The sequence below is a fragment of the Colossoma macropomum genome, unplaced genomic scaffold (assembly GCF_904425465.1).
Source record: "Colossoma macropomum unplaced genomic scaffold, Colossoma_macropomum, whole genome shotgun sequence".
Classification (NCBI taxonomy): domain Eukaryota; kingdom Metazoa; phylum Chordata; class Actinopteri; order Characiformes; family Serrasalmidae; genus Colossoma; species Colossoma macropomum.
The window spans coordinates 22,336,059-22,588,234 of record NW_023494806.1 but is presented as its reverse complement, the minus strand read 5'-3'; the positions used below and the strand labels follow the sequence as shown (position 1 = coordinate 22,588,234).

Sequence of the window (252,176 nt, the reverse complement as noted above, 5' to 3'; positions counted from 1 at the left end):
CATAGTCTTGCAGTGAACATTTCACGAGATGATTTAAATATTATGCAGAATAATACGATTCAAACACAAATAATAGTACAACAATGCAGCTTTTTTATTAGGCTATGGTTCCCTTACAGCAAAATATACAGTATATACAGTACTATGCACAAGGATTGATCAGAAATATGATGTCATGCAGATACTTACTGCTCACTGCTGCTACATCTAAACTACCGTTCAAAGTTTGAGATCACTGTTTTCAGCAGTATAAAGCCAATTTTTGAAGATATACATATAAAACAAATCAAATTTGATGCTACTGCTCCACAATGTCATAGATTTCAACAAATCTGAAAGAATGAAGGACAGCGCTGTAAATGATTCCTTGATGACAGAGAAAGCAGTATGACATTGAGAATGACGTTAGAAAGAAATTACCATGCATAAAACCTCGTTTTTTTTTAAAAAAGATGTGCAAATCTTGAGGCAAATAATTTGATAAGAAAACAGTATAAATTAATAATACAGTATAGAATTTACCCTTTAATAACTTCTTGGTGTTTCTCCCCCAAAAACTTCAAATATTGAATAAAACATATTAAAAATACATTTCACTTTTAATATTTCAATATACACTGCAAAAGCTAAAGTTGAATAAAAGAACAGGGATTATTAATACAAGTTATTCCAAACTTTTGAATAGATTGTACTTTTTTTAGTACTTACTAATACTACTACTACTAGTAATGATAATAATAATAATAATAATAATAATTGTTTGTTGATGTATATATTGATTGATTTTTATTGTTTCTCGTGCATCCAGATATAATACTACTCTGTGACAGCACAAAACACCACATAGCACATATTTAATACAATATAATACACAGTATAAATAAACGCACAAATTCACAAATGTATTCTTTACATTCACTGACCTTATTATTATTATTATGATTATTATTATTATTAGCTAACACACACCCTTAGGACCTGTTTGCTGACCTGATATTTTCCCCAATAGTATCATGTGTTTACTAACATATCTTTCCAAAACATAATTTGCCTTGCAGAGTGTGTGTGCACTGTGAGAGATGTGTGTGTGTGTATGTGTGTAAGGGACACCTGGCTGATGCTATCAGATGAGATAGGCATGTTGTTGATTGTAAGCTCAGTGTCGGAATGACAGATTATCTTCTCATGCTTGTTTCTTTTACCAGGTTCACTCAAGCCACATGTTTAAATAAATTGCTCAGAGGTGTTGTGAGAGCCTGCATGCTGCACACCCCAAAATATGGAAATGGAAAGAGGAAGAAGAATAAACTGTGATTATTTCATGATATATATTCAAATGTGGACTATAGACTGTTGGAGTTGCAGTTTAAACTCATCATGATTTCAGAATTTAATATATAGTCGTATGCAAAAGTTTGAACACTCCAGACAGATTACGTTTTGTTGATTTTCTAATTTCTGATTTTTTAAATATGACATTTTTCTGCAAATATGTGAAACTGTAAATGCATGCCTTCTATTTATTTGCTAATGGGAAAAATAAAATATAAACTGTGCCACAACTTTTGCACAGGCCACATTTTATGGGTTTTTTTTTCACAATATGTTAAATTCAGCAAATAAGCAGTAACTGTGCATTAAAGTGTGCAGAAGTTTGTTCTCTTCAGATGATGTATTAACTTATTTTTACTTAGAAAATCATCAAAACATAGTTAATATGACCAGGGGTGTCCAAACCTTTGCATGTTGAATAGATTAAGTCTGGCCTATTTAAAAAAATCCAGGCAACTTCTTGAAATAAGACTATTAAGCCATCTTCAGCTCAAACATATTGCACAGTACTGTACCATATTGGAATCTGAAATGAAATGATGCATCTCTGACAGAACATAGAAAACCATATTTAGCAGATCTAACACAGTAACATAAAGCACGTTATCATGTTTTCATTCAATAATTTCCTACAGTGGAAGATCCACATCAAAGAAGTGCATAATACAGACTGATGCAGTGATTGGGATTTGAATAGGCCATAGGCAGATAAACAAAGTGCATGGTTTCGGTTATGTCCGAACTTCCTTTCCTCAAACAACGCCCCCCTTTCTTAGCATTCTCACAAAGGATGTGTGCTGTGATCCCCAATGTAAATGCAACCAAATAAAACCCCTAATTAACTTCAGTGGTTGCACCACACCAATTTATATGCAAGGGCCTCTCCATTGTCCATTTGATAGGGAAAATGACAGTGGTCGCAGAGTAAGTTTGCCTTGAAACCAGCGCCTCTGCAGGCTCCCCACTGTGAAATTATTCACTCACCAATCACACGCAAAGGCCCAGTTAGGATGATGTTAGGGAGGTATGAAGGGCCAGGGTGTAGTGGACCTGGCTTTAATGTGTGGAAATTCTGGACATATAAAGTTGTAAAACGAAGATTTTCTAAAATTAAACAAATGGGACGATTAAAAAAACCAACATCAAATATCAAATGCCTTTGTCCATTGACTTAAAAAGTCCAGCAAACCTTTTTTTTTTAACTTTGTAGAGGAGGTAACAATATGTTTCGACATTTACTTGATGTAATTGTATAATATACCAGAAAAAACATTGATTTGTCATTTGGCCAATCTATAATTTCTATAATATAGGCTACAAACATTGTCATAATATCAGTTATTACTGCAGTATCAGTATCATTAATACTGCTATAATTATTACTACTATTACTATACATAATCTATAGTATATAGCATATAATATAGAATATATATAGTATTGTGTATATATCGCTGTTGTCGGAAGAAAACCTCCAAAATGGTAACTTAACAGGAGAAGGAAAAACTTCACTTTTAATGAAAATCAATAGAACCAGAGTTTTTTTGAAGTAATTTTGGGCCATTTCTTTTCGTCCATTCATCATGAAATTGTATGTGTGTGTGTATATATATATATATTACATTATTTGTTACATTATATATATATATTACATGTACATATGTGTGTGTGTGTGCGTACAAATACAATTTCTATTGCAAAGACTTTCCAGTAGAAGATCAATTCGCCTCTGTATTGAAACTATTTCACATTCAGAGCGAGGTGTGTGTTTGCTCAGCGGCCGTGGCTATACTTATCCCAGATTACTGCGGCTTCCATACTTTGACTAATAGCTCGCGTATTCCAGGTGTGAGCCAACAAAAGGCACGTTATATATAGTTTTACATGCGATGTCTGTCAGTGGGCCAATTGTTGGTTTTACACCACTGGCGCGGTTGACTCTGTGTGCCAGGTGGATAACTTACTCTAATAAGCCTTTCACATTTAAATGAAGATGTGAGCACATTCAAGGAGGGAAAATAATTCTGTCAAAAGATAGTTCTAATTGTCAGCCATAGAGCCATAGACTACAAATGATGAGTTAACCCATTAATGTATATACCTATTAATATCTTTTATACCCATTAATATATTTCATATATTTCCTTTGGTCCAGCTGTTCTCTGAGCTTGCCAGAGCACAAATCTGAAGAATGCTTTCAAATTGAGCAAAGCATATGACAAAAAAGTGAGTTTTGATCATTTTATCACACCTTTTGGTCACATAACTGTTAGATGTTCATCCATGGTAGACTACATGAAATGTAATCAATGTAAGCAAGTGCTGTGTCATTTTTCCTCATCATACTTAATTTAGTTGTTAGATATGGAATGGGTTAATCTGGCCACGAAGGCCTGTATAAATTCTAGAGTAATAAATGGCTGTTGATGATGATTTCATTGCTGTCTGAATATCTGAAATGGCAAGTATACTTTTAGAATGATCTCTAGATGATCACAATGATCATAATCTGGGTATTGATACAGGCTTGACTTTTGTTTTGCCTTTAAAGCAGGTAAATGAAGGGAAAAATAAACTAATTTTATAGTCCTGTAAATATAGCCCATATATGATTGCTTTTCTGGAAATAAAGAAACTCACCAGTGAAGTTTCACCAGTGAAAGCTCTTGAGTTCTTGACAGTTCATTTCTAAGTCTTTGAGATGTCCACTCCAGCCACCTCATCTCAATAAAGACTCTCTAAACGTCCCCCTTGTGGCCAATTGGCTGGGCTGAGGATGCGCGGCCCTTTTCATCTTGCGAGCCCGGTCAGTGTTTTATTTATTATTTATCTCAGTCCTTCGTGTCGTCCCCCATGAAAGAAGAAGCAGGTCAGATCTATGCACAGGTGCAGGACACCCTTCCATCACTCGAGCCCTTTAATTTCAGCTCTCTTGGCGAGGCTCGCGGCTCTAAATGGCCTCCAGGGACTTTGGCACTTCTGACAGAGAGCAGCACCGGAAAATCTTTTTCCAACATGGTGCGGGATTCCAGCAGGGTCACGGCGGAGGCCGGGGGAGGAAGCGCTGTCAGTAAAGGTTTCTGAAGGTTTCTTTGTAGTTGCAGGTGCTCTGCCACTCACTATTATCCTCCTGCTCTCTGTCCAGCAGCTCAACCTGTGCGACATCTGCCCGACAGTCAAAGCCCACGCGCGGCTAACACACGCTAAAGCGATAGCCTAGTTCGATAAAAAATGACATTTATACAATTTTCCTTTTAGTCCAAATGTAACTTAGTCACCTTTGATGGTCGAAGTTTCTTTTAGCCCAAATGTAGATGTATTTTGTCACCAGGAAAGTCCGTATAGGAAAGTCTGTCCACTCGGCAGCCATCTTGGCACTGCTGTCGGACAGTCATACAAGACCAGACTCCTGTTTCCTTTTAATGAGGAGAGACGTATAAAGCACAAAACTAAAGGTCAGATTTCTGTTTCAGAATCATATCTGAAACCACTGGTAAAATCTAACAAAAACCTCTTCAATAGCTTGTAGCATTTGACTCATTAACACACAAAAAACTGCTTTTTTTTGGGTTGTTCTGGCTACTGCGCTTGCAAAGATCTCCACAACTGTGTGGGGGCTCTTGCTGCTCATGGTATAACCAGCAAACTGATTGGCTCTTTTTACTGAAAGGTGGGACTTCCTCCATAAACAGACACCATATTGAGCATTAAGAGCTTTCCCATTCATTTCAACCAGTGACCTGTCTCCTCCTTTGTAATGTCTCTTATCAGAGTTAGTATCCCCACTTTTGTACTGGAGCTACGATGCTAATGTAGTCATAGACTTCTGGTTCTGAAATCTGATTGGCTGAGCCAAAGTCGAAAGGGTTACAATTTTGGTAAACGTATAAAGGTTTGCTCTACTTCTGGGTGATGAACTTGCCTTCAGTCAGCATGAAAAAAAGCAGCTCAACTTATGGTAATTTACAACAACTTTAAACATAACAGACAAAACACTGGCAATAATTGTAAAATCTTGTTGTGTTGTGTTATTAGATTTCTTTGCATGTTTCTTGTTTTCCAGCTGAAAAGCAGGAAGCGCTGCTGTAAGTGTTATTAATCCCTCCTGGGGCAGTTGTGGGCTGGAGGTTAGGGAACCAGCCTTGTGACCAGAAGGTCATTGGTTCGATCCCTTGAGCTGACAGTACATGACTGAGGTGCCCTTGAGCAAGGCACCAAACCCCCAACTGCTCCCTGGGCACTGTGGATATGGCTGCCCACAGCTCCAGGCAAGTGTGCTCACAAGCTCACGTTTCACTGAACGGATGGGTTTGATTGCGGAGGTGAAATTTCCCCGTTGTGGGACTAATGAGGGTCACTTAATCTTTAATCCCAGGGATCCTCTGTGTTTGCTAACACTTGCAGATGAAGCAATGAAAATTTAGTGAATTCTTTATTCTTCTAGATGAAGTTGCCAAGCACTATGACGCGTCCAGTAAGTAAGACGGTTTGTTGACGTGTTGATTGCTATTTTTTGAATTATTTTCTTTATAGAGTGTGCCATAAGGCAACATAACATAAGTGCTATTAGCATTTTCGCTAGCATCCACAGAGTGTTTTTACTCATGTTTTCACACTTGAAAAATTGAAGCTTTATTTGATTTTAGACAGTTCTGTGTAAATGAGTGTGCAAACCAGTACAGCATATTGTTTCGTAATCAGCTAAGCTAATTGGTAAGCGAGGTAGCTAATTATCCAAGTTAGGCACTTCAGGCTGACATAAAATGACGAAAAAATAATTAAATCATTAATTGTTGTTATGAACAGTTCCAGCAGTCTCTAAAGCAGGTGGGAAATGAACTAACATCAGAACTTGAGCCATAAGTTCAGACGGTTCGTGTTTGAGTCAGTTGTCGTGTTGTTCAGTGGAGGGGAAAACACCTTTACAAAGCAAATGTATTTTTTAAACCCTGCTGTAAAATATGTGGCTGGTGCATGTTCACAATAATGTGATAAACATTAACCACACAAATTCTTGAAGTTTTTGACCTGGGAAGTCAGTTTTAAAAAGCTTTCTCCTTTTCCAGTATTTTGGTTAAATAAGTCTATGAATAAGTACAAAATCCTTTTGTACCAGTGCAGCGCTACCTGTGTTATCCACCTAGATGTTCTTTGCTGTTGTGATGTGACACTGATTTTTCATATTAATGCACTGAGTCATATCACAGAATGTGTAGTGAGGAGAAGAGACCTTTCTCACTGTCACTCCATTGTCACATTCAGCTGAAATAGTAACATTATCAAACTTCTGCCAGCATCATTAAACAGAGCAGCAATAGAGGATCTTGGGTTTTTAACCTCCCTCAAAAATCTTCTTTCAAGTCTCAGTGTGGCTAATATGAGAGCAGCTGGTGTGTCTGGTAGTTCCCTTCAACATGGATGAAAAGCTAGTTTGACTGGGCTAAAGCGCGTTGCACAAAAGTTTACAACATTTGAACTTTGTAGGGGCGAGAGCAGCGATAAACATAATATGGTGGGGCAGATGTCGCACATCCCGTTGTAAATAATATGTTTGAAAGTGCATCTGTGAATTTTATGCATTCAATGTTAAAGCTTGCGTTCAGACGGCGGAGTATATACCATATAAAATATACATTTGAACAGTGTGGAATCCGCCTGCGACACAGCAGATGCATATGTTTAACACCACATCATACATCCCTAAATGGACAGGCTTAATGTACGTTCATGACATTAGTGAGTGTGAACCACTTCACTCAGCCAATGAGCTGATCAGCTCACCAACCAATCAGCACTCAGTAGCAATAATACATCCTTCTGCCCAAAACATGTAGAAAAATGGAAAGATGCTGTTAAGTTTTGTTGGATTGTTCAATCGAATACATTCTTCTACTTTCCAAAATTAGAGAAAGGTTCCGCACAAATGGTAACAAACACATTTTTGGCCATTTAGTTCCATTTACCCCATTCACTGAGCACTTGCTTTCAGTTTGCATGTTTTTGGGTGTTAATGGGAGAAATAGGCTGCCCTTAAAACAGCTATATTACTTTGCAATGACAGCGTTCAATAAGGGCAGTTTCTGAACATTTGGGTGCCCTAAATCAGGGATTCACAAACTTTTCATGCCAGGTTTCAATATACAGGCGAACTAATAAAAATTTTGTGACGTGAAATAAGACTCAAAAAGTTTTCAGTCCAGTTTTACTTAATAACACTGTTCTTTCAATTCATAAACAAGATATCACACAATATAAAAGCATAAAACATGCATAAGCCCACACTGTTACATACTTGTGTGGAACAGAAAAACAATAAAACAATGACAACACTTTTTTATTCTGTATTTAGATGTAATCTGTTCAGCTCTTTCCTTCAGGATGAACACATTAACACATTTTATTTTTCGTTAATATATAGTTGGACATTGCATGTCTTATTCAAATTTGTTTTGACCCTTGTTGTCACCTTGCTTATTAAGCTAGCCAGTTCTACAATCTGATAACCGTTAATTACCCTAATGCAAGCTTGTTTTATACCAGAACTGACACAACATGGCAGCCAAGTGGAACATATTTTGAGCATTTTGTACATGGCTCTAGTAGCAGGTAGGTGGCAGTAAAAAGCGAAAACAGACCTGATGCTTTCAATGTGGCGACCGTGTGGCCCTATCATCATCATTCAATATCCACACTTCAAACACATGTGACCAAGCTTGCTGTGTGCAGCCCATATGACAGTCTGCACTGATCACTGATAATACAGGAGCACTTTGCGAGCGTTAGCGTTGCAGAAATAGAGTGGTTCTAATTAATGGTCTAAAATGCACTTCATTTAGCCCTGCAAAATGCTCTCAAAGGGAAAAAGTAATCATTATTGCAGCTTCCTTATGACCCTCCAATGGGTTGCGTCCCACAGTTTGAAAACAACTGTCTTAAACAGCATTATACTTTGAAACCCCCCACCCATCCCAATCATATTCTTACAAATCGCTCCAATACAAACAAAAGTTTGTATTGCCATATGATGTTTTTCAATTTTTAACATCATTTGAAAATGCCTGTTGGCCCTTACATTATATGTAAATTTCATGATGAATGGACCAAAAGAAATGGTCTAAAATTATTTGGAAAAACATCTGGTTCCATTAACTTACGTTAAAAGTAAAGTATGTTTTTTCCTTCTCCTGATATGAGGTTTTGTTCCGACAACAGCGAAATGCAAGAATATAAAAACAATTAAAAGTTCATCAACAGCTCATTTCTAGACTCACTGTACTTTTTCTACAAATAATATTGAATACATTTTAAAAAGTACATACTCTGGGCTTTATAGTGCTTCTAGTGCTTCTAGTAAGAAATGGCCCTGTGTACCTTTAACAAACTACATTGCTTGGCAAGTTTCTTAAAATTATTCTAAAAAAATAAATCACATCATGTATTGAACATTGATATGTTTTGTCGTAATCTGTTTTGTCATCTAACTACATTTCCTGGCTTCTGTCTTGAAGGGGAATCCCACTTATTTTTAAAAATCCTGCAGAATTAAATAGTTAAGATGAAAACAAAGTCATTCAGAGTGGTTTGATGTGAAATGTTGTATGACGAAATTCCAGAGAAACTTACCAAGTCCAAATTGTTCACAGCGGTTGTGATAGGAACCAGACACCATAAGAGATTAATGCCTCTAAAAGCTACATCACAGAAAGTTATTACATGAAATTATTATGAATACTGCACCTGATGCCTGAGACTTTGTTTTACAATAGTTTAGAGATGAGCTTCTAGGCTAAAACATGTATTTTTAAAATAGCATAGAGGTAAAAATCCACTTGCTTGTGTGGTTTCTGACCCTGTGTAACATGAGTTACGCAGGGTCAGAAAATATTTTAGTTTTGACACCTGAATTTTATTCATACTTTTGTGATACTTTTTATATTATTTTATATTTATATTTTATATTACTTATCAACTTGATCCAATTCGAGGCAGTTGTGTGATGATTTAGTTTGCTTAAACAATGCTAAGTGATGTACTACTAGCTTCAGTTATGTTAGCCACATTAGCATAATTTCTCCAGGGCAAAACTAAAGAAGCAAATCTCAGACCCCAAACATGCCTGAGCTGATCGACTACATTTGGGTTATTGAGAAAATTGTGAGCCAAACTATTTTCATATTTAAAGCCATGTAAAGATCAGAGGGTTTGGCAATGACTTATTCCCGGTATGTGAGCTCAGTCTCCTCATTTAAAATGAGAACAGCTTTTCAGGTTGAACTTGTACAGAAGGGAAAGAAAAGGGAGCCACTAAACTGCAAAGGAAAACACAGTTGTAGGCCAGCCTGTTAAGAGACGATTGTTTTTCTTTTTTATGCACAGAGAGAATTAAGAGATGCTGTCAATGTGTTATGCTCTTTTAAAAGGTGGGCTGGATTATGGGTGGTGGGGGGGCTTGGGCTTTGCAGTTGTGCCCCAAATCAAGATGCATCTGGCAATTTAAGTGCACAATGTGTTTCAAACTTGTCACACTGAATGCTTGCAGCTCCTCATGCGTGATGTCAGCAGAATACCTGCCCACCACTGACGAGCGTCCAGCATCTGGGAGCTGTTAAAGCTACTTTATCTTCTCACCATCATTCTTTAACAGCCGCACTGTGCGTGAGTGCGTGTGTGTGTGTGTGTATGTGCGTGAAGCAGATGAAGCAGTCTCTCTCACTCCCTCTCTCTCACTCTCTCTCTCTCTCTCTGTCTCACACACACACACACACACACACACACACACAGTGGAAATATGCACATATAACAACACCTGTTTAATCCAGTGAATATCTTTATTTATTTCTTATCTCTACAGTCTTTGCTGATGGATGTGAAATGGAAAAATGGAAAAAGCTGTTTTGGCACACATACACACATATACACAAATTCACACACATAAACACACACACACACACACACACACACACACACACACACACACAGAGGCCTCGTTCTATTGAATTATTATTTTTAGATGACCTTTAATAAGTGGACCTTTACATTACTAAACTTGACAAAAATATTCGGCAGCGCTGATGTCCAGTTCTGATGTGTTGACAAGCCATGTGACATGAAACAGCAGTAACCTATCCCCTTCAAATTCCAGCCCAATTACATCCTAATGTTTTTATCCAGTAACTTATATCATAGCTGTGACTTAACAGTTATGACTTAATTACCTCATTTCCACGGCTTGCTGAATCGTGGCCACAACTTTATTATCACAATTTTCTCATTCCCACACTTTACTAAGGTTTGGCCACAAATTTATTATCATAATTGTTACTATTGTTATTGTAAATATGTTATTATGTTATTATAATTGTTATTATTATCATATCTTGTTCCCACATCGTACTAAGTCATGACCGTGGCTTAACTATCACAACTTAATTATCTTGTTCCCACTTCTTACAAAGTCATGGTGGTAACTTAACTATAACAACTTTATTATCTCATTCCCACACCTTACAAAGTTATGGTGGTGACTTAACTATCAAAACTTAATTATCTCGTTCCCATGCCTTATTAAGTAGTTGCCATAACTTAACTATCCCAGCTTAATTATCTTGTTCTTATGCCTTAGTAAGTCATGGCCAAGATTCAACAATCACAACATATTTGTCTTGGCCATGACTTAGTATGGCATAGGAACGATATAATTAAGCTGGGATAGTTAAGTTATGGCAACTTTTTCCCACACCTTACTAAGTCATTGTCATGACATAACTATCACATTTTATGTCATTCCCTCACCTTAGCCATGACATAACTACTTTGTTCTCATGCCATACTAAGTTGTGGCCACAACTTAATCATCCCAACTTAATTATCGCTTTCCAATGCCTTACTAAGTCATGACCATGACTTAACTATCACAACTTATTTATCTTGCTCTCATGCCTTACTAAGTTGTGGCCATGAATTAACTATCACAACATATTTATCTTGTTCCTGTGCTTTACTAAGTCATGGCCATGACTTAACTACCACAACTTAATTATCTCGATCCCATGCCTTACTGAGTCGTTGACTTAACTATCACAATTCATGTCATGTTTCCACTCCTAGCAACGTTGTGACCACACATGCTTCACATCAGTGATAACGTTTGTCCTTGTTAAGTTACAGACGTTTAGAGAAAATATTGGACCACTGGCAGGTCGCAGCCAATTCAGCAGTTTTAAGTGAAATATGAAAGCATTACTAAGGAAATGGGTCCCACTTCATTTGGACAAACATTTATAGATGTTCCACAGCTGTTTAAATGATCAACAAACTATTTGATAAAGTCAGTTAATTCTTAACCATGTTAGGGTTAAGGTTAGTATCAAAGATAGGTTTAGGACCAGAGTTATTGTTAGGTATTAGATTGAGATTAAGGTTGGGATTAGAGCGTGTTAGGTTTAGGATTAGGACATAATTAAAGGTGAATTTAACAGATATTTAGTTAAATGCAAGTTAGCATTTACAAAGCATCCACAGGGGGCTGTCTAGTACAGTGTTACCACTAATTACTATAAGAACTTTGCCTCTAGAAGATTGACATTTATTTTTAATTTTTTTATAATCTGGGCCTGAAACCACAGTTAGGATTACTGCATTGAAACAAGCAAAAAAGAAATTCTGTTGAAGGCGTGGATTCTAATGGAGGTGAATTTGATGAAAGGTTATTGTGCACACAACATAACTTTTTGTAAAAAAAAGCCAAAGGAACAGACAAACTCGTTGATATGGAATGTAAATTGAATGTAAATGTAGTTTATTATGTCATCAACTGTGAAATGACTAATGTAACTGTGTAATTACATTTAACTCCAAAATCCCAGACTTATTACTCCCTGATGCTTATTATTCAGTGACATGGAAAACGCTACTCTTAAGTTACAGCAGTGAATAATAGATGTCCAGACCTGCTACCGGGTTTTGGCCGGTCACAAAAACACTGATGATAGCTCTAGACCTTTGAAGGTTAAAGGTGACTCATTCTTAAATATTAGACAGCTAACCTGAAACGGTATGTGCTGCATTCCATGTACCTCCCAAGTTTCAGTCGTTTACAGCAGACACTTTTCTGCTCTTTGCTCTGTAGAGCACAGACGTCTGTAATCAGTGGCATGCAAGCGGAGAGGTGTGCCCTGTCCAGCCCCTTGCAATGCAATCCAGAGTCCCTGGGCTTTCCTAATCTGTAACGACAGATTAGTCCCCTGTAATTGCTGATCGACTGACTACACACGTAATGCTGCATGTCTTTTTGACTGGAGCCCGAATGCCCTTTTACAGCCCAAAAGAATGAGCGGAGTGTTTACCCTGTGGGGCGAGTGGCTCAGGTATGCCGCTCGGCTTTTGTCAGCAGAAAGACGCCTCACTTTGACTGTAATTAATTTCTGATTCTTCTGTACACACGCAGCATTTTGGACCAACCCGTACTCTCTTTCTTTGGCATTCGAGAGACAAATCCCTCTTGTTGTCGTTTTGTCAGCAGCTAGCATTCAGCAGGGGATTTTTTCTTCCCCTCAGTGGAACGCAGATGTGTATGTAACTCTTTCACCCTGTTTGATACTCGTGACAACTTGTTGCTAATAAAGAAGTCAGCAAAGTGATTGAACGGCATTTGGTTTGGAGCCTGGGTAAATACTTACAGTACCTGTAACGACTAGCAGACGACGAAGACATTCTTCAACGAAGCGTTCTATGAAATCTGAACTGGAACAGAACAAACATGACCAATGGTGGCATTTGTTTTAAAAACAAAATAGCATCATCATTAGCAGCAGTACAGATCATTCAGGTGGTTCACTCCTAATCTCTTATAGGCCTGTCCTATTTGGTAATATGCACCATTAGGACATCATGTCATTCTTGTTTCACACAGTCATATGCACCCCTGGTCAAATTTCATTTTGATCCACTACAGGGAACACACCTTTGCACATTTAAAGCAGAATTACTGTTTATTTTCTGAATAAGACATAATGTAAAAAAATAAAAAATAAAACATAGGTGCAAAAATAATGCCACATTGTTTATAAAAAGTATTAAATAATATAATTTAAAATATGTTATATGTAATTTTTTCTAATGTTAAACTCAATAAATAAACTCAGCAAATAAAAAGAAATTCGGCACAAAAACCTGCAGAAAAATGCCAAATTTAAGTGTGTTCTTTTAAGTGTGTTTAACTTATTTTTACTTAGAACATCAACAAAGCATAACTGTAATATCCTGTAATTTCACTTGAGGGTGTTCAAATGTTTGCACATGACTGTAAATATATAGAAATTCAAGGTGAAAGTACTGAAAACAGGACAAGCATAAGCTGTTATCACTTGTTATCACTCTTTTCATAAAGATCTAGCGAGACAATACATGAGTAATTGCACCTTTTTACTATATTTAATTATTGTCTTAGAAGATTTGTATTTTAGTCGAGTATTACTAAAATCAAATGCTTGTACTTTTATACTTTATTCTTATACTTTAATCACATTTCCAAGCAAAAACAACTTTTTACACCTTAGATTTTCATTTACACGTTCAAAGCATTTGAATTTATTGTGTTTATTAAAACATCCAGCCAAATGTAGGTCATTGTAAAATGAAACCGCCCAAAACTATGCTAATTTATGTCTTTGTGCAAGGATCAGCACCACTGATTATTCACTACACCACACACCACCTCATTCACACACTACCAAACAAGGAAAAATTCTATGATTTATTTATTGAAATGTTTACTTTTTATATTTCTATGTAGTACTGGGCAAAAGTCATAGCCCACCCTTTACTTACTTTCCATTCAAAATGGCCATTAAGTATTTATCCATTCATTACATCACTGAATGTTCATTGTCAGTAAAACAAAAAAGCAGAAAACATAGATTTAAAGGAAAATTAAACAGAAACCTCAATAACTAAACATAACATTTTTTAGTAAACCTGTTGCCTGTAAGGTTCCATTTTTTGTCAGGAAGCTTGCTTTCAGATTTTCAAAGAAAAAGAAATCTGCAGGGATATTTATCCACATCTCCAAAGTTCAGTCATAGACGTTGGTACTTTTTTCTACTTGTCACGATCCACTCAATGATGTCGAGGTCTGAGCTCTGCAGTGGTCAGTCCATTGTTGTGTCTTTTCTCAGTAACAGCTTATTGACAGTTACATGTCCTTTTAGACCCACAGGGCTGAGTTTTCGTCTCACAGTGGAAGGATGGACAGATACACCTGTGGATTTTTTCTTTTTCAGATCTGAAGCAAGATTGAAGCTTGATTTTCTCCTCTCTCTCAAAGAAGAAGTATTGTTTATCTGATGGTGACAGTTTTGGTGGTCCACTCTTGCTCAGTTGTTTGGAAGCCCATTTTCTCTCTATCTTTTTATTTTTAATTATAACTTTTTTTAGGTCTAATTCTGGAAACTCCAATTTCTTCACTTATTTTCCTTTAAATTTCTTTGACAACATGCTCATGCTTTCACTTAAGTACAGTTTCTCTGTACTTTTCAATCTCTCATATCCACAATCTTAAGACTAAAGGTGCCAAAAAGTGTTCTTTGGAGTAATACCATAAAACTGCTTTGGTTCCTCCAATTAATTTAGTGCTTTTGTTGTGTTCTAAGAACTATTGGTCAAAACTCTTTTTAGGGAACCAAAAGATGTTCTTTTATAGCATGGCTCAAAAGAACTCTTTTTAACAGTGTAGTCCTGGGATGCAGTGGACTCTCTAAAAAGCTCTGAAACTGCTCACTCTACAAGATCCCAGGCGTTTTTGCCAGAGTTATGATTATAAAAGCTCATCTGTGCTGGCAGAGAGACAGCAGTGTATTCCCACCTGCACATGTGCCATTGAATCAGACAGAAAGAGGCCTATCTGTATTTAAGCCATTGTCTCACCATATTGGTCAGCTTCCCATCAATAAATCACATACAGGGCCGTTCTGGAACCGCCTGTCGAACAGCATTTCCAGGGCAAAGCGCTTTAGATTTAGAGCGGCCTGGCCCTCGGCGGAAAGCGCTGTTTAAAAAAAAAAAAGGGCGACACCTGGAATCAATGAAACTCCGCTCTCCCAGTTGTGCAAAGGAATAAAACCTTTCTGGCACAAAAGGTAATCAAATACTCACCATCATAAACGCATTGGAGACTCTGACAGAGTCTGGGCTTTATGTGTTGTAAGGTCTGCTAGCGATGCACACCAGGTCCACAGAGGTCAAAAGAACTGTCAGGTGAAAGGAGCCAGAAGCTTTGATCAGAGCGACATCTTTTCATTTATCTCTTCATGACAGAAAATCCTTCTATTGTCTTAATGTTGGAAAAGAAACAAAGCTAAACATTCATGATGATTACCATTCGTTCGTAGGACCACTGACATTTTGTTTCCTTTTTCTGGAACAGTTTTTTTTTCTCTCAAGCAGCTTTGTACAGTTTGCACAGGAACAGCGAGTCAAGTTTAGCCCAGAGGTATTACTCGGCTAAGTGGAGGAATTCGTGTCATTGAGAGAGCCTTTCTTTGCTGTTCAAACAACAAGCAGTGAATTATAAGCTAGCTAGTGGCAACCTGTCCGCCCTTCTTATGAAGCTGGGAGTGTTTCATCCTGCTGAAACAACAACATCCTCTCGAAGCAAATTCGACACAATTGGAGAGATGATGGATATGCGTGATTTGGCTTTCTCAATGCAAGATGTAGCTGTGTTGATACTTTTCCCTCCCATGGCATTTTGCTGACTGACACACCTATAGAAAATTCACGCCTTATACTTAATTTGCTGACCTAAATTGCAACATGTTGAAAGTGCACCTGTGTAGGAAATGTAATGCTATATTTGGCTGCAGCATGCTGCCAACAGGTAGGTTAGCTACATAAACAGGGGCTTTGGGAGTTTACATTTAGCATCATACAGGTTGGATGAAATGAAGAGATTGATTCTGAGTGTCAATGCGTACAGGAAATGTAGTTATTTGTCCTTCATCTCTTCTATTAAACATGGGCCCACAACACTTATCAAATAACCTCTGATCTAATAAATTCATTATTATTTCACCAAAAAAAATCAATATATTCATTTAACTACATTAATAAAAACACCACAAAACTCTTGGTCAGCAGGGCTGCAAATGTTGACCCATTTTGACCTACTGTATTCATATTCTTACAACAGTAATGCAATATTATTACTTACATTACAATTTCTAGCATTTTTAGGTCCAAAAAAGAACAGTAAATTAAGCTGTCTTTTCATTTTCATGTAGTTCAACAAGCTCTTTCAATACAAGACCTTGCATTATATTAGCTAGATAGCAATGTCAGTACTAGATGTTTTGACCCACTGTACAGTATAATGTTAGCCAGATTTTTTGTCAGTGCTAGACATGCTTTTTTCTACTGTACAATATAATGTTAGCCAGCTAGCTTTGTCAATTCTTGACATGCTTTGACCCACTGTACAATATAATGCTAGCCAGCTAGCTATGTTAAAGCTAGACATGCTTTCACCCACTGTACAACATAATGTTAGCCAGCTGGCTTTATCAACTCTAGACATGCTTTCACCTAACGTACAATACAATGTTAGCTTGCTTTTTCAACACAAGACACATTGTAAAGTACTGTACAATGTAACACTATGTCTATAAAATCTAGATTTCATTCTGATGCTTACAACAATAATATTATTACTCACATCACAATTCAACAAATCTTTAAGGATCCAAAAAGGACAGTAAATGATACTGTCTTTTGATTTTCACAAAGTTCAGCAACATCTTTTAATATGTGACCTACAGCTTAACAGCTGACATTAACAGGTAAATGAGCAAGTGAAAATGACAGTGACTAAATGAAAATCTCCTTGTTCCTCATTTTGTAGAGTCATTTTGGTGCAGCATTGGTGGAACATATGTCTGTGTCAAAATAACATAACTCAGTGATTGCAGTAGGAGTTGAAAGCATAATTTCCCCACAATTTACTCCAGTGTGGGTCTGTATCATGGTTTGGTGGTCACTCCACAGTCAAAGACAACACTTTAGGCATTATCAGTTTTTTCTACTGCATTTACATCAGCCTCCATCAGGACACACACATAGCTAGAGGAAGACAAAGTGCTGGTCACTGTCAAATCTTTGACTGAGAGTGAATCAGTATAAACTGAGCACTTCCATCCCAAATGAGGCTGATCCTTCCTTCCTGATATGATACAGCAACTTCTCCTAAGCAGCCGCATATCAGGTGTTCAAAAACTCCAAAGAAATCTCGTATAAATTCCTATTCGATGGCTGCAGCCTACAAGTCTCAACTACACCCGATAAATGTGTACCAGTGGACGAACTTTCCCTGATCGTCCGATAACAGCAGGCCTAAAGTCCCCAGGTGTTTGATAGAGCAAACCTGAGTCTGCACTGTCAAGCCTCTCTCATTAATCATCTCACCAGTGTCAAACCCATTACTTTTACTTCCCATCCCATTAACAAGCTATCACAGGCCACAGCTACAGAGTTGCACTGACGTGTAACTCTCAAGTTGAGAATCCAAGTAACCCATGTCGCAATGTTTTCTTTCGCATCTTTTGTTTTCCTTTTCTGAGGTGTTGAAAGGCGTCCACATACTGTTACACTGTCCTCATTGTTCTTGTTACTCCATCTGTCAAAATCTTTCCACCCCCACTTTTCTCTCTTCGTTCTCTCACCTGTTGGCAAAGGGCCTCAGATCCAAGTTTGGATTGCCGTAGCATAGGAGAAAGTCCATGTCCTTCCTTTTTTCTGACGGTGGTAACTCTGAAAAAGCTGTGTTTTTTTGGGATTAAATTAATGGTTATTGTGTCTGGTTTCTTCAGCTTGTGGGCTTGAAGGCCTCCTTGCATAAAACGCTTGAAATAACATAACAAGACCCCTGGAGTTTCCCGAGCACCCACATCTTATTTAATACCTGCATATCTTTGCTGTAATCATTAACAGTTGGTTCACTCAGAGTTCAGCTCGCACTGAACGACCATCAAGAGTGTGGGCTATGAAAGCGATTTGGTTTTCAGCGAAAACCACAAGAGAGGGGCTGGCTAAATTGTTTTGGTTAACGCACCCAAGAGTAATCCTGGCGCAATGGGAATGCTAGCTTTTCACTGCAGACGGAAATAAAAAACGTCGTCTAAAATTGCAAATGATCACATCCTCTTGAGTGGTTGCATTAAGGCACAGAGCAGGGTGCTGACAAGTTGGCTAAATTAAGGAGTAATCCAGCCTGCTGGGGGAGAACATACGAGTCAATGCAAGACAATCTCAGCCCCCTCATGCAAGCGATGGAACCCAATCCTGGAACGCTTAGACAGGCGCCATTTTCCCCAAATAGTGATTAGACGTTCTATCGGATATCAACGCTAACCTTAAGTGCTTCTCTGATGAAAAAATGACTCACTTTTGTGGACCTTCTCATTGAAACCTTCTCATTGAAATGCGATCTTTTACATGAAGAATCATTCAAGCTAAAGTAGGTAACAATTAAACTCTGGCATGGTAACCATTAGACCATCTCAGAATACATCACAATCTTTTTACCTATTGCAAGGAATCTGACTTAAACCCCCTCTTTTTGTCCTCCGCAAGAAGGAACCATGAGCTTTCATCGAAAATTTGAAAAGGAGACAAAAGCAGGAATTTGCAGCAGCTGAGGCAGTGGTATAACAGCTCTTTCTTTTAAGATGAAGCGATAGCTAAACAAACATTCTTAAATAGAGCAGTTCGGTAACCCAGCCAGGTCCCCCCACTCCCCAAGCAACAATTACTCCCTGTAGGCTTCGCTAATCCTGAAATATGGACCTGTGACTAATGTCGGAATTTAGCAAGAAATCAGCTCTGGTTTCACGAGGCTTTATTGGAATAAAGCATGATGCAGATCCCCCTCCCCGGCCTATGATGAATGAGGCTAGGCTAAGAGGCTGGGCCGGGCTTCCCCACTGCTTGTCTTTCACAGTTTAGCGTTAGTGCTAATGAAAAGTGTCACAGAAGCATGTAACAAGGCTTTTCAGCCTCACCGCCAAAGAGATGAGCCATCATGTTGATTGTAACTTTGAGGAAGAGACATTTGTGTTGGTTTATTTGTAGTTCTCAGAGAGATTTCAGTTGTAAAATGTTACAGGGCCCCAATAAATCTTAGTCTAAAAGAAGAAATGAGATTGTGGATTCATCTTCTCCAAGCATCAAAGAGTTTGGGAACTACGTGGAGATAACCGTCTAAAGCAGTGGCCACCATTACCGGTCTTAGAGATCCACCTTCCTGCACGGACTGTAGTTTGAACCCCAATCTTCCACACCTGCTCCCAATAATTGACTTCTTCAGAGGTCCTTGTTTGGCTGGATCAGATACATTAGTGTATGTATGGGAGGTGAACAACATGTTGGATGCAGATTGGAACTAAACTCTGCAGGAAAGTATATCTTCAGTTAGAGGGGTGTTGACTGCTGGTGTAAAGGAAAAAATGAACAAATATGAAGATCTGGCAACAACAGCAGTAACATGTGGTCCTACTGACATGCCTATGTTTACATAATAGAAATCTCAAATTGTTGTTACTCCAATATGAATGCACCTTCGTGAAAAATAGCGAAAAAAAGTGTAAAGAAGCGATGTGTTTGGCTAAACAAGTTTATTTTATAAATATATTTATAAAACATCACTGACTAAATGACTAAGTCACAGTGACAAAGTGTTGACGTACAAACCCGTGTGGAAAATTTCTGAATCCCACGAAAAGGCGACTTGCGTAGGTTTTACGGAGAAACAAGTGTCTGTATACAATCTTGGAAACGCACTTTTTCCATTTCTTCTAAAAAATGTAAACAAATGTCTTGATCTGTATACAAAACACAAATGACCAACACTTGACGTGATGTTTAGAAATCAGTTCTGTAATGTGGGACTCAATTACTGCACAATATTCAGCCTCGTGATAGACATTTCCGCTCTAAGTGTTTTTGAGGTGGCATCGTTTTGGTTAGCTTGATCGTGTAATTTGTTATATTACTAGCTGTTTATGCATTCTGGAAATGTAGCTTAGTATAAACAATCTGCTAAATTGTATGTTATGATTGGAACAACCACTGTGCAAGCTCACAAATATCATGAAAAAAAAGACGATTTCTTATAAACTGTGTGTGTGACTATTACAGTTATAGTCCTTATGTAAACATTTCATTTAGCGTGAGAACAGAAGCGAGAAAATAATTCTGCAAAAAAAACTCAGACCCCTTACACTTTTGTTTACACATAGACATGGAACAGGCTCAATATACTGCATGTTCCAGTTCTGTGTTTGATGCTAAATACTGATTTCTGATAAAAAGAAACGGTACCCTTCGAGACAATTGTTTTGTAAACAACAGCTACCTGTATTTTTCAAGATAAAACTTATTAATCTTGTTTCATAGATAAACTCTAACAGATAACTGAACAAATTGTGTAAATCCTTTTGGCCACACACATTTCAGGGTTTTGTTTTTTTTTTTGCAGTTTTTTGCAAAAGCGTCTGAAACAGTTTCTTATAAATATAACAGACAACTATAGTAAACAATGCTGGCGCATGCAGCTAAATTTATATATTTATGTACATATTCATGTATACAGTTGTATGCAAAATATTATACTTTTGGTGTTGTTTTTCTATGTGAAAATAAGTTCACACATCCTTGACACAGAACACACTTAAATATTACATTTTTCTGCCAATTTTAATATCCGTTTTTAACATATTGGAAAAAAATAAAACATACAGTATAAAATGTGTGATAACTCTTGGCCGTGCTACATTTTATGTTTTATTTTTTCTCCAATATGGAAAAAGTCAGCAAAAAAAGGTAATAGTGCATTAAAATGTTCAGAAGTGTGAAAATTGACAACATGTCATTTGGCCAGGGGAGCCAAAACTTTTGCACCAACTGTCCACTTCTCTGAGATGATCGTCAGGCTGTTGTATCTGAATATGAGGGGAAAAAAGTGATTTGATTTAGACATTCTGTCTTAACCGATATATCTTTCCTCCCTAACAGCTATATTTCCCCTTTAGGTAAACACATACAGTATATACAGGCTTTATAATCCTGTTAAATAAGTCCCAGCACAGCTTGATATCTCTAGGCTTTTTATAGGCCATTTCAAGCCCAGATACGAACTCCAGTATGTCTTAATAATCCCCTCGAGTGTAGACTGCAGTTGAGGAATGAGAACATGCACTATCAGCCTGAAAGCGCTTTAGCACATGTATCCCATTCATGACAAATGTGCTGTTAACGTTTTTATACCATCAATCCAGGACCAGCAATTCTCACCCAGTTACTGAAACTGGACACTCTAATGGACAGGCACGGTTTTGTTCATGGAAATTCATTTGAAGAGTCTAATTTAACTATTAGTAAAGCATTTTAAACTCATTTTTCCTGTTTGTACTGTCAAAGATTTAACCCTCCGAGAACCCCTTCAGCAATTGCAGCAATTGTTTAAAGCACTCTACACTATTAGAAATAAAGGTTCTGTGCAGGTACCCCTTTTGTTCATTAAGGTATAAACAATGTAAATGTACCCTCAAACATACAACAGTGGTTTCAAAATTCAATTATGTGCCTTAAATTAGTTTTTCCCAGGTGAAAAGCATATATTTGTACCTTTTCATAACCTAATGTTTTAAAACAGAACGATAAAATACAAAGCCTGAAGACGAGAGGGGGTGTGTGGAGTCAATGGATTATGGTACAATCATGTTCCCTGACTACAGGTACTGAGATGTACCCTTGAGGGTACCACCCCAGTGACAGTTTAGTCCCATTTTTCTGAGAGTGTATTTATGTCTACTGACAGACGTTACTATTCCCACGTCACACTCTAAACTGTATCATAGCATCATTTGTGCTTGAAAAAAACGGCAAAATCAAACAACATGCCTGTCTGCTGTTGACATCACTGCTCTGTGCAAATTTCTTCCAAATAAATATTTTAGCTTTTATTTCTTCTTTTTCTAACATGTGTAGTGACTAAAAAACATTGCAACAAATTATAAAAAAAGTTTGTACTTACACAAATTCTGCCATATAGAAGAGAAATAAAATGTCTGTAGTTTTTTTCTGCAGTATGTCAAAATTAACTTAATTACTCAAAATAATGATTTACGTCAAAACAATGACTTGGCTTCTCAGTGTTTTGACTTAATATCTCAAAATGTAGACTTACTCAGTCAAAATTTAGTTGTTTCCTGCAGTTTAAACAGCCCTGCTCAAATTAAATGTTTTGTTAATTTGTTAAGTGATAATAAGTGCACATCCTTTACAGTTTACAGAGAACAATCTTAAATATATACATTAGAAATATATATAAATATAAATATACATATAAATAAATATAAATATGCAATACATTTTTCTGCAAATTGTAGTGCACAATTATATTTATTTGCTGAGTTTCACATATTAGAAAAAATGTAACATAGAATATAAAATTTGCCCTAACTTTTGCACAGGCCACTCTTTATATTTTATTTTTTTCCCATAATATGATAAATTCAGCAAATAAACAGTATTTATGCATTAAAATGTGCAGAAGTGTGTTCTCTGTAGAGGATGTGTAACTTATTTTCACTTCAACAAAATCAACAAAACAGTCATTTGATTAGGGGCTCCCAAATATTCGCATATGACTGAAATGTATGACTTACAGTCATACATTTCAAGAATTGATTATCTCAAGATAAAAAGTAATATATATATATATATATATATATATATATATATATATATAACATTTGTGTGTGATTTTTTTTCTCCTTTGCCTGGTAGAAATGGGCATCCATACAAATCTAAAGCAATTTTTGTGAATATTGCAAAAATGCAACACTGGGCTTTAGCTTTCACCCCTCTTTAGCATTATTTACACTGAGCCCCTATTTACTCCATTGTAATGAAGGAGCCCAACGCCAATGTTGTTGACTCCCGTTCCAACACTTTTCTGCTATCCCCATCCAAAGATATCTGATCCAGCTCATCAGCTCATTTTCAAGCCCGGAACCTTTTCCATCAGGTGTTCTGAGGCACAGATTACGTGAAACTACATGTTTTCTGCAGGCTTCCTTATTAAATTTATAGGCTATAAATTCATGCAACAACTTAAAATATGCAATAAATGACTGTTTATATATAAGTAACATCTATGTAGATTTTTGTGTTATAGACTCACTAATATGAAAATTTGCTAAAACCTTTAAAACTCATGATTGCAGACATACATTTTATGTTTAGTGGCTTCTTTAAAAAACTTAAAAGGGCAAAAAAAAAAAAACGTAGAGTCAATGCTTGGATCTCTCAATGTTATTATGCTCAAGGGCTTAAGACACAATCATGAGAAAACCAACATGCACAGCGTTAATACCCCAGCCTAGGATTCTAAATCACGTCTTGCCTTCCATGACAACTATCAACACAGTACTATCAACTACCAGCATCTACAAACATCATTAGAGCACACGGTCATGTTGTAAATGCTGCTGACCCAGATACAGGGGCAGGAGATACACAAATGTGTGTAAATCTTCAAAGCCTGTCAAACGTCCTTAGCCATTAATCAGAGCTTCTATGTACCAGAAGCACCTTGCATTCAAACAAGCGAACCCAGCCGAGGGTTCACGTCTCGGCCATGGACTTGAGTGATGGAGAGGGGTCCGTAGCCCCGCTGCTGTATATTACTGGTCATTTGTTTCTCCAAAAAAGCCCCTGCATTCTTTCAGCAGTTTGGTGTATCTCGCCCAGCAGTGGAGCATAGCAAAATACTTTGGCATGCAGGTGTTGTTTGCCTCTGCTGGCAGATTTGAGGAGCTACCTGAGAAAGTTGTTGATCAAACACAAGATTCGGACCATAAGGGGATTTTCTTTTTGGACGTCGGAGACAACGAATACATTTATGCTTCCATTAACCCGATGGAGGCATTTTCATCTGCGACTCAAGCTTCAAAGATCGACATTGTTTAAGTCTGGCCGAAACATAACATCTATGTCTACAGGACGCCCATATGACACCACGTATTTGTACATGAGCGGCAACCAGTTGTCCGTGATCCTCCTGGTCAGTGAAACTGGTCATCTTACACTACATACTCTGATCAAAATCAGCTCCGTCAAGTCTTGAACGAAAGATTAAACAGTAGCAGATGCTGCCCGTATATTGAAAGAAGTCGTAGTCATAATGACATCTAAGGGCCGTCCGTGCAATCTCCTTTTGCAATCTTCACATCTGTACATGTTGACATTATCTCATCACTATAAGATATTTTATATCATCAGCCCAAAAGCTTGGCATGGGGGACGTGGATGTCTTTTCTCTGATGCTCCTGGACTGTACCTTAAAGATTTCACCCAAGAGTGCAATCATAATGTGAAAAGCCCTTGTGCAACCTGATCAAAACAGCTTTTGCAGAGCAATACAGAGGGTGGACAGGTTCAATAAATGCCATAGAAAGCCTTTGAAATACAGCACTGTGGAGTGCAGCATGGGTAAGGTGTCGCACATTTTGAGAACACATGTTCCTCATGGTTGCGCGATCAGTTCTAGAGGAGATACACAAGGCCCTGCTGCCTGCTGCGTGACTGATAGCCCGGTATTTCTACTTGTGAAAGATGTGCATTTTATTGATGTGTTGAGGCTCCCCACCACCCCCACCCCCAGCACGACAGTGCCTCATGCATACATGGACTTGCACCTAAGCCATATGGCCACCCAAACTGTTTGCGCCAACATAGCAGACCGTTTTTCACCTTTTTACCTTTAGCTCAGAACCTTTAGCTTAGCCACAGTCTCAGATATAAAGGTTTCTAACTGGTTCTTGGTTTGGACACACACTTACGGGAAAATCCTTTAACTGGTATATGGTCTTTACATTATGTTAAGGCTCTTTACTCCTTAAAATCCCAGGCATATTACATCCTAAGGCTTATTGCTCAGTAACAACATGCGCTACAATGCAAACTTAAGTTATCCGTAGGCTATAGAAATGTGTAGTAAGAGTTACGCTCACATTTACAATATGTTTTTTTACATTTTCTAGTCAGAAAGGCCATTAAGTACAAGTTATTTATTTTTCAGACAATATACCTGTAGAGAATAGACATTAGATAAACCACTTGCATAAGTAAAGAGAAAGTCAAAGAAAAATGAGTGAAAAAACAGGACTTTCTAAAACTGCAGTTCAAAAAAATTATTAAAAGATGTAGAAAAATGGGACTCCTAACAGCTATGCAAGCCCTGGTAGACCACCAAAACTGTCACCATCAGATAAACAGTACTTCAAGCTTTCATCTTTGAGAGATCATTGAATGTGGGTATTTGGATCAAGAGAAGCAGAAAATGCAACCAACTTCTAAGACTGGACTTCGGAGTTGTGGAAAATATTCCTGCAGATTTCTTTGAAAAACTGAAAGCAAGTCTGAAAAGAATGAAAACTGTAATAAAGGCAAATATTATATTCAGTTGTTAAGGCTTCTGTCTAATTTTTGAAATTGAAGCATAAATATTTTGTAAATAACGGCCATTCTGACTGCTGACTGGAAATTAAATAACTAAAGGATGCTCTGACTTTTGCATAGTGCTGTACCTGAGTCCATTTGACAATATCTCAAATCCATGGTTTCTGATTTCTCTAGCCTGTCTTTCCCACTATTAGATTAACGACATTCAAGAGCAGGTGGATAGGTCTTCCCCCAGCCAGTTAATAAATCAGTGTTACGTTTCATTGCTAATGAGAAAGACCTGGTGAAATAATAGCTCTGACATTTGGAACGCTGGCTCCGTTTTTATGGAAAGGTGTATGGATCTTGTAATCTTTATGATACTATTGTTTCAAATCTCTGTAAACCTGAGCAGTAATATAGATCTTGGGAGTCATCCAGAAGGCACCCAGGCTGTTTGGTTTCATAGGTGTTAAAGGTTGAGGAAAGGAGCAGGGTGCCTTCAGCACCTGAGAAAGGAGATCTTTTGATGGGGTCTGAATGGAGGGGTGAAGGACCTCAGAGGTGGCAGTTAGCCAGAGGTCTGTGCTGTTCTTCTGCCCTGAAAAAGGTGGGTCTCCTATGGCCTTGATCTGGAAGGTCTCAAGGTACAAGCTAGGCCTCCTCAAGTTACACAGCCTGAGAAGAGCAAGCACCTGCCTGGAGTCTCCAGCAGCAACTTCAACATGTTCAAAGGGAGAACATGCAATGGCCATGCAGATATAATCACCTGGATGCCAATGTCATCCTCTTAAAATTCCAATGGCCCATCATCTACCCTTGATCTTCACAAGTTCCTTACTGTTGGTTGGGTCCATCACTTTTGAGGAGTTAGAGTGGGGTCTAAAGGGCCCTCTATTGGTGAGAACCTTTCCAACCAGCCTTAGCTTCATTAATCTTTTTCTTTCCTGCCAGGTTTTAAGACACAAAGTGGGAGGTTGTCCAAGGCATGCCAGCACCCTGGATAAAAAAAGGGCAGATTGTAGTGCACAATCCGGAGAAATGAAGGTCATCCTCATGGGAGCTATCTATCTTATGGTGCAGCCCTGTGAACTCCTTTTTAGTATCAGGTGCATGATCTTGAGATCCCATCTGACATTCCAAAGCAGAATTAGTTTTTTCCCCCCACACTTTAAGCATCCAGGTGGTTGACCATTGTGTGCATGCTGTGTAGAACTAAGGTTTGAATGTCTGCAGATTGGAATGCTTGGGGCAATTTGAGCATAGGTCATTTTTTACCTCAAACCATGGCTACTTTTAAGCAGAGCTGTCACCAGAAGTCAATTTTTCATTCAGATGTCTGCAAGTCCTGGCAAAATATTTCCTCTCCTTCTAACAATCAGGTTAGGAATTTTACTTTTTCCAACACTTCAGAATTTCAAGTGTTCCACATACGTCTTTTGAGCTTTTTTGTAAAAATGCAGAAAATTAATAGCTCAAATAAAAGATATATCTGTGGATTTCGTAGTTATTCCCCTTGAATAAGTCATCTGCATTGTTTGAAATCCTTCCACCCAGGTCGTTCTCTTTGACTACAGCCACCTACATGTGTTTCTTTGCCCTCTATGATCTTCCTCCATGACAAACTATGAAGCCCTGTGACTGTCAGGCCCTTCTTCTCAGCCCATGTGGTTCGGGTTGGTTACACTAGGAGTGTGGTAAGATACTTGTGAGTGTGGTATGTGGCGGCTGCACTTGCTGAAGAGGCTTCCTGCTGGCTGTGATGTTTGACAGGTTAAATGAATTGAGTTAGTGGCAGAGGCACTCTAACTAAGGTGTAACAAAGTGGATGCCATTAGTTTTGTGGAAATAAGGCATGTATTGCGAGATTTTTCTTTCTTTACAGTTAGGTAGGAGTCAATTCAGCGATGTTAAAGAAAGACAAAACATTCTTTTTCACCATTCCTTTATCAAAAACTGTTAGAAACAAATTATTTTTTATTATTTTCTTCACCATTTTGCTCACCAATAAAACATTCTGGAGGCAGTGATCTCAAATTAAATTGTACTGTGAACTACTCTCTTTTGGCATCTATCTAGCACAAAATGTTCATTCTTAAATGTGTTCTTTTCAGAAGTATCTGTACCGCAGTACTTCACAGCCCATCTGCAGAATAATGGGCTAAGAGAATATATTGGCTCTGGCCTCGCCAATCTCTTTTGAAGAGCTGACACCCAGATCGAATCCTGGCGTTCCATAAAACGTGTAATTTATGAGCCATTACCAGTGTTTTCTTTCTTTTCTCCGAGCACCAGCTCAGAGGCAGCCTTAACAAAGTCATTTTTGATACCAAAACGTTCTCAGGGCTCCTGTTAAAGAAGGCAAAACCATTGAGAAAGTGGAGCGCGGCGGCCAGATGCTTGAAGAACCCTGGAAATTGAAGAACTCATCAAGCTCATTCATCTTGCTGGCTGATGTACCACATTGCCGGGCTACAACAAGGAGGGTTCAAGGATTACCTACTGTAGATCTACCCCTCAGAACCAATGAATCATATCAGATAACGGAGCTAAATGTGGCCCGCCGAGATTTCAGATTCTGGCCCTCGCATGGAGAGAGGCTCCTGTACCCGGGCCAGGTGTGATCCTGAGTCATTATGGGGTTGGGTGAAGGCCAAGGCTCTCCATGCTCTCCATGATCTACAGAGGAAGGCTGGCAGAGCCCTGAGGGATGCCGCTGGCACGCTATCAAACAGGTAGTTTGGAGGATTTACGGCAGAACGGGTTCTCTTACTGTCGCAGTGGACTTGCTGCAAACGGAGCGGGGGGGGGAGAGATGTAAGACGACCCCTTGCAAAGGCGCAGTCTGGCTGGGGCAAAGCACAAGAGAGAGGTTTCACGCATCCACCGAAGCTTCGGATTCGTCCGTGTGAACAATTGAAACAAAAGCACGACACACATTTCGTAATCCTCCTGATTTACTGCGAAGGAGGCTGATGACAAAAGCAGCAGTGTAGCACTGTCGATTGAGATAGCCATGAAAACATACCGCATCCTACATTGGGATTTTCCAAATGGGCATGAATCACTGCTGTCACTAGGGGGCCAAGCATGCTCTTGCTAGTGGATGTCGTCGAGCCGTTTCATTCTTTTTGAAGATGGGCCACATTTCACGCCGGTTAGGGAGAAAACGTGAGCCTGGTGTGAGACAGCATCCCCAGTAGGGAAAAAAAGAGAGGGAAAAAAGGAAAAACACAAACACACTCAGGGGGAGCGTGATAGCTCTCACCTCCGAACCCAGCAGTTGCTCAGAGGTTTCAAATCACCCTAACGACCACATAATGACCTCACTCCAGTCACCTGCTGCTGTGGCCAGGCGTGACCTGGCATCCATGCTGGAAAAAAAAAGGAAAAGCTTTGCAGAACCAGTAGGCTAGCATGCTAGCAGATGTGCTTCTGCATGGTTAGCATGTCCATCTTTATTTTTGCTAGTTCTTTAGGCAGCCTTGGGGCATCCTGAAGACATTAAAGGGAAAGAAGTGTGCAAATGGTTTGGTTATCTTTCAAATCTGTTTGGTAGTAAATCGGTCAGGGACCTCAAACATTATGACTGTGCGCGTTTGAGAAAACGGAGGGAAGGAAACTATCTTGCTGGATACATCCTGCACCATGAACAAAGGCCTTTTTCCAGACGAGCCCTGAGGGACCATTGCAACGACCTTTAAACACTCCGAACGTTTATGCTGCTTTATATTTTTTCCCCTTGATATTTTGGCCTTAGGATATTGTTTGCCAGGACCACAAGTCTTTATTTCGATTACATGAAGCCACATATGTTGGCCTTCACTGGTCAAGGTTTTATATTTCGACATGTTATTTGTCATAAGCTCGAGCAGCCGTATTAAAGAAGGTCAGCTCTATGGTCTAAGACTGCAGTTGGTTTGAATCTTAAACCAGATTTTGCAGATTTTTAGCTTGAATGGGTACAATATGAATATCACAAATCCATGTGCTGTTTATTTGGTCCTCTTTGTAAATGTCAAGGTATTTATAGCTTATTTGGGAGGTGCAACCTCAACCGTTACTCGTCCCACTGTTCAAGTTAGTTGCCACAAAAGATTCTCCTGAGGCCTAGGAAAACAAACTTGCTTTTGTACACCCTCAACTTCAATCCCTTATAAGGCCATTAGCAGTTAACCCCATGCTGAAAACTCCAACTGCCTCCAGCAATGAGCACTCAGTGACCATTTGCATGTCGGTATTAGGAAGCTTAAGCCACCCTGCCAATTCCCATGAAATCCGTCGATATTTCTTTCATTTGTTCTCCATTTGTAATTAGTCGTGGTCAGGCTGATCAAAGGGGCCGGCCGGTCAGTTGCATGTGAACCAGCGTCCCTCGCAATGACATTCGCAAACCAGAATGAAATATGAAATATCAAGTTTCTACGGATGCATGGGCTTGTAAAAAAGAAGGGAAAAAAAGGAAAAGGCGAAAGAATAGGAGGATTTTCACACCGGTAATGTGAAACATTTGGTGCGTGTTGTAGGCCTCTGAAGAGCAAAGCCTGCAGCCAGAAAGCCGCCTGGCAGTAAAAAGAACCAAATCAGGCAAACGTTAAAACAACAGCGGTTACTGAGACCTATTGATTTAGACGTCTTGTTACACTAGATAACTGCAGTCTTGTGGGAGAGAACGATGGACGGCCTGTACGCTCCAGCATGGCACAGTGTACCGTGGAAAAAACGAAACACATTTGTTCACAGCATTTCTGATATTCTGCATTTGATATATGAAAACAAGGTTTGCCAGAAAAATAACCACTTGCTTGGTGCTGTAATGAATATTTTAGTGAGAGAAATGTGCCCTCTGACTGTAGCACAGTTATTTCAGGTTTCACCACATAATTAATAAGAAAAATGGTAAGTAAATTGATAAAACAGAATTAATTAGAAAAATATATAGGTGTGAATGAAGTAGTTTCAATTTATTTTTGGTGTCAAAGTAGGTTTTTTTTTAGTAGTTCAACAAAAATGTTGTAAAAATTGATTTTTGTACTAATGTGTCTGTGTTTGGCAGGTCTGAATTCAGAGATAAGTGCAATGATGACTCACTTTCTTGAATCATGCAAAAAGTTCCAAAAGTTTTGTTATTCAACTGGAGAGCATCAGAACACTAAAAGGGAATTTTTAAAAATTTCTGTTCAATCATCGTCAACTCAAATTTCTTTACAATGGATGTGACAGGAATCAGGGGCCATGATGTCTAGAATCCATATACAGCTATTTTATTCGCTATTCAAAACAACCAGTGAACCTACAAGTGTAGTCTGAGTTTTCTATGTAATGTTGAAGATGGTAAAATGGTCACAAATCCAAAAAACTATTTTGCCTTACAACTCCCTGCATATACCTCTCCACCACGAATTAAATTAAACAAATACTATTTAGGCCAAAATATTCTCTCAAAGCTATCACAAAACAATGGCACAGAGATCATATATGCAATTATAACCAATTTATATAATAACATTTTGTGACTTCAGATGTCTGGTTCCTATCACCACCATTGTGAACAATTCTGACTCGTGATCATTTCACACCAAAACATTCTGGATGAATTTGTTTATATCATAATGACTTAATTAGGCAAAAATTGAAGGTATTCCTCTTTAAATGCAGTTTTAATATACTAAGATATAGTCATTTTTCTTTAGGGGGAAATCTCTCACAATTTTACATAATTTTCACATAATTAAATTGTTGATGTAAACAAAGTCATCCAAAGTAGTTTGGTGTGAAAAGCTCTTTTCTAAAGAAAGGTAGTGTGTCAGAATTGTTCACAGTGGTGGTGAGAGGAACCAGGCTGAAGAATTTAATGCCTCTAAACGTTTCCTCACATAATGTTACTACATGAAATGGTTACATACAGGTTTACGATGATTTTGAGATAAAGTTTTGGCCTAAAATGCATTGTTCAAAAAGCGTTCATGGTGGAGGGAAACATGCAGCGTGTTTCAAGGCAAAATAGTCCCCAAAGAAAAATTCTTTATTTAGATTTACCACTGTTTTATCATCATCAATATTACATATAAAAATGAATACATGTAGGTTGACTGGTTGTTTTGAATAGTAGTAAAATGTCCATATTTGCTGTGTAGACTTTATAACCCCTGGTTCCTCTCACTACCAGTGTAAAGAAAACCTTGTAAAGTTGATAAAGTTCTCTACAATAAACCATTTTACATCAAACCACTTTGAATGACTTTGTTTACATCTTCACCAATGAATTATGCAAAATTTAGAAATTTTTTGAAACATATTAAGAATTCTCTTTTACGTGACTGTACGTGAGATATAAGCAGTAATTATGGGCTCTCTATTATACAATCTTAAAAAAGGCTGCCAAAAAGTGTTCTCTGGAGTGACGCTAAAGAAGAACAACTTTGATTTCTCTAAAAAACATTGAACATTTTTGTATTGAAGAACCTTTTTTAAAGCTTAAAGAGCCTCCACACGTTATAAAGGCTCCATTTGAAGGTTTTCACTGGAACCATACGTAAAGGCCAAGAACCATTTAGGAACCTTCATTTTTTAGTGTACAAGAAAATCTAGCCTGTACATTATGATGAATTTGAACCTAAAGCCAAGCAGAGTTTAGAAGAATTAGTGTATTCGTTTATCTGCAGCAAATGACACTCTTCATCGTACTTCTTCCATCAGAGGTAAATGTGGTGTAGGATTACCTCTCCTCTTCTCCACTCCATCTTCTGTAAAACAGTTGATTCAAGCAGATGGAACGAAGGCGAGAAAGGAGGGAGAGAAAGTGTGTAGGAGGTACTTAACTTTTTTTTCTCATTCCAGGCCTGCCTTTCACCTCAGATGTTTCCCCTCAGCCCCAAAATGAAGTAGCAGACTTTGTAACAAACAGTGTCGGGCCAAGACAGGTGCAGGCAACAATTAACCTCTAACGACAGAGCGTGTGGCCCCAGCTAAAGCTGTGAAAGCAAATAAACGGTAGGTGGGTTCAAGTGGACGGATGTGTAATTTGCGCCTGCTGGTGGGCAAAGTGTAACAGAAGCTAAACAAAAGCGCTTTATCTCTTTAGCAGACGCTCCTTCTTCAAAAGCGAGGCGGCCATCACCAGTGCAAAAGGCCGCAGTTAGGGATACAGTGTGTTTTTAATTGCCCTCTATGCCTTCTCCATGTGTCTGAGCCAGCTCCTGATCAAGACAGAAGGGGGCAAAAGCAGCCAATCTGAGGTAGGTCAGTGGTAACTGTGGTCAATGTAAAAGTATTTGAAGCTGCTCTGTTCAGTCACCATATTAACTAGCCACAGGCGTGGGAGCTGATGGTACAAAGGGGTGCATAAATCTTAAAAGTGACTCTGTCAGTTTTACACCCAGTTTAAGGCTATAATGGAACGAGGTGGAGAATGTTTTCCATTCGGAACGTGTCACGAACACTTTACGTCCAAGTTTTATCATTTGTTTCTATCACTGGGGACCCAACAGTGGCTTTGGAACTCACACTGAACGAAAAGGTTCTATTAATAGTTTTGAATGCATGCTGGGCAAAACAGGTCAACACTAAAAAAATGTGCTTTGACTTACATATAAGAAGCCTTTTTGGTGTAATATAGAACCATTCTTAAAAGGTTCTCCATCATAGAGATTAAACATGATAATAATAGTCCTAACTTTTTTTGTCTATACAACGTGCAATATTTCTTATAACCAATATATATATATATATATCCATCCATCATCTAAACCGCTCATCCTTCTGGGTCGCGGTGGGGTGCTGGAGCCTATCCCAGCTGTCATTGGGCGGAAGGCAGGATACACCCTGGACAGGTCGCCAGTCCATCACAGGGCAGACAGACAGACATAGACATTCACACCACTCACACCTATGGGCAATTTAGCACGTCCAATTGGCCTGACTGCATGTTTTTGGACTGTGGGAGGAAACCGGAGTACCCGGAGGAAACCCACACAGACACGGGGAGAACAGGCAAACTCCACACAGAAATGACCCTGGTCGCCCGGCCGGGAATCGAACCTAGGCCATTCTTGCTGTGAGGCGACAGCGCTACCCACTGCGCCATATATATATATATATATATATATATGCATACGCTGTGTACTCATTGTTCTATAGACTGAATGACAATAAAGGCCTCTTTGACTTGACTTGGCTACTAAAGGGTTCTACATAGTACCAAAAAGGGTTCTATGACATGGCAAAATAGCGGAACCCTTTTTGATTTATATAGATTTTAAAAAGGCTCTTTAAAGAATCACATGCAACAGGGTCTCCTTTATGGAGATTACTTAAGATAATAATAAGCTGAATGCAACTGCTACTACTGCTACTACACTCTTACCAATAAGTGTCTTATATAGTACCAAAATAGGTTCTATGTCTTGATAAATATATATATATATTATATATATATATATATATATATATATATGTATGTATATATGTATGTATATATGTATGTATATACCACAGTTTTTCCATTGTAGAGAAAAACAATTTACTACTACTATTACTACTGCTAAAAATAATACTAATAGATGCAACTGACCATATAATAACCAACCAATATATATTTATGGATGCAAATGTAGCATAATTGTATATACAAAACCATATCTTTTACTAAAGAAACCTTTGAACAACCCTTTTTAAGCGTTTATGGAACAATGCAGGCAAATATTTTTCATTCACATTTATTGAAGGGCATTGCAGTATAGCAGAACAATAACAAAATATAATCAGAAATGACATAAAACACCAACATCCTTTGTGTTCCTTCATCAACATTAAAATCTATTGCAATTCAAACTCCCCTGCGATACATCACATGAGTGAGTTCACATTAAATCAAGTGGGAGATTTTTTCCTCTCTCTCCAATTTATGGAAAGAAATATAATATCTTTTCCATAATATATCCCAAAAGCAAAAGCTGATAAAAAATAAATAAGCTGATATAAAGCTCCAAATATGTTAAATTTACACATAAAACTTTTCTTTAAAAGCCAGTTTCTCTTCTGTGGCAAAGAGGAATTCCTAAAAGCCCTTTATTTCTAAGCCTCAGCAGAAGACAATATTGCCTTGTCACAAAATGATGCTTTTCCCTGCCAAATGTGAACATTTTATATTCCTACTCAGTGATGTAATTTTGGATTAAAAGAACTTTGATTTTTATCTTGCTTGGTTTGCCTTGAACTTGAAGCATTCAATCACCCTGAAAGCATTGTTAGCCAGTTACAGCGCAAATGGAATGATATCAAGGCAAGAACATTCAATTCCAAACAAAGCCAAGAACATTAACATACTTCATCTTCAAAGTGTTAGCTATTAAGTGTAATAGTGTGGATTTAATAAATAGGAAGCATAATATTTCAGGTTAGCGGCAGACTGATGGAATCTGTTTGCTTTTCTCTCCATTCAATAATGTATTTGCACAAAGTAATAAATATGATTGATAAAAATGAGACATTTTTTCCAATGCCAAATCCATTTCTGCAGTGCAGTTCCTCAGTTTGACCTCATATGGACATCACCACATGGCATAAGTCTTTCCCTCATTTGGACCCCAGTGCCCTGATCCTGGTGTCTGGTTTAGATCTTTTGGTTTATAGGGTGATGCAGGGACCACCACCAGGCTCTAATTGCTTCAACATAACCTCTCACTCCTTTGGTCATGATTAGTTTTCCTAGCCCTCCATCATGTGGTTCACGAGCAGGGAGGGGTCCGACACTGTTAACACACTTTCCTATGCCAGTCATGGGCAATAACCTCAGTGGTGGCTTAGGTCAGCCTACACTGCTACTGAAACTACATTTGCTAACATTGAAAACCCCTGAGACAGAATTTAAATTTCACAAATTATTCATGTAATAAAGCAGTCATTGTAAATATAGTACAGTTGTAATTTATATTAATGGGATGAGAAAGCTTGAAAATAAAGGTTCTGGCTTGGATATACAGTTCTATGAAAAACCTTGAATACCTTTACAGTACGAGGAGGTTCTTTAAAGTTTAATAAGGTTTTTCACACTCACATATTTTACAAAATAATACTTTAAAGAACCATTTATTCAGAGGTTCATTAGGGAACCAGAAGTGTTTTTTTCTGGCATGGCTTAAAAGAAACACTTTGGAACCTTTACTTGTAAGATGAGTAATCAAATGTCCCTTATTTTTGATGCATGTTTAACAAGATAATAATGCTATACTAAAACGCTCCAGTTCAAAATGTTTAGTATCATTGGGAGGGTTCAGACTGTATGTGAGAGCCTTTCTTTTATCGCTATCAATGGGAAAGTTGCATTTTCTGTGCTGTTTTTGCCACACGTTTTATGCACTCTGCACGGCTGTCCTGTGCACAGCACTCCAAAAAGCACTGAAAAAAGTTAAACTCAATGCAATCAAATCAGCATTTTTTCTGCACTGACTGATCAGATGAAAGGAAATGCAGGCCTTCAATGACAGTTGTAAAGGAGGAAGAACACACCCTTTTTACATATCTGGGTGTTTTTCTGCTATAAGTATTCGTTGCTGGGTGTGTTCTGAGGCTTCTCAGCTGACGACAAGCAGAGGAAAACGGGTTTGTGCCATTATAAAGGATTAATAAACTTTTATATAAAGGGGAAGTACCTTGTGTCAGCATTTCACCACTGCTACTAAAAGTACACTAACACTAAAGGCAGGTAGTGCTTTAAAGTTGGTGCTGCAGCCACTTTCAGTGGAAGAGTTTTCATGTTCCCCCTCAAAAGCTGTCAGCATTTGTCCACAAGACAACAGTGAATTCTGTTTTACCTGTTGTTTACATATTTCTCTTTCAAGTGAAAAGGGCCTTTTACTGGCTGCAGTCACTGAGTTAGCCTGAACTGTATGATTTCACAGATCCAAATCATGACATAAACAAAAGAGCAGCTTTTTTCTGGCAGAAACACACTTTTTATTTAAAGTTGACACGGTTGTTGATTGGCAACAGGGAAGCAGTGCTGAAAGAACTGAGTCTGTGTCCAAAACCACAAACTACCACACTAAATAGTTTGTCAAAAATAGTACACCACTAATAGAAGTCTATTAATTAGTGTAGTATGTATAATATAGTACTACATAGTTTTGGACGCAGCTGTAGTGTGAGCCCACAAGAAAATAAGGCTGTGCAATGCATCTCACGTTTTTTCCACCTTTAGAAAAATGCAGCATGAACCCCCTCTGAATCAGTTAAGCCTTAGAAGTCAGAGATAACAAAAACATGCTGTGATTTTATATGAATTGTTTTTCACTCAAGTTTCTCACTTGAGTAGGCTTATTTTGCTGAAAAACAGTCCTTTATCCAGTTTTTAAATATTTAATAATAATAATAATAATAATAATAAGAAGAAGAAGAAGAAGAAGAAGAAGAAGAAATAATAATAATACATCAGAAGTGTAGACTATACTATGTAATTTACTATGCAACTAAGTGATTAATTATGAAAATATGTAATTTTGTTGAACAGTATACTGCAGCAACAATTGTAACTATCAATAATCAGGCCTAAAAAAAAGCTGACGCTGTCATGCATTTAAGTTTAAGCACATATGTGCAGAAATGTTGCACATGTGGAGAGAAAGACATTAACCTATGGAAAGGACTTAGCCAGCTGCCATGGACCAAAAAAAATGAAAGACCACTTGATTAACTTCTTTAGGAACTGACAATCATTGAGTACAATTTTTTAGTCTGAGAATGCTGAGAACAGAGCTCTACAACACATTGAGCAGCACAAAGGAAGTCGTACAGGAGTACATTTATAAACATGACTGTTTATTCAGCAAACTGCCTCTGTCATTCAAACATGAAGGGAAATCTTTCAGCCACTGTGGGTTAAATCACTGAGCTAATGCTAAAGCTAACAGTTTACCATTAAACAAGTGACAGTTGTTGTGGTCTTCTACACGAGGTAAATTATTTTCCGCTCAGTGAATGATGGAGAAACATGTTGGCTTGTGAGGAAACACTGAGAACAGAGAAATATCTTATCTAACTTCAGCTATCATAGCCACACTATGTTACTACAGTCTTCTCAGTCATGTTTATGTTAAGGCACTTGTGTTTCACAGTAACGTTAGCAAAGTAAATAGTAAGACATGTCACTGTGAGAAGGCACTGAGCTACCAGTTATCAGGTATATCTACCCTGTATGTTGGCCATTTTATCTTGTACACCCACTAAACATGGACTTGTAGGTTGCCATGCTACATGTGGAGTACCATGGAATAAACGATCCGATCATCAAGTTATAGGCCCCGGGCACAAATGTTTGGTGGGCCCCTGCCTTTTTTTGGTACTCAGGGAAAATTTTATGGCTCACAGGGAGCCCCTAGTGACTCGGGTCTGTGAGTCATCCTTCACAAACCTAAATTTAACCCATTCTTCAAGGAGTCATTCCAATTTGTTTACACGGATTATCCAAATTAACACCTTTGTAAAATAAATAAATGTATGTGTTATTTGATCTCTCTGTCTCTCGCTTTCTTCCCCATACACCCCTCACCCCACCCCATGGGGCCACCGAGTCAAGCCAGATCTTTTGTTTTATTTCCTCTCGCAAAGGATTATGTTATATGGGGACTGTCAGCGTCTCTTTGATACAACTCTTGGAAGCCCGGCAAGGCAACAGCAATGACTTCAACATGTGCCTAATCAGACAGCCAAGCTTAGGCGAACTGGAGCTGTGTTGTAGCTTTCAAACACGGCTCAGCTTTTCTGAATTAAGTCCGCTGCCTCAATGCTGTTAGAATTAAGCAACTGTTCAGATCAAAATGTAATTTACACAGGTTTCCCCACAGACCTAATGTAGTTGATCAGTCAAGATATGTTTGGTGTCCAAAGTTTGCCTCTTTAGCAATGGAGCTACGAGGCTAATGTGGCCAACAAGTAATTAAAGCTTTTAGCATTGTGTAAGCTGCGTGCATACATTAAACCAATAACTGTGTTGAGTTGTTAAATAATCTTAAAAAGACTTGTTTATGTGGTTTCCAACCACCATTTAACATGACCTCCAAAGTTGGCAAAGTATGCTGCTAAAAACGTTTTGGAAAAATGGCCAAAAAGCCATCTTGAAGCCTGAATTTTGTCAAACAGTGTCAGAAGTGTCAATGTTATTTATTCAGTGTAGGGGAAAGCATTGAAACCCAACTAGCAACTAGCTGAAAACAGAGATTTTCAATGTCAGAAAATATATTAATTCAAACTGAAACAACTGCCAACCAACCCCACCCACACCAGCACACAACTGTATTTACTTCATGTTAGCTAGCTAGCATTACTCATCATTGGCTTTCAAACTAAAAAGAATATACTTCTACTTTTATTTCATATATATTATAACATCTCTTTGAAATATGTATATAATTTAATATAGTGTCAAGGAGGCACTTGTTTTGTTTAAAAAGAAGTTACCCCATCTTATTGCCTTGTAACATCCAGAGCCCTTGACAAAATGGATGAATGTTGGTCAATAAATCAATCATTTTTATATTCCATTTTTGTGAGTCCCACCTACTGACCCAGAAATAACACTGTGCCAACCAACCCTGTTCTCCCCTAACTCTACATTAAACTCTTCACATTTATTGTTGTTGAATGTTTCTACTTTATCTAAACGTAAGTGATAAAAGCAATTATCCTATGATTAAAACAAGCTCAAAAAACATAAAACAACATAAACAGCAGTTATTAAATAATAAGCTTCCATTCTTGATTTATAAAGTGCAGTAATTCCCTCATGACTGATGCAGCGCTGCTTTGATGTGCTATCTGAGTGGCAGAGCTAAGCATGAAGAAGAATTCTCACTTTCACAACTGATGCAGAGCAATCTGTTTATATGATCATGTGCTTTCAAGTGGTACAGGGGTTAGCAGGGCTAGGATAGGGGCTACGGCTTATCTTCTGAAGCCCTTCCTCAGATGGAATCTTGCATTGCCTTGCTACATATACCTCAGCCTCCAGAGAGAAATCACAGCACACCATATTCTGAAGCTGTTTTCCTCCCGTGCTGCTCTTTTATTGAGTAATAAAGTTACTATGAGCAACAGTTCAATTTCCCCTGGGAAGGAGCCGATAAAACAACAGTCTAACCACATAAAAACAAGTTGAGTGCATTTCATTGACTCATTCAGTGGCTTTTGCTTGGATTTCTCTCTTTGGTTGGTGAGTGACCAAATCAGTGCATTCCTTAGGAGAATACTTTACTCAAAAATGTTAATGTCGTCAAGAAATGAAGGCTAAGAGAACCACTATGCTAATGAGATCATGCTGAGATCAAGTGTTACGTCACAACAGCAAAGAACTTACTTCTAGTTGGATAACACAGGTAGCATTGCACTGTTACCAAAGGATTATATACTAATTATTAGACTTATTTAACCAAGATGTTGGAAAAAAACAGAAAGCCTTTTTGAAACTGATCTTCCCAGGTCAACAACTTCGTGACTTTGTGTGGTTAATTTTTATAATATAATATAATAATTTATAATGTAATATAATAACAATTTACCAGCCACATGCAGGGTTTGATAAAGAAGCATTCGCTTTGTAAAGGTGTTTTTCCACTGAACATTTAAAAACAACATCTGACCCAAACTGACCTTGTTGTAGTTATAGTTCATGTTCTTTTCCCACCTGTTTTAGAGACCACTGGAGCAGTTTATAACAACCATGATTAATTATTTAATGTTCTTTTTGGTCATTTTGTGTCACTCTGAAGTGACTAATTTGGCTAATTAGCTACCTTGCTTGCCAGTTAGCTTATTGGCTATGAAACGATGCACTGATCTGCACACGCAAATGTCTGTATTCACACATAATCACATGTAGAATCAAATAAAGCTCAATTTTTAGTAAGTAAAAAAAAAAAGTAAAAACACTCTTTCTGATAAGGAAAGCATAAATGCTAATAGCATTAGCTTCTTATAGGTTATGCCACATTATGTTACAAGGTAATGATTCTAAAATGCACTTGTTGGTTATATAATAGTGCTTGGCAACTTCATCTGGAAGAACGAAGGATTCTCTGAATTGTCGTTGGCTTCAGCTACAAGTGTTAGCAAACACAGAGGATCCCTCAGTAGGATTAATACTACTTACAGCAGCTAAACCAGCTTTTGAAAGCTGGAAAACTAGAAAAACATAAGTAAATCCATTAACAAGGGTACATTTGACAATACATCCTCTAATACAAAATATGACTGTTGTTGCCGATGTTTTTATGTCTTATGTTTGTAAATGTTGGAATTGTGCCATAAATGAAGCTGCCTCAATGCTGACTGGATGCTAGTTATCCACCCAGAAGTGTAGCAAACCTTTATGTTTACAAATATTCTGATTTGGTGTATTGGTATCATACCTTTTAAAAAAATTGTTTTGCTTTAGGTTTGCTTCTTTATTTTTGCAATAGAGCTACAAGTCTAAAGAGCTAACAAGCAGTGGAAACTTGTGCCCTGACAGTTATTAGTTGTACAAATTACATGACTAAATCATTAGTTGTACAAACTATATGACTAAATCGTCACAGGCTTGCTTCAAACCAAACTGAGTTGTAAAGTAATCACGAATAGGCTACTGCTAATCAGTAGGTTGTTAGAAATGGAAAACAGTGGCAGCATCTCTATATCTGGCCACTTTACTGAGTCACTGTGAAACTGCTACAAAGTAAAATATATAGTGTGTATGTCACAAGCTTCTAGAAGAACCGTCTTTTAGAAGCTTCAAACATCTGTGTTTAATCTAGAATGGCCAAAAAATGTTCATGCAAATTGCCACTAGCTTAGCGGTAACAAACTACTAGGATCTCATACGGATGCTGAGAGAAGTATTAGTATCTAATACTAGCTCTAGCTCTAATAGTCATGGTTAGCCACTGCTACGTTTCCACCTACATTTAGCCCAAAAGTTCTCGTGGTTGTCTCCAGATGCTCTCATTATGAGATAACTTCTGGACCCACAAGACTATTTGGTGTACGGCTTTGTGGATTCACGCAATGCATAGTTGAGATTTTGGAGGAGTGCATGTTGCAGCCACTGCAAGCTATAACCCCCTTACCCATTACTCTCCTCTTTGCATCACAGTGCAACATTTCACATGCATCTTTACAGAAGTATAAATGAGCCCAAAGGGAAAAACTGTGTAAATTAGATTTTTTTAGAAAACTATTCCTGTCATAACACTACAGCTATCTATTTCCAATATTTCATAATACATTTGTGCTGAAAAAGAGGATGTGTTTACAACTGAGGATGTGATAACATCCAAAAGAGGATGTGATAACAACTGGAAAATGTATTTGCTACAGAAGCCTCTTAGCCATTTAGTCATGTTTGTTTTATTTATTTTGAACTGATTATGTGTACTTTCTGGGATAATAAAGGCATTGAAAACACTGGATTGTAGTTTGGCACAGCAGCTTGAAACTTGTTTTTCCTCAGTCATCTAAATGCATTAACCAGTCCCTGAAAACTGACGTATGCCAAAACATAAAAGTGATATCAAAAACAGTATGTTTGGGGTAATAGCAACAAAATTGATGCTCCTTTTTTCCTGGTCCAGGCCACTGTTTAAAATACTGATCTGGCCATTTGTTGAAAAGGACAGATGGAAAAAAAAAAAATGTTTCCCCATTCTGTTATTCAAATTTTTTGTCCTTGTTTTCAGTTTGGGTGCCAACACCTGGTTATTTGTTTTTGTGTATTGTTGTCGTGCACACTAATATTTAACCTCTAAACATAGATCACGCCCTCTAGAGTGCTGGGCTGTGAGAATGCATTTTCATAAGCATTACTTTAACTAGAAAAACTCTGGAGATGCATATCAGCACACTAAATCCATCACAATTTTATTGACCCATGTATAATAAAAAATACATGGACAACATCTATCAGTGTTTGGATCAGCTGATTCGCTGATGTGGCAGTTTACTGAACAGGATAACATCAAATGTAGTGTATTACAAAGCATTATTAAGGAAATGACTATTACAGAGGATGGGGGTGCAGTGAGTTGAAATGAGGAAGAATAACTAGTGCACCACAAAAAAGATATTTAAGGCAAGCGAAATCATCTTAAAATGCTAATTTATCTAATATTTCTCATTTTGAGATTTGTAAGGATATTATAAGACTAAGATTTTTTTTTTTATTTCTTGAAATAAGCTAAATTATCTGAACATAATAAGACACCAAATAATAATGTATTATATTATATTATATTGTATTACATTATATTATAACTCCTAACTATTAACTATTAAACTAGAAATTAATTAAATAATCTTATAATTTTGTTATGATAATCTCATAATGGGAAATATTATTATGCTTGCACAAATATAATTTTTGGCAGTGTATATTGCTAAACTGATAAACAGAAGTAGTCTGGGAATTATTATTATTACTATTATTATTATTTTTTTTTATTATTATTATTATTTGCCATCTCTGCATTTTTGTTTATGGTATATGTAGATGGAGAATATGTAGTACATGCAGAATTCTGCTTTTCAGATGAACAATGTATACATTATCTCAAATATACACAGATATACTCATCCGCTGTGTACAATATACTAGACTGACAAAATATTTCGTGGAAAAAAATAACGCTTTCATAAAACAACATGTTGTTATGCAAAAACATAGTGAGAAAGTGCTTGTCTAATTTGGCACAGGCAGTTTGGAGTCAAAACAAAGCTAACGCTTTCCACTGCAAAAGGCCAAACCTGTGCACCGGCGGGCAGTGGAAAATAGGTTCATTCGTGGAAAAGTGGCCAATTCACAGAACTCTCATATCGACACTTAAATACCCCCCTGTTGTCTACAAACAAGGCTGTATTCCCTAAAACAAATCCGCACCCTCAGTCCTTTCTGAACTTTGAACTTTGAGCCAATTTGAGGGATTAGGTCATAGCAGCGATCTCTCCAGGGCGGAATGACCAATCAGAGGACGAGACAACTGCCTATGAGCTTCCACTCCGCCGAACGACGAGTTGGAACTAGGACAAGGGGGTTCTCAAGAGGTTTCAATATCTGAGAACTGTTCTTTTCCACTTTACGGCATCCTGTAATACAAAACGGTGGGAGACCGTAAAACTATTTGCATGTGAAACGATAAAATTAATTCCCTCTTTCCTGGTCATATTAACACACCATATCTGGCTGCTTGTCTTTGGTTTTGGCTTTGCTAGGTTATAAAGCTCAGCTTCTCTTCTGTCAGTTTGAAGCACAGTGAGCGGACACGTCTTGCCTCCAATGAGCTGCGTGTGCTGTAACCCAAAGCCGGAATAAGCACCAAGCCACATTCGCAGAACAAGATTTTCTTCTCTGTCCTAGTAGATGTTGAAAACGGACTAGGCCTCCTTTTCCACATTTGGTCCTCGACTTGGAAATGACATGCTTTATCATTTAACAGCATCTGCTTGTGGCTTGAAAATATCCAAATGATATCTCTGGAGGCCTTAAACTACCTACATACAAAAAGGGCCTGAAGTCTCTAGCGTATGTGATAGCAGTTTAATGTCCAGTACTGGCCAAGAATCAGTATGGTCTTAATATTTTATACAATATTGTGAACATGTGAGAGCGTTAAAAGGAACAGTTTGGCAAAAAATCCAATTTTACTTACCCCGGGTGTAGTTGATCAGCCAAGAAATTTTGCTTCTTTAGTTTATAACTGGAGCTACGAGGCTAAAATTGCTAAAAACACTAGAAGTAAACAGACACCCAAATCTTTTGTGTATATATATATCCCTAAAACGTCTACATGGAGAAGTTTTGTTCTTTTCTATGGTTCACCGGAAGTCATACTGTGTTCTAATCCACATCGACAAGTCTATATGACCTTAATAAAGACCTGGATGGTGCTTGAGCAGGTTTGTTAGAAGTTCTGGGGATTTTTTACAGAGATGATTTGGGTGACTATTGACTTCAAGTGTTCGTTAGCAATGTTAGCCTCATAGCTAACGTTAGTATTGGCTGATCGATTACATCTGTGTACATCTGATTCCTTTAATGATGCTGGCTGATGTCATCATGGTACCATAATGCCATTATGAAACTGTGGACTACATGGACAACCATTGCTTTTTTTTAGGGCATCAAACAATTAGGATACAGGATAAATGACCCAATTTAAGATACTACATTGATAATGGGATAATCTAGAGACTCTTTTCTTCCTAAAAGTACAGACCTTGGCTGTTACTACTGTTTTTTTACTATGTGACCTACCTTTGTCAGTGTTTTATTAGATATTACTGTCATACAGTGTCAAAAAACACACACAAGTCTATTTGAGATTACTTAACAACTCAAAATGGTTTGAAACAAGTATTAAGCAACCAAGAGGCTATTGGTTGTTAGCTTGTTAGCAACACTAAAACAGCAAAGTTCAGACCATAACATGCCTTGGCTAATTGACTATATTTGAGGTAAGGAGAAAAATTGTGGACACTTTGAGTTAAACCATTGCTTTGAGCGAAAAGTGGACAAAACGCACATCAGTCAGAGCTAACAATGACTTCATGAGTCCAGGAGAGTCTCCTGGGTGCCTGAGCCTCACGCTCCATCTTTCAAAACTCATCTGAAGCTCAGCCAGCTGCGTGCAGCCCGCCAGCTCCAGACCCGTCTAAGAGCATTAATTGGCTGAAGTCGGTGATGGACCATCCCTCCCTCTGACTCCACGTCCATTTCTCTGGCTGAAAGGCTGGAAGCACATTTGTCTTGAGTGTCTGCGCCGCTCTTTTCTCTTTCCCTTCATTTTTTTGGCGCCACTTGTGCGCACAGTGCCAGCGAGTCACTGGAAGTCTTCATTCATTCAAATGTCAAAGGGATGTTATTTCAGCAAAAGGCCATGGTCTGGAACCATTTCCTTAAATTATTACAATACTATAAAATAAGAGGCTGAAAGTAAATTGAACTCTCTTGTCAGGGTCTGTGTGTGCACTGTATGGTAAATATATAGTCGAGTGTAAAATTTTGGACACAGTTTGGTCAAATAGCATGTTTTGTTGATTATCTGCACATTTTAGGGCACAATTTCTTTAATTTATCATATTCACAAACAAAGCATGACAAATTATATGTGCCATAAACCTTGTGCATGCCACTTTTTATGTTTTATTATTTTCCTAATGCATTAAATTCAGCAAAGAAACAGTAATTGTGCATTAAAGTGTGTCCTCTGTAGAGGATATGTTAACTTATTTTCTCTTCCAAAATGAGCAAAATCATGTAGTTTGGCCAGACCCTTGGATATGACTGTATAGTCATTGAGATATGACAATTGTACAGTAAGTTCATTATTCTGTATACATTTTCAGCTAATGTACAGTATGTCCACTGAGGTGCTTGTGAGTTATGATGAAAACCACTTGAAGATCTGGAGTGAGTCCATGCTCCTATTGACACATGGCAATAAGATGTTAGTTTGTTTGAAGTTTTTTTTTTCCTTTGGTCCAAATCTTACATTACCACTCTTGGACAGGGTCTGTCTTTGGCACATCTGTCGGCCAGCGGAAATACCGAAATCTTGCATGCCCTTTTGATTGTTACATTTAAGATATCGTGTGCGCTACCAGCTCGGCTGCTGCAAAGCATTAGGCTCAGTACTGGCCGCTTGTAAAATACTTTTGGAAATGCTATAGACAAGGAAAGGGGAGAAGATGAGGATTCCACATGGTTATCCTAGGAGATGATAAACAAAGGGATAAGGTGATACACTTTAAGTGATATATTGAGCACATGTGGGATTGCACAAAAGAGAGAGAGAAAGAGAAGGAGAAGAAAAAGAGAAGAAGAAAAGGCTAGCGTCGCGCTGCTGATTTATTCTATGCCTTAAAGGCTAGCGTATCCAAGAACAAGATTAGTTCAGTAGATCACATCACCCTACATCGTTTACAGATTCGCTCTCCTCCCTAATGTTATCACAAAAAGGCTGAACGAAGGGGAAAAAGAGTTCTTGTTAAACGTGGTGGTGGACAGACAAGGGGTCATAACTGCTTGCACTCAGAAAGAGTCTTCCAGAAACAAAAGGGAACCTCCAGCAGAGATTAATGTCCTCCTTTATATATTCCAATCTAGATTCCAGATTGCTTTTATGGCTTTCCGAGCATTCCTATGGTATTGTAGGCTCATGGAAATGGCTGCCTCATCCCTTTGAGCAGGTCAGTCTGAAGTAACCGCGCCTAGTCCGCTCGAAGCGGACCTCTTTAGCGTGCGAGCTGGTCTGGAGAGTCCATCTTCACACTCTTGCGAAGAGCGCCGAGGCTCTTCAAATCCTCCATGTTAACTTTTATGGAAAGTGTTTATGTAAGGTCAGGGACATCGGCTTACACTTCTGGCCTGAGGTTTTTACAGTGAGGCTAGGCGCTCTGTGTTCGCAGGGCATAACAAGTTATAAGAGCATGTGCCCCCTTTAACCTCCAGCTTTAAAGATAAAAACCCTCGGCACAGAGCAACTGGCCCGGATTTTGCAGTCTTTCCCTTCATGTCCTCTCCTGTGGCCAGTCCTGTGGCTTTGGCAAAGCCCGACAGGCTCCTTGTGTACTCAGTAGCTTGCGGACACAGATTGATTAGTCATTGCGAAAGCCTTGTCCGGGGAGGTCAGACTCATTTGCGGGCTCAGCCTTGGAGCTGCAATGTATCACATCTCCAGGAAGGCCACTGACTGAGCTGAGGAGGGCATCTGCTTTCTCCAGCAGAGGACTCTGCAGTTTAACAACCCACCACCCACTGGGGGAGAACACACCAAAAGGGCAAACAAACCCAGCAGAAACATCACAAGAGTGGGCTTGGCGGCTTAAGAAAAGTCCTAGACTAGAATCAGTCACCCTGTAAGAGGTAAATGAAGCAAGTAGACAAACATGGAAAGTCTGGAAGTTCAAATGTAGGCTACACATCTTCATTTCTATTGTGAAGTTAAAGGGGTTGGGGGGTTTGGTTGGAGTTTGAGGGGAGCTAGGTATGATCCAGTGTTGATAGGCCATAATCCACTTCCCCTTTTCCCAAGCACTCCGCTTTGTGTACTTGACTGATCCAGCTGTCTGTGGTAATCAGCAGGACTAGGTAACTGATCCTGTGATGGATTGGTGTTGTTTGAGCTTCCACTTTCAAGCGCCCTTCTCAAGAAGCCCGAACGACAACATGGAAAAGCGGGAGATCATATTTATGGGCTTTTGTTGAGGAAGTAGCTTGAAAAACGGCTCTACATATCAGAGAACATGTTCCAACTCTCCCTTGCATTCCTTTTGGGAAACATCTCAGTCAACGTCCAATGCACGCAATCATCTTAACCTGTTAGATAAATGTCATGTAAGTGTTGTTTACGAATGTACAGGGTGCTTGGACACCAATGTCACGGTTTTTGTAAAGGGAACCATTGAAAATGCTCTTTCATTCCATAGCAAATGCTATGCACAATATCTTTCTTCATCTCTCTAAACAAACAAGCCAAAAGGTACACAACACCAAAGCAGCATTCCTCACTGCAAGCAGACCTCAAGCCTATTCCAATCCTTACCTGGAATTTTGAGCTCCCAGTGATAGCACAATGCATCCTCTCACAAGAAGTGCTGTTATCTGGGGCTTTGGTGTTGTAGCATGGCGCACGTTCGCTCAGACATGAGGGCAGAAGATCTTAACCTAACAGAAAAATCCTATTGTAGTTAAATAGCTTGGCAGAAAATCAAATGTATGCAATTTTCCACTTACCCCAGGTATAGTTGATCAGCCAAGACATGTTTGGTGTCCAAATTTTGCTTCTTTAGTTTAGTGCTGGAGCTAGAGGCTAATGTTGCTAACCAACACTGGTCAATAGTCATCTAAATCTTTTTTGTAAATGCATCTCCAAAACATTTCCCAACCCACTCAAATTGGATCCAGGTTTTCATTGAAGTTGCGTTGACTTGTTCATTTGGTTCAGGACACAGTATGACTTACTGTGAACAATAAAAAATGAACGAAAGTTCACCATAGCTAAACATAGCAGGTAGCCATTTTAGACAACAGGTGTTGTGCTGAATTCTGACTCCCCTGCAGAATCTGACATGTTTTTACATTCACATGGGTCACATAGACATACAGACTCTAGATTAAACTGTGATTTCTGTTTTATGTCCAAAATGATGAAAGCAAAAAACATATTTTACTTTAATGTAAGTCAATGGAACCAGAATTTTTCCAAGTCATTTTGGACCTTTTTTTGGTCGATTCATAGTGAAATTTACACACAATGTAAAGGGAAACAGGTGTTTTCAAATTATGTCAAAAACTGCAAAACGACAAAAAATGGAGATACAAGGTTTTGTTCTGACAGCAGCGATATATATATTACAATTACAATTTGGCACAACACCTGTTGTTCTCCTGTTCAGCTACACAGTGCAGTTTAGTTCATGTCTGTGGTTCACATTTTAAGTCATACTGTGTCCTAACCCATATCAACAAGTCTCCATGACCTTAATGAAGAGCTGGATGTGGTTTGAGTAGGGTTAGAGAAGTTTTGGGGATGTATTCACAAAAAGCAGCATTATGTTAGCAGCATAAGCCTCGTAGCTCCAGTGCTAAACTAAGGAAGCAAAATTTGAACATCAAACATGTCTTGCCTGATCGGCTACATCTAGCAATCTACAATTTGAAAGTTGTGTGAATTAGATTTTTTGCCAGACCATTCTTTAATAATGAATAAAAGCTAGTGGAAATCAGCCAGTATTATGCTAGTCACTCCCTGCAAGCTTTTTATTCTTTGGTCACATTAGTATTACTGAGTGAGGATCAACAGTCATCAGCAACACTGAAGCTATACAGAAGAACTGAGCTTGTGGAGGCTTGCAGGACCACTGAGTCTTTAGAAGAAGCTCTCCATCTTCCAGAACCTTGCTCATCAGTCTCCCATGCATTACTTCACCAGGCTTAACATGCTTAAGAAATGGTAAGACTAGACGACAAAGTATTTGGATGGTTTTAAGACTTGAAGCTTTGAGAAGACTAAGGTCTCAAGTGACATCACCCAAGATCACTCCAGTCCCCATGGAGAATCATGGATTGGTTGTCACAGCTGATGCTCATGACCCGCATTATTCAGGGTTGTTTATTTATGTCACTAATTTATGTACACTAACTTATATACACTCTTAAAAATAAAGGTTCCTAAATGGTTCTTGGCTTGGACATAATAGTGTCTAGGACAAACCTTTAAAAAGTGTAGAACCTATACATTATGTAGTGGTTCTTGAAAGTCTCAAAAGTTTCCTCACACTCACTGAGATCATTTACAAAAGTGGTTCCTTACAAAAACACAAATTGAAAGGTTCTTTAGAGGTTCCTCTATGGCATCGCTTCAAAGAACCATTTTGAAACCCTTTTTTAAGAGTGTACTCCTAAGATATTACTTGAAACAAAGAGGTTTTTATTTAGTTATTTCTATGAATCTATGATTTTTCAGCTTGTGCTTATTTTTGACTCCCTACAGAACCATGTTTGATTAAAAGTTTTGTGATTGTGAGGAACCTTGTTAACAATCGAAAGGTTATTTACCAGTTTAAGGGTTCTTCCTAGAACCTTTACATTTTAAATTTTAAAGGTTTTTCTTCTCATTTACAAAAATAGTTTTGCAAAGAATCACACTTTGAAAGGCTCTTTAGGAATGCAAACCTGGCTCTTCTATGGCATTATGACACAAAGAACCCTTTTTGTTTTAAGAGTGTAAGGAAACAGTAGCTACTCCATATGGAAAAGAAATACATGAGCATGTATTTTTTACATGTAAGATACACATCAAAAACATAGTTTAATTCCAAAATGTATTCCAAACACTTAAGTACATTAAGCAAAAAAACTTTTTTAGATGTTTTATTCTTAAAATCCACTTTTATCACTACACAGTACCATACAGAAGTCAGAGACCACCCTTTGTTTAATTCACTTCCAGGCATCTTAATAAAGGGCCATTAACTATGTAAGTATTTTTATTTTTCAGTGTCTAAAAAGCAAAAATATATTTAACAAAAAATTACACAGAAGCCTCAACAAGTAATATGTTTTCATGATTTAGTGCACACCCAATTCAGCTCATCAGCTAATTAGCAAGGCCTTCATGAACTGAATACAGAGCCTTACATAGAGTAAACGCTAATATCCTTTGCACTTTGGCCTGGAAGGTCCCCAGTTTGACATTCCTGATTTAGTGTATCCACCCTTTACCTTTATTAAATCCTTCATTCTTTTCAGGAGACTTGCTTTCAGTTTTTAAAAGAAATCTGCAGGGATATTTTTCCACACCTCCAAAGTTTACAATCCAAGTAATCCCAAACACATTCAGTGATGTTAAGATCTGGACTCCGAGTTGGCCAGTCAGATACAGTTTTTTCTCAGTAAGGGCTTCTGGACAGCTACTCATCCTTTCAGACTCATAGTGTTGAGTTGTCGTCTCACGGTGGAAGGATGGACAGAAACACCTGTGGATTGCTTCAGAGTGGAGCTTGATTTTGTACTTATTTCCACTTAAAATATCACAAATGCAAATTTATGACCGCTGTGATGGAACTGATGAAATGATAAATGGTGCCTATGCTTGCTCAAATGTTCCCTTGTACAAAACTGAACTTGTGTTACAGACAAAAATGGCAGCCGCTGGAACAAAAGCACCTTCACTTGTTTAATCTGACACGCAGAACCTTTAACTTGATCTGGCCAAATCTTTCCGCTGTGCTACTCTGAAACCATGAGGGATGCATCCAAGCAAGATGCGTGCTGCCAATAGCCCATCATTCAGGGCTTGGAAAAGAAAAGAACAAACAAGAGAGAAAGGGATGAGGAGAGAGAGAGAGAGAGAGAGAGAGAAAGTGAAGGTCTGGATGTAATTAGCCCCTCCCCAGGTCAACACTAGCCGCATCTAGCGATGGCTTTAGCGGACCACTCTGCCTGTCAGGACCCCTGCTGGGCTCATCGGGGTGTCCCTGGAAAATATGTGTGCCAGAGCACAGAGAGGAGGCCTAGAGACGAGGCCTGAGGGCCGGCCCTCCTTATTCTCCGGCCGCCTCCCTCCAGCCCCTCAGCTCCAGAGCCCACAGCTGCTTGTGTTAAAGTTCGCGCGAAAGAATGAGAAGCCCGCACTGGGGCCACTCATAAATAACCCCCATCTCCTCCTTGGGGTGGGGGGGGGCAGACGAGGGAGGAAAAGTGGCCGGGGCCTTTTTGATACTTATTACAGATGCAGAATATTTCATTTTGATAAGGCAGAACTGAGTTTATATATAGGCTTTTGGATCATGGCAAAGGAAAAGATATTCATGGTGTCTAACCTTTGATTTGATGTGTTTATTTTCCGTGTTTGGGTGCATCCACAGCAATGGACCTCGGTGAACACGTATGACAGAACCATCTGAAGAATGCTATCGGTGTCCCCTAAACAAACTCTGACGGGTGTGTTACAAGAGGTTTTCTGGATGGCATTTGTAATGGTTGGATTGCTACAGCAAAGTTGAGCCTTATGGGCAACAGGTTGTTGTTGCCCTTTAGGCAACAGATGTGAGATCCACTATATGCCAACTGAACTCAAGAGGGACGCCAATGTACCAGTAACACTATACAATATTGTTGTAATCTAATTATATTTTGATTGGCCCTCCTCTCAGCAAATCATCTCCATCAAGCGGAGAAAGAACTGTCCATCAAGGGGAGTCATAAGTATTAGGAATTCCTATTGACATATATTTTCCAATAAATTAGACAAATGCACTGTAATATATTCAAAGTCTTGTCTTGCATATCCAAATACATTATTATATTGTACATTCTCAAATATAAGTGTAAGTGTATGTTTTCCAAAAAAAAAGTATTTTTACATGTGTTAAAGAGTCAAACTAGTCAAACTTATATATTTCTTTTTATATATTCAACAGAGTAGGAGACATAATGTCCTTTGAACTTTTTACTGTCATAACGAATTACAACAAATACAAGCAACAAATCACACTATCTGTTCATTCATTGCCTTAAAAATACATTTTACAATATTTATTTGTATATTTGTTAATCACTCTACAGAAAGTAAATAAGTAAAAATAAAAATACAAGAAAAACTAACTGACATATATGAAATATACACAAAATATACATAAAATATACACAGAATAGAGTCAATATACATTTTAAAGTGACTAACTGACTCAGTGTTGTTATTTAAAGTGACTTGGTACTTTTAAACCAGTATTTGGTAAGTATTTGTAATGATCAATAATGAATTTACTTCCAATATCTCCTTTTAATAAATCAAATGGAAGTGATGTGGCAAGTGAACTAGAAGGCTCTCATTCACTGCTTTTGGAGCACATGAGACGCTGCTGCCACTCATCTGCGATAAAATGCGCAGTTACGGTGACAACAGATCCAGTGGTAGTGGATGTCCACGCAGCACATGTTACAGCTATTCTACCTGTTTTCTTTAGTGATTTTATAACTTCGGTTTTGGTCTCATTGTAGAGAGTTGGGGGGGATCACTGTGTCAGTAAAATATCTTCAGGAGGTGTGCAACATGACGACTGAGAATTGCAGTGCAGACTGCAGGTCACATAGCAACGATACGTTATTCGCATTTATAAGCAGTGCAGTTGGTTTCCTGGTATGTTAAATCTGCAACGAGAGACTGTCACACACTGAACAGTTACGAAGTCGCTTCTCTTTCGCATATTCCCGTTCCACCTTAAATGGTGTCGCATTTACATTCGGCGACTCAGTCAGAATTTAAGGTGAAACGGGAAAATTCGAGCAAGAAGCTGGAGAATGAGAAGCGACTTCAGCCTCGTAAAACAGTCGAACACTGAGAGACATTTTACAATAAGCTGCTCTAGTTTTGAATAAAAGTTTCCTGAGGGAAAGGGGAGGAAAGCGGCTAAAGCTTAAAGCAGAGCAAAGTAGGTGCGCTCTCGTTTATATTGTTTAGCCTATACTAGGACATTATAACATACTGACTCATACTGGACATTAAATGTTGTGGCTCCCAAGCTGGTTTGATTTCCGTTGAAGGGACAAAATGGCTCTTCTGAACATTTGGGTTGTGATTCCTGACCTAACCTGGCTTTAATGCAGAGGCTGTCGGTCAGATTTCTCGCTCATGCAGTTGTGTTTTTGTTATGTGCTGCCACAGACTGTCCGGGCGCTGCACTTCCGCACTTCCAAGTTCCGCCTTTTGCGTTCTGTCAAAATTACATTATAAATTAAATATTTAGAAAATCGATTATTTACATTTGTTAATCGATTCAGAATCGTTCACGTCCGCATTGCGATGCATCTAAGAATCAATTTTTTTTCCCGCACCCCTTATATATATATATATGTTACAGCTATTGTTAATAGTTAATATACTAACAAATATTGGGCCAATTTCACATATTTGCATATGCTCAAGAAATATATTTCAGAAATATATTTCAAATGTATTATTTTTCCATAGACTGCTGGGATAGGCTCCAGCACCCCCCACAACCCAGAAGGATGAGAAGCTTAGAAAGTGTGTGTGTGTTTTTCCAAATGGATTGGTTAAAAGGTGTTACTGAGCAGCATTTAATTCAGAAAAAGCTATCCAGAAGGTGGTGTGGTTTTCATTTAATTCCTGAAAAAGCTGGATTGGATTAATTGGATATAGAAAACCAGACTCAGTGTCTGACAGCTCAGTGTCAAAATTATTAACAGACTTATGGCTCTAACCCAAACAAAACCTTATCTAGATAACCATACTTGCTAATCCAAATTTTAATACCCATACAGAATATGATATATGGCAATATATGGATTTCAAACCTATGACATTTAGTAGCATATAAGGATTTTTCTTATGTCCAACTTATATTAGTCACATCTGGGCATATATGAAATATGTGCTTACTTATTTGAAATTGGCTATTGTCTAATATGGAACATATATTTCAGTCAGCCCTGTGATGAACTGGCAACCTGTCCAGGGTGTATCCTGCCTTCCGACCAATGATTGCTGGGATAGGCTCCAGCACCCAACCGTGACCCAGAAGGATAAGCGGCTTATAAAATTGTGTGTGTGTGTGTTTACCATATATACACGTGTGTATAACATATGTATGTTGCTGGTGTATTTCATTTTGATGTTTTGTTTAAAAAAAGTCTTTCAGTGTTTTATCAGGTATATGGTCCATATATTATATAAGGACCATAATTTTACATATATATATAAATTATAATTTAGCTCTTCTTAACTTAGCTGCTGACAGTTAACTTGATAAGTCAAATTAAACAGGACTGTACTGTAGTGCTAATGTATCCAATTAAAAAAACATTAAGACAAATACTAACGTATTTATTGTGAATACTACTGTATATGCATGATACTTCTATTGTTTCATTACAGTTTGCTAAAACATCTATGTGCCAGTTGACATTCTCCTCAACATCTCCTCAGTTGCATAAACCAGCTCCAGTGTTAGCTTTCACATTGGCTTTAGCATTATCTCATCTCAAGAGGCAGCTTTCTTAGCTCCAACCTCCTCTTTATTACCTTGTTGAACCTGCTGCTTTAACACCCAGTTGCCAAAATAATTCCTTGGTGTGATTAATGAAAATATTTTTTCTAGAATCCATTTTTTTATTTCAATTGACCAACATTCATATTTTATTGGTTCTCAAACATGTATGTCTGCATTAAACAACTTTTAAAGATATAACTTTTTTTTAATAATAAAAGAGGATCTTTTTAATATGTTAGCACAAGTGCCAAGGATGCTACAAAGTTTGACAGACATAGCAGCCGGTCTTGTCAGAATTTTGCAAACAGTGTTCATCTATAGCATTCATATTGCAATACCGCTCCTTGCTTTAACTAATGTTGATAATGTCGCTGAGTCATTTAGAGGAGTTACCACAAGAACTATGTCTTTTAATCTAAGGCATGTATGTAATCTAGGAGAATTGGCTTCAGAGAGAGGCTCTGGAGCGATCTCAAACATATGGCCCTCCGAGAGCATTACGTCTTCAGCAGATGGAGGTACAAACGGACGATCATATAAAATATGACTGCAACATACATTAACATTCAAGAAATGAAGACAAGCCAAATTCAGTTTCACAAAGGAAATCGCTAATAAAAGGGCTAGTCGCTGATATCTCGTTAAAGGAGTGTCGCCTTATATCTTTTATAAGTGCTGATTTCAAATGCTAGTTACACAAGAACATCTATCACGAGGGGTTTGCTCATGTAAAAGCTTGCCAGAGAATCTAGGACATTCATATTGAGCAATACTATTAACTGAAGTCATTACTGAAGTAGAATAGCACAGGCATCATTAGCTGAGAGTGATAAAAATCTACGGGATGTGGAGACGTTTGCTGAATCCCAATGAAATCAGGGAAGCTTTCAGACAAAGCTTTGTGAGAATAAGTCACTGATCACCATATCTTGCGTCACCAACAACTCAGCAGGGTCAAGTTTGATACAAGCCAACGCAGTCAAGCATGACTAGACCAGAACAGTCCTCGCCATTTCCTTTAACATGTGGTGCCTTTTTTGAAGTATTATAGATCATTATATTCACTATGCTTTTCCCATCAGTTAGTCAATTTAAACCAACTCGATTGCTTTGTCATCCTCCGTGGTCCTATATTGTTCTGAGCTTCCTCAAAAACAAAAGTCCATATATTCTAATGTGATATAAAAGAGGTTAAATTGGACCATTAAAACTCGAAGAGGTGGTCAGCAAAGGTACAAGCTTGGAAGTGGATATTATAATCGTAAAAGAATGTCAATAGCCAGCTTTGGAAATGGCCCATCAGCATGGCACCATAAGAGAAGGAAAGGCTTTTTTATGACTTCCTTTGAAAAAATTGATTCCAATTTATAAGAATGACTTCCTGCAAGGGTGTCATATACATTCCCCTTGTGCTCTTCCTACTAAATCTTTCAGGCAGAAGCTTTTAAAACTTCAAATGCACTAATATCCCCTTACACATGTCACAGTATACCCCCATATAGGCCTTCCCTGGTCATTCAGTGCCTGATATACCAATGCGTGTGCTGAGAATGACGATTTTCCACCAGGGGAAGGAAGGCAGACCTGCACACTGTAAAAGACGTGCACATGGTGTCTGGCTTTTCCATCACCTCGGCGGACAGGACCAGCTTGTCACAGGTGGCTGTCAGGGTGTCCACCGCGTGGAGCCTGTCTCTTAAGCACAAACAGGCTTCTCATCATCCATTATTTGGCCACCATCATTCTTCAGATGGGCTGGGCTGTCACCAAGGCTAATGGCTTTAGTATTAGCTCAGAACAGTGCTTAAGAAAGCAAAATGAGTTAGCATAAAATGCTAATGTAGCTAGAGATTTGTGAGAGATAGCATCTATAAAATAAAACAAAACAAGAGTTAAAGAAGAAAAAATGCTAAATTTAGACACTAAATGCATTTTTCTGCATGAGATCACTAAGTTTTCCCTGAAAGCTTCACAGAGCGTTTCCCACAGCGCAACGATGCTATTAACTCCGTCAATGTCACTAGCAAACGCCAACTGAAATAGCCTCAACACTCAAATCTTAGCATCGTCCCAAGCTGAGGTTGGTGGAAAAAGCTTAGCCTACATTTATGGCGAGGAACATGAGTATCGCACTGTGTCGACCAGAGGCAGCTGGAAACACGCACGCCATGACGTTTCTTTTTCCGAACGATGTCCGAGTGAGAAACAGAATCCTCCATCTTAGGAAGAGAGCTAACCTGGCATTGTGCCACTCCTGTCCTTCTCGTACATTCCCCAGTCACGAGGAGCACACTTTTTCTCCAACATTCAGAGTCAGTCACTTCTGCGTATGTGGGGCCAAATAAGTGGTTTCAAAATGATGATTGTATTGTATATTTTTTTAATAAAAAAGTATATCATGTGCATGTTTGTATCTACAAGATTTAATGTGTTGATATTTGTTTCCTAGATTTCATAATGATAAAACGTCATATTTAAACAGGATAATCAATCCAGAGAATTTCAAGTGGCACGACCACATTTTATTTAGAAATATTATATTTTAAATTTATTTATGATGGCTGAAACTGTGTATAAACTGATCCTTGTACTTGTATACCCATTTTCATGCTTTTCCTGGGGTCACACCACCTAACTTAGTAAATGGACCCAGCCTAACCATTACTCAATAATTTGCATTTTTTCAAGGGCAACTGACCTTGGCATTGTACCAAGAAGGTCAATTGGGGTCAATTTTATGATGCAATACCTGCCAACTCTTTCTTAAAAGCATGTTAAGACAGAAGTCTTTTGGTGTCGGTTGTGCTGTATGACATTTGAGGAAATCAGTATTTACAAACAGTTACAAACAGAGTTGAATACTTCAAAATCTGTCCAATTTTGCAATGTGCTACGATAGCTTATAAACCTAAAGCTTATAAAAGCTTATAATAGCTTATAAACCTAAAATCATGCACCACCTGGCATTTTTGGAGCTTAGGGTGCACGAATGATTAAAATGAATTTTATTTTGATGCACTGAAATTGTATTCACATAACAGAGGTGTTGTAGAGTAACATAATATAATAATGCACTTGGACAAAAAATGCACATCATGTTATTGACCCATATATTTTGGCAATACTAGATATGATAACTACTGTATTATATCATCACTAATGATTATAGACTGTTCGACTCTAGTTAGTTAATATGCACCCAGTGCAAAATTTTCCTGTGATTTGTGTGACACAATAGTTACTATTTAAATCACAACACTTTGCATTGATGTTATGTACTCCTTAAGTTAACACCACTGGTTCACATTAATTATTTGTCCTGTATTTTATGTCCTGTTTACGTTGTTTAATGTACCAAAAACAGTCAGAATTCTGATCTGACTTTCTGACTTTTTTCAAAATCTCTTTACCCCTTAGAACTTAACTAGCTGTGATTGTTACTGTGCCTGTATGTCAGTGAATGAGCTCTGTTTTGATTGGCTGCACTGCATTGTTCCTGGTTTAAGAAGCAGTCTGGGCTGAAACGCTAATTATAAGTTCAGTGTGAATGGGCGGGGCTAAACTGCTGTCCACTAAGGATGCTGTAGGAGGATATATGTAATGCATTAGTTTCAACATTTGGACTGTTTCGACTGGAGAGTGAGCAGTATGTGTTAAAATTTTAAGTGTTTACATACCACATTAAACTCGTGTTTACATTCTATACTATACAATAACTTATGTAAAACTGAGAAAAATTCTGTTTTCCATGAAATGGACTAAGTGCTTCTATACGAAGCACACTGTGGTGATGATTACCTACAACATAAAACTTTTAAAGTGTTTAACACAAACCGTTTCCCAGCGTGGGACTAATAATCGCCATTCGGGCAAGGTGCCTCGTGGGGTCAGATGTGGTACAGCCAGCATAAATCTTTCATCCTGTTACTGTAACTTCCAACTTGGCCTCAGAAAGCAGCAGCTGAGCGGCACATGGCGGATCCCCTGCTGCATCGGCGAGCATCTCATGATCAATTTCAACACTTCACAATACACATCAATGCAAATATAGGGGCTGTTTTTGGAGCTTTTTTTGCTGCCTAAACATGAACTGTCCACTTCAAATACTTTATTTTCAGGCCAATAACATGCAAGTATTGGAATATTTGTACTATTTTTGATTTTAATGTGATTTTTATATGGGACTGGGCCGGATCTTTCATCTCAGGGCACTGTACATCCGCACTTCATTTTCACAGAGGCGATATAATTTTTCTCTCCAAAAGCCTGCGAGAGGTTTTTTTCCGTCATAATTCTCCAACAAAATTCCTTTGATGAAAATGGCAGCCAGGCTCCCAGAGCTGTTTTGCAGGTGAGAATATTTTTAAGCCTCGCTGATTTTCTATAATGAGCAGTGCACCATAAATCATTTGCTGCCACACGTCCTAAAGGGTCCTTAAGGAAACAAAAAGCAGGGTAAGAAAAGAGAAGTTGATCATATTATATATCATATTTTAAATCAGGCCTTACATCAATTGTAATTTTTTCTCCCACAGACTTGGTTTTATTATTTATCAGCATAACGCATCCATTACTGTTTAACATATTACACTATACAGAATAATAAAACTTCTGTGTTGACCTTGATATGTGACCCTTCAAGTGTTTCAAACACTCTGTGAATAGTAAGCAGGTTTAAATTCAGTCAAGAATAGCTTAATCATTTTAATTAAATCTGCATGGTGTGAGATTGTTTTGTTAAAATTGAAATAAGTAGCATTGCTGAGTCAGCAGGAAAAACATGCAAAAATGTGGTGTGTGTGCTGCTGTGAGTCACCCTGTACAGCCTCAAATAATAATTTAAAAGCCAGAGTGTTATTCAAACCACATCATACGTCTTTACGTACTAATGTCACACACACAGGCTCATAAGAAGCTCCGGCTCGATGTTTAGGTCTCAGATGCAAAATACTTTATTTTTCTATATGATTATACAGATGACGATATGACAATAGTAGATAATTGACTTGCATGATATGTCCTTCACCAACTTTTGAGCTGTCTTTGAATACTCTTTCAACGTGCTCACAATCATCAGATTCATCTGCTCACAGGGAGAACAACCAACATTACAAAATGTTCTTTCGCATGTTGAGTGCAATCACACATTTCCACCAGAGAGGTCTCCTAATCCCCAAATCTTACATAGTGCAGCTCTAACAATTAATATTCACAAATGTGAAGAAATTGTATTTACTTATTGTCAGTTATTTGTTATTAATTCTTTCACACATACACAGTATTATATGTTTAAAATTATATTTGATAATACTGAGTACCCTAAAAAGTTTTGTAAGTTCAGTTTAATTCAAGCTCTTTGCAATGGCCAGTACCACAAAGCTTTACAAAAATCTGGGTCCAAGTCCATAATGACCAAGCCATGCATGGCAGAAAACCCCCCTAAGGACAAATAGATGAACCATGAGCTCCATGTGATGGTCAACACTAGATACCAAAACAATACCACAACAAAAGCAAATACATATGAGAATAATGGATAATAGGCATCATGATATATTTAATTTATTAGATGTAGATTATATTTGATATTTATTTAGTTAAACAAAGCTACATACATGTAAACACTCTAAATTAGAGCTTAGTCTGGTTACAGTAAATGTCACCTTTTTTCCAGTTAAGTCTTACTGTTTAAATCTAGGCAACATCATAGGCAACAACATGACTAAAGAGTATAGAATTATGAATAATGTATATAGAAATGAATTGAGTCTTATCATTAGACAGAGATTAATCAATGAAAAGCATTAACTAATATTAGAAGTCTATCAAATGAGACTGAGAATGAGAAATCCATGATGGCTGTGAGGGCCTGTTAGTACGAACAGGTAAGAAACTCAGTACAGTGTGAGGCAGATGCACAGTGTCTAGAACTGAATAGATTTAGTGAGAGTCTGTGCAGGGATCAGCCGTCAGCAGCCCAAACTCAGTCCCAGGTAGGAGTGAGTATTTATGGAAGTCACTCATATTTCATTTTAAAGACTGTCTAGATGTGCAGTGAACTCACAGCATGTGATCACATGGCTAACCAAAATATGGTTATAATTTTGTGCTCACTAGACCTGAAATGAGATGATATACACCTTTATATATATATCTAAGGAGAGAAGTGTAGCTGTGTAGCCTTTGGAAGACTGACTTTCAAGACATTTATCTAAGAACTTGAGTGTCCAAGCTGACACGAGGAGCATCACCACAGCTTCCTCAGCTTTCCATTAGAGTCTTTCAAATCATTCTACAAAATTTAATGTGCTTTGTGAAATTCCAAAGTCAAATATAAACAAGTCTTTACTTCCTTCAGTTCCAGGCATCTGATATATTTACATATTTGTGTACTTTCTGAAACACTAGAAACATTATAATATGACAATATAGAAATTACAATACAATACATTACATTATCAATCATAGAGCTGATATGTTATGTTTCATAAATTCATAAACACTTAAAAATGTTCTTCAAGGGTTCTTTAGTAAAGAAAATTGTTCTATATAGAACCATGAACTCTTAAAGAACCCTTTGCATGATTAAATGGTTCTGTGCATGATTAAATGGTTCTTCAGATTGATGGAGATTGTGCTGTAGATGGTTCTATAAAGAATCCTTTTGAAAAGGGTTCTATATGGCACCAAAAAGGGTTCTTCAATTGTAGCAACCTTGACATTGTAACAATAGAAGAATCTTTTTTGGTGCCATATAAAAACCTTTTCAAAAAGGTTCTATATAACTATCTACAGGACATTCTCCATCAATCTGAAGAACCATTTTACCATGCAAAGAACCATTTAAGCATGAAATAGTTTTATGTAGAACCATAATCGAACCATTTCCTTTACTAAAGAACCCTTTGTGTGTGTGTGTGTGTGTGTGTGTGTTGGGGGGGGGGTTGAGTTAACGTGACTAAAATATTTTTTAAAAGCTTATAGAGGAAAATAAATGTCTCTGTATCATTTAAGGAAGGAAAATACAAACTATTTACATTAAGCAACATTTTACTTAACACAGTGTGCAAAAGTTTGAACACCCCTGGTTTTGCTGTTTTGCTGATTTTTTAAGTAAAAACAAGTGAACACGTCCTCAACAGGAAGCAAACTTAAATATGGCATTTTTTATTGGAAAAAATAAAATATAGATTGCGCCATAACTTTTTGCACAGGCCACATTTTATGCTTTCATTTTAAAGTATGTTAAATTCAGTAAATACAATATAAATGCAAAACTCATCACTTTCACGAATGTTCTTGTTGGGAGAGGCTTTATACATGCAAGACATATCAGTGCTATATTATGATTAACACCACATTTATTAGATAATAAAAATTTGTTCCATTATGTGCCAGCTGTTATTCTTTTCAAAAACTTCAAAAACTCATGATATCCAAAATTGTTAGAAATGGATATACAGCATTTTGGAATGAAAATATTCACATGTAATTTGATTTCTATTGGGAGGTGGCTGTCCCAAACCCTAACCACTAGATTTAGGGTTAAAACCCTAACCCTTAGATTTCAACCTGTGATAGTAATGCTTACTATTTTGCATATGTTTAATATTTTAATTAAAAACTTTATTAAAGCAATGCTGTCTCACGTTTTCATGTCACTACAGAAACACAAAGAGTTTTATTTTAGCCACACCCCTGCATTTTAAAGCAGGAAGTGAGACTGCATCCCTGTCCCTCATGGCCACATGACGAGCAGTTAGATCCCATTGTTTTGATGTAAATGTATCATGTGTAACAATGAGAGCTGTCACTACTGAAACATGTTTTCTGCAATTAAGTAAACTTTTTTGTGTTTAATGAAAATATGATTTTATGTGTGTACAGCTGTTCAAAGCTGTGTTTGCTAGACATGTACTCTTGTTTTGAGTCTTGCTGAAAATTAGCTAAAATTATCTCTACTTAAACAGTCACTATCATGTAGTGACAAAATTGAATGTTCAATCATTTATTTTAAGAAAATAAACACAATTTAGGTAAAGGTTCATTCAAAGCAAAATCATTTTAGTCTAAAATCCAAGAGAAGTAAAAAGTCTAAATCATGTTTTGAACTAATTTAGTAAAATGATCCATAAATGAATATTTATATCATCACCAGTATAACTTCAATTTGGAAAACTTTTATCGATCAGTCAAAGTGCTTTGTAACTTATCTTCCGATGTCTACTGCATAGATTCTCTCACTGCAGTAGCATTCTACTGTAAAATAAATCACGCTCAACATTTTCTATCTCACAGACTGAATCACTTAGTCATGCTGGTGAGATGGACACTACAGTTTCAGACACCCCTATCTCAGGTGACCTTGAAATAAGTGTGAATGGAGCATCTGTCCAATGGCCAGATCCACTGCATGTGAAGAAGGGGTGTGGTGCTCTTGATTAGCGAGAATACCACCTGGCTAGACGGGGGAAACCTGAGTCGTACCCAGCTCTTCCTCATTGTCAGATATGGTATGGATTAGTTTAGTAACAGCCTTCTCTGTGTCTTTCCCTGTGAAACACTTCTAGCCTGTGATGTGACAGGTCATCACACCTCGGTCCTTTGGCATGTGGAAGTCTTCAAAAGGGGAATTAGACACAGCACACAAATCAATGAACTTCTTGTGTTTAAACATACAGGAGTCTGGGTGGACCTGGAGATATTTCATACCAAGGCCCAAGATTACAATGATCTTTGATGTGGGCATGTGATTTATAATATGGTAAACCCGGCGCTCCAGTCAGGAATTGCTGGTGGGGTAGTTTTGAGCATTTAAAGACTTTCAAATACCACCAATGCACCCACAGCTGGCACATGCATCACACTGTCTTTAATAGCAGATATAATGTCATTTTATAGTAAGTAAATAGTAAATATACAAAAAGCATATTTGGGGTAGGCTGCTTTAAGAGGAATTCCTATGTTTATGTTTTTTTTTATATTTTTTCATAACTACTTCACTTCCATGTACACAAAACCATTCAGACTAGTTTGCATGTTTGCACTCTATTCTAGAGTCAAACATTCACAGTGGTGGTGATAGGAACCAGGCGTCTGAAAAGTGCAATGCCTCTGAAAGCTCCTCCACAGAAAGCTACTACATGAAATGGTTATGAATATTAGATGTGAGACATTGTTTTACAACAGTTCTATGATAAGATTTTGGTCTGAAATGTACTTTTAAATTACATTCATGGGGCACAAGCAGGGCATTGTAAGGTAAAATAGTCCCCCAAAAACATATTTTTTTTGTTTTACCACTATTTTACCATCATCAACATTACATAAAGAAATCAGAAGACGTGTAAGTTCATTGGTCATTTTGGATGGTAAATAAAATGGCTATATTTGTGAACTCGACATTGCACCTCAACATTTTAATTATGCAAATTATGCTCAAAAATTGGTAGAATCCCTCTTTAAGGTTTAATTGTGAGAACCTATGGACCTGTGTGCTTTTCCTGTCACTCTTTCAGTACGTTTTTCATCATTGCTTTTTAATTACAGCCACTAGAGGCAGTAAGTACATCACTGGACCTTTAAAAGATTGAGTAATGCAAAGAGACTACAAGTGATGCTCTCTTTGGGAAAGAAAATGGTCACTTTATCTTCTCACAACACAGCATGATGCACTCTTTGGCCCTTTTCAGAAGAACAAAAATAAAGACAATACACTGAATATACCTGATTCCAGTGTGTACATTGGCTCCTTATGAAGAAAATATATTAAATTAACCCAGTTTATTCTGGTAATAATTGTGCTGTATCTTTGCTTAATAATTCTGATGTATCTTTGCTGTCCAATAAAAACCTGCATCTCCATTTTTCTCTTAATTTTCTTTTTTCTATGTCATTTGAACACAACATCTGCCCTTGGACCGATAGAAATGCATAAAACCTTTTTACATGAACTTACATTGAACGTTAAGCACACTGTTGCCTTCTCCTGTAAAGTTACTTAGTTTAGAGATACATGTTTTTTCTTTGAATAGTGACAGTATGTTATTCATTTGGAACCACATTTGATTCAAGTAATTTCAATGTGCCATTTTCTTCAGTGTTCAGAGAAAGACCATGAAGGATCACTACAGATGTTCAGAAAAGATCAATACAGAAGACAAAAAGCTAAAAACAGAGATCAAGATGTACAGAAATGAATTCTCCTTGTAAATCCTGGTAGAGCTCCAGATCAAAATAGAGAGATCAAGAGTTCCTAAACTGAATTCTTATGATTAGCCAAATGGGGAAATCCCCTTGCAGATGTTTTGGCGCATCACTGGAACCCTGCAGGCGAGACATCTGGACATCAGGTCCCAGCCCAGCAGAAACCTGAGCAGATAAGAAGTATAAACCAGTTTTGTGGCCCTGCATTGTACAGGAAACAATCTGTGTTTACATGACAACATCGAGAATAGCACACATCGTGTTGGCTAAACACAGCTTAAGTGTCACAGTAGCAACGGCTCAAACTTTGGCCTCTGTCAAGGTTAAATTAGTCAGGACCATCACCAAATACTGATGTATGAGAAGGACTTGAGCTTCAGAAGAATGAGGGATGAACTGACCGTCCCAATCTCTTGGAAGGTCCATCATTCTACAAGCCCAGTGCATGGATCCTCCCAACTGCCCAAATGGTCAATAGGTGTTGTTTCAGCCACGGTCTGGATGTTTACAAAACAATGTTCCTTCTCGTTTCATAGTATTTTTACGAATTTTTACAAGAATCAGTGTATATGTGTTATTTCAATCACAACCTGGTTGTTTCCATAACAATCCTTCTTCCCGTGGCAATTTTAGGAATTTTACAAGAATTTGCGTATTGGTGTTATTTCAATTACACTCAGTTTGTTTCCAAAACAACGTCTTTTGACGCATCAAAATATTATATGAAATTTAAGGCTGGGTTTTGGGTGGGGTCTTTAAAAACAAACTTTATGTCAGTGACATTAATCTTATGACTGTAACCAATTTATTATTATGGCTTAATGCTGTTTAAAGGTAAAAGTTTGAACTCACTGTTACTTTAAGGAGTCTCTCTTTAGTGGAACAGTTAGAGCTCTGTCAAACTTCTATCAGACATACTGCCACAGTTGCCAATTATGTGGGAGCTAGCATGCTAATTTCGTAAATTAATGAAATTACCTAACAGACCAACACTATAGATCTTGAAAAGATCTGCCTATATTCAAAGTGTGTAAATGAGATAACATGAGAATAATTTCAAAATGTAAGACTGCATTATCATCCTGAAATGCCCACATTTGATAAATTTGGTAACATTATTGTCCAAACAAAATCTCAATTATCTGAGATGGTAACTTTTCAGAAGAGAAAAAGAAATATTCTTGACTTTTCATGTAAGTTAATGTAACGACACTATATTTTGAGTAACTCTGGACCATTTCCATTGGTCTATTTACCATGAAGTTTCAATACAATGTTCAAAGGCAGCTGACACAATAATCAAATGACAATCATAAGTTCCCTTGCTAATATATTTTAGTTCTGTTGTTGTTCTACAATCCAAAAAATCAATCAACCTGTAATACAGATGCAAAGCAAATGGCTATAATATACTTTACCACAAAGCTGTCAGCTGTCAGCAAGTTTACTTATCGCTGCTGTCAGAACAAAACTGTTTTTCAGTTTTTGACATAATTTGAAAATGCCTGTTGCCTGTACATTGTGTGTAAATTTCATGAGGATCAGACCAAAAGAAACAGCCCAAGATGACTTGGGAAAACATCTGGCTCCATTGACTTACATTAAAAGTAAAGCAAGTTTTTTCCTTCTCCTGTAAAGTTACCATTCTGGAGATACAAGGTTTTGTTCTGACAGCTGCATTATATTACAGTTTTCAGATTATACATTTGTAGACTTAACCAGTTTCTTTAACTTTTTAAAAGTAAACTTAATAAATTTATAGTGAAGAATCTACACATTTGTGACCTCTCATACTGAAAAAGAGACAAATCAAATCAAAATGTATGCATTTACCAATGCAATGTCTGAGACTTTCTTTTCTTTTTAAATACATACTACTAGTCTGAAGTAGATGTTAACACATTATAGAACAATATGTACGGCAAAAAAATTAACATCGATTTCAAGTTATCACTGGCGCTCTATGAATACATTGGATCACCCATCATTTCACCCTTCAACGCCACCCAACAACAATCATACCAGCAAACCCAAACAGGGCCTCCTGTTCACATTCCATCTCTCCTGCCTCCTCCATGCACCCATGAGGGGTTCCCCATGTTTGTGCCTGGACCCACTCTCAACCTGACACGTAATCCCTTCGCCTTCACCTGATCTGTCATCAAGCCTTTGTTTGGCCTTCTCCTGTGAAGGAAGCGAGTCCTTTCTCTCAGCAGGCAGTACCCCAAGAGAGCAGAGGGCCAGGGGATCAGAGGGCCTCGTCCAGGGCAGAAGTCAAGTAGCCTCAGGGGCTTGCCTCTTAGCACCAAGCTGAGGGTTTTGTGGACACTGATGGGAATCCCTTGCCCTGCATCTTGCAACATGGAGGGGATCCCCTCTGTGGGAAAACAGTGTTGTGTTTTGACACTGCTCCTCACCAATAGCTGAGAACTTCTCCACTGGCTTATCGAGACTTTGTGGGAGCCAAGGCCGTGACCTCACTCTGTAAATGTTAGTAATGGTTCTCTATTGAAAATATTTTACATTTTTGTGGAGGGTTACTTGAGTGATTTCGGACTCTTGAAAATGTAACAGGTTTTTGGAGAAGACTTTGGGAGAAGAAACTGTATATGTTTTAGGGTTATATTTCATTTTGGAGTCTAACTGGCAACGTAATTCTTTGCTCTCAAAAGTAAATTTACATTCAGCTAAATTGTGAAAGACAGGGCCGTGAACATTTATCTTGTAAAAATGTATCAAATTATTGGAAATTTTCGGTTTTTTAGGAGTCAATCTCAATCTCACTGGCCTCAATAACAAGTACCTTTTCACGCTCAAAGATTAACTGAAATTAAGTTAATTTACAGAGTCTGGAAAAAGTGCCACATTTTCTAAAACAGAAAAGATTTTCAGTGTCTTCTCCATGTGTTCTAGTCTTCACTCTGAATTTCCCTGTGCTGTCATAGTGCTTTCCTTGCTGAAGGTATGCTCTAAATGGGCCAAAACAAAGACCTTAGAAAATGACCTCTGCAGTAAAATCTGATGTCTTTCTCCCAGGATTTCCATAGAATTTCCATGCACCTTTCAGAATAGCAAATTAAGACCATGCATCACTGGACACAGAAGATACAGAATTCTGTGATCTTGTCAACATTGGGCACCAATCCTAAAACAGGATACTGCACTCTCAATAATACAGCTCCGAAGAGCAATACGCGCAACGTGATGGACATGCATGCACACAGCTGGAGCCATAAAACAAGATCAAGCAGCGTAGCTCAAGATGAAATGTTGTTGCCAAGCAGGACTTGCCAGATTTATGTTCCTAAAGGATTTACAAACATTTGCATGAACTTTGACCAATTTGCTTATCTACTTGCATGTCTTGGAAATGTTGCGAAAATGGAGAACGATGGACGGAGCACAGGCAGAAGATTTGGGTTCAGGTCAAGAGAGGGACGGTGTTTTGTTTTGATCCATGTAAACGAATGCCTTTGAATAAACAACAAAAGGAGCTTGGCTTCGGTGGAAGCATCTGAAAATGATATTTGGTTTCAGGTTTCACTTAAACTTCTTCCCCCTCTGACAGACACTAGCTGTAGAAGCTTGATGCTTCTCCTGATTACTTTATGAACCTGTCAAAAGGAGGGGAAGAAGTGGCAGGTTCAACAAGTCCTACTGCTGTTTGTTTTAGGGCCGCATTCTCAATATATTCAGCTGTTGTGTGTTTGTTTGGGGGACTGTTGTAAAAGTTTCACCCAGAATTGTCACCCATGTGGTCAGTGCGAAAGTGCTAGGGAAAGAAAAAAAGAAGAAAAAAAAAACATCCCACAGGTGCTAATGATATAACCTGCCAGACAAGCTTCTACTGTGGAAACACACACAGAGGATAGTGGTAGTGTGTTTGGGAAAGTGTGTGAGTGCGTTTGCATGTGTGTGTGATGGGAGAGAGAGAGAAAGAGTGAGCGACTGGGGCCAAACCCTGATTTGACTGAGCCCGCATCAGCTTCATCAGCTGTCAGCTCAGCAAACACGGTAATTAAGTGCTGCTAGCTTGTCAAAAGCTTGTATGCTACACATTTCTTATTATATTACAAGTCGCCTCGCTGGAATTCGGGCCATGGCCTCCCTCAGCCCCCCTGGCTGCTGGTACTGAACGGGCAAACACGGTCGAGAAACTGAGGGTAATAAATAGGGATCCTACCCCTCCGGTCACGCCTTGGTGAAAGTCAATGCAAAATACACAGCGCGCCATTTATTCCACATGTCAAAATAACCCCTTGCCTTGTGTAACTTCTGTGTGTCAGAGGGTTTGCATACACTTCAGCCTAATAGATGCTTAATGTGCAGCGTATTGTAGCATGGCCTGGGCTAGTGTGCTGAGTTACTGAAGCGACAAAGTCAACAGATTGAAAGATGGGGAATATTCCTGCACCTGCACGGGCAAGGGTTGAAGAGGGTGGGAAAAGGGACGCCGCAAACTGTGATCAAGGCAGTAAACCAGTTGGAGTCAAAGCTAGCCAAATGTTCGGGGCAAAAATGGAGGACTGGTCTGGGCTAAATGCTGCCCGGGGGTCTTATCTGGCCTGTTCAGCAACCACCATGGCCCTGTAACGTAAATTGTAAATTATAGGGTGTGTAATGATTCGCATAATTCAGAATTCGATACAATACAGTGGTGTCTCAATTCGATATGGCAAAAAAAAGAAGTGCCTGAAAGTGTGCCTTATGTTAAAGGTTAATATTTCCATTTTCAGTATATTAGAGCACTTAACTTTATAAAAGTACAATATTTGAAACAAAAGCTGTGCCTTATAGTGTCCCTAACTAACTAGTCTAATGCTTTAGCCACAAGCACATTAGTCCCAAGCTAACGCACTAGGCACAAACTAACATGCTAGTAACCATACTACAATACAATGTGACACAATATGATACAATCTACTGCAAAGTTGTAATGTTACATACCTAAAGAACACTGTCATGATAATCCCAATCAAATTTTCTCAAATGGAATTAGTGAAAAATTGTGGATTATGTTTTTGGAACATACATTGTGAAATAAATTAACAGTGAAGAGTGGAACTAACTCTTAATATAAAACAGTTTAAACAGATATGGTGTAGTTGCTTAATATGGCCATTTTAATGGCAAAAACAACTGGCTGCAAGACTGAACTTTTGGGTAAGTATTTAAAATTAGTATAGCAATAATTCAAGATGTCTTTTCTGATAAAGATATATAGTAACACTACAGGAATTTCAACTATTCTTTATGGATATTTATTCTTAATAAATCTATAGCAAATTCAATAAATTCCTATAGTTTACTATAGGCCACTTCACAAGTATAACAGATCACTACAAGACCATGTAATGGTTCTATTTAGAACTCATAGTTCTAAATAGAGACATTCTCTTTACTAAAGAACCCTTGAAAAACATCTTTTTCAAGACTGTAGTGGTAGAATAGGATTCTACAGCACTATAGCAATCATATACTTTCTTGTAAGGGATGTAAAGCCAGCTTGGTCATTAGCCGTGCTGGACTAGCTCACTACAGCTGGATAGCACAGATGTAAAAAGGCTGTTTTGCATGTGCAAGCTGATGTCTCATTGTCTTTGTTTCGCTATGACAGGATCTCTGAGTGAAAGCAAGAAGTAGCTGCATCAGCAATGAAACAAGCATTATCAGATAGCCGGCGAGCACGACAGAACAAGAGCACAAGATGGATACAAAGTCTTCTCAGCCGTGAGACAGCCTCAGAAGTTTCTCCTCGAAGCTAAGAGCAGCTCCACAGTAGCTCCCACGTGCTAGCGTAACTAGCGTCTAATAAACAAACGTTATCTTTCTTAGCCGTCTCGTTTAGCTGTAGTGTTTGAATGGACAGTCGGGGTTAGATTGATGGGAGACGGCTGGTAACAGGAGCTGAATAAACATGTTTGCTATACTAGCGAGGGCACTTTGCTATAACGCGCTAAATTCGACACTTTGGGAATGAAGCTCATCCGTCTTGATGGCATCAGCAGATCTCTATCAGCAGCGGTTAGCATCTCCAAACACTTCACCTCGGCTAGCTCATGTATCCTTGTTGGCCTGGAACTATTTGAACCACAAATAATAGCGATATCTCCTCACAATCTCTCCACATTTGGCTGGCTGCACAATTTTTCGACCTGTTTTCCACATATTAGGATTCGGGCTATTTATAGGCACTGTTTACAGTAAATAGTTGAAACGTGTGAGAAAAAAAATGACAGAATTTATTTTTCCTCAGCAAGAAGCACAGGTTACTCCAGCTCAGGGTTTTTTAGGGTCATAAAATATATTTTAAAAGCAGCTCTGATAGACTTTGAAAGGGGAAGTCCATCCGTTTTTCAAAAGTTTCTCATATTTAAATGGTTGAGATGTAAACAAAGTCAGAGAGGTTTAGTGAGAAATGCTCCGTTCTGGAGAAAATCAAAAAGCCAGAATTGCTCAAAGTGGTGGTGATAAGAACCAGACGTCCCAACAAGCTCCCTCACAGAAACTTATTACATTACACAGTTGTGAATCCGCTGCCTGGTGTCTGAGACATTGTTTTATGATAGTTTTGTGATAACCTTTTGACCTAAAATGTCTAATTTATTTTGATCTATTTCAAGGTGGAGGGAGACATGAAGGGTGTTCTAAGGCAAAATAGTCCCCAAAGAAATGTTTTGTTTTTTTTTTCCCAGACTTTCCACTATTTTACCATCGTCAGCATTACATATAAAAGACAAGTGTAGGTTCATTGGTGGTTTTGGATAGTAAATAAAATGCCCACATTTGTGCTGCAGACATGGCGACCCCTGGTTCCTATCATCACCACTATAAAATCAGAGTCTGGAAGTTTCTCCACAAATGAACCATTTCCCATCAAACCACTCTGAACGACTTTATATCTTAAGCACAGAATTATGCAGACCTTCTGATAAATCGGAGAAATTCCCCTTTAAGGGGATATTTGGTGTGAAGACTCCTGGTAAATTTATAATTTCAAGGCGGGATTTTCTTATCTAGACCATCTCCTCAGGCTTATCTCTGAATTGATGACATATATTGCTGTATGTTGATGGCTGCTTAATGTAGCATGGCGGGGCTAAACGACGGGTTTCTTGTGAGAAAGTGTAAAAAGGATATTGGATGGTCTGTAGGACGGAACAATATTGGACGCAGGCGTTAGTTTAGTCTGAGCAGGAATGATTCTCAAGCTGCGGTCTTCAGCTCGTCATATTCGGACACATGTGTCTTGAAGTCAGCTCATTGTCCCGCGTCTGAAAGCTCAAAGGGTTTGAAGAGGGGAAAAAACTAAAGAACAGTAAAACGTACTCAATTTATGGACTTCTCGAGTTTCCGTTAAAAAAGACGAGAAGATGGCATCTGCGATACATATTCACATAATTCATGTCTGGAGCAGGTGTTCTGGGTCTGAAGCTGAAGTGCTGTAAATAAGCGCAGCCTGCTTGTCCGCAGATAAATGGTCACACATTGCGGTGAACGGACATATCAGATCGATTAAACATGCTAATGTAGTTACTATAGTGAACAGTGCTCTTAGAATGTCTGTAATATTTTGTACAGCTCACCTAATTACTGAATATTAGGTTTATTCTATTACTTTAATAGTTTATCTGTCAGAAATGTTGGGCTTGATTTTATTTTTTCCATTTCTCTAAAAAATGTAAATTATATAGAAAGCGGAAACATTTTAAACAGAAATGTGCTTTAATGTAAATCCAAATACCTAAAATGAACACTTTAAAAAAAGCAAAAGGTGAACAGTTGCATTTCTGTTATGTCTATAATGCTGAAAGACAAAAATATATGGACTTTATGAATTTTCACACAAGTTTTATTGACACATTTTGAAGTAGAAAATTACCAATACATTTAAATACTCTACACTCTGATTTACAGCATGCTTGAGTCACATACCACAGTATTTACATGGCTATTTACAAAGGCATTGGATGAAGGGTCGGGACGAATACATGATCACCCAGTTGTTTAATCTCGCATACACATACAGTCATCAACCAGGAAAATCTATGTTTTGTCTATGAGTATGAATAAATACACAATATATTGAAGCTTCAGTCCATAAGTACCTTTTTCATTGATGCTTTTGACAGGCAACCTTACTGGGATGCTCGGTTTACAGGCAGCGAGGGCCGTTTTAATATGGCTTCCACGGAAAACGACAAAGGCTCATTTGAAGAAACCTTTGTGCCTGCTGGCTTGACCATGGAGTCCTTTACTGCTCTCTCCGAGCTTTTAAAGCACGCTATGTCTTTGGCTGAGCCGTCCCTGAACTTCTTAGCAGCCTCCTCCAGTAACTCTTTACAGCAAGGACTCCTCAGCTCCGGGCCCTTTTCACTCAGGGTCTGCTGGATGAGCGAGTGGAAGGAGTTGAGCTTCATGGACAACGTGTGCTTGGCGCTGTCTTTGCTCATCTTGTTCAACACATGCTCATGGCCACCCGGGTGTAGTGGGCCGTTGGCGAACGCCTGCCTGTACACCCTCTTGGGCGGCGAGAAAGCAGAACGCTCCCTGCCGTTTTGACCCAGACCTGTCTGGGCCTCCGCAGGCCCGGCCTGCATTTCATTGGGATCTGGAGCTGCCCGGGATCCTTCAAGCCTGGAGGCGGCAGAGGCTGACTCCTGCTCGGGCGAGTGGCTCTCACTGGACGGCATCATCTTAGGGTCCCAGACAGCACCTGGCTTAAGGTTCTGAACGGCTGTGGCATTGAGGAGGCACTGCTGGTAGAGGAGAGCATCGCCCAGGTTGCTGCCGCCCCGCGGCCACATAACAAAACGGGGCGAGAGTGGGTACTGGCGGTAGGTGGTGGCCACGCTGACATTGGAGGAGATCAGCTCCACGTTGCCCGCCCCACTGGATGCACCGTACCCCAAAGACAAGTCCAGGCACCCAGGTAGAAAGCCGCACAGGTCCTTGGGGGACGTTTCAGGGGCCGTTGGGTGCTGCTGATGATGAAAAAGCCGTCTTGTAGGAGTTGTACTCAGCTGCGTGCACCACGCTGCCGGGGAGGAAAAGGGAAGCAGAGGCAGACTGGTTGGATTCTAGGAGTTCCCGCTCCTTGTATTCCCGCTCCAGCATGATGCTCTCCAGCTCCTTGTCGGCAAAGGCGCGCCTCTTTCTCATGCGGTCACTCAGAGGCGGGGGAAGAGCCTGGTTGGCGCCCAGGAAAGGGTCTGCCTGGACAGGACGGTAGCCTGAGAGAAAGAAGTGATAGTTTAGATTCTGAGTTCTACTATTGAAAAATGGCCATGTCTGTAGACTGTACATTGTAACGTAATTATTCTGTGTGGTTTATAGTATAAAGCTTGTCAACATAAACAATACATGTTCATAATTATTCTGGGTAAAAATACACAAAGACCATGTCAAACTATTCTAAATTCAGAGTTTAATAAATGCTTGCTTACTATGATAATCCCTTCAAATAAAACATTCATTAGTTCTACTAAACAGTGATGTGAAATAACATATTTCATGCATCATTAACATACTACAAAATGAGAGATGCTTACTGCAACAAAAGGTCCCGTTAGGAACCAAGTGAATTAAACAGAGAAGGACAGAAATCCAAGCAAAGCTGAGAAAGAGAGAAAAGGAATATTTAGCTTGTTAAGTGGCAGAAAAGAGGAATAAAAGGTTTGATTCATAAGAACGTGAAAGTATGTCCACATCATGCATGCAAGCCTGCAGGCCTTTGTTGTATGTTGTATGATAACGCACATACCTTCTAAGATACTTTTAGCCAGCATAGTGGAAGGGCGGATGTGCCTTTGATAGATAGTCCGTCTCTCAGCTGGTGTTGGCTTCCCTGATATCCCTTTCTTATCCTAAAAGCACAAAATAGCACAGTGAATATAGAAATATTTAGCTAGTAAAACTCCAAGTTACAGTGAAATTGGTTACAGGACAGCAGCAGTACAGACAAATACATTAAGTACTGTCTTTGGACTTTGCACCAATGAGTCAGAAATGGAGAAGTGTACTACTATTTCTAAACTGCTTCTTAACTGTTTTATATTTTCCAATATTCTTTTCTTTTTTCAGCCAAGTTCTGCAAATATTTAATTTCTATTAATCCATAAAATGTTAAGACTAAAACAATGTGACTTCACATTCAGATTTGATTTGAGCACAGTGTTAAATATTAACTTGTGGTCTACCTGTAGCACATGTTAGTGTTGTACATGTCTACATTGGAGCAAGAAAGTACACATTCATTTGACTCATTTTACTGTTAAATAAGCTAACCTCTGTAGCCTGTTGTCTTCTCAGGGCCACTTGGGCGGCCATGACCCGCTGTCTCTCCACCACCAGCAGGCAGTTGGCGCACTGGCAGTCCCTCCACCTGCAGAAGCGCTTGTGGCCTTTCAGGCAGGACACCACGCCGTGGTTGCGGCAGCGAGCGCATTTGGGCGTGCGGCTCAGCTTCTTCTGCTCTCCGGAGCCGTGGTTAGCATGGCCGGCTTTGTCATCGTCTTTGGAGCCCGGCTCATCCTCTCCGGCGCTGGAGAAGGCAGCGCTGAACGCCGCCGGCTCGTCGCCCTCCGCCTCCAGACTCTCCACATCGATCTCAAACTCGGGACTGGAGAGATCCGACATGTCTCCGTCCTGAAGAACTCGCCTGGTGTCAGCTGATCCGCTGCCGGAGAAGAAAAAAATCACAAGCGAGTTAATTTCATTCAGCGAATTTTGCTAAACAGGTCTGGTCTTCCTTCACTTCAGCTTAGAAATCTCACTGACGACATTTACTATAAAGTTTCTGATACGTAAACATGTCTCAGCAGAGACGGGTAGTAACTTGTTCCATTTACTCTCTCCTACTGTTTGCTTTATGTAAGCCCACAGTTTTGTGCCATTCTGGGCATTTAAAAACAGCTTGCTTTCACTTACTAACAGTATTCGTGAGGAAATGAAACTGCTTCTCGCTCAGTTCTATTTTAGTCAGTATTCTCGCTTATAGTACATTCCTACAGTCTTAAAAACATGTTTTTAGTAAAGGGGATAGTTCTATTTAGAACCATGAGTTCTATATAGAACCATTTCATGCTTTAACGGAAATGGTTCTTCAGATAGATGGAGAATGCGTTTTATATGTTTGATTCTATGTAGAACCGTTTCGAAAATGAAATGAAATTAACCTTTTGAAATGAACCATTTCTGCATAGCACCAAAAAGAGTTCTTCTGTTGTTACAAGCTCGACATCGTAACAATAGAAGAATGTTCTTTGGTGCTATGAGGAACCATTTTCAAAAAGGTTCTATACAGAAACCTATACAACATAGTCTCCATCAATCTGAAGAACCATTTTAACAAGCAAATAACTAAGCATGAAATTATTCTATATATAACTCATGGCTCTAAACAGAACCACTCCCTTTACTAAACAGCCATTTAAGAACTATCTTTTTTTAAGAGTGTACTTTGCTGCTTCTCTCATTTTCGACCTAGATCTAAGGTATCACAAACAAGGAAAGTCTCTTACAAGCTTAGATGTTGGATATACAGCAGGCAATCCTCTGCAGGATTCAGTACTGAATGTTTAGTCTGACCCTGCTTTACCGTAACTTGTTTATGCTAAGCTAATTTTCCTTCTACTCGAGTCATTTCACTGAAATAACACTTATTATTTTTTTCCCTGAGGAGTTTCAGGCTATCCTCTGCGTCACACACAAGAACCACAACTTTATCAAAACTCACCTCGTCGAAAGCTCGTCCTCCGTGGCCGTTCAGAAGAAAAGTGCCTCAGTTTGTAATATTGTCCTTTCGAAAGTGACGAGTTCACAGCCGGTTTGAGTTCAGTCGGTTTCGTTCGCCACCCAGAAGCACAGTGGAGCTCGAGTAGGTGAGCGCGTGAGATTTTCCTGACGCTGCTGTCACCGCCACACAAACACACCTCGTGCTTTCAAGCCGAGGCGCCTCCTTCGCCAGCAACTGTGCTCGCGCTCTGATTGGCTCTCCGTCAACAGCGCGACCCCATTGGCTCGGTCAGACTTCTCCCCCCCCAGGGCGATTTCTCATTGGACTGAAAACACAAATAAAACAATTCCACGAAGCTTTGTTTCTTCCCTCCACCCGTATTCCGTCCAAACCCGGCTAATAGTTCGCAATTTCTATTCCAGCGCAGGAGGGCGGGAAACGGGTGGGAATAAAAACTAAAGCTTCCAGGAAACTATCAATTAGTCATAAGAGAAAAGAGACGTGTGTTGACTTTCTACAGGTTGAAGCTGGAGAAACGCTTTACTGCGTTCATTTCTCGGTAAGATGACCGACTCATAGTCCACTGAATTAATAACATCCGAAGTTCACTCTGCGGATTTGCTTTGTACCAAATTTTATTTCTTTCTTTCGGCTTAAGTATTACGTTGAAATAAATCTTATTGAAAAAATTAAAAGCACAATGAAGAAGAACAAAAAAAGACTTTTTGCATTTTCCTAACTTTTGATAAGTCAGGGTTTGGATTCTGTTCTGTAAACAATAATCGCCGTTTAGTTATTATTCTCTTATTGTTGCGACTTCAGCAACTTTTAGTTTTAAGGCAGCCGGTTTACTTAACGTTTATAAGTCAAAACAACACATGTGATGACAGGTTACATTATTCACAGAGAAGCGATGAGCCACAGTTTATTTTAGCTCGCACATGAATAACAAACTGGGCTATTTGTTAGCACGTAGTTTGGTAGTCATTTGCAAGCGTTGTATTACATTAGTGTTATTTCGTTAGAATGTGTTTGTTGTAGCCAATGTAACCTCTATTGAAACTATTTAAATTAACCTAAGAGATGAGTGATTTCAATCAGGAACAACTTGTGTTTTACTTGAACTTGTTTAATAGTTAAAATTAACTGGCTTAATGTTCATGTAAAACATATACATTAGCGATTAAGTCCAAATATACATTAGATAGATAGATAGATAGATAGATAGATATTAATCGCATAAATTAATTAAAAAAACTTGTAAACGGAGCTGTCTTTTTGGGTGAGTGGTGGACAAAAATCTAATAATTGTGATATAAATACGCAGTGCTTTGCACTGTTAGAAATAAAGACAGTGTGCATTTTTTGTTCAAGGTACAAACAATGTAAATTTACCCTCAAAGGTACAGCAGTGCTTTTAAGGTCCAGCTGTGTATCTTATATACGATTTTCCCAGCTGAAAAGTACGTATTTATACCTTTTCAGAACCTAATATTTTAAAACAGAACAATAAAGGATGTGTGGAGTCAATGCAACTTAAATATAATTTCAATGCATTGGTACAGTTATGTTCCCTGTCTAAAGGTACTGAGATGTACCAAGTGACAAGGGTACTGCCCCAGTGACAGGTTCATACCTTTTTTTCTTAGAGTGTGGTTAAAAATCCACATATCCACATTCCAGCGACTCTGAGCTGTTAAAGTAGGAGACAGGCATAAGAGCTGTTTTAATTGCATCTCTAATCAGAAGCAGCTACTGACTGTTGTCAACAGTTCAGTGATGGATTTATAAAATGTGCTGCTCAGCGGGCTGAGAGAGATTAGCGCGTCAGTACAACAGGACGAGATTACTGTAAAACCAACAAACATGTGGGAAGTCCACCAAAACACCAGTATTCGTCCCAACCGGCCTACCGTGTGAAGTATCTTTTAAGAATGTGAGATGAGGTGCCAGTGAAGACTGACACCCCGGGAGCGCTGCTACTGGCCCTGATAAGAAAACACCGGCCATGCGGGATACGCTTTAAACAAGACACGGGTAAAGAACACGATGCCAAAAGAAACTTGTTTTCATTTAGAAACAGTTCAGACTTAGGTTCGGCTCACTGTTAGCGCTGTATTAATATAATAACAATAGTTAATGGTGAAAACAGCTTCATTCTTGAAAAATTAGCCTCTTTTAATTCCAATAGAAACCAGACTCTGAAAAATTAACCATTCAAACTCTATTAACAGATATTCGTGGATAAAACTGGTCTCTCTTGAAGCTGGTAATTACTGAAAGTTAAAATGTCCGTTTTGAACCTCTGCTGTGTTCGTGTTTTTCGTTTACATGAAGGATAAAAGCGTTCACGAAGTGATCAGTTTCTGGTACAAATTCACTGCTTGTGAAGCAAATTGGAGGTATTTATTTCATATACGAATCGTTTCAAAATGCAAATTGCGAATAGGCTACCGTCGTTTTTTTAATATAATGAATACAATAAAATCAATAAATAAAACTTTAACTGAGCTTTACTTGTGTTAAGGGTGAATTTTATTTATTTTTTTTTTAACCAAAAACATTTTTTAAAAAGTGCCTGGCGTCTCCACAGCCCTCTGCGCGTTCTGTGTTTTTTTCCCACCCGTATTCCAACACGCCCCGCCTCCCTACGCTGGGATTGGTTGTACGGCTGACTGCTTATGGGTATTAACCAGCTACCCAATTCTAGCGCCGGACGCTGAATACGACTAGCCAATCCTAGAGAGGGAGGGGGGGATTTGTCGAATATAGGTGGGGAAAAGCAATAAGGCCGTGCGGATGTTACTGCGCATGTGCGGTTTAACGTCTTAGCAAGGTTACAGGCTGTCCAGCCAAACCGAAAAGCAAACTGCCGCCAGGGGGGCAATTGCAACGTAAAAAATGCTTTCATCTTCTCTGTAGCCTTGCCCTAAATCCAGATTTGACTGTCAAACAGAAGAGGCGGAGATCACTGGGCAGATATGTGACCTCTTAATTCAACAAATTCGACGTTTGTGCAGCGCTCCAAGAAAAGAAGTGATCTCCGTTTTAAGAACTGACCAGCCTGTAGTTATGAGTAGGACTGGACTTGATATATCTTCACAACACTTATATTTCTTGTTTTTCTTTTTTTACTATTATTTTTATTTATTTATTTTTCCATTTTTTTCCAAGGTCCATTTATAAACTTTTTCTGGCTTTAAATACCAAAAACAATTCGTTTTACACAACGATTTTCCAACTTCTTATTGCTTATAATTAGACGTGATAATTCTGTTAAGGTGCCTTTATAACATATATGTAAATGACCTCTGTTCTGATTGGCTGTCCTACAGTCTGAGCTGAAACACTCCTTATAGCTTCAGCGTGAATAGGCGGGGCTAAACTGCTGTTGGCTGAACAGCCGCATATATTAAGTATCTTAAAAACAGTTCGAAATGGACTGTTTAGCTTAGTTTACATATATGGACTGTTTAGACTGGGAGGTAAAAGGCAGTGTTTATATACTATATCAAACTGTTATTTTGGTGGATTTTTAGCATGATATTAGCTTTTTAATAAAAGTAGTATGAAACTGTCTTATTTTAAGAGGAAAAGAGGAGGAAAAAGATAAATAATTGACAGTACAGTTGTGAATAAATCTGCGAGTAGCCTATGCCAGGAGCCTGTTTCAGATTAAACATTCGTGCCTTAAATCGCAAAACTTTACGTTTTCCAGTAGACACATTTAGAAGCCCAGGTGCAGAGCCTGTGTCCGGAGTGCAGTGGGAAAAGGTCTGGAAGCTCCCTGGGGGGCCTGTTATGCTAATTAGCATTTTAAGAGCTGTGATGGATTGGCAACACGTGCTTTGTGCTGAATGCTTAAGCAGCCATAATTTGTCTGTCTGTTTGATGCATGCGAGGGCAGTGAAAGTTGTTGACTTAGTGGCGCATATTCAAATGGCTGCGCGAAAAGCTTCCTCTCGGTTAAGTCAACACGTGTGTTAAATGAACTGCAACACCTGCACATTCAGTCCACTTCACATTTAACCACACGGCGAAATGGCCACTGCTGAATTAACACCAACCCTCAACGAACCATTTGCATTCTTAAAGTGTTCTTTGCGTGGTGAAATGGTTCTTCAGATTGATGGGGAATGTATTGTCTGTGGTTCTGCATTAAACCCTTTTGAAGATGGTACAACTGGTTGACACTGTGACAATAGCAGAACACGTTTTGGTGCTACCATTTTCAAAAAGGTTCTATATAGAACCATATACAATACACTCTGCATTAATCTGTAGAACCATGTCACAATGCAAAAGAACCATTTAAGCATGCAGATGGTTCCTTAAGTGTTCATGGTTCTATATAGAACCACTGTCTTTATAAAAGAACTCTTGAAGAGCCAGAATTTTTAAAAGTGTAGATTGTAGCCGGACACAAATCAATTCAACACTGGAGATTTTTTTTTCCTAAGCAGATACTTGATATTACATATTAGGCCATAAAATACATTACAGACAAACATTACTTATTTAATAGTGTCTTATAAACTTCTAATAATTACAACTAATGCCACTAATACCATTAAAGGGGGATTTCACAAATGTTTCTAAATTTGCTGCAGTATTTAGTCATTAAGATGTAAACAAGGGCATTCAGAGTGGTTTGGTGTAGAATGCTCCATTCTATAGAAACTTATACAGTTTGAATTGTTTACAGCAGTGATGATAGGAACCAGACGTCCGAAGAGTTTAAAATCTACATTTTTATACACCACCTGATGCCTGAGACATTGTTTTACAATAGTTTTGTGAAAAATGTTTTGGTCTTAGACCTAATTTTACAAGGGCACAGAGGTATATGCAGGGTGTTCTAAGGTAAAGTAGCCCTCAATGAAAACTCATCACTATTTCGCCATTATCAACATTGCATATTAAAGTCAGAAGACTCATGCAGCTTCACTGATTGTTTTGGATGGCAAATAAAATGCATTGCAGACATCACAACCCCTGACCAATACCGCAAAAAAGTCTAAACATTTCTCTATAACCATTTCGCATTGAACCACTCTGAATGGCTTTGTGTGTATTTCAATGAATCATGGCAAAATTTGGAAAAAAAAATGGTGGAATTCCCCTTCAACACTACACCAATTGCTGTGTTAGTTTTACTTACTAGTGTTTGTCCTTTATTGGTTCTTAAAAATGAGCAGAGATGGATAAAGTACAGTATGTACTATTGGTACTGTTTTACAAGTACTCTAACTATATTTTTACTTAAGCAAAAGTACAAAAATATTTGCTTGTGAAAGTACTTAAGAAAAGTACAAGTACTTGAGTTATAATACATTTTGTATATTATTTTGATGAACAAGTTCTATTGATTACCTCTTTAATAGAGCTTGTTCATCAAAATAATATTATAACTCAAAGTACTTTTACTTTTGATAGTAAAAGTACATCCACAGGCAAATACTTTCGTACTTTTACTCAAATTGTATTTTACCAAGTGTACATTAACTTTTGCTTGAGTAAGGAAGTATTGTACTTCATTCAGTAGAAGTACTCTGCTTCGCATCTGGAAAATGAGACATTGCTGGGTTTCTAAATGTGGCATTTTAAGAATATGACATTGGTGGCGAATCTTTCACACTTTCAACAATCCAGTGCCTCTCTGGCCCGCTGTAACCGTTGATGACAAGTCAATGTAGTGTAAAGTCCAATAACATGCCCTTATGTCACTTTGTTACAAAAGTTCTTAAAAGTGTCATATATCCACACAGAACGTATGCCTCATTAAGCAGATATATGCTTTACACAAAGGATAAGTGCAACATGAGAGGTGAAGGTTAGCCAGAGTGACTAAACTGTAATCATTGCATTTAGTGCAATGAACGCTAGATGGCGCCGTTTAGTCACAGCAGAGGATCTCCCTGGCTTGAAAGCTCACTTGATGCAGTTTCTGCAGGCTGAGTGAGCTGTAAGGTTATTCAGCTTAAAGCCAGAGCTGAGTAGAGTAGCCTAAACCCATACACAAGTAAAAGTATTGTTACTGCAGTGAAATTATGCTCCCAATAAAAGTGCTTTAAAAAACAACATCAGTAGAAGCGGAAGTAGCAGGTCAAAAATCTACTGAAGTACTGAGTAACTTATAGAGCTGCAGGGGAATTTAGTACATCCAGCATCTATTAGAAGAGGAACTGAAGGCTCTATCCCTCCCTTTTATGATCCCTTTTTAATAAAATAAAATGATAAACCTCACAAATCTGAAATGTGACCATTTTGACATAATGAGTTAGGTTTTTAGACTTGTGGATTTGACCTTGGCATTAATTCAACCATTCACTGGCCTGGCATTTGGCTATTAGCTGTGCCATTTGCAGAGGTAGAGGTCTTTGGTGCATCTGACAACATAAGCATGGGCGATATGGCCAAAATATCATATCAAGATACTGCAAGATGTTTTCACAATCCATGATATGCATCATCTTATATTTAATATTCTGAGATTTAATAAGTTGGAACAGACAAAATAGAACACTGGGCCATGCCTTTATACTCCTGACACTTGAACTCTTTTAATTTCAGTCATTCTCACATTATGCAGTCTTAATCATATGTAATTTTGCAACCAAGTATAGATGATGTCACCAAATGTAACGTAATGAAATTAGACCCAATAAAAATCTATTTGTAACTGAATGTTAATTATTTAAATGTAACTAAGCAAAGAGTTAATTACTTTCCTCACAAACATACTTGAGTGGAGATAAAATTATTATTATTATTATTATTATTATTATTATTATTATAATGTAATTAGTTACTATCCAGTTACTAATGTACTGGTAACTTAAATGTTTCTCCATCACTCACAGTGTACACATATACAGGTCTTTGTGTGTTTACAGGTTGTTCAAAACAGCTTGAGTAGCAATAACAATATAATGTTTGTAACTACGGGCAACGTAAAGCACACTTTGTAGCCAGCCCTGTACACACTTAAAAAAGATGTAAAGGGTAGTAAAGGGAATGGTTCTGTTAGAACCATGAGTTCTATATATAGAACCATTTCATGCTTAAATGGTTTCTTGCATGGTGAAATCGTCCTTTAGATTGATGGAGAATGTGTTGTATATGGTTCTATAAAGAACCTTTTTGAAAATGGTTTTATATAGAACCAAAAAGCATCCTGCTTTTGTTACAGTGTCAAGCTTGTAACAATAAAAGAACGTGGTTTAGTGCTATACAGAACCATTTCCAAAAAGGTTCTATGTAGAACCATATACAACACATCAATCTGAAGAACAATTTCTCCATGCAAAGTAACATTTAAGCATTAAATAGTTGTATATAGAACTCATGGTTCTAAAAGAACCATTGCCTTTACTAAAGAACCCTTGAAGAATCCTCTTTTTTTAAGTGTGTATAGGAAGATAAAGAAGACGCCATTGTTGTCACCTAATATTCAAGTATCTGTTCCTACATTGATGTGTTATTCTCTCTAGAATGTGTTTACAGCTCATTCTTCTGAGCAGGGTTCACTTTCCAGCTGAAAGCCTGAAAAACCGCAGTTCTTTAAGAAAGCTTTCTGTGATTCCCTCTGAAATGCACCTGTAGGTGGAGCTAGTCACTTAGTTTTTTGCTGTTAAAACTGGTGAAAACTTGTTCTCTGTTCTTTGCATGAAGAGCTTGTATTTTTGGCCACAATCAGCCATAAAGCGAGCACTGCATTACCAGTAACTGAGTGCGCATATATAGAGGTCTGAATTTAGACATGTAAACATTGTTTTAACTTGTATGAAGATTAAGATTTACGTCCACAGTAGTCTGGCAATACAGAGCTAGATATAGATACAACAAGACTGTGAAAATAGATCTTTGTTATCTTAACTTTCTCTCTTTTGTCAGCTCAGCTCAGGTTCCACACCTCAGATAGCACAACAACCTGTGATTTTATTGTTAGTACATTGTTTAGGTTTTAATGATTTCAAAATGATAAGGCAACCAGGCTCTGTACTTTTAAATGGCAATGCAGTGAATGCAGCTCATGGGAATTTCAGCTTTCATCTGTATCATCATCTTACTCATTCTTATGCTATTAAATTTAGTTTGCTAAGGAACTTGTTCTGCTTAATGTGAGGCGCTGAAAGTGTGTCCTGGATCAATAACAATACTCAGTTGGCTTTTTAAAAAACATTTTCATGTTTCATTTCATATTTTCATTTAGAATCAAATTTGTATTTTCCATTGCTTTGTTAAAATCAGGCCCATTTGACCAAAAAATAGAATTTAACATTATACATTAAGTGCTAACATTTTTAGCCAGCTTTGATCAATTTAATAATTTTTGATCAATTTAAACAATTCTTCAGATTTGTGTTCTTCAGATAATACGACCAAAGAAAATGTAAAATTTCACTTTTATGGGTTAAGAAGTTTGCTCAGATCGATAACTGCAGCAAAATCATGATTTCACCATTTCCAGGTGATTATTAACTTAAAAGTTTTCCCTCCAGGGAGAAATGGAAGAAAAAAAATGAAATAAAACAATGCATGCACTTATCAGAGATACTGCATAACTACATCACTAACCATAACAAAAGGCAATGCCAAAATAAAGTCACACACTCACATGTTCATATTCCTGTTTTATTTCTGGGGTTATATTATTTCATACAGTCCAGAGATTACCTCATGGCTAAGTAAAGCTGTGTCATAGTTGTCGCAGATGACTGTAATCAGAGCTGATTTTCTCATTGAAATTCTGCATAAAAGGTTATGAAGTGAAAAAAGTGAATAGAATTGTTACGCTTTTTGTCAGTAGTGACAAAGTGGAAAATGGAAAAGTAAATAGAGATGTACTTGTTTTAGACTGTTTATTCAATCATTATATTTATGTACATAACTATTCCCAGAAATACAGTCATCTGACCAACAGAGCTACTGTTGCTCATTTGTAATTACAATATTAAATAAGATCCATTATCTTCAAACATTCACATCTTGTCAATATTCATTTCACGTAAATAAATGACAATGACAATTCCAACTGGGTTTATTTGGTATACATATTTCCATGCTTTATTGTTTGGTTATTTCTACGTTGCATTGCTATTTACAGTACATTTCATGCAAGGGGGAATTAGTGGTTATTACTGGCCAAGTAATGTTCAGTCATTCATACTTTTTGAACAGATCATACTGATGATTGTAAATGTAGGAGTTGCTAAGAATGATACTATTACATCCCTACATTGCACTGAACAAACACCCTAGTTTAGAGAGCAACACAATACCTCAAGTAATGTACAGTATATTTCTCATAAAGCTCCTACAAGGATCAAGGGCAAGATTTGCCAGATGTCTTTTGTCAGTGTAGTCCCGTTTGTGACACATTTTGGTATATTTGTTGACTTCCTCACCGACAGTCGGAGGTTAGGAGGACGTGTTGAGGATCCTTGAGTCTGAGGAATCAGATCTTTCATCATATTCCTCGTCGGCTGCATATATGGTCTGTTTGGTCGTGACAGGACAGCCGTCCTCTTGGACACTAATTCGCTGCTCCTCTTGCGCCGCCCTGGAGGTCAGGAGGGGTGAGCTGCGGAATGCCCCGGGCGAGGGGCCTGAGAAGGGCGAGACGTACTGGGAGCGGAGCTGGTACTGCTGCTGCAGGGTCATGGTATTCCATAGAGTCACGTCGCTGTGCACAAAGGGCCCTCCTGCCTGGCCGCGGCTCAGTGAGTTGCGCAGCATCAGTGGGTAACGGGGTGGCTGGGGGAAGCCATGCTGCAGTGGGACACCAAGGGGGCCAGGCACTATTCCACCGGTGGGTGACTCCGGAGAAAAACGTAGTGAATCTGGAACGCGGAAAGCTGAGCCCACTGACCATTTGGTGGAAGAAACCGGATATGAGCTTAAAGGGTGCTCGAAGAGATGCCCATTGGAGGGAAGCACCAGAGCTTCGGAACCGTCGGGAGAGGGCTTGTCCCCTTTGGCTGAGGAGCGGCTGGACAGAAGGATCTCGATGGCACCAACCAGGTCACCCCCACAGCCCCTCAGGATCAGCTCCAGCACAGCAGGCTTGTGGCCAGGGAAGATCTTTTTCAGCACCTCTAGAGGAGGACGGTTGGCTCTGAGGTTGAAGGGGAGGGAGACGGAACCCGAAAGACCCTCGATTAAGAGGTTAGGCTCACTGGGGTACTTTGGGCTGTCGGGTTTGGGTTCTGGATCGCAGGGTTTGGATGCACTGTAGCGGGGTTCTTCAGGATGAGGAGGAGGGTCCGGGGTGTTGGGGGTATAGCAGGGGTTGGGTTTGGGTTCCTCTGGGGAACTGGCAGTTTCTTGCTCTCGGTCACTGGTGCTGCCACTGTTCTCTCCACCAGACTGCTCGCCGGACAGGTCCTCATTCAGCTCTGAAAACAAATAAAGATGCATTCATGAAAAAGAAATAAAATTTGCATATGCTAGAACTGTTATTCAGCTTTATATCTTAAGGCTTTTACATGTCTAAATACAATTACAAAGCTATTTTAAATTATTAACCAGTAACTACTATTGATTATTCAGTAACTACTATGAAACTAACAGTCATATGACATATGACAAAAGTTTGGGTGCCCCCTGGTCAAATTACATGTTGTGTTGATTTTATAAGTTTAAATAAGTTAACATTTTCCAAACATTTCACGTTATTATCACTGTTTATGTGCTGAAATTAATATATTAGAAAAAATAGCAACCAAAACGAGGTCTCTGCAAAAGTTGTGGCACATTTTATATTTCATGTTTTTTTTTCCAATATGTTAAACTCTAATAAACAGGAATTGTGTTAACTTAGAAAATGTTTTAATTTATTTTCACATATAAAATCAACAAAACGTTAATTGACAAGGGGTGTTGAAACCTTTGCGTATAACTGTATATAAGCTATGTATTTATGAAAGTGAGGATCATAAGGTCTGACAGATACTCAGAAATTAAAGATTTAAAGGTCAGTTCTATAATTTTAGAATGACAAAGTAGTGACTGTGTCACCAGGTTTTCTATAAATGTAGAGGCATACCATTCTGTGAATTACACAAATGAGAAACACTAAAAAGTATGTAAGCATGGTTACTCCATAACTGATAATAAACAATACATTTTCATGAGGAGCTAAGAAAGCTGCCGATCTCTTGTTGTCTTCAAGTAAAAAACAACACAAACAAACTGGCCTTAAAAATCAGGGTCTGTCTTTAACAAACATAAGCACTGATTGTATTCAATCATCAGCAAAATGTGCTTGACTTCAATTTGGACACACTTTAAAGCTGAGAGGCAAGACTTCAATAAAAAGTGAAATGGGAAATGTCTTAGGCCTCTTTCTGCACTACTGGAGCCAGAGGCCCAAGCTGCTTCCACTGCAGCCAGTGAAAGCAACATTGGCGTGTTAGTTAACTCACCTGCCAGCATGCCTCTGATTTATACCGCCTCACTTTATTCCCTATAACAGCTCTTAAGCCAAAAGTGCTGACTGGCTGCCACTGAGAGCTCTGCCGTCAATTCTCCTGCCCCACATTTTGCAAACGGATTGCCTGTTATTTGGTAACATTTCACCTGAGTTTGGAGCTCTCCTGGAAATGATGGCTATTGCCTTCGATTGGGGCTGTCCTGCCTTGATTACTGTAATCTTTGAAGCGATCAAAGATCGGCTGACTGCAAAAGGGCTGATGGAAAGTCGATGTCAATTTGGTCTCAGCCTCGTCTCTTATTGTACTGTCCAGTTTCCCCATAAGGCCACTGCAACAGAATAATTGAGTGCGCTTTGGTTCTTTACTTGCACTTCTGAACTGCATTAACAACTAAGGATAAGAGAAATGACCATTACAGAAAGTAGTAATAACTTTTTCTTTGTTAAAACTAATGTGTAAATGAAGTTACAGCAGAGCTGAATAAAAAATATTTAGTCATAGAACAGAGAAGAATTCTTCTCCTTATTATTATTATGTTTTGTATTACTTATTAATATTATTATTGATGCTATCTTTGTTTGGACATAAATTACACGTATTATAACTTATATAAGCGTTAAATACGTAAATATTTCAAAATTTTGACAGCATGAGCATATTCAGTGTACATCCAAGCCTTACTTGCTACACACACTTTTAAGTCAAATGATGGTTTTCTCTTCTGTTCTATAACTAATTATTTTTCATTCAGCTTTGCGGTAACCCCATTCAGCAAGTTAGTTATAAAACAGTTATAACCCTGTCCAGTAATAGTAATTTCCCCATTTTTCCCCGTTTAGTAGCTAATATAGTTCCAAAAAGTTGTTGTTTTTATTATTTAATTATTTATCATTATGTATAAATATATGTGTGTGCATGTATATAATGTAATGACAATTCTAGCAACATACCATAACATATATATATATATATATATATATATATATATATATATATATATATATATACACACACTGAGTATTTTAATAGATTTGTAGTTTATAATTTATTTGTAACGTTGCTTCGACATGATACGTTACAATTTGTTGCAAAGACAAAACGTTTCACTTTCACACGTTTTTTTCCCAGTAAGTAAACAGCCTGCATGTTGTTTCATACTAGTCTAAACACAGCGTGGTGTTTGTAAATCTTAAGGGAGATAATAAACCGTGAAGCAGATGTAATGCGTGTTTGGACTAACGGCAATAAAATGTGTACATTTAAATGCATTTTTTCATTAATAATTATCAGTTACTTCAGTCTTTCGTAACAATCATTTTGCTTTTTTTAAGGCCGAACTTCTATCATCAGTGATATCATCATCACCTTTATCATTATGCTGTTGATTATATAAACTTGTTTTATACAATGACAAATATTGCTGTTTAAACTTTATATATTATATAAACTTTACATTGGAAAATGTGTATTTTAATTCACAAACTATATTTAGGCCCACAAAAACGGCACAAATTAAAAACCTCCGAAGCGCTGCCGTACAGCGGGGAAAGCGCAGTTATGAGTTCTGACGTCTGAGTGTTAGTTTTATTTGGTAACAGAAGTGCTCCGTATGCCTGGAGAGCAGAGGTTTAAAGCTGTTTTGTTTCTCTGTTGGTGTAGTGAATGCTGTTTGATCGCTGTGTTGTAGTATTACCTGGTCCAGACTGCGTGCTGAGCCCCTCTCCGCTCCAGCGCAGCTCGGCTCCGGGGGTCCTCAGCGCCTCCGGGATCAGGCTCTCCAAACTCTCGCTGGCCTGCTGCCGCCTGAGCGCCACCTGCGCCGCCATCACGCGCTGCCGCTCGATGATCAGGATGCACTTGTCGCACGTGCAGTCCTTGAAGCGGCAGTAGCGCTTGTGGCCTTTGAGCCACGAGAGCACGCCGTGGTTGCGGCAGCGCGCGCACTTGGGCGTCCTCTGGAGCGGCGCGCGCGCCTGCGCCACCGGACCCCCCACGTACAGGTACGGCGAGCCGTAGCCGTTCATGCTAGAGGCCTCTACGGGTTAGAGGCTCAGGCTAAACAGAGAGAAATCAGAACTTGCCACGCCGTTGAGATGATGAAGATGATGATGGTGGTGGTAACGAAGAGGAGCCGAAGTCAAACGCGGGGATCCGCGCGCATTGCACGATCTGACCTCCCACTAAACGAAAGCGAACAACTTCACACTGCTGCTATCTCTACCCATCACTGTCGCATGCACTTCAACTCCCCCCCGGGGGAATGATGAGGGAACACGTCAAACACCCTCTTTTTTGTACTACTTACACCTCCCCAAAAGACACGCGCATGCAACACTGCCTTATCGTTACACCTACTTCAGCAACTCACGTGAACGAATAAAAAGCCTGTTTTGTGAAAAAAAAAAAATCATAGAGCGGCACTAACCTACTCGCAAAGCAGACTGGACAACTCCAAGTTGTGCACCACTTCATAACCTGCGTGCATTTCTGCAACCTGATCCTGAGCAATTATTCCAACAATGCTGCTGCAATTTCCAAAATCAACTGGGAATGCCCCCCCACCATCCTCCCCCCCCTCCCCCCATCTCCTTCCACCCCAAAAATCTGCAGTGAATGTTTAACCCCAGACCTCCGAGAGGCCACTTTTAGTTTAACCACACGCTGTGCCTGCGAATTAAACAGAGAAGAACTAATATGCTGGTTTGCATTTGAATATGAGCTTAACTTATTCCCAGGAGGAATTTCAAACAGGCGCACACGGTGAGCTATTCGACTTAATTGGGCGATTAAATTTTGGGGTGTGTTATTAGGGTTTTCAGCAAAGAAAAACAACAGAAAAAGAGGATTTAGCTGAACTTGGGGAATGCACCATTTAAGTTACAAGGAGCTGACCAGTGCTAGACCACTGACCAACACTGGTATTTCAAAATCTCCTACGATGGCAAAGATATTAATTCCCATTTAACCTCTTTGTCAGTGCACTTGAAGGATTTCCTCACGCTGGCGATCATACATTAGCTGGCTATAGCTTAACATGTCGAGATGTCCCGTCCATCCTTACAGTGCTGGAGTCCCATTGAAACCCAATGCCGGGTTTCTCTTTCTCAAAATGGGTTTAGTCAAGCACATAATGGGATCCCCGAGCAGAACAGCTCTGAGAAGAGGGGCCCGCGCTAAACTCGCCCACATCAGCTCCGTTTCCAGGGCTGTTAAGCTTTTAATTGGCAAATAGCAGAGGAAATTTCAAGGTGACGGTAATGCGCCGTGCGAATAAATACGGAGGGGAGGAAAGGGGGGCTGGGGATAATTTTATATACGGGATAAAATTATTGACATGTTATGGCCGTGGTGATATAAAATTCACTTTGTCGTTGTCCACGGGGAAAACGGGACAGTCAGCAAGTGTCCAGAAAATGGTTTGGATCCCAATGAGTCTACTGATGATGATTAAACTGGCCTAAACATAAAATATTACACCTAAACCTACACTGCTAAAAATATTTAGCTTTGGGTTTCCTCTTTACACGAGTCACAATATCCCCAAAAGATGAAACAAAGGGTATCAAAATATGTCAACATTATATATATCGGTATTAATACTGAGGTAACGAGATCTGTATATACTGATTGAACTGTATATGGCTGAATGGAAATATGTCGCCAAATTAAACTGATATAATTAATAAGTCCCGCCAGTATGATCGTATAATAAAGGCCTGTGTTTTTGTTGTTTACTAACTCATCACCAGTTTTAATTACATCCAAAATCAACGCGTGTAATAAAACAAGTTATTAGCTAAACAGCCTAATAGACAACACAGCAAATGACTCAGTATAAATTTTCTTCTAAAATGAATTATATGTATATGGCTTCAAGCAAGCATGAAGTTAACCTGGTGAGGCAGACAGTAAATAGATGATGAGAACATTGTTTTTATGTCGTGGAATAGCGAGAATTTACTGTTTGATCGATTCTAAGGATGAACAAAAGATATCTGTTGAAAGTTGAAATGAGGAATATCGTGGAAGGATACGGTCACTTGCTCTGGACATTTTATATTGTTCCACTTTATAGAGTAGCCTAAGCCAAAGAGTTTCGGCCTAGTCATTGTAATTTACTTGAAAATACTTATTTTTGGACGGCCACAGCCTAGTTCAAGAGCAAAGCCTGCACAGAAAAGAGTCAACGCAGATGGTGACGTATTCCGAATAAAAGCCACGCCCATAAAATATCAGTAATCCTAAACAGTGTGAATATTTCTGACTAAAGACAGCAGACCTCCAGCACAGCTTTTACTCATCTACATCAAATGGATACTGAGCTTAGCGGCAGTTCATCAATTCCTGAAAAATGCAAGTAAAAAAAGATGCGTGAAACCTTACAATATAATACTGTAATATAAGGAATATGAATGAACAGTGATGGGAAAGAACAAAAACATAATGTTAAAATAAAATAGAGACTATTCACAAAAGGAAAAGGGTAAACGAATCCACATATCCTTATGCTGAATTCTCATAAAGAATTCTCATCTTTTCACTTGTGAAATTTCACCCATTCAGACTTTTTCAGTTTTTTTCTTTCCTTTATTTTACAATTTCAAACTTTGTATATTCTATCCAGTCATTATTCTTGGTATCTGTAACTGCACCACAGAGAGGAATATCACCAAAACTCTTCTTTCTTTATGACTTTGTCAACAGAATATCCATACTTTTCCCGAATCCCACAGATGACAGAGACGGAACATATGGCTTCAAGAGAGTGGAACCCTATTTGGATCTGTACTGAAATAGATACTGCTGTAATATCAGTAGGAGTTGAAGACAGGACGGATTATGCTATCAGCAGCACTGGCCTGTGCTTTATCAGTACTGAGGCCCAGTGCTGTTTTATAGAGTGAAGGACAGCATAGAGTCTATAAACGTCCCACGCCTGAGACGCAAGCACCTATAAACCTCATCTAAATCAACAGAGAACCTTTCACTAGAGCCACTGTTTGAATGGTCATACTACACATTGGCTCCAGTGATCCCTTCACTATATGACTGTTCACATACTTAAAAGATGCCAACCATCAAGCAATTGCCATTATATTTATACTTAAACATATATTTAACAGAATATTACACAGAAATCTCAAAAACTGCATATATCTTATAGTATTTAGTGTGTTCTATATTTGCTTTTTTTCTTTTTCAAAGAAATCTGCAAGGATATTTTTCTACACCTCCACAGTTCTTAGATGTTGGTTGCATTTTCTGTTTATCACAATCCAAGTAATCCTAAACACATTCAGTGATGTTGAGGTCTGGACTCTGGGGTTGACAGTCCATTGTTCTGAGAACACCTTCAGCAGCGTCTTTGTTTGATTTAAAGATTTTCTTCTTTTTCAACGCTTTCCTTTTCTCAGTAACGGCTTTTTGAGAGCTACACGTTTCCTTTCAGACCAGAGCACTGTGGATAGATGGACAGAAACACCTGTGGATTTTTTCAGATCTGAAGCAAGAGTGAAGCTTGATTTTCTTCCCTCTCAAAGATGAAAGCTTTAAGTGCTGTTTTTCTGATGGTGACAGTTTTGGTGGTCTACCAGGTCTTGCAGGGTTGTTAGGAGTCCCATTATCTCTATATCTTTCAATGTTTTTGAACTACAGTTCTCCAAACTCCTGTTTTTTCATTGATTTACCTCTTCCTTGTGCAAGTGGATTATTTAATATCTAATCTCCTCAGCAACATTTTCTGAAAAATGAATAACTTGTCCTGAATGGCTGTTTGGACTGGAAATTAAATAAAAGACTTTTGCACAGTACCGTACTTAGTTGAACATGACTAGATGACCAAATGAGTATACAACGATAAGATGCATATTTAAAGCATACTGTTTTATCTCTGAAACGGTCATATTAAAGCAAAAGGAAATGTATCTTCGAATGTATGTTTATATAATATATATTCAACCCGTTTTATCACTCCATACATAGTGAAACTTTAAAACAATATTACGTGTACCTATTGTTTTGTGTAGAAAAAAAAAAGAAAAACATTAATAAAAGGACACAATGGAGATACTTTCTTTGTACACTGGCATATAATTTAAATTCTTTTATTTCACCACAAATATCTGAAATATCAGACTCTGTCATGGCATGAAAGATTGTCGTGATCAATGTAAAGGTGATTACTACACAAAAGGTTAATTAGTGAGACCTTCCATACTTCTGTAGCTTTGGAGCTGTTCAGCTTTTTTGTGACAGTTATGTGCAGGCTCAACCCTGAGCACGTCCAATGACCCGTCCACCTAACTTCCAGTGGGCAGATCTGCAATTGAGGCGACTGACAGGCGGCCAATAGGTAGCGGAGTTGTGAGTGATAGCGGGACATCTGTTCAGTGAAATGTTCAGCTAATTTCTCAGTGCAACGAGAGTCACCAAGGGCGTTCAAATCACTGCCATTCTGACAGCAGCCTCCCCTCCCAGCCACACCCACTCTATCTCAGAATAGACACTGACAGTCAAAGCAATACTCAATTCTCTTGTTCATTCCCAACGGCCCCAGTGCAATGGTGCTTTAATATACTAGCTTTAAAGCTAATTAAGTTATAACTGTACTTAATTTACTCAACCTTTAATTTCAGCAATTACTCCATGTTCTGTTTAAGGAATTAATTACTGATAACCAGTGAGATATAGTACTCTAAATGCCTTTTTAATAAAGACTGACCTTAATTTTACCATGTAATGAGAAAATTCTATGCTATCCTGCATGTGAGCGATATACCTAAATGTTCAGTATCTGTTGTAAGAATGCTGAAAACTGGTACCATAACTGGGATCTGTTTTTCTGCACCTCCGTGTTATACAGACAGAAAAAAGGCAGAAAAGTACCTGATTATTATTCATTGTAGATGTCTTATATTTTTACTAATTTTTGAACTAGGTAGATCTACCATTTTTAAAAATCTTGTCTCTAAAAGTGCTTTTCTGCACCATGATGTTATACAGAAACGTAGAAAAGGCAGAAAAGATTATTATTTATTACTGAGTCCAGATATGTAATTGGATGAAATGTTTTGAGAAATGCATATGCACCAGAACATATAACACAGTCCTGTGTATGCATTACGAATAACTAACATCCCACATGTATTTCCTAAGGCAAACTATAATGACATCCTGAGTGATTCATTTGCTATTCAACACCTTACAGGAAAACAGGAGGTTAACGAGGAATTAAACGGCAATTCTGCCATTTATAAAAAAAACCTGCACAATTTTTCTGCATAATCAAGTCATTAAAATGTAAACAAGGTCATTTAAAGTGGTTTGATGTGAAATGCAATATTCTTCACTTGCCAAGTCAGAATTGTTCACATTCGTGGTGAAAGGAAGTGTTTACTGTTTGTAAATGCTACCTCACTGACACTTATTACATGAAAAGGTTTCAAATGTTTCCTGGTGCCTGAACATTGTTTTACAATAGGTTTGAAATAAGGTGTTGGCCTTAAATTTTGAAAGTCCATTCATGGCATAGAGGTACGTTCTAAGGCAGTATCCAAAGAAAACACTATTTTACCATTATAAACATTATAAAAGCTCAGAATACGTGCAGGTTCAGTAATTATTTTTGGATAGTAAATAGAATGGCTATTTTTACATTGTAGATACCACAACCCTAGGTTCCTATCGCCACCACTGGAAATAATGTAAGTTTCTCTACAATGAACCATTTCACATCAATGGACTCTGAATAAATTTGTTTACATTGCAACTAATGTATTCATTTTTAAAGCAGTCACAATGCCTACCTAGGATAGATTTTAGGGAACCTTAATATTATGGGGTAATCTAAGACATAACAAATGATCATATATTTATATATCTGTTCTTTCTATGCTTATATATCTGTGCTTTCTATCAGACAGTCAGCATCTTGGAAATATACAGTTAACACTGCTGATACAAGACCATTTAACTGAACATAGAGGAAACACCCAGCTTACAAAGCAATACAATACATATAACTACTGATTTTAGATATTGCAAGAGAGCAGGAAGAGTCAAATCATGTATTCCCCCAGTTTGTTTTAGTTAAGATAAATCTGTTCTTGATTTTTCAATAACCTTGAACAGTTCAGCAGAGTGTCGCCAAACAATATACAAATTCTCTGAGCGCTGCAGAGTTTGCTCTTTCCAATCCATTACATCCCAAGCCCAACATGCAGCGCATATGTAAAGATGAATTGCATTAAAGTGGGCCTTGTTTCAGACGCACGGTCATCAACCACTTTTATGGTGATTCTTCCCTCCCTTAAATTCAGAACTCCTGACTATGAAAATGCAGCTGAGGAACTTGCCCCCCTCCCTCCCCAAAGAGTAAGTGTGTTTGGAAGCATCTTGAGGACGAGTACAGCTTTATCGTGGCTCTGCCTCGCATGCGGCGGCCGTGATTGATGGCGCAATAGCAGCTCAAGGAAAACAAATCCAGCGACACTTCTCAGGCCGCCGCTGGAACACAGGCTGGCTTGCAGCAACAGAAGGACATGGGACGGGCCGCCTCTGACAACCCCCCGTGATGAAAGGGCCTTCCTTAACTAAACTCGTAAAGCACAGGGCAATAAAAGTCAATCTTCTGTAAAATCCAATTAAGTCATTATCTGACTGATTGTATCTTTAATTGAAAACAGAAGTGACAGTAAATTTCTGTGATATATCAGGATCAATCGATACTGCCAGGCGATCCGCTCCGTGGTGGTGATTTATAATGTCAAAGCCGCATAGGTAACTCCACATTCTTCTCACTAAAACCACTGGGGGATGAAATTAAGAGTAAGTGCGTTTAATAAAGAAAGAAAAAAAGAAAAACACACAAGATGGTTAGGTTATTGATTACAGCACATGGGGTGGGAATCGTGTGAATGTTTTCAGAAGCGCAGGGCGAAGAAAATACAAGTAATTTTCATTTTCGCTTTTATGTGGTGCACTGTACACACAAGCAACGTGAAAATCAGTCATCAATAACAGTTCTGTCTTCCCCAAAGCACAAAGCCACATAAACGCCAGAGTACTGCAAATGAGCTTTCCTGCTGCTTTATTATTTGAACATAACATTAACTGGTGCGTTTGCAACATGCCATTCAGAATGATTCTCCGTAATAGTCACAGTAACAAAGTGCAGCGATTAAGGCAACAGAACCGTTTTGTGGCCAGTTGTTCTGAGCTGCAGTTGTAAAGAATGTAAATCTTAACATGACCAAACTGTGTAAAACTATGAAAGTTTGTGAAAGTGTTCAAAACTGAACTGATTATAACTTAAGAGTGAAGAAAAGTAAATGACTCCAGAGGAAAAATGATGTGCTCATTACTAAAAGACTAAAAATAAAAATAATACAATTAAAAATTTGGAAAAACCAATGCAGAAGCAAAAAGAAAAAAAATGAAAAAAACTTCTCAACAGTTCCCTCTAAAACTCTCACGTCTAGTTGTGAAGCTTGTATTACAAATTATTGTGCTGCTAGTGATTTTTTTGTACATATTTCTTAAGTGTGACTTCTATGAATGCAGCAAATGTGTCCACATACTGAATAAGGAGTATGTAGAAAGTAGTAATTGTACTATTGCCCAAATTACAATTTTATTATGGCTACAAAGGGCATACAATATAAGGTAAAGCTGCTCAGGGACATCTCGTTTGTTTTTATTTCTCTAATCAAGAACAGTTCTGCAAAGACTATTAGCATCAAGGGCAAAAGGAGACAACTCTATGGTACTGGGAAAAAAAAAAACAAAAAAAACAGAAGTGGTCCACTTCTAAGCTCAAGAACCTCTCTCAAGGAGGTAGATATTGATGCAAATCATCCCAAGTTAAATGATGCCCTTTGCGTGGTGGCCATAAATAAACACTGCATTGGTTGTAGTGAGATTGAAGCATAATTCATTAGTATCCCTTGCTCACTTTCTGCATACTAACCCATATCTGCATCACCTATTCTCTGGACGGTGTATTGTGGTGAAGTAAATTTAGAGAATGAGCAGAATATGAAATGGCTTACCCATGTATTAGAAAAGACGTAAGAATCGTCTATGAGTGAAGACTATTTAATGAAGGATTCATTTTTAGGAAAAAAAGCTCGAATGTAACCAGATCACTATATACAGTGATGACTCCACTCCAGTGATTATTTCAGAAATATTATTTATCCTACTGCAACAAGGTTATTAAACTCTTTTGATTAGCATAAATTATCACTAAAGTACAAGGTTCCTGTAAGAATGTATTTGGGAATTTATTGAGTGACGACCTATAGTCTACCCATGTTATTCGCGTCCATCTTTTATATTAAGTATTGCATGTATGCACTGTAATGTACTTTATGTGTACGATTTGTACAATCACCAGAATTGTATTATATCTTGTTGCCCCATTTATCACTGACATGTGGCAATATCAGAATCATTCATTCAGTTGATCAATTAGTCAGTCTTAGAATCAAACTATTTAATTATAATGTGATTATAGAAAAAATAAACAATTCAAACAAACACAAATGACCTCACTATCAAAATGAGTATGCTCAATCTGGCACAAAACAAGATTTTTAAACATTTCATCAAACTTCTTAAATTCAATTAAAGAAATCAAACAGAAACAAAATACAGCAGCATCAAATTCTACAGTTGATGCTTACAACTTATTTTAGCTTATAACGTTAACGCCTGAAGGAAAAACAACAAGGACTTAACCCCAGTGGGCCACAGTAAGTCTATTGCATGTGGTTCTCAGAGACTTTACTTGGCAGCTCCCTCTATGATGGAATCCACAGTAAACACTCCAGTGTCTGAGTTGGCCTCACATTCAGGCTTGTTCTCTGCGCTCACCATAGGGCTGATAGACATGCAGGCCAGGCTGGTGTCGTGAGCTCCGTCAGCAGAGAAGGCTGATGTGAACAACAGAGAGGCCCATGTGAAAAACAACTCAGCTCGGTATGGCAGAGCATAGCTGACACAATGCTGACAATACTGAAATACTAGAGATACATAGTAATCAGCCATTTAAGCTGTTTCCTAATTATAAGTTAAATCAGAAGAGGTTTATAATACAAACACCAACTCTGGCTCTTGAAGTTTATGTCCATAACATCAGAATATTTAAGGTTTCATAAATACCTGATCTCATAACAATTCAATTTGATTCTTCAGGAAACTACACAGTTCAGGAATTCTCAACTTTCACCACTATTTTATTCTTTTGGTACAATTTAGAATTACTTTTAAAAGTACACTGAATATACAAATGTTATCAGAGTACCTCATTTTTATTTTTAAAAAGGGTATCAATTTTATTTTTTGGCAAAAATTAACCGCATGCTTTACTGCTTATTATTATAATTGACTGTAACTGCTTTGAACGCTCAAAAATGAATACAGTTAATTCACCACATCACCATACGCCAATGGATTTTTTATACCCATAGTACATGCAGTATAGATGTAATATGATGTAGTATCTTGTTCCAGAAGCCTAAAAAAATACATAACATATACAAATATGAAAAACATGTTAGAGAAACACTTTTATGACCGTGAGTTTATCTTTGCCAACCAATATACAGGAAACCTGTTATCTTCTTGTAATTATACTGCTGTCAGCACTCAACATTACAACAAAGTAGACAAAGTGCTCTCACACATGAATCACACAGGCTGCGGTGAGTTGAAGCTCCACAGGCAGAACCACTGAACCTCATGACATGTATTGAGTCACGGGGACTGCTGAGCACACACAGTACAAAAAAGCCTAGAAGAAGGAGTGCGGGATAAGCAACGTCTTAACTGAGCTGAGCTTTCTGTAGTGCTATATACTTTATATAAGAGTTGAGTGAGCTCAAAACAGGACTGTATTAGTACATGCAAATGGATGAGACGTGATTTTTTGTGAAAAAGTATAGTATTGTGCAAAGGTCAGAGACTACCTTTCATTTCATATAATTTCCAGCCAAAACAGCCAAAATTACGGTAAAAAAAAGAAAATATATTTACCAAAAAAATAAATAGAAGTCTCAACAACTACATATAATACATATTTTTTTTCCAGTATTTAATGTGTACACACTTTGACTTTATGACAGCTGTCAATCTTAGAAACTAGTTGCATTTTTTGCTTCTTACCACCCACGTAATCCCAAACACATTCAACAAAACTGAAGTCTTGGCTTTGTGGAGTCCATTGTTCTGAGAACACCAGCAGCTTCTTTGTTTGATATTCTTAATTTTTGTCTGTGTCCTTTTCTCAGTAATGGCTTCTTGACAGCTATATGTCCTTTCAGACCCACAGCAATGAGTTGTCTTCTTATAGTGGCTGGATGGACAAAAACACTGAAGCAAGCATGGAGCTTGTTTATCTTTATTCTAAAGATGAAATCTTTAAGTACTGTTTATATGGCCGACAGTTTTGGTGGTCTTTTATTTAATGGCCATTTTGTCTGAAAATTACATAAATGAAAGGTCTCTGACTTTTGCACAGTACTGTATATTCTTTTTTATTGTTGGTTTTTTTTTGGGTTCACATATTCAACTAGAAACAGCACCCTCTAAGTAACATCACATCACAAACTGGTAACTTTATAGGAAGAAGAAAAAACATTTAACATCTGTTAATGAAAATTTGAAAGAAACTTGAAAAGTTTGTATTTCACAATTTGTACTGATTTATTTGTCAAAAATGCTTAAAAAAGGAATTTAGTGTAAAAATGTAAAAAAGAAAGTAAATTAATTAAATAATGTTTTTAATTGATATATATATATATATATATATATATATATATATATATATATACATATATATATATATATATATATATATATATATATGTGTGTGTGTGTGTAAATAAATTAAAACAAAAATATAGTTTTTATTATAGTGATGATAACCTTCTCAGTCTGGTTTTATTTGAGTAGAAATTAATTTAATTATATATGATGTTAAATTGAAACACTTACAGCACAGACTATTACAATAAAGTGCATTACAATAAGCCAATGATCACAGCTTGTGCACTGAGCCAGGTCAGTGCAAACTTCATCTAAGTGTGAATATGAAACTGATATTACGGTGTCTACTGGTTCATCTCATTTACAAGGAAAGCAGGAGGAGTAATGATGGGGATTACACAAACCCAATTTAGATGCTTTTCTGACCTTCATAACCTACACTAGGCAATATGGGGTTCATCTCCATGCCACTCTTCACTTTCTCCTCCTTCTCCTCCTCCCTCTACCCAGCGCTCCGCTCTGGCGTGGAGGTAATTAAGGGGCGCTGGCGGGAAAAAGGAGTCATTTTTCTCCTCATTAACTTTCTGATTGGTTTCAGGCTTCGGGACTGGGCACACCGCCTGCAGTTTGTCACCCGTTCCAAACTGGCCAATCGTTAATACTAATGTTTGTGTAGCTAAACTGCGCAGATGCTCTTTGAACAGCAATAACACGCAGTGAGGGAAGAAGGGGGGTGGTTTGGAATTAGCCGTGCCTGTGTTAATTCTGAGGGAGTTCATCAGGGGGAAATCTACGGTGTAATTAAAAGGAAAGCCCTTGCGGGTGACTGGACAGGTCGTTTGCATGGATGGTAAATCATGCGCTGGGGCCGCGGACATGTTCTGTATCACAGCTTCGTTGCCTTTGATTATCGCCATATTACCATTTAATACAGATTAATGTCGGACCCTGGCAAATACTTTAAAATGCTTCCAATGGGCTTTTAAATGATCTGGTACTACAGAACAAAAGAAATTAGAAAAAGGGGTCTGTTTACCAGTATATGTATGATAACCAAAACGATCAGTGTAAAGGATTAGCAGCAGCATATCACAAGAAGACCACATGGTTGCCTTCTTAAATTTTCTAATGCATTTGATATGCAAGCCTTTAGAATACAGAGCTACAAATAGCATGTACATGGTTTGCAAAAGAGGTGCTTTCCTTTTTTCTGCTGAACACTGGCAAGAACTCAACATTGCCAAATAGTGTAAAAACCCGCACATGTCCATCAAGTGTAAAACAGTACTGAAACAAGAGAGGATTTAAGTTTCTGTATGCTTAGAAAGAGCTTATTCTTGTCTGAACTTTTGCCCTCTTCACCTCTGTTCAACTGACTATCTTATATTTCCAAACTATTAAACCCTCTTTGTGTGTTTTAACAAAAGGAAGCCTTTTTTAAGTCCACAAAAAAGGGGCGGGGAATGGCTGAAAGAAGCTCAATCATTTCTGGCAGTCAGAACAAAAAGTGAACAAAAGCCCAGATGTGAGAGAAGATGGTAATTTAGGCCTGATCTATTGTGGATAAGGCTTTTCTTCTAGCGCTTATATACTACCTGCACAGGGCCATGAGGGTGCGTAATGCCTCCACTTAGATAAACACATACACACACTCTTGCATATACTCAAATGTACTTATGTATGTTTCAGAGAGACAAATTTTTACATAAACTGTATGTCCAAAGCTTTAGGCACCTGGTCATAAAAGGTTTCTCCAAAAAGAAGGGTATTAATAGGGAGTTTGTTCCCTTTTTACAGCCTCTACTCTTCTGGGAAGGCTTTACACTAGATGCTGAAACATTGCTGTGAGGATTTGAGGATTTTTTTTTCCATTCAGGCAAAACAGCATTAGTGAGATCAGGTACAGAAGTTGGATGGATCAAAAATGCTGCTCCAACTCATCAACTCAAGTTATTCAGTGCTACTCCTTCACTCCAGAGAACACATTTCCACAGCTCCACAGCGCAATGCTTGGGGGGCTTTACACCCCCTCTAGCCGACACCTGGCACTGAGCATGACGACCTTTGGCTGCGGCTGCTCAAGAGCATCCCATTCTATTGACAATCACTTTTAGACTATACAAGCTGTGTGCGGAATGGGTCCGGATACTTTTAGACATGGTGTAGATTAAAAAAAATCTGGCTAATTCAAAACTCATTCACAAAATTCAACAAGACTATAACGATACTACTTTAGCAATTAATACTACTTTAGCAATTAATGCAAAGCTAGATCTTTCAGAGTTCTTGATCTAGCTTTGCATTTTGTGAACCTTCCCTTTAGGATGATGGAGGCAGTGAGTACACACAGATGAAGACATGACTTGACTGAAGACAAGGGGGTGAGAGATCCTCTCATGGAACGACATGCGCATCTCTCTCTCAATCATTAGAGCTGTGGCAGGACTTAATGACGCAGAAAACACAGTCCAACAGTGGGAGGAGGGGGTGCAGCACCTTAAACAGATGCTGACTCCTCAAAGAGTCAGTGGCTACTGCCACCATTGCTGCAGGAGACAGACGCTGCTGAAGAAGAGGGGCTCTCAGTCAGATTGGGACTGGGTTTTAAAGCACATATGATTTGCTTTCAGTCTGGCTTACTAGTTTGCATACAGGGGGATAAATTCTGGACTGGGAATAGTCCTGCTTTCTTTCACAAACTGTCTAAGTGCACAACAGTAACTGCAATGCTGGTGTTCTACTGCAGTTAAGCTAACAGTCTTATGTCAAGAATAGGGATGGATATGAGTAATCACCTAAGGGCTCATTACATAACGGGCTATTTGACAAGTAAAATGACTGCTTGAAATCTGCATATTGATTTTTCACCAAGAAATAAATCCACCAAGTTTTTCACTTAAATTTTGGTGTTACAACTGAGTTCATGAAATGTCAATGTCACTAGGCTACCTTTCTTATCTCTAGAGTCTGACAGGTGTTGTCATGCAAGAGTCAATGCCACCAGCCACCTATTTTGACCTTTGACAGTGACCAACCAGAGACCACTGTTTTCATGTGATGTCAAAACATAAAAACAGATCCCGAAACACTGCAAACAGGCGCAAATTGCATGTTTACTTGCTATTAACTGCTTCTAAAAACTCTTGAATAACTTTTAAAGACATGATGCCATGAACCTCACAAACGTATTTAAACTTTTTTCAAACAGCTATAGGCCAATTCACACTGGAAGCATTAGCGTAGGGTTTTTTAAAGCCAGTCTGACAGAACAAATACGCATTCCTAAATCCAAGTCAAATTACACTTTTCTGCTTTCTATAGCTCTTGAAATTATGATTAAATCCATATTTTACTAAAATGTTTTGATCTAATAGTTGCAAAGCCACTGCCTTGCATCGTACTAACACCATGTGGAGGTTACATGATGGATTTTTATGTTACACCAAACGTGGTCACAGCATGTCATTGTGCTTTTATTGCAATAAACATATCTACTGTTTGTGTTGTGACGCTTCAAACACTAATAAATTAGAAAATAAAAATAGGAAATTAAAGCTTATATTTCTGCCCAAGGCAATATGTGACTGAGCTCAGTCGGATTGTATAAGGATTGGACATACGGTCACTTGCCCTTCAGTAACGCTACGCTTACATGTTGTAACTGGTGTAAATTTGGGATATATCTTCTCCCAAAAGCCTCACTGTTGTCATGATATGTAGAGCACCCAGGTGCTCGCTATCGGCGACTAGCTAGAATTTTGTTTGCTAAACAGAATTGAAGATTTTTTTAAAGATAGTCTTTATTTTAGGCCTATGTGCAATACAACAATGAAACTCCATCTCTGTTTTTGTTATTAAACTGGTGCTGTGAATAAAGCACAATATAAATTTTCTGCATGTGTCAGGCTGCTGATTTTTAATAGACTGCTTGATTTTTTGTTAGATTACTTGATCACAAAATTATTAAAAATGCTCATCACTACTCAAAATGTGGAGTAGGGTACTTTACAGAAATGACAGAAAATACAAAATATATACATATACTAATATTTCTAGTTAAATGGTTCAAAGTCGGAGTTCAGAAACCATTTAAGACTTTTAACTGACTTACAAATTAAACTAAAAACCTTTTGTTTTGAATGAGTCTATGCCTTAACAATGTTTATTTTATTAAAACAAATGATTGAACAACATTCCATTTTATCACTACAAAAACAATAGTGACACTACTGAAACTTTATCATATGTTTTGGTAGTGATAATTTCAGCTAACATAAAAATGCTAGCCAATACATGACTAGCAAACACAGCTTTGAACAGCTGTACGCACATAAAATCATAATATAATATAAAAAAAGTTGTTTTGGTAGCGACAATTTTTAATGTTACACACTGATTTTCAGGACTTGGGACACATTTACTTCAAAAAAAGGGGATCTAAATGCTCACCATGTGAGCATGAGGGACAGGGATGTCTCCCCCTCTCACTTCCTGCTCTAAAATGTAGGGGTATGGCTACAATAATGCTCCACCTTTGCTATGACTAAAACTCTTTGTGTTTCGGTAGTGATATGAAAATGTGAGACAGCATTTTTTTTTTTTATTTAAAAATTAAACTCTTAATAAGTCTAAATCTTTCAACTTCACATTAGAAGAAACCAAAAAGATCTTAAAAAAACAAAACAAAACAAAAAACAAAAAAGAAATTTAGTATTACTATCACAAATTGAAATCTAGTGGTTAGGGTTTGGGACAGCCACCTCCCAATAGTAATTACCCTATAAATGATGATTTTGTATAGATTTAGTTTATCACTATCTCTACTAATGCCTGGGGTTTAAATATATCATAACACAGAAATGTGATTGGCCACCATGAATGCCCCACACTTAAGTTGGTAGTAGATAGATTATAGATTTTCAGTCCTGGATAGGGAGAAGGTGGTTGTTTTCTTCTGGCGATCTCATATTTTGATTCTCTGCATGCATTTATATTTAAATAGTAAGACTTGGAAAAAAAAAACTGGAAAAAAGATAATACTTACTGTAAGCAGACTAAGCTCTAACTTAGAGTGTAGCTTTGTTTAACTAAATAAATAACAAATATAAGTTATATTTCATAAATTAAATATCTCACTGATGTCTTCGAGTTGAAGCGTCTTTCAGCTAAGGTGCTTCAATGCAGCCAGGAACAAAGGAAATAGGAATAGAGTCGTGTGCAAAAGTTTGGGCCCCCTGATCAAATTACATGTGAAGAGTTTCATTCCAAAATGCTGTATATCCATTTATAACACTTATCCATTATAACTTTCTGGATATAACATTTTTAAAGAATGTAAAGTCCATATAGTGGTAAATTCAGGTCATTGTAAAATGGTTATTTTTTAATTTTAAAAAATACATAAACAAATTATGCACATACAAAAAAAGTGTAAAGTTTTCAGTAGCATTTTAAAATAACTGGTAGCCCAGCATATCTTGTCTAATTAGATTGTTTTACAAAGTTTAAGGGGCTTAAGGTGTATACTATCCAGCTGTATTATCTATGAAAATACAAATATCAAATTGGCCTTGGTATCCACAGGTAAAATTCCGTTTTATGCTGTTTCTGCAAAACTGCTTATAATGTAAGAGTAAACTGCTTGACATATGGGAACAAAACACATGAAAAACATCTTTGCAAAAAATCCAATATATAAATCCTCTCTCCTGTAAACTGTACATGAGGCAGGCCTTAATAACAAACTATATGATATATTAATTACTTGCAGTCCAATCCAATCCCTTTCTTATAACAGTTGAACTTCATCATTACCTTTACCTGGAAGAACAGACCATTACCATTAGAACAGACACCTTCAATCCCCGTTATTGGACCATTAGAGAACAGCATGAGTGGCCAGCAGTGTCTGACAGAAGGCATCAGGCGAGGGTCAGAGGCTAATTAAACACAGAAGCACCTCTAGCCCTGCATTGTTAACCAATCTGTCCCCAGCCGGAGAGTGTCACTGAAAGAATTGACAGGCCCTCCTCCATGCTAAATCGCTGGCACTGTTACGTTGCTCTGCCGGCCCCCACAAAATGACCTGTCCATCTTTGGGCTCCCGTTTTGATTCGTCGAAACATTATGGATATACTATAATGGCATGAGATGCATGATTGATGATTTGAGAGATTTCTTGTCTGTTGGTTTAAACGCGAGAAAATAATTGCAGGTATGGAATAAAAGATGTAGGATTAAAAATAGGGTGATGGGCTGTGGCCCCAAGGGCAAAATCAGTGTCTCAATACATCCAGCTGAGACTTTTAATGGCAAAATTTTGAGGCAAGAGTTGAGGAGAACCTTGGAAAACAGGCCTGTCACAGACATAGCAATGTTTTTAACTGATTAAGTGTGCAATGATACTAAACTAAATGAGGAACTGCATTTCCCGAGCCCAGAATTTTGACATTTTGGCATTGATATAAAAACATTACTGGTGCTCAAAGGCAGGCTAGGCTAAGAAATTAGAAACCAAAAATTAATTAAAGATAAAAGTCCATGATTTAAACATGAGTATACATTGAAAATGTGATGCTTGACTGAAAATGCTGCATTCAAATGAATAAGGACTTAATGGCTTTACATTCACATTTGGCTTTACATTTACATTACATTGACTATCCCTTAGTATTTTGACAAAATTAAGCATGATGATAAAGGTAATCATTCATTCCAGCTTTAAGGATCAAATGATCTGTAAGATGGAATTTTGTCCACTCACATCGAAACTGGTTCCAAAACATCTTATTAGTCAGTGTCTGATCTACATTCCTTTAAATGTTATCTCATTATCTTGATCTCAGTGACTCAACCTGTCTTTGGGCTGAACAGTGGCAAAAGCAATAGAGGAACATAAATCAGTGTTCCTTACCCATTTAATCTCCTCTGTGCCTCAGGCAAGTCTTAATGGAGATGTTGTACAAGACATTACAACAGTACTTGAGCCTGGAGCAGGCAATTACGCTGGTATTTAACCAATCCATAGAGAGGGAAAAGACAGAGCATTTAGCTTCAGCAGCAGAGAGAGGAAGACAGCATGAAATGGAGGAGTTGCTAAGCGTGCCTTAAGCTGTTAGACAGCAGACTGTGGTTAGACTCCAGCCATGGATGTCGCCTCTAGGCCGCTGATTCATTTTAAGATTTAGTAGTACAAAGCTTTGTTGAGGTTTTGCCATTTAAGGTGCACACATCTTGAAGTCCATGCAGTATTGACTAAAATGCTAAATGCAGTTGTAATAAGATCAATATCTAAATCTGTGAAGCACAGCTCCTTATAACTATAGGTTATTCAAAGTCAACATTACATTTGAAAAGCAATTTTATAAACAACCTGTCAGCATGATGGCAAATGGACCTGTGTCATATGCTTGCCTATTGATTGAAAAGTGTTAGAGAGATATTTTAAACATATCTCTCTTATTTGGACCATTTAAGTGATCTCAGGGCAAAAGAAAAGGGTAAGAAAAACCTTAAACATAACTATAAATACTGCAAACATGACCTCACGAGTTCAGGTTATCAATAAGATCTTGAGAGACTGCTCTGTTGGGGGTGATGTCAACAGGGCGGATTAGTAAGGTTAAGAAAAGCTCAACAGCTTTTCTGTTACATGAGACGTTACACCTCTTCCTGTTCAATTTTTACCACTTTATTGTACTTAGACCTTTGAGAAAGAATCACTTTTCTCTGTGTTAATCCCACAGTGAAAGAGAGTGAATGGTGGCTTTGATTATGCTTGTGAGACTTTTATTTCCAGAAAATTACTTTGGTAAATGTGATCTCAAGACTGTGGCAAGTTTGTCACTGCTGATTTATATTCTCAAGGATACAGCTAGACTGAACCTGTCAAAAGGAATAAGATCTGCATCAAAGGTTTGAGCTTCATGACTAATTACAGCACTGTGTTTTCCTCCATGTTAAAATGACTCTGTGGTTCACAGAGTTAACTGCTAAAACTACAGGCTTATTATTCAGTTATTCAGCTGAAGGCTTATTATTCAGTAACTGCTATTAAATATTCAGTGACTATGAAAATAATAAGTAACATGCACAGTACCATGCAAAAGTCAGAGACCACCCGTCGTTTATTTAATTTCCAGTCAAAACAGTCGTTAAGTATATGCCATTCATTGTCCAATCATTAAAAAATGATTCAAAGAAAATAAGACTCCAACCAACCACGCAAGACCTAGTGGACCACCAAAACTGTCACCATCAGATAAACAGTACTTAAAGCTTTCAGCTTTGTGAGACAGGAGAAAATCAAGCTCCACTCAAGCATTAGATATGATAAAATCTACAGGTGTTTCTGCTCATCCTTCCACTCTGAGAAGATAACACTGTGGGTCTGAAAGGATGTGTAGCTGTCTAGCTGCCAAGATACTGATACTAAGAAAAGAAAAAAAATGACCAAAAAGGAAAAAAAAAGAAAGAAAAATTCAGCAAATCAAACAAAAAAGCTGCTGGTGCAACCCCTGAGAGCTATGACATTTTATTTAGTTGTTAAGGATTTGGTGTAATTTTCTGTCAAATATATCTTTCTTGCTTTTTTCCTGATACTGAAAAATGAATAACTTGCAATTAATGGTTGTTTTGACAGAAAATTAAGCTATAAAAGGTGGTGTCTGACTTTTGCACAGTACTGTATTCATGAGAGGAATGGGATTAAATAGATTAAAATAATATTGCGAAATGCCAACAGAAATGTGAATTTGGCACAAAGGACATGGCTACCAAAGACACAGAGAAATAACAGCAAGTAATACATTGACCACAGCTGATGGCAAACATCTTTGTATGCCACAATATAGATACTTATAAGCTGGGATGTAAAAAAACAGGAGGCTATTTTAGACTGTAAACAAAGCAGCCTTCATTTAACATGGGGTTTGGTATAGACAGAACTAACAAATTCCTTATATGGAACAGGGGTTTGTTTTATATTGTAAATGAAAGCATTGAGTGAATATGATTTATAACAGGAATGATCTACTATTCTTGTGATCAGGACAGCATCCCGAGGGAATATACAACAGTAAGATCAATACAGATCTGAAGTTCAGGTAAGACTGCCACTTCATTACTAATTCACTATGAAATCTGACACTGAATTTAACAGTTCCATTCAGTGGTAATGGCTGTTCAACTCATATAGGGAAGCCAACTCTACTTCCTGTTATCGTTTCCCTTCCAACACTGTAACTCGACTTCCACTGTAACTTATTTCAAAAGTAAACTTGGCTCGCCCTACACAAGACAACTAACTTTCAACACTTTCAGCAATGAACAGCGACAACAACAAAAAAAATGCCAAGCGTGAAAGAAAATGGTAAAACCTGAAGCTGTCTCGTATAACACTAAAATTCCAACATAACTCACGGCGGGCACATCATCTCCGTGGATGACGGGCGGCTCCCGTGAACGTTTGGTGGGTGGGGGCAAGGGTGGGGGGTAAGGCGGCCCCGGGCGGGTGATGGAGTGCAGTGTCACCCGCGGCCCAGTCGATTTACGGCAGAGTGCTGCTGACGAGCTCGCAGCAGTAAAGCGCGCACAGGGGCGTATTTCACAGCGAGGTGCCTTTTATGAAGAACACTTGGACGCCCCGGCAGGGCCGCTGCTCGTGACGGATGGAGAAAGACGCATGACAAGCTTCATCATTGTTTGTAAATCTTAACTGTTCCTGCTCACTAACCCCAGAGGCAATTTTCCAGAGACGGTAGTGGAAGGGGCCCGCTCAGAAAGGACAGCGTGGCACTCCTGAAGGTTATTTGGGCTCGTATTTGGCCAACTGATTACCCAGCAGCACAAGGGGGAAATAAATACACAGCACACCACACTTGAGAGCAGCAGGCACAGCAGCTATATGGGCTACTCAGAGGCCTTCTCAGAGAAAGACATATGTCTATGATTGCATTACATCATTCTCTACATCTTAAGGATCAAGGATCAAACTTTGCCTTCAATATCCAAGTGTAGTTTCCATCAATAAATAGAAATTCATCAACATATCATGATATATAAAGTTTGAAAACATTTACTGGGATATTCTTCCAGACGTTTGTCCAGGCAAAAACCACAACCGATCTAAAACCAAGGTCAAATCAACATTTATTGCAAAACACATCTAAGAATGATTTTTGGCTGAGCATGCAATGTAGAACCACAGAGAATGTCAAGACATAAGTAGCTGATATTGCATCTAACATTAAGCAAAATCTAAGCAGAACTACAGATGGAAACAATATATACAAACAGATGGCAAATTTATACAATCAATTAAACACATTCTGAAGGTCATCTAGTAGTATGTTAAATCACAATCAATTGAATGATCAGGTACAGGTCACTTTTTTATGCTAGCTGCTTGCAATGAAATTATGTTAAACTTCTATTTTTATTTTTATTTATAATATAAAATATTTTCTTGTTGGATGGTTAAAATGCTCAGGCCTACTAAAAACTCTACCTATTATCTATTACAACAGTGTAATCTCTAAGGTCTCCCTGTCTAACAGAAGGGACACAGTTACAGGTATATAGTAATGCTGGGAAATGGGTCTAGAATTAGGTGCCTAATCAGACTCGGTTGCACTGGATGTACTAATGATGATGACAGAAATTGTGTGAGTTGTGGACGTGCCACAGTAGAATGGGAGGTGACTCAGCACAGATAACAACTTTCTTCAGCCATGCCAGCCTGGCCATGCATGCAAGGTCATGGCCATTGGTTTTCCCTCACAACAGAACCTAAACTGGGCAGAACTAGCTGAACAAGAGAGGAAACTCACAAAAAGGCATATTTTGAAAAGCCTTTGGATTTACTGGTTTAATGTGAAATACTTCCTATCAGGCATACTTATATAAGTTAATTCAGTGCAGTTTTATACTTTTATGTTAATAATGTATTTTGAAGAAAGATGCATGCAGAATTGGCACTAGCAGGTATCACATAACTTGCTAAATTCAAGACACAGGAAGCAAACAGCAGACTGGCATCTCCTTAGTAACTGGGCAGTTAGTATCACTGTTTTGGGACCACCCGGACTGAAGCGTTTTTGTGTTGTAATGGAGCATGGGACCCCCTGGAGTGAGAGTGGGGGTGATAGGCACCCTCATGTTTGGGCCACTGGAAAACAGCATGTAAAATTCATTAAGAGCCAGAGCAGGTGAAGGGCTTTGGGATATGGGGGAATGGTGGATCTATTGAAACAACCAGAGCATGCTAGCGTTCTATCAGCATCACTTATGAAATGTCCATCTACATGTTTTCATTCTAGGTGGTTTAAAACCAAATATCACCAAATAATTTAAAAAATGCAAAGTTTTAAAACTAATAGCTATTACTACATATTGGTCAGGCTTATTCAAGAACATCATCGCATATCAGTTTATGATTTTTGTAACTTTGAAAACAGAATGACTGTTTGTACTACATGTGGTTCCTATCTCTTTAAATCTGAAGGTCTAGGACAAATGGCCATAATAAAAGTTTTACTTTTGAATTTATGTATTTGTGAGAATTTTATGGCGCCCTTGACTCGCAGAGAGAACCTCCCTCAGATGTACTTGTGCACACTGTTGATAAACTCTGGATAAAACTTTATGGGCCTGTGAGAGGTGTGTGCATATGTGTTTGTGTGTGTGTGTGTGTGTGTGTGTGTGGGGTGAGAGAGAGAAAAGAAAGAGAGGAAGAACTGACCTGCAGCTTTGGGCTCAGGGCAGGAATTGTTCTCCTCCAGGGTGAAAATGGAGGGCACACAGGCAGCTGTGCCCAGGCCCTGGCTGAGATAGGATGCTGCTGAGTAGTAGTGCATACGGTACTGCTGGGACACGTTGTGGCTGGACAGGCGGCTATCTCCACTGGGCATCTGCTTCAAAAAGTGAAATGATTCACATGCCGTTAAGATTAAACTATTTTCTGTTTGGAATATGCCTGGAGTTAACATTAAAGCCATTTCTGTAGGCAATATGAATGAAGAAGTTCCCTTCTTTCTTTCGTAACATTAGCTACTGGGGTAACACAAATAATAAATCTGATATCTGCAACAAGACTTGTTCTTGAACCAGAGTAGGTCATGTCTCATCATGACATGTTTAAAAAAAAAAAGTAAGATAAAGCTTATAGCCCTTACAAGTCTTGCTTGACTTCTCGAGCCAGATTTTTTTTTTCTCTCAAAATAAACTGCAACACACTTCTCTGGTAAGTTTTCTTCCTTCTTGTGAGAACTTGCTTGTTTTAAAAAGAGCTGTCTACTCAGCAGCACAGGGGCTTTAGGGGATTTTCAATTTCACTTTTATGGAATTTGATTTCTGTCAGCCAGTAATATGTCACCATTTATTGTCCACCTCATCAATTTCAGACAGCTTTATAAACTGTTATTTAAGCTACGCTGGCCTCTTGTATTGGCTTTGACAAATACAACAGAAATTGAACTGTATTTTTCTGAGCATGCTCCAGTGACACTTGAAACCAAACCAGCACAAAACAAGCAAATGTAGTACGCATCTCAAATGTGCCAAAACGAACAGAACAAATCAATTCCTAGACTCATGTTAATCCAACTCATCTTGCTAGAAAAAATATGGTCTTAAATTGTTTTTCACTGGGTAGTATTTTACAGTTCAGTCTACACAATCATTTACAAAACTGGTATAAGTCATACTTCAGTGACACTTCCATGTAACTGTGGGAATCGAGTTACTGTACAATATGTTTAGGCCAGACTTTCCCTTTCAACATAAAGAAAGTTAGCACGGCGTGGGCGCAGTGCTACTGTCAGTGTGAAAGCTCCAGTGCAGCCTCATTAATAAAGGCTGGCTGTGCTCCCTTACCTCCCTCAGAGGGCTCTTATCTGGCACCATCGGCTGTCTGGGCTCTCTACACCACCCTCATATTTTCATTCTCCACCTGCAGTGCAGCACAGCCGCACTCACTCGTGGTGGGAGAGGGTGGGAGATGGACACACTCAGATAAAGACTAACTGGTGAGCATCTCTTTTACTCTCTTACTTTTGCCCCAGTGGAGGACTAATGTGTGGTAACTTGCACCAACCTCACTACTTCAGACTGCATTCTGAAGAATCAAGGAAATGTAGTTCAAAATGCAAACATTAGTAAAAATAAATTCTGTTAAAATGTAACAAAACTTAGGAGATTTAGAAATCTGCTGAGAGTACTCCAGCAAAATATAAAATTTATACAATTTGGCTTCACTGCAAAGCTTTAGATGTAAACTTCAGACAGAAAATCTCCTAGTTAAACAGTTACAAGCCCTTTGTAGAATATCAAAATGTAACATATATTACTAAATGACAGACACACAAGGAAACATCAATTCTAATAAAATAAGGCCTTTAGTTAACTTCAGTCTAATATTAATTTCACCCAGATAAACACTAACTGTAAAAAATCTATAACATCTAAAAATGCTTAATGTAAAAAACATCACCTCTTGTCTGGTTTGGCTTTGTTTGCAACAGAACACTCACAAAATCACACTGCAATCATTCATCTTGCAGATAGCCCCATTATGCATAACGAGATCCACATTAAAGTACCTCCTTCAGTCTATGGAGTCGTGCTGAAACACTATAGCAATATCATTAACCTTTGCTATTCAAACTCCACAAAGTAGTGTGACAAAGGCAGTGACCCCGGTGCAAGATGTCGCAGTCAGGCCCCCTGCTGCACAAACATAATAAAATATGGCCCCATCAATGGCCTATGTGTACATAATTCTGAGAGATAAGTCTCAGAAGAAATATAGATTTAATTTATTTCACACTTGAGTAGCTCACGCTCGATACAATTGAGATACTTTGTAACATAAATCAGAGCGGATATACAGGGGCATCTTCATATTAAAACCACATTATGTCATGGTGCTGAGGCTGGATCATATGTCAGTGGGTTGCTGACTGATTAATAAGGATAAATAAAAGTGTTGCCTTAAGTTGATGGGATATCAAAGTTGAAGGGGCCATGACTTTGAGGATGCCCTCAATTTCATGCCGTCCGATTCAATGTTTGTAAATGGAGTTCTTCAGATTCATGCAACATCTCGGAAGGCATGCCTTAACTAGACAGAGAGTGTGGGGAATTGAACCTTCAGCTTTCAGACAGACATTCTGTAACAGAGCATTTCAATTACTTGTGCAACAGAGAAAAACTCCCCATACTGCACAAGTATACGTGCATTAGGTCTGGGTGATATCTAAAAGTAATTAGCACAATATTTTCTAGTTAAAATACTATGATTATTAATTATTTCGCCCCCAACCCAAACCAATACACACACTCCACAGCTCTGACCTACTTCCTATTCTCTTTTTAGTTAATATGCCTTTTTAAACATGGTTTAAATGGTTAAAATATAAACAAAGTCATTAAAAGTGGTTTGGTGTGAAATGCTCCATTCTAGAGAAACTTGACAAGTTAGAATTGTTCACACTAAACCACTCTAAATACTGTTTACATCTCAAGGACTGAATTATTCAGAAACTGTGAAAAATTGGCAGGATTCCCCGACAGATATATATAGATATATATAGATCTACCATGCTGCAACATTAAAATGCTAATTTTAGTCAGAGAGTAAATCACATGCAGAAGAGACAGTGGACAATTTACTGTGCCTAATGGGTTTTAAGGCTCTGTGATAACCTAGTGTTTTAATTGTAAAAGTGAAAAAAACATTACGTGTACGTACCATTTAATATTGTGTTACTTTTTTCTGATCCTGTTTACTGCGTGTAGACTGGGATCAGTAGCGTTCTTTACATCTAAAAGTTCCTGGTCAGAACTAGCTGCCCAGTCGCTTTAGTGGCTGTTTTCACGAGCCACACTGAAGCAATCTGAACTTCCAAGGCAAGGCATCTCCTGAAACAATTTCCCAACATTATTTACAAGCTGTTTAACAATAAATTAGTCCCAAAACGTTTATACATCATCATTGGGTTACTTGTCAATCACTGACGATGTCTGATTAAACTGCCTTGTCACTCAGCCCTAAAGTGCATCAGTCAACTGGATAAAGCAACCTTGTAAGAAATAAGCCAGTGACAGATCTGTTAAAAGTGAAATTCTTATGACTTTTCCGTACAGTTACCCTTTGATCAGTTCAGATACAATAATGTTGATAAAGGGAAAAACACAAATGTCAAAATTACAAAAAGGCACTCCATACACGCACTGTTCTAAAAGAAAGATGTAAAGGTGCATTTTTACTAATATAATTCCTAGATTATGGGCACACAAACTCAACAGACTCATCTATGAGGCTCACAGCAGTCTGGGACTCACCTCACCTGTGTGGACGGAAATGACGTGCGGGCTTGTGTTGAATGCAGAATCGTGCATGTTGTAATAAAAAGAGTTTTGCTAACTTACTTTATAACATATGTATGTTTTAATAAAGGAGTGTTTTGCTAACCAAAAACATGCGCAGTATGTGAATAGTATATTGTTTTGTTAGTAACATATGTAACAACATCAGCATCAGCATAATTAGCAGCCTTTGTGTTTAGTTAGAAGCGTTTTTCTTGACAGAGCTAGAAATTAGAATATGGATCTTTCAAAAGCGGTCATCAAATCTCAAGACAGATAATTTGCTAAGGTATTAAACAGATAAGTACAGTACAATAATTATCATTTAATAATTTCATGTTCCAAACATCTTACAATACTTTTAATGCCTAGCTTACAGTATTTCACCTTTCAAGTTATTATTTAATAAAATAACAGCAATTATTAATCTGACAAATGATTCCAAATTATCAAACTGCATTACACATCTATACATTAAACACAAATTCACAAATGAGGCTGGAGTTGGCTTCCCATTCAAATTTTCCTGTTACACCTTAAATGGTGCAGCAGTTACATTGTGGTGCGCATAGCACGGTTTTGTTTCTTATTCGCTAGCTTTTTTCCCCGTTTTACCTTAAAGCCTCAGGCGCCAGAATGTAACTGCTGCACCATTTAAGGTGGATAGGGAAAATTCTAAGATAAAGGCAGCAATTAAGAAGCTGACTTCTTATAGTAGGCCCCATAGTGTTAAACAATATCTTATAATGTGGCTGACACAGTAGGCCACACAGCCAGCTGATCTAAAATGACATCACATAGACTTCACTCACGAGGAGCAGCGCACGAGTCTATATCCGTTTTCATTTACATTCCTGTAGTGTGCGTGTCATTTGTGCCCCCACAGATGAGGCGAGTCCCAGACTGCTGTGAGCCTCACAGATGAGGGAGAAGGAAAACGAGGTAGAGTGAGCAGCAAGTGTCAATACAACAAAATGTTAGCTAGAATTTGCTTTCTCTTAGTTAGAAAGAATGGCTAATTGTTCACTAAAAAAACTGCAGAAATAAAACGTATAAAATAAAAAAAAATATAAAACATCTGTTCCACATAGTGCACCAGGCAGCAGATCAGTTTGTCATATATATATATATATATATATATATATATATATATATATATATATATATATATATATATATATATGTGAACACAATGTATTTTTTGTACTAGGAGTTGCTGTAAGTTTGGCCTGCAAGCTTGTTTGTTACTTCAACTTGTCTTGATAGTTTCACATTTATTAAATTAGCACAATTTAATATAATGCATTTTTTTTATTAAAATCTAGGCTAAGACTAAAATTAAATGATAGAAAATATTTTTAACCAAGAAAGAAACTGTAAATGGATAGTTTGACAGTGTAGAGGTCCTTTCTACTGCATCTTAAAGTAAAACAGCCATGATGTCAAGGTCTTTACAGCACATCTATGAACTCTCGTTGTACTGTGCAAATATAATATCATTTGAGGTCAGTGACACACATCATTGAAAAAGTCAGTATGTTTGCATTCATGCCTAATGCATAATGTAGTGGCAGGTCAAATACAGATGCTTTTTTTTCTTTTAAAAGAAAAGCTTAATTTTACTTATCATCCAATCCATTCTGGTTTGGTTAATTAATGCTTCATTATATTACAACAGCTGTGCTGGTGATGGAAAAACAACAAATGTAAGGGTCTGGCTGCAGACATGCACCTTCAGCCTGACATGCACCGCCAGCCTATTAATGACGTCAGTGCACGCTCTGCCACGACAGTGTTTTTTCGTGTACCACGTACTGTTGGGGAAGAGTTACACTGAACTAAATTAACGCTGTCATACTGATAATAAGTAATAAGGTAATACAAGCTTTCAAAATAAAACCTACCACGATGATAAGACATGAATGTCAGATTTATTTGCAGAAAAAACAAACAGGCTACTGCTAAAACTCATGAAAGCTATGCTAAAGACGATTAGAACTGATGGTTTGCTTCCTAACGGGAATTGGCTTGATGGTTGCCATTACAGTACAATAGGAAATGAACAAATGCATCTGGAATCAGTCCCAAAACACCTGATTAAATGATGTGAATCCTTTACACTGTGATATAAACCCATCAGGAAAACACAGAGTACCATTAGCAACCACTGAACACTACAAGGAACCAAAAGGGTTCCTGGTAGGGTTTTAATAGGTTCTATGACATTTTTTAACAAGGACGTACATTAAATGGAATTCTCTAGCTGTGCAATGGATGAAAAATGGATTAAGCGATGATATCGCTAAGCAGAAGCAGCCAAAAGTTAACGTGCCGTTCGGCTGCTTCTGCCATTGTGGCAGAGAGTGCGTGTGCATGTGACGTCACTGGGGCTGAGAGTGCATCTGTCTAAGTGTGCATGTCTGTAGTCAGACTCTATTGGGGCATACAGGAGATATCTGGAACCAAACCAAACTAGCTCACAAGACATCAACTATTTAAAAAAAGAAATTCTTGTTATCATTTACTTTATTTGTTGTTTATTTTCATCTCTTCTAACAACATGGATTTTTTACAAGCAGAAAAACACCTACTGCAGATAAATGGTTATAAAAAATTTTAGGTGCCTAAGGCTTTTGCATAGAACTGTGTATATAAATTGATTTATATGTACACACACATATACATACATAAATATGTAAAAATATGTGTGTGTGTGTGTGTGCATGTGTAGGTGGGTATAGAGAGAGAGAGAGAGGGAGAGGGAGAGAGAGAGAGAGAGATTTTGTAGCCTACATACATATAACATAATACTTCCAGACAAAATGAGTACCCTTATAGCATTTGAGATGAGAGCATCCATTGTACCAATTTAGCAACGTCCAACATGCTACACTACACACTACAGAAGGTTTGCTAGTTTGCTGCACTAAACTGTGAGGCAGATTATCACATACAAAGTAATCACTGTCTTTGTGGGCACAACTAGCACTAATTATGGTAAAACAACTGTTAAAGCCACAAACAAATGACAAAAAGGCAGTCAAGTACAATTCTAAAAAAAAAAAAGTTTGAGAGAGCATTTGTCTCCTAAAATGTATAGATAAGGGGTAGACAATTTTGAAAATACTGCAGTTAAAATAACTAAACAGTGATTTTTTTTTGACAACACAAGCATCTTGATGCTATCAGCATCACATTGTTGGTGTTGTGGAGAAATCTTGCCTCTGAAAAAAATATATTTTTCAACAGTGGAAAACAACATATTTAGGTTTGTATTTGAGTTTTAGTCTTATAATCATCAAGCTCCAAGGTGTTTATTTTAGCTGCTATTTCCAAATCTACCTATACCTTTTGTTGATGCAAATTCTTTACTGTCAGTGTCAGAAGAGCAAGAAATGTTACATATCTGCCCAAGTACAACATAAAGTTTCTGATATCTAGGCTTATTTAAACATGACAACACCATTTTTGGGTGTCTGGTAAATCATGGCCAGAGAAATCACTGACTAAATTTTGCCTGGAACATAACACATCTATGTGAACACTGACCAGAAAAACTTTTCTCCACCTTTCTCCAGCTCGAAATGCACTAAAATGCATTTAACTTCCACCAAATTTAGTGTCAGTGCTCAGAGATGAAGGGAGACAAATTTGGTGCTGTGGTAATAGCATGGATAAGGGTTAGAGAACTCCCAGTGGCAGTATTAGTTGCAGTTCCGGCTGGGGGGAGCAGGAAAATGTAAACAACATGTTAGAGGGGCAGCACTGCATGAAGGCTGCACACCTTCCATGCTGTGCTCGCCCACTGGCTCGGAACGGGGGGAAGCTCACCATGGCCTGCCAACTTAAAACAGCAAGCCGGGTCCACTGACAGGAGCCCCTATCAACACGGGCTCTAGCCCAGCTAATCATCTCATTACTGCGTAGTACTGCACTAAAAGGGGCGCAGCGTGGGCGAGTGGGGAGATGGGTGTACTATGGTGGTATTCTTCATGGGTGTTGGGTTAATATGGAATAATACTTCCTGTTTGAGGGGGGTTGGAACACTAAAGCAAAAAGTCACTGCAACAATGCTTCTTGGGAGACCTGCTGTCTAAGAGACTAGAGATGTGCATACCGATTAATTTTGATATTCAAATGAAGGGATAAGAAGTTAACCGCAGGCAAGGAAAGAAACATACTTCGCCTGTAGGCTAATCTTTACCTTAAGTTACAGCACTGGTCATGCACAAAAACTTCAGCAGCGAGGAATACATCTAAAAACATGTTTTATTATTCAAAAATAGCTGAGCAAAATCTGTAGGTTTTCATGTTGAATGAGTAACATAACCTCAGATGATCTCCTCAGTAGACAATGTAGCATCATATTAGTTTGTCACAGAAATATGTTTTTACTGTTTCTGGGCCAAGCTAACATCAGGTACAGGAACGTATATAGACATGTTCACGATTAAGCTACGCTATCTCTGCCTTCTCAGTCATGTCCCTAACAACATGTCCATGGCAATGGCAATAAGCCACTCGTGCTTCAGAACAGCAAAGTTTATTATAACATACTTATTCGCAAATATGAACAAACACACCATATTTTACTGTTCTGTTGAAACATACAATTGTCATTTCACTGAATTGTTTGGCTTCTATTTTCTGTCTTCCTGTGATGAAATGTAACAAACAGCCGAACAGTGATGTCAGCATTCGAATATTAGCACTAAGTACTCAAAAATCCATGTAGACTATAAGACACTCCAGTTCACTCTTTCCATAATAAAACCTATAATAAAGCATAAGGATGCACAGTCTGACTTTTTCTCTTACAATACTGATTCTGATACCTGTACGCATACCATATTTACCTTCTTCAATTTAAATGTGTATATCTCATGTAATAAGCTGTTACAATTGAAGATTTATTTCCAAAACATCACACATGCACACACACACACACACACACATCTTCTAAGCCACTTATCCTTCTGGGTCGCGGGGGGAGCTGGAGCCTATCCCTGCAGTCATTGGGTGGAAGGCAGGATACACCCTGGACAGGTCACCAGTCCATCCAAAACATCACTTCACAAATATTTCTTTTTAACCATATTCTTCGAATTTATTTTAGAATCACGAAGTAGACCACTGTAGACATCATAACTATCACCTTATTATCTGAAAAGCACTTAAAAATCTGAGAATAAAATTTTTTAGCCTATATTAAATTGACAGAAAGTCTCAAATAGTTCTATGCTGATGAAGCTTGTGTGAACTACAATTAGAAACAGAAAAGCTCTCCTGCACAGAGCTTTTATTCTGATACGTGGTGTCATATGTCTTTTGCAAAGAAACACTTGTTTCATGTCCTTAAACAAACAGGTTTGCCTGTAATGTGATCATTCATCATTATTAGCTATACACAGAGCACTCCGTTCCATTGATGAAAACACAAGGTGAGAATTTGATGTGTGTCACATTTTGGAATGACACTCTTCCATTTTAGATCCACTGTGTATGAGAAACAGTATCAATAGTGCATTGGTCACATTTGGGCGACACCCAACCCATTTAATAAGGTTTGTATCAGTGCCAATACCAATCTAGGGTATCGGATTGGTACTTCACTAACAAAATATAATAAACTATTTAAAGACTTGTCAAATAATTACAACCCCCAAAAGCACATAAATTATCATATATGTTGCTATGTTTGCAAAATAAAAGAAGTAGTGATCGGTGAATACTGAATACGTTTTCTTATAAGTTTTCAGCAAAGTTTTCAGTTACAATACATAACGTATTCCATAACATATTCAGAACACATTTAGAATACATTTACAGTATATCTTGCTAAGGTACATGGGAAATGTTTGTTCCCTACTGAGATCATTCTTTACAAGATTACAATTACACTGAGATTAGTAACTGTCTCATCACCTTGATTTATCAGTCTACTCAAGCTTTAGAAGTAACTTCAGTGTAAAGATGAAGTTAATTGTGGTCCTTTTTAGAATTCATCTGACTAGCATGTTTGCTACATGCCGTGCACTGATTCTAAAATACTTAATAAACAAACATTAGCCTAATTGTGTTTCTTTTGGAGAATATTTAGTGAGTAAGTATTCTAAAAGTATTCTCCTAAAATATAAAAAGTATCTGCATTCTGATATGTATTACCAATTCTTGTACTACGTTATTCTTGTACTCCAACCCTGGCTATATGTCATTCTGCAACAGCAGACTGTTTATATCTATTCATGATTAGGCTAAATGTTGAGGTGTTTTAAACAACCACATTTGCTATATTGCGATATGAAATTTCCAGTGTATTAGCAACAAACTGTGCACCAAGTTGCTGCAACACTACTGAAAAATGGCAAGGGCCCATATCTCAGTCTAATAACTACATAACTTAGATATTAGTCTCATATTAACCAGATAGCTAGATAGATAGCTGATGAAAATTATGTCTAAAGAACAGATCATACCATTTTCTACAAACATGGGCAAAGTATTTTAAAAATTTAAAAATAGCAGCAGCAACCACCCTTAAGCCTGAATTTTGTCTCTACTCTTGTAGACTTTTGTATATAGCAGTAGGTCAAAACTAAACAAGCAAGTCAAATTGAGATTACTTAACAAATTAACACAGTTTGAGGCAAGCATGTGACAATTTAAGCATGCTGTATGCATAAGGCTTCCTGTACTTGTTGGCTCATTGCTCCAATGCTAACTAAAGAAGCAAACTTCAGGTCCTTCATATTTGAGTTTGATTTTTGGATGAACAACTAAATAATAAACTTGCAGTTTAAGGGAGTCATACAAAACACCACACAGTACAAGACATGATCCATTTGAGTAGTGTGTTTATAGGTAGTCACCTGATACTGCTGATAATTGTAGAGGTTGCTGTAGTAGGCTGGGTAGCGGGAGGGCTGGTAAAAGTTGTAGTAGGAGGCATCCACCACCAGGTCAGTGGAACTCTCAGAGTGCCCTCTGCTGGAGAAGGTGGGGCTCGGGGACAGCGTAGAACGACTTCCTGTAACATTTTTTACAATTACAGACCCACTTGCACTTCCTTAAACCAAATTTTCTCATTGGCTATTGGATGCAAGATAATTTATTCTAAGCAAATTATCGACAATTTTGAGAAGTTCCTTTGTGAATTGTTTTTCATCTTGTGAAGTTCAAGAACAATACCCAAGAATAACTGTTGTGTACGGCACCATCTGCTGGTGAAACAAAGCATATTTTTGAACATAAGGTTGCCTGGCAGCTGTGCCCCAACTAATTATATCCATTTTAATTCAAGAGTTACAGATTTTATGTATCACTTATTCTAACATATGCTTTTGCAAATACATAGACTGTGCTATTAATCAATTAAGTCATATAATACACGTTTTTTCTTCAATACCATACGCCAGCGTTTTTCAATCTCTCAGTTCCCCTGCCTTGAACATGTTTTCCTGCTCTATCAACCCCAACTTCAATTTAGGAAGAGCTTATTGAAGGGCCTAACTCACGAAACTAAACTAATTATTTAAAATCACTAAAGATTAATGTAGTGTGGAAACAGGGTTAAAGTATCAAAACACACCATTCACTCCCTAGTCCATACAGTCCCATATATAGAAATTGGGAGGCAAAAACAGCCTGCTTTGATACAATTGTTTTTGTGATGTCATGAAAACCAAAACATTTACATGAAGTGGAGTGCAAAAGTCTGAGATCACCAGAGAAAATGTTTCCATTCTGCATCCATTTCTAATTTAATACAATGCTTTTTTTATTATAAATTATATTATCAGCATAAAAATTAAAGAGAAAAGTAACATCTTTTAATTAACATGAATTCCAGAATTTCTTGTTCCCATTTTTGCGCTAATGACTGCATGCACTTGAGCTGGCATGGACTCCAAAAGTTTGTGCAAAAGCCTATGATGAGGAGATCAAATCCATCCGAAAGTCATCTGAACACATGCTTCAGCAGAAAAGACTAAAAAAATCTGATCTTTTTACACAAATATCTCGCAAAGTACATATTTGCTTTGTTTTTAGTTCTTAAACTTTTTGTTAAATTAAAAAAATCCCAGATTTTCAATGTGGTGTCAGATAGAGAGATATGACAACATATTGTCATCATTGTGATAATTTTGTTATTGTGATTGAGAATATGCTTTTCTGAGAATCTTGTGCATATTATCTGTATTTGAGGAAAACTGGCCAATGGCATGTTTCATCAAATACAGAGCATAGCTAGCCCTGTTTAGTCCTGTTAGTCCATGCAGTGCACATGAAACATTAACTAAAAATCATTGTGCCCACTGTTTTTGATGGCAGTTTCAAAGCTCCTAGTGCATTGTGTCTGTGTCAAAATATCATGATATGTATTGTGTTTTGTGAAAATTTCTTTGAGTGTTGATATGATATTTTTGTCCTGTTGCTCACCCTCAGTCTCAGACTTTTGCACCCCACTGTATACACACCTATTCAGCCAAGAGCAGTTCAGTTTCACCCATTCACAGTGAAGTCTTTATAAATGAGGCACAATACAGGGCACACAAGCAGTACAGAGCTCATTTACACATATCAGTGTTAAAAGTGCAATTTGTAACATTTTTAGTTTAAAACATTTCAAAATGAACTAAAATTATCCACATGAATATGAAGAAATAACAGTTTTGACATTATGTCAAAAATGTATCGTGTTGCAGAGAGATCTAGTGAAGTTAACATGCTAACCAGCTATCCCCAGCCTGTCTTGTAATACCACTTTGTACCTCAAAAACATAGAGCATCGAGTAAATGCAACGATGGCTGAATCTCTTGGCAAGAGATCATTATCACCACCACCACCACCCGCTCTTGGCAAGAAACCACGTTCAACAGCAAAGAAAAGAAGTGCCATAAATAGAAAAAACAAGAGTTAATACTGGTGTTGCTTTCCACTGCTAGAGACAGCTCTTGGTGAGTAAAAGGATAAAGTTTGATGCTGAACTTGCAAAGTTTCGTCTAGACTGGCAAGTAAACAGCTATTAATGCTTACATTGGCAATTTGCAATAGCAATTAGCGAGGAGAGAAGAGGGAGGAGGAGGGACTGTGCATTTCCTTTTTTCTTATGATGGGGTGGATACCACAACTTTCTGGTGATATGTTGCCCCGATTTGTTTCCTTTAAAGGTGCCTTAAAATGGAAAACTGTATTTACACTGGCATAGTTGAACAAGGAGAGTTCGATACATGGAACTGACATACCGCGAACCTCAAATTCTGCTGTCTCCTCCTACAAATGCAGACCTGCTGTAAAAAGGGCTGTAAACAGGCCAGTTTTAAAATACTGAACTGTTACGTAACGGTCTTTACTTACTAATATTTATGTCGCCAAAATGTACATACACCAGCCCACAATAGCTCAGCAGAAAATGACAACAGAGTAACAGCAATGAAAATGGAGGCTACGTACAGAAATGTACGTTTTCAGGCTGTGAATGGGATGTGATGTTGGCAATTTGTCATACCTTTCCCAGGGAACCGAACTCTCAACTCTCAAAACCGGATCTGGGCAATTTTCTCCCCGACCAAAGACACATACCTTCTATGTAGACATCAGTGAAAAATTTTAAATACTGAATAAATACTTTCTATGGCACCTTTAAAAGCACAGTAACAAAAATAGCCTGTTTCATTAAAAGCGAGATTGGAAAAATAAACTGTGATTGTTTTTGGTACATGAACCCACACAAATGGCAGTAGTGGACCTCAAGTGGATAAAGTGGATAAAGAAATATAGGATCTGGGCTTTATAATTAGTTGAAATATGTGTGTTGAAGCACAGAAAAAAATCCTAAATGAAGAGGGGTTCTGCTGTAGCAGAACTGAGAACCAGTGACCTATGGTAGCTATTTCTGAAATAGCTTTTACCGTAAGCCTCCATTAATGGATCTCACAATCTACACAGTCTACTACATTAACCACTGTCATAGGGTCATACAGATGTTTTGTTTTTGCATAATTCATAAGGCATGACTACGTCCAGTGTGCTCAAAGCTAATCTGTTTGTCTTTCCACCACCCTCTTTATCATCTGTGCAAACAGACTGGAATGTGCTATCTTCGCTCTAAATGTTGTCAACAGATGACTAGCAAGTACCAACTTCATCTCTTAAGGTGCAGGCCATAGGCCAGTAAGGCAGCCTTGACCGGGCTGATATTCTACTCCTAGCTCAGTCCTATCAGAAGAGCAAGAACAGCCTGTCTCTTTCCCACCCTTCTTGAGCCACCATCTTTGGCCAAAGCCATCAAAAGGATAGCCCAACTTGGCAGGGCACAATCACCAATGTTACAGATAGGAGCAGTGACGGAATGTTACGGAAAGCAACCCCCCCTTCCTAAAAATAAAGTGCACCTCACTGGCTGTATTGTGTTCTAGGATGAATGAGTCGCTAGAACGGAGAGCGAATGGATGGGTACAGGCTGTCCATGGTCATGGTCCTACAAGTTCCCCTACTCCCACCCTTTCTCAAGAGTCACTGAAAGTTAAAAGGGTCATAACAGGCTGATTATCTCCATTTTTGACTATGGTCAGATGACAAACTGTAAAAATTCCTTTTTTCTGTTAAAGGAGGATGTCAATGGAATACAGGGTGAAGAAAAACTGGGTGAGAGTGTAGCTTCATGAATCTCAGAGTCATTTATAAACAGAACTGCTGAGGTCTGCAATTTCACTTAAATGGTGAAATCTCTTTTAGACCACCAAACAAATGTAGTAAACAAAATACTGCGACCAAACTAATGTCATGGCAACAATTCAGTATTTGTCATGAATTCTTATGCACTCAGAAAAAGCACATGAGTATTTTCCTCATGCATTCGAGTCTTGTGTTTCCCATTTTAAGGGACCCCAGCAATTCCACACTTTCATTGTATCCCAGCTTCCAACACACCTGAACCAAGCAATTAAGAACTGAATATTTGGTGTGCTGGCAGCTGGAACAGAACAAACATGCGGGCTATCTGGATTAGGAAACACTGATATGAAAATATTTTTAGCTCACCTGAAGCAGTTGGGGAAGTGGCAGAACCAGGCGTAGTGGACGAGGGGGACCTAGTTCCCACAGGAAACACATATTCACTGCCTGGCTCATTTTTCACCACAATGTCAGTACCAGACAGGTTCACTGGGGTGCAGATGCCCATCTCTTCCTCCTGAGCCTGCTGACGACGCAAAGCCACCTGAAGAAAAAAAACTATAGTCCCTTAAAACACTTTGCATTATTTGTAAAAACTAATTCATGTACCCTTGTGTTCAAAGGTTTGGAATCACAATAAACACAGACAGTGAGTCTACTATTATACTACTCTACACTTTCACAGATTTCAACAAATTTTTTGGAAGCTATAAAAAATTATGCAACGTTAGATTTGTCCAGAATGATGAAGAGCTGTAGATGATGCCATAATGATTAAAAATCTTTATAATATTAAGAATCTGTAAGTTTTTACAGAGAATTTAATGCAAAATCATCAATATGGGAATATATGTATGGGGAACTTCTAGAATCAATTCAAGTATGGGCATTACTTTGTGTCAGTGCTGATAACTAAGAGGTTTTACATCTAATTCCTAGTTAGTTACATTACTGATTATGTATTTACACATATGGAATAAGAACTCTCGTCTGCTTACCTGAACGTCAGCTAGCTAACGTTAGCTAACCTGTTAGTTGACATAGACACAAGAATTTCATTATCCAGTGAAGGTAAGTTACAGCTAACGTTGACTTTTCTTTCGAATTAGATGAGATTAGATCACCATTTCACAGTTCTGCTTCAAACACTAAATTACAGTGACAAAAATAACAGCTTACGTTAAATTTTAACCTACCTCAGTGTGAAAGTTCACGCTAGCATAACCTTTGCTGGCCTGGCTGGCTAATGTAACTACCTCGACCCTTAGGGAACTAGGCTGACATTTTTGGGTTTCATGAAATAAATTAAAATAAAAAATAGTTTATCAATGCATGTAGTTTTTCCAGACTGTAACCACTTGTAAGTCTGTTAGCTAGGTTAGCTAATATGCCTCAGGAAAATAATTATAAGAACAAGCAGAATAACTGATGTTCTCAGTTGTAACGTTAGCTGTTGCAGTAACGGCTGTCAGAGTTTTTCCGTTAAAATTTGAATTTGAAATGACAAGACTGCGCGAGCGGGCTGACAGCACTAAACCAAGCGCTGCTTCAGCAACACAAACTTACTTTAACCAGCGATAAGACAAAACCTTACAAGCTCTGCTGTACATTTAAACTACATCTTAGTACGCTGGGTTAGTCTGGTTATTAATATGAATAACTGAACAGTGCAGCAGGACGGAACAAAGCGGCACTGACCACTCTGAACTAGTTAATGATATAACTAAAAGCGAATATATAACGATAATGCTAACCTATAACGAAAAGCAATAGGAACATTTCAAGACCTGCCGATGATTGGGAATGAGTTTAGTGCCAGATATCATTTTCACTCTATAAAATTTCATTATAACTTAACTCAAGTGTAGAAAGTGTTACTAACTCCGCCTAAAGTAGTCACTTTATGTTATACTGGCTGAATGTAACAGCCAAGGCTGTTTTTCGCTATATGTTTAGCTGTTCTCAGTTTTCATCTATGGTCTAGTGACAACTATGGCGCAAAAAGAGCAGTGTTTTACTTCTGCTCAACATTGTGTCTACGAACTGTATCTTTCAGTCTAAATAATCAAATTTGTTATGAAATAAACATGTAACAGTTACAAAGCATTCGAGTTATTAAAAACTCTGCAAGGGTTAAGTTAAATGCCTCCACTGCATCACATCTGAATAACTTAACTGTATTCGACGTTTGAAGGATACGCTGTGGCGTTTAGCAATTTAACCTAAGCTAACGATATCTAAAATAAACAACAAAAACATTCATCTGATGGACAAAAACATCATGTTTTTAATCGACAATGAAAATAAAATAAGCCACAATGGTGCTGTGGCCACACAAAACTTGGCTCTATTGTAAGAGAGAGTTCAGTCGGCCCTCAGAGAGCTGCAGCTAGCTAAGCTAAGTTAAACTGAACTAAGCTAACCTGAGCCGCCATCACCCGCTGGCGCTCCGCTATCAGTTTGCACTTCTGGCACTGACAGTCCCTCCAGTTGCAGAAGCGCTTGTGGCCCTTCAGAGGTGAGACGAATCCGTGGTTCCTGCAGCGGGAGCACTTGGGCATGCGGGGCTGCTTCTTGGTGCCCGGTGAAGGCGACAGCGATGCCGAGCCATCCAGGAGCTGCTGCTTAGACCGTTCTTCGTCGCTCATGACAGAGAGAATACGTGGAAAAAAAAGATGTCGTGGGTGCTGTTAGCTCAGTGAAGACTAACAGGGTGTCACCCTTTTTCTCTCTGTTTTAGGGCGATCCTCCTCGGCATACCAAAGCGCCGTGTGGGAGTTCAGCTCCCGTCCCACTCAGGGCATTGGTTGACAGCTAGCTTATAAAAAAAGAGACACATATCCGAATAAAGGCTCAGTTTCTGAACGGCCATTTGTAAAGAGCACACGGTGTCAGCTTGTTTTCAAGGCAAAAGTTTAGAAAGCCAAACGTTTAGCATGAGGCTAATGCAGAGATGCCTCTGTAAAGGAGCACCAAATGGTAGCATTTTTATGCTTTGTAAAGCTTTTACAAAAGTTACCAACCTGGCCACCCAAGATATTATTCTTGAAATAATGTTATGTTCATATTCTTCAGTTAACTTACAGTCTGATGTTCCACGAAGCCCATAAAGGGCCTTGGTAGAAAGAAAGGTAATGGCGTTGTATTACCTCAATAATTTTCCCACGCAATGATTTTGCATTCTCTTGCAAATACAGTTGATTTGAACATGGCATTTAAACATATCTTTTTTTCAAGATAAAACACCAAATAAACTCTTTATACAACTACACGGCTTGCATCTGATGATACTTATTGGATGTTTAAACCAGAGGTTAAAAGAGTGAGACCCTAAAAAATCCTCAGATGTAATGATATAGATTCAGTGCTATTCTTCTTTTTTCTGCATTTTCTATGCAAAACTTCTTAGTTCCTCTGCTTACATCCTGTTAAATGTTAGTCTGGGAGTCGAAACCAAAAAAGAATCGATTCCAGGCATTCCAGGAAATGGAGAGTCGACTGCAAAGCTTTGCACTCGATTCCACACAGAGACAAATTAGCTTACAAATGAGCAACACTAATGTCAGTGCCAAAACATCTACCTGAAGCAGCTGACAGTGCAGAATCAGGTACAACTGAGACAGCCCCATTAGTCAGCTAAGGTAATTTAGTTAGCATTAGCTCTCCAAATTTCAATGCTAATGTCAAACATGATATTGTACTGTTTATTTTTGACATATGTCTTTTCCATGTCTTGTTTTTTGGAATCAAGGTTATTGTGTGAAATAATCGACTCTTGGAATCGACTCTGTCGATTCTTGTCACTTGAATTCAGAGTCGAGTCGACTCAAACATTTCTGGAACCGGACAGCCCGATCAGTAAGGCTGTGTCCAAAACCACAAATACTGTCATACTGTTTATTATGTCAAAATTGCACACCAGCATTAGTAGTGTATTTAGGATGTGTGGTATAGTTGTATGTGGTTTTGGAGCCTCTGCCAGTTAGATGCTTGAAGTGAATTTTCTTTTAAAAGCTCTATTTTTGAACAGTCAGACAGATTTGTCTATGTCATCAGATTAGTTTGCATTCCTATGTATTTGTTTACAAATCATAATCTACGTAAAGAGCCATGCATGTGCACAAGTCATGCCAATGAACTACTACTGACCTCAGATGCTGTCATTCATCAGGCTTGGCTAACAAAGCTGTGCAATTGCTACCAGTAAAGGTACATTATCCAAACAGTGCAGTTAACCCATTAGTGTCCACATCTTTATTTTTTTAATTTCTTGTTCTACCATCATATGTAACTTATTCAAGAAAAGTTTACATGTTAGTTTTAGCTTATTAGTTCTTTAGCAATTATTTACAGGATAAGGCCTTTATTGTGAAGGACGTGGCTATTTCCGCCCAGGGAGATGTGTGTGTGTGTGTGTGAGTGGAAAAAGAGAGAGGGCCAGACGTGAGCTGAGTAGCGAACAAGGTGTTAGTAAAGAGAACACTGCTTATGTACAGTGTAGCTGTGGCCAACAACAGCTGGAGAATAAAGCACCATGACTTGAGTCTCTTTTAATAGCTATAGTATGTTCTCTGAGTGTGGCTGAGTACAAATCTTAATATTTTTGTTAATGTCAATTAAACTATGTGGCTAAAAAAGTAAGTTTATTTATCATGATACATTTGGTCTTTTGGTCACATGGGACTACTCATGTTCAACAAAACAACAGAAAAGCCAAATTTGATTGTGAATAAAAGTATGAAATGGGTATTGTTAGAAGGCATACCAATGTAAAATGTATTAACCCGAATACGTTTTACATTAGTATGCCTAAAAGCTGTTCCTTGAGGACGTTGATTGAAATTCAGCTTAAGTATATTCTCACCCAATAAAAGAAGAAATATTTTACACCATATGTGACTTTTTCAACTCTTATTTTCCTTTAAAAATGTATTCATAAATATTTTGGTAAAATAATATAGTATAAAGTTATAAAATACATATATATATATATATATAAAAAAAACAAAAAACAAAAAAAACTCAATTTGAACCCTTCCCTACCTTTTTTATTTGTATACTGGTTTGTGTTTTTGGCCCTTGCCAAAATATTGCCTTTGGCCCCAGTGACAGAGTTTGTTAAACCCCTGCTTTAGACTCATCACATTACATTTTGCAGCATTTTTCCTTAGAAAATTAATTTATTGTTCGGCATGAATGGGTTAATAGTTCATCATCCTTCGCTGATACTTGCATGTCCATTTATCGAAATAGCAGTTCAGCTGTCACATTGTTGCATTAGTATGGCTTGTCCACAAGTCCCTTATCATTCCTGTAACAATTGCTTTGCAAGAAAACATTCTTGTAACAATTTATTTGCTTGGTGAAGTTAAAGTAAGCTAATTGTTGCTGGGAATACTAGGGCTTATACAGCAAGACATGATGAAATTCAGAGAAATGCTGTTTTAAATCCTGCCATCTAGTTGTACTTTACACTTTTAACATGAGGTTTCTCTGTATTAGCCTTGATACACTCGGCTCAAAAACAAGCACAAAGATGAAGAACAGGCAAGTTAATCTTTATGTTCCATATACATGAACTACAGCAGTCTATTTTCTCTCTCAGACAATGCACAGATGAAACACTATATTACTGGGTTTAGATAGCAGTTTCTACCCACTACTTTATAGCTGCTTTATGATCCATTTCTGTTGAAAAAAAAACAAAAAAAACAATTTAATTATATGGTATAATTCTTGTTTGTGGCAGGAAATGCAAGAAAATGCTGTTTCAGATGGTGTAATTAAAGAAACAAGTCAGAAACAGAACAGAATTGTTTGTTGGTTGGTTTGGTGAGGCAAAAAAGTATGACGGTGTTTGGGACAGGCTAAACCTAGAGTCCCTTCAAAATAATAAAAATGAGTCCACTAACCTTGTAATTTAGAACAAGACTGGAACATAAAGGTTCACAATGTTGATATTTCCCTCTGAACATTTAATAGCACTTAATGGTATGAACTGCATCATCAAGTGAAAAGTCGCTGATAGAGCACATCTTGACATCTTTACATTTATTATTTGGTTCACTATGTGTACAACTGCAGAAAATAAGTTAACCTCCTCTACAGGGAAAAACTTTTTTCTGCAAATTTTTGTGCACAATTTCTATTTATTTGCTGAGTTTAACATATTGAAAATAAAAATAAAACCTAAAATATAGTGTGCCATAACAGGCCAAAAACAAAGTATTGTCTTCAAGAATAGAAGAGCAACAAAATGCTGATAAACGTGGCATTGTCATACTTTCCTAAAGTTTTTCAAAATGATTCAACGCTTACTATTCATTGTCTAACCCTCTACTGTACTTGCACTGTTTCAAGATATCCTTTAAAGAGCCTGCATCTCGTTTAATACATCAGGGTCAGAAGTAACCTGCAACAAATTTATGTACAAGGATGTGTGGCGACGTATAAAAATGAGTGGTATTTATTTTGGGTCCCTTTAAGAACAGATATCAATTTCAGGCGTAAAACTGTACATTTAAGGCAGTTTCACATCCTTTGAATATAAAAAGGGGTCAAATTTGACCTGAACAGTATGTAAACGTTAAAGGAACTGCTTCCCACATATTCGTCTGGATTTTTCTTCTCTACATGTATCCCAGCGCAGCCCCACAATATCTCAGTGGTTGCATTTGAATTTCACTTAATGAACTGGGTGGCATCTTGCATTGTCTTATTGGAATATCTGTCATTTGTAGGGGTTTTTGTACTATAAAGTGAACAGACAGGATAAACACATCAAAACATTTGCTAAACATCAGTGCAGGATATACATGCATGTGAGGAACTCTTTTTGACTGCCAGTATATATCGATTAATGGAACTTCACTATCTCTCCCACAGTGGCAGTTAGAGGTCCAATCCAGTAGAGGGAGGCATTGCACTGCTCTGGAAACCCAACAGGTTCATCACTAGCTTCTGAGCTGATTTGTGTTTTACCGAAGAAAACAGTGTTTGACAGATTAACGAGACATTTTAAAGCTAAATGATTGAGACCAGATCATGTACTTTAGTAAAGTTTATTAACGGGAAAGTCAGGAATTTTGAACAATGATTTTCGGAGAAAAGTACCACGTAAAGTCTATGATAGAAGTTTATTTACCAGGCGAAGGGTACTCCAATCTACATGTCCATGTATTGTAAACATTTACATATAATGAAAATACAATTATCTGTAATAAAAACTTTTTAATTGATAAATATTTAACTTCTGTGTTCTGTTAGGACGTAATAGTAAATATCCAAAATACTGTGATTAAATAAAAATGGCATGTATAAAAGTAAGGACCGTGTCCAATCTAGATATATAATGTAATGTTTAAAATTTTGTAATCCAACCTCTCATATCCATTGCATATGTCTACCAGGACTCTGACAGAAGAAAATCGATTTACACCCTCTAGGCTGCAAAACCGAGTCGTATATACAGGGTTAAAATATAAAGCTTGAGTTCAGGCAACGTCGGCCATATCTTAGAATTGATTTATGATTAAAAACAAAAGGCGCCAGTAGATACAAATTAGACAGTGGAAGAAAGAGAACATGGATATATATTATAACCTTCAATATCTACATTAATTTTACTTGAATTGAAGTTTGCTCCATTAAAAATTCCAGTTGATGTCAATTCCAAAGTTGTTGTAGCAGACATTTCCTCTACATGTAGCACTTGCTGGTGATTTCAGGCACAAAAAAGTGTATTATGGAACTCGCTCCTAGCTGACAAGTCCTCTTAAATCTTGAGAGACATGCTGAACTGAAGTCAGAAAAAGTGCTGAATACAAAAGGCATCTGTTTGAGTTCTTTGCTGGGGTTTGGAGGATCGCAGAAAATAAACACTAGGCACAAATGAACCATAAGGAATAGCAGCAGTGAAAGGGTGAGGGAGGTGCACGGCTTCTCTAATCAAACATGCCCCGCCTGGTAGGACTGGGTGAAGTCTTCCTGCCAAGCCGAGGGGTTCCCTGTGGGAGATGACAGACATACTAAAACACCAAGGAGTCAAAAGGGATAATAAGGTTCAAAAGTTTGGAATCACTTGTCATATTAACACACACACACACACAGATTCCTTTTTCTCAAAAATGAAGTTGATGTCTTTTGAGTCAGTTTGAAGAAGAAGTCTGGTTTCAGATTTCTCCTGGAGGCCCCCAGCCATCACACAGATTTGGCACATTTCATCATTAGCATGCCTGATTTAACATAATGACCAGGTGTTGAATGATAACTACAAATAATACTGGGCTGACAAGAGGAGATGTTTGTAAATGCACATACATACATACATGCATACATACATAAATATATAATGTAGATTTAAATAGTACAAACTAGATGTTCAATAGGTATATTGGGAACAAGAAGATCTATGATAATATGATTATTTATGGGTTCTGTGAATGTTTATATAGGTGTTTCTGATCCAATACTATGTAGAAAATCAACAGAAAATCCTGAAATGGATATTGGAGGTTGAGAATGAATGATTGAATGAATGAATGAATGAATGAATGAATGAAGGATGAAACCTGGTGCTATCCTCTAACAATTCTACCCTGAAATAGCTCACACATTCGTTGTGTGACATTGTTAGCTGTGTATTTGTTCCTGTGGGGTAGTGTGGTGTTTGAGTAGTTTGAGCTTGTTAGCCTACTATTAGATCATCATTTTTTAAAGACAAAACACCGGTCCTGTATTGGCCGATACTAAACGTATTGGCATTGGCCTTGCAAAAGAAAAAGCAGTACTGTGTCATCTTTAGTTTTATATTATAAAAAGCATGAATTCAAAAGTTTTAAATAATGATTCCAAATGTTCAGTGGGTGATACTGTTTTATGGAAAAACCTCAAGTTACAGGGCAGAAGGGGAGGTAACTTACTGGTGACTGCGCTTTGGAAAAGTTGACATGGGCATACAGCAACACTGCAATGTCTTTGTGTCCAGCTTCCAGAGCAATGGACAAAGCAGTACTTTCATCCTACACAAACCACAAAAACAATCAGTCAACAGCTGCATGTATATAATGCATTTAATGAAACAAATGAATCATCCAAAATGCCTAATTTTGCAGTCAGTTAGCATCATGCAAAAATAAATAAATAAAATAAAATAAGTGCCAGCATTTCTGAACTCTAAACTTGCTTTCATTTATTGCAAGCCACAATAAATTCTGAAAGAACTGTTAAAATCCTCAGGGACTTAGAACAAAAACACATTCTTTTAAAAATGCCACTTCTTTTAATCATTTACTCATTTTCCTTCCATGTGTTCTCCTGCAATAACTCAGCTACAGAGTGTCTGTTTAGGTTCAGGGGGTGGTTGTATGTAAATAATGTCACTGTCCAAAGAAAAACATGTCTCCATTTTTGTCAATTTTTAATTTTCCACATCGTTTGAAAACAGCAGCCACCATTTACATTGTGTGAAATTTTCATGATGAATGGACAAATAGAAGTGAGTAAAATCTCTATGTTAACCTCTCCTGTAAAGTTGCCATTTTGAAGATACTTTTCTTTGGTAAGTAACAATATGTTCATGGTAGTGTCATCACAATTACAATGAATTTAAAACTAGCTCTACAGCTTAGTTCTCATAAATGAACTGCATGGACTAGGGAGTGAACTGTACGTTTTAGGAAAAAAAGGGCTAGAAAAATTTTCCATGATATGGTCCTTTAAACACAGATGTTTCTTTTCAAATGAGTTGGTGTTCACTCACATTGTCACTGAGTGTGGCGTCGCAACCTGGCTGGGCCAGCAGCAGTTTGACAATCTCCACATGGCCGTGCTCGCTGGCGCACATGAGAGCCGTGGAGCCCTCATCGTCCTGGATGTTTACATCGGCACCGCAGGCCAGAAGGGCCTTCACCATGTCCATCCGCCCGTGGCTGACCGCCAGCATCAGCCCTGTCTGACCAGCCTGGAGGTCAGAGGGGCCAGGGACAGAGTTAGGAAGGGCAGAGCAACAAGACCAATAACAAGTTTCAGACTTTCAGCTGGACATACCATGCTGAAGACTTTACAAGCAAACAGCTCTAAAGTATGTTTTTCAGCCATTTCATTTTTTGAAATGGCTCAAAAATATCAGTAGCTACATACATCAGAGCCATTTATGTATCTGGACCAATCTGATACTCAGTGCTAAAAAATACAGTCACAAGCGAATCAGAAAGCAAATACCCAAAACTATCTACATAAGTAGACAAGTTTAAGGGAAATTCCACAAATTTCTGAAGAATTCACTCATTGAAAAGTCATTGAGAGAAGTTTGATGTGAAATGATGGATTGTAGAGAAACTTCAAGAGTCACAATTCTTCACAGTGATGGTGTCAGAAACCATGGATTGCGCAGTTAACAACACAAATGTAGCCATTTTATTTACTATCCAAACTGACCAGTTCCTACACATTACTTTTTTATGTATTCTTGATGATGGTAAAGTCTAAAAAATAAATCTAAAAAAAAAAAAGAATTCTGCATGTAATTCTTCACCCTGCATGTAGTTTATACAATACGTTTTGGGCCAAAAATTCCTCAACAAAATGTTTCATGATTCAGGCAATGAATCTGCAGCCATTTCATATAATTACTTTCTGTGAGCTCTTAGAGGCATTAAACCCTTCTGATGCCTGGTTCCTGTCACCACCACTGTGAACAATTTTGAATTTCTCTAAAACAGAGCATGTCAAATATCAAACTACTCTGAGTGACTTTATTTACATCTTAAAATTTAGTTATGTGGAATTTTTTAAATATTAGTCAAATTCTTCAGCTGTTTTTCTCTATGTGTAGTTTACACTGCTGTAATTTTATACAAATCAAAACAGCAAAAGCTAACAAGAAGTGAAACCTGCTTGTACTTCAGCACACATTATTTAGTAATTGCATTTTCAAAAGACATTCAAAGCATGCTAACAATGCTAGCCTTAAAGCAAAACTACCAGTGAACTCAAACTGTCCATCACCTATTATATACATCTGCAGAAAATCAAGGAAATTTGATTTGTGGTTATCTTTTTCATTTACTAGTTAACGCTAAACACTCTTCGTGTTCAAAATTCAAAGGTCATTCTGGGGTCACAGTGACCTGGCTTGCTTTTGCGTTGACGTCCCCTTTGCTGAACAGCTCCTCCACCACCCTCATGTCTTTAGGAGCCTCAACAGCAGCTAACGCGGCTAGCATGATGGGAGTGTAGCCTGCCTTGTTCTGCTGATTGACGTTGCAGACGTCTGTGACAAAAGAGAGAGAACCGGAACATCAGAGAGGGTCCACAGCCCACCCTTCAAGTCAGTGCTCCTGGAGGAAGGACTTCCTTTGTTAGTCTTCAAGAAGGGGAGACACTCTACATGCAAGCTATTGAGACAGCACAGCTTTCAGATGAGGAGGAAGAGTAGGGCTAAAGCAGTTTTTATTGACTGGCCGTGGGGCCTAGCTTGGAGAATGAGAGCGGACAATGGAGACAATGGGGGCCTCTTTCGAAACACAGGGTGTCAAGAGTGGGGCGACAAAGAGGAGCTGACAACAGGCTTTTCTGAGAGAGAAGTGCCGGCACCTCATCATGCACAGCATCAGAGGCCATTCACAGAAGCTGCAAAGAACTGAAGTAATGTGGAGAGGGGTTTCTTATGGAAGGTGGAGGATGGAGGAAGTGGAGGATGGGCAATTAGTGCATCATCAAGTTTTTTAGTTAGGCAGACAACAAAGTCAGCACTGTCTGCACAGTGAAATCATACAGCACCAGTCAAAAGTCTGGACACACCTATTCACATTCAAGGGCTTTCTTTCCACTTGTCACATGGGGGAAGCAGAGAGCATTTTTCAATATACATTTCTTTAATTTCGTGCAATGGGCATTGCTAAAATACAAATGCTTTTGCACAATCTTGGAATTTTTTTTTTTCCTTAACAAATTTTAAAATAGGTATCAACTTCACTTTGTTCACGTCTCATCCAATAAATTATGAGAAAATGTAGAAAAATTGATGGATAAAGCTTTATCTAAAAGCTTGTACTTGAAATGTGTTTCTAAGACAAGTGGATTGAAGTGAAATGGTTAATTGTAGAGAAAACTCAGATTTCTTTACAACGGTGATATATATCCAGCACAAATATAGTCATTTTAATTACCATTCAAAACAACCAGTGAAAAGAAAAACAACCAGTGAAAAAGTTTTTATCTTACAAAGGCCTGCATGTATCTCTTTACCAAAAATGTTTTTTTTTCCTCCAAACTTTCTAAAAACTATCATAAAACAACATCTCAGACATCAAGCAACGTATTGGTAACCAATGAATTTAATGGCTATCTTGTAATGTAGCTTTTAGAGTCATTAAACTGTCCTGATGGCTATCACTACCACTTTGAACTATTCTGACTCAGCAATGTTGTCTAGTGTGGTGCATTTCACATTAAACCTCTCTGAAAGACTTTGTTTATATGTTAACAATCTAGTTATGCAGAATTGTTGGAATTCGACTTTATGATTAGTGTACAAAAACATACTTTCCATTAGGTGTGTCCAAACTTTTGACAGGTACTGCTGACAATGAACAGTCAATGCAACCACTAATGTGTTATACAAACTAATCAATGTGACATTCAAAAAAAAATCACAATAAATAAGGAGTTAAAAAATAAAAGAGTTAAAAAATAAATAAAAGAGTTAAAAAAGCTGAAAAAACAGCAACAGTTACAGCACGACAAGATTTATAACCGCAGTAAAGTGCAGAGCAAACTGTAAGCACGTTGAGTAATTCCTATTTCGAATATAAGGCATGAGCTATTAGTAACTTTGCTCACCTGCGTCTAGCAGCTTCTTGACGATGTGGAAGTTGGAATGGGAGACACTGTAGTGGAGGGCCGTGTTGCCATTGCCATCAGCCATGTTAACCACATGCTGCAGCAGGGCAGGCGAGATGTTCCGGAAAGCATTCAGGTAATCTTCTACCATGGCTGCCACCGCCGTCTTCTGACTGGACACGCGGAACCACTCGTGTTGCACCGTGTTCATGCACGTCCTCTGTGAGGAAAGAATCAAGAGCATCAGTGTTTCATACTCAATTGAGAAGATAAAAACATCTTCGATTCTGGTGTGGAGTAATGAACAGGAGATCAGTACTCTGTACTCAGAGGTGGGTATTAACTAAGTACATTTGTCCACTTACATCTACGTAAAGTCGACATGAAATTGAAATCGTAACACATTTTTCTGCTGTACTGTGGCATAGTTCCTAGTCAATATCAGTGTGGCTTTCCAAACTAACTTAGCGGTTAACGCAATGATAAATGGGGGTCATGGGGATACATGAAATATGTTATTATTAGTTAATATTAACCTCCCCGGCCACATCTGCAAGGTGATGTCATCAAAACTCATAAAATGTTTTGCAAGGAGGCGTTCCAGTTGAAGATAATGGAATTTAAGAATTTTGTCTTTTAAGTAGTACAGTATGATCAATTGTGTTTAATATGACGATGGACATGAAGTAACAATGTAAAACAGGCAATTCTGCTTTCAGGCTGACTTTGAGAACATTTTTATGGATTTATACACCTCTGAGGATTCTTGTGCTGGATGTGCTAAGAAGAGAGACAAATGTTGTTTTTCCCCCCCCCCTACTAAGGTTATTTATGCTAGGATGATTTTACTTTTTCAACATTCATTGACTGTCTTTCAACTGAGTATTGGTTTAGTCTATAATACCTTTGTGTTTATACTGGTGTATTTCAATTGCTGTTACTTTTTCTTTCTGACATTTTAAAATGTACTTAAGTGGTTTTCCTTGATCTTCTTTGTACAGTGTCCTTGGGTACCTTGAATGGTGCTTAAGTGAAATTATAAATATTGTTATCTCTGTGTGTACCCATCCAAACTCTCTTCCTCATCTGAAAGACATGCTGTCCCAATAGAGGGCAAACAGAGATGAACAAATGAGGGCATGCCGCATCGTTTTTGGAGCATCTACCAGCATGCTCTTGACACTTTCGGTAACCCCACACTTGTGAAAAGGCATGAGCAGAACTGATTAATATCTGCTCACTCACTACACTCCTTTCAGTTTTCACGCTGCTTCCATCATCCAGAAAACAAATATGTGGCCATACAGAAAACAAAATATGTAGCCCCCCTTAAAAATGAAGGTGACAAAAAGAGGAGCGATGTCATAGCAGGACATTTCAGTGGTTCAGATGGTTCCCAACTACCAACACACCTGAAGATATTAAAAAACACAGAATACCTGCTTTAGGTGAGGGGAGCCAGGGTAGAGCAAAAACATGGACTGGCCAGGGGGCCCTGAGGACTGTGTTGAGAACCACGACCATTTCTGTAAATGTGCAAGTATATAGAAGCTTTTTTCTGAAGCTTTAAGTTTAAAGAATGTCCATGTAATGTAAAGGTTCTATGCCAATTAAAGGTTTTTATGAGAACTGAATCTCCCTAGAACCATTTTGGAACCATTTTAAAAGTGTAACAGCCAGCAACTGAACATACTGCTGCAAATAAACTGACCGTTACTGTCCCACTTACAGAATTTGCCCATAAACTTGTATAGGCCTGTGCTGTAATGAACCATCTCTGCACAGGACTCACAGTAGAGCTAGTGAGACACCTGCTTTGTCAGTGTGCAGCATGTTGCTTGTAATATTTTATTTCTTTTGTATAGATTATTCTTTAAATTATACTTTCTCCACTTTCAGATGTGTATTTGTATGGCTTGGTTATTTCTGTGAACATTTAATTTCTGTTAGTCCTCAAGATGGTAATGAATTGGTCATTTATGTCATTTTCCTAATGGAGCCTAGTCTGCCTATGAAACAACCAGTCTATTTGTACATCAAGAAACTAAGTCATTCAGGAGAAAAGCCAAAAGTAACGAAGGACAAATTTTGTATTCTTTTTAACGTTAAACAGTAAAACTACTTCAAACATTAACTCTCATCTACACAAATTTATCCAGGTATAAAGAAACAGCAAAGTTGTCTAATTCTTACTTAAAATATCATAATTAGTCTTAGGTAAGTCTATTAAAGTTCCTATTTGGCTACAACATCAGCCAGCCACGGCTTTGGGTTCAGGCTGGACTCCGTAACCCTGCCAGCGCACAGCTGGATCTGGCTCAAAGCTTGGGCTTTCAGGTCGGTCCTGCTCGCTGTTACTGCAGCATTCTTTTACACTGCATTAGCCACAAAGGAGCAAATACCCCCTTTCATGCCTCAGGCATAGTGAAGCACTGCACAAAGAACTATCCAAAACTCTAATTTGATATGAAGCCCTCATTTGTTCATCAAGAATGCTGATGGTGGTGAATAAAGCTGACATGTTTAGAAAAGGAGAAGGTTTTGCAGGGCAGTGAGATGTTTAAGACAGAAAGGGCCAGTTGTGGACTGGGCTCAGAGAAAGGGGATTACTGTAGATCAGGGGATGATCATCCGTTTTATTTATCTGGATAAGCAGGTGAAAGGTTTGCTCACCACATCTTTGCTGGATAAAGCCTTGGGGTCACTCAGGTGGGCCTTGAGAACATTGCATGCAGACAGCATCTTCTCACTTAACTCATATCTAGAAGGTACAAAGAAAGCATCATAGATATGTCATGGACATCTCCAAAGATTAGTCCATCTAGTGCACTACAATTTAAAGCATAAAATGGAATATATCTGTATGCATCACTGATTCAATTGATCAACAAATCAAAAGTTCACCACATCAACTGTCAGCATCCCTAGTGCCTAATTCAGTGTTCATGTAGAACAGTTTTGTACCTCAGAGTTTATAATGACTAACATAAATGGGAACTAAAAACTGGCTTTGCAAGTCAAATTTAAAGAAAAAAAACTGTAACTGGTATAGAACGGTGGTATCAAAGTTACATGCTAAATGATTAACCTCACTAATGTTTTTAAATACTATTAATGCATTTCACTTGTTTGACCCCTTGAAGCACGCGTAGTTCCACCATGAAGCCCAGCTGATCGCATACTGTTGCTACGAACCTGCGACTGTAACCCTCTAGTTCAAATTAAGCTTTGAAACAGTAAGTTTCATTGATGGCTCTCTTGCTAAAATAAAAGCATTTTCCAGCTATTACACCCATTGTTCACATGATGAAAATAATGTTAATGAAAGTTGCCGAAAGGAATAAATACATTCTACTATTGCACTTTGTAGTTATGCAATTACAGACTGTAGTCTATCTGTTTCTCTGCACACTTTCTTAGCCCCCTTTTATCCTGTTCTTCAATGATCAGGATCCCTACAGGACCACAAGAGAGCAGGGATTATTTGGATCGTGGATAATTATCAGCACTGCAGAGACACTCATGTGGTGTTGGTGTGTTAGTATGTGTTGCGCTGGTGCGGGTGGATCAGACTCTGGAATTTTAAAATACATTAAAATGCACTGCTTTTTAAAATGGAAAAAAATCTTTAAGGTCAAATTTAAGCAAATAACGCAAAGGTGATTAAAGCCCCAGTATAGAACCTTTACATCAAGTGAAGGTTATCAAAATTTTAAAAAGCTTCACACACTTTTCATTTACAAGAATAAAGAAGCATTAAAAGGATCTTCAAAAAAACATCCATTTTTTAGGGAACCACAGCGTTGCTCTAAAGAACTGTTTTTGGAATGCACAAGGAATTTGCCTTCAGCTGTACAGTAGCTCACAACAGTAATATTTCACGTATGGAGTCACGCAGAAATCTATTCCCGAGGTCTTCCACACATACAGTCTGTCACACAGACACGCAGACATCCATTCCTGTAAACATTCACACAGACTCACACTCAAAGTGAGCAAAGAGCTAAGTAGAACTGTCTCAACAACACTGGATCCAACAGAAACTTCACATACTAACATACCTCTCTCTGGTCTCCTGCTTGTCCTGACCCAAATCTTCCACATCCCTCTCCACATCCACTGCTCCCTCATTACTGAACTCCTCCTTTATCTTCTCCTTTACACTCCCCACTCTTTCCTTCTCTTCTTCCTCCTCCTCCGAGCCTGAAGAACTGCTCTCCTCAGAGCTGGAGTCATCACTTGACGTTGTCTCATACCTGGAGGAATAGGTTCACATGAACAGTGAAGGTTATGGAGAATGTTTACAAGCAAACTGGCACGCTGGGTGGACTAAAAGAATGCAGGAAACACATTAGAACATTTTAAGTATTTTCTATTAGCCAAAGTCACCACATAAACAACATTTATTCTTTAAACGGTCAAACTGGCATTTGAAATTCAATCAGTTGCCTATTTAAATAACATAAATCAAAGAAAGTGCTACATTAAAAGTAAGAGGTAGCTGGCTATTTAGCACAATGAGTCATGCATAATTATGCTACAATACTGTGGTACAATTGTAGCAGCACTCAAATAGAGTGTGCACTTACCTGTCTTATATTATTTACATCATATAAATGCAACACAGCTCCAAAAAAAAAAATCAATAACTTGGCAGATTGTCAACTGCATGTTTAGAACAAAATATTTTCCAACCTTGACTGATTCTGATCATTCTCTAGATTGAGCTTGATTTCTAAAGCATTGTTTGGCTGATTCTTACAAGAAAAAGTATCTGTGTAATTTCCCCAAGGTACCACAGGCAACCCTGACTGAAAAGTCATAGCTTGGATGTTCATGTGAGCGTTAGGTGACTGTTATAAGCGCTGAGCACAATCTACTATAACTCTATGCACACAAGCATTAGCGCAAATGAAATTACGACACTGGATGAGGGAGCACACTCCTCACCTCATTTTGGCATGGGGCACCTATTAGCAGGCTGTCTTTTAGCAGGTTTTAATGTTACACTACTGTGTGATCAGTTCAAGCATGACCGAGGCTCCACGTTCAGCCAATTACAGGTGGTCAGTAGTTGTGAGTGGTTGCTCATAAAAACAACTGATATTGCAGAGGAGGAAAATTACAAATTATCATTGTTGATATAATTCATATTCTGTACCTCACCAGGTAAACTAATCCAGCACAAACTGGGCTAAAGTTTTGTGCAAAGTTTTGAGATATTTCGAAATTTCAAGAACCTACCCTCCATTTACGCCAACAAACTGCAGGTTCTTTTTGGTGCCGTTGGTCCCCTGGCGGCCATCTTTCTTCTTCATAATGGATTTCAGGGCGCTCTGACCACCTACATGAGAGGTAAAACAGATAATCTCAGCCATTCAAACAACCAGTTTAACTGCATGACAGCAAGTTTACAAATCAGAGACGCACCAATATGGGAACCGTCATTTCGGCAATGCCGATACATAAATGTTTATAAAATGTATAAGTTTGAACTAAATCTACTTGGATTAGAATTACAGAGAAATTTAACACTTATTTGTAGAGGGTTAAAATAAAATCACTTAATGATATTTTATCACATCAGCCCAGCATCACCAGAGCATTGTGCTTTTCTACAGGAGGGCCTCTTAATAACTTCTGGGTCACTCTACCATTATTCTGTCTAAGATGCTAGAGTGAGGGGAAAAAAAGTAACTGGTTAATCATGTCTCAAAAAGAAGGCACATATCTAGAGCTGAAAAACAGAAAAGAAAAAGAGGAGATGAACAGAAAACGAAAAATAAATGTATGATTTGTTTTTTGTGGTGTTATTGTTATGCAATTTGTTTTGGCCTGTAGTTTGACAAAAGATGTCGGTCTGGGGTCTGTTTAATGAAGCAGGTTCTGCTTAGATGGGTTTTCTGTTTAGTTTCAGCTTCACAAAACCTAACAAACACAGACACAGTTAACTTGTTTTACAACAGAGATTAATAACTTTGTTAATCTAGATTTAGATAGTCAGACTTTGATTAATTCTTGTGCGTGTACACGTGAAAGCATGTCGTTTGTGACAGTGAATCGTGTGAAACTTGTGGAGGAGTTGCCAAAGAAGGAAAAATGAAATCATACCACCTAAAAATTAGAAAGTAAAGCATTTATAACGGTAAAAAAGCAATGCTGTCGTCACTGTCATCAACGCCGCCAACAGTTATGTATCGGCATTGGTGGATACGTACATGAAAAATGTCTGTTACCCGCAGCTCACAGTTCCTATATTGCTGCATCTCTAATATGTAAACTTGCAGTCAGCTTGCTTTGTTGGGTTGGACCCAAATAAGCTTGAAATTAGCTGGGTAAGCAAGGCAGACCCCTTGCGTCGTGAAACAGACTCCCGGATCAAGAATGCTCAAAAGGTTATCTGTAATGTGAATTGTAACTTATGAAAACCCCAGATGAGCAACCAATCATCAGTAATACACAAATTAGAGTTAGAAATGTACATAATTTAGACAGCTTGTGCTAATCACTGTCATTAGCTAGCCTTTAATTTTTGGGTGGCCCCAAAAAATCCTGCTTAGGGCCACCAAAAGGCTTGATCCATCCTGCATATCGTCACTGCCCAACAAAAAACAAGCATCTCCAAAACGGCAGCTTTACAGGAGAAAGTAAAACGTTCTTTGCTTTTAATGCATGTTAATGTAAAGACATTTTATTACAAGCAATTTTGAAGCATTTTTATTGGTCCATTAATCATGAAATTTTCACACAATGTAAAGGACAGTTGCTGTGTTCAAATAATGTAGAAAACCAAAACTCGGAATAAAAATGAGATACTTTTTTTTTTGTGATTCGCAAAATCAGCTACCTTATATCTGCTTGACTCTGAACCAAGTATTCACTAAGCCACCAGGTGGAGCACACAAACATGCAGCTACTGCTGAACTGCACAGAAACACACCAATAATCTGATACCAGGATCTGATAGGAACCAGCTGTCAACACTTGACAATCTTGCTTGGCATGCAAAGTGAACCATACACATTTTACTGGCATTGCTAGGAAATGAGCAAGCTTCCTCAACATTTCCACTGGCCAATAACCACTAATCAAGACCATAAGCTGTACTTTGCCTAGTTGCTTTCTTATTTGACATAGTGCCTTGGGAAGCTTACATTCTTCACAAAACATCAAAAAAATGTAATAAAATAAAACATTCCTTTTAATCAAAACATCTGATGACAGGCCAAAGAGTAAACACCAGATTCCTGAATTGAAAAACATTTGTAAAGGAATTATCCAACAATAATGACGTTTTTAAGAAATAAAAAACACAAATCTTATGAAGGATCAAACGCAAGAGTTTCAAAAAAGACTGATTCTGCAAGGCATAGAAACTTGTACCAAACCCAAAGTTATCCCAAACATTTTAACTACAGGCTCTGTGCTGCCAAATACCAAAGAGGACCTCCGCCTCTCTCCACACAGAACGAAAAAAGAACACTTCTGTGAACTGCCAGAACATGCCTTACACATGTAGCCTGCCTCTCTCCTCTTCTGTCTGCATACATATATGGCAAAAGCAGTCATTATCCACGTTTCCTTTATTTTGACAGGTGAGAACAGAGCTCTGTGGCCTGCAGTGCTAATCTGTTGCTCATTCCTCAAACAAAAACACACAAGGGCTCAGTTACTCAGGCCTCTCTCGAACAGTCATTCTGATAACAGAAGCAAAACCAATAGTTGATCTGTAGTGTCAATAATAGTCAGTGGGGTTTTTATTTGGGCCATAAATGCAAAATCTTGGTCAAACAAGGGAAAAAGGACACCTAAATAATCTAATTCCTGCTAGCACCTCTATGGGATACAAGTAGTATGTTAGCGCTAAGCTAACATTCATTTAAAAAATTATCCCACCTGTTGAAAATCAAAATGTGATTGCACTCTCAGTTCCTAATGTTAGTGTTTAATCTGACACTTCAGTTCAGCTTCTGAGATCCTAACCAATCAGAAAGTTAGCTTTATCTATAAAAGAAATTCTGATTGGACAATTGTCCATTGGGAGTCAAAAAAAAATTAATCGATTTCTCACTATTTGCAGTATGGGGTTGATTAGGCACCATAAGATCAAGCATTATTTCTGCCTTTACAGTTCATTAATATTATGTCATGAAATGCAGATACAGAGTCTGATCAGGTATTTGTACTCTTCTTGGTAATATAGCTGCACAGTGTGCACTTCATGTATATTACAGTCAGTTAAACCAGTCCGATTTAGGTACGACATTCTACAAAATCATTTACTGCCACAGTAAAATCACTTTATATGTGAACTGACAGAAATTGTTTTTAGTCCAGTTTTTTTAATGCTGTCTTGAACACACTACTGTCGTATTTCAAGTTTGTAGAAACATTCCTCTCGGTTCTGAACGTTCTAACTGTGTAATCGCCACAATTTTACATAGTTCTGCTTTACCGCAGTCAAAACACTGGCGCGGCAGATATTTCAAGTGACCGTTAGACTGTTTTCATTCTCCACTTTAAAATAAACATTTAGACAGCTTGTTAGCTCCTGAAATGCACTTCACTGCCACAAGTTGTGGATAATGCCTGTTTATGTCACCTAGCCTCCATTGGTTTCAGTACGAATCTTTTAGATTGGACAGAGACATCCCTTGAGTTAATATAGTTTAACCTGGTGCTTACTTTGATGCACTGTGTTCAAAAAGTGTCAAGGATGTACAAAGATCTCACCGTGTAGAGCAGTGGACATCTGCTCGTCCATGCGTATCTTCTGTGCAGCCATGTTCTGCTCGAGGGTCGCAGGGTCCTCGGCACGCATGCTCTTAGTATGAGTGACCTCGGTCCTCGTACTAACCAGGTGGGAGCTTGCAGTCTGTATATCTAAACAGAGAAGAGGCGAGTAAGACACAACAATATGAAGGTATTTCATTTTGTGGATGTTCGATAAGTTGGAATAGCCAAAAATAAAAAGTGGAGCCACACTTGATAAAATCAAAACTATAAATACAATGATCTTTATTCAACATTTCACATGCTGCACCAAATCCATTTCTTGTAGTTGACCAGTGTTTTTTAAGCAGTGATGGTATCCAAAATATGGTAAGAAATGCATATTGTGACAATTTATCATAATAACTAGGACCAAATAATTTGGCCAAGTAGACCAGTACATCTACGTTTTTTGTACTGAGGCTTGAACGTTGATCGTAGTGCACCAAATCACCAGTTAGTTGTGGCTGCACTGTTGTGTACACAGCACATGGCCATTTGTTTTTAACTCATCTACAGGCAGTTCACAAGTTAAATGTTATTAGGTTAAATGTCCCCACTTAAAACCTGTTAAGGCAACTTTGTTGACAAATTGCAGCTTGTGCAATTTGAAAATAGCACTCCTTCAAATAAAAACAATTAACCCAAACAAGAACGATAAATATCTTCATACTACCCACCTCTGGAGCATAGTTAACCGCTGTATCCTATCAGCAATATAATAAACATTCCTTTGCAAAAGGAACTACAGTAAGAACATTCAGAAGCTTTAAGAATGTACACAAGTACAACCGGCTCTGTCTTTTCAAGAAAAGCAAAAAGCGCCACGCTACACCATAATAAAGCTGAGAAATGTACCCACACTAACAAACATAAAAACTCTCGATGTATGTTTTCATAGTAAGTGATTCTGAAGTGACAAAAAACACAAACGTGATGCTCTTGCCTTCAAAAAGAATATTCTTGAAATTACATGCAGGCACTCGCAGGGAATGGTATTGCTTTTGGTTAAGCAACATAAGAGCCTAAGAAGCTGTCAGAGACAGTATTCATTGTGTATAATATGATCAATAGAAAAAATAACAATCCGGGCTCTGCAAATAATACTGTCTATATAACTTTGCCTTAAGCTTGAGCTTTCCTTTCAGTAACAAAGGAGGAATATAGTAAATGCAAGTGATCACAAATGTTATACAATAAAGGGTCATGTCATAAAATGATATTTGGTCTGCTATGCAACTACTCAATATGTGCTATATTCAATATTTCAATATGTAATTGATATACAGAGCAAGCAAATGTTTTAATTCAATTCACAAAAAAATCCCCAAAATCAGAAAACCAGTTTATGGAAAACATTACAAAACTCTGCCTAAATGAAAACCCTTAAATAATTACCATCATGAACTTTGACCACAAAACAATGGCCAAAACAGAAGACATTTTATTAGGAAAGTGCTATAAAAAGAAAACAAATTTTAGTTTGACATTATTCAACAGAAGCACATTTTAACTGCCACATTTTAACATTTAAATGAAATAATCAGATCAGTGCAGTGGTAATGTGTTATTTAGCTTTACTATCAAGAAGGCTTGCTTTAAGTAAGAGTAGCTAAAGCAAACATTTCTGAAAGAATGTGTCTGATGTCAAGAATACCTGACCAGATCCTTTCACTAATCCTGGGCCAAATCAGTCAGCAGCAAAGATGGAAACTCTTAAGTCTTGGCAGCAAGCTCAAATAAGCATCTACCACAAGTATTTGATGTTCATGGTAAAATCCTCTTATTTTTTCTTAGTGAAAGAGCAAAAGTGGTGGCTATTTATAGCTTTGGAACATTTCATGTCAGTGCCATACCTAAAGAAAAGACTAACTGTGGGGTTTGTGAGAGCCACAAGGGAAGGCTGACCCTCAATTAGAGCATTTAACCCATTTCACAAGCAGTCAAATTAGATTACCCTATAGTGATATAGACAATGAGACACTGTGTCATACTGAGGCTCATATTATAGAGTGCTGAAGTGGATAACACTTAATTATCCATGAAAATCTAATTGACCGAGTATGGCTGGGATTAATGAGAGTTTATTCATGCTTAGGAAAAAAGGAACTTTTTAAATTCCATTATTTTCTAACTGAGATGACTGCACGTTTTGTTCTTCCAACAACTGTTATCAGAGATTAGCCTGACCTCAGAACATCACAAGACACCCTGAATATCTCATCATTCCTTGCAAATGTCCTCAATTTATTAATTATCCAAAAAAGAAAAAAAATCAACTACTCTCCATGTGTTGGTCTTCTCTCTTCACAATGCTACTGTCTGTTACATAATACTGAAGCGGTATGAATCAGCATTAGCACAAACAACAACTAGCCATTTAGTGCAAGCTGCTGCCTCCAAAAAGAGATGAGCTCATTGTTGGTTTAAAGCCAAAGCCCCCATGCATTTTTCAGGGTCGAAGATAACTTTGGCCTGTCAGATCCTATCAAGCGTCAGTGAACACACAGGCACAGGGTGAACCCCACGTTCAATGTGTGCTCCTCACCATGCTCGGCAGGAACTGGGGTCCAGAGAGTAAAAATAGCCCATGGATCACAGCCACCCACTGGGCTAACGCACTGGGATTTGAACAGTGTTCTTTGTTTATGCACGTATGTGCATGACACTCATATGCAGGTACAAACAAGAAGCATGTTTATACCAGTTTAAATCTGTTTGCCCAGTGAATGGCTCACTACATGTACACACAAACGTATGCATAAACATGCACATATACTGCTCATCAAAAGTTTTGGGCAGTATACACCTAGCTTTCAAAATGTTTTGTAACGAACAAGCATGTGTTCTTTCTTGGTTTGTAATAACGTAACACATTAAAGCCTGACAAACTTGCAGAAAACAATATCACGTGCGAATGACTTAAAAAATCTACATGAACAAAAGACCTTCAGCAGCCATAACTGCTACTCACATTTTCTTTATACAAACTGTCAGGAACACCTGGAAAAGGTGACAGTTTTACTGAACAAAATGTGTGCAGTAGTCAGTGCAAAAGGTCAAAGACCACCTTTCATTTATTTAAGTACAAGTTATTTATTTTTCAGGAGATAACATATAATCCACTTGCACGAGGAAGAAGAAAGTCAAAGGTAAATAAGAAAAAAACAGTTTTTGAAACTGAAAACTAAAAGTTGTAGAGATAATGGCACAACTGGACAAAACCTGATAGACCACCAAAACTATCACCATCAGATAAACAGCATTTAAAGCTTTTAACATTGAGAGATATGAGAAAGTCAAGCTCCACTCTTGCTTCAGATCAGCAAAAAAATCACAGGTGTTTCTGTCCATCTTTCTACTATGAGAAGACAACTCAACACTAAGGGTCTGAAAGGATGTGTAGCTGTCACAGAGCTGTTAATGAGAAAAGGAAGTAGACAAAAAAAGATCATCAAACAAAGAATTCTGGTGTTCTTAGAACAATGGACTGGCTACCCCAGACCTGAACGTCACACCCCAGTCCAGATATAAACATCACAGAATGTGTCTGGGATTACTTAGATCACAAGAAGTAGAAAATGCAACCAATGTCTAAGACTGAACTTTGGAGGTTGTTGAGGCACCTGTGTAATTTTGTGTATATACACACACACACACACACACACACACACAAATTATATGTACACCATGTATGTATATATGTACCATGTATTAAATATCAGCATTCATGCAGTAACAGCACAACTACAATTTATAAGGAACAGCTGCATAAGTATTATTTTGGTACATGGCTCACCTTTTCTGACATTGCCAGAGTCTGTTTGCAGCTTGTGGAGGTCCAAATTGTGGAGCTCCTCGACGCTGCCATACTTCATTACAGAGTTGATGGATGACAGGGTGGTCACCAACTCACTGTTGATCGTGCTGAACTGGGACTGCTGAGGTGGGCCGAAGGCATCTGCCAGCTCGCTGTAGTTCTCAGCCAGCAACATCTGTTGCTCCTGCAAGAGCTTCTGCACTCTCTCTATGTAGTGGTCCAAGCTAACCCCACTTCCAGCCTTGGCCTGCAACTGCACACCTTCTGGTGCTACCATTTGTCTCATTGCCTTACTCCTATCCTGCACTTGATTAAGGGGTTGAGAGGGGCCACATGCTATATTTCGTGTCTTGAGACCCACCAAAAAGTTCTCATGTATTCTAGCATTCCCAACGCCACTCTCTTTGGTTTTAGAAGAAGTCATCTTCTCAGTAGTGTCCTCAGATGCTGTGGTACCCACTGCAATAGATCGAGTCTTCACTGTTGCCTGGATGTCTTTTACAAGACCTTCACCAACAGCAACGGTGCGAGTCTCCAATGGTACAGTGCTGGTTTGCTTGTCTTTCAAGTCTGGTTGAGTGTTGATGCAGGAATCAACGAGGATGGCACTCTCAGTGTTGGTAAACTTACCTACAGTCATAACTTCTGTGTTCGTATGCTGAGAATGCACTGAGGGCAAAACCATAACAGCGGAGTCTATTTTACTCACCATGTCAGTTGTTGTGCCCTGGGACAAAAGCTCCTTAATGGGACTGACCAATACATCCACTGAGCAATCTCCACATCCAAGGGACCTAAACTCCTTTGCCTGTTCAGGTTCTGTCTTGCAAAGTCCTAAACTTTCCACTGTCAACTCAGTGTTGACTGCCATCTCACACGTACTTACTTCCACCCCAACCTTCTGGTGGCACAATATAACTTCTTTTCCGACACACTGATCTTGCACCTCTACACGTTCTTGTACAACCCACCTCTCCATGGGCAACTCTGGACCCACAGCAACATGGCTTGAGTCTGGTCTACAGGAGACACCTACTGTATGTGTTTGTGTAACGTGACCCGTGCTGATGTCACTAAATTCAGCATGGTTCCCCACCCCTTGACTCCGTGTGGAGACCCTGGCCTCCACTGAAGTGCTGTACATCTCAGGCCTTGCCATTGAACCCTTGTCTGCTTTCTTCCTTGAGCCAGCCACCTGGAGCTCCAGCTTGAGCTTGCCCATCTCCATCTCATGTGTGGTCTCCTTTAGCTGCACCTCCAGTCTGTAAATCTTCTCCTTTAGGGCCTCGATGGTCTGGTGCTGCAACTCTATTTCAGCCTCAGCCTCAGTACTCATGCCCAGCATGGCCTCAGTTACCCCAACTCCTGTGCTCCTTGTCTCATGCTCAGTCCCTATAGCGACATCCTTGCTCCAGCCTGGTGACCTTCTGTAGATTACCACATCATTCATGTTCTCATCTGCACCAACACCAATAGACTTGCTTTCACGGCTCCACTGCTTTTGAAAGGCATTTTGGTTTGTGCTGTGCTGCATTTGGTTTAAGCCACGCTCTGGCTCTTCGCTGCTATCCTGGATCTTCTTCTCCAAAGCTTGCACCTCAGCCGTCAGCTGTCGGAACTCCTGCAGCCTTTGGGAGCTCTGTTCCACGTTTTCTGACTCGTCAATGTGTAAGTCAGAGCCTGACTGAAGCTGGGCCATTGGCTCATACTGGTCGGCACTGCCTACACTATATGACCGCTTGCGAAAGCTCCCAGGCTGACCTTGCCCAGCAAGTTTTGGGTTCTTCAACTGCGACACCAGCTGCCTCTTTTCTTCCTGCAAGACTGAGATTTTAACTTGAAGGATTGGGATGGTCTTCACCTGCTCTTCAAGCTCTTTAAGTCGTTTTAGAGCTATCACCATCTGGTCTCGGATGTTCTGTAGGTGCAAAGGGCTGATGTTGGTCACTGGTGTGGTCATACCCGAGCTAAGTGGGCTGTGACGTATGGAGCTGCCCATGGAGGAGGTTACATAGATATTGTATTCGCCATTGGGCAGGTGTCCATTATGCTGCAGGCTATTTGAATTAGGTGAGATCTGGCTTGGCCCATACGAGCCACCATATGATGACAGGGAGCTGCTGGAGCCCATTCCCCCAAAGCTGGCCAGGCGCCTCCGGGGTGGCTCACTCGCTGGTGGCTGCATGAGTAGCCGCTCCTGTTCCAGCCGCCTCCGAGTCTCCATTAGTGTTTTCTCCACCTGTGGGTTATGGCGTGGGAGGCGCGGTGAGGGTGGCGGCAGCAGCTGCTGCTGCTTGGCCTCAAGAACATTCACAAAGGCCTGGGGTTGCTCATGGACTTGGGCAGTATGGCCCAGGGAGGCTAGCTGGTGCCGAGTTGTAAAATAGACTGGTGACTGCTTGCTTTCATCACTGTTGGAGGAGGATAAAGAGTCGGTAGAAGTCCACTCAGTATGACCACCACTCTGATGAGGAGGTACACATCTGGCCACTTTGGGTTTCCTCTGAATATTCAGCTTCTTGATGGTGTTTCCCCTTTCTATGTCATCCACATACTTGAGGAAGTCCAGGTCTAGCTGATAACCATACGGGGTTTCCAAATAATAGGGGGCCACAGAGTCCTTGTCCTCTTCATCTTTTTCTGTAAAGTAAAACAGAGGCAGACAGAAGAAGAAATCAGAAGTGTGGCATAAAAAATAAAAATAATTTACTTGCAAGCCACTTGTGTTTTTTTTCTTTAAAAAGTATTAATGGATTTAAAATTATTTTTAATTTTTAATCATAAGCCAAAAGCATTTTATAAGTCTAAGAAGTCTTCCTCAAAGAAACCATAAATGTAACTGATCCTTTTAATGCTCTTTTCCATAAATGTAAAAACCAGATGGTTAATCACTCTCAGAAAGTGACTATTAACTTTTTATTGAACAAAAAGAGTGAACCTCCGACACGTGCGCAAACACTTGCAACAAATGCCAAGCATAATTGTGTCTGTGGCGACAGACCACGAATCTAGCTGTGCGGGTACGAACGTGTTAAGCATTTCATCAAGAAGACAAGAGGCATCAATCACAACTGTGAGGAAACAAAATAACTTTCAGCCTCGCCATTAAAAAACAAAAATCTTTCTGAGTGCATTTTTTTGAAAATTTAAATATGTCGAATATCACCTAAGCAAACTGAATGGAGCTACATAATAATGTAACACCATGTTTTTCTGAATATTGGCAAGGAGAGGGTGAGCAGGGGGTGGTCTTTGGGGCAAATGACAACAAACATTTTTCTCTGCTTCACAATCATGGTAAAGTACTTCTGGAAGCATAAGCACTCAATTCTTTACCACTCAGCGAACAAGCCATGCCTTTACAGAGAGGGAAAAATGCAAAAATAATTTTCCTTCAGTTGGGAGCCAAGCAGTATCCATCAACAACGTTTATATCGCATTCCAAATTCCACACTAGAGACAGATTCCTGCCATGAGCTATAGATCAACCTTCCAGGATTCAAGCTACTTTCCAGACCATTTAAAGACCTTCCACAGTGTATTAAAAATGATTTGCACATCATCAAAACATGATCTCTCAGTATGCGCTGCTTAAGAAGGTCAAAACGTCTTAAAAGTTTCCCTCAGGTTTCTGACCCTTCAGAGAAAACTCGCTACTGCCCTAATTACTTTCAAACCGAGAAAGAATTTGAGGAAGCCAAGTCTTTTGGTTATCTAATCCTTCTTGTTTGAGTTCCACTTACCGTGAGTGAAACAGTAGTCCTATTGCAGACCCTCACTCTCTTGCAGGCTGTAACAGACGGTAATAACCAGAACAAGCTGCCTGCAGGCTTCCTCGCACAGCGAGCACTTTCTCAACCTTCACTCCATAAGGGGAAAAATTCCACTATTGGTGTAAACTTAGCCAAGCTCAACTCAGTTCGTCATAGGCTGACCACCTCCACCAATCACATGCAACTCTCACTGCTTCTTCAGCCTCTGCTTCTCTTGAAAGGTTTTTTTAAAATCCTTAATAACTCAAACAGAAAAAAACTTTTCTTCAACACATTATTTCAGCCTTGGTTCTGTACCACACTAACTGTAGACTAAATAGGTCAGATAAAAATAAATGAATATCTAAACTAAGTACGGAACCGTATTCATACATAACAAAGTGTGTTCTCATCAACTGTACCAAAAACTTAAAAACAATGTCAAATAAAAATCTACATGCAGTCAAGTGAATTCATTTATTTGTTGTTAACACAATCTTTTCAATTGCTCTGAATGAGCATATTCTGAAATTCACTCTGAGAAATGCCTATTCAACCTCTAGAACAAAAGTCAATTTACAGTATATGTAGAGCAACAACCATTAGCTTGTAAGCTTTTTTGAGTGATTACAATGACAACACAGAGACATGTCACGGAGAGTGACATGGGGCAGTCTGGTACGAGGAAGCCGAAGCCCCCGGGCAGCTGAGCTCTGACCTCACTGTGTGCAAACCCAGGAGGTCGTAAACCTGCGACACAGAGGGAGCACCACAGAGGAAGCCAATGAAAGGAGTGGGCAAGACAAGAATAAATCCACGGTCGCTGTGTCCGTTCTAGAATTACACAAGCCAGTAGCCACTGACAGACAGAGAAACGTGTCTTAGTCTTCCTTCTGGGACACCCAGATGCAAACAGTTACATGACAGCCATTATGTCAGAACAAACTTATCCCCTGAGTGTAGAAAGAATGATCACTAGCAGAACCTTAAGGAACAATATGAACAACATCTGTCAGGCTGGTTAAATTTTAACTGCTAGCTACCTCGGTTTTCTGGATTCAGAAACATGCTAGGAAATATAGGAAAGGTACACAAATAAAAAAAGCAGAAGCAAATATTTGTTTTCTGGCCAAATTCAATCCAAATGCAGCTGACATTTGTCCTCACCTGTTTACTCCTAGTCGAGGTTTCCTGAACAGGTCGCCTTAACTTGTAAAGTTGCAGTCTTTATGCCAAGGCAAGAGACTAGCTCACTGTTTGAACATGACTGGCTGACGCAAAAGTAAGGGAGTGGAATCAGCCAAAAGGGTCACAGAAAAAGCTGACCCCAAAGAAAGCTTCAACTGGATTAACAAAAACACCAGACGGAGCGGCATGACTGTGTCATCATTGAACTGTTTGTGAACAAACTCAGCCTCATGTGGGTGGACGCAAGAGGAGGTCAATATCTTTGCTAAGCTTAAAGGAACAGCTCAACCATACACGCCAATGTTGCCATCAAGGAATGAAATCTAGTAGTCACCGATCAGCATGATGTTATTACATAATGCTAATTGCTGGCTAAACTTTTATATTCAACAACAACATAAGCAGTGAATGATTATTTTAAGAACTCAAAATAATTCCATAAGGAAAGAAACTAACTAGACACCACAACTCAGGTTTCACTAAACCATCTTCCTTGTCTCGTTTATGAACTAACTTGATACACGAGTTGAAGGTATAATCAAACTCAGGGGAAATAAAGGTTCTTTATCTGTCTCTGGTAAACAGTCATCACCACAGCATCAGCAAAGCCATGTTTATACGGGAGAGATTTGAACAGAATGACATGATTATGCTTTCATTCAGCTTTTGTTAACAAGCAGGAGTTCGTGACTCGTCTTGGCTAGGACTTGCCTGTGCCTTCACAATTGACCAAATGCAACATTAGCAGAGAGTAAACAGCTCAAAATAGACTTGTACAGACAGTCTTGCTCTCTGGCACTCTGTGCTGCCTGGCTTTTCTTTGCACAGCATACAGAGAGAGGAGCAGACAGAGACTAAGTGGAGCCAATGGTACTTACAATAAGATATGATACTGTCAGCTGGGCATGATACAGCACCAAGCACGTTCTCAGCTCAGCGAGGGTAATTTAGAGTGATGGTTCTGCCAAATTTACACAGTCCACCTCCCCCAACCTACATGTAGTCAATTAGATGTATAAAGTCTGCTTCTTTAGCTCTGCACTGGAGGCTAATGTAGCTAACAAGTAATAGAAGCTTATACATATTGATTAAAAACATGTAATGCTATGTATAAAAATGGACAAAATACAGACAAAATTCTGGCCTAAAGAACGAAGGAACTACCATTTTAGCTAAGCAAAGTTTTTGTCCATTTTTTAGATAACAGTATGTCATACAGTGTCCAAATAAACCACAAATAAAAGGCTATTGAGCTGGACGTTATAGCTAAAGTATAATATCACAATACTTTAAGAAGTTTGCACATACATATGTCACCAATTTTTTTTGTTTGACATGTGATGGATTGGAACAGACAAAGTAGTGCCACGAAAAAAAAGAAACAAAGAATTACCAAAATATCCAAAATATGATTTGTATTTAACATTTCACATACTGCGCTGCAGTAAATCTAATTAAATAGGACTAACTGTGCTGTCTTTATGATTAATTAAGCAGTTAGGAAGTGTTTACATGCTGATGATATTCATGATGTGCTCAGAACAGAGTACTGTGATATATTGTGATGTAATTTATCACAATAACAATACTAGTCACATTGCCAGCCCTACTTGAGACTGCATAACTCAACACTGTTTGACACAATACTTTTTGCACAATGCTAACTGTTCCACTGTTTACTGTGTGAAAAAGGAAACCTCAACCACCAAACATGTCTTGGCTGATTGACTGAATTTCAGGCAAAGAGAAAATTGCGTATAACTCAGTTTAGCTCATCACAGGCTGGCAACCAACACCAAACACCAAAGTCCACCCTTGTGTTCTACCTCACAATCTTTTTATCATTATGGTCCGTCAGTTATAGCCAGCAAACTTTTCCGTGGAGGACTAAAAAGCTTGTTTGTTGTATTCTGATATTCTGGTTCACTACATTTAGGACGTGAGGGGTAATGCATTGTTTTGCTTCTCATGTCTGTGACCGCCCCATGCACCACAGGTTCCAGAAGGTTTGTGGCTAACCAAATCCCATTTTTCCCCATTAGTCCATGTTTTCAGATCCAGAGTCACTCAATGGAATCTGTGCGTCTTTTTCAGAGAGCATTTAAGTCACCTTGGGCAGTGGAATCTGCCAAGTGTTTGCAATGAAAACATACAGACAGGAATGTTTGGCCTTGATAATGCCTGAATGCATGTGGGGGAAAATTAAACATCACATGTCAGATCATTTTAACAGCAAATGCCTTTTACAGTCTCTTGGATTTGGTACCCCACACCTATGACTCTCATAGTACTCGTCAACTATCATGTGTACTTCAAGGCAATAACTTAAAGCACCATAATGGGGCTCTAGTTAAAAGACATAGCTTTTTAATACTTTGTTCCCAAAACACCTCCCATCCCAAAACATATACTTATAAGGTCAAAAAATGTGGCATGGATTTATAAGGACCTTTGCAAACTTCAAATGCCAAAATCCCAAAGTGCATCAACACTAATTCTGTAAATAAGAATTTAGCTACAAATCCATGTGAAGCCTCTGCAGGTTTGTTTGAACATAAACTCCCAGTCTCACTTTAACATGGTCAAAAATTCTTGTGACATAGATCACGTGCATACATAATTCAGACACCTTTGATGGGTGTACCTGGTGCATGACTGACTGTAAGAAACAATGGCATTATGTTACAGCAGAAAAACAAACTTGCAGCCTTAATGCTTTTCAATGTGATGTCAGGCCTCAAGCTGGTGAAATGAGCCAAGACGACCAGATAAACAAGTTTGAATGTAAAAGAGAAAGGTGAAACAAGTAGTGCTGACAACCCTATATGATAAAAGGTATACGCCGGTACTACCAGCCTGAGTCATATTTGAAACATTTCTACAGTAACAGTGTGGTACAATTGCTGTGTTTCTATGGGTTCTGTAGTATTATATCTCAGCATTATATCCCTTCTCCTCATTATGCAAATACATCATATTGGGAATCCCTGTGGTGGCAGCCAATCTTGACTGTAGTCTAGCCACTGAACTACAGGCTTAAATACAATCAAGCTAGCATTAGCGCAACTCTTTTCTTGGTTGTCAAAAAACAAAAAGGAAAAAAATAAATCTAATTTCATTCAGCACAAAATGTATGACAGAAAGAAGCTTTTTATATCTTTTCAGACAGAGAAAAGAAACCAGAGGTAGGAGATCCAGACAGCCAGCTTCAGCTTTTAGCTTATCATCCTCCTTATCTGACAAGCCATTTCTGTCAAGTAAGGTGTGAGTAATCCATTCTCTCCACTGTAATGATAATATGAAGACATCCTAGCCATAACGTTAGCCATCTGTTTCCCTTCTGTAAAAGAAAAGTTCTAAGATATGTCATCAGATGGGGGTTGTCCTAGTCTTTAAACCATAAAATCAATGGTTGTCAATGGTCATTTTTCATTATGGCAACAGTGTCCCTTTAAGTGTTCTACACCAGACTAGACCAAATCAGACTATACTCTTCTGTAAATGTCTGGTTTCAAATTTGGAATATTTTGTCTAAAGCCACAATTAAACATATTTAAAAGTAAATGTGATCATTTTCCTCTAGGCTAACACAGACATTCCCATATAGTCCCATAAGCTAAAGAACACAGCACAGCCACAGAATATCACTCCTCCTGCATATGACCGCATTCAGAACAGAAGGCCATTCATTTAGTCTTCCCTTATTCACCCACCTCTGAATCCACACAGCAAAGAATATAATACTCCATTTAGTGACAGAAGCTGAACAAGCAGCGCTGTAGCTGATTACCACTGAGGCATTGGACCTAATCACTTTCACACGCGTGCACAAACACGCACAACTGCAAGTGAACAGGGGCTCTTTTTTCCCCCCTCACACTGGCCTGGTATTTCCTGACCCGGCCCAGGGAAACCACGTCAGCCCACTGCAGTTTAATTACCCCAGGGATCCACGTCAGCCTGAGGCCTAACAAACAAGCAGGCAGCAACGCACAATGCGAATGTAACTATAGGATTCTAAGAATAAGCCAGCGATGCAGGAAGCAGGATAAAAAAACAATGCACATCCAGAGGATATGCAAATTCCTGCATCTAAGCCAAAAGACTTGCAACATAAGAATGTGAAATATGACAATATATTATGGTTATTGTGATAAAATGTCACAAAACACTGTTATGAGCTTATTGTGGGTATCCGCATTACTTCAAGAACACTGAACAACTGCATCTATCAGTCAAGAAAACAATTAAACAATCAGTGTACACTAACTGCATATACTGCATGGTAGCAAATGCGGCTGCAACAACTAACGTGGGAATTCACAGATGGTAGAGACTACAGTACAGTGTTGCATACAATATGGGAACATCACTTTAACATCTTAAGTTTTCTTTAGTCATATCCTTTCTTTATCATTGCAGGAGAAATAGCTTGAACAGAAATGCAAAGTTCTTTTCAAATCAGCAAATCAATGTTTCTGCACCTTTCACACTGAGCAAAATAGCATTTTCATAAGCAATGCAGATCTGTGGCCTTAAGTCCTTTTTTTGGTCAATATGATTTAGAAGAAGAGCACTGTATGAAAGGAGGAATAATCCTAGCATTTGTAATTTGTTGAATAAAACATGTATAACGAGAAATAACTGCAGTTTTCTTTTCTCAATCAACTGATTAATAAAGGTCATAACGGACTGATTAATCAAAGGGACAAAGTCCTTAATTGCAACCTTAGTAACAAGCAGCTGATAGGATGTCTGGCCATTCTGCCATTCTTATTCATTTATATTACCAATTATTTGATTTTATTTTTGCAAATGTTGAATTACACATTGAACTGAAATGTGGCAATAGCTTGCTAGTTTTTTCTTATCTGTTCCAAACCTTAGAGTATTGTGATACATGAAAAATCTGTATCTTATAAGGATCGAGATGCCTACTGCAACATATCCAGTACTAGCACCACTCCTGCCAATATTAACAATACCTGAACCAGGCTTCTATGAAAGCACGGATGTGAAAGTCTCCTAAAACATGTCACTCACCAGTAGTGGTGAGTCATTGTCGTGTTCCTCTGTGCTTAGACTTGATGGACCATAAAACACCAACTAAAATGCTTACAGGTTCTGGCAGTAAAAGTCTACAATGTTCTGGGTGTGCAATGGGCTGGAAACGTTTGAGAGACGAGGGCAAACACTGCTGTCGGTGGTCAAGAATAATGACTAGACCTTACTTTATTTGATTTCAGCATGCGCTTCAGGGTGAATGACCTCTGGAAGATTAGCTATAATATAAAAGACATTTAACTAAGGAGACAGTAAAAACAAACAAAGTGACAGTAATGGACCAGTCACCACAAATGATGACAACTGGCCTGACTCCTCCATCGCCCAATCACTGCCCACCATTGCACAGGAACTGTCTAACAATCAACAAATTAGCATACTTGCGCCAAACATTTTTTAACAACAGTTTAATGGTGACTAAATTGTATATAACCCAAGAGACCCTTCTATATAACCTAAGATCCTTAATGTGACAAAATCCTTTTTTTTTGCTTGACAAACTGTAACAGCAACCAAACTTCAACTGCTGATTCATCCCCAACTAGAACGTTTAATTTGCAGTGGAAGAACTTTCCCAAAAAAGGAGAAAACAAACAGCTGATGAGCTGCAGAGCAACAAAACCAACTGCCTCTCCCACAAGGAAAAGCTTCCATTAGTTTTATATCAACGAGGCCTTAAGTTGCCCAGAGGCACCGCTTGGCAACCTTCTTCTAACGCAAGTTCCCTGGCGTTAGCTAGCTGTTTAGTTTGTGCCATGTGGAGAATGGCCAAGGCTAAAATCCCCTTTCTCCCGTTATTGACCTAAACTGGATTGTGCAAACATCATAGATGAGCCAAAGTGTTCAAGGACTGTTCATGCCTGTAACGTGGCCTTTTCTTTACATGCTAGATGCAGAGAGAAAATAACTCCTGCTATCTCTGCTGACACATTCACGTTAAGCAACAGCCCTTGTGAGAATTATCACCAGTTTAGTAAGTTCTCGTCAATACTTTCAAGGAAAATCAGTGCCTGGTTGGAACTTGCACAAACCTAAATATTGGTTACACATAAAAATGGAATAAAACTACTTTACTGCCAATGCTCTATTGAAGAAGACCACTACTCAAATAAAATATGCTGGTTTCCCCACAACATTACATAAACACGATATACTAGTAGACATGAAAGTCACTCTTTCATGCAATCTCAAGAATTAGTCAACAAGTTAACTAGTCCACTTGGGCTGCGTCCAAAGAGTTGAATATAACTCCCTTTTGTTGATTTTGCATGATCTGATAAACATGGGAATCCACACGTAAGGTCTGTCAATTAGTCATCTTTCTAAATGTAGCTGTCGATTAATTGCCATATAAACAATTTTGCTTAAAAATTTGTCTTTTTTGGTTCATTGTGTGTAACTGTTAAAGAGCAAACCTAAAACTTCCAAATTGGCTGATTAGCTATCTTGCTTACTAGCGCAGGGGTGGGGGAAGGCCAAATGTCACATCACCATATTTAAAGATTTTTTCAGAACACACTATACATATCACAATATTTTGACTCACAATCACAATGCATTAGCAGTAGAGCTAAACAGTTAATTGTTTTTATATCAAAACTGCAATTTAAAAAAGTGCAATTTTAATAATATTCTACTTTATTCAACAAATTTTAATTGGGAAAATTTAACCTAAGAACAGAGAGATTGTGAACAGTCAATAGGGTGTACTACATTCAGGCCTCAAACCCCCTAAAGAAATGGATGTGCTGGCCTTCCTGAGGAAAAAAAAGCCTGGAGCTAAATTAGTAGCAAAATAACTACAGTTAAATCGTAATATTGATTAGAAAAGTTGCAATTAGATGTCTTTCCCAAATCGTTCAGCCCTCTGTTCAGCAATCAACCATCTGTTCAGCAATCAAAAACCTGTTTTTTTACGTACTGATGATATCCACGATATCCTCAGAAAAGCATATTGTTTATCATGATAACAAAATTCATCACAATTACGATAAAATATCATGTTGCCCACCTCTATTCCTAGAAGCCTTGGGCTACATATGAGCCAAATAAAAAAAAGCAGATATAAAAGGTCTTATTCAACTATTCAAACAAACTATTCAAAACGTTCTTAGGTTAAATTTTCCCAATTAAAATTTGTTGAATAAAGTAGAATATTATTAAAATTGCACTTTTTTTTAAATTGCAGTTTTGATATAAAAACAATTAACTGTTTAGCTCTACTGCTAGTGCACTGTGAATGTGAGTCAGAATATTGTGATATGTATAGTGTGTTCTGAAAAAATCTTTAAATATGGTGATGTGACATTTGGCCTTCCCCCACCCCTGCGCTAGGAAGCAAGATAGCTAATCAGCCAATTTGGAAGTTCTAGGTTTGCTCTTTAACAGTTACACACAATGAACCAAAAAAGACAAATTTTTAAGCAAAAATGTTTATATGGCAATTCATGTGGAGCTGTGATAGATCATGATGCTCACAGCAGACAGAAAAAACAGTGTTGTTTATACAGCTCATTTTCACATTGCAGGCTTTTTTACGTTATCAGTATTGTAAAGGCCAATATCATGACAATACACAAATGATACATTGTGTCGCTCTAGTTGATGAAGGATAACCAGCAAGTAAATCTGAGGAATACATTAAACTTTAAAACACAAGAAAGCAGAAACACAAATGTTACAAAGATCTTGGCTAACACAAAGATCTTATTGCTAAGAAAGTGCCACAGATTGGGGCTTTAGTACCAAAAAAAATGAACGTGCCTGGAGTAGTGTGTAATGAAACACTCAGACGCTCACATAAATGTTTCTTTCTTCATTATGTGTGAGGAGTGGGTAAGTGGGTAGTGGAATGCTAGGAGACTGCAGGTATGAGCGCAAGGCCTGGCAGAGCTAACCACTGCATATTTCACATTGCACTGAGAAAATCCACCTCAGACTCACAGCTTCAAGACCTACTTAAGCCCAATCCTGCAAATTCTAAAAACCATCTTGAATAACCAGGGCTGCAAACGCTGCAGAGATGCATCTGGAATTTTTTTATCCGTTTCAAGTGCTTCTGTAAAAGAGGCCTGGTTTTACCACCATCTGAAGTGGACAGGTCTAATAAGCACCATTAGCTATTCTTTATTACATTAATAAGCAATTATTATCTTCAGTAAGCCTCTTAGTAAAGCAATTAGAGGTGGATGGATTCAGATTGGCACTGACAAAGCTATGTGAAGCAGAAATAAGAAAGATAAACTAAACATGCAAGAAATGTAAAAATATACACTATATGTTAAAAAGTATCCAGACACCTCTTCTAATTAGTGGATTCTGCTACTTTAAGGCACACTCACTGCTGACACAGGCATTCAATTGCACATACACAACTTGTACATTCTCCATATAACAGCCTGCCAACATAATGGGATGCTCTGGAGCAGCCACTCATGAGCATAAGGCCACCATGCCCAATACCAAGTGTCCACAAAAACAGTGCCTCTCAAACTGGTCCTCAGGAATCCTTAGACGGTTCACACTTTTGCTCTATCCTTCTGCATTGTGAGCAGAGTTGGAGCAAAAAAAATAGACTGTGTGGGGGTTCTTCAGCATTGGGCTGCGGAGCAGCAGAACTCTCTCTTCTCCTGAGCAATGTTCCAACAACTAGTGTAAAGCCTTCCCAGAACAGGAAAAACTATTACTGCAGCAAAGGGGGCACAAACTCCCTATTAATACCTTTGATTTTAGAAGAAAACATTCATTAGCAGATGGCTACAAACCTTTGGACATATTGCATATGTGCTTTTATTAAACTTGATGCTTAATGTGTTATCACCCAACTGATGAATGAAAGATATCCAAGTGTCTGTTTCCCAGGACAAGCAAATATTTATCTGATTTGCACAATGAGTCACTGATTTAGCATTTCAGTCATTCAAGTTTTCTGGCGCCAAGAAATGAGACAAGAATGGAAAGCTTTTTCATTTTAAGGAGCATTGTTAATGCTGGCTCGTGTGACAGATGCACAACCTACTGAGCTTTAGCAGGTTGAGCTAACTTTAAAAACCGTAATAACGGCAGATAGAAACCTCTAGTGAGCAGCTACACAGAACAAATTCCTTTCAGTTAGAGAGGACTCAAAAGGTCATAAAGCTGTCATAATAACATCAAAGCCTGTAATGTCTGGTGTCAGTGATATGCTGCCCATTACAAGTTTGGACACAGCCTGCCTTTATATTAAAACGTCATGTTTGAATTTCATTGTTCCTTTCTATTAGGTAATGCTTTCCAAGGTTTGTTAGCATAAAGCTGCTATTAGCTATTCATTTGGATATAATTTGCATCACTCAGCTTCTTATTTTCCTTGCTGTCAAGAGCAGCTTTTATCGACATAATGATTTATTAATTTTATTTTCCATACTATTGTTAAAAGTACACAAAATCAAAAATGAAATGGTAGTTTAAACAGCTGGAAGATTTGAGCCATCAAGACGAGGATAAAATGAGTGGTTTGTCATTTTTCTCAAGGTAGGACTTTTGTTAGTTGTTCCTTTAGTTTTGCTGTTATTATTCAGTGTAAATATTTTAGCTTTTATTTATTTATAATCCTTTATATTGTTAATTTTGTAAAGGAGAGCGTTTATATTTTATCTTAATATTTACTTTCAGTATTAGCAGAAAACATGGAACATGGTCTTGTAAAAATGAGTTATGACTGTTTTTGTTATATAAAACCATAAAAGTATCACAGCTGAAAAAAAAAATAAACTGAATAAAAATGTAGGATATGGGCCCTTAAAGAAAAATAGCAGGATCTAGAAGGTTTTTTTGAATATGTTAACCCCTGAATCTAAGGCTAAAACCTGCACTACCTAAGATCTGGAGATTTGGAGACCTCTCTGCTGGAAATGTGTAATTGTACACAACATGTGAAAGAATGTGGTTGTTGCCTGACACCCCTTCCCCGAGCAGATTAATCTAACGATTGTGAGAACTCTGTCAGAACTTGGTGAGGGACGTGTCTTCTGAGGATGTAAGTGAATGATCTACTATTGTCATATCTTCATCAGTATATTGCTGATTTTGCATTTGAGACCTAAACATCGAGCCAGACCTTCTTTTTGAGCCTATGTGTGTGAAGTTAATAAGTAAAGACGCAGGACGTGGTCAGAAAAACTCCTACAAAATACAACCCAACACCTCTGACTTTTAAATTATCATTTCAAGTTTTACAGGGTGACTCACAGCAGCGCACACATACCATGAATTAGCATGTTTTTCCTCCTGACTCAGAAAAAAAAAAAAACTCTGAACCTAATATGTAAGTTATGAAGAACTGACATGTGGGCCTACACCAGGCACTCAATATCTAAGGGGTACAATTACAGAAAATAAACAAAGACTGTGAAAGTCTTTTGACTTTTGACTGGTAGTGCATTCTTACCCAGTTCTGCAATACACACTGAACAACAAGGCACATTTAAATGGTATTACCTGTGGTGTTCCCATTAAGCTGCATAGTTTGGGCCATGGCTGCAATCGGTCACTCTCAACCCCACACAGGTGCTGAATGGGGTCATGCAAACATCATGCATCAAATCCAGCTTGTCATGCAACCTGTTAAACAGAGAAACACACACACAACACAATATAGTAAAAGATCATGCAACAGACACCTTAGTCGCAGCCTGCAAGCAAGGTCAAACCAAAGACTTACAGCGTTCACATACATTAAACCAGAGTTAGCACTTGGCATGCTTGAGTTCAGTGTTTGTAGTCAGTTTTCATATGATTTGTATGATTTCAAAACACTGCAGAGTTTACTTTTAACTACAGGAGACAACAATGACAAAGCTTGGATAACTAATCTGGGTCAAAATGCAACGTTGCCAAGGCATACGTGCAAGACTCTGTGTAGGCAGAAAAGCTGGTGGTCAGCTTTGTTCTTGAGGTTGTTTTCTTGATGCTCTATTTATGATTTTGCTACCCCAATCTTAGGACACAGCTACCACCAGTTACTACACTCTTAAAAATAAAGGTGCCAAAAGGGGTTCTTTGGAGTGATGCCGCAGAAGAACATTTTCGGTTCCCCAAAAAGCCATTTTTAAAGAACTATGTTTGTAAATATGATGTATGTGTGAAGAAGCATTTAACAAAAAAAAACAAAAAACAAAAAAACACAACATGTAAAGCTCCTATATTAGTGGTGTGATGATTTAATGTGATAAATTATTAACACAACTCATTTTTTAAATGCTTTTAAATCATTTCCTAGTTTGACCCTTCAAATCATCCGTAGTTCCACCCTGAACCCCAGCTGTTCGCATGTTGTTGCTACGACTCAGCAACTGTTGCCCTTTTGCTCAAATACAGCTTTTAAATGGCAAGTTCTTGGTCGAGGTTATTAACAGCTACTGCCAAGACATGAATTTGTTATCGAAGTTTTTTGAGTCTGAAGTATGATTTACAAGTAAAACACCCCACCAATGCCTGCAATATCAGTAATATGAGTAACGTTGGCACCAGAGGACGATTTTGTCAGGTTAGACTGGACAGTGTTCAAGGGAGAACTATGGATAAATCAGTACACAGCAAACTAACAAAAACAAAAGCAAACAAAATGTAACAAAGTGGTATGAGAGCGAGAGGGAACAGTAGTGGAAGAGTTTGAACTTACAGCCACTGTTGCTCTCACTGGACATCAGTAAGTAAAACTGGAAACTGTGTTTGCCCTTTTCCATGTTCACCCTGTGTTTACATGACTTTATTTTCACTATAGAAAGCAAAAAACAGTCTGATGAAGTTTGTTTTGTCCACTCATAACAAAATACACTGCACTTTAAAAAGGACTTTCTTTATGGTGAAAGTTGAACAAGTAAACAAACACAATTGACAAAGATTCAGTCAAAAAATTAATGCTTCTCTTACAGATCAACTAGTGACCTTTGAAACACTGAGCACGAAACGTTTCACCGTGGCACATAGACATAGTTCCATTCAACACCTTTCCAATGCTGTGTTTGCTTACACAGAGGCACAGTGTAGTATGTATGGAAAGGCTGGGTAGTGCTAGCCTTACCATTACACACAGTAGAGCTCTTTCTTTGCCTTTTAAGTGCTCGGCAGTGAAACAGGGCTCTATTCTAATCTGGTACCTGAGACTGGACGAAAATAAATGTGGGTGCAACTCTAAATGTAATGAGGTCAAATATAGATGCCAAATGTGGGTTAACTAGCTTTTCACTCCAAGTCAGCTTAACAGCTGTTTTATCTCTGATGTGAAAATAAACATGAGGGGGAGGGAGGCGGGCTTGGATTTCACCAATCAGGAGGCTGTATGGTGGCCTTTGACCATCTCGTGCCAATCACGTGACACACAATCATTCACTCAAGCGCCAAAGTCCACAGCTGGAGAGTGACAAGTATGGTGGCCGATACAGAAGGCACCAGTCGTGCAACGGAGATGTCTGAGGTAAAGTAGAGGCACACAAGACATGTGCAGCCCAGACAGAGGCTGAGCACACAGCAGGTCTTGCCTCATAAATTCCTGAAGGAAGAACAACAGGAGGAAGGAACAGAGATCATAAGATCATGTTCTTAGAAGAACACAGAGCCAGGACTTAAAGTGACAGTTCGACCAAAAAGCATGTTTACCCAATCCACCTCGAATGTGGTTGATCACCAAGGCATGTCTTTAGTTTGCACTTAGTTTATTTAGTTTTGCACTAAAAGCTAATGCGGTTAACAAGTTATGGCAGCTTATAGCCACCAGTTTGCAATCAAAGTTGACTTTACTGACCTTGCTATAAAATGTCACCCTTGCTCACATTTTTTTTCTATAAAAAGGACCAAAAGCACTGACAAAACTAAAGCCTCATAATGGCTGCTACTATTGGTGTTCAGCTATGCACTGTTTTTGTTCAATAACTACATTATACCGTGTGTGAAAACACAAAAGCATGTCTATTTAAGATTATTTACAATATGAAAGTATGTTTAAGATTCTATACAATTCAATACAGTTTATGGGCAGTGTGTGATGTTTTAGGCATGCAGTTGGCCTAATGATTTCTGGGAACTAAAAATACACGTCTTTAGTTTTTATTTAACTGAGTCATCATGCTTGTTGTAAAACAGGTTGAAATCAAGGAATTCCCAACAGAAAATCTAATTTTTTTTCTCAGCAGTATCTAGATACATACAGCCAAGCTTGCTCTCTTATTAGTCTGGCCTTCATGAGCTGGACAGAGGGCCTTATACTTTAGATTAACTACCAATATAATTAGAAAATGACAGTGGAATTAAACAAATACATTATTTTATTTTCTATCTTATTTTGTACAACCTTTTGCATTTAAAAGCCAAACTATGCTTTATACATTTTAATGACCCCTTTACTTTAAATACAGGCCATCAAGCAAATGCCATACAATGCTTACATGATTTTTACCAGAAATGTCACATATACTGTTTTTCGTTGCTCATTGATGGCTGGAAAAAGAAGGCCTACCTCTAATAGAAATTGTTTACCACTGAATGACACTAAAAGCAACTGTGTAAACTAAAGATTTAACAGTTAGAGATGTTAGAACCAAAATGGGAGAGAGACAGAATCATGAAAAAGGCCAAAACAGATTAATGACTAACTCCTTAACCCTCCCAGAAAACTCCCAGAAAACACCCAAAAAACTGCACCGTCCTGAAAATACATTAAAAGCACTGTAATTCATCTGCTTGGGGAACACTGGTAAACGGCCTCTCGATGACATCACCACCCACTACACCTCAAAACACACACAAACACAGAGATCCTGACAAACATGCATCACTCAGGACCCTGGCATTATAATGATAAGGATTAGCACGCATGTGTGTAACAGACCAGATGTTATATGCAGTGAAAACTGACCAAAAGTCTCCAGAGTACCACATTCAATGACTCAACACTGCTTGGCAAACCATAACAGGGAGGGGAAACAGCTTCAAAATGCTACTTCCTTTCATAGCTAATTTGTGCACAGAGTATACAACAGTTTTAGCCTGAAAGCAATTAAACAGCATAAAACTAGTACAAACACAGAGAACGCTACTGGCAGGGAAACAAACACACAAGTATCAAAGGTGCTCTATGGATTGGGGTTCAAAAGCTTAAGAAAAAGTGAATATCAAAAAAAAGCCTGCTATGGCTATGGACACAAAATCTCTCAATGCATTTTTAATGTAAGCCTTCAAAAAAAGACTAACAATTTATAGCCAACACAGGTGCTATAATTATTACTTGATTAGTCACATGAGTTTGTTTGAGAAAAAAAAAACCTCTCTATTAATGAAATCCTAGTGGGTGCCAATATCATGTTAGGGCTACAGAAATGAGCTAAAATGAACATTCATAATCTAGACCAGATTATAACATTTACTTCAGGAAAAGTGACATTAAAATGACTGCACTGAGAAACAGAGTGAACAATACCACGTTTCCTGCTCAGATACATATTGAGACTAAGTATCGACCTATACTGATATACTCTTTCTTTAAAAACACAAAGCTATAAAATGAACTGATTTTAACTGAAGCACTTTAGTTAAGACAAAGACATACCATTTTACTTACATATTATTATCTCATTCACTTTGTTTGAATTGTTACAGTTACTTCATGTTTAACTTTACTTAAACAATTAATTTACTTAACAATTGCATGTCAAAAATTAACTTTAAATTTGTAGACACTTGGAACTTGGAATAATGGTATACAGGTATACTAACAACCAACCAAATAAATACAAACAGACACATTCTAAATCAAAATTTGTGCACACCATGAACAATTTACAACCTTAAGGTTTTTATAACACCATGTTTCCAAGGAAGGACGCGCTATCTTTGAACTTGAGCACCAGGCTATGTCATGGGGTATTTTCACCTCAATACGGATGACTGTTTAAAAATAAAAGGGCCTATTGAATTACAGCAGTAATTCTGATGCATCAGAGTTGCCAGATTTATACAATTTAGGCTTTCTGGGCATTTAGTCTGTACACAGATGGATTACTTAAAGTTATAATGTGCATCAATGTTGACTCTCCACTTTAAATCCTTTTAGTACAGCATTTGTAATCCATTTGGTGAACGACTAGACTTAATTTGCCTCTACCAATTTGCTGCATATGTTCAAACTTTCAATTGATCAATTCATAACAGTCAATTGATAACAGTGAAAACACTGGATAACAACAGGCTGTAAGGGTCCACGATATATGTTTAAATTAGAAATACAGACCAAAATGCACTTACCATTCTCTTTCATCCTAAAATCCCTCCAGTTCAGCTACAGGTAGGTGCCTAGACTGGTTTGACCATAGTCCTGCACTAGTGCAATACCCTATGCGTTACATCCAAGATTAGACAAGTTACTCAGATGACAGTGAAACGATCCAGGCCCTATATCAGGAAACGACACATCCAGTCTGGACCCTTAAAAAGGCCCCCCAGGTAGAAAGGCCAAATAGACACATCAGACCAAAAAGAGAATAGAAACAAATAACCACTAAAGTCTGGTAATTGCGAATAAGGGTTACACAAAGCTTATAACCTGCAGAAAGTTCTTCAACTGTACAGTCATCCTTGTACAGTTTGTGAACCCTTTGCAAGCTCAAGGTGACGCCCTGAACACACCTACATGAACACCCAGCTCATAAAAGAATAACAGTGGTTAAGTTCAGACTTGATTATGTGAAGGTTCATTTAAGTTTAAGATACATTCACAGGAAGACCAGTTTCCTTCTTTTACAGAGGGGTGAGTATCATGTCACAGAAGAAAGCAATGGTCATAAACTATGCCACTGGACATGTGGGGCATGGGCCTGGGTCACATGACATCTGTCACAGGCTGCTGCTTATGGCAATAGGACCGGTGTTGCACACTGCCACATAACAAGATCAGTCCGTTTCAGACTCAAAACTTGGGTCAGGCTTAAATAAAATTTTGTCTGGCTCAGGTCAGACTCATAACTTAGTGCTGTTAGTTTATTATGAAATCCACTTTATTAAAATGTTAGCAACATAAACAGAAAAGGTTACTCTAAACCACTGTGAAAACCGGTACACCTAACAGGCATTTTTAATGAAAAATAAATTGTGTGTACATTCAGTTGTTACTGTTAAACATTATAAATATAGTGCTGACAAATTACTTAGCTACTGTAAGTTGTAAATAAATGGAAATGGGTCAAGGGTTTGTATATAATTTTTTTTTTAAATAATGGCTTGAAGATTCAATTGGCAATCCAGCCATAAATACCCCAACACTACACAAAACTAGGTGAAAGTACCTTACAAAGTCACAGAAAAGCAGCTAGTAAAGAGAAAGCAGCTACACTAAGATGAGTTATCATCGATCCCTGGAGAGAAGTGAGCTTGTTAAAGGGGTCAGCTACATTCCACATCTTCAAAGAACCGAGGGCAAGCTGGCATGACAAGGCAGTCACCTGACAACTCCGCCCTGACGCTTGACACCAGCAGAATACTACAGAAGTTTGTAAGTCTATGCAAAGTACTACACTTAGATAAGCTGGGGTAGAGAGGAGCCTTAAAATGGTAGAATGTAATGCTTCAGACATCTATTCTTCGTCCACAAATACAACTATGGTCATGCACATACAAAGGCCCAGTTCTCTTACAGAGACACTAAGGATCTTCCTGTGCAAATATTTATGCATATCTGAGATATTTCCACTCTCTTCTTACCTGTCACAGCCTGCACATCACTCAGAGTCAAAATGCTTGCGTGTTCATGAGAGAAGTTGAATAGATAATTCAACATTCTAAAAAGACACACCTCCCATGATTTGCATTGACCGTAAACAGTGGCAGGTGTTGAATTTTTCCTATTCGGCTGCCCACAGCAACACCCAAGCTATGCTCTTTAGTTTTTTGTGAATTGAACAAGGTCATTTTGAAATAAGTGGAAGTCACATACTGGTATTATCTAACCTACTCGAAAGTGATTCCAATTTTTATTTAGGTAATTTCCTTTAGGTACGACATGCAACTCAACATTTCGAAGTACTTCACGATCAACGTCTCACTGTAAGGTTCACTGATTTATTAAGTCTGCATCATGCCACAAGTACTCAACATACTGGTTTGAAATTGTTTAAAACTGACTGGTAAAAAATTAGCTAACGTACATCTTGATTTTCCTGTCTCTCCTCCCTGCTTGCAAATGTAATAATTAGCTGAGTAGAACACAAACTGGGCTTAAAAAAACCTTGCGACTAATCCAGATTGCATTTATACTTTAAGACTTAAAGATCCAAACTAATGTGACTTTTTTGATGAACTCAGATAACCAAAAATACAGAGCTATTAAACTAGCTATTAAAATTAGTGCTTTACTGACTGATAGGATGAACTTGTCAAATGTAATTTGTCAAATGATTGTGGGTGCTCAACTGCTGAATTTCTCAAAGATCCAGCAGAATCATCAGTTCTCAAAACACTTATTTTATAACTTATTTATAACTTAAGTTATAAATATATAAACACAAAATGTCATTGCCTTTATTAAAATAGCTAATACCAATACATCACTTTATATTATTATCATCAGTCAAACCCTAGTCTTGAGAATGACACATCTAGTTTCCAACAACTGTGTATATCACTCCTTGAAGAACACGCTTTCCATATCAACTCAGGCCTCTGTGGCCTCATATTTGTACTTCACACTGTCAAGACATCAGGTTTTAAAACCTGAGTTAAAAGAACTATGAACCATGACCAACTATTTCAACCACATTATCCTGACAAAGAGACTTGAATGATTGCTGAGCGTAATGTGAAACCCCAGGTTCAGGGGGCAGGAGAGGTGCTTAGGAAGAGGTCCACATTTTCAGAGCTGTTCCAGTTCGTTCTCCAGTGCTTTGACGTGGACTGCAGGTGTGTCCATTGTTAGCACACAGCATGGAGGCTCTAGGCACTCTAAGAAAATGACACAAAGCCCAAAAGCCTGGAGGACCAGTCTGTGTAATGCCAGCCATCCTCAGATAAGCATTTCAGGAAGACTGAAGGTAAATATGCACAAGTGACCAACAAGTACCTCCACTGTTTAGACTAAATCAGCAATGAAGAAAGTATGTCACATGGCTAAAAACAATAGTAGGAGCCATGTTGAAGCTTGAAATTTGGTCATACTATGTGTTTATAGATACCATTTTGTCATACAGCGTTAGCAACAACAACAGCAAGTGTAAACGAAGATTGCTTAACAACTCAATGTGAATGTGGCAATGATGTTAGTGTTAAGTTAGGCATGTTAACTCTTAGCAATTTTGTTCCATTACTTGTTAGCTACTTTAGCACTGTAGTACCTGTGCAAAACTAGAGAAGCAAATTTCATACATCAAACATGTTTTGGCTGATTGACTACATTTGGGACAAGGAAAAGACTGTATATTTGATTTCTGGCTGTAGCTTTACATTAATTAAACTTGCTATCTATCTGCTAGCCTTTCTATTAGCAGCCATAGTGAAAAGACTGTGAAATCATTTATCTTATAAGGTGTTGTTTTTTAGACAACAACGTTGAATAAGTGGTGGTAAAAACTGCCAGATGATTACACACATACACCACACCGTCCTACCCATCAATAGCTATCCTTGTTGTTTAGAAAGACAAAGCAGGAGAAGACTGACTGGCAGCTGGAGTTCATTAAGCCAAGTTTGCAAGGGTATGGCCTGAAAAGCCTAAAAAAAAAAATTCGCAGGGAGGGGGCTGCACACCTGTGCGTTCACATTAACTTCTGTTTGGCGGTCGAGATGGAGGCTTGATCTGGCTCCACTTCTTAGCAGCACTGCAACAACCATGCTTTTATTACTAAAGCAGCCATGCAGAGTCTTACCCCCACCCACCAACCCTTCCGAATCCAACTTCAAAGCAACATAACTATCTCGACAAACGAAAGGAAAAGCAGTGAGGTGCCGGAATCAAAGCAAAGTGTTTCCTCTCTCCATTCTTTCTGCTTTTCTCTTGCTTTTCATATAATGCCCTAAATTACTTTCTTGCCATTGAAGCTATTGAAAGTTCTTACTCCCAGAGAGCCCAAATATTAAAGCAGCGTAAATGTCTTCAACACTGTGCAAAGCTAGGCAGGTCATTTTCCAGTAGACACTAGGTTTGAAGAAAAGAGAAACTAATGAGCAAGAAGTTAGAAATGGTTTTCATTTCAGTGTTATTCCAACAGGTGGCTATCAAGGTGGCTAGCATGGCACCAATCTTTAAAATTCCCTAAGCAAGGCATTTGGGATAATAGCCTTCAGTTATGTCAGGTATGCCTTTAAAACACCCTTTAAAAATGACATTACATTGAGGGCAGGATATGGCAAAAATATAACATCATAAAACTGATACTTGAAGACATTTTCATGACAAGATCTGTTTCAAAATATTCAGTTGAGGTTAGTGAACCACTTGAAATGGACAGTAAAATAGTAGTAGTACATTGAAAGAGGCTACAGAAACAGTATTATATTTAATGACTCAATTTATCACAATAACACTCATATATCATATAATCATACAGGCCTCCCTTATATTACATTACCTGACTCCTCTGAGGAATGTGCATCCAGGCTATCCAAACAGTCTGACATTCACTTATTAGACAACTGAAACCCTCAACTGTGAATACTTTCTAATTCTAAAAGCGACTACGCACTCAAGGCTGTATTAGGCCTTCAAACTGAAGAGATACTGCCTCTGTAGAAAACAAAGTAGACCCAACCCCAATGTAGGCCAGCTAAATATACACATTCATTTGAGCCTAGGAGAGAAAATGACTTAATCATAACCACAGCAATGCAAACAGAATCATACGTACTGTAAAGCCTATTTTTGTCATTATCACTGTCATGCCTTGACATTATAGCCATAAACAGCGCCCTCAAGGGAGGTCTTTAAATATATCTAAGTGGAGGAGAAGGGTCTGTTTATCAGTCAAGTGGGCATTAACTTGCACATTCGGAGGACCGTTCCTGTTCCTATCCTTCACAACATGCTGGTACTTAAAAAACAGGATAACAACTGTTGTGCTTTCAGATAAAGAGATAAATAAAGCATTAAACATGAAATAGAACACCTCAGTGGTGGCCATAAAAGTGCGGTTATTAGAGTAAGATATTCAGTGTGTATTTGAAAACCAAACTGAATGTGTTGTTGGCTACCAATATAAGAAAATATGCTCCATCTCATTTTTCTTAAGTTAATTTGCTTAAGCCAAGTAAATTCTTATTTGCTTAGAATTATCTACATATACTGAATATAATATGAAATGTATTAATAAAATATTTTATTATGTATTAAATATATTTATATCCAAGTTTTAAAATATAAATAATTTGTTACATTATACCTAAAATCTTGCTTAAATCTCCTCCAAACAAAATTGAGCAAGCAACCCTATTTTGCTCAAATGATCTCTCAAGAAAGCATTTAAAGATCAGGATATGCTGGATGTATGTGTGCATTACAGTATAAATGATTTCACAAAAGGGATCTTCCTACTCCTTCCACTCTATTAGAAGTTAAAGCAGCATTCCTTTGTAAAGGGCAGCCACATTCCTTGACATACAGATCCTGAATGTGTGGAGCAGACCTCCTGCAGGCTATAAGCCTATTCTTTTTACTTCACTGAAGAAGGTCACTACAAACTAAGCTAAAACATGAAGAAAAACAATAGTTTTCTATTACGAATAAGCAGCAAGATATTTTAATTTGCCTGGCGACAGCTGAATACCCAGGGCTTGAAGGCTGAGGATTAGAACGCTGGTTTGGAATTCTCCTCTGATTCCAGAACCCAGTCTAATTTAGCAACTCGCTTTATCTGTTCAAGCATGGCTAAAACCATGATCTCTCTCACACACACACACACACACACACACACACACACACACACACACACACACACACACACACACACACACACGCTTTTGAATAACTCTCTACAGCTTGGAGGAGGACAGGTCGAAGAAGGCCAACCTTAAAATTACTTCCCCAGAAAAGCAAAGTGATAGTCTATTTCTGCTAAATTACAAGCCTTGCTAACAAAAAAAAGCCACAACATACTTCATTTTTAATTTCCCAGAGCTATTCTTTGAAGACATTATTGTGATTTTGTCAGGCTGAAAGAAAACAAGACGTGAGGGGAAACACATTTTTGCTGAACTTTGAAAGACTCCTGGAAGACACCATCCTTCCAAACGAAAGAATGCAGAGAAGCCTTAGCAGTTAGTCTTCTCTTGCTGAAAGATACGACTGGCACCTTCCCTCGTTTCTCACTCCCTTTTTTTTCCAGAGTGAAAAGACAGTGCAAAAAAGCCTCTGTTCAGCCATTCTCCCTTAGCAGAAATACAGCTCGCTGATTAGGATCCTACTATCATTCACTGTGTGGACCTAATGTAAGTTCTCTGACAATATATATGGGCTAAAGCATGTAAGTATTAAAAGGTCCATTCAAGTGGTTTGCTTATCCAAGTTGGCTGGCTTATTCTCAGACAACACTGCCACCTAGAGGTATGAGCTCAACATGAAAGTTAGAGTCCGTGAATTTGACAGTCATACATACAAGGGTATATATTTAAGTATATTTAAGTTTTTTTTAATTTATTTACATATTAAAAATCCAATTAACCTATGCATTATGTTTAAATTTCATGATGAGTAGTAGAAATGGTAGACTAGTATAAATTGTCTAAAATTACTTAAACTTGTTACATTAATTTCTATTACATTAAAGGGGAAGTCCACCAATTTTCAAAATTTCTGAAAAATTCAGTCCTTGAGATGCAAACAGAGTTCATCAGAGTGGTTTGGTGTGAAATGGTTCATTGTTGAGACTCAGATTTCTTTACAGTGGTGGTGATAGAACCAGGGGTCACTATGTCTACAACACAAATATAGCCATTTTTTTACTATCCAAAACCACCAGTGAACCTACACATGTCTTCTGAGTTTATACATACATACACACATACATACATACATACATACATACATACATACATACATACAATGCTGAAGATGGTAAAATAGAGGAAAATCGGAAAAGAAAAAAAAGAAAAAAGATTAATTTTTTGCTTTCCAACACTCTGAATGTACCCCTCCTCCTTGAATGGATTAAATGGATAGAAAATATCTAATCATTTCAGGTAACAAACATTAACAAATAACAAATATTCTGTGAGGGAGATGTAAGAGGCATTAAACTCTTCAGACATCTGATTCCTATCACCACCACTGCAAACAATTCCAACCTGGTCAGTTTCTCTAAAATGGAGCATTTCACACCAAACAACTCTCACTTTGTATACCTCATTTAATTTTGTAGAATTTTTGAAAAATTGGTGGAGCTCCCCATTAACATCTATTACATTAACTTCTATTACTTATTTCCCTTGTTTAAGAATTGGAAGATTACTCGATTACTAACAATCATCAGTGACATTCTAACTTAAAATCCTTAATCAAAGCATCAAAAGATGTCATAATACTAATTTAGCATACACAGCCATTAGATTAGCTTTAACCACAGCCAGAAAATTAAACACTGAAAAAAGATCAATGCTACCTCAGAACCCATGAGCAGCCATGAGTGCTCTACATAGATGTGGCCGTTTCTTCCGTCTCTGTGGATGAATGGAAGATGACCGAGGTGTCCAAAAAATAAACAATTTAACAAACACTTTGCTCAACTCAGAAACACATTTTAAACTAAAGCCTTCTAAAAATTGCTTAAAAGCAGCAGGCTGTACAATAGGCAGCGTGCAGTCAGGTTGAAGCCCAGGCTGACACTGCCTACAGCCTCTGGCCAAACTCACTCAACAATGTCCCTGCCCCCCTTCACTCCACACTGTGTACCCCAGAGACAATTGGAGGGAGGTGGTTGTAACTCTGTCACACACACACTCTCTGTCCCACATATACACACACACACATGCACACATCCACTCGCAAGTTCAAACTCTTTCTCTCTTTAGCTTTACCCTTGTAGGTGAACTCCATGCATCTTACTGCCTCTTTTCCTCCACTTTCTCCATCCCTTCTGTCCCTCCTTCCTCTCTCTTTGTTATCTGCTCCCCTCTGTCCAACTGCACACTTGACCAAGGACAGGCTGGAGCCAGTTATTTATTTAGCTCTCCACTGGAGCCAGGCAGACTGAAGGGCCCAACACTGGTTCTCCAGAACCCATAATGCTCTGAGATCAGACAAGAGAACAACAAAGAACACTGCATAACAGCCAAACTTTGGGGTTACCCCATGAACAAACATATAATTCAGAATATAAAACACATTGGTGAATCAGTAATGTGACATGATTAAAAATTGGCCTAACATCTGTTGGATTACACAAACACCATGATTCATCACATAACCACAGAAACACTCAACTGGAGCTGTGATTTGTCAATAAGCTCGCAAATATTGAGTATTGCCACCTTCTGCCAGTCTTAACTGATCAACTTATGATAAAAAGAAAATGACATTTTTGGTAAAATCATGGCTTTGCAGGCCCATATCATGGAGTATCAAATTAACATCATATCTACCTTACTATGTAAGATTTTCAAAACATATGGAACCTAAGCTGCAAAAAACAGCCTGTTTTGAATTTACTGTTTTTGTGATACCAACACATTCACATATATACACCTATTAGGCCTACACTAGTTTAGTCCCGCCCATTCACACTGAGGTTTTAAGGAGTGTTTCAGCCCAGACTGATTTTTGGATGAGGTACAAACACAGGGCAGCCAATCAGAACAGAGCTCATTTATATATATCAGTCTTAAGAGAAAGTAACAAAAACAGTCTGTTTAATTCTAATGGACAAATAGAGGTCATGTAAAAATGTGAAAATTAGGGCTGTAAAACAATTAAAATAATGAATTGCAATTAATCGTATTAGTTCGTTATAATTAATTACGATTTATCGCATTTGTTTTATTTGTTCTAATTTACTAGAGAATGCTCCTTCCTCCCATTTAAAAAGCAGTGCATTTTATATGAGTGGACATAGTAAGGTATATCAGAATATATTTATTTCCTTCAATAATTTGACTTAGACTTTAACTTAAATTCATATGAACACAGAGTGAACATGAAAATGGGGTGAATGCAGTTTCCAGTTTTCACCACTGACATCTAGTGACAGTAAGTGTCTGCGTGCTCCAAATCCTCAGCGATTAAGTCTTAAGCTTTCCACTTTGCTGTTGCTTATGCTAGTTTGCGAGTCGTTGATTTATCCAATTATCTCCTGCAAGCTCTGTAGCTCTGTCGAAGGCATCCTTTGATGATTACATTACTGATATTGCCAGCATCAGCAGTGCTTTTGCTTGTAAATGATACTTTCGACTTCACACTCTTCAGCAATAAACACAGTATATGGAAACTTTCATGAAGTGAGCTATCAATAAAAGTCACCATTTAAAAGCTATATTTGAATGAGAGTGCTACAGACTTGGAGTCATAGCAACAGCACCTAAGCAGCTGTACTTCGGGCTGGAACTATGGATGGTTTAAAGGGTCAAGCTATGAAAATGCATCCATAGTGTTAAAATGAAAACAAAAATTTAAGATATAAGCCCTCTGAGAGGTTAAATCAATTCATATGGAGTTCTCAATCTGGAAATTTATCTTGATCTTCAGCTGCTAGTCAAATTACACTGAAACGTTCCATTTTTCAGTGGTCAGGACACAATGGCTTAAATGTTTGCTTAGCTCCAAGAAATTCCACAGTCTTTAATGGGCTGTGTGACCTTCAGAGGATGTCCTGGTCAACCCTGAGATGCAGGCTCTTCTCCTTCTTCTTTAAAAAGCAACTCAAAAAAACAAAGAAATGAGTGTAGTTAAAATGACATGTGACCAGCATGAACTTTTTCACCTCAGAGTTCAAACACTTGTAGTCAGTGACCTGTCAGCACACTGGATTGACTGGTGAAGTGTCTGGTTACCTCAACTAAAAATCCCATACTGATGGGTGGCCAATTTAATTGTAGACAGCAGCTCCTTTTAACAGGCTGTCAAGCAATTTTGCCGAAGACTGATTAGCTTGGGTTGACCGCTTTTAAAATTCAGAGGCATCCGCTAACAGAAAGAGCAAGAGATCCATGTGCCTACTGTTTATCGCTCTGTATATTTATTGTCTGACATATTTATTGTATATTCTGCACTCTTTTCACAGTGTTGTGTATCTGCTCTCTATGTAGCCATCTGTAAATGTGCTGCTGTTGGGTGTTGCACCATGAGACTTGAAGAACGACATTTTGTTCCAATGTATAGTTATACTGAGGAATGACCACTTGACAAACGGAGACCGCCAAAGAATCAAAATGCATATGAAAAAGAAAGTAAACATGATGCTAACAATTGATCTAGCAATATAAACACAGGCAATCGGTGAGTTTTGTGGAGACTTCTAGGTGACGGACACATCAGGAATGTTAGACCATAGCCTATGGTGGAAAGAAATTTGGACCAAACGCACTTTGTCAGGCTTAATTAGAAGTGAGTTCAAAAGGAAGTGGGCTTTGTTCAAGCACTCTACACGAGTTGGTCAGGCATTAAATGGTGCTAATGAGAGAGGGAACAATTTGGAGGGATTAGGCTGGGAAACGGGAGGAATAGGTCAGTGTATCCCTTAAACTTAGACCTAAAGCCCCTGGAGCAGTACTTAACTCCATGACAGGCCAGCACACAAAACTGTGCCTCAAATCGACAGCGAGGAGCTTCTTGTTACCATGATTGCTGACCCTAGTGTAATGAGCAGCTTGAGAACTGCTAGCTTTGGCCTTCAAATGTGAGGCTGAGGCTTTTCTAACAATGCACTGAAATGTCCAAATAGAAGGTTTGTATGACTGACCTGGAGAACTTCTTGTGAAAGTATGTGAATTCACCCGTTCCCTAGGCTTACCCAAAAAGCCATCAACTAGAAAGAAAAGTGTCAGATCTGTCTCCCGAAGTGTTTTTTTCTCAAAGTGTAGCCTTGTGGCTGGATCATAAACAGGCCTAACCCACAGTGGACCTCTGTAGAAGCAACACATTAGCATTTTACACAATCACTATGACACAGGACCCCTTCAGGCCTGCTTCTGCATAATGATGAATCAGCTCTTTGCTGTGCGACTGGTCCCATTGTTTTCAGCTTGAATCCATATTCCAAATCCACGTCTACTGTTTATGCACCTCCATCTGCTGGGCACAGAGCAGACCAGCTGTTCGTCCCACTCTCCAGCCCTCTCCACTGGCCTCAGAGTGCCACTAACTCTCCCAGCAGTCATCACTGACATCGCCATCCTTTTGTCTTCAGCCACGGAGGTAGCCCAGAGGGACATAATGAGGTGACATCATGGTCAGGGGTGATTAAATACCCTCTTTGCTATTCAGATGGGTATCAGGCATGACGATGGACGGGGGTTGGGTGGTGCTGTTTAGGACTAACCGACATGAGGGGAAAACATATTCCCATGGCTAATTGATAGTCATGTGCTATCTCAGCCTGAAAGCAAACTGGCACGAGAGGTTAAAGGTGGGACCAGCAAAGACATTGTGTAGTTATCTTGATGCTTCCGATTGCTGAAGATAGCTTTGGTGTGAACAAAAGGTAAAAAGAAATCCACTTGCTAACTACAGGAGTTACGCCTTGACAAATGTCTGACAGACATGTTGACATCATTATTTAAAGCAATTCTTTGAAAAATAAAACAAAGTAGTCAGTTAATACATCCATGTGAAATATTCGAACGTTTCAAAACTATACACATCGAAAATGACACGTTATTTTTTTGGATTCAACAGGTTTTTCAAGTGGCAAAAAACAACGAACAAATGGGCAATATCTTCAAGTGACTAAACTGATCCATCATCTTGGTTTTTGCCATTCCAACACCAAAGACAACAGCGTCTGGTCGGTGAGTTCATGTTGCCTGTCAAAATTAGCAAAAATCAGAGGGCAAATAAAATATAGTCTAAAAAAATCACTTTAAGAGCGCAAGGGATCCTCAGTTGCACTCGTGTTCAAATTAAGTTATTACTGATGTCTGATAAAAAAATGACACCGATAAATTACACTCCCCTTACATCATCTAGTAAGCAATCTCAAATGAACTTGCTGTGGTTCCTGACACTCATGACATACGATCTACAAAATTCTGAAACCACATAAGCAAGTCTATTTGAGATAACTTGACTGGATGCAGCTGAGGTAAGTGTAATGATTTCAGCATGCAGTTTTCATGATGCTAACTGATGAAACATAAACTTCCATTACTTGCTAGCTTCACAGCTCCAGTACAAAACTAAAGTAAACTTCAGACATCAAACAGGTCTTGGCTGGTACACTATAATTACGTTTAATGGAAAAACATTCAATTTGATTCAGAGCCAAAGACTATTTTCCACACAAATTACCATTTCAGTATCTAACAACAGCAAGGCCTACTTATTTCAATGCTCACTTGCTGTGTCTCTTTATCTCTTTCACTCTCACACAAATACCCTTTCTATCTGGGAATCCTCTGTGGGCCAGCAGTGATGGGTCTGCGATTTGTCTTATTGCAGAGAAGAAGAGAGACCTCACGCTGTCCCATCTGCGGTGGGCACAGAGAGAGGGGCACTCTTAATCCTGTTTGGGGGAACTCCCTTTTGCATACTCTCTCTCTCCACCTGTTATAATCCCTAAGCCTTCCAGCCCTGGGGATCGTCTGCCCTTGCTGCTGCTCCGTAACAGCACTCCTGACTGGAACGAATGCAGCGGCCGCACAGAACAACAGCAGAAATTTTAATTGCTTCCTGTGGTAAAACCAAGGAAGGCTGAGGGAGCCTCTGTTAGAACAATACAAGCACAAGAAAGAGGGAGTACAGAGATAAATGAACCAAGTTACTTCACAAAAAATATTTGTCTATTAAAAATTAAACTACTTTTCAACAGACTTAGTTGCATAAAGTAAACCAGAAAGCTATTTTTCTGAAATTTCTTTTAATATTTAATTTAGAAGCTGAATACATAAGAACACTTAAAAGTAACACATGAAAAACATCAATAACTATTCCAATAAAGGACAGTTTAACCATAAAAGAGGCAATGTCTTAAGATTTTATGTAGTCAAGACAACAGAAAGTTTAACTGAAAGTGCATGCAAATGACAAATCAAGTACTGATGTATTATTCTTATTACAACTACTTTTTTTAATTATTGTCCACTTGTCACATTTGTGTGGTTTTATGTACCAAAAATTGTTACACAATTTTCCAACCTCTTTTAATTCCTTAAAATTAAAGGATCTTTTTGTTAATGTGCCTTTTAAGACTGACATATGTAAAAGCGCTCTGTTCTGAGTGGCTGCTCTGTATTGAACCTCAATTAAAAAAGCAGTCCAGGCTGAAATACTCCTTATAACTTCGGTGTTAATGGGTGGGGCTAAACTGCTGTAGGTTAATATTTAGGTTAATACATGTGCCATTTTTGTGACATCACAAAACAATGAATTTAAAATTGGGCTGTTATTGCAGCATAATTTCCATATATGGACAGTATGGACTGGAAGGTGAATGGTACTTTTTGAAACTTTAAAAAAAGTTTACATACTATATCAATCTCCTATGTCAAAAAATTTGACTTTTTGTGATAAAGATCCTTTACATGCTCCATTACATGTTTACTAAAGTAAACAAAATCTCATGTTAAAGGTACACTAAGCAACTTATGGTTCGGTGAAACTTCATAAAATTTTCATGTACTCATTTCCACTTAGTTGCAGACGATCGGCTGAGACATGTTTGGGGTCCAAAATCGCCTTCTTTAGTTTAAAACTGGAGTGGAGAGACTAACATTGTTAACAAACAATGTAGACATCCAAATAGCTCTGTTTCTGTAAAAATGCATAACTTCTGTTAGACTGCACCCAGGCCTTCATTAAGGTTGTGCAGACTTGTCAGTGTGGTTTTAGTCACAGTATGACTTACAGTGAACTAAAAAAAAAATGAACAAAACTTCAACGTGTAGCTGAATGCTGCAGCCACTTTAAACAACAGGGTCTATATTCATGAACCACTACATAAATATAAGATGAAGATGAAGATGAATACAATCATGAAGAGTAGGAGTGCTGATCTAGAATTAGTATTTGTGACCATGACCGTCATAGACACAGAGGTACCTGATCTAAGATCAGCCGAACCGCTTCTAAGTGAGACACAATATAGAGCAACCACTCGGGACAGAGCTTATTTACATGCATCAGTCTTAAAAGCACCTTAGCAAAAACAGGTTGTTTAATTGTAAGAAATAAAGAGTTGGAAAATGTTCTTGTAACAATAACTTAAATTCACAATACACATCACAATACTTGGACACCCAGACACAATATAATAGCTGGTGCTTCTTTTAAAAAATGATAAAATGATATGAATAAAATCCCAAAGTGGATCTCAAAGGAAAAATATAATAATATACAAGAAAGAATGTGTAGAATATGGCCCTTTAACAATGGGTGCGCATTTATATAGTTCGAGTCCCTTATATTGTTGCATTTGAGTTCCGGTTCACTTAGCGTTTATACTGACATATTTGACATCGAATCGAAAGATGTAAGTAAAAGTCAAGCAAGTTTTCTTATTATTAAAGTACAGCAGGTGAAAGTAAATAAAACACAGCGCTAATGCCAGTAACATCAGCAGCGTGAGCACCGGAGGACACCTTTAGCAGACTGCGCTGGACAGTGCTCAAGAGAGAGATAAATCAACAGCCTGCAAACTAACAAAAGCAATGCCAAAACTAAAAGCTTCAGTTCCCCTGGAAACAAGTAGAAACATGTCAGAAATGTCTGTTTTCCACATACCGAAGAAGATCTGCTAAAAAAAAGACGACGGTCTATTCGGTCCATACTATGTTCATATTTCAACCAAACAGCACCAGATATTGCTTGGAAGTGGACCAAGACAAACTTCCTCATGGGGTCTCGGTCTGCCTATTTGGATTGCTTGGAGGCATTCTCATTAGTTCCAACAAAGCATATAAACATTATATTAAATAAAACTGAATTGTGAACATACTCTATTATTCACTATTTTCTCTCACTCCTGGATGTTAAATATCCATTGGAAAGTCTTTAGTACTTTATATGTAGAGTTTTTTTAAGCATAATATACAATTCCCAGTTCTTCTGAGAATTGGTCAGGTGTGTGAGCAGGCTCTGGCGTGCGGTTACACTGAAACACGCAGTGAGTGCTGTGGCTGACAGCGTGTCAAAAGCATCCGGACATCCATTCACAAAGCTAGCACGCTCACAATGGAGCTCTGTCTCAGATGGAGCACACTGAAACCGCAAACATCCCCTCCGACTAAAACTGACACCCACCACGCTTTTACATGTAAAGAAATAACGTGATCCAAATCCTATCACATTTTCACTGATGTCTTCAAAAACACAGAAGGCATAAAAACGTGTTCATAATTAGAAAAGTCAAACCTGTTGAAACAGAACGTAAATACACACACATCTCATATATATATATATAATGTATTGCTTAATTATCTAATTGATAGGGGTGTAACAATACACAAAATTCACAAATACAAACAATACACAAATCAGCAAAAACAAAGTGGCTGAAACTCCGCCTTATGTTATTATGTTAGTGCTTCAATTTTCATTTTGTTAGTGCATTCAACACTATAAATGCACAATATTTTATAATAACACGCTGGTAACACGTTAATATGTTAGGCCCAAGATACACGTACGAGGAGGGTGCTTTTCCTTTCTGCTCTCGATTTTGAGGTAAAGAGGATATTGTCAGAGGATCTTCCTTCTTTGTGGGCTTGCTTGCTTATTTTTTATTTTACTTAATGTAGTTCAATCACTATTAAAATGAGTATCTCCAGTCTGTTCAAGGCATTATTTGATTCCACCTGTGTGTGTTGAATAGAGAGGCTCGTACAAAATCATATAATATGATAAGTTGTTACACTACAAGTAATTCAGTGTGTAACCATATAATTACATTGAAACAGTACAGCAAATCAACAGTAATAGCTGCAGACTTCTAAGTAGGGGTGACTGACATTGCAAAAATATAATACCATGATACTTAAAAACATTTTCACAATACACATCACAATACTTGGACACCCAGACACAATATAATAGCTGGTGCTTCTTTTAAAAACTGCCACCAAAAACCCTGACTGCAACTTGTCATATACTATTTATTTAGCTGTCTTTGTCATAAAACTTACAGTTAGACAGTATTGACGATATCCATAGTACACGAAAGTATATTGTTTAGTGTTATGATTATATTCACAATAACAATGTATTTCATCTACTTCTAAGGGATAAATGCTTTACTCAAGGGAACAATGCCAGCAACTTTTGACTGGACTTGGACCCCTGACCTCTTAGCCATAACCAAGTTCTCAGTCTGCTGAGCAGGACAATGTGAACTCAAGGGCAGACATGTTATGGTTGAACACACATGCCACACTGGAAAGGAGCGTGTGAAACAACCATAAAGAACCAGATAAAGTGAGCGAGAAGTTAAGGACATACGGGTATGCAGGTGCAGATTAAGGAGAATCACCTGTTGTTGAGACGTGTGCGCTCACAGCTTTCAGAAACAAAGCTCCTCCAAAGAATAGAGTGAGGGCAGGAAACTCTTCATGGGTTGACAGCTTTCGCCTAAGGAAAAGAATGAGAAGAGAAAGTCAAGTTGGGAGGGTGAGGTCATTGGTAGCATGACTTGTTTGACAATGAAAACAAGACTGAAATAAAGCAATGTTTGTTCAGAGGCATAAAGGTGGTAGGTTCTTATGACGACAATGATGTTATTTGAAATGTCAAGCTCTACGGAGGAGTGGATGACCTGGCAAAAATATAATATCAACAGTGTTTATTGACAATGGTTTGTTAAAGCATTCTCAAGCCCACACGGTGACATCCATCACAGAAACATGCTTGTTTTGAACGCATTGCCGTCTGAGGGGCATTCACTTGTGGTCTTTGGCCTTGTCCTTTATGCATGGAGATTTGTTCAGATTCCCTAAATCTCTTGATGATTATTAGGTACTGTAGAGGGTGAAATACCTAAAATTCTTGCAGTCACCCCCTGAGGAACGTTAGTTTTGGATTTTTTGCTGATTCTTTTCTTTTGTCAAAGTGGTGAGGCTCGATCCATCCTATCCCCATAGTATGTAAAACACCATTCAATTCTAATTCAAGCCAAAATAAACAGATAGCATGTTTACTGTACTCCAAAACTACAGAATGTTTGGGTGACCTTGGGCTACTTTTAGGGCTGAATGATGAATCATTTTTTAATCGAAATTGCGATTTTAATGGATTTTTGGAATCGCAGGACCTACAATTTGAATTAGCTAATAGCCTGCAAATTTTACAAGAGAAAAAAAAACAAACGCGCAAACTTCCTTCTGATGACCAATCAGAACCCGACAATCATGCATATGCCCTGACTGACAAAGAAGCACAACTATTAACAAGCAGCTTGGTGCTAGGTGTCAGGGAAAAAATGAGCACTTTATCTGAGCAAGCGAGTGAGGCCCAAGGTCCGGTGGAAGAGCTGCTACCAAAGAAAAACAGCACATCATGTGTGACGGAGTGTTTTGGTTTCAGGAAAACTGACATGCGTCAAAAACAGGTACTGTGCAAGACATGTCGAACATCGGTGCTAACCTCACAAGGCAACACCACAAACCTCAATCAACATTTGAAGAAGCATCACAGACATCTCTATGATGAGTGTATATCTAAAAGGTCCAGCCACGAACCCCTACCTCAGTCACAATTTCTTAACGTGACGGCCAGGCAAACCTCCATTACACAGCCGTTCAAAAGCATCATGCCATATGAAAAAAGCTCACGAAGGCACCGTAAGATAACAGACGCTGTTGCGAAGTACTTAACTAAACACACGGTGCCAAACACTTGACAAAAGATACCAGATTCCCTCTTGCACATACTTCAGCCAAGTCACTTTTCCAGAACTGTATGCTTTGTAGTGGGTGCAGGAAAAAAATCGATTCTTAGATGCATCGCGATGCGGACGTGAACGATTCTGAATCGATTCACAAATGTCAAAAATCGATTTTCTAAATATTTTATTTTTAACGTAATAATTACGGAACGCAAAAGGCGGAACTTGGAAGTGGGTAAGTGCAGCGCCTGGACAGTCTGTGGCAGCACATAACAGAAACACTACTGGATGAGCGAGAAATCCGACCGGCTCCCTCTGCATTAAAAGCCAGGTTAGGTCAGGAGTCACAACACAAATGTTCAGAAGAGCCATTTTGTCTTTCAACAAAAATCAAACCACCTTGGGAGCCGCAACATTTAATGTCCAGTATGTTATAATGTCCTAGTATAGACTAAACAATATAAACGAGAGCGCAGATCTACTTTGCTCTGCTTTAAGCTTCGTCTACAGCCGCTTTCCTCCCATCTCCGCCAGAAAATTTATCCTCAAAACTAGAGCAGTTTATTGTAAAATGTCTCTCAACATTCGGCTGTCTTACAAGGCTGAAGTCGCTTCTCATTCTCCAGCTTCTTGTTCGAATTTTCCCGTTCCACCTTAAATTCTGACTGAGGCGCCGAATGTAAATGCGGCACCATTTATGGTGGAACGAGAAAATTCGGAAGAGAAGCGACTTCATCTTTGCGACTTTTTGCTGTTCACTGTCTCTCGTTGCAGATTTAACTTGCCAGGACACCAACTGCATTGCTTATAAATGCGAATAACGCATCGTTGCTATGTGACCTGCAGTCCGCACGGCAATTCTCAGTCGTTGCGAAACAGGGCTTTCGCGATATGCTGCACACGTCCCGAAGATATTTTACTGACACAGCGACCCCCCCCCCTCCTCTCTACAACGAGAGCAGAACCAAAGTTATAGTCACTAAAACGGGTAGGACGGCTGTAACATGTGCTGCGTGGACATCCGCTGCCACTGGATCTTATTTCACCGTAACTGTGCATTTTATCGCAGATGAGTGGCAGCAGCGTCTCATGTGCTCCAAAGGCAGTGAATGAGAGCCTTCGAGTTCACTTGCCACATCACTTCCATTTGATTTATTAATAAAAGATACTGGAAGTAAATTCATTATGGATCATTACAAATACTTTGCTTTAAAAGTACCAAGTCCTCACACACTGAGAAAACAGAAATGATGTATAGAAAAAAAAAAGATGCATCGAGATGCATCGATAATCATTTTATAATCGCATCGCAGCCCTCTAAATCATAAACGAATTGAATCGTGAGGTGCCTAGAGATTGCCACCCCCAATGCTTTGTGTAGGAACAAAGTTGAAACGGAGCTGAGAAATGTGGAGTACGCGACAACTACAGACATGTGGCCTCACTATTCACTTCATAAGTGAAGATTTTGAATTAAAGAGTCATTGTCTACAGACGTCATACTTTCCTTTTGACCATATGGGAGAGAACATCGCTACTGGAATGAAAGATGCTTTGGCCAGATGGGGTCTGAATGAAGAGGGGCAAGTGTGTTATAACAGATAACACGTCCAACATGATAAAGGGAGTCAAAATAAACGAGTGGACCAGGCTACAGTGTTTTGGCCACAGACTCCATCTTGTGATCGCTAAGTGTCACATCAAATAACATTTATAAATTTCTCTCCCTCCCTCTGAGTAACATTAAGAAGAAAATCATTATTTAGAAGAAATCATATTCTGATTATACTAACTCGATCATTTTTTGTAGTATCAATCTGTATGCAATCAGGATTGATTACAGAAGTAATGTCATTGTACTTAAAAAAGAACATGTTGTAGTTATTCAGTTACTTTAGGATTACGTTTTTGATTTGCCAGAATTACATTTTCATTCAGCAATGTCAAACAATCTCTCTATTAATTCTTAATTCACTGAGTATCCAAAACTGTATGAAAGCTGTTTCACTTTCATAGTCACAAGTGATTTGGAGAGGAAGACAATGGAGGCATACTTAAGACTACTATGTTCAGATAATTATGAAATGGAGAAAAAAAAAGTGTTAAAAACAGTGATTGTTTAGTGTGCACTTGATGTGGAAAAAACAAACATTTGATGTTATTCTTAAGCTTATGTGATAATTTATATTTTTATTCATTGTAGCCTTTTAATAAAACTAAAAACGACATAATCGCAATATTATGCAGCACATTCGCAATTACATAATTTCCCCATATCATTCAGCCCTAGCTACTTCGGTAAAATGTCTGTATTTTTATTAATTTTACTCCACTTGTTACCCTGCAGAAAAAAATGTTATTTCTCTCCTTATAGCTAGTCCAGGTAGATGTACTACTGTTTCTACATTTAAGAAATGTTTATCTGCCCACAATCCCCATTGCTGCATCCGTACCATCACATATATGTTGCAACAGCCCCAACTACATCCACTCGAGCATGGCCAATAATCCTTTCCTGGACTGCCAACATTATGCCAACTCGCAAAGTTCTGCCAATAAAGCGGAATCTTAGACAGCTTAAATAGACATTGATTTAGACATACGGTATTGGTATAGAACATGTATGTTACGTGCAAGTTTAAAAAGGCACTTCATACTCACAAACCTCATTTATACGGTTCTATAAGGAAAGAACCAAAAGTGTTTTTCTATGGCATTGCTCCAAAGAACTCATATTTGGCACCTTTATTTTTTAAGAGTGTTGATGTTCTGAAAGTCCTGATATGTATGATATGCTCAGAAAAGTGCATTAACTTATATTGATGATGATAACACGCTGTCATACTTTCAGCTTCTGACTTTAATCTGTCCTGACAGTGCTCTCTTCTTCTGGGGGATTGCTAAAATGCCTGCCAAACAACACTGGACAATGGCCTGCAACATAAACAACTATGCAAGGTAAAATATATCTTAGTAAACAAAATATTTAGTGTGAATGTTTTGGAGAGACATTTCGCCAGTGAGTGGTACATCAAGAGGGGATTACTCAGAGGTGAAGGGAGGGAGACAAAAGAACTCAGTGAGTATGAAAAATCACAGGGACAGGGTCTAAAAACTTTCCACAGGTATTATTCTCCATTACATGCACTGCCAAGAAGCTAACAAGAGAGCACCATGATGTAAAGAGATGTGACAGAATTTTACATCAAAAGTGTTCTTTCAGAATCCCTTAGAATCCCTCAGAACTCCCTCAGAGCTCATTTACATGCTAGGGATGGACCAGTATTAACTATATGTTAAGCCTGATTAAATCCCAATACTTTCTTAAAGCTATTTACCTCACTGTGTTGTATTTTTGACACTGCTGTAGGAGCAACATAGGCATTATCCACAGCTTCCAGCAGTGAGGCATATTTTCAGAAGTTGATCATTGATTTAAATGTCTTCATTGTGGAATTACTTAAAGTGGAAAATGAAAACAGACAAACAGCTACTTTCAGAACTGACATAAAGGAGTAGGCTACTTCACGTTAGACTTAGTGATACATTGATAATGCTATTAATGATCTTGCCAGGCATACACTGTCCGATTTTAGCTTGTTTTAAAACACACACAAACACTACCCCAATATGAATGGAGATACTTAGGCTAGCAAAAGAAAGGAGGGGAAATCAACACTTGCTACCAAATTCTGTATGTGACCGAATAGAACTGCAAGATATGAACATTAATACAGTAATTTTTTAAAACTGTGTTTGTAAAACAAGCTGCAGAGAGAGTGTATTGTCCAACCATGTACATCACTGCCTGATTTTAGTATCAGGGCACAGTGTGGCATGAGTTAGCATAGCTGCTGTAGCACAGTTTCTCAGCATTTTTGCTCTGCACTCAGGGGTGCAGTGTGTTGTTTTGAATGAAATAGCATAATAGAAAATTATATAGACAGATACAGACAGATGTGTCTTTAGTGGCTGTTTCTCATGTCGTAGGTCAATCGTTTTCATACAATGTATGAGCATATAAATTATAGGCTTTGGTCGTACGCAATGGTCTGTTCAAACGTACAGTTTGAGTTGTCACTAAGACCCAAGATTTCTAAAATCATACACTGTGTAACTGGCTTTGGAGGACATTCAACTACAGCTCAACCAGCCATTCAAAAGACACCAACAAGACGTTAAACTCCACGAGTGAGCTCCTCAGATGCATTAGCCTAGTATGTGATTCCTGCTTTCACTGTGCTACAGAGACTGTTGTTGAAAGAGACAGATCATGAGCGGGGATCAAAACTATGAAACATACTTTAGCTGTACAGACGCGCTTCTCTGACATGGAACAAAACCCGCTCTTCTCCACTGCAAGGTAACTAGTGTAGCATAGCTAGCTAATGCAAATCATTTAAAATCAACTAGATTTTAATAATTTAACAGTTACGGTACATTGCACTAATTTACACTAACAACTACTTCATTCTAAGTAGCTAGGTTACTTGTTATGTATCTGACTCGGTATCAGGAAGTACTTAACATGTACTCACACTCTGTCTGAAAAAACTGTTATCGATGCATCCCTAGTTAGACCTATTTGAAATATGACAGTAACATATAACAAGTACAACACTATAAAAGGGTAATTTCAAAACAGTAGTCCAAGAGGTATCAGTTCAGAACGTTATTCACATACCATAAATACGTTTTTAAGGCAGCCTTTTAATGTAACTATTAGCCAAAATCATATTACACATTAAACTTAATATGAAAATACGTGAAAATTTAAAAAAAGGTAAACAAAAAAAAACCCAAAACTTGTCAATTGAAGTGATTTTACTGCAGCTTTTTAAAAAATAATTAGCATATTTTACTTAAATAGGACAGATTTTATGTTAATGTTAATGCAGTTTCCATATTTCAAATGTTAATGAAAATGAGGATTAATGATTAAAAACGCTGTTTGTTTCTTTCACTTTCCTGTGCTGATCAGTGCAGATATGTTTAAACAGTCTGAGCAGCAGCAGATCAACACTGAAAACATCAGCCATAGGAACCTATTCACACAGAGGCATCAAATAATCAAATAACCGATGCGAATATTTAAAAAAAATTGGTATAAATATCTGCCGATGCCTGTACCAAAACATTTGTAAAATATGAAAATTGGGACTGCATTCATATGGATTATGTGTGGAATATGTTTTTGATACCATTGTGCATTGCTACTGAAAATACATGATTTTATCTGTAGTCAGATGTTTTAGGCCAGTGTGTCCCAAATTTGGGTTTCAGACAAGAGCATAACTTTCAGCACATCATTACAACAAGCACTAACTTTTAGCTGCTTGTTGGACCACAACAGCAAAAAACTTCAGTGATAATGTTCCATGAATGGCTTTGCTCAGGTAATAATTTACATAAAGACTTTAACTTAACCAGCACTTTCCATTTTATTGACTCCATCAATTACAAAAGCAAATGTGGGCTAATCTTTCAACACAGTCAGTTTGCATTTGTGCTTTTCTTGCCAGTGGCAGAAGGGGTCAGGAGGTCATTAGGGTATGATATTATTGGTGTGTCCTCATGCAGATAATGCACTGTATTGTTTAGGGAGTGGGGAACAGCACTGAGGAACTCCTCTCAGCAGGAAGCAATGAGCTGTAATAACAGAGCTATGAGGAGCAGACAGTCATTGGCATTGTGACCTGGAAGTCACCATTCCCACACATCAAAGTGGGAAACACACATTTGATCCAGCCCTCAAATTACATGAGACCTGAGTACAGAGGATCCCATAGGAAAAATCTGACCACGGACATGTTAGCAAGTACACATTAGTGACTGAAATGTATGTGGAAGGGGATGGTGGGGGTATATCCCAGAGCAGGATTGAGTGACTTTATAGTCAGGATGTGAACAGTCTTAGCCAACCAGATTATTTTTGCTGATTGATTGTGCATGTATGTTTAATGGTGCAAAAGAGTCAACAAGTCATCACTGCCTCGACAAATTATAATGCAGATTTTTAAAGTAGACACATTCGGTCTATAGACTTAGGAATTTCATCACTGCAATTCTCTCTACCATAGTTTTTACAGTAAAAAAAGCACTTATATGTACGGCTGGGTCAATAAGCAATTTCGAAAAATTAATAAATTAGCACAAAATTGAATGGAAACAATACTATTTTTTTCAGACTGAGTAGGAGTACATGCTTTTTGGAACTTGCAATACCACTACCGATTCCATAATGAGAAACCTACTTAAAATTAAGTAGTTGTAAGTGTAGCTTTTAATGTAAATAAGTGCAGTGTCCCTGAACAGTTAAATCGTTAAAATCTTTTATTTTTTTTTATAAATTTTATAAACCTTATATTAGTTACCTTTGATCAAGCATTCACATCCAATGCTAGGGCATCAGAGCTTTCTTGTGGAATTTTACATCTTGTTGGAGTCTTCTGACTGGCTGGTTGAGCTGTAGTTGAATGTCCTCTACAGCCAGGTATACACTGTGCAATTTTAGCAACCTCATTCTTCAGTAATTAACTCTATGTTTAAACAAACCATCATGTACAGAAAAAGCCTACAGTTTATCTGCTCACACTGTGCGAAAACGCTTAGTCTAATTAACATGCTGGAACATGGGTGCTCACACTACATGTGAACCACAACCCCACAGATAGCTGTCTCTGTGGACAATTTCCAGTTCATTCTTTCAATCAAAACAACTTGGTGCACATCCAAGTACTGAGCAAAAATGCTGAGAAACTGTGCGACAGCAGCTTTAGTAACTAGTGGCACATTGTTGCCTGAAACTATAGCAAGGCAGTGATGACCATCGGTAGAAAACAGTCTCTCTACAATCTAATTTACAAAGACAGTTCAATAAGTCAACATATGAACATTTATACATATGAACATTTATACCATGCAGTTCCGTTCAGTCAAACAGAGTAAAGTCTGCTTGTACGGACTTAAGTCCTGCAAATGTCTCTTCGGCTTTCGTTTTGTTAGCCTTCATGTGTTCACACATGTAGGGGAAGTGTTTGTGATTGTGTGTGTGCTTTACAACAGGCCAAAATCAGATTGTGTATGCCTGGTGGGAAACTGCCAAGGCAGAATGTTTAAAATGACCACAACTTTGCCTCTGATTGCCATGGTGTCAGCAACACTTCGCTGTTTATGTAGCCCCTCGTTCACTGCTAGCTTGAGTTAACTGTTCATTAGCATCAGCAGCACACACTAGGCTTACATCTCATGGTATCAGGTGGTATTGGATGTTGGTATCAGTACATTTTTTCACAAATATGAGTATGAATAAATGAGCATGGTATCAGACAGATAGCCGATACCAGTATCAGTATCGATGCATCCCAAATTTTCATTATTTATCTACGGCAGTTTCCATCTGCACCAAAAGGGATCAAAAAAGCCTTCACAGAGTCTGAGTTTTACACAAAAAAAGTACACATTAATAATAAAGCCATCTTACGCATCAGAGCAATCATGACTTGTTCACTCCTTTTAATGCTTGGAGATCTGAGCTGAAGGAGGGCCTCAAACTCCATCACAGACAGAGCTCTGCTTTGTGGAGTTTCACCTGTAAATTTGTGTTTAACTTGGTTTTTTTAGCAGAATGGGCTGCATTTGAGTCACATTGGCTGGAAAAATGAAAATATAAATGATAACTTCCCTGCTGCTACTACTCAATGGATCCATTACTTCATCCTCTTCATCTTCTGTGTGCGAATGTTTATAAATATTGACTGTGTTCTCTGCAAAGGATGTGTTAAATTATTTTCACGTATAAAAATCAACAAAACGTCATTTGAACAGGCATGTTCATACTTTTGCCTGAGACTGAATATGGATCAGTATTTGAGTATTACAAAATCATTAGCATGTTGCTCTTTTGGGATTTGTGCAAAATCAGAAACCTTTGTCAATGCTTTGGGCCAATTAAATAAATTTTATTAAATTCTGTTCATTTCATTCCATTTTATTTTATTGTATAGTGCTTATTTACAACAGACATTCACAGAGAAACTAGTTTCACAAAAATCTAGAGTTTTGATGAGCAAGCAAGGTGACCAGCACAAAAACTCCCAAAGAGCATGAAGAACCAATACTCAAACTGGGAATCCAGCCTCCTCATTAATCTAAATTGGCCTGCTCTCATAAAAATGAGAGAAGTCAGACAGTCTTGTTTCTCTACACGCAGGCCATGTCCTTTATACACGGCACCCTGAGTGGACTACTCCTGTGGAACAGGGCTCAGTGTATGACCTTGACACCCAAGGAATGCCTGGGAATGAGTTGAGTAACAGCATGCGAGGCTTAACGAATCAATGAGCACTCATCAAATTAGGAGCTGCATTGTTCACCGAAAGCACAAAGCTGACTGGTAAGACCCCCTATTTACCACGGGAATGCAGACGAGTGTTTTGGGTTGGTGGAGCTGGAGTAGGGTCAGGTTTTGGGTGTTCAGCACAAATTTGTTGAAATTAGAGATGGATTGTGAGAACTAATTTGGAGCTTGTAGATATTTGTGCATGAACATGAAGCAAGAGAAGCTACATGAATGCAAGATGAAGTAATTAGCTTGCTCTTTTGCTTACTGGTGCCAGGTCCCCTAAATTCATTCAGTGTTCTTAGCTTGTTATCTGATTAACAACAAATTATGCCTCCTAAAGTGATGAACAGTAAATATAGGTGTGAGGCTATTTACTTCATTACCATTGAGGATACTAATAATGATGATGAGCGAATGACATGAATGATCTAAAAGCTATATCCTGCTTTTTTGTGACTTTACAGCTACTTTTAACACTATTAAATTCCTAATAACAAAATATGGTGAAAAACATTTAATTTATCCTGTTGTAATATACGATAAATATTGAAAAGGTCTTTAACAGCATACTAAAAAGGTCAGATTACATCACTTTTAAGTGTTATTGTCTTGTCAGCACATGAATTCTGCAAAGCACTTCTTTTGAGGATTGGTCAAAAAATAGTCCTCAAAAGAAGTATCTGCCAGAATTCGTCACTCATCTGTGTCTGCAAAGAAGGTCCCCCTGCCAAAAACTCAAGGTTGAGGAATTTTTAATTAAGCCATCACACTGTGGTCCCTGAGAGCACAGCTGTAAACAGACCAAGCACTGTCTTCCACGAGAACCAACACAATGTCCACAGTATCAGCTGAGCTCCAGCCTAAAAGGGCTGACCTAATCACTTCTTTGTCTATAAAGACACAAACAAGCAACACACAAAAAAAAGAAAGATGGTGATGTGGGGTCTCAGAGCAGTTCCTTAAAAATAAGCTCTGCTTTTCTTCTGTTATGCCAGTACTAGAACTGCCCCCCAACTAAGTTAACCTGATTTTTGACCAAATGTCATCCTTCCAAAAAAGGCTAATGAATAAATAAATCATTGGAAAACACTGACGTTTGTGCCTTAGATGGAAGTTTCATTTCACTATATGTTACTGAGAATGTTTTTAGTACACTTTCAAAGTACAGCTTTACAGGAAAGTCTACCCTCTTACAATGCCCCCGGAAAGTTGTTTCCAGTCATAAAATATAACGGGAAGAACCTAAAACAGTTAGACAGATTAACATTTCAAAACATATTTGAAATGAGCGGTAAAATCTGACAAAAATCACATATATTGTTTGTGGTGATTGGCTTAATTAATGCTTATTTAATAATATATAATGCATAATGCATGTATTTTTCTGGTTATTCTGGTTACAACACAAGCACATGTCTCCACAAGAGAGCTTTTCCCACTTCCAGCTTCCAATGCCAGGTGACTAGCTGCTTTTATTGAAGTGTGGAACTATTCGTAATCGACCGCCATGTTACGAGTGTTCGAGCTATCACATTTATATTTCAACCAGTGAACTGTCTCCTCCTCCTTCATAATGGCTCAGCAAGACAATGTTTTACGCACAGCAGAACAACACCTAAACTTGCATGGAGATTCACTAGCTACATAGTCCAAACTTTCATTTGCAGAAATATCTACAGTTTGAACTATTCACTAATTAAACAAAGCAAAGAAGGTAAATATGAATAGAGAAGTAAATAGATGGAATTACTTAACTGGCAGAGTCTTTATCAACCAATAATGCTACAATTGATTAGTTAACTTGGCTCCTTAAAGGAGACAGCCTAGGTTTATACACTGCTTAAGGCGGAAAAAAACCCTAGTGCTCTTTCAAAGAGCATTCCATACCTGCTATTTACATAGCAGAGACAAGGTCAGGTGAGTAGAGATTTGAATAACACCCATAGATAATAACACACTCAATAGAATTTGGACAGCAGCACAGCCTGAGAAGAGCACATGTTTGCATGTTACCTAGAAGCTGTCAGTACACCAATCAAAATAGTCTTGGAAACCTTATGTTACCACTAAGAGCAAGATGGTGAAAACCCTGTAGAGAAAGCTTTCGTCAGTCCAGCTGAGAATGTCACAATGCACGCTAATTTCAATAAACAAACTACACTGAATGCAGGTACACGTCTCCTGTGGGCCGCTTTAAATAAGGGCACAAAAAGGTGATCTTTTTCCAGTAAACACATATTAACGTCTGTTCTCTCTCAGAGCAGAAAGCGCCAAAACAGCACAACAGGAGGCGTTATCAGCATGGAAACTCTTTTACAGAGACATACCTGTCTTTATTTGTAAAAACAGAAACATGAGAAGCGCATTATAGGCTTTAGTAGAAAGCTAGGCTTCGCTGTACATTTTCCATGTAGCTAAGGACTAAAGTCCTGACAGACTACAATAAGTTCAATAGTATCTGACTAGCTATGAGCCATCAGGTAAACACCCAGCCTCCTACCTCGTAATGAAGAGGTACCCTGAAAAGGGGTAGGTTCAGTTTGTTACCTTTTGTTAGGGCTTCAGCTCTCTAACCCATCGGATAGACTTGCTCAAACTTGAAAACAGAGCTGTGCACAAGTACTTGAGTAGTCTGTTAACCATTCCAGATGCCAGTATCCAAATACTTAAACCTTTCTGAGTATTTTTTTTATGTTCAGTCAGGAAGAGAGGAAGAAAATATACAGGCCATCAATGCAGCCAATAGGTTTAAATAGGGCTATGAACTGTGAAATGTTTGCTCAGATTTGCAATTACATATAATGTTACTTTGCTAAACAACTGCCTTAACATGAGTGTGCTGCCTAGGATGTGTTGTCAAGGACATGACTAAGAAATCTGAGGTTGAATGTGGCTGTATTATTAGCTAGGCTACCTCCTAGACTTCTCTCTGTATCAGTGAAGTAATTTGTAAACAGGCATAAAGCTTTCATTTGCTTCATATGAGACTAAGTCTTTAACGTTGTCTTCCTCGGCTTTTGGTTCTACATATTGCATTAAAATAATCCACTATAGCATTTGACACACCACCATGTCTTTCAGCTGTATTTCAAAAGATAACTCTAACCCTCATGATGATTGCCATGTCCACCAACAAATTAGAAGCTTGGCCACAACATCTGGAGATGACAGGGCTGAAAGTTAAGAGTTTCAGACTGTTAGGGCAGAAGTGTGGTGTTAAACCTCAGACAGTGGTATGAATCCATGCTGAATCTTTCAATTTCTTCAACCCCTCAGTGTTTAATTGGAGACTATTTCTCAGACATCTGAAGGGTATAATACTACAAACCATGTGTTCCAAGTATTACCACAACCAGTGGTAATACTCTATTGAATAGAGGCAAGCCTCTACTTACTAGAAAATAAATGGTTCAAAGAGCAAAACAAGTGTAATCAAGGGTAGCAAGAGGAAACAATTAACTGCTTTAGCGCAGTGCAAAGAGATCATTTAAGAAAAATGAACCTTCAGTTTGAGGTTTGTCAAACCCAAGTTGATTTAAAAATGTGACCAATGTGTACAAAACAGTAGCATAAACCTGTTGAGAGCTACTTTTACATGTTCCCCCAAGACGATTATTTATGTTCATACGGAGCATGAGGAGTTCAAATGGAACAATACTGAAACTCTTTATAGTAACAATGCGGAAAAGAAAGGAAGGTTGGTTCACATTTTTGTTTTAGGATGAAATGCAATGCAAAGAGTAGAGAGTCCTGGACCTAACTCTACTTAGACTAAGTATTACTACTTAACCCGGATTCTACTGTTTAGCATGGTATAAACATGGTATACCCAAAGGGACGTCGAGTCTGAGGCCAGCCGACATAGAGCTAATAGTACTGGGGTAATTTGAACAGGCCAGCTGGGTGTAGGAGGCAGAACCAAGTGAAACCTGAGGAGGCTGGTGGCTACTGGGTTAAGTCATTCAAATAAACCTAGCTTCCCACAGCACTTACAGTGTGCCTGCCTTTAAACTAGGGCTCTCTAAACTAAGGTAACTCAATTAAACTTGATTATTTGATTAAAAATCAATTAAAATGTATGCTTTTTGAATTTGCAACGATTAGTTGATAGCTTGCATGATGATACTGCATATTTTAAAATCTCTTTCTGCTCTCCGACAGTAAGAAACTGATCAAGTAATTTCGAACTATGTTTAATTAAAGCACTTAAGGTAAGTATCAAAAGGATAGGCTATCCTGCTCACTCTTCTAGCCCCTTTTGAACATTTTTCCTCTTTAAAACATGAAAGCTAACCATCTTTCCAGAAATGTTATAACTCTTTCATCTGTAAAATAATTACAAAAACATAGAACAACAGAGTGCCAAGTTTCTCCCAAGTTCATGAAAAGTTGTTTTATAATAACGCAGTGCTGAAAACCAAGCAACTTTAGGCAGTGATTTTTCTTTGCACTCACAGACTCACAATCATAATGAAAGCAGCATTACATATAATTTACTTAATTTAGAAGAAATTATTATGCTTGTAGCTCTGCTGCCTTGCACGACTGGCTGCACGAAACTGAACACACCCTAAAAAGCTTTAACTGAATGGCTTCTTCCTCACACCACAGGATTTAGTTTATCTCTTTTTTGAGAAATATTTATTTTTGGACCTGCCTGTTCCTGCCCAAAATTTGAACGCTGAAGTGCACCAACTCTATTTACACCCCAAGTGCATTCCATTCCCTGGTGAACTTAAATGACTGCTGGGGAGGATTTCTCCTTTGACTGTTTTTCTCAACTCTATTCAAATCTTCAATAGGAGGCAAGAATCGTGGTACAAAAAGCACCACTTTTGAGGTTAACAACTCACTGGGTTCCCTGCTTGGTTGCAGTCTCTTGCTCACCATCTCATGTCTTCAGAGCACTCCACCATAAAGGGCTATCAAAACACTCAATTATGGCAGGCCTCGTCAAGCAAGAAGTTCCTTGTGCTTCCCGGGGCAATCTTTTCAGAGCAAGGTTCAAAAGCAGCACATTTGAACGAGTTCTGCGCAGTACCTCTAGTGGCACAGGCCCAAATCCACAGTGCCTGCTGTGAATCACGCTGCATGGGAACGGTATAGATGTCTGAAAACAGAAGGGGCGTCATTCATCCACTCCTACAGAGAGTTATGTTCTCAGATCTCATTAACAGTATGGATCCATCAGCCTTTACATTTTACTGCTGTAACATGTCCTTTTCTCATGGTTTCTCATTTGGTTTACAAACTAAAAACCACCAGAATCAAAGATGAATTCCTTTTCTTTATATGTAAGTTTTGTAATAAGGCATTTCATTTGAAAAAACATTTACTTTTCTTAATGTAATGTTTAGGAACAATCCCTAGAGCATTAAATATGTGAAACATTTGAGTGATAAGCATGAACACATTATTCAAACCAGGAATCATCAGCAATTATAAAAGGTAGTTATGCAAACATGCCTTTATCTGCAGTAGACAAGTTAAAACTGACAAAGTACACACCTAAGATGTACAGTAGCTTTTGTAGACACTAAACAATATCAAGCTGTCACAACAGGTTAGCTATTTTGTTCAGAAAACTGGGCTTTCCCGCCCATCTTTTCAAGCATGAAAGGCACGGAATTAAGCTTGCAAAAACGGTGACCATGGAAGAAAAGGCTTAACATCATAAAAACAAAAAGGCCTCTGTGAGAGGTCAGAAAAATTTGCCACGTGAGAGTTTTCTTATGCAGGGTAACCCCAGCAGCTGATGGAAGGTACTTTTCACTTGAATTATATCTTCATGTTTAGACGTGTCGTCCCTCAAATGCAAAGCAAAGACCGCTTGGTCATGGCAAAGAAGAGTTTCAGAAAGGAATCTGAGGTTATATCATAACTATAAAAGCCTATCAATGAGAATATGTTGAAGAGAGAGGATGTTCATCTGAATATGTAGATAACATCTGCAGGATATAGGTAACATAACCTTATTGCATTTATATTGATACATATTACAACTGCAATGTACTAAAACAAAACAGATTCTTGATGCATTATTTTAACCATGATTATTTACATTTGATATGAACGCCTCAATTTATTCATCTGTGATTGGTCAGGATGCTCAACGCACACAATAAAACACACACATTGTAGAGGTCATTTAAATTGTAGGCTGATGCCAATATCCGATAATTTTCATGTACACGTCTGATGATACTGATATTTTTATAGAATGCAGAAGTTGGGACTAGATCCACCTAGATAAATACGAAAGAGACAGCATTTATTTCTGTACAATTACAACTGCAGTAAAATGAATGAAATGCATACATTTCTGCACAGTAATCCTGCATTGCTTAAACATTCTGCTCTTGCAGAGTATAAAAAATACATCAAATACTGGTTTGAAATATTAGGTCAAATCTAAACATGTGCTAATTTTTTCTAAGCTTTGTTTATCTGTTTATATTAGTATGATATGACTGATATTCAAAATCAACGTGTAACATAATTCATTGGTAAGAAGCTCATTTGTGTATTGCAGACTGCAATATCAGTATTGTGAAGGTCGATACTGCAAAAATGATTTAAAACCCTGATTGACTATTCACAGGCCCATCTGTACAAACTTCTGTGCACCAGTTTTAATCTATTTAATAAACACAGTTCCCCACTCTGCTATTACAAGTCTTTTAGAGCAAGACATAGTTGTTGGATTACAAAAATGAGTGTGAAGTTCACAGTATCACATGTTTATAAGGTATTCAGCAATTTTCTTTTAAGCATCTAGAAGCTAGAAAGCCAGATATCCTCAAGTATTTGCCAGCACATACCACTTAATTTCCCAGGAGTCCGTTTTAGTCATAGCCCTCTTTTAAAAATCACCTAACACTACAAGTCACAAAAATAATAACTTGAAGCAGGTCTGCACGGGACTGTTTTTTCTCTGTCCCGTTCCCATCTGCTCCCGCAAGATTTCATCCCGCTCCTGCAGAAAATTGGAATCATCTGTCCCGCTCCTGCCTGCAACTTAAACGCTTTGGCCTGCTCCTGCACATGCAGTTCCGTCAAGATGAACCAACATCCAATATTTGATAATAAGTCTATTCAGAAATACATTATTCTCTGTTGACATAACAAGGTAGTCATGGTCATCAGGCTCACTGTGAAGTAATGTCATTTATTCCCAGTAAACACAAAGCAAGAATTAAACCACAGAATAGTTATTTTTGGTGTTTTGCTGGACTCAGCAGCTGTGGCACAGAAAATTAGTCCCACACCATACTATATTGTGGCGGGTCTCATAGGTCAAGCGGGAATCTGGCGGGAGTGCAGACTTTTAGTTTGAAGTTATTTTGCATGTCAGCTAGACAGCCCTTTCCCGCCATAGTAGACAATTCTTCACCACATTAAATGACAAGACACAAATCTCCCTGAAAATAGGCAGAAGTTTGGCTTGTGATATTAATGCAGCCCTAGCTTATAACCTGTATGACTTTGGAGCAACAAGACAACAAACTAAAAGTCTATTTTTAAAAGCTTGAAGTCAAAATCAATCTTCATAATGTCCCAAACATCCAGCTGTCTTGAGTATGCAGCTGGATGCCATCAGCTCTCAAAGCTAGGGGAGAGTGTGCACTTTGTGACAGCTTCCTAAAATGAGAAGGGGACATGGCAATTAGACAAAAGCCCGGCCTTCATTTCAACAGATGTCCCTGACAGGAGCTTCACTCATACAAATCAACCGCTCTGACTTCAAAGCTAAATAAGAAGCAGCAGGAATTCTGTTTTCCTGACAAAAGGGGCTTCACTCAAGCCTTTCTGGACACAATGACCGCAGCAAGTGGGCTCTGATGTCACAAAGATGGGTCGTTCACTTTAACTGCATGTCCAGCCACCTCAGTGACAGCCATTGTGTTCACCAATTCATAAAGTTTTGTGTAAGAACATAACAAATAACGCTGATGGGCTCCGTTTGGCAAAAACTGAAAAACTTCCAACATCTGCAGACCTTGGCCTTAAGACATTCTTTACTCAACAATGTAACTATGATACTGCGGCTAAATGGTGAAACCTAATACATTATTGAGGATGCCAACTTTCCATTCTTATGCAGTCGAACAAAACACTAAACTGCACAGACAACAATAAAGCCCTGGCATTAAATGGGCCAAAAAAGTGAAAGCAATGACACTAAAGAAGCATCGTCTGCAGGCTTGTCTGTGACTTGGTAAACCCAATCATGACGTCTTCTCTCACAGTAGTTTACTGTAATGTAGAGCAGGAAAATATTCTCTAAAAGTTTGATTTCAGACAATAGTAACAATATATAAACATATTAAAGACCTTTTTAATGCCTTAAAGCTTCAAAAAACTGTACTCCTCTTGAACCAAGATGTCAGATTTACTGTCTGTTTGAAAGAAACAGCAAACAAGGTTATTTCACCTGAGCTCTGTCTGGAAATTTGAGGATGTAACATACCTCTAGCCCTTTTCTTTAGCTTTAGAGTCACCAGTTTGTTGTTATGTAAAATCATAGACTGTATATACATCTTCAAGATATGTTAAGCAACCAAGAACAGCAAGAGTCAGACACACACAGTTTTTCCTTTAAACCTTTAGTTAATCATCCAACCAAAAAAGTGTATCAACCCCCCATTAAACATAAGACTGAAATAGCTCAATATCTGACTAAGCAGAACTGACTGAATGGTCTGTCGGGTTTTATTTGGCTTACCTACCTTGAAGTAACTTAAGTTCTTGATGATGTTTTATTAAATTTTCCTTTTTTTATTAAAAAATTGCAACAAAAACACTGGGAAAAAAGCATAATTTAAAATCAAGCACTGCTAACATTTGGACCCATTTTACAGATAATCTTGTAAATCTAGCAAGCTCTGAATGAACAGGTTGCTTAAAAGTCCTGCCAAATCTTTGATCGTCCAAATAATTGTTTCCTGGCCTGGTTCTAAGCCCATGGTAAAAGCTCTTACTTTCTACTGATTACGCTGAATGTAGTCACCGCTAGTTAATTACATCAGTGAAATGACATACAGAAGTACATTGTTTATATGAAACAAAAAAACACTCTTATTTTCACAGAATAAACAGAAACTGTTTTGATACAAGCTTTTACCCACAGCTGAGAATCTGATTCTAAAGGCCATTTTATAGTGGTTCATGCCTTTATCAGAACGTTTGAGTTCTAAGAGCTGTTAATTACATCCAAACTCAACATTGGCCATAATACACAATTGCTAAAAAAAACAAATGTTCTATATGTTGTGTTCCTTGTGAACGATTATTAGGTTATATTAGCTGTATCTGAAAAAAATAAAATCAGTGACACTATATCTGCTGTACTATCCTCAAATTCTTCAAATTGAGGTTACCCTCCAATAATATGTCCTTTTTAAAATTTAATAATAAATATAGAAAAAAGCAACATGGTTACATATTAACTATGAATATCTCTGTCTACATTAATATTTTAATGGTTTGGCAGTTAAACAATTCTTTTAATCTAAAGGAGGTCAAATAAGTCCATCAAGTCATCAAGACGTTTATAAGGCTAGGCATGACCCTAATAGGTTCACTAATGCACAGATGTGTTCAACAGTGCTGCACGACTAGTAACTTGAAAAGAAGTAGCATCAGGTTTCATTCATGTCTGATGAGCCATAATTATCCACTGCTAATTAATGCCACTCTCACGCAATGGGTGAGGTCCCAGTAAGAAGCTTGAAAAGATTTCAAACATATTCCGCAGATCATAGTGCAGTGAGCAAGCACAAACACGAGCTGATTTGTTTATACATAATGTTCACCTCTGGCAGAAATAAATGGGCTCAGTAAGTGACAAGGCGTAGACTAGGGATGTACAATTATACTGGAATCATACTGTTAAAAAAATATCAGTACTGGACAATCATTTTGTTTAATCTATATTTCAAACCAGTATTTGATGACATATTTGTTGCACTCCAGAATAGCAGAATGGTTAGGTAACGCTGGGCTACTGTGATAAAATGTCTGCATTTTACTGCATTTGTAACACTATAGAAATGTTATATATATATCCATAATGCTTATTCAGGTACATGCAGTGTCAATTTCTACATTTTGTAAAGGTTTATGTATCAGCATCTGTATCGGCATATATGTTCAAGAAAAAGATCAGATATCAGTATCTGCTCAGAATTTCCATATCAGTGCATCCATAGGTTAGACTTATCAAAATGCCAACTGTAGTATGAGTAATCTCAGCCCAACATTTCAAAACTTCAATCAAAATCATGTTGGGAAAGGCAATATAACAACATATTCAAGATCAAGATCAGGCAGACATCCTGACTTAGTAATGTGGACATAATTCATGTGTTGGGTCATATGTCTGGTCATATTACACACATTTAATCAGATCATTTAAATATTTGATCAAATTGATGTAGTATTAGATCTAAACACTGACTTTTGCACATGACAAAAACTACAAACCAGCAAGCAGGAAAAAATTATGTTAACCATATTTTTGCCATATCTCACAAAACAAAATTCATGGTTCAAAGATTACAGCGACAATTAGACGTCACTTGCAAAAAATATCAAACCACATCAAAACTCCCTCTTTAAAACGAATTCTTTGTAACAGGGCCTTGATACGTCTTCTACACCGAACAGGGAAGACTATCCATCCCTAAAGTCATGGTAGCAGGGTTGCAGTGACAGCAAGAAGGCAGATTAGATTTGCAAACAGTTCTAACCAAGCAGCAAAGTGGAAGTAATTTCCCCTGGATAAACAGCGAGCAGCAGGGTGGTTTTTATAGCTTGACGGCGAGCCAGAGGTGACAGTTCCCGTTACCGTAGGCTTGATCTTTGATCTCCATGTGCAGAGCCTTCTCAGCAAGGTGATAACTTAAGGCAGCCTCAAGCCATATGTCCCCTAGAGCCCAAACATACAACCTACTCGGGTGCTTGTGGTCACAAAGAATGAAAACACTGTCTGTAAACCAAGCATCTGACATGAGCTTAATGTTTTTTGGCCCTGCACTTTACTTAGGAACTGCTGATGCCCATTTTGGTCTCACAAAAACAGCCCTGAAGGACGTATGTTGCTAATAAACACCTTGCAGTGTGCTATGTGCAACTTCAGCTAGGAAGTTGAGAAGGAAAGGAACATCTGCAGTTCTCAGGTTTCAAAGACTTAATCATCCTGCTGTACAATCAAACAAGCAGCCTGAAGCAATTAACCATTTTAATGTACAGTTACTATGATGGAACACAAGGCTTTTTTCTTCCATCTTTCCACCACATCACACCACTTTCCTTCCATCTCTCTTAACAGCATGGCCACCCAGTGACTGGTACTATTGAGCAGAATCATACTTCTAAACACTGTTCTTCTTTCCGTCACTTTCTCACAAAACAGAAGCACTATGGAAGCTAAACAAAGGAAGATGTTTCATTTTCATTAATATGGTATTCAACTCCTTATTCATGTCCTTGATGAAAGCCGTTTACACAGCTTTTACACTAAAGATAGTGCTTTAAAAGTACCCATATCCTACATTTTTCATGTATTTTCTTTTTTTCCGCAAAGGTCCACTTGTGATGTTTGTGTGGGTTTATATACCAAAAACATAATTCATATTTACACAACCATTTTACAGCTTCTCTATATCCCTTACAACTAGAATGGGCGATACAACAATATTTATCAGCAGAGATAATTTACATCACGTTATGTCACAGTATGGGTTTCTGAGCATACTGTGGATATCATCAGTACTTTAAGAACAATGACCAACTGCATGTTTCAATACAAAGAGAGCATGATTAGTCTTGTTTAACTGGATTTAGTGCAGTGCAGTATGTAAAATGTTGAATAAAAATCACTGCATTCATAGAGAGTATTTTTAAATGTGGCACTAATTGTTCATTTTTCTGTTCTGATTTGCTGCCTTGTTCAAAAAGCTGTCTAGGCTGAAACACGCCTTATAACTTCAACGTGAATGGGTGAGGCTAAACTGCTGCATGACTAAGAGATATATGTAAATGTGTTGGTTTTCATGACATCCCACAAAGTCAATGAAAAACAGGCTTAGTTTCCATCTGGACTGTATGGATGATGGTACTTTTTAAAACTTTAACCATGTTTATATACTGCATAAAACTCCTTTTTTCTTAAAAAGTGAGAAAAAAAATGGTTTTACATAATATGGGCCTATAAAACCCCTGATAGCAGAAAATAATTCCCAGCATGGGAAAAGTGTTACTTCACTGAGACCAAAAGCGTCATACAACTGATGCTCTGTGGATGAGCCAATGTTCAGTCTAATCTTCCTCACAAAGTGCACCATCGCAGGTTCAATACAGCCAGTGCAACTTTGAACGTGGACTTTTTCCAGGCGTTCTACTGTGAGAAATAGGCTAAATTTGCAGAAGACAACACAAAATTGCCTCCTGTTGAAATCCTTGATGAAGGGATTCAAGAAAAGACATTCAAAAGGGAGAACACAGTCCCATGCTTCAGATGTGTGTAACAGAGGCCTCATTTCACAGGCGATGATATTTCTAACTTGCTGACAATCCCTTTCACCATCGCATATAATGATGCTTTTGTTTCAAAAGGGTCTCACACACTGTATTACAGTTTTTTTTTTCTGCCCAAGACAGAAAAATGGACTCGCCTAAACTGCGCGACAGCATATCTAACCAAGGTCTCAAAACAACAGGATCTTCATGGAAAACTGACTTCATAAAAAGATTACTAGTGGCAAATATGAAGCAAGTGTATTAGAGGAAAACTTCAGAGAGCTTTTTTTAGAGAAGCAGCAAAGAAAAGCCATGTTCTCTTACTCTCTATCATACTTACAAATCTCTTTAGCTGAAGGTCAGCATTGAGGACAAGTGAAAACTTCCTGACATTAGTGCAAGGAGGGGACAACCCTCAAAATTACATCCTCCCAAGGGATTAGAAGACTTTAGAAGAATTCCCAGGGCATTCAACTGGCAGTCATGCCTTTCATAACAATCCATTAGGAAATTTCTTCTTACACATGGGGACTTTTTCAAAATTTGCTGGTAGGGCTAGGCAATTAATTGATCATACTTTTATACCGTGATATGAGTTTTCAGGTTAAGTGGCATTTTCAGTGATATATTTGATAGCTATTGACCATGCTGATATCATGCCCACAAGCAGTTTATTTTTGTTTTTTAAATCCTATTTCGTCCTTTATTCATGGTATCGAGCACCTAGCAGTCAACTACAATGTATGTAATTTGCTGGGTGCTTCAGACTGTTTTGAAAGAGCAGCTTTAAAACCATGAAAACTAAATAGATTACATGCTTTCTTTTGTGAAATGTGCTAATTGATTACTTTTTACAATACTCTGAAAGGCTTTGTTTGGTCTCATTTTAAAGGGAAACTCCACTGATTCTTCAAAAATTCTGCAAAATGAAACTGTTAAGATATAAACAAAGTGATTCAGAACAGTTTGATATATAATGCACAGCTGCAGAGAAACTACCTAATTCAGAATTCTTCACAATGCTGCTGATAGGAACCAGACATCTGTAGAGTGTAAAGCTGCTAAAACCTTGATCACAGAAAGTTATGACAAGAAATGAAAATGTTGGAAGAAATGATGATATTCCCCTCTAAGAGTAGACAATTAAATAAAACAATCCAATAAAAATGTGTCAGTCAGGTTTATATCATTTTATATTTTTGACTCAAAGATTATCTGATACCGTGATAAATCCGGAAAATATCACGATATTAACTCGTCAATATACCGCCCAGCCCCAGCTCGCTCGCTCAAACAGCAGACCACACGCTTTCACTATTGTAATCCCCTGCTAGCCAGCAGAGCCTGAACTGTCCACAACAGAAGTCAACCGCGTTCCCAAAGCCCATAATCACAAACATGAGAACAGGTGGGTGAGAGAACCGAGAACCGGGAGAACAGAACAGAACAGCGGTCGGAAAGGTTGAAAACACGCTGTACTAATTAGGTTGACATTAGTTGGCTATCAAATGTCACCTGAAAGCCTCGGGAACTATCTTAGTGTGGACGTTGGCAGTCTGTTTTTCTGTCTCTCCTCATTTTTAAATTTTAACCGAATTCAGGCTGTGAAACTCGAGGCGCTAACAACAGCGCAGGACGGTTAAAGCTTAAAGCTAAACTCGACCAGATAAGGACAACCTGAGGACTTAAACTTACACGAAACGAGGCTGAACTTGGCTTCATAGTCGCCAGCTTCTTGTTCGAATTGTGCCGTTCCACCTTAAATGTTGCAGCAGTACTTATAACGCCTGAGGCACCAAAATGTAACTGCTGCACCATTTAAGGTGGAACGGGAAATTCGCATGAGACGTTAACTTCAGCTTCATAAATGCTACTGTAAGTAGTGTCTAATAATTGCGGAATTAAAAAGACCCTACACGCATTTTCAACGTTTAAAAACGACAAAAAGGTCACCACTTTACCTCTTCTTCTGTTTTGCAGTCTTGTCATGAAGTTGTCGTTTCAGGTTTCGCAGGTTTCTCACGCCAGGTAGCCTGTTTGGCACTGCTGAACTTCACAAATATGAAATAAAGTACTTTTTTGTATCGCGAGTGTAGATTTAGCTACTCTTAAAGTGTTTTTAAAAGACTGTATACATCTCTTTGCTCCGCAGCAGCTTGTTCAGTTTGTTGCATCGCAGCTCGCCTGAGAAGGCTCTGGCTGATCGCCTCACCGCCGGCGAAGCGTCCCGTCAGTGCGCATGCGCCCACGCCGGCTTTGAGCACAGTCAATCTGCAGCCTGACCAAACAGAATGACGTGCCAGTCGGCACAAACTCAGGTGCTCCACTACGTCCACCTTTCAGATGACCCTCAAAATGTCCAGGCCGTCAGTTACCTGAGCATTTTCAAACAGTACTTTATACTACATACAGCTCGAAAAATGCTTCCCAATATTCTTGTTTTTTCCTATATTTCTTGAATAAATTACGTCAAAGCCTTGAGTTTTTTGTCTCTAAAAGACCAAAAATGGTCTTAAAAAATTAGATATTTTTTCACCAAAAATGACTGAATAACAGGGTTGAAATCTCAGTAACAGAGTTGAAGCGAGTTACAGGGTTGAACATAGAGATCCTATTCCCCATTAAGCTGATATTAATGCAGTAGAAAACAGTATACAACAAAGAACTGAGAAGAAAGTTGAATAATTGTTTTAATCAAAATGTTTTCATTTAAATATTTATTTCAAACCATTTTCATTTTATTTTTATTTAAAATAAGTGAAGGTCAAAAACGTGAATCAGGCTTGCGAACTTATAAGCTAGCACTCAGGAGTGCTTAGCTTGGCAGGGTGCACATGTTGCATGCTAACTGCTAATAACCATATAGTTTACACATATTAAAACATATATATAAACATATATTCTTTCTTCTAACAATAATTTTGCTAAGAGTGTTGGATGGTCAAGCCACATCATTTTTGAGTGTAAATTGAGAAAACAGAATGAGAATACTGCACATTCCTGTATATATCATCATAAATGGATGTTACTTTTCTTTAGGAGGGGGAACAAGCCTGGGGTACACGGCTGCACAGGTTAAAATGACTTTTTTTAATTTATTACAGAAATTAATAGGGAAAAATATTTGAACATTAACTCTCTTGAAAATGAGTTCTTTTTCCCTTTAAAACACTGAATCTATTTGCGTGAGCACGAGAATGGCTAATAATCAAGCTAAATACAGTGACTTTGAATTTGCCCTTTAGGCCGCAGCGCTCAGTTCTACAAGACATTACAGCTAGTCAAACATTAACTCTCTTGAGAAGTCTGTGTCACCTTAAACTCCTGCTACAATTTCATGCAGTGGTACCAATAATAGGCACTCTTTATGGATGTTTCCATTAGTAGCGGCCTACACACTTAAACAAGATGGTTCTTCAAGGGTTCTTTAGTAAAGACAATGGTTCTATATAGAATAATTTCATGCCTAAATGGTTCTTAGCATGGTGGAATAGTTCTTCAGATTGATGGAGAATGTGTTCTGTGTGTTGTGTATACACAACAAAAAGGGTTCTTCACTTGTTACAAGCTTGACATCATAACAATAGCACAACCCCTTTTGGTGTCATATAAATCCATTCTCAAAAAGGTTCTATATAGAACCATATACAACACATTCTTCATCAATCAGAAGAAATATTTTGCCATGCAAAGAGCCATTGAATCATGAAATAATTCCCTTTACTGAAGAACCCTTGAAGAAGCATCTACTTAAGTGTGTAGTCTTTGAAAGTGACCCAACTAATCAAAATCAAAGAATTGTAAGTCAATGCTTAGTAGCAATGGCAGCTTGTTGCTGTATTAAGGGAGTGAGTGCAGTTAAGCACTATATCAGTGAATCTGACCGTAAGTTAAGCATGCTTTCATCTTCAAACAGCAGCATATGCTATGCAGGCTTATCAAGTATCATTTCTTTTGTTTACATGTGTTACATGCTTAATATCTTGTTTTCATATTAGTTTACTCTCTAAGTGTGGTTAAAACATTTTTTATAATAATCAATTTATGACTGTGTGCATGCTTTCACATGAAGGATTAATGGGGCTTATCTTCAGAGCAGTTGACTTCAAGGTGAACCGTTATAATCCTCAAGGGTAAGAACTCATGCACTTTAAACACAGTGTAATGACACAGATTACTTGTTTATTTTGTTTGTGATTTGTTTTCTTTATGTGATCAAGAAAGACCAGACTGACTGTAAGGGGTTCATTTTCAGATAGCGTTTTGTCAGGGGTTGTATGGTGTGATAAAGCAAAATGCAACTTTTTTACATATTCTTTCTCAAACTCTGTAGTTGCATTCTTAGAGTACTTTTTTACACAAATGAAATATTCAAAGTAGTAAAATTAAAGTGTTTTTTTTTATTAAAAGTGCTGACAACAGAGACGTTTTGATCAAGGATGACCTCTAGTGGCTGGTGAAGGTAGTGCTTGAAAAATCAAGCAGTGACTTACTGTTTATTCACTTATTTTACTAACTATATCTACTATTAGCATCTTAATAGAATCAAAGAAGAAAAAAACTATTTTAATAAACCAGATCATACAGACGCATATATATATATATATATATATATATATATATATATATATATATATATATATATATATATATATATAAACTGCAAAAAATATATATATTTGCTTGTCAAAGTATCTTAAATGCAATATAGGCAATACATCTTATATATATATATATATATATATATATATATATATATATATATATATACATATATATTGTTTACTATAGGATATTAAGTGGAATCATATATATGTATATATATATATATATATATATACATATATATGATTCCACTTAATATCCTATAGTAAACAATAATCATTGTATGATCTTATAAGAATCTATAGTAAATTAATACAATGACTACCACCTTTTCACCTTTTTTAAAAATAGTTCGTAAATAATAAATAAGTATTGATGTTTTTTCTTTCATTCATTTGAAGACTTTTTTGATTTATTTTTGTGGCAAAGTAACTGTATTCTGAATACTGCTTTTATTGAATATAACATGGACTGAATACAGATACTTAATTCCTATATCCTGAATAAATGTTACTTTACATCCCAACCCTGCACACTACAGCCCTTATAGTTTCTTATAATTCTACTGTTGGTGTTTAATGTAAAGACTTTGCTAAACAAGCCAAGTTATCTACTAGCCTTTGTTTATTTAATATCTAGTCAAAACGGCAGTTTTTATTTTAAGGAAATATTTCTGAGGAGATTAGATATAAGATAGTCCAATTGCATTAGGGGGAAAAGTCAAAGGAAAATAAATGAATAAAAACAGTTTAAAATTATTATTAAGTTTATTAAGTTATAGAGAAAATTACAGTGGGTAGCACTGTCGCCTCAGCAAGAAGGGCCTGGGTTCGATTCCTGGCTGGGCGATGAGGGTCCTTTCTGTGTGGAGTTTGCATGTTCTCCCCGCATCTGCGTGGGTTTCCTCCGGGTGCTTCGGTTTCCCCCCACAGTCCAAACACATGCAGTCAGGCCGAGTGAACACGCTAAATTGCCACCAGGTGTAAGTGTGTGTGGGAATGTATATGTCTGTGTGTCTGCCCTGAGATGGACTGGCGACCTGTCCAGGGTGTTTCCTGCCTTCCGCTCAATGTCCACTGGAATAGGCTCAAGCACCCCCCCCCACAGCTCAGGAGGATAAGCAGTTTAGAAAATATGTGTGTGTGTGTGTGTGTGTGTGTTATAGACAAAATTGGACTCCTAACAACCATGTCAGACCTGATAGACCACCAAAACGGTCACCATGAGATAGTACCTAAACTTTCATCTTTGAAAATCAAGCTCCTCTTTTGCTTCAGATCTGAAAAAAATCCACAGGTGTTTCTGTCCATCCTTCCACTGTGAGAAGACAACTCAACACTATGAGTCTGAAAGGATGTTTAGCTGTCAAGAAGCCTGCCAGCACAGTAAGATCATTTTCAGTAAGATCTTTGTTCAGGCCTACATGACAATTATAAGACAACTGGCAGCTACATGTGTGTATTGGATAAAAGGAACTGAATACCACTGCTCTGCTTATTAATGCATTTAACAATGTATCGTATGGAATAAGCTTTCACACTATGGTAGCTGATGAATGTGCAGGCCTTACACATTCAAAGAGATTGTAAACATAATGTAGACCATGTTGCACAAAAAAGTCTCAAAGTTCCTCTTATTGTTTATGAGTAATGACCATTATTCTGATGTCTCCCTACTGAAAACTGCAACATCATGCTTACTTGTGAATTCAGCCCATTCCTATCACGAGTGGAAAAAGTGAGAAATTAACAATAGTGTCATTTATAAACTAGTCCAGTTAATTTCTGAACCTGTGTTTTGTAAATATACTTCTATGTTGATAAGTTTGTTTTTTAGGCCAGGAGCCAGGTCCAGCACTCAAGATGTTCTCTGCTACAGTTTTTTCACTATTAATTCCTGTTAGTTTATGTCTTGGGCCATCTCAAGCTCATAATGAGCAACTCCAACTCAGGGGGTCTGTTCTAGGGGGCCCGAAACCCCCCTTTTGGGACAGGTTTCTGGACAAATTATGTAAATTGAAATATTGAGGCACTACGATAACCGGGTACAGAGGCATGACATTTGTCAGAAAGTATCCTGAAACAAAGGGGAACAATGGAAAATAAGATTCAGGGGTTCAGCACCATTCATTTTCAAAATATTATTATATTTCTCATCAAAAATTAATATTTATAGCAAAAAAATAATTTCCATCTAGAAAAGTTCTGAAATTCATAAGCTCCAATTCAAGCCCAAGATGTCCTCTCCATTTTCAAAATTATGCTTGTAGTGGCCCAAAGTCTCCCACTGTACCTCAAATTAGAGAAAATGCAGACAATAGTCTTTATATATACCTAGACCATGACTTAGTTTATTTTAGATTTGAGCGTTGCTGGTGAAGATGTATTGTTTGAAAAGTTGTATGCAAAAGTTTTGTCACCCTTGGACAACTTACGTTTTTTTCATTTTATGTTTTCTACATGAAAATCAGTTAACACAACCTCTACTGAGAACACATTTGGCACATTTTAATGCTTAGTAACTTAATTTCCTGAACTTAACGTATTGGGAATAAAATAGAACATTGCTGGGGTAGGCATATTTTTTTGCAATTAACACACACAAAAATAAAACTGCATATAGGGTCATTTCAATCAAGGGCAAAAGGCAAAGCAACAAGTGAAAGAGACAAAACATGGCAGAACAATCAGATACACAGTAAGTTGACAAAACTGATGAGAATCTGATGTGCACAAATCTGACTATCCAGAGGTCATAATTTCAAGTAATAGACTCTCTTATAGCTGTCTGGTGGTACTGAATTCATACAGTTTAAGCACCCAAGTGAACACCTCTTAATGTTACTTCACAGTTACTTTATATTTAATTGCCTTAAAAAACAGGACGAGTTAGGCCTTAAAGATGAATTCCCATGTCAAATTTCCTCTACTAGTTGTAACAATGGTCTGTTTGATTAAGTGTTAATTAAAAAATGAAAAATAAAAAAAGGAATTTGATTTGTTTAATGCATTGTTTGTTAATTTATAATTCCATATTTTTTTTAACTTTCACTCTAAAATGTGCCATAGCTTTTGCACAGGCCAAATTTCATATTTGATTGTATTCCTAATATGTTAAATTCAGTAAATAAACAGTAATTGTGCATTAAAATGTACAGAAGTGTGTTCTCTGTAGAGGACGTGTTTACTTATTTTCGCTCAGAAAATCAGCAAAACATGTAATTTGGCCAGGCTGCCAAAACTTTTGCATACGATGATGCAAGCAGTATACTTACCAGCAATGCTCAAATTTAACATCGTTTAAGGAAACTAAGGCATTAAAATGTCCAAGGTCATGAGAATTTTACATGTTATATACATCTGGCTATATATAAAGGGTATTTCTCCAGTTTGAGGTACAGTGTGAGACTTTTGGCCATGGCAGGCATAATTTTTCAAGATAGAAAGGTCATCTTGGGCTTAAATTGAAGCTTATGAATTATCAAAAAAATGTATAGATGCAAATAAATGTTCATTATTATTATTTAGTGCTATAAATATTGACTTTTGGTGAACAGTGAGTTTTTTTCTTTTTGAGGATGTTGTACATAATATTTTGAGAATGAACGGCAGTAAACCCCTGAATCGTTTCCAACCTTCTGCTTTGTTTCAGGATATTTTTTGCCAAATGTCATGCCTCTATGTCTATATTTGCCATTTTAGTGCTTCAATATTTGAATCTACATAATTTTTCCAGAAACGTTTCCCAAAAAGGGGGCTTTGGGCCCCTCTAGAGCAAACTACCCTGAAATGGAGTTGTTCAGTATCAACTTGTGATGGCCTAAGATATATAGGCTTACATGAAATAATAGTGAAAAAGGTAGCAGAGAGTATCCTGAGTGCTGCACCTGACTCGATCTGTGCACCTCTGACCAGTTCTCGGTGGGTTTCATTCTGAACCAGGAGTTGTGAATCTTTCTAATCTGTCAAATATGCAGATATACTCATTTCACCTGGGGGGTATTCCACAAAGCAGGTTTTCTCAGTTTAGCTAGATAACTTAAGCCCAAAGTCAAGCCTGTCCAACAGGAAAAGAGCTGAGGGACATTCCCGTTGGACAGTCCACATCTTTGGGGTTAAGTTATCTGGCTAACTGAGAAATCCTGCTTTGTGGAACACCCCTCTGGTCAAATTTCATGGTCATATATTTTCTATTTATTTGCTGAACTTTGGAAAAAAAAGCTTTAAATATAAAATGTGCCACGTTTTATGTATTATATTCCCAAATACATTAAATTTAGCAAATAAACAGTAATGTAAGTGACGCGTAAGTGACACCATTGCCTTTAGCTCATCGTTAGCCACGTTAGCATGGCGCTGCTGAGCTACCCCTTTAACTCGTACTATTGGCTCAGCCCTCCACTCCCCCCTCAGCCTCTCAGTATTTCCGTGTTGTGAATCCGCTCAGCTGAATGAGTGGAGTTCGCCTGCTTTTCACTGAAGTTTCTCCAGCAGCTCGTCGCGCCCTGCTTTAGTTAAAATGTCCGACAAAGGCCCTTTCGACACCAACGTAGTGACTCTGACCAGATTTCTGCTGGAGGAGGGGAGGAAGGCTAAAGGCACCGGGGAACTCACCACTCTGCTCAATGCTCTCTGCACGGCCATCAAAGCCATTTCCAGCGCTGTCAGGAAGGCAGGCATTGCCAACCTGTAAGTATTCAGCAAATGCAAATGAGGTGTGCTTTTAGTTTAGTTTTCAGTCAAAAGCGTCAAAAAACGACTTTCCTCCTGTATAGCATACAACTGCACTACTTTTTAAAGTTATAGTAGAGTAGATATCTTTGATAACTTTGCCCCAAACTTAACGTTAATGCTGTCTGTCTATAGCTAAACACTTCACTCCACGTCTGCAAAGCGTTTCGTAATCACAGGCTGTCATTTAACTACTGTAGTATTCAGTATGAACACAGCCCATCAAAAATACCTGCAAAGGCTTTGTTTGTATAAAATAGCTATTTACGTTACTGCCGCTTTAAAGCTTAATGCCTGCTAGTAAAAACAGTATAGACCTGCATGGCTGGTCACCAGCATGTTGTGTTTTGGATGCTGGTGTGCTGGTCAACCAGCATGACTGTGCTGGGTGACCAGCTAAACCAGCACCAGACAAGCATAAACGGGCATAAATCAGCAGTTTGTTGCTAATTTATTTTGCTGCTTTGTTTCCACTGGGGTAACATTAGATTCTACAACACTCAGCTTCCTGTTCATCAACGCCTCTTCATTGGCTTCCTTGGTATGAAGAGCAGGTTTTGCCTAAATATGATTTGACAGTGTTTCTTGTCTAAACTTCTTAAATGCACACACTGAAAGTCTTTTAAAGGTGGTTTAAACAGCTGCCAGCTTTGAGTGTTGACATCACAACAAAGGGAATGATAAAACATGCTCTAAAGAGATTTCTGTTGAATATGCTCTACTTAACACATTATTGCAAATACATCCGGTATCGAAACACAATAGCATAATGACTATTTAGTGTCAGACTGACTCTCAGACAAAGTTCGTCTTATTGTTTATGAGTAATGACCATTATTCTGACCTCTCTCTCTCTGTTGAAATCTGCAAAATCATGCTTACTTATGAATTCAGACCTTTCATATTAAGAGTCACCAGAAGAGAGACCAGGGAAGTAAACAGTGATCTAATTTATGAAAGCAAACTATATCTAGTGTGTTTTCCATTTTTGTATCTACATTTTATGAATTATTTTCTGTAGTAACTAATTTATTTCTGTTTTGATCTTACGTATGAGAACCGTGCAGAAGTCTCGGACCACCTTTATTTAATTTCCAGGCAAACTGTGTTATTCATTTTTCAGGAAATATCGCTGAAAATATTAGATACAAGATAATCCACTTGCATAAGGAGAGTGAAAGTCAAATGAAAATAAGCAGGAAAAAAACTAGAGTTTAAAAATATTATGAAAAAATATAAAGAAAATGTGATTCCTGACAATTGTGCAAGACCTTGTACACCACCACAACTGTCACCATCAGATAAACAGCACTTACAGCTTTCATCTTTGAGAGAGAGGAGAAAATCAAGCTCCTGTCTTGTTTCTGTTCTTTCTTCCACTGTGAGAAGACAACACTTTGGGTCTGAAAGGACAAGTAGCTGTCAAGCATCCCTTATTGGGAAAAGGAGCATTGCATTGTTCAGCCCTATCTGATGGCCAGTTTTTTACTACAGCTATGGCATCGCTGGCAGTACAAATGTGACAGGGGACCAGGTGAAGAAGCTGGACGTCCTCTCCAATGACCTGGTCATCAACATGATCAAATCCTCCTTCACGTCCTGCGTGCTGGTCACAGAAGAGAATGACGGTGCTATTATAGTGGAGCCGGACAGGAGGGTATGTTTAAAGGACAGTAAACTAATAAGACCCATTCTGTTAAAGTTTTTCTTTAGAATAGTAACTGCTCAAGTCTGAAAACTGGAACTGTTTACACTTGTGGGAGTGGGTCATATTGAAAATGTTAATTTGTTGTGATTGCAGGGTAAATATGTGGTCTGCTTTGACCCTCTTGATGGATCCTCCAACATTGATTGCCTGGCTTCCATTGGGACCATCTTTGCCATCTATAGAAAGGTATGGGTTTTACCTGCACCGGCTTTACAGGCAGCAGTCACTAGGTTCAATCACATTTTATGATGTGTCCTCATAAACAAACCCAGTCAGGACACTGAGTGCTGATTATTTTCAGGGGTTTTGAAGTTGCCATAGTTATGACATTTTTAAAAGCAAATTGATTGTGAAGTATCTTTTAGTGAAATCTTGCACATTTTCATCCTCAACAAATTTCAGTTTCAATTTTATAAATTTTTCCTTAGAAGTTCATTTTTTACTGTCATAACTGTCTTATTGACATAGATAGACTAAGGAGGTTAACATGGTTCAGTTTACATGGAATTTAACATAATAAAACAGCCTGATAGAGACATTAATATATATCACACATCAATCTATTCTCCAGTGCACAAACGATGAGCCGAGTGAGAAAGATGCCCTCCAGCCTGGCAGAAACATTGTGGCTGCTGGGTATGCGCTGTACGGCAGCGCCACCATGGTGGTGCTCTCCACCGGCCAGGGAGTCAATTGCTTTATGCTGGATCCGGTAAGTTAACTGTAACACATGCCACTGTTCAAAACGTTAGAATTACTTGTCATATTAATATTTTTTGTTATTTTATATTAATCATGTTTTTACACAATGTAGATTTAAATATTAGAATAGTAATTTTAGAATCTTCTACATCTCCATTCATTATTTTGGACACATCTAACATTTTTTCATTTTTATTTACAGCTTCCTAGTGTCCTAGTAATGATTTGAAAGCATTGAAGTTAAACAAGACTAGCATATTAGAATCATTTTATACATTTATCTGCAACAAAGTTAAAAAAGTATTGAAAACACTGAAAGTGTATGCAGTAATAATTTGTATAATTTGTATAATAAAATAAACTAGACAACAGAAGAGCTTGGTACATGTTTTTTTTTTTTCAACATTTTAAGTATTTTGGGGGACCATAAAATGTTAATAAATAATGAATAATATACTTTAATTATCTGTTTATGATGATTTTATGTCAAGGCTTATCAAGTTTTGAAATAATTTAGTTTTAAATGTATTGAAATGTATTTACTTTTTACAGCTTCATACCAATTTTTTCAAACCTGTGCATTTGCATTACTTCTTTTTATACATTTATCTTTATTAAAATTTTTAAAAAACTGATTCCAAACCTTTGAATGGAGATTCCAAACTTCCAAATTCCAATGAAAGGCTAATTCAGCTCTTTTTTTTTTAAATCTTTCATTTATTATAATGTAAAAAAAATCTTGCTCATAACAAATTACTCCTGAAAGTTAAGAGTATTTAGTGTATTTCTGAGCACAGCAGTGCATTCCTGAGGGCAGGATATATGAAGTGCTTGTGAACTGCCATGCTCAAGAATGCAGAATAACCATGAAATGCCCTTGTGTGCGCCTGTTTTGTCTTTTGCAGGCCATTGGGGAGTTCATTCTGGTGGAAAGAGATCTGAAAATAAAGAAGAGAGGAAAGATCTACAGTCTTAATGAGGGATATGCCACATACTTTGATCCTGCTGTTACAGAGTACCTTCAGAAGAAGAAATTTCCAGAGGTACAGCCCTGCACCTGCGCACAGAGCTCGAGTAAACACATTAGTGTTGGAATTGCAAAAGTGGCGCATGCTGTGAAAACATGAGGGATGTTGATTACTTGATTAAACTCGATTTTGCAATTCTCTATGAATGCAGTGATTAGCTGGCAGTTTGCATTATGATAACACATCTTTTAAATTCTCCTAATGATCTTTCTCATAGTAAGACTCCGATTTACATGCATTTTTTGCCACACAGTGCTGTTATATATCGTCACTTTCAAAGCAAAACCTTCTATCTCTAAAAAAAGTACCTTTTTTAATGAAGATTTTTAAAGAAGGTGTTGCTATTTTTCCAGGAAAGTGTTGAAATATTTAAAAGGTCATTCATTGATTGTTTAGTTACAATAATAATGAAGAAGAAGAATCTTATATTTTTATAGCACCTTTCATACATTAAAAATGCAACTCAAAGTGCTTCACAATACAAAGTAAAAACAATGGAGGAAGAGAAAAAAAATCATTAAAAATAAAATAAACAAATAATAAAAATGCAACAGATAAAAGCAATAGCAGAAAATCTGCCAGATAAAAGTATAAATATACAATTAAAAAGCAACTAACAAGAAAGTAAAACTAATATTCCACTAAAAATAAGGGAAACAATAGTAGTAGTAAAAAAACATTGACAGAAGGAGCCTGACGAATGTTTATTGGTAACGTGTTCCAGATCTTTGGTGCATAAAAACAAAATTCTGCCTCTCTGCTAGGTCCATCAATTAGGTCCCTTTTTTCTTGTTTGGCTATTATTTTTAATATCCTGAAAGTCATACTTTGGTAAAATAATGACAACGCTAACAGTACCTTCCTAAAAACGTGTGTAGGTGTACAAAAGTACTGGGTAACCTAATCAACTGCAGTGGAATTTTGTGGTTCTATTTGAACTATAAATGGTTAAAATGTAACTGAGTAAAAAGTAGACTTCTTTATTCACTAATACACTTGAGTAGAAGCATTGTTTGAAAATACTAATGAGAGTATAAATCTATCAGTATTTTGTTCAGGTACATGTACATGAGCAAATGTAATTATTTACTACCTGCCTCTGGTCAAAATAATCAGTAGACTACAGTAACCTGCCTAATCACTAATATAATCAATAGTGACCACCCTAGAATTCATATAATAATTTACAAACAGTGTCCAGATTCATATAAAGTTGTACTATAAATGTATGGAATTCCAGTGCAAAGAATATGTGCATGTATGCCATCACTCAAAGCGTAACCCCTTTGTAGATGACTGATAAGATGAAGTGTGATGAGATGATGTTTGTTTGTTTGTACAGGGTGGCAGTGAACCTTATGGGGCACGATATGTGGGTTCCATGGTAGCAGACGTGCATCGGACCCTCGTTTATGGAGGTATTTTCCTTTACCCAGCCAATGTGAAGAGTCCCAAAGGAAAGGTATGATGATTTTTCTTTTTTTGTTAGCTTTGGAAATGAGGATGTGAGTCTGGAGAGGCTTTCAGTCAGATTGCCACAGTAAAGGTGCACTTTGTATGAGAGCTTTACTATTACATTATATTAGAGAAATGACCTGAGAAGGTTTGAGATTTCTTCATGTGCTCAAAACACAGACAGGTAAAACCAAGAAAACAAAAGAAAACTATGCTTGCCTTGTTACTTGTGCCAAGTTTTAGGTGTCTGAAAAGGAATGTGGGTCTTGCAACTTTGCTCTCCTTCTGTCGAATAACGGCACGCCCTGTAAAGTCTACAGAATGTCGCTTTCCAACTGTGTCAACAGAACTCTACAGCTAGAACAAAATCAGCTTCTGTATACACACCCTTTTAACTTAGATTACGTAGATGTGTTGTTAGAATTTCTATAGCCAATGCACAGTTTCTTGTATTTGCATTAGAAATTTTTACATAAGCGCTGAAGCTACCAAACAATTCTCACTAACTTATCCACATACTTTTATCTCAGATGATATGGCATCAATATTGTCATCAGTTTCTACCTGCAGGGGGAGCTGTGAAGCTCTGCTACTTTCCTTCCTTCTAAATTTATCATGTTTATGATATATCTAATAATTGGAATTAATGATTAACATTTAATTTATATGAATTAATATTAAAGAATTAAAAGAATTAATATTAAAATATCCTACATTTTTCTTGTATTATTTTTTCCCTACAGCCCACTTATGACATTTGTGTGGATTTATCTACCAAAAACAGTCTTAATTCTTTTTTGACTGCTCTCTTCAACCCTTAGAATTAATGGGCTGTTTCCATCACTGTGCCTTTAAACTTGATATATCAAAATGGCCTCTGTTCTGATTGGTTGCCCTGCATTACACCTCCAGACTGAAACACTCCTTATAACTTCAAGGTGAATCAGCCGAAATAAACTAGGTTGAATAGGTTGAATCGTCCTGTGTATATAAATAGGTTTGTTTTTGTGACATCACAAAAACAGCACATTAAAACTGGCTATTGCAGCTTAGTTTTCATATATGGACTGTATGGACTTTTTGCAACTTTGTCAAACTCAAAATCTTTTATTTATTTATTTTTTCCCCAAGATATGGGCCTTATAATTAATTCTTACGTAAACTAAAGGGTCCATTAAGTGTTCGGCACTATTAGAACTGCATGATACGGACAAAATAGAACACATTATATTGATATCGATTGCAACTGCAGTTGACCTTGCAGTATATAAGCACACTTGGGAACATACATGTTATGACATGACAGAAAACTGACCTGCAATAATTTGACTAAAATGTAGCATATAGTGGCTCATTTGCATTTTGAGCACCCTGTGGTATCAGCATTGCACTTGACTGTAATTATTTAAAACCTCTTTATTTGTTTTCCTCCATCATAGCTTCGTCTGTTGTATGAGTGCAACCCCATGGCCTTCATTATGGAGCAGGCTGGGGGGATGGCCACCACAGGGACCATGAACGTGCTGGACATCCAGCCTGAGAGCCTCCATCAGCGAGTCCCAGTGGTGCTGGGTTCCCCAGAGGACGTTCAGGAGTACATCTCCATCTACCAGAAACATCACAAATGACCAGACACATGCTGGACCAAACACTAAAGACCTACTAAGGGCAATTCATAAAAGAGAGACCAAAGATCAAATGCCGAACACTTCAAACACTCCAAACTGAAGAACCAAAATATTATGTTGATGCTCCACAGTGGTATTTGTGGGAAACCAAGTATCTACCTTAGAACTTAAAGGGGCTGTTGCTCTGTCATTAGCTTAGCAGCAGTTTAGTCTCACAGGTTTGGCTAAATCAATAACTTCAGTGGTTTAACACGTCTACCTGATCTGCTGCTTAACTTCTGCTGATCCGGACATATTACGTCATGAGCAACCCAACTAAATAAGTAAAAATGCGGTTCTTGCCTTAAACCTCGGTAAAACCATGTCTTTAGCACATATAAGATAAACCTCAGTTAAACCTGACACAGCACCATCAGATGTGTGATTGTAAATGACACAGCAATTGGGTTTAGTTTAAAATGCATTTCTATGCACATTTCTGTGAACCCAAGTGACTCACTGAGGTTTAAACTCAAGTTAAACCCCAAACCACAGCTAAGCTAATGACAGTCCAATTGCCCCAATAATACTGAACACAAAGGAACATTCCTGAAGTAAAGCATTTTATTTTGCACCTCTTACAACACCGTGTTCACACAGACTCATTCTGTAACCTACTGAAGAATCCATGAGTTACTGACATTGTAGCAGCTATTAAAGAATGTGCTACTGGTCAAAGATATACTAAAGCAATATCAGGCAGTTTGAATCCTGACATTTTAATATCTATGCATTACAACCCATGTGCCTTTTCTGAACCAATGCAGCAGATGTGAATAAATGCATATGTGCCAAAGTCATAGATGTGATTACTTGTTGTGTTTTGGCTTCTGTTAGAGCAAAAGATTTACAACTGAAAGGTGAAGAAGAGACGGCCAAACATGCCAAGTTCACGCTGAAAACTAGTCAGTGTGACCTATAACATAAAGGCTTAGTATATTTTGGGACTTGCTGCTATTTAATATCGCAGATGTAAAGATCTTTTAGTGCTGCTGTTACACTCTTCTTTGCAGCAGTCAAATTTCTGTGTGAAATTGGTCACGTACTGCAGTGCAGGCGACCTTTTCTGTAAAGGTCAAATGAAGTGCATGGACCTTCTGGCATTTGGGAATCTTGCTGTTGATGACCACCAGGCAGACCCTCTGTCACTGAAAAAAAACACCTCTAAAAAAAACGTGCGCAAGTACTTTAAAACAGAATCGAAGAAGAAGGACCAAAAGAAATAAAATGAAATGAAATAAAAAAGAAGAAATAAAACATAAAATGTGGCATGTGCAAAAGTTATGGCACATTTTATATCTTATTTGTAATTTTCAATTAAATGCCACATTTAAATGTGTTCCCTGTAGAGGATGTGTTAACTTATTTTCTCTTAAAAAAACAGCAGAATATGTCATTTGCCCAGGGGGGGCAATTATTTAGTAATTCCTAAGATAAAAGATTAGAAAATAAAATAATAAGAACAAACGGACCCTCCAAGCATTGTCACTGTATAATTTGCACTCTGCATTTAGTGACCGATAGATCTGTCCTGCATCCAATAAACACTTCTGATCAGCAAGTTGCCCTGTCCCAGTTGGCACACTTGTAGTCTTGTGGTCCTCAGAGGCACACGAGAATAAGGACTGCAGGCTGTAGAGTGTCCCATTTCTTATTATGCCATTAAAAGGGTGCTCATGAGTGTCCCTTATGTGCTTTTAGTGCAGCCTTTGGTAAGGACTGCATCGATGCAGACTCAGCAGCTGCCTCTTACCCACAAATCCTTGCGATACAGAAGAGGACTACTTTTACTGACATTTATTTACCTCAGTACAATCGATGAAAATGCCCCCATTTCACATTGTTGGTAAATAAACATATGCTTGTAAAAGTTAACAACTGTGGAGAATAACTGTGGTCATCTTAAACAATTATAATTAGCTCAAATAACTGCAATCAGGTGATTATGTAAAAATAATGATAAAAATAATAATAATTATTATAATCTTTATTTATATAGCACTTTTCATGCCGGTGGCAACTCAAAGTGCTTTACAGACAGGTGATAACACATCAGTAATACAAGAAATTATGAGTTCTAATTTAAAATTATAATTAAGTGAGTGTATATCCCACAGTTCAATGCATTGGGGACATTCTTACATGCTGTTTCGGAAATATCGGGGAAAAACATTAATTTCGTGCGTTTCACGGCCACATCAGATATGTGTTCAATCTAGGGCTACATAAGGCCACGTGGCTCTAATGTGGTTGGAAAAGATTTGAAAAATCTGACTGATCTGATTTTTGCACTTCAGTCCTGTATTGTGTGAATGTGGCCTTGAAAGACACTTCTGAGGCCTCACGAGACCACAATCCACACGTTACTCGCCGGTCACCCGATAGCCCTCACAAATATAACCCTGGCTTTTGCTGTTACCCCCGCACTGCAAGCGCACAGAGCGACTTCAGACAGCAGACCGCAGTCTACAGGTCTCTTCAGTTCGGAGCTCAGGACGCAAACATGACGGATCAATCTGCCTTCGACACAGACGTGTGGACGCTCACGCGCTTTGTCATGGAGACAGGAAGACAAGTGAAGGGCGCGACGGGTGAACTCACCCAGCTCATTAACGCCATGCTAACGGCCATCAAAGCCGTTTCATCTGCCGTGAGGAAAGCAGGCCTTGCTCACCTGTAAGTCTTGTTTAGACGTTCTTTGGGGGTGGAGGGAGGAGGTGAGGGAGGGGCAGGGTGCTAAGTAACGATAATTGAGTAGTACGGTGGTCTCAGTGCTGGTCCTGGAGTCAAAAGGTGCCCTAAGCCCGGCGGTCCTCCTCAAAGTCTGCACTTTGGTGATGTTAACAACGCAAGAGACCTCAGAGGAGCACGCATTTGGGACAGACGTTACGCAGAAAACATTGCGACCTGACGCATCTCCCCAAACCCCCCAGAAATGGTGTACAAACATGTTATAAGCTATGGCGATATAATAATTTACAATACTTAATATTTCAAAACCATTCAGTTTGTTATGTTCAAACTGGGTGTAAAGTCATAACTACTCCGTCTGTTAGGGATGCATGATGATATCGGAATCATATCGGCCGATACCCGCTCGCTTAAAAATCAGTCATCACTGGGCCTATGCTTAGATTTGGCCAATATTTCAAACAAATATTTGGTAACGCATTTCTTGTATGTCAAAAGAGCACAGTTAACGTTTAGGTGACACTGGCTGCTACAACTGTGCAGCTAACATGCCGCGCATACAAGTGAAACCTGCTCAGCTACGTTACGTTAGCTTCATAGGTTACATAACTCATGGTAGAATGTTTTGATAGCTTAAATCTCCTTATAAAAAATTAAAACAACGTTTTAAGTAACTTACAGCATACAGTTAATAATGTTTACACTCTGCTCGTATAAACTGAATGAAATAAAGCGTTCATCACTTATTATGCTATCCGGTATCTGTTTACTGACATCAACTTTTCACTGTCTGGCTTCGAGCAGTAAGATACGAGGTCAAAAAGGCTAAGCTAGTAAAGGTCTGTAATGGTCTGTTATCTGACAGACCATTAGCATATGTCTGTTTACCTAAAAAACTGATTGCCTTTCTCTGTCACACGATCTACTGTGGCTTTCTGTTGTCTTGATATTGCATTAATTTATTGTAGTAATGGCAAAATGCTGTGTGGCGCTGTGAAGCACTGATGAATTGAACAGTGCCTGATATGGAACACCTGCACAGGTGTGCGGACCTCCATCATAAACAATGGTTTATATGGACGTTGCATTACGCGGCACGTCCGGTGTGGCCTTTACAGGTGGCAGTTTTTTCATGCCACAGGTGTAAAGATATGTACATGTAAAATATTGGATTTCGGCATCGGCGGATACATATGTAAAATATCATATATTGGCATCGGCCCAGAATTGGCCCCCATATCGATGCATCCCTGCTGTATGTTATACATGACAGCTGATACAACTTTCTCAGCAGTTTTTTTTTACTTTTTTACCACTAATCTGAACGTATATCTGTTTATTCACTTGAATGCATATTTGATGTTGAGAAAAATAAAAAGGTTGTGTAGTTGGTGTGTGTAGGGTAGGAACTACGTTTCCTTTTCCTCATGCACAGTCCAGCATCAAGATAAAATGAACCCTCTGCAATAATGGCATCATAAGGAATAATTTCACTTCACCATACAGTCTGATCTTTGGCAGTTAGTTCTATGCAAAGGCTTTCCGATGTTCTTCAGTCTTGTTCAGTCGTGTTGAAATCCTAAACAGTGACGTATTTTTCAAGGGCCCCTTGTGCTTGGGTAGCCAGCAATTCAGCATCAATTAACATTCATGAAATTTGATTAATTTCATTTTATACTGTCTGCTAACCAATCTTTTGGCGGTTGTGGGAAATTTTGATATTAGCCAAACAAATGCACCCAGCAATTGCATATTAAAACTAGCCTGAAAAACTAAGAACTTGGCATAGTGCCAAAGGTCATCGTATAGAGAATAGTCTATTGTTAAAGAAAATGGGGGGTTAGTAAAAGGACACTGTAATGACAAAAAGAAATGTTGATAATTAAGGCATTTGTGTGTGTACAATTGCTTTTGTTATAATCATTCATCACTATATCACTGTATTTGTTATGTTTTTTTGTTTTTTGTTTTTTGTTTTTTACAGCCCATCCTCTTTGTAAATTCTCTTATGGCGATTTACATTACTGATCCCAAAGATTTCCCTTTGTATTTGCACAAGAAGGCTTATTCGGTATTGGTGTAGGGTATTGACACTGATATCAGTCCTGTATTAGCAGATATAATATAGTACAGTATAGCTCTGTATAGTGCAGCATGGTATTACTTGATATAAAGAAAATCAGTGGTATGATTCCTCCCACACATTCCTACATAACATATCCAGTTCAGTTCAGGAAGGGCTCACTAATTAGTGGATTAGCAGGATCAAGCATGTTGAGAGCAAAATATGCCGAGCAGAAGGAATACTTGCCACCACTATAAGTTTACAATGAGAGTTTACAATGCTGTGATTGTGCTGAATTTATAGGTCTGGATTGGTCTTGAACTTTGAAACAGTTTTATTCAACACCATTAACCACAGTCTAAATGTGGAAATCATTTTAAAAATAGCAGTGTAGCCTTTTTATGTGACCTACTATATGATACTTGAGACCTATGACCTATGACTTTCTTAACTAAGAAGCACGGCTGAAAGGCCTGTTGATCCAGCGTTCTTTGTAGAAATGGGTGAGAGCACAGATGGACTACAAAGCTAATTTTTGAGTAAAGGAATGAGTCAGTTGGCCATGAGACAAGTGTTTTAATAGTGTAGACTTTGTGACACACTGGCTGCTTTGAAATTGTATCTACATTCCATTTAAAGTAGATTACATTTATTTAGCCAAATGAAAATGAATGGTTGGCCCAATAGCTTTTGACAGGTTTGAATGAAGTTGATCAGTGAAGTAGATAAATCAGTGTGCTGGCACAGCGTAGTTCAATCAAACTGCCATATGAGCACATCCTGTGCCATGACTTACTATCATTTAGATGCATTAGCAACCAAAAAAGGCCCTACTATGCCATAGCTTAACATGTTCTAGAAAAGAATACTCCTCTTGGATGGTTCATCCAATACAAACAGAGATATAAACACATGTGAATTCTGGTGCAATGGGAATTAAGTTAATAATATTTGACAGGTTTTGGCATTACTTGTTTTTTAATGTCACTATATATGTTTAAAAGTTTGGAGACACTTGATTATCTGATGTTTCTTTTGAAATCAAAAAGTATTAATAGGGAGTTTGTTCTCCTTTGCTGCAGTAACGGCCTCAATTTTTCTGGCAAGGCTTTATGCTAGATGTTGGAACATTGCTGTGAGGATTGAATTGCATTCAGCCACAAGGGCATTAGTGGTGCTGATGTTGTTACTTAGTTCTCAATGACAGACATCCTCCAGCTCTTCCAAAGGTATTGGATTATACTTCATCACTCCAGGAAACTCAGTTCCAGTGCTCCACACCCCAATGCTATTGGGCACTTTATACCCCTCTAACTGCTTAGCACTGGGCAAGGTGACCTTAGGCTTGTGTGCAGCTGCTCCAGAGCGTTCCATTCTATTGGCAGTATCTGTTGGTCAAAAAGAGAACAAAATCCCTTGATTTCAGAAAAAAAACATGGGATGATCAGGTCTACAAACTTTTGGATAAATTGTGTCATTAATCATAAATTTTGAGTTGTTCGCCCCAGCTGAGTAACTACGACCACAGGCACATATATATAAAAATACTGAAGTAGTGGTTACTCTGAATGCCAACGTGTATATAATCACAGTTTACAATATCTGTCAGCACAGACTTCTTTCAAACAACAAACAACACACAGCAAAGTCAGGTGACACCTTTATGCAATAGAGATTTTGCATGAAGAGATTAAACTGGAGAAGCTCCCAGTATATCAAATCATCTAAAATTTGGTTTATGTAGTTTTGGGCAGCTTTAACGACTGAGAGAAGAAGTAAGGAGGAAGGACATGAGCTGGTGGTGGGGTGCAAAAACAATATTGCTATGAAATTAAATGGGAGGGAAGAGAATTTTCAGGAATGGTTCCTGAAATATCACTGATTGGATGTCCACCACACTGATGTGTTGTTACTGTATATGACCCCAGTCAGGGCATTGCTGGGCACATAAACGTCACAGGAGATGAGGTGAAGAAGCTGGATGTGCTGTCCAATGATCTGGTCATCAACATGCTGCAGGCTTCTTACAGCACCTGTGTGCTAGTCACTGAGGAAAACAAAGAAGCCATTATCACCCCTGCTGAGAAAAGGGTGCGTTCACTATGTGCTAGCATGTGCTACTGCTTAAAATGTGTCTGAAAAAGGCTTCAAGTGCTAGTTTGGCCAAAAAAAATCAAATTGACACAGTTTTCCCCAGAATTAGTTTTTCAGGCAAGACATATGTGGTGTCCAAAGATTGCTTCTTTAGTTAAACGGTGGAGCCACAAAGCTAATGTAAGTTAGCTAACAAGTAATGAACACCTGTTAGCACTGTGCAAACTGCATGTCTATATCATCACACCGTTATCCCAAACCATGCTGAGTTGTTAAATAATATAAGACAAACTTGCTTATGTGGTCTTTGACACTGTACGGCCCACTGTTATCTATAAACATGAACAAAAGTGCATCACATAGCTAAAAACAGTAGCCAGGCATGATTAGTTTTGTTGGTTGCTGTTGGTAGGGCCACGCCCATACAGAAATCTGATATATGGCCCTATATGTCCCATATATGAAAACAGCCAATTTGAAATAGGTTTGCATGTATGTCACATACACAGTGCTGTGAAAAGGTATTTGTCCCTTTCCAGTTTCTTCTATTTTTGCATCTTTGTCACACTTTTGGATCATCAAACTGCCGCAAGTAAACACAAAATGCTGTTTTTAAAGGTTGATTGCATTTATTGAAGGAAAATGCTGTTCAGCCCTATCTGGCCCTGTGTGAAACAATAATTGCCCCCTTAGCTACTAAAACAACCAGTCAACTAAAATTTAATTGACTATTGGGTTTAATTTCTCTAGCAACACCCGGGCATAACTACTGCCAGACCTGTTGAATCTAAACATCACTTAAATATAACCTGTCTGGCAAAATGAAGCAGGCTAGAAGGTCTCAAAAAGCAGCACATGATGCCACGTTCAAAAGAATTGAAAAGAATTCAAAAGTCATTAAAATCTACCCGTCTGGAAAGGGTTACAAAGTCACTGCTAGGTCTCTGGGACTCCAGCAAACCACAATGAGGGCCATTATCCACAAATGCAGAAAACTGGGAACAGCGGTGAACCTTCCCAGGAGTGGTCGGCCTACCAAAATTTCACCAAGAGAGCATTGACGACTCATCCAGGAGGTCACAAAAGAACCCAGACGAACATCTGAAGAACTACAAGCCTCACTTGCCTCAGTTAAGGTCAATAAACAGCATTCCACAATAAGAAAGACACTGGGCAAAAATGGCATCCATGGGAGAGTTGCAAGGCGCAAACCACTGCTGACTAAAAAGGACACAAAGGCTCACCTCGCATTTGCAAAAAAAACATCTAGATGAGCCCCAAGACTTTTGGGATAACATTCTGTTGACTGTGAAGTCAAAGGTGAAACATTTTGGAAGACATGGGTCCCGTTACATCTGGCATGAAGCTAATACCGCATTCCACCATAAGAACATCATACCAACAGTCAAACATGCTGGTGGTAGTGTGATGGTCTGGGGCTGCTTTGCTTCTGCAACTTGTCATAATTGATGGAACCATGAATTCTGCTCTCTATTAGAAAATCCTGAAGTAGAATGTCTGCCTGTCAGTTCATGGCCTAAACCAGAAGTGCAGTTGTGTTATGCAGCAGGACAGTGATCCAAAGCACTCAAGCAAGTCCACCTCTGAATGGCTCAAAAGAAACAAAGGTTTTGGTGTGGCTGAGTCCTGACTTGAATCCCGTTGAGATGCTGTGGCAAGACCTTAAACGGGCAGTTCATGCTTGAAAATGTGTGTAGCCCTCCAGTGTAGCTGAATCCAAACATGTCTGCAAAAAAGAGTGGATCAGAATTCCTCCACATCAATGTAAAAGGCTCATCACAAATCGCGATCGCAATCACAATTGCAGTTGTTACTGCCAAATGTGTCACAACCAGTTATTAGGTTTAGATGGGCAACTGCTTTTTCACACGGGTGATAAAGGTTTTGAATACATTTTTATCTTCAATAAATGGAAGGATCATTTAAAAGCTACATTTTGTGTTTACTCGTGTTGTCTTTATTTTATATTAAATGTAGTTGATCTAAAACATCTAAATTAGTAAAAATAGAAGAAATCAGGTGAGGGGCAAATACTTTTTTTCTTCACAGCACTTTATGTCCATATGTGACAAATAAAAGTTTGATATATGGAAATCTATGAGTGTTGATATATATTTTAAATCTGCATTTTGCCATATATTGGATTTCCATACGGGCAGCAGCAGCAACGTCCACCTACTGAGGAGAAAAAGAGCTAGAAGCTAACAATGCTAAACTAGTTTCAGTGGATTGCTGTGTGATTTACTTAAATTAATTTATAACATTATTTAATGACATTTGCTGCATTTGTTTGTCCATGTTAATGACATTAGAATACCAAGTACATTTAGCTATAGAAAGAGAATCTCAAAAGAGATTTTTGTAACCTATCCAGAAATGCCTGGTCACTTGCTAGGTCAGTGAATAATCTTGTCTAAATGCTCAACTGCAAAAACTTAATTCTGAGCATTTCACTGAATTCTTAATTCAGGGGTGTGCGAGTGCAGGCCTGGTGGGCTATAGAACAGTTTAAAGCAGTAGCTGTTCCTGGAGATTGATTTTCTTGCTGAGTCTAGTTCCGACCGCAATCTTCCTCACCTGCTACAACTAATACACATCCTCAGAAGTCCCTGAAAGTCTTAGTATTAAAGTATTAAATGCATTAGATGCAAGTTGGAACTAAACCTCAGCTGGAAAACAGGTCTCCAGGAGGAGGATTGGTGACTGCTGGTTTCAAGATGATGAATGAAAAGTAGTAATCGTTAAGTAGCATAATAGCATTTGCATAATAAGAATTGGTAGATGTTTCACTTTCAACCAGTGTTAGCCCCATTATCTTTTTCAGCTAGGCATGCATTGATATGTAAACACCGAGGTGATAACTATAACTGATAACTAACACCTTGGTGTGGCCAATTCTGATAACTGATCACACTCTGAGCAAGTTCACACTACAGCCCATACGTGAAGTAAGACAGGTTACAACTAATTTTGCATAGCCGTGACATAGTTAAATCTGAGGATGTTGTAAATGTTTATCATTTCATGTTTATCAAATGTAAATCGTTTTGGTTGTGATTCTACTATCAGGCTGATAATCATTCAGTTTTTCTCTTTAACAGTGTATTTAATCTGATATGTTGTGCACCTGGATTAAAGTGGATCTAAAGTGGATTTCCACTGTTCTCAACATTTCTATGTAATTAAATTCTTAGGATGTAAACATCATTCAGAGTGGCTTGATGTGGAAAAACTCTATAGGAACTTACTGAATAAGAGTTTTTCACAGTGGTGGTGATAGGAACCAAACATCTGAAGGTTTTATTGCTTCTGAAAGCTCCTTTACAGAGCGTTATTAAATGAAATGGTTATCAATAAGTTGCCCAATGTATTTTTTAAAAATCCTTTCATGGTGGAGAGGTACATGTGTGGTGTTGTAAGGCAAAATAATTCCCAATGAGAACTTATTTTTTCAGATTTACCACTATTTTACCATCATCAGCATGTATGTGGTATAGTAAATAAAATAGTTTTTATTAGTTATTTGTGGTGTAGTCAATTTGACCCTTGGTTTCTATCACCACCATTGGAAAGAAAGAATAATAAACCGTTTCACATGAAACAACTCTGAATAACTTTATTTACGTCTTCATGATTGAATTATGCAGAAATATCAGTGGAATTCCCTTTTAACACACCCAAATGAACTCATCAGCTCATTGGCCTGAATCCAACACCCTTGGTTTAAAAGCAACAGGTGTGAAGAGAATATGGAACCTTTGTGGGGTATTTTATGAATGACCTCCAGCAGTCAGCACTTAGTATTTGTGTTTATGTGCCTTTTACACACAGGGTAAATACATAGTGTGTTTTGATCCTCTGGACGGCTCCTCCAACATCGACTGCTTGGCCCCCATAGGCACAATCTTTGCAATCTACAAAAGGGTGAGTCATGATTAACTGTAACTGCACTAACAAAGCAAGTAACAAAACATTACGGTCATTATTGAAATTATTAAATAAGTGTGCAGATTTGATTGTAAAATCTATAAACCTCACATACGGCTATATGTTGCTGCTTTCTCATGCAGATTGAAGAGGTAGCTGACCAGAACTGACCCGCCAGATGACATGTGCAGGCCAAAATGGAAAATATATACTAATTATATTAATCTGATTTTACAAACTTTGTTAAAAGTTTGTGTTAACCTAAATTACTGCATATTTTTAAATCGAGTAATCTTATTTTCTAACTGTTTAATATGTGTGAAATATCTCACAGCTGTGTCAGTGTGCAATATCAGATATGTCCAGCAGGTGATGCTGTGACACATGAGTTTGCACTGAAAGGCGACTCAGCCCCCACATTTAGGCCTACATAAGCATGCAAATTATGCTGAAAGCATTTATCCAACAGTTTAGTCATGCTTGCTTTTATTCAAGTGTTTCTACACCTGTTGATCAAATCATGTTTTTTTTAGGCTTACTTATATACCATGGAAAGTGATACAGTTTGAAAAGTACCTAGTCTGGTTTTTACCCTAAGGAGAAAACATTTTAGGTTGAGATATTCTTTAATAATGTTTCTGGGTTAATGACATTTTAATTAATGTTGTAAGTTTGTAGACTTTCGATCATATTGAGGCCGCTCTCCACACTCTCTGTCTTCTTCCCTCAGTCTTCAGAAAGCGAGCCCACTGAGAAAGATGCTCTACTGCCAGGTAACCAGATCGTATGTGCAGGCTATGCTCTGTATGGCAGTGCTACTGTAGTGGCCATGAGCACTGGAGCTGGACTCAACTTTTTCATGCTAGATCCAGTAAGTATTATACAGCCGGGGATTGTAGTTGGGGTCTCTGTAGACTATTGGAACTGGCTTCTAAGTGTATGTGAATGCTGATCTTGGCTAAAACTGTGGCCCATTTACACACTGATCAAGTGATTTCCATTGATAACAATTAGAAGAGTAGTTCTTATCTTCTCATGATTTAATGCATGTGCCTGTATGAATGGTGGGAGCTAATTCTGAATCTGTACTCAGCATGCTTGATAATACAGTACTAGTCCAAAGTGGACATACCTGATTGAACATGTGTTTTTCATAATCTTGAGGACATTTTGATCTTAAGTCTTAAGCTTTGATGCTTGTAATTTGTTTGTAAGATAAATAGAAATAGCCACGTTGATGCCTATGTATGATAACTACATGAAGGCGAAGGGGGAATAGATCGATTGTCTATTTCTGTATGTGTTATTTTATAGTATAGTAATATAAACAAGTGTAGTAGGAACTAAGAAACCAGCTGTGGGCTGGTTTCCTGGACATAGATTCAGCCTCTGACTAAATTGCAGTACCAATGGTAAATCTCCATTGGAAATTCTTTTTAGTCTAGGATTAGGCTTAATCTGGATCTGGGAAACTGGTCCTATATGTCCAGAAGTTAAAAAATTCCTGCTCATCTAACATTTCCTCTGAAATCAAGAGTATTAATAGGGAGTCCCCCCTGCAATAACTGCTTCTTCTCTTCTGGGAAAGCTTTGCACTAGATATTGATACTAGAGGATTTGATTGCATTCAGCCACTTAACCATTAGTGAGGTCAGATACTGATGTTGGATGTTAAGTTCTAGATCACTCTAATGGCTGTTCCAGTGCCATGTTCTATGGAGATTATACAAGCCAATGGGTGAACTTTGAAGTAGCTGAATTTGCTGATTAGAAGGGCCTTCTGGATCCTTTTGGGTGTATACTTATGTCCTCTTGACTTGTACTGTATATAAAACAAAGTGATATATAGCAAAAGACCTTAATATGTGCTCAAAAATCATTCAGGATTTATAAGGAATCTGTACTGTACTCTGTGAGCTCTGAGACAAGCCCAATCTAGATTTAACTATTGAGTAGTTTACCGGGTGGTTTACTGGAAAGTCTAACTATTGAGTAGTTTACTGGAAAGTCTCACGTTCTTTTTGTGGTTAAAATTTTGCTTAATAACATACAGGAAGTTCTTATTTTCACTTCTCATTTAATTGGAATACATAGTAGTTCTATTTTCAGCAGAATATTTTGGATATTTTTGTCAGGCATGTAGTAGCTTCCCCATTTTCCACTCTGATTAGTACGATATAGGTTTCATTTCTGAGTTGGATTGTGTGCAGTAAGTGCCGTTTCTCAGTGAAAATGAAAGAGCTGGTATGATGGTATGGTGTTCCCCATTCAGGCCATCGGTGAATTCATCCTGACAGACAGAAATGTCAAGATCAAGAAGAAGGGGAAGACCTACAGCCTGAACGAAGGCTACGCCAAGTACTTCAATTCTGCTGTGACTGAGTACATAAAGCACAAGAAATTCCCTGAGGTAGGCCCCAAAAGTAGGTCTGGGCACAGGTTAAACTGTTCTGTTTTATCCTCTTTAACAACTTAAAATGCTTATTAGTTCAAATTTAACCCCTTAAACTCTTAGAGCTTGTATGTAGGACCACACATCAATCTCCTAATTTGTATATCCTACATATTAGTTTAACAATAATTAGTAGTAGTAATACTAATATAAATAATTCATAGTAGTTACTGAATAATAACTCTTGATTAATACTATTTTATGACAACTGCTTATAAGCATGATTTTGAAGTCTGAAAATCATATGTAAGGTTTGTAGCAAAAACAGAAACATTTGTACATGTATAAGCTATATAAAATACAAACCATGAAATATAGTATTACGTTGTGTACATTTATGGTAATTTACTAATTTTACTGCCTTTTTTAACACGATTTTACATAGTCTTAACTCAAAAATAGTCGATCAGCTGAGACATTTGGTGTCTGAAGTTTGCTTCTTTAGTTTTGCACTGGAGCTATGAGGCTAATTTAGCTAATATGCAAAACATAGTGGAATGACACATTGCTAAAAACATTATTAGCAGCCATTTTGGAGCATGAATTATGAGAATATTTTTGGCAATTTTCAGAGATGACAGTATGTTATATAGTGTCCAAAGCCATATAAGCAATTTTATTTAAGATTGCATAACAACTCAATGAGGCTTGAAGCAAGAGTGTAATGATTTAGGCAGTTAGCACGATGCTAGCTATAAACTTCCTTTAACTTACTTGTTACCTATCTCTACTAGATAAGCCAGCATAGGCCAGCATAGCTGGTCAGCAGCAAAACCAGCATATGTTGTGTTTGGATGCTGGTATGCTGGTCAGCAGCACTGGAAGCTATTATGCTGATCACCACCAAAACCAGCATATGTTGTGTTTGGATGCTGGTATGCTGGTCAGCAGCACTGGAAGCTATTATGCTGATCACCACCAAAACCAGCTTATGTTGTGTTTTGGATGTTGGTATGCTGGGCAACCAGTGTGGCCATGCTGGGTGACCAGCTAAACGAGCACCACACCAGAATAAACCAGCATAAATCAGATTAGTGTGCTGTTTTTTTCAGCAGGGATGTTGCCGTCTAAGCTCCAGCGCTAAACTAAAGATCATCTACATTTGGGAAAAGGGGACAAATGCATGAATTAGTTTTCCTTTGCCAACCTATTTCTTTAATGGTCAGCATTCTGTACACTGTCTTATTCAGTATCAGTCACTGATTACAATTTTTGAATGACTAATCAGCCACCTTGCTGGTGGTCAGATCCAAACTTGGATCCAAATTGCTGACCTTCAGCTGACGGATGTGTAACGGCTCTGTGACACACCTTGCCCCTGTGACTGTTTCCTGTTTGTCTGTTTTTAGCGTCAGCTGACTCCCAGAGTGCTGATGTGAAATTCACCCGCAGGAAGCATCATGTCCTGCTGGTGGAGCACATATGGAAGCTATAGACTCAGCAGCTCAGCCCAGTCACATGCTGGGCTCAAAAATTGCAAAGCAGGGGTGTTTTCTAGTCTGATAGGTAGCTACTGATAAACCATCTTCTGATTAGAGTTGATTATTAATAATTAATTGGCAGTTCTTGCTTGAATTTAAACCATGTTAGAGTTTTTGATTCTTCACTGCCACTTCATACCAGCTTTTTCATGACCACCCAGCAGCTGTAGTTACTGTATTAGGTCATTTTGCAATAGATAGGTGGATAGGATAGACATATAGATACAGACTGTTTGTATTGTAATAAATTATTAATATGTAATATGACCCGTTTTATTCACTCCTTATGTTCACAACAATGCATATGTACTTTTACCGCACAAACAGCAGCAATTACTATATATACATTTTTATTTTTGTCTACAGTGCTGGTGATAGGAACCAGATGTCCAAAGCATTTAATACAAAAAAAATACATTAAATGTTCCTTTTTTCATGATATGCATGATATACATGGGCTTTACACATACAAGAAATATTGATGCTGTATAATGATTAATATCACCTTTATTAGAGAAATAAAATGTGCTTTATAAAAACTATATAAAATTTGAATTATACAAATTAACAAAAAGTAACAAGAATTACTTGTCTTCAAAAAAGTACTTGATATGAGCTAGTAAGAAGATTACAGGGTTGGTTTGAGATTTCTCCTCAATACTATCAGGGCATCACATAGTTGTTCAAATCCACCACCAGCACACCCGATTCAGTTCAATGAAGGATTGACTTGACTATCTAGGTATCGGATGATAACTGCAAATAATGCTGGGTTTCCATGAGGAGAGATTTCAAAATGGGTAAACAAACACATTAACACTCAAAATCACTACTTGTTATTTGTGTTTGTTGTAATTTTAGCGTTTACCTGTCTTTCGTTTTATTTTTGTTACCAGGTTAAGGCTTACTGCTCAGAAAGATCGCTTTATATTTATATTTATACCTACCTATCTAAAAACGTTTTTACTTTGAATGTAAGTTAATGTGACGAGTCATTTTGGGCCATTTCTGTTGGTCCATTTGTCCTGAAATTTTAAAATATATAAATATATGAATATATAAACGGCAGCTGTATTTAAATTATGTTAAAAAAATAAATAAAAATGTCAGAAATGGAGATATGAGGTTTTGTGTGTGTGTGTCTGTGTGTGTGTGTCTCAAATTTAACAGAACTGAGATTTATCACACACACACACACACAAATATGCATATACATGAGGTTAAAGTTAGGGTTAGGTGTAGGTGTAGTAATATTTGGCTACAGTAATAAAAAAATCTCAGTCCTCATAAACCTTTCATAAGATTTTGTGGTCTGATCACTTCCTTTCTGTAGCCTGTTGTTCTTGTGTTGGAGGTTGTTTTACTTGTTCTGAGGGTTGTGGTAACCCTGGGCTTCAGTATAGCAGTGTGTGCGTGTGTGTTTATGTGTGTGTGTGTGTGTGTGTGTGTGTGTGTGGGTGTGTGTTTGTGATAGCATGCCTGCGCAGCTCAGCTTTCCTGCCACCTCATTGCAGTACTATCATGACTAAGCAGCACATGACTTCTTTCTTCTTTTCCTCCTTTTTCTTTCTTGGCACGACTGTTGTGCACACGTTACTGAGCTCTCATTCACTTCTGTACATGCAGTTCCAGTGTTGTTTTTTCCTCCAGTCCAGTGCTCCTGAACTTTGATCGTGGTGGTGCGTGTGTGTGCTTTACAGTTGTCTTATCTGTGCCTCTAAGTTATCACGGATTGTTAAAGATGTTTGTTTTGACCTTAAGGTTGTCATTTCCAGTAATAAGGTTAGTGTTTTGCAGTGTTAGTTCTGGTTACAAACCCTATTTAGATTATCATACACTTCAGCTCTGTCAAGTTAGAAAATTTAAAGCTTAAAAATTAGGTAAAAGAAAACATTTATCTCACTTTAAAATGGCACAGATGTGTTTGTGTAGTTAAATAAAAATTAATAGCATGAAAACAGATGCCACTTCCTACTGAGAAGGACATTAGGACACACTAATATGCCCCAATAGCTGATATTTCCCCCTGAAATAAACTCAGTTAGACATTTCCTGTAACCGCCTACCAGTCTCTGACATCAACGGGGAGAAAGTTTTTCCCACTTCTCTGTGCAGAATTCTTTCAGCTGTGTGATGTTTGAAGGGTTTCCTGCACAGCCTGTTTCAAATCACCCCTCAGGATATCAGTAGGATTATGATCCAGGCTTTGACTTTGCTATTCCAGAACTCTCCATTTCTTTCTTTTGAGCCAATCCTTGGTGGATTTACTGGAATGTTTTGGGTCATTGTCATGTTGCATGGTCCACCTCAGCTTCAGCTTCAGTTTTTGGACAGATGGTCTCACATTTTCCTCAAGCACCCTCTGATACAATAATGAATTCATAGTGGATTCTATGATGGAGAGCTTGCCACGCCCTGCTGCAGCAAAGCAGCCCCAAACCATGACATTTTTACCTCCATGCTTCACAGTGGGTATGAGGTTGTCATGCTCAAATGCTGTGTTTAGTTTGTGCCAAATGTGTCTCCTGTGAAAGTGCCCAAATAATTCAACTTTTTTTTTTTTTACCGCAAAGGTTTAAAGATTGTTGGAGACTTTTTTACACATCTCCCGTTCTGCTCTTGGGCTGAACATGCTGGGACAGCCTGACCTGGCCATGTTAGCAGTTGTTTTAAATGTTCTTCACTTGTAAATTCTTTTCCAGGACAGTGGAATGGCTGAATTCTAATTGTTTTGAGATCTTTTTAAATCCCTTCCCAGACTCATATGCATCTACAACCGTCTTTCTGAAGGCCTCAAATAGCTCTTTGGATCTCCCCATGGTGATATCACTCACTTCAACAATCAAAAGCAAACCAAACAGATGTCTAAGGTTTAAATAAGACAAGCTGCTCCAAAATCCTTTCTAATGAAATTCTGATCATTTGCAGCTGATGTGGTGAACCTGATTCTAATTTTAGGCATTAGACATTTCTGCAGTTTTATTTGTTTATATTATCTCCATTTCTCTATATTGTTAAACTGAAGATCAAATGTCTACATTTGTAAATATGTTTAAAAAACATTTTTTCAAAGAAAACCTCAGGGACATTTTTCACACCTATATATATATATATATTTCCACTTATTTTCCTTTGACGTTCCCCTTCCTTATGTAGATGGGTTGTTTTATATCTAATCTCCTCAGACATGCCTTCTGAAACGTGTACATAATGCCTGTTTTTGACTGGAAATAAACAAATGGAGGGTTTTCTGATTATTGCACTGTACCGTATTTAGTAGTTGCGCTGTTGTAAAGTGATTACAGTATTTAGCTACTGTATAAACAAAACAACTCATCATAAAAAATTACATTTTGTCATACGTATCATGTAGCGTGAAAGTATTGTGATGTCATTTTTTCCACCACCTACATATTTATCATGACAAAACATAATATATATGCAGTATAAAATACGCAGTGTAAGTACTATAAAGATTTTATTTCTGTGGCTTGCAGGATGGCAGTGCCCCTTATGGTGCCAGGTATGTGGGCTCCATGGTGTCAGACGTGCATCGTACCATCGCTTATGGTGGCATCTTCTTATATCCTGCCAATGAGAAGAGCCCCAAAGGAAAGGTGGGTTATGCACCAAGGTAATATATTTATAATGCCTACTGTGTGTTGATCCAAGTTTACGCTCATTTGTACTTCAGCTTCAGCTGGTGCACTTGTGGAAAACAGTCAACTGGGAAATGGTCAGTTTACCAAGCAGTAAACAAATGTATCATAATAAGCAGTCACAGTGCTAGCAGCCAAATAAAATGAAGCCATTGTCCATATTTATAAATAACAGTGTGTCATATGGTGTCAGAAACCATGTAAGTGTATTTAAGATTCAAACTTTGATTACTTGTTAGCTACATTAGCCATAGCTCTAGGGCTAAACTTTAGACATCAAAACTCAACAACATGTTTGCTAAGGGGGGGGATTTTTAGGCCAAACGTTCGCTTTAAATAACAAATATTTGGTAGTTAATAATTTATTGTAAGCCTACTGGCCTCTTCATAATCTTACTCATTCTAACCAAACTAAACATTTGCATCATTATTCTTCTATCTGTATTGTACAGACAATCCCTGTAAAATCATCAGAACCATGAATCTCAGTTTTTTGCAATTCAGTATTGAGTCAGTTTACCATACATTAGTCCATGGTCTGAAGTCCACAGAGTGTGATTCTAAATACTGTACTGATAGCTGCTCCTGCTATGTGACCCATATATTTCCTGATAAGGGTTTTACTGTAGTTGTACTGTACTGCACTGTTTTATGTTTCAGGACAGGCCAACATAATTTGCAGTTTACTTGTCCTTGTAGTAAAGATATTAAAGTATTCCTCCACTGTCAAAGCTGTAAGTTTCATTGAGATGTCATACATTGAAAAAAGTTGCACTGAATTTTACTTGATCATTTCCACATGACATGAAAATATATTGCAACATAGTTTCATATTACAGTATACTTCATAAACTGCTGGTAGTAGTCACAACAGTAAGTTCCAGAAAACCTGCAGTCAGCAGACTGACCTCAGACATTTATGAAGAAAGCTGATGGGGTATATCACAAAGCAGGATTTTTCAGTAAGCATGATCATTTAAGCCATAAATGAGTTTGCAGTATCATATATCATTTGTTTTTTCAATAAAAACTAGTCTATCTTTTAACTAATTAATAATAATTGTTAACAAATGATGTAGTTTCAGGGGATGAATTTCAGTCATCAACAAACAAAGGCAGAGATCCAGCAGGGGGGTCCTGTGATATTTCGACTGCAGTCATAAAAGCTGTACCTCAATGCTAAGGATGCATTTCTTGGCTGTTCTGTCACCAAAGGCTGTTACGTTTTGTAGGATCCTTTAAATGTGCATGAGAAATGCGTCCTTCTTTTGTTAGTAAATGAAAGATGTGGCTCTGAGACTTTCAGTCTCTCACAATCGTTCACGCACCGCTCAAAACAATGTGAAAAATGGCAAAAAAACATCCGTGAGTGATGAGATTCGTGATGAAATGTGCTGAAGTGTTAATTTTAATTTTTAGTTTTTAAACATAAGATTTACATGGTTTTGCATTGCTTATGTCAGTAAGCTGTGTCAGTACAGCCCGTTCAGGCCATCTCAAATGTGCGTGAGTGAACAGTGAAGAGGAGCCTTCATATACCAGTGCTAGGAAGGCCTCTCAAACCTCGACTGGATCCTTAGCTTTGAGACACGGCTAAGATCTACCCATGTGTTTTGTCTTAAAACAAATCAAAGATCTGACCTGCTCATGAATGACAGGTCACAAGTTCAGAGACCCTAAAGGATTCTGTGATTCACTCAGAAATACGTTACAGTACGGAAGGAAGATGCATAATGATTTTCTATTCATGTTGACTTTAAAGCTGCTTTGGCCAAAAATTGATTTTGCACGATGTTCCTCTTACCCAAAATGTTGTCAGTCAGCCAAGACATGCTTGGTGTTTGAGGTTTACTTTTTTTTGGTTTTGTACTGGAGCTAAAGGCTAACACAGCTTAGCTTAATTTAGTTCAGCATCATGCATGTTAATCAAACTGCAGTTGTTACAAACTTGACTGAACTTGCTTTTGTGGTTTGTGACACTGCATAACATACTGTTACAGCGTGACATACTTTTGTCCATTTTTAAAGATGATTCGCTATCCTGCTTTGTGAAACGACTCCCTGGTCAGTGGCCTGGTTTGTGTATCTGGGGAAGTGACTGACCAGTCTAACACTGAATGGAAGCTTTTTGAATGATGAGATGCACTTCTGTGACCTGGGTCATTGCACAACACCCCAATTGGCTTTCTTTCTTTCTTTCTCTCTCTCTCTCTCTCTCTCTCCTCCCCCCTCCCCCCTCTCTTTGTCTAGCTGCGGCTGCTGTATGAGTGTAACCCCATTGCCTTCCTGGTGGAGCAGGCCGGAGGTTTGGCCACCACAGGCACTCAGAGGATCCTGGACATTCAGCCCGAGGCTCTGCATCAGAGAGTTCCTTTTGTTGTTGGCTCACCGGACGATGTGGAAGAATACATGGCCTTCGTGAAGAAATATAAGAAATAGACCATTTTACACATCTGATTTTTTTTAAGGCTAAACACAAAGTTTGAAACTAAACATCCAAACAAAAGATATATTCTGAAAATCTTCTTTGGTTTAAATGGATATGAATAAACATGTTGTGTTTGTTTTTGGCAAGTGAGCTTAATTATAAAATGTTTTTTGAAGGTTTTGAATAGTTTCATGCCTGGCTGGGGATGTAATGATTCACGAAATTCATAACCGAGTTCAATACGATACAGTGGGGTCTCAATTTGATACATTTTTCGATACAGCAAATATATATGGAAGAGTTTCAAAATGTACTATTCACTCCTTACAGTCAATACACTGAAACAAAGCTGCAAAAATCACTCGTTTTGAGTTTGTTGTTTTTGTGATGTCACAAAGACCAACACATGTAAATATATCTGCCTATTCAGCCTACAGATATTTAGCCTTGCCCACTCACATTGAACTTATAAGGAGTTATTTCAGCGCCAACTGCTTTTTGAATTCTAAGGCCAGAAACAAACTCAGCGCAAGTATGCGAACGCAAATGACAGCACTTGGCAAACACACGGACCTTCTATGCAAACTCGCTATGCGTTCTTACGTTATTGTGGTGGATAAAACACCCAGTACTGAAGGGGGTGATAGAGGACAAATAAGAAAGGGAAATGCTGTCATTCCAACATCCACAGCTTCTAAACATGTGAATGGTAAAAGGTGCTTTCAGAGCTGCTTTATGAGGAGCCTGGCCAGTTCCTATTTCCTCTGTTATATCAAAAACATGACTGCAAAACAGTCCTCAATGAATGGAAGTAAATGGAGCTCAATCAACTGGCCAGAATTTTCTTTTAATTTTAGAAAGTAGAATGTATTTCACTAAAAAAACTAAGAAAACGTACCTATGTATTTCTCTCATTGGCTGTTCGCGTTCACAGACGTCATGGATGGACATGAGGCGCCGTTTTAAACTTCTATAACTCAAGTTTGAAAGCTCATAAAAATATAGCAGCAGTGTTAATATATTTTATACTACTCAGTGTTCAGAAAATCCTTTTACATTAAAAATGTTTAAGCATTTATAAACTGTGATTTGCTCAAATGCTCCATCTTAACTCATTCATTTTGGACTCGCTCGGGAGCTCCCTCTAGCATTTAAGAAACCCTGGAAGACACTACAGAGTGGTAGTTCTCTCTAGAAGTTCTCTGGTGCTTTACCTTTTGTGTCTTGACACAGTTCAAAACACAACGACGTGTTCACTTACTTGAGTGAAGCGTGTTTTTGGTCTAAGGGATAAAGAGAGGTTGGGTGATGTTGATGAAAAATTTAATTATGGCTTTGTTTGGTACATAAAACCTCGCAAACATCATAAGCGGACCTCATGGGAAAAAATAAACAAGAAAATGTAGAATATGGGCCCTTTTCAGTTTATTTGAGCATTCAGTATTAACCGTGTTTTCTAAAATGTGCTAGCCATGAGCTAATATGTTAGCCTTGAGCTTATAATCTGTTGAATGTATTGTTCAGTACTTTTGTGCACTGAACAATACAATGTTATATTGCTGCACTTGATCTGAATCACATTATGTCACTTCAGTGTTATATCACATAGGCCATTATGTGAACATATGAATCTGACCATGTAGTCTCAAATCTTAAACCTCTTAACAGCCTGAGGCCAATCTAGGCAACATAGATTTATACTAATGCTGGAAGAAAATGTGACATTTGCTTGCAGCTCCCACACAAACCTTTTTTTTTTATTAGAAAATGTCTTATTGTATTGAAGCCTTTTCTGAAAGACAGTTTTGTTCAGAGAAAACCAAATAAAAACACCAGTATTTTGATCATGTGGCATCTTTTTTCAGTTTAAACTGTATAAAACTCCATAAACTCTAACATTCCTTCCCTCAGGCAGTGTTTGTGTCTCTGTTCTCTAGAATAGTGTGGGTGTTTGTCATGTTTGCCTGTGTCTCTCTCTCTTCCTCTCCAGCTTGTTGTGAACATTATGTGCTGAGTGGTTTCGTTACTGATTGGTTGCTGGCAGAGTCCACTCTCCACTCTTCCTGTTAACAGACACCTCCTGCCCGTAACTCGATCCTCATCCATTTCTCCAGTAAAATCATCTCCCACAGCTCTCTGGAAGTCGGGAAAGTGCTTTCTGTCGGTGCTTTGCTTAGCACCTATGTGAAGCATAAATATAGATCAAAGGATAAATACAGGGAACATACTGTACAACACAATTCAGCCAGCCATTCATGTTAAACTGCAATCTACTGACCTGATATAGGTCACAGTGTCTGGCATATGTAAATAAACATGGGAACAGGCCAAGGGCTGACAGTCCAGACTATTACTAACATCACTAGAAAGGGAGATTCATGTTTCTTTTATTGCCACACAACCAAGGAACTGTATGTAATTCTGTACATCTCCATTATTCAATATTATACACCAGTATTACAATATTACTTTAGCTTAGTTCCTAGTTTGGCTTTGCCCATTCACAATGAAGATAAGTTTTTGGTAAATAAAACAATAACATTAGAAGTAGACTTATGAGGAAGTTGGGGTTGCACAATTTTTTCAAGTTTTGCACTGTTTTTTCTTACTGAATTTCTTATGTAATTAAATTCTAATTCTCAAAGAATAAATTCTGTATTCTCAAAGTTTTCAAAGTTACCCAAAAGGGGTACTTTGAGTAATTCTGTATTAGAACCATCTTTGATTCTCTAAAGCAGTGGTTCTCAAACCAGTCCTCAGGGGCTCATAGAAGGTCCAGATTTTTGCTCCAATCTAACTTGCAACTCAGGTATAGAGCAAAAATGTGGACCAGCTAGTGGCCTCTGAGGGCCAGTTTAAGAACCACTGCCCTAAAGAATCCCTTTAAAGGACAATCCTTTAAAGGAATACCCCAGATTCTATTACAAGTGTGTTGAATACTTTTTTTTCACCAGTCAAAGTGTGAACTGTCTAAATTATTGTCCGTTTTAATCAGCCTGGAGATTAGATTGAAAAAAAAGCTTTTTTTAAAGAAGCATCCATTGCAATTGGAACTAAAAGTGGTTCCTCTGTAGCATCACTAAAAACAACCCTTTTAGTGTCCATATTTTCCAAGAGTTTATATACTTGCCTATGTAGTTTATGACACCATCACAAACTCTTATCTATTAAAACAAACATCACAAGGCTAAAAACAGTAAACTACCTCCTAGAAACCTGCATTGTATCTGTACTGATGTCTATTTTACAGATACCCATGTAATATGGCATCACCTTTAAAATTCTTGACGACCAGGCCAACAGAAATGGTCCAAATATACTGGAATTATATCAGTCATTAAGGTTCATACAATGTTTTATTCTAAAACGATATTGTATTTGAGATTACCTAAATCAATGTTTGTAAGAATTATGTACATATTGATTTTTGCCCAAACCGTTATTTTAAACTGACCTTTGTCAACTATTTTTTTTTCTTTGCTTAGTATGCAGACAAACTTCCTCGCCAAAGGGTATTACCTGCTTCACTAGATTACCCATCACAGCACTGCATACATAATAAATGCTCATTTAATGTCCTATCCTGCAGCAGCACCTGACTATGATCGTTCTATCTGCTCCATATCTCA

The 252,176-nt window shown here is 38.1% G+C and overlaps 6 protein-coding genes across 12 annotated transcripts; 2 read left to right on the top strand and 4 right to left on the bottom strand.

Moving 5' to 3' along the window:
* Window positions 1-73,405: 73,405 nt before the first annotated feature.
* dmrt2a (doublesex and mab-3 related transcription factor 2a) lies at window positions 73,406-77,630 on the bottom strand. The gene is given in 5 exon segments (XM_036598518.1): window positions 73,406-74,561; window positions 74,563-74,804; window positions 75,335-75,437; window positions 75,859-76,249; window positions 77,309-77,630. Coding segments are annotated over 4 exon segments (1,548 nt in total). The 5' UTR covers window positions 76,210-76,249; window positions 77,309-77,630; the 3' UTR covers window positions 73,406-73,709.
* Window positions 77,631-86,731: 9,101 nt separating this feature from the next.
* dmrt3a (doublesex and mab-3 related transcription factor 3a) lies at window positions 86,732-90,770 on the bottom strand. The gene is made up of 2 exons (XM_036598799.1): window positions 90,440-90,770; window positions 86,732-87,708 (listed from the first exon to the last, which is right to left on the bottom strand). Exons 1-2 carry the CDS (start codon window positions 90,768-90,770, stop codon window positions 86,732-86,734), a joined length of 1,308 nt encoding a protein of 435 aa, XP_036454692.1.
* Window positions 90,771-99,531: 8,761 nt separating this feature from the next.
* dmrt1 (doublesex and mab-3 related transcription factor 1) lies at window positions 99,532-130,212 on the bottom strand. Its single transcript, XM_036598800.1, has 5 exons — window positions 129,982-130,212; window positions 127,925-128,102; window positions 123,750-123,907; window positions 113,255-113,423; window positions 99,532-99,680 (listed from the first exon to the last, which is right to left on the bottom strand). Exons 1-5 carry the CDS (start codon window positions 130,204-130,206, stop codon window positions 99,532-99,534), a joined length of 879 nt encoding a protein of 292 aa, XP_036454693.1. The 5' UTR covers window positions 130,207-130,212.
* A 4,393-nt stretch (window positions 130,213-134,605) lies between these two features.
* Window positions 134,606-214,053, bottom strand: kank1a (KN motif and ankyrin repeat domains 1a). Of its 6 annotated transcripts, XM_036598795.1 has the most exons (13): window positions 213,796-214,053; window positions 189,619-189,716; window positions 168,476-168,598; window positions 152,973-155,633; window positions 149,135-149,284; window positions 145,646-145,745; window positions 144,463-144,657; window positions 143,075-143,162; window positions 140,402-140,621; window positions 138,688-138,830; window positions 137,319-137,519; window positions 136,480-136,578; window positions 134,606-135,564 (listed from the first exon to the last, which is right to left on the bottom strand). In XM_036598795.1, exons 3-13 carry the CDS (start codon window positions 168,510-168,512, stop codon window positions 135,502-135,504), a joined length of 3,957 nt encoding a protein of 1,318 aa, XP_036454688.1. In that variant the 5' UTR covers window positions 168,513-168,598; window positions 189,619-189,716; window positions 213,796-214,053; the 3' UTR covers window positions 134,606-135,501. The 6 variants fall into 6 exon arrangements, with proteins under 6 accessions (XP_036454688.1, XP_036454691.1, XP_036454690.1 ...); XM_036598793.1 differs by lacking the exons at window positions 189,619-189,716; window positions 213,796-214,053 and adding an exon at window positions 181,022-181,041 and having other exon boundaries at window positions 135,502-135,564; XM_036598794.1 differs by lacking the exons at window positions 189,619-189,716; window positions 213,796-214,053 and adding an exon at window positions 173,276-173,601 and having other exon boundaries at window positions 135,502-135,564.
* A 6,787-nt stretch (window positions 214,054-220,840) lies between these two features.
* Window positions 220,841-228,531, top strand: fbp1a (fructose-1,6-bisphosphatase 1a). Its single transcript, XM_036598954.1, has 7 exons — window positions 220,841-221,127; window positions 222,664-222,826; window positions 222,971-223,063; window positions 223,449-223,589; window positions 224,485-224,622; window positions 225,950-226,069; window positions 227,502-228,531. The coding sequence occupies exons 1-7, from the start codon at window positions 220,958-220,960 to the stop codon at window positions 227,688-227,690; spliced, it is 1,014 nt and encodes a 337-aa protein (XP_036454847.1). The 5' UTR covers window positions 220,841-220,957; the 3' UTR covers window positions 227,691-228,531.
* Window positions 228,532-230,155: 1,624 nt separating this feature from the next.
* Window positions 230,156-250,390, top strand: fbp2 (fructose-1,6-bisphosphatase 2). 2 transcript variants are annotated; one of them, XM_036598950.1, is made up of 8 exons: window positions 230,156-230,405; window positions 234,414-234,576; window positions 238,432-238,524; window positions 238,671-238,679; window positions 239,258-239,398; window positions 240,800-240,937; window positions 245,958-246,077; window positions 248,370-250,390. In XM_036598950.1, exons 1-8 carry the CDS (start codon window positions 230,233-230,235, stop codon window positions 248,556-248,558), a joined length of 1,026 nt encoding a protein of 341 aa, XP_036454843.1. In that variant the 5' UTR covers window positions 230,156-230,232; the 3' UTR covers window positions 248,559-250,390. The 2 variants fall into 2 exon arrangements, with proteins under 2 accessions (XP_036454843.1, XP_036454845.1); XM_036598952.1 differs by lacking the exon at window positions 238,671-238,679.
* Window positions 250,391-252,176: the final 1,786 nt, after the last annotated feature.

What these genes read in the sequence shown, in the direction of transcription:
- dmrt1 (XM_036598800.1), bottom strand. Translation starts at nt 130,206, where the DNA reads ATGAGCGACGAAGAACGGTCTAAGCAGCAGCTCCTGGATGGCTCGGCA. An exon ending in CACTTCCCCAACTGCTTCAG is followed by an intron (nt 123,908 to 127,924) that starts GTGAGCTAAAAA and finishes AAAATGTTACAG; the next exon opens with GAAGTCGTTCTACGCTGTCC. An exon ending in CCCTGAGCCCAAAGCTGCAG is followed by an intron (nt 99,681 to 113,254) that starts GTCAGTTCTTCC and finishes TGTTCACATCAG; the next exon opens with CCTTCTCTGCTGACGGAGCT.
- fbp1a (XM_036598954.1), top strand. Translation starts at nt 220,958, where the DNA reads ATGTCCGACAAAGGCCCTTTCGACACCAACGTAGTGACTCTGACCAGA. An exon ending in AAGGCAGGCATTGCCAACCT is followed by an intron (nt 221,128 to 222,663) that starts GTAAGTATTCAG and finishes TTTTTACTACAG; the next exon opens with CTATGGCATCGCTGGCAGTA. An exon ending in TGAAGAGTCCCAAAGGAAAG is followed by an intron (nt 226,070 to 227,501) that starts GTATGATGATTT and finishes CCTCCATCATAG; the next exon opens with CTTCGTCTGTTGTATGAGTG.
- dmrt3a (XM_036598799.1), bottom strand. Translation starts at nt 90,770, where the DNA reads ATGAACGGCTACGGCTCGCCGTACCTGTACGTGGGGGGTCCGGTGGCG. An exon ending in CAGCACGCAGTCTGGACCAG is followed by an intron (nt 87,709 to 90,439) that starts GTAATACTACAA and finishes ATTTGTTTTCAG; the next exon opens with AGCTGAATGAGGACCTGTCC.
- fbp2 (XM_036598950.1), top strand. Translation starts at nt 230,233, where the DNA reads ATGACGGATCAATCTGCCTTCGACACAGACGTGTGGACGCTCACGCGC. An exon ending in TCACCCCTGCTGAGAAAAGG is followed by an intron (nt 234,577 to 238,431) that starts GTGCGTTCACTA and finishes TTTTACACACAG; the next exon opens with GGTAAATACATAGTGTGTTT. An exon ending in ACTTTTTCATGCTAGATCCA is followed by an intron (nt 239,399 to 240,799) that starts GTAAGTATTATA and finishes TTCCCCATTCAG; the next exon opens with GCCATCGGTGAATTCATCCT.
- kank1a (XM_036598795.1), bottom strand. Translation starts at nt 168,512, where the DNA reads ATGGCCCAAACTATGCAGCTTAATGGGAACACCACAG. An exon ending in CTTTATCCAGCAAAGATGTG is followed by an intron (nt 140,622 to 143,074) that starts GTGAGCAAACCT and finishes CTTTCCTCACAG; the next exon opens with AGGACGTGCATGAACACGGT. An exon ending in ACGCCACACTCAGTGACAAT is followed by an intron (nt 136,579 to 137,318) that starts GTGAGTGAACAC and finishes TGGTTTGTGTAG; the next exon opens with GATGAAAGTACTGCTTTGTC.